The sequence below is a fragment of the Syngnathus scovelli genome, chromosome 18 (assembly GCF_024217435.2).
Source record: "Syngnathus scovelli strain Florida chromosome 18, RoL_Ssco_1.2, whole genome shotgun sequence".
NCBI lineage: Eukaryota > Metazoa > Chordata > Actinopteri > Syngnathiformes > Syngnathidae > Syngnathus > Syngnathus scovelli.
In genome coordinates this window covers 1360398-1648755 of record NC_090864.1, presented here as the reverse complement: position 1 = coordinate 1648755, position 288358 = coordinate 1360398, and the positions used below count along the sequence as shown (strand labels likewise).

The following is a 288358-nucleotide window of genomic DNA, read 5'->3' as shown; positions in this document are numbered from 1 at the left end:
TGTGCAGTGGTCAACGCGGCACTCTCTAGCTGCCAAGAGCACTTTTTACTATGCGCACCCACCCAGAGTGACGGGAGGAGCACATTTCAGAAAACGTGCTCAGCTCGTCGAGAAAATGCGATTTAAGCAATAAAATTAAAAATGCACCTAAAATCTATACCAAACGTTGCAGGTGGTTATTTCTTCATATGCAGCGGTCAACGCGGCACTCTCTAGCTGCCAAGAGCACTTTTTACTATGTGCACCCAACCAGAGTGACGTGAGGAGCACATTTCAGAAAACGTGCTCAGCTCGTCGAGAAAATGCGATTTAAGCAATAAAATTAAAAATGCACCTAAAACCTAAACCAAACGTTGCAGGTGGTTATTTCTTCATGCGCAGCAGTCAACGCGGCACTCTCTAGCTGCCAAGAGCACTTTTTACTATGCGCACCCAACCAGAGTGACGGGAGGAGCACATTTCAGAAAACGTGCTCAGCTCGTTGAGAAAATGCGATTTAAGCAATAAAATTAAAAATGCACCCAAAACATTAAACCAAACGTTGCAGGTGGTTATTTCTTCATGCGCAGTGGTCAACGCGGCACTCTCTAGCTGCCAAGAGCATTTTTTACTATGCGCACCCAACCAGAGTGACGGGAGGAGCACATTTCAGAAAACGTGCTCAGCTCGTCGAGAAAATGCGATTTAAGCAATAAAATTAAAAATGCACCTAAAACCTAAACCAAACGTTGCAGGTGGTTATTTCTTCATGCGCAGTGGTCAACGCGGCACTCTCTAGCTGCTAAGAGCACTTTTTACTATGCGCACCCAACCAGAGTGACGGGAGGAGCACATTTCAGAAAACGTGCTCAGCTCGTTGAGAAAATGCGATTTAAGCAATAAAATTAAAAATGCACCTAAAACCTAAACCAAACGTTGCAGGTGGTTATTTCTTCGTGCGCAGCAGTCAACGCGGCACTCTCTAGCTGCCAAGAGCACTTTTTACTATGAGCACCCAACCAGAGTGACGGGAGGAGCACATTTCAGAAAACGTGCTCAGCTCGTCGAGTAAATGCAATGTAAGCAATAAAATTAAAAATGCACCCAAAACCTAAACCAAACGTTGCAGGTGGTTATTTCTTCATGCGCAGTGGTCAACGCGGCACTCTCTAGCTGCCAAGAGCACTTTTTACTATGCGCACCCAACCAGACTGACGGGAGGAGCACATTTCAGAAAACGTGCTCAGCTCGTCCAGAAAACGCGATTTAAGCAAAAAAATTAAAAATGCACCTAAAACCTAAACCAAACGTTGCAGATGGTCATTTCTTCATGCGCAGTGGTCAACGCGGCACTCTCTAGCTGCCAAGAGCACTTTTTACTATGCACACCCAACCAGAGTGACGGGAGGAGCACATTTCAGAAAACGTGCTCAGCTCGTCCAGACAATGCGATTTAAGCAATAAAATTAAAAATGCACCCAAAACCTAAACCAAACGTTGCAGGTGGTTATTTCTTCGTGCGCAGTGGTCAACGCGGCATTCTCTAGCTGCCAAGAGCACTTTTTACTATGCGCACCCAACCAGAGTGACGGGAGGAGCACATTCCAGAAAACGTGCTCAGCTCGTCGAGAAAATGCGATTTAAGCAATAAAATTAAAAATGCACCCAAAACCTAAACCAAACGTTGCAGATGGTTATTTCTTCATGCGCAGTGGTCAACGCGGCACTCTCTAGCTGCCAAGAGCACTTTTTACTATGCGCACCCAACCAGAGTGACGGGAGGAGCACATTTCAGAAAACGTGCTCAGCTCGTCCAGAAAATGCGATTTAAGCAATAAAATTAAAAATGCACCTAAAACCTAAACCAAACGTTGCAGATGGTCATTTCTTCATGCGCAGTGGTCAACGCGGCACTCTCTAGCTGCCAAGAGCACTTTTTACTATGCACACCCAACCAGAGTGACGGGAGGAGCACATTTCAGAAAACGTGCTCAGCTCGTCCAGACAATGCAATTTAAGCAATAAAATTAAAAATGCACCCAAAACCTAAACCAAACGTTGCAGGTGGTTATTTCTTCATGCGCAGTGGTCAACGCGGCACTCTCTATCTGCCAAGAGCACTTTTTACTATGCGACCCCAACCAGAGTGACGGGAGGAGCGCATTTCAGAAAACGTGCTCAGCTCGTCGAGAAAATGCGATTTAAGCAATAAAATTAAAAATGCACCTAAAACCTAAACCAAAAGTTGCAGGTGGTTATTTCTTCATGCGCAGCAGTCAACACGGCACTCTCTAGCTGCCAAGAGCACATTTTACTATGCGCACCCAACCAGAGTGACGGGAGGAGCACATTTCAGAAAACGTGCTCAGCTCGTCGAGAAAATGCGATTGAAGCAATAAAATTAAAAATGCACCCAAAACCTAAACCAAACGTTGCAGATGGTCATTTCTTCATGTGCAGTGATCAACGCGGCACTCTCTAGCTGCCAAGAGCACTTTTTACGATGCACACCCAACCAGAGTGACGGGAGGAGCGCATTTCAGAAAACGTGCTCAGCTCGTCGAGAAAATGCGATTTAAGCAATAAAATTAAAAATGCACCCAAAACCTAAACCAAACGTTGCAGGTGGTTATTTCTTAATGCGCAGTGGTCAAAGGCGGCACTCTCTAGCTGCCAAGAGCACTTTTTACTATTTGCACCCAACCAGAGTGACGGGAGGAGCACATTTCAGAAAACGTGCTCAGCTCGTCAAACAAATGCGATTTAAGCAATAAAATTAAAAATGCACCTAAAACCTAAACCAAACGTTGCAGGTGGTTATTTCTTCGTGCGCAGCAGTCAACGCGGCACTCTCTAGCTGCCAAGAGCACTTTTTACTATGCGCACCCAACCAGAGTGACGGGAGGAGCACATTTCAGAAAACGTGCTCAGCTCGTCGAGTAAATGCAATTTAAGCAATAAAATTAAAAATGCACCCAAAACCTAAACCAAACGTTGCAGGTGGTTATTTCTTCATGCGCAGTGGTCAACGCGGCACTCTCTAGCTGCCAAGAGCACTTTTTACTATGCGCACCCAACCAGAGTGACGGGAGGAGCACATTTCAGAAAACGTGCTCAGCTCGTCCAGAAAATGCGATTTAAGCAATAAAATTAAAAATGCACCTAAAACCTAAACCAAACGTTGCAGATGGTCATTTCTTCATGCGCAGTGGTCAACGCGGCACTCTCTAGCTGCCAAGAGCACTTTTTACTATGCACACAAAACCAGAGTGACGGGAGGAGCACATTTCAGAAAACGTGCTCAGCTCGTCGAGAAAATGCGATTTAAGCAATAAAATTAAAAATGCACCCAAAACCTAAACCAAACGTTGCAGGTGGTTATTTCTTCGTGCGCAGCAGTCAACGCGGCACTCTCTAGCTGCTAAGAGCACTTTTTACTATGCGCACCCAACCAGAGTGACGGGAGGAGCACATTTCAGAAAACGTGCTCAGCTCGTTGAGAAAATGCGATTTAAGCAATAAAATTAAAAATGCACCTAAAACCTAAACCAAACGTTGCAGGTGGTTATTTCTTCGTGCGCAGCAGTCAACGCGGCACTCTCTAGCTGCCAAGAGCACTTTTTACTATGAGCACCCAACCAGAGTGACGGGAGGAGCACATTTCAGAAAACGTGCTCAGCTCGTCGAGTAAATGCAATGTAAGCAATAAAATTAAAAATGCACCCAAAACCTAAACCAAACGTTGCAGGTTGTTATTTCTTCATGCGCAGTGGTCAACGCGGCACTCTCTAGCTGCCAAGAGCACTTTTTACTATGCGCACCCAACCAGACTGACGGGAGGAGCACATTTCAGAAAACGTGCTCAGCTCGTCCAGAAAACGCGATTTAAGCAAAAAAATTAAAAATGCACCTAAAACCTAAACCAAACGTTGCAGATGGTCATTTCTTCATGCGCAGTGGTCAACGCGGCACTCTCTAGCTGCCAAGAGCACTTTTTACTATGCACACCCAACCAGAGTGACGGGAGGAGCACATTTCAGAAAACGTGCTCAGCTCGTCCAGACAATGCGATTTAAGCAATAAAATTAAAAATGCACCCAAAACCTAAACCAAACGTTGCAGGTGGTTATTTCTTCGTGCGCAGTGGTCAACGCGGCATTCTCTAGCTGCCAAGAGCACTTTTTACTATGCGCACCCAACCAGAGTGACGGGAGGAGCACATTCCAGAAAACGTGCTCAGCTCGTCGAGAAAATGCGATTTAAGCAATAAAATTAAAAATGCACCCAAAACCTAAACCAAACGTTGCAGATGGTTATTTCTTCATGCGCAGTGGTCAACGCGGCACTCTCTAGCTGCCAAGAGCACTTTTTACTATGCGCACCCAACCAGAGTGACGGGAGGAGCACATTTCAGAAAACGTGCTCAGCTCGTCCAGAAAATGCGATTTAAGCAATAAAATTAAAAATGCACCTAAAACCTAAACCAAACGTTGCAGATGGTCATTTCTTCATGCGCAGTGGTCAACGCGGCACTCTCTAGCTGCCAAGAGCACTTTTTACTATGCACACCCAACCAGAGTGACGGGAGGAGCACATTTCAGAAAACGTGCTCAGCTCGTCCAGACAATGCAATTTAAGCAATAAAATTAAAAATGCACCCAAAACCTAAACCAAACGTTGCAGGTGGTTATTTCTTCATGCGCAGTGGTCAACGCGGCACTCTCTATCTGCCAAGAGCACTTTTTACTATGCGACCCCAACCAGAGTGACGGGAGGAGCGCATTTCAGAAAACGTGCTCAGCTCGTCGAGAAAATGCGATTTAAGCAATAAAATTAAAAATGCACCTAAAACCTAAACCAAAAGTTGCAGGTGGTTATTTCTTCATGCGCAGCAGTCAACACGGCACTCTCTAGCTGCCAAGAGCACATTTTACTATGCGCACCCAACCAGAGTGACGGGAGGAGCACATTTCAGAAAACGTGCTCAGCTCGTCGAGAAAATGCGATTGAAGCAATAAAATTAAAAATGCACCCAAAACCTAAACCAAACGTTGCAGATGGTCATTTCTTCATGTGCAGTGATCAACGCGGCACTCTCTAGCTGCCAAGAGCACTTTTTACGATGCACACCCAACCAGAGTGACGGGAGGAGCGCATTTCAGAAAACGTGCTCAGCTCGTCGAGAAAATGCGATTTAAGCAATAAAATTAAAAATGCACCCAAAACCTAAACCAAACGTTGCAGGTGGTTATTTCTTAATGCGCAGTGGTCAAAGGCGGCACTCTCTAGCTGCCAAGAGCACTTTTTACTATTTGCACCCAACCAGAGTGACGGGAGGAGCACATTTCAGAAAACGTGCTCAGCTCGTCAAACAAATGCGATTTAAGCAATAAAATTAAAAATGCACCTAAAACCTAAACCAAACGTTGCAGGTGGTTATTTCTTCGTGCGCAGCAGTCAACGCGGCACTCTCTAGCTGCCAAGAGCACTTTTTACTATGCGCACCCAACCAGAGTGACGGGAGGAGCACATTTCAGAAAACGTGCTCAGCTCGTCGAGTAAATGCAATTTAAGCAATAAAATTAAAAATGCACCCAAAACCTAAACCAAACGTTGCAGGTGGTTATTTCTTCATGCGCAGTGGTCAACGCGGCACTCTCTAGCTGCCAAGAGCACTTTTTACTATGCGCACCCAACCAGAGTGACGGGAGGAGCACATTTCAGAAAACGTGCTCAGCTCGTCCAGAAAATGCGATTTAAGCAATAAAATTAAAAATGCACCTAAAACCTAAACCAAACGTTGCAGATGGTCATTTCTTCATGCGCAGTGGTCAACGCGGCACTCTCTAGCTGCCAAGAGCACTTTTTACTATGCACACAAAACCAGAGTGACGGGAGGAGCACATTTCAGAAAACGTGCTCAGCTCGTCGAGAAAATGCGATTTAAGCAATAAAATTAAAAATGCACCCAAAACCTAAACCAAACGTTGCAGGTGGTTATTTCTTCGTGCGCAGCAGTCAACGCGGCACTCTCTAGCTGCTAAGAGCACTTTTTACTATGCGCACCCAACCAGAGTGACGGGAGGAGCACATTTCAGAAAACGTGCTCAGCTCGTTGAGAAAATGCGATTTAAGCAATAAAATTAAAAATGCACCTAAAACCTAAACCAAACGTTGCAGGTGGTTATTTCTTCGTGCGCAGCAGTCAACGCGGCACTCTCTAGCTGCCAAGAGCACTTTTTACTATGAGCACCCAACCAGAGTGACGGGAGGAGCACATTTCAGAAAACGTGCTCAGCTCGTCCAGAAAACGCGATTTAAGCAAAAAAATTAAAAATGCACCTAAAACCTAAACCAAACGTTGCAGATGGTCATTTCTTCATGCGCAGTGGTCAACGCGGCACTCTCTAGCTGCCAAGAGCACTTTTTACTATGCACACCCAACCAGAGTGACGGGAGGAGCACATTTCAGAAAACGTGCTCAGCTCGTCCAGACAATGCGATTTAAGCAATAAAATTAAAAATGCACCCAAAACCTAAACCAAACGTTGCAGGTGGTTATTTCTTCGTGCGCAGTGGTCAACGCGGCATTCTCTAGCTGCCAAGAGCACTTTTTACTATGCGCACCCAACCAGAGTGACGGGAGGAGCACATTCCAGAAAACGTGCTCAGCTCGTCGAGAAAATGCGATTTAAGCAATAAAATTAAAAATGCACCCAAAACCTAAACCAAACGTTGCAGATGGTTATTTCTTCATGCGCAGTGGTCAACGCGGCACTCTCTAGCTGCCAAGAGCACTTTTTACTATGCGCACCCAACCAGAGTGACGGGAGGAGCACATTTCAGAAAACGTGCTCAACTCGTTCAGAAAATGCGATTTAAGCAATAAAATTAAAAATGCACCTAAAACCTAAACCAAACGTTGCAGATGGTCATTTCTTCATGCGCAGTGGTCAACGCGGCACTCTCTAGCTGCCAAGAGCACTTTTTACTATGCACACCCAACCAGAGTGACGGGAGGAGCACATTTCAGAAAACGTGCTCAGCTCGTCCAGACAATGCAATTTAAGCAATAAAATTAAAAATGCACCCAAAACCTAAACCAAACGTTGCAGGTGGTTATTTCTTCATGCGCAGTGGTCAACGCGGCACTCTCTATCTGCCAAGAGCACTTTTTACTATGCGACCCCAACCAGAGTGACGGGAGGAGCGCATTTCAGAAAACGTGCTCAGCTCGTCGAGAAAATGCGATTTAAGCAATAAAATTAAAAATGCACCTAAAACCTAAACCAAAAGTTGCAGGTGGTTATTTCTTCATGCGCAGCAGTCAACACGGCACTCTCTAGCTGCCAAGAGCACATTTTACTATGCGCACCCAACCAGAGTGACGGGAGGAGCACATTTCAGAAAACGTGCTCAGCTCGTCGAGAAAATGCGATTGAAGCAATAAAATTAAAAATGCACCCAAAACCTAAACCAAACGTTGCAGATGGTCATTTCTTCATGTGCAGTGATCAACGCGGCACTCTCTAGCTGCCAAGAGCACTTTTTACGATGCACACCCAACCAGAGTGACGGGAGGAGCGCATTTCAGAAAACGTGCTCAGCTCGTCGAGAAAATGCGATTTAAGCAATAAAATTAAAAATGCACCCAAAACCTAAACCAAACGTTGCAGGTGGTTATTTCTTAATGCGCAGTGGTCAAAGGCGGCACTCTCTAGCTGCCAAGAGCACTTTTTACTATTTGCACCCAACCAGAGTGACGGGAGGAGCACATTTCAGAAAACGTGCTCAGCTCGTCAAACAAATGCGATTTAAGCAATAAAATTAAAAATGCACCTAAAACCTAAACCAAACGTTGCAGGTGGTTATTTCTTCGTGCGCAGCAGTCAACGCGGCACTCTCTAGCTGCCAAGAGCACTTTTTACTATGCGCACCCAACCAGAGTGACGGGAGGAGCACATTTCAGAAAACGTGCTCAGCTCGTCGAGTAAATGCAATTTAAGCAATAAAATTAAAAATGCACCCAAAACCTAAACCAAACGTTGCAGGTGGTTATTTCTTCATGCGCAGTGGTCAACGCGGCACTCTCTAGCTGCCAAGAGCACTTTTTACTATGCGCACCCAACCAGAGTGACGGGAGGAGCACATTTCAGAAAACGTGCTCAGCTCGTCCAGAAAATGCGATTTAAGCAATAAAATTAAAAATGCACCTAAAACCTAAACCAAACGTTGCAGATGGTCATTTCTTCATGCGCAGTGGTCAACGCGGCACTCTCTAGCTGCCAAGAGCACTTTTTACTATGCACACAAAACCAGAGTGACGGGAGGAGCACATTTCAGAAAACGTGCTCAGCTCGTCGAGAAAATGCGATTTAAGCAATAAAATTAAAAATGCACCCAAAACCTAAACCAAACGTTGCAGGTGGTTATTTCTTCGTGCGCAGCAGTCAACGCGGCACTCTCTAGCTGCCAAGAGCACTTTTTACTATGCGCACCCAACCAGAGTGACGGGAGGAGCACATTTCAGAAAACGTGCTCAGCTCGTCGAGTAAATGCAATTTAAGCAATAAAATTAAAAATGCACCCAAAACCTAAACCAAACGTTGCAGGTGGTTATTTCTTCATGCGCAGTGGTCAACGCGGCACTCTCTAGCTGCCAAGAGCACTTTTTACTATGCGCACCCAACCAGAGAGACGGGAGGAGCGCATTTCAGAAAACGTGCTCAGCTCGACGAGAAAATGCGATTTAAGCAATAAAATTAAAAATGCACCCAAAACCTAAACCAAACGTTGCAGGTGGTTATTTCTTAATGCGCAGTGGTCAACGCGGCACTCTCTAGCTGCCAAGAGCACTTTTTACTATTCGCACCCAACCAGAGTGACGGGAGGAGCACATTTCAGAAAACGTGCTCAGCTCGTCGAGAAAATGCGATTTAAGCAATAAAATTAAAAATGCACCTAAAACCTAAACCAACCGTTGCAGGTGGTTATTTCTTCATGCGCAGCAGTCAACGCGGCACTCTCTAGCTGCCAAGAGCACTTTTTACTATGCGCACCCAACCAGAGTGACGGGAGGAGCACATTCCAGAAAACGTGCTCAGCTCGTCGAGAAAATGGGATTTAAGCAATAAAATTAAAAATGCACCCAAAACCTAAACCAAACGTTGCAGATGGTCATTTCTTCATGCGCAGTGGTCAACGCGGCACTCTCTAGCTGCCAAGAGCACTTTTTACGATGCGCACCCAACCAGAGTGACGGGAGGAGCTCATTTCAGAAAACGTGCTCAGCTCGTTGAAAAAATGCGATTTAAGCAATGAAATTAAAAATGCACCCAAAACCTAAACCAAACGTTGCAGGTGGTTATTTCTTCATGCGCAGTGGTCAACGCGGCACTCTCTAGCTGCCAACAGCACTTTTTACTATGCGCACCCAACCAGAGTGACGGGAGGAGCACATTTCAGAAAACGTGCTCAGCTCGTCGAGAAAATGCGATTTAAGCAATAAAATTAAAAATGCACCCAAAACCTAAACCAAACGTTGCAGGTGGTTATTTCTTCATGCGCAGTGGTCAACGCGGCACTCTCTACCTGCCAAGAGCACTTTTTACTATGCGCACCCAACCAGAGTGACGGGAGGAGCACATTTCAGAAAACGTGCTCAGCTCGTCCAGAAAATGCGATTTAAGCAATACAATTAAAAATGCACCTAAAACCTAAACCAAACGTTGCAGATGGTCATTTCTTCATGCGCAGTGGTCAACGCGGCACTCTCTAGCTGCCAAGAGCACTTTTTACTATGCATACCCAACCAGAGTGACGGGAGGAGCGCATTTTAGAAAACGTGCTCAGCTCGACGAGAAAATGCGATTTAAGCAATAAAATTAAAAATGCACCCAAAACCTAAACCAAACGTTGCAGGAGGTTATTTCTTCATGCGCAGTGGTCAACGCGGCACTCTCTAGCTGCCAAGAGCACTTTTTACTATGCGCACCCAACCAGAGTGACGGGAGGAGCACATTTCAGAAAACGTGCTCAGCTCGTCGAGAAAATGCGATTTAAGCAATAAAATTAAAAATGCACCTAAAACCTAAACCAAACCTTGCAGGTGGTTATTTCTTCGTGCGCAGCAGTCAACGCGGCACTCTCTAGCTGCCAAGAGGACTTTTTACTATGCGCACCCAACCAGAGTGACGGGAGGAGCACATTTCAGAAAACGTGCTCAGCTCGTCGAGTAAATGCGATTTAAGCAATAAAATTAAAAATGCACCCAAAACCTAAACCAAACGTTGCAGGTGGTTATTTCTTCATGCGCAGTGGTCAACGCGGCACTCTCTAGCTGCCAAGAGCACTTTTTACTATGCGCACTGTCATGTAACATGGAGATAGAGATGGTCCAAATGGTAGAATATGGATTGTTCACAGGGATAAATTGACAGAGCTGATATTCCCAAATTTGTCCAAAAGATGGCGCCAGACCAAAACATGAGACCAAAAGAGAGGCCAGGATAAGCTAGACCAGTTAAAATAGAAAAGAGGAACACGGTGTCAGAGTGTAAGTCACGCATGGAGGCACAAATGAAATTTTTATTATGTGTTTTTTATTTTTGATTTTTTGCTTGGCTAAAAATGTACTCTGTAACCGCTTTAAGCAATATTATTTGTCAATTCGATCAAGGGACCCGTCACTGAAAATAGTGGCGTGACATAGATTGTTTGGAGAAGCACAAATGAAATGTTTATTATGTGATTTTAATTTTTTGATTTTTTTGCTTGGCTAAAAATGTACTCTGTAACCGCTTTAAGCAATATTATTTGTCAATTCGATCAAGGGACCCGTCACTGAAAATAGTGGCGTGACATAGATTGTTTGGAGAAGCACAAATGAAATGTTTATTATGTGATTTTAATTTTTTGATTTTTTTGCTTGGCTAAAAATGTACTCTGTAACCGCTTTAAAGCAATATTATTTGTCAATTCGATCAATTCATGTAACAGAAAGTAGGTCAAAGGTGAAAACAAGTCATGTAACAGAAAGTAGGTCAAAGGTGAAAACAAGTCATGTAACAGAAAGTAGGTCAAAGGTGAAAAGGGGAAGTGAAAGGTTTTGCCACTAGCTGTGCATTTGGTGGAAAGTACTGCGTGGTCAGGGCGGAAACAGCTGCTAAAGGCCAGTCCCTCCATAGGCGTGGGATTTCTGGACAGTCCCTTCTATACGCGTGGGAGAATTGGGCAGTCTTACCCTATAGGGAAAGTACAGGAGAAAAGAAAGGGGAGGGGGGGAGACGGAGAGGTCTATAAAAGGTCCTGCTGGAGTAGCCTCAGGGCTTTTTTCCCCAAAAGAGCGCTTATACGTGAAGAGGCCCGGAGGAGTTTCAAGATTTTTTCCAAAGTCCCGAAGATCTTTGTGTGAGACGCAGGATCGCTGGACTGAAATTAACTTGGATTTACTCCCAAAAATTGGACTGGACAACTTTATAGAGAAATAGGTGAGAGGGATTTATATTTTTTATGTATTTTAGCGTGAGGGGGGAATAGTCATCGGGCCGCCGGATTCCTCGTGGCCAGCCTGTTTCTTTAATTTGGATTTAGAAGCAAGATCGAACTGATCACTCGACTTTGCTTTCACCAAAAATAGCACGCAGCTGGTAATCACCGCTTCCCTTTTTTATGAACTGTGTTTTGCAATCGAATTGTTCTGGGATTGAATGATTTTATTAACACGGGTATCAGTGAGTGAAATTGTTCAGTTTCTGGGGTAACTGAGATTTGTAATTTTATTCCATGTTTCTTCAATAAATGTGTTTTGTATATTACTTACTTCGTTGTACGCGGATTTGTACTGAATATGCAACCGATGGTTTGGGGCCGATTTAAATAAAATAAATCAACGGAAGTGTTTAAGTCGGATTATTATTTTGTGTAGAACGAAAAGTTGTTTGACTATTTGAAAGGCTCAGGCCCGCTTCCCCTTTTCGACGGGCCGTGTAAAAAGTAACTCTGAGCCAGTTAGAGAATTAAATAACTTTCGTAAATATTTAAAGGAGGAGTGGATTTCGTTAGAAGTGAATTGTTGGAAATTTACTTCTTCTAAATAAATTAACGACGACGGCTGAAATAAATCAGTGGAGTTGGAGGAGAATAAAAATATTTCAGTTGTCCGTCGGGCGCGGCTCAGTTCTCCTTTTTTGACGGGCCGTGTAAAAAGTAACTCTGAGCCAGTTAGAGAATTAAATAACTTTCGTAAATATTTAAAGGAGGAGTGGATTTCGTTAGAAGTGAATTGTTGGAAATTTACTTCTTCTAAATAAATTAACGACGACGGCTGAAATAAATCAGTGGAGTTGGAGGAGAATAAAAATATTTCGATTGTCCGTCGGGCGCGGCCCAGTTCCCCTTTTGTCGGGCCGCGTCAAAAGTTAAATAGGACACGATCAAAAAATAGACTTGCCTTCCAAATTAATTATTGGGCAAATCTAAAGACAGCACGACATTTTTATTCGGTAAGAAGGTCGCTATTCTCTTCGAAGCAATTAAGTGGGGTGAAGAACTCCGACGGTCAAGTGCTAAATCTACGTATACGAGGTTAGAATTAATAATATAAAGGGCATTAATTTTCTTCTAAAATGCTATTATTGTCACACTTTTATTAATTCGATTCTCTTTCGAATAAAAAAGTTGGTCGGCTCGCTGCATGAGCGACCAAGTGGAACGGACCCGTATGAACATTTACTTCGGCAAAACTAGTGCTTGGGTGCGCTATACAAACGAATCCCTGAGGTCTTAACAAAGACATCTAAAAAATATCCGTAACGAATAAGAACTTCAAACATTAGCGGGGAGCCATCAATACGATGCGGTCACTTCGAAGTCCTGCCTCGAATTGAGTTACTCGGCACGCGCTTCGGGTGACTTGAGAGGGATTGGCGTCGTACAGAAATTAGATTGATTCCGGAGGAGTTAATTTAACTCGGGTGGTTAGATTACGGACGAATCTCCGAACCCGGCTAAAACGAACCCGTTACTGGGAAGCCGGGGGCACCTGATTGCAAGAGGTGCGTTTGACAGCACCCAACCAGAGTGACGGGAGGAGCACATTTCAGAAAACGTGCTCAGCTCGTCCAGAAAATGCGATTTAAGCAATAAAATTAAAAATGCACCCAAAACCTAAACCAAACGTTGCAGGTGGTTATTTCTTCATGCGCAGTGGTCAACGCGGCACTCTCTAGCTGCCAAGAGCACTTTTTACTATGCACACCCAACCAGAGTGACGGGAGGAGCGCATTTTAGAAAACGTGCTCAGCTCGACGAGAAAATGCGATTTAAGCAATAAAATTAAAAATGCACCCAAAACCTAAACCAAACGTTGCAGGTGGTTATTTCTTCATGCGCAGTGGTCAACGCGGCACTCTCTAGCTGCCAAGAGCACTTTTTACTATGCGCACCCAACCAGAGTGACGGGAGGAGCACATTTCAGAAAACGTGCTCAGCTCGTCGAGAAAATGCGATTTAAGCAATAAAATTAAAAATGCACCTAAAACCTAAACCAAACGTTGCAGGTGGTTATTTCTTCATGCGCAGCAGTCAACGCGGCACTCTCGAGCTGCCAAGAGCACTTTTTACTATGCGCACCCAACCAGAGTGACGGGAGGAGCACATTTCAGAAAACGTGCTCAGCTCGTCGAGAAAATGCGATTTAAGCAATAAAATTAAAAATGCACCTAAAACCTAAACCAAACGTTGTAGGTGGTTATTTCTTCATATGCAGCAGTCAACGCGGCACTCTCTAGCTGCCAAGAGCACTTTTTACTATGTGCACCCAACCAGAGTGACGGGAGGAGCACATTTCAGAAAACGTGCTCAGCTCGTCGAGAAAATGCGATTTAAGCAATAAAATTAAAAATGCACCTAAAAACCTAAACCAAACGTTGCAGGTGGTTATTTTTTCATGCGCATTGGTCAACGCGGCACTCTCTAGCTGCCAAGAGCACTTTTTACTATGTGCACCCAACCAGAGTGACGTGAGGAGCACATTTCAGAAAACGTGCTCAACTCGTCGAGAAAATGCGATTTAAGCAATAAAATTAAAAATGCACCGAAAACCGAAACCAAACGTTGCAGATGGTCATTTCTTCATGTGCAGTGGTCAACGCGGCACTCTCTAGCTGCCAAGAGCACTTTTTACTATGCACACCCAACCAGAGTGACGGGAGGAGCACATTTCAGAAAACGTGCTCAGCTCGTCGAGAAAATACGATTTAAGCAATAAAATTAAAAATGCACCCAAAACATTAAACCAAACGTTGCAGGTGGTTATTTCTTCATGCGCAGTGGTCAACGCGGCACTCTCTAGCTGCCAAGAGCATTTTTTACTATGCGCACCCAACCAGAGTGACGGGAGGAGCACATTTCAGAAAACGTGCTCAGCTCGTCGAGAAAATGCGATTTAAGCAATAAAATTAAAAATGCACCTGTAACCTAAACCAAACGTTGCAGGTGGTTATTTCTTCATGTGCAGTGGTCAACGCGGCACTCTCTAGCTGCCAAGAGCACTTTTTACTATGCACACCCAACCAGAGTGACGGGAGGAGCGCTTTTCAGAAAACGTGCTCAGCTCGACGAGAAAATGCGATTTAAGCAATGAAATTAAAAATGCACCCAAAACCTAAACCAAACGTTGCAGGTGGTTATTTCTTCATGCGCAGTGGTCAACGCGGCACTCTCTAGCTGCCAAGAGCACTTTTTACTATGCGCACCCAACCAGAGTGACGGGAGGAGCACATTTCAGAAAACGTGCTCAGCTCGTCCAGAAAATGCAATTTAAGCAATAAAATTAAAAATGCACCCAAAACCTAAACCAAACGTTGCAGGTGGTTATTTCTTCATGCGCAGTGGTCAACGCGGCACTCTCTAGCTGCCAAGAGCACTTTTTACTATGCGACCCCAACCAGAGTGACGGGAGGAGCGCATTTCAGAAAACGTGCTCAGCTCGTCGAGAAAATGCGATTTAAGCAATAAAATTAAAAATGCACCTAAAACCTAAACCAAAACTTGCAGGTGGTTATTTCTTCATGCGCAGCAGTCAACACGGCACTCTCTAGCTGCCAAGAGCACATTTTACTATGCGCACCCAACCAGAGTGACGGGAGGAGCACATTTCAGAAAACGTGCTCAGCTCGTCGAGAAAATGCGATTTAAGCAATAAAATTAAAAATGCACCCAAAACCTAAACCAAACGTTGCAGATGGTCATTTCTTCATGTGCAGTGATCAACGCGGCACTCTCTAGCTGCCAAGAGCACTTTTTACGATGCACACCCAACCAGAGTGACGGGAGGAGCGCATTTCAGAAAACGTGCTCAGCTCGTCGAGAAAATGCGATTTAAGCAATAAAATTAAAAATGCACCCAAAACCTAAACCAAACGTTGCAGGTGGTTATTTCTTAATGCGCAGTGGTCAAAGGCGGCACTCTCTAGCTGCCAAGAGCACTTTTTACTATTCGCACCCAACCAGAGTGACGGGAGGAGCACATTTCAGAAAACGTGCTCAGCTCGTCGAGCAAATGCGATTTAAGCAATAAAATTAAAAATGCACCTAAAACCTAAACCAAACGTTGCAGGTGGTTATTTCTTCGTGCGCAGCAGTCAACGCGGCACTCTCTAGCTGCCAAGAGCACTTTTTACTATGCGCACCCAACCAGAGTGACGGGAGGAGCACATTTCAGAAAACGTGCTCAGCTCGTCGAGTAAATGCAATTTAAGCAATAAAATTAAAAATGCACCCAAAACCTAAACCAAACGTTGCAGGTGGTTATTTCTTCATGCGCAGTGGTCAACGCGGCACTCTCTAGCTGCCAAGAGCACATTTTACTATGCGCACCCAACCAGAGTGACGGGAGGAGCACATTTCAGAAAACGTGCTCAGCTCGTCCAGAAAATGCGATTTAAGCAATAAAATTAAAAATGCACCTAAAACCTAAACCAAACGTTGCAGATGGTCATTTCTTCATGCGCAGTGGTCAACGCGGCACTCTCTAGCTGCCAAGAGAACTTTTTACTATGCACACAAAACCAGAGTGACGGGAGGAGCACATTTCAGAAAACGTGCTCAGCTCGTCGAGAAAATGCGATTTAAGCAATAAAATTAAAAATGCACCCAAAACCTAAACCAAACGTTGCAGGTGGTTATTTCTTCGTGCGCAGCAGTCAACGCGGCACTCTCTAGCTGCCAAGAGCACTTTTTACTATGCGCACCCAACCAGAGTGACGGGAGGAGCACATTTCAGAAAACGTGCTCAGCTCGTCGAGTAAATGCAATTTAAGCAATAAAATTAAAAATGCACCCAAAACCTAAACCAAACGTTGCAGGTGGTTATTTCTTCATGCGCAGTGGTCAACGCGGCACTCTCTAGCTGCCAAGAGCACTTTTTACTATGCGCACCCAACCAGAGAGACGGGAGGAGCGCATTTCAGAAAACGTGCTCAGCTCGACGAGAAAATGCGATTTAAGCAATAAAATTAAAAATGCACCCAAAACCTAAACCAAACGTTGCAGGTGGTTATTTCTTAATGCGCAGTGGTCAACGCGGCACTCTCTAGCTGCCAAGAGCACTTTTTACTATTCGCACCCAACCAGAGTGACGGGAGGAGCACATTTCAGAAAACGTGCTCAGCTCGTCGAGAAAATGCGATTTAAGCAATAAAATTAAAAATGCACCTAAAACCTAAACCAACCGTTGCAGGTGGTTATTTCTTCATGCGCAGCAGTCAACGCGGCACTCTCTAGCTGCCAAGAGCACTTTTTACTATGCGCACCCAACCAGAGTGACGGGAGGAGCACATTTCAGAAAACGTGCTCAGCTCGTCGAGAAAATGCCATTTAAGCCGTACAATTAAAAATGCACCTAAAACCTAAACCAAACGTTGCAGGTGGTTATTTCTTCATGCGCAGCAGTCAACACGGCACTCTCTAGCTGCCAAGAGCACTTTTTACTGTGCGCACCCAACCAGAGTGACGGGAGGAGCACATTTCAGAAAACGTGCTCAGCTCGTCGAGAAAATGCGATTTAAGCAATAAAATTAAAAATGCACCCAAAACCTAAACCAAACGTTGCAGATGGTCATTTCTTCATGTGCAGTGGTCAACGCGGCACTCTCTAGCTGCCAAGAGCACTTTTTACTATGCACACCCAACCAGAGTGACGGGAGGAGCGCATTTCAGAAAACGTGCTCAGCTCGTCGAGAAAATGCGATTTAAGCAATAAAATTAAAAATGCACCCAAAACCTAAACCAAACGTTGCAGGTGGTTATTTCTTCATGCGCAGTGGTCAACGCGGCACTCTCTAGCTGCCAAGAGCACTTTTTACTATGCGCACCCAACCAGAGTGACGGGAGGAGCACATTCCAGAAAACGTGCTCAGCTCGTCGAGAAAATGCGATTTAAGCAATAAAATTAAAAATGCACCCAAAACCTAAACCAAACGTTGCAGATGGTCATTTCTTCATGCGCAGTGGTCAACGCGGCACTCTCTAGCTGCCAAGAGCACGTTTTACTATGCGCACCCAACCAGAGTGACGGGAGGAGCACATTTCAGAAAACGTGCTCAGCTCGTTGAGAAAATGCGATTTAAGCAATAAAATTAAAAATCCACCCAAAACCTAAACCAAACGTTGCAGATGGTCATTTCTTCATGCGCAGTGGTCAACGCGGCACTCTCTAGCTGCCAAGAGCACTTTTTACTATGCACACCCAACCAGAGTGACGGGAGGAGCACATTTCAGAAAACGTGCTCAGCTCGTCGAGAAAATGCGATTTAAGCAATAAATTTAAAAATGCACCTAAAACCTAAACCAAACGTTGCAGGTGGTTATTTCTTCATGCGCAGCAGTCAACAAGGCACTCTCTAGCTGCCAAGAGCACTTTTTACTATGCGCACCCAACCAGAGTGACGGGAGGAGCACATTTCAGAAAACGTGCTCAGCTCGTCGAGAAAATGCGATTTAAGCAATAAAATTAAAAATGCACCCAAAACCTAAACCAAACGTTGCAGATGGTCATTTCTTCATGCGCAGTGGTCAACGCGGCACTCTCTAGCTACCAAGAGCACTTTTTACTATGCGCACCCAACCAGAGTGACGGGAGGAGCACATTTCAGAAAACGTGCTCAGCTCGTTGAGAAAATGCGATTTAAGCTATAAAATTAAAAATGCACCCAAAACCTAAACCAAACATTGCAGGTGGTTATTTCTTCATGCGCAGTGGTCAACGCGGCACTCTCTAGCTGCCAAGAGCACTTTTTACTATGCACACCCAACCAGAGTGACGGGAGGAGCGCATTTCAGAAAACGTGCTCAGCTCGACGAGAAAATGCGATTTAAGCAATAAAATTAAAAATGCACCCAAAACCTAAACCAAACGTTGCAGGTGGTTATTTCTTCATGCGCAGTGGTCAACGCGGCACTCTCTAGCTGCCAAGAGCACTTTTTACGATGCACACCCAACCAGAGAGACGGGAGGAGCGCATTTCAGAAAACGTGCTCAGCTCGACGAGAAAATGCGATTTAAGCAATAAAATTAAAAATGCACCCAAAACCTAAACCAAACGTTGCAGGTGGTTATTTCTTAATGCGCAGTGGTCAACGCGGCACTCTCTAGCTGCCAAGAGCACTTTTTACTATTCGCACCCAACCAGAGTGACGGGAGGAGCACATTTCAGAAAACGTGCTCAGCTCGTCGAGAAAATGCGATTTAAGCAATAAAATTAAAAATGCACCCAAAACCTAAACCAAACGTTGCATGTGGTTATTTCTTCATGCGCAGTGGTCAACGCGGCACTCTCTAGCTGCCAAGAGCACTTTTTACTATGCGCACCCAACCAGAGTGACGGGAGGAGCACATTTCAGAAAACGTGCTCAGCTCGTCCAGAAAATGCGATTTAAGCAATAAAATTAAAAATGCACATAAAACCTAAACCAAACGTTGCGGATGGTCATTTCTTCATGCGCAGTGGTCAACGCGGCACTCTCTAGCTGCCAAGAGCACTTTTTACTATGCACACCCAACCAGAGTGACGGGAGGAGCGCATTTTAGAAAACGTGCTCAGCTCGACGAGAAAATGCAATTTTAGCAATAAAATTAAAAATGCACCCAAAACCTAAACCAAACGTTGCAGGTGGTTATTTCTTCATGCGCAGTGGTCAACGCGGCACTCTCTAGCTGCCAAGAGCACTTTTTACTATGCGCACCCAACCAGAGTGACGGGAGGAGCACATTTCAGAAAACGTGCTCAGCTCGTCGAGAAAATGCGATTTAAGCAATAAAATTAAAAATGCACCTAAAACCTAAACCAAACGTTGCAGGTGGTTATTTCTTCATGCGCAGTGGTCAACGCGGCACTCTCTAGCTGCCAAGAGCACTTTTTACTATGCTCACCCAACCAGAGTGACGGGAGGAGCACATTTCAGAAAACGTGCTCAGCTCGTCGAGAAAATGCGATTTAAGCAATAAAATTAAAAATGCACCTAAAACCTAAACCAAACGTTGCAGGTGGTTATTTCTTCGTGCGCAGCAGTCAACGCGGCACTCTCTAGCTGCCAAGAGCACTTTTTACTATGCGCACCTAACCAGAGTGACGGGAGGAGCACATTTCAGAAAACGTGCTCAGCTCGTCGAGTAAATGCAATTTAAGCAATAAAATTAAAAATGCACCCAAAACCTAAACCAAACGTTGCAGGTGGTTATTTCTTCATGCGCAGTGGTCAACGCGGCACTCTCTAGCTGCCAAGAGCACTTTTTACTATGTGCACCCAACCAGAGTGACGGGAGGAGCACATTTCAGAAAACGTGCTCAGCTCGTCCAGAAAATGCGATTTAAGCAATAAAATTAAAAATGCACCTAAAACCTAAACCAAACGCTTCAGATGGTCATTTCTTCATGCGCAGTGGTCAACGCGGCACTCTCTAGCTGCCAAGAGCACTTTTTACTATACACACCCAACCAGAGTGACGGGAGGAGCACATTCCAGAAAACGTGCTCACCTCGTCGAGAAAATGCGATTTGAGCAATAAAATTAAAAAATGCACCCAAAACCTAAACCAAACGTTGCAGATGGTCATTTCTTCATGTGCAGTGGTCAACGCGGCACTCTCTAGCTGCCAAGAGCACTTTTTACTATGCACACCCAACCAGAGTGACGGGAGGAGCGCATTTCAGAAAACGTGCTCAGCTCGTCGAGAAAATGCCATTTAAGCAATAAAATTAAAAATGCACCCAAAACCTAAACCAAACGTTGCAGGTGGTTATTTCTTCATGCGCAGTGGTCAACGCGGCACTCTCTAGCTGCCAAGAGCACTTTTTACTATGCGCACCCAACCAGAGTGACGGGAGGAGCACATTTCAGAAAACGTGCTCAGCTCGTCGAGAAAATGCGATTTAAGCAATAAAATTAAAAATGCACCTAAAAACCTAAACCAAACGTTGCAGGTGGTTATTTCTTCATGCGCATTGGTCAACGCGGCACTCTCTAGCTGCCAAGAGCACTTTTTACTATGCGCACCCACCCAGAGTGACGGGAGGAGCACATTTCAGAAAACGTGCTCAGCTCGTCGAGAAAATGCGATTTAAGCAATAAAATTAAAAATGCACCTAAAATCTATACCAAACGTTGCAGGTGGTTATTTCTTCATATGCAGTGGTCAACGCGGCACTCTCTAGCTGCCAAGAGCACTTTTTACTACGCGCACCCAACCAGAGTGACGGAAGGAGCACATTCCAGAAAACGTGCTATGCTCGTCGAGAAAATGCGATTTAAGCAATAAAATTAAAAATGCACCCAAAACCTAAACCAAACGTTGCAGATGGTCATTTCTTCATGCGCAGTGGTCAACGCGGCACTCTCTAGCTGCCAAGAGCACTTTTTACTATGCACACCCAACCAGAGTGACGGGAGGACCGCATTTTAGAAAACGTGCTCAGCTCGACGAGAAAATGCGATTTAAGCAATAAAATTAAAAATGCACCCAAAACCTAAACCAAACGTTGCAGGTGGTTATTTCTTCATGCGCAGTGGTCAACGCGGCACTCTCTAGCTGCCAAGAGCACTTTTTACTATGCGCACCCAACCAGAGTGACGGGAGGAGCACATTTCAGAAAACGTGCTCAGCTCGTCGAGAAAATGCGATTTAAGCAATAAAATTAAAAATGCACCCAAAACCTAAACCAAACGTTGCAGATGGTCATTTCTTCATGTGCAGTGGTGAACGCGGCACTCTCTAGCTGCCAAGAGCACTTTTTACTATGCGCACCCAACCAGAGTGACAGGAGGAGCATATTTCAGAAAACGTGCTCAGCTCGTTGAGAAAATGCGATTTAAGCAATAAAATTAAAAATGCACCCAAAACCTAAACCAAACGTTGCAGGTGGTTATTTCTTCATGCGCAGTGGTCAACGCGGCACTCTCTAGCTGCCAAGAGCACTTTTTACTATGCGCACCCAACCAGAGTGACGGGAGGAGCACATTTCAGAAAACGTGCTCAGCTCGTCGAGAAAATGCGATTTAAGCAATAAAATTAAAAATGCACCTAAAAACCTAAACCAAACGTTGCAGGTGGTTATTTCTTCATGCGCATTGGTCAACGCGGCACTCTCTAGCTGCCAAGAGCACTTATTACTATGTGCACCCACCCAGAGTGACGGGAGGAGCACATTTCAGAAAACGTGCTCAGCTCGTCGAGAAAATGCGATTTAAGCAATAAAAGTAAAAATGGACGCAAAACATTGAACCAAACGTTGCAGGTGGTTATTTCTTCATGCGCAGTGATCAACGCGGCACTCTCTAGCTGCCAAGAGCATTTTTTACTATGCGCACCCAACCAGAGTGACGGGAGGAGCACATTTCAGAAAACGTGCTCAGCTCGTCGAGAAAATGCGATTTAAGCAATAAAATTAAAAATGCACCTAAAACCTAAACCAAACGTTGCAGGTGGTTATTTCTTCATGCGCAGTGGTCAACGCGGCACTCTCTAGCTGCCAAGAGCACTTTTTACAATGCTCACCTAACCAGAGTGACGGGAGGAGCACATTTCAGAAAACGTGCTCAGCTCGTCGAGAAAATGCGATTTAAGCAAAAAAATTAAAAATGCACCTAAAACCTAAACCAAACGTTGCAGGTGGTTATTTCTTCGTGCGCAGCAGTCAACGCGGCACTCTCTAGCTGCCAAGAGCACTTTTTACTATGCGCACCCAACCAGAGTGACGGGAGGAGCACATTTCAGAAAACGTGCTCAGCTCGTCGAGTAAATGCAATTTAAGCAATAAAATTAAAAATGCACCCAAAACCTAAACCAAACGTTGCAGGTGGTTATTTCTTCATGCGCAGTGGTCAACGCGGCACTCTCTAGCTGCCATGAGCACTTTTTACTATGCGCACCCAACCAGAGTGACGGGAGGAGCACATTTCAGAAAACGTGCTCAGCTCGTCCAGAAAATGCGATTTAAGCAATAAAATTAAAAATGCACCTAAAACCTAAACCAAACGTTGCAGATGGTCATTTCTTCATGCACAGTGGTCAACGCGGCACTCTCTAGCTGCCAAGAGCACTTTTTACTATGCACACCCAACCAGAGTGACGGGAGGAGCACATTTCAGAAAACGTGCTCAGCTCGTCCAGACAATGCGATTTAAGCAATAAAATTAAAAATGCACCCAAAACCTAAACCAAACGTTGCAGGTGGTTATTTCTTCATGCGCAGTGGTCAACGCGGCACTCTCTAGCTGCCAAGAGCACTTTTTACTATGCGCACCCAACCAGAGTGACGGGAGGAGCGCATTTCAGAAAACGTGCTCAGCTCGTCGAGAAAATGCGATTTAAGCAATAAAATTAAAAATGCACCTAAAACCTAAACCAAAAGTTGCAGGTGGTTATTTCTTCATACGCAGCAGTCAACACGGCACTCTCTAGCTGCCAAGAGCACTTTTTACTATGCGCACCCAACCAGAGTGACGGGAGGAGTACATTTCAGAAAACGTGTTCAGCTCGTCGAGAAAATGCGATTTAAGCAATAAAATTAAAAATGCACCCAAAACCTAAACCAAACGTTGCAGATGGTCATTTCTTCATGTGCAGTGGTCAACGCGGCACTCTCTAGCTGCCAAGAGCACTTTTTACTATGCACACCCAACCAGAGTGACGGGAGGAGCGCATTTCAGAAAACGTGCTCAGCTCGTCGAGAAAATGCGATTTAAGCAATAAAATTAAAAATGCACCCAAAACCTAAACCAAACGTTGCAGGTGGTTATTTCTTCATGCGCAGTGGTCAATGCGGCACTCTCTAGCTGCCAAGAGCACTTTTTACTATGCGCACCCAACCAGAGTGACGGGAGGAGCACATTTCAGAAAACGTGCTCAGCTCGTCGAGAAAATGCGATTTAAGCAATAAAATTAAAAATGCACCTAAAACCTAAACCAAACGCTGCAGATGGTCATTTCTTCATGCGCAGTGGTCAACGCGGCACTCTCTAGCTGCCAAGAGCACTTTTTACTATACACACCCATCCAGAGTGACGGGAGGAGCACATTTCAGAAAACGTGCTCAACTCGTCGAAAAAATGCGATTTAAGCAATAAAATAAAAAATGCACCTAAAACCTAAACCAAACGTTGCAGGTGGTTATTTCTTCATGCACAGTGGTCAACGCGGCACTCTCTAGCTGCCAAGAGCACTTTTTACTATGCGCACCCAACCAGAGTGACGGGAGGAGCACATTTCAGAAAACGTGCTCAGCTCGCCGAGAAAATGCGATTTAAGCAATACAATTAAAAATGCACCTAAAACCTAAACCAAACGTTGCAGGTGGTTATTTCTTCATGTGCAGTGGTCAACGCGGCACTCTCTAGCTGCCAAGAGCACTTTTTACTATGCGCACCCACCCAGAGTGACGGGAGGAGCACATTTCAGAAAACGTGCTCAGCTCGTCGAGAAAATGCGATTTAAGCAATAAAATTAAAAATGCACCTAAAATCTATACCAAACGTTGCAGGTGGTTATTTCTTCATATGCAGTGGTCAACGCGGCACTCTCTAGCTGCCAAGAGCACTTTTTACTGTGCGCACCCAACCAGAGTGACGGGAGGAGCACATTCCAGAAAACGTGCTCAGCTCGTCGAGAAAATGCGATTTAAGCAATAAAATTAAAAATGCACCCAAAACCTAAACCAAACGTTGCAGATGGTCATTTCTTCATGCGCAGTGGTCAACGCGGCACTCTCTAGCTGCCAAGAGCACTTTTTACTATGCGCACCCAACCAGAGTGACGGGAGGAGCACATTTCAGAAAACGTGCTCAGCTCGTCGAGAAATTGCGATTTAAGCAATAAAATTAAAAATGCACCCAAAACCTAAACCAAACGTTGCTGGTGGTTATTTCTTCATGCGCAGTGGTCAACGCGGCATTCTCTAGCTGCCAAGAGCACTTTTTACTATGCGCACCCAACCAGAGTGACGGGAGGAGCACATTTCAGAAAACGTGCTCAGCTCGTCGAGAAAATGCGATTTAAGCAATAAAATTAAAAATGCACCCAAAACCTAAACCAAACGTTGCAGATGGTCATTTCTTCATGCGCAGTTGTCAACGCGGCACTCTCTAGCTGCCAAGAGCACTTTTTACTATGCACACCCAACCAGAGTGACGGGAGGAGCGCATTTTAGAAAACGTGCTCAGCTCGACGAGAAAATGCGATTTAAGCAATAAAATTAAAAATGCACCCAAAACCTAAACCAAACGTTGCAGGTGGTTATTTCTTCATGCGCAGTGGTCAACGCGGCACTCTCTAGCTGCCAAGAGCACTTTTTACTATGCGCACCCAACCAGAGTGACGGGAGGAGCACATTCCAGAAAACGTGCTCAGCTCGTCGAGAAAATGCGATTTAAGCAATAAAATTAAAAATGCACCCAAAACCTAAACCAAACGTTGCAGATGGTCATTTCTTCATGCGCAGTGGTCAACGCGGCACTCTCTAGCTGCCAAGAGCACTTTTTACTATGCGCACCCAACCAGAGTGACGGGAGGAGCACATTTCAGAAAACGTGCTCAGCTCGTCGAGAAAATGCGATTTAAGCAATAAAATTAAAAATGCACCTAAAATCTATACCAAACGTTGCAGGTGGTTATTTCTTCATATGCAGTGGTCAACGCGGCACTCTCTAGCTGCCAAGAGCACTTTTTACTGTGCGCACCCAACCAGAGTGACGGGAGGAGCACATTCCAGAAAACGTGCTCAGCTCGTCGAGAAAATGCGATTTAAGCAATAAAATTAAAAATGCACCCAAAACCTAAACCAAACGTTGCAGATGGTCATTTCTTCATGCGCAGTGGTCAACGCGGCACTCTCTAGCTGCCAAGAGCACTTTTTACTATGCGCACCCAACCAGAGTGACGGGAGGAGCACATTTCAGAAAACGTGCTCAGCTCGTCGAGAAATTGCGATTTAAGCAATAAAATTAAAAATGCACCCAAAACCTAAACCAAACGTTGCTGGTGGTTATTTCTTCATGCGCAGTGGTCAACGCGGCATTCTCTAGCTGCCAAGAGCACTTTTTACTATGCGCACCCAACCAGAGTGACGGGAGGAGCACATTTCAGAAAACGTGCTCAGCTCGTCGAGAAAATGCGATTTAAGCAATAAAATTAAAAATGCACCCAAAACCTAAACCAAACGTTGCAGATGGTCATTTCTTCATGCGCAGTGGTCAACGCGGCACTCTCTAGCTGCCAAGAGCACTTTTTACTATGCACACCCAACCAGAGTGACGGGAGGAGCGCATTTTAGAAAACGTGCTCAGCTCGACGAGAAAATGCGATTTAAGCAATAAAATTAAAAATGCACCCAAAACCTAAACCAAACGTTGCAGGTGGTTATTTCTTCATGCGCAGTGGTCAACGCGGCACTCTCTAGCTGCCAAGAGCACTTTTTACTATGCGCACCCAACCAGAGTGACGGGAGGAGCACATTCCAGAAAACGTGCTCAGCTCGTCGAGAAAATGCGATTTAAGCAATAAAATTAAAAATGCACCCAAAACCTAAACCAAACGTTGCAGATGGTCATTTCTTCATGCGCAGTGGTCAACGCGGCACTCTCTAGCTGCCAAGAGCACTTTTTACTATGCGCACCCAACCAGAGTGACGGGAGGAGCTCATTTCAGAAAACGTGCTCAGCTCGTTGAGAAAATGCGATTTAAGCAATGAAATTAAAAATGCACCCAAAACCTAAACCAAACGTTGCAGGTGGTTATTTCTTCATGCGCAGTGGTCAACGCGGCACTCTCTAGCTGCCAAGAGCACTTTTTACTATGCGCACCCAACCAGAGTGACGGGAGGAGCACATTTCAGAAAACGTGCTCAGCTCGTCGAGAAAATGCGATTTAAGCAATAAAATTAAAAATGCACCCAAAACCTAAACCAAACGTTGCAGATGGTCATTTCTTCATGCGCAGTGGTCAACGCGGCACTCTCTAGCTGCCAAGAGCACTTTTTACTATGCACACCCAACCAGAGTGACGGGAGGAGCGCATTTTAGAAAACGTGCTCAGCTCGACGAGAAAATGCGATTTAAGCAATAAAATTAAAAATGCACCCAAAACCTAAACCAAACGTTGCAGGTGGTTATTTCTTCATGCGCAGTGGTCAACGCGGCACTCTCTAGCTGCCAAGAGCACTTTTTACTATGCGCACCCAACCAGAGTGACGGGAGGAGCACATTTCAGAAAACGTGCTCAGCTCGTCGAGAAAATGCGATTTAAGTAATAAAATTAAAAATGGACCCAAAACCTAAACCAAACGTTGCAGATGGTCATTTCTTCATGTGCAGTTGTCAACGCGGCACTCTCTAGCTGCCAAGAGCACTTTTTACTATGCACACCCAACCAGAGTGACGGGAGGAGCGCATTTCAGAAAACGTGCTCAGCTCGTCGAGAAATTGCGATTTAAGCAATAAAATTAAAAATGCACCCAAAACCTAAACCAAACGTTGCAGGTGGTTATTTCTTCATGCGCAGTGGTCAACGCGGCACTCTCTAGCTGCCAAGAGCACTTTTTACTATGCGCACCCAACCAGAGTGACGGGAGGAGCACATTCCAGAAAACGTGCTCAGCTCGTCGAGAAAATGGGATTTAAGCAATAAAATTAAAAATGCACCCAAAACCTAAACCAAACGTTGCAGATGGTCATTTCTTCATGCGCAGTGGTCAACGCGGCACTCTCTAGCTGCCAAGAGCACTTTTTACGATGCGCACCCAACCAGAGTGACGGGAGGAGCTCATTTCAGAAAACGTGCTCAGCTCGTTGAGAAAATGCGATTTAAGCAATGAAATTAAAAATGCACCCAAAACCTAAACCAAACGTTGCAGGTGGTTATTTCTTCATGCGCAGTGGTCAACGCGGCACTCTCTAGCTGCCAAGAGCACTTTTTACTATGCGCACCCAACCAGAGTGACGGGAGGAGCACATTTCAGAAAACGTGCTCAGCTCGTCCAGAAAATGCGATTTAAGCAATAAAATTAAAAATGCACCTAAAACCTAAACCAAACGTTGCAGATGGTCATTTCTTCATGCGCAGTGGTCAACGCGGCACTCTCTAGCTGCCAAGAGCACTTTTTACTATGCACACCCAACCAGAGTGACGGGAGGAGCGCATTTTAGAAAACGTGCTCAGCTCGACGAGAAAATGCGATTTAAGCAATAAAATTAAAAATGCACCCAAAACCTAAACCAAACGTTGCAGGAGGTTATTTCTTCATGCGCAGTGGTCAACGCGGCACTCTCTAGCTGCCAAGAGCACTTTTTACTATGCGCACCCAACCAGAGTGACGGGAGGAGCACATTTCAGAAAACGTGCTCAGCTCGTCGAGTAAATGCAATTTAAGCAACAAAATTAAAAATGCACCCAAAACCTAAACCAAACGTTGCAGGTGGTTATTTCTTCATGCGCAGTGGTCAACGCGGCACTCTCTAGCTGCCAAGAGCACTTTTTACTATGCACACCCAACCAGAGTGACGGGAGGAGCACATTTCAGAAAACGTGCTCAGCTCGTCCAGAAAATGCGATTTAAGCAATAAAATTAAAAATGCACCTAAAACCTAAACCAAACGTTGCAGATGGTCATTTCTTCATGCGCAGTGGTCAACGCGGCACTCTCTAGCTGCCAAGAGCACTTTTTACTATGCACACATAACCAGAGTGACGGGAGGAGCACATTTCAGAAAACGTGCTCAGCTCGTCGAGAAAATGCGATTTAAGCAATAAAATTAAAAATGCACCCAAAACCTAAACCAAACGTTGCAGGTGGTTATTTCTTCGTGCGCAGCAGTCAACGCGGCACTCTCTAGCTGCCAAGAGCACTTTTTACTATGCGCACCCAACCAGAGTGACGGGAGGAGCACATTTCAGAAAACGTGCTCAGCTCGTCGAGTAAATGCAATTTAGGCAATAAAATTAAAAATGCACCCAAAACCTAAACCAAACGTTGCAGGTGGTTATTTCTTCATGCGCAGTGGTCAACGCGGCACTCTCTAGCTGCCAAGAGCACTTTTTACTATGCGCACCCAACCAGAGAGACGGGAGGAGCGCATTTCAGAAAACGTGCTCAGCTCGACGAGAAAATGCGATTTAAGCAATAAAATTAAAAATGTACCCAAAACCTAAACCAAACGTTGCAGGTGGTTATTTCTTAATGCGCAGTGGTCAACGCGGCACTCTCTAGCTGCCAAGAGCACTTTTTACTATTCGCACCCAACCAGAGTGACGGGAGGAGCACATTTCAGAAAACGTGCTCAGCTCGTCGAGAAAATGCGATTTAAGCAATAAAATTAAAAATGCACCTAAAACCTAAACCAAACGTTGCAGGTGGTTATTTCTTCATGCGCAGCAGTCAACGCGGCACTCTCTAGCTGCCAAGAGCACTTTTTACTATGCGCACCCAACCAGAGTGACGGGAGGAGCACATTTCAGAAAACGTGCTCAGCTCGTCGAGAAAATGCCATTTAAGCCGTACAATTAAAAATGCACCTAAAACCTAAACCAAACGTTGCAGGTGGTTATTTCTTCATGCGCAGCAGTCAACACGGCACTCTCTAGCTGCCAAGAGCACTTTTTACTATGCGCACCCAACCAGAGTGACGGGAGGAGCACATTTCAGAAAACGTGCTCAGCTCGTTGAGAAAATGCGATTTAAGCAATAAAATTAAAAATGCACCCAAAACCTAAACCAAACGTTGCAGGTGGTTATTTCTTCATGCGCAGTGGTCAACGCGGCACTCTCTAGCTGCCAAGAGCACTTTTTACTATGCACACCCAACCAGAGTGACGGGAGGAGCACATTTCAGAAAACGTGCTCAGCTCGTCGAGAAAATGCGATTTAAGCAATAAATTTAAAAATGCACCTAAAACCTAAACCAAACGTTGCAGGTGGTTATTTCTTCATGCGCAGCAGTCAACAAGGCACTCTCTAGCTGCCAAGAGCACTTTTTACTATGCGCACCCAACCAGAGTGACGGGAGGAGCACATTTCAGAAAACGTGCTCAGCTCGTCGAGAAAATGCGATTTAAGCAATAAAATTAAAAATGCACCCAAAACCTAAACCAAACGTTGCAGATGGTCATTTTTTCATGTGCAGTGGTCAACGCGGCACTCTCTAGCTGCCAAGAGCACTTTTTTACTATGCACACCCAACCAGAGTGACGGGAGGAGCGCATTTCAGAAAACGTGCTCAGCTCGTCGAGAAAATGCGATTTAAGCAATAAAATTAAAAATGCACCCAAAACCTAAACCAAACGTTGCAGGTGGTTATTTCTTCATGCGCAGTGGTCAACGCGGCACTCTCTAGCTGCCAAGAGCACTTTTTACTATGCGCACCCAACCAGAGTGACGGGAGGAGCGCATTCCAGAAAACGTGCTCAGCTCGTCGAGAAAATGCGATTTAAGCAATAAAATTAAAAATGCACCCAAAACCTAAACCAAACGTTGCAGATGGTCATTTCTTCATGCGCAGTGGTCAACGCGGCACTCTTTAGCTGCCAAGAGCACTTTTTACTATGCGCACCCAACCAGAGTGACGGGAGGAGCACATTTCAGAAAACGTGCTCAGCTCGTTGAGAAAATGCGATTTAAGCAATAAAATTAAAAATGCACCCAAAACCTAAACCAAACATTGCAGGTGGTTATTTCTTCATGCGCAGTGGTCAACGCGGCACTCTCTAGCTGCCAAGAGCACTTTTTACTATGCACACCCAACCAGAGTGACGGGAGGAGCGCATTTCAGAAAACGTGCTCAGCTCGACGAGAAAATGCGATTTAAGCAATAAAATTAAAAATGCACCCAAAACCTAAACCAAACGTTGCAGGTGGTTATTTCTTCATGCGCAGTGGTCAACGCGGCACTCTCTAGCTGCCAAGAGCACTTTTTACGATGCACACCCAACCAGAGAGACGGGAGGAGCGCATTTCAGAAAACGTGCTCAGCTCGACGAGAAAATGCGATTTAAGCAATAAAATTAAAAATGCACCCAAAACCTAAACCAAACGTTGCAGGTGGTTATTTCTTAATGCGCAGTGGTCAACGCGGCACTCTCTAGCTGCCAAGAGCACTTTTTACTATGCGCACCCAACCAGAGTGACGGGAGGAGCACATTTCAGAAAACGTGCTCAGCTCGTCCAGAAAATGCGATTTAAGCAATAAAATTAAAAATGCACATAAAACCTAAACCAAACGTTGCGGATGGTCATTTCTTCATGCGCAGTGGTCAACGCGGCACTCTCTAGCTGCCAAGAGCACTTTTTACTATGCACACCCAACCAGAGTGACGGGAGGAGCGCATTTTAGAAAACGTGCTCAGCTCGACGAGAAAATGCAATTTAAGCAATAAAATTAAAAATGCACCCAAAACCTAAACCAAACGTTGCAGGTGGTTATTTCTTCATGCGCAGTGGTCAACGCGGCACTCTCTAGCTGCCAAGAGCACTTTTTACTATGCGCACCCAACCAGAGTGACGGGAGGAGCACATTTCAGAAAACGTGCTCAGCTCGTCGAGAAAATGCGATTTAAGCAATAAAATTAAAAATGCACCTAAAACCTAAACCAAACGTTGCAGGTGGTTATTTCTTCATGCGCAGCAGTCAACGCGGCACTCTCTAGCTGCCAAGAGCACTTTTTACTATGCGCACCCAACCAGAGTGACGGGAGGAGCACATTTCAGAAAACGTGCTCAGCTCGTCGAGAAAATGCCATTTAAGCCGTACAATTAAAAATGCACCTAAAACCTAAACCAAACGTTGCAGGTGGTTATTTCTTAATGCGCAGTGGTCAACGTGGCACTCTCTAGCTGCCAAGAGCACTTTTTACTATGCGCACCCAACCAGAGTGACGGGAGGAGCACATTTCAGAAAACGTGCTCAGCTCGTCGAGAAAATGCGATTTAAGCAATAAAATTAAAAATGCACCTAAAACCTAAACCAAACGTTGCAGGTGGTTATTTCTTCATGCGCAGCAGTCAACACGGCACTCTCTAGCTGCCAAGAGCACTTTTTACTGTGCGCACCCAACCAGAGTGACGGGAGGAGCACATTTCAGAAAACGTGCTCAGCTCGTCGAGAAAATGCGATTTAAGCAATAAAATTAAAAATGCACCCAAAACCTAAACCAAACGTTGCAGATGGTCATTTCTTCATGCGCAGTGGTCAACGCGGCACTCTCTAGCTGCCAAGAGCACTTTTTACTATGCACACCCAACCAGAGTGACGGGAGGAGCGCATTTCAGAAAACGTGCTCAGCTCGTCGAGAAAATGCGATTTAAGCAATAAAATTAAAAATGCACCCAAAACCTAAACCAAACGTTGCAGGTGGTTATTTCTTCATGCGCAGTGGTCAACGCGGCACTCTCTAGCTGCCAAGAGCACTTTTTACTATGCGCACCCAACCAGAGTGACGGGAGGAGCACATTTCAGAAAACGTGCTCAGCTCGTCGAGAAAATGCGATTTAAGCAATAAAATTAAAAATACACCTAAAACCTAAACCAAACGTTGCAGGTGGTTATTTCTTCATGCGCAGCAGTCAACGCGGCACTCTCTAGCTGCCAAGAGCACTTTTTACTATGCGCACCCAACCAGAGTGACGGGAGGAGCACATTTCAGAAAACGTGCTCAGCTCGTCGAGAAAATGCGATTTAAGCAATAAAATTAAAAATGCACCTAAAACCTAAACCAAACGTTGCAGGTGGTTATTTCTTCGTGCGCAGCAGTCAACGCGGCACTCTCTAGCTGCCAAGAGCACTTTTTACTATGCGCACCCAACCAGAGTGACGGGAGGAGCACATTCCAGAAAACGTGCTCAGCTCGTCGAGAAAATGCGATTTAAGCAATAAAATTAAAAATGCACCCAAAACCTAAACCAAACGTTGCAGATGGTCATTTCTTCATGCGCAGTGGTCAACGCGGCACTCTCTAGCTGCCAAGAGCACTTTTTACTATGCACACCCAACCAGAGTGACGGGAGGAGCACATTTCAGAAAACGTGCTCAGCTCGTTGAGAAAATGCGATTTAATCAATAAAATTAAAAATGCACCCAAAACCTAAACCAAACGTTGCAGGTGGTTATTTCTTTATGCGCAGTGGTCAACGCGGCACTCTCTAGCTGCCAAGAGCACTTTTTACTATACACACCCAACCAGAGTGACGGGAGGAGCACATTCCAGAAAACGTGCTCAGCTCGTCGAGAAAATGCGATTTAAGCAATAAAATTAAAAATGCACCCAAAACCTAAACCATACGTTGCAGGTGGTTATTTCTTCATGCGCAGTGGTCAACGCGGCACTCTCTAGCTGCCAAGAGCACTTTTTACTATGCGCACCCAACCAGAGTGACGGGAGGAGCACATTTCAGAAAACGTGCTCAGCTCGTCGAGAAAATGCGATTTAAGCAATAAAATTAAAAATGCACCTAAAACCTAAACCAAACGCTGCAGATGGTCATTTCTTCATGTGCAGTGGTCAACGCGGCACTCTCTAGCTGCCAAGAGCACTTTTTACTATACACACCCAACCAGAGTGACAGGAGGAGCACATTCCAGAAAACGTGCTCAGCTCGTCGAGAAAATGCGATTTAAGCAATAAATTTAAAAATGCACCCAAAACCTAAACCAAACGTTGCAGATGGTCATTTCTTCATGTGCAGTGGTCAACGCGGCACTCTCTAGCTGCCAAGAGCACTTTTTACTATGCACACCCAACCAGAGTGACGGGAGGAGCGCATTTCAGGAAACGTGCTCAGCTCGTCGAGAAAATGCGATTTAAGCAATAAAATTAAAAATGCACCCAAAACCTAAACCAAACGTTGCAGGTGGTTATTTCTTTATGCGCAGCAGTCAACGCGACACTCTCTAGCTGCCAAGAGCACTTTTTACTATGCGCACCCAACCAGAGTGACGGGACGAGCACATTTCAGAAAACGTGCTCAGCTCGCCGAGAAAATGCGATTTAAGCAATACAATTAAAAATGCCCCTAAAACCTAAACCAAACGTTGCAGGTGGTTATTTCTTCATGTGCAGTGGTCAACGCGGCACTCTCTAGCTGCCAAGAGCACTTTTTACTATGCGCACCCAACCAGAGTGACGGGAGGAGCGCATTTCAGAAAACGTGCTCAGCTCGTCGAGAAAATGCAATTTAAGCAATAAAATTAAAAATGCACCTAAAACCTAAACCAAAAGTTGCAGGTGGCTATTTCTTCATGCACAGCAGTCAACACGGCACTCTCTAGCTGCCAAGAGCACTATTTACTATGCGCACCCAACCAGAGTGACGGGAGGAGCACATTTCAGAAAACGTGCTCAGCTCGTCGAGAAAATGCAATTTAAGCAATAAAATTAAAAATGCACCCAAAACCTAAACCAAACGTTGCAGATGGTCATTTCTTCATGCGCAGTGGTCAACGCGGCACTCTCTAGCTGCCAAGAGCACTTTTTACTATGCGCACCCAACCAGAGTTACGGGAGGAGCACATTTCAGAAAACGTGCTCAGCTCGTCGAGAAAATGCGATTTAAGCAATAAAATTAAAAATGCACCTAAAACCCAAACCAAACGTTGCAGGTGGTTATTTCTTCATGCGCAGTGGTCAACGCGGCACTCTCTAGCTGCCAAGAGCACTTTTTACTATGCGCACCCAACCAGAGTGACGGGAGGAAGACATTTCAGACAACGTGCTCAGCTCGTCGAGAAAATGCGATTTAAGCAATAAAATTAAAAATGCACCTAAAACCTAAACCAAACGTTGCAGGTGGTTATTTCTTCATGCGCAGTGGTCAACGCTGCACTCTCTAGCTGCCAAGAGCACATTTTACTATGCGCACCCAACCAGAGTGACGGGAGGAGCACATTTCAGAAAACTTGCTCAGCTCGTCGAGAAAATGCGATTTAAGCAATAAAATTAAAAATGCACCTAAAACCTAAACCAAACGTTGCAGGTGGTTATTTCTTCGTGCGCAGCAGTCAACGCGGCACTCTCTAGCTGCCAAGAGCACTTTTTACTATGCGCACCCAACCAGAGTGACGGGAGGAGCGCATTTCAGAAAACGTGCTCAGCTCGTCGAGAAAATGCGATTTAAGCAATAAAATTAAAAATGCACCTAAAACCTAAACCAAAAGTTGCAGGTGGTTATTTCTTCATGCGCAGCAGTCAACGCGGCACTCTCTAGCTGCCAAGAGCACTTTTTACTATGCGCACCCAACCAGAGTGAAGGGAGGAGCACATTTAAGAAAACGTGCTCAGCTCGTCGAGAAAATGCGATTTAAGCAATAAAATTAAATATGCAACTAAAACCTAAACCAAACGCTTCAGATGGTCATTTCTTCATGCGCAGTGGTCAACGCGGCACTCTCTAGCTGCCAAGAGCACTTTTTACTATGCGCACCCAACCAGAGTGACGGGAGGAGCACATTTCAGAAAACGTGCTCAGCTCGTCGAGAAAATGCGATTTAAGCAATAAAATTAAAAATGCACCTAAAAACCTAAACCAAACGTTGCAGGTGGTTATTTCTTCATGCGCATTGGTCAACGCGGCACTCTCTAGCTGCCAAGAGCACTTATTACTATGTGCACCCAACCAGAGTGACGGGAGGAGCACATTTCAGAAAACGCTCTCAGCTCGTCGAGAAAATGCGATTGAGGCAATAAAAGTAAAAATGCACGCAAAACATTAAACCAAACGTTGCAGGTGGTTATTTCTTCATGCGCAGTGATCAACGCGGCACTCTCTAGCTGCCAAGAGCATTTTTTTACTATGCGCACCCAACCAGAGTGACGGGAGGAGCACATTTCAGAAAACGTGCTCAGCTCGTCGAGAAAATGCGATTTAAGCAATAAAATTAAAAATGCACCTAAAACCTAAACCAAACGTTGCAGGTGGTTATTTCTTCATGCGCAGTGGTCAACGCGGCACTCTCTAGCTGCCAGGAGCACTTTTTACTATGCGCACCCAACCAGAGTGACGGGAGGAGCACATTTCAGAAAACGTGCTCAGCTCGTCGAGAAAATGCGATTTAAGCAATAAAATTAAAAATGCACCTAAAACCTAAACCAAACGTTGCAGGTGGTTATTTCTTCGTGCGCAGCAGTCAACGCGGCACTCTCTAGCTGCCAAGAGCACGTTTTACTATGCGCACCTAACCAGAGTGACGGGAGGAGCACATTTCAGAAAACGTGCTCAGCTCGTCGAGTAAATGCAATTTAAGCAATAAAATTAAAAATGCACCCAAAACCTAAACCAAACGTTGCAGGTGGTTATTTCTTCATGCGCAGTGGTCAACGCGGCACTCTCTAGCTGCCAAGAGCACTTTTTACTATGTGCACCCAACCAGAGTGACGGGAGGAGCACATTTCAGAAAACGTGCTCAGCTCGTTAAGAAAATGCGATTTAAGCAATAAAATTAAAAATGCACCTAAAACCTAAACCAAACGCTTCAGATGGTCATTTCTTCATGCGCAGTGGTCAACGCGGCACTCTCTAGCTGCCAAGAGCACTTTTTACTATACACACCCAACCAGAGTGACGGGAGGAGCACATTCCAGAAAACGTGCTCACCTCGTCGAGAAAATGCGATTTGAGCAATAAAATTAAAAAATGCACCCAAAACCTAAACCAAACGTTGCAGATGGTCATTTCTTCATGTGCAGTGGTCAACGCGGCACTCTCTAGCTGCCAAGAGCACTTTTTACTATGCACACCCAACCAGAGTGACGGGAGGAGCGCATTTCAGAAAACGTGCTCAGCTCGTCGAGAAAATGCGATTTAAGCAATAAAATTAAAAATGCACCCAAAACCTAAACCAAACGTTGCAGGTGGTTATTTCTTCATGCGCAGTGGTCAACGCGGCACTCTCTAGCTGCCAAGAGCACTTTTTACTATGCGCACCCAACCAGAGTGACGGGAGGAGCACATTTCAGAAAACGTGCTCAGCTCGTCGAGAAAATGCGATTTAAGCAATAAAATTAAAAATGCACCCAAAACCTAAACCAAACGTTGCAGATGGTCATTTCTTCATGTGCAGTGGTCAACGCGGCACTCTCTAGCTGCCAAGAGCACTTTTTACTATGCGCACCCAACCAGAGTGACGGGAGGAGCACATTTCAGAAAACGTGCTCAGCTCGTTGAGAAAATGCGATTTAAGCTATAAAATTAAAAATGCACCCAAAACCTAAACCAAACATTGCAGGTGGTTATTTCTTCATGCGCAGTGGTCAACGCGGCACTCTCTAGCTGCCAAGAGCACTTTTTACTATGCACACCCAACCAGAGTGACGGGAGGAGCGCATTTCAGAAAACGTGCTCAGCTTGACGAGAAAATGCGATTTAAGCAATAAAATTAAAAATGCACCCAAAACCTAAACCAAACGTTGCAGGTGGTTATTTCTTCATGCGCAGTGGTCAACGCGGCACTCTCTAGCTGCCAAGAGCACTTTTTACGATGCACACCCAACCAGAGAGACGGGAGGAGCGCATTTCAGAAAACGTGCTCAGCTCGACGAGAAAATGCGATTTAAGCAATAAAATTAAAAATGCACCCAAAACCTAAACCAAACGTTGCAGGTGGTTATTTCTTAATGCGCAGTGGTCAACGCGGCACTCTCTAGCTGCCAAGAGCACGTTTTACTATGCGCACCTAACCAGAGTGACGGGAGGAGCACATTTCAGAAAACGTGCTCAGCTCGTCGAGTAAATGCAATTTAAGCAATAAAATTAAAAATGCACCCAAAACCTAAACCAAACGTTGCATGTGGTTATTTCTTCATGCGCAGTGGTCAACGCGGCACTCTCTAGCTGCCAAGAGCACTTTTTACTATGCACACCCAACCAGAGTGACGGGAGGAGCACATTTCAGAAAACGTGCTCAGCTCGTCGAGAAAATGCAATTTAAGCAATAAAATTAAAAATGCAACCAAAACCTAAACCAAACGTTGCAGATGGTCATTTCTTCATGCGCAGTGGTCAACGCGGCACTCTCTAGCTGCCAAGAGCACTTTTTACTATGCGCATCCAACCAGAGTGACGGGAGGAGCACATTTCAGAAAACGTGCTCAGCTCGTCGAGAAAATGCAATTTAAGCAATAAAATTAAAAATGCACCTAAAACCCAAACCAAACGTTGCAGGTGGTTATTTCTTCATATGCAGTGGTCAACGCGGCACTCTCTAGCTGCCAAGAGCACTTATTACTATGTGCACCCAACCAGAGTGACGGGAGGAGCACATTTCAGAAAACGTGCTCAGCTCGTCGAGAAAATGCGATTTAAGCAATAAAATTAAAAATGCACCTAAAACCCAAACCAAACGTTGCAGGTGGTTATTTCTTCATGCGCAGTGGTCAACGCGGCACTCTCTAGCTGCCAAGAGCACTTTTTACTATGCGCACCCAACCAGAGTGACGGGAGGAAGACATTTCAGACAACGTGCTCAGCTCGTCGAGAAAATGCGATTTAAGCAATAAAATTAAAAATGCACCTAAAACCTAAACCAAACGTTGCAGGTTGTTAGAGATTTGCTCACTCCAACTTATTTTGCAAGAACCAAAACAGGAGACAAGCAAGTTCTTTTAGACACCTGCAGGTGGAGAGTCCATTCGTCGCTGTCTGAACAGCGATTATCGAATGAAGTCTAAAAGTCTCCTCCCTGCAAGGGCATATTTATTAGGAGGAACAGAGTGGGGGTGGGAGTGGACAGGTTTGGTGAACCCCCGGCCTCTGATAAGATCAGAGCAGGGGGTGTTTTACACTATTGTGGGAAACAGACTCTGCATTGTGAGGGCCAGACGTGATTGATTTACTTATTACATTGTGAGGGCCAGACGTGGTTGATTTAATTATTACATTGTGAGGGCCAGACGTGATTGATTTAATCATTACAGTCTACATTCCAACATAATCATAGGATCAAACTAACCTGAAAACCCTAACATCTCCCTCCTGATTTATCATATGATTATGCCACCCCAAACAACAACGATAAGCAAGAGAAAAAAAACATATATACGTATAATGAAGAAAGTAGAATGGTAAAAATAAAAACAACAAACAATGATAGCAACACTTTCCAGTGAAGATGAGGCATTACCTCAAACTTATTGTGTAAGCGAAAAACCTGCTGGCCAGATGTTATTAGCAGGAAAATTCTTACACGGTCCCTTTGCCTAAGACGACCAGAATGCTATCAATAAAAAAAAAAAAACACAGAAACAGTACATCATTGTATCCATCACTTGTGAAGCATTTTCGATGGTCAAATCATCAAGTTTCTGTAAAACATGCTCAACAGAACAGCATCTACGCAATCCACGTCTCATTATCATTATCACAACTGTCACGTCTAAGAAGTTGTATATGTGCCCGTGTTTTCGTCAGCTGATGATGTTCTAGTCTGTAGGTGAGGTCAGTCACACACACCGGCGCACACACTCTTGTCCAGTTGGCAGGCAGCATCGGACAACTCCTGTGACCACAAAACCATGATCCGTACTGAACAGGCACGTGCACTCATAGGATGCAGGTGAGGCAGTGCCTCTGAACTTCTGGATGAAGTAGGTCCCGTCCGATGGTGCAGCCATGTTGGTAGTAGAGCCCTTACACCTTGAAAACGGCTCTCTCATCCTGGCACACAGCGGTGATGTCCAAAACTCCCATCCAGTTTCCTCCTGGAGAGCAGTCGTCGTTAATGCATTTGTGGGTCCTGCAACCTTGGGTGCAACATGTGTAGTCAGCAAGACTTGGAATGGTCCCTCCCGTCGTGGCTGGCCCAGTTCCTTCCTTTGATGACCTCGATGTAGACCCAGTCTCCTGGATTGATGGGGTTGTCGACCTGTGAGGAGGAAAGATCAAGCGGCAGTAAATTTGTCTTTGACACAGTTTGAGCGTCCTGATCATATAATCTGCCAAGGACTGCTCTTCATCTGTTGTTTGCAACTCTCGTAGTCAATTGTAGTGCCCATTTAACTGGCAAATAGGAATGTTTGTGGGAAGAGTTTGAACACTTCCTAATGATTCCCTTTAACCAAAAACTATTTATGACAGGGGCGTTCCCATTTATTGCCTCCTGGTTTAAAAGAGATTGTCTTATCCATGCCTTCTTTGTCCTCACACGCTCGCACCCACACAGGGTGTGAACACACACACACACACACACACACGCACCCACGCAGACAAAGAGATTCTAATCCATCTCTCATGTAGCTTCTCTTGATAGAATCTCCTATTGGTAAATGTATAGCAGACGTTTTAGCATATAATCCCATACTCTGCTCTCTCACTTCTACTTTTTCATGTCGGTGCAGTCGTAGGTGGCCCCTATTGCAGTCATTGTCTTGTTAACTGTTGCCTTGTGACTCCTATGCATGATTGTGTGAATGTTAAAAATTGAACGTACCTAACTTTCTGACCATCCAACCTCCACTGTGGTGCAAAAAAACTTACTATTGTATTGAGTAGGTACATTGAGCAACCTAGCTTCCTCCTGACTGCCAAATGTCCTGTTCTAAAATTTATATAACTCGACCTCTACGTTTTAAGCTTGATGAGCCAAAATATAAGATCTTGCTCTTGTTTCCTACCGTTTTAGTCTATTTGTTTTATCCAAATCCGTTCAATCTCTGATTATAATCTGTAGCCCTACGTATTTTTCAAATTTTTATTTATTTATTTATCAAATCTCCTCAGTTCTGTCAAACTCAGTGCACAATGAACCTCCCTTCCACTTTGAACCAAGCTTCACCAAATTTGGGAACGCCGTAGCAAGGAGTGCGATTTGGTTGTCAGACACTCCAAGTCCATATCTTTTTGCCGCACTTCACCCTATCAAGTTGGTGTTCTTTTGTTGTTGCTTCAGAGTGACCCCATCCATCACTCTTGAATGAGTCCATTGTTCAAATGAGTCAATTTTCATCATTGTGAGTTCCTCCGCTTTCCACTGTCTTTTCTCGTCCCCGAGGATGTTGTATTTCCTCTGGAGTGTACTTGTCCTCCTCCAAGCACAACAGCAGTCTTTTCTTGTCCTTCGCCAAAGGTCAAAGGTGCTTCAGAGCCAGGCACCATTTTGTGGTTGTTCACGGCTGCAGGCGAAGACTCGGATTGGGTTTCAGGGGCCCTGACACTGAGAATGACAGGCTGGTTTGAACACTTGTAAGACTATCTCCAAATGTAGCTGCTTCCATCAATTTGCTGGTAATGTTTGTTTACCAAACTTCAAATTCTTCTAATAACAGAGGTCTCGTTTTTATATCGTAAATCCTGCAACTCATCCTATTTTTTTTTTTTGAGCTACATTTTATCTATCTATAGTTCCAATTTAATCGGACAGTATGTTGTCTTCAGTATCATTATTGAAAATCAACTCATCGAGGTCTGCTTTCCACATCAAGCCCTGATCTGTATGTCTTGACCTATCACATGTTATTGTCATGCTTGCTCAAAAATGTGACTTAGAGTATGGTGCTGTGAATTCTCAATCTCCCCAATGAAATTGGATCTCCCCTCGTAGTTCTTATCGTTCTCATGTTCCTGTTAGCCTGCAATTGTCCAAATCAAAAATGTTTTCTTTTAACTGTCTTTCTTTTGAACCTCTAAATCTCTCGTGTTGCTAACCTATCTACACCAGAACAAAAAAAATTACCACAATATAACACCAAATGTATTCGAAAATTCATTGTCATAAAGTGTTGTATTATTACTATCTTCCACTATCTGTCCTACTCACTCCCCCCCTTTTTGAGGCCTGGCAACGCCCATGCCTCACACCTTGACAAACTTTTTGGGAGAATGTGTTCTTTACTACATACGATTCCATCATTATTTAATTTGACTTACTTTCCAAAACGCTTCTCAATTTCTCAGTTCACACATCTTCTACATGTGTTACTGGTTCTCCAGTTTTTTTTTCTAGTTAATTATCAATCCAAAAGCTACGTGTTTCTTTCTAACATTCAACCTGCTCAAAATCACTCTTTCATCAAAGTCGCTCTACTAATTTTCTATAGTAGTCGCCAACAACTTCAACCATTCAACCTGTAATTTCTTTTCATTCAGGCTATCATTCATCAATGTTCATTTGCATCTCACACGCAGTCTCCAAAAAGGAGTCTTTCTATCACATTGGTCCCAATTCATCCAAGCTCACCACACAACATTCATATATCATTTTCAACTTAGGTTTCCTGGTAGAACAATCCACCAATTCAAAAAAAACTTAACTAAAACAAACAACTGGCAAATTAATCTGAATTTTTTCTTTGTTTTTAAATTTGAAGAACTCAATCTCTCAGATTTAGCTTGCATTTAGAATTTTGTATAATCTTATAACACAACCAATCAATTATTCCTATTAAATGTAGCATTGCAAAATCTTAAATTCACAATTTAGCTTCCTCCAATTCCTGAAAGCATGTTCTGTCATTTTTTTTTTTTTTTTTCCGAATTTCTCATGTGGGCTCGACACTTTACATGCACTAGTGTGGATTAGTTTCTGTTTGCAAACAGATTTCTCTCTTTTTCCTCTCATTTTTATCTTTCAAAATCATTTCTGTTCTGCGGTGCAAATTGGATAGACCACAGTCTAGCAATTTTTTTTTTATACTAAAACTTTAGCCAATGTTCATCATTTTAACATATACGCACACACATGCACAGCCCTCGCATGCAAAAGGTAGGTCTCAGCCACAATGATTCGTCACAGGCTGGCCATTTCCTGTGGTCGATCATGAGCTGGTCCCTCCCATGCACACGAGGACAGCACATTCTAATTTTATTTATTTATCTTCTAGAAGCAAGTTGCATTTCTTTACCACTTGATTTGCATATTTTAACTTCAGTGTAACACAATTTGAGCTCTAGTCATTTGTAATTTGGGCATACAAACAGCATTGTCATACTTCTTGGATGGACAGGACTTCTAATAATCTAAAAAAAAATTCTAATAATCTGACAATGACATGTTTTGCTGTCATATGGGCATCTATTCTTTCTTTCTCTGTATGAGCATAAGCGGTCAAAGAGGAGGAAGCTTGTCATGCTAAAAATTTGGCTTCTCCTCTGCTCCTTCCTCCACCCTTTGATTGATATTGTTTTGCAAAACGACACTCTCGTGCGAAGTGTCCTCGTCTCCCACAGTTCCAACAGTTGTCAGAATCCCGTGGGGGTTTTGAATTATATGGCGGCCTGCGACCTTGTTGGCCTCTACCTCTCCCTCTAACCTGCTGGGACCCTTGGAAGAAGACTGTTGTATCTTCATCTAGTTCATCATCATCATTATCTAGATGAAATACATCAGAACTTTTGCCTTTTTTGATCACCTTTTCAGCATGTCTGGCCCATTGCATAGTTGTTGTCACACTTGCAACATCCACTTCCACCAAATGTTTCCTCACCAAGTTGCCTATTTCAGGGCGGAAATTAGTGAGGAGCGCATTTTTGAGCTGTTGTTGATAAGCACCCTCAGCTGTATCATTGAATGGGATGCCACTATGCACCCTGAATTCTTTTTCAAATCTCAATTGAATGGCGGCCTCATCACTTTTCAACTTTCTATCTTTTGTCTTTTGGATTTGTTCTCTTCTTTCTTGTGAAGCTTTCAACCACATTTTAGCACAATCCAATTCACTCTCTTTTCTTTTCTTTTTCAGTCCATTTTTCTTTTTATCCACACTCTCTTCTAAAACATCAACTACTATCTTCCACACTTCAACTCTCAACTTCCCTTCTACTCCATACTTTTTCTTCCACTTCGGCATATATTGCATACAATTAAGAAATCTACTCGCCATGTACTTCTCATCTCCGTCAAGAGGTAGAGATTTACCGTTCTTATTTCCCATCTTAATTTTAGTAGCTTAAGGTTTTACAATTTTTTTTCAATTTTTTTTCTTTGAGGATCCTCAATGCAGGTTTAAATTGACCTTTCAACAAATTACTAGCCTGTATTATTGCCGTGGATCAATGCTAGAACTGCTTCTTAGTCAACTTATCCTACCAGTCACACACTCAATCACACAAACTCCAGCGCTTTTTTAGGCCTATCCAGGGATGGGTGTAAAACCCTCCCAAACAGCTTTGGAAAAACGGACAAAAGAAAAAATCTACGCCCTTCTTCAATTAAGAAAAAGAAGCTCTGTTTTTCTTAGCCCGTTTCTTCCACTGGGATTTGAACCCAAGCTGTTCTTTGGCTTGGAAAAACATACAAAGAAAAATCTACGCCCTTCTTTGATTAACAAAAAAGAAGCTCCGTGTTTCTTAGCACGTTCCTTCCACTGGGACTTTAACCCAAGCCAGATCCCTCAGCTCGGAAAAACAGACAAAGAAGAGTCTACACACTTCTTCGATGAACGAAAAAGAAGCTCTGCCTTTCTTAGCCTGTTTCTTCCACTGGGACTTGAACCCAAGCTATCTCCCGTGCACCTCTATGTGTTACGCGTTTAACAACACAACACAATTTCAAGAACTTACTTGTCCCCTGGTTCGTTGCACTGCCGGGTCCCGTCAATCCACCTCTGTCAGACGAAGGCAGACCTAAGATGCTGGCCCAGCGAAGAATTTCCTTCCCAGGTCTTTCTTTACCAGGTCCGGCTAGTGGACGCTGGCCCGTCGACGGTGTACAGCGCGTCGTCCTCCGTCAGCCAGATGATGGGTATGAGGGTCCCGGGTTTCGGCACCAAAATGTTAGAGATTTGCTCACTCCAACTTATTTTGCAAGAACCAAAACAGGAGACAAGCAAGTTCTTTTAGACACCTGCAGGTGGAGAGTCCATTCGTCGCTGTCTGAACAGCGATTATCGAATGAAGTCTAAAAGTCTCCTCCCTGCAAGGGCATATTTATTAGGAGGAACAGAGTGGGGGTGGGAGTGGACAGGTTTGGTGAACCCCCGGCCTCTGATAAGATCAGAGCAGGGGGTGTTTTACACTATTGTGGGAAACAGACTCTGCATTGTGAGGGCCAGACGTGATTGATTTACTTATTACATTGTGAGGGCCAGACGTGGTTGATTTAATTATTACATTGTGAGGGCCAGACGTGATTGATTTAATCATTACAGTCTACATTCCAACATAATCATAGGATCAAACTAACCTGAAAACCCTAACACAGGTGGTTATTTCTTCATGCGCAGTGGTCAACGCTGCACTCTCTAGCTGCCAAGAGCACATTTTACTATGCGCACCCAACCAGAGTGACGGGAGGAGCACATTTCAGAAAACTTGCTCAGCTCGTCGAGAAAATGCGATTTAAGCAATAAAATTAAAAATGCACCTAAAACCTAAACCAAACGTTGCAGGTGGTTATTTCTTCGTGCGCAGCAGTCAACGCGGCACTCTCTAGCTGCCAAGAGCACTTTTTACTATGCGCACCCAACCAGAGTGACGGGAGGAGCGCATTTCAGAAAACGTGCTCAGCTCGTCGAGAAAATGCGATTTAAGCAATAAAATTAAAAATGCACCTAAAACCTAAACCAAAAGTTGCAGGTGGTTATTTCTTCATGCGCAGCAGTCAACGCGGCACTCTCTAGCTGCCAAGAGCACTTTTTACTATGCGCACCCAACCAGAGTGACGGGAGGAGCACATTTAAGAAAACGTGCTCAGCTCGTCGAGAAAATGCGATTTAAGCAATAAAATTAAATATGCAACTAAAACCTAAACCAAACGCTTCAGATGGTCATTTCTTCATGCGCAGTGGTCAACGCGGCACTCTCTAGCTGCCAAGAGCACTTTTTACTATACACACCCAACCAGAGTGACGGGAGGAGCACATTTCAGAAAACGTGCTCAGCTCGTCGAGAAAATGCAATTTAAGCAATAAAATTAAAAATGCACCCAAAACCTAAACCAAACGTTGCAGGTGGTTATTTCTTCATGCGCAGTGGTCAACGCGGCACTCTCTAGCTGCCAAGAGCACTTATTACTATGTGCACCCAACCAGAGTGACGGGAGGAGCACATTTCAGAAAACGTGCTCAGCTCGTCGAGAAAATGCGATTTAAGCAATAAAAGTAAAAATGCACGCAAAACATTAAACCAAACGTTGCAGGTGGTTATTTCTTCATGCGCAGTGATCAACGCGGCACTCTCTAGCTGCCAAGAGCATTTTTTACTATGCGCACCCAACCAGAGTGACGGGAGGAGCACATTTCAGAAAACGTGCTCAGCTCGTCGAGAAAATGCGATTTAAGCAATAAAATTAAAAATGCACCTAAAACCTAAACCAAACGTTGCAGGTGGTTATTTCTTCATGCGCAGTGGTCAACGCGGCACTCTCTAGCTGCCAAGAGCACTTTTTACTATGCGCACCCAACCAGAGTGACGGGAGGAGCACATTTCAGAAAACGTGCTCAGCTCGTCGAGAAAATGCGATTTAAGCAATAAAATTAAAAATGCACCTAAAACCTAAACCAAACGTTGCAGGTGGTTATTTCTTCGTGCGCAGCGGTCAACGCGGCACTCTCTAGCTGCCAAGAGCACTTTTTACTATGCGCACCTAACCAGAGTGACGGGAGGAGCACATTTCAGAAAACGTGCTCAGCTCGTCGAGTAAATGCAATTTAAGCAATAAAATTAAAAATGCACCCAAAACCTAAACCAAACGTTGCAGGTGGTTATTTCTTCATGCGCAGTGGTCAACGCGGCACTCTCTAGCTGCCAAGAGCACTTTTTACTATGTGCACCCAACCAGAGTGACGGGAGGAGCACATTTCAGAAAACGTGCTCAGCTCGTCCAGAAAATGCGATTTAAGCAATAAAATTAAAAATGCACCCAAAACCTAAACCAAACGTTGCAGGTGGTTATTTCTTCATGCGCAGTGGTCAACGCGGCACTCTCTAGCTGCCAAGAGCACTTTTTACTATGCGCACCCAACCAGAGTGACGGGAGGAGCACATTTCAGAAAACGTGCTCAGCTCGTCGAGAAAATGCGATTTAAGCAATAAAATTAAAAATGCACCCAAAACCTAAACCAAACGTTGCAGGTGGTTATTTCTTCATATGCAGCAGTCAACGCGGCACTCTCTAGCTGCCAAGAGCATTTTTTACTATGCGCACCCATCCAGAGTGACGGGAGGAGCACATTTCAGAAAACGTGCTCAGCTCGTCGAAAAAATGCGATTTAAGCAATAAAATAAAAAATGCACCTAAAACCTAAACCAAACGTTGCAGGTGGTTATTTCTTCATGCACAGTGGTCAACGCGGCACTCTCTAGCTGCCAAGAGCACTTTTTACTATGCGCACCCAACCAGAGTGACGGGAGGAGCACATTTCAGAAAACGTGCTCAGCTCGCCGAGAAAATGCGATTTAAGCAATACAATTAAAAATGCACCTAAAACCTAAACCAAACGTTGCAGGTGGTTATTTCTTCATGTGCAGTGGTCAACGCGGCACTCTCTAGCTGCCAAGAGCACTTTTTACTATGCGCACCCACCCAGAGTGACGGGAGGAGCACATTTCAGAAAACGTGCTCAGCTCGTCGAGAAAATGCGATTTAAGCAATAAAATTAAAAATGCACCTAAAATCTATACCAAACGTTGCAGGTGGTTATTTCTTCATATGCAGTGGTCAACGCGGCACTCTCTAGCTGCCAAGAGCACTTTTTACTATGCGCACCCAACCAGAGTGACGGGAGGAGCACATTTCAGAAAACTTGCTCAGCTCGTCGAGAAAATGCGATTTAAGCAATAAAATTAAAAATGCACCTAAAACCTAAACCAAACGTTGCAGGTGGTTATTTCTTCGTGCGCAGCAGTCAACGCGGCACTCTCTAGCTGCCAAGAGCACTTTTTACTATGCGCACCCAACCAGAGTGACGGGAGGAGCGCATTTCAGAAAACGTGCTCAGCTCGTCGAGAAAATGCGATTTAAGCAATAAAATTAAAAATGCACCTAAAACCTAAACCAAAAGTTGCAGGTGGTTATTTCTTCATGCGCAGCAGTCAACGCGGCACTCTCTAGCTGCCAAGAGCACTTTTTACTATGCGCACCCAACCAGAGTGACGGGAGGAGCACATTTAAGAAAACGTGCTCAGCTCGTCGAGAAAATGCGATTTAAGCAATAAAATTAAATATGCAACTAAACCCTAAACCAAACGCTTCAGATGGTCATTTCTTCATGCGCAGTGGTCAACGCGGCACTCTCTAGCTGCCAAGAGCACTTTTTACTATACACACCCAACCAGAGTGACGGGAGGAGCACATTTCAGAAAACGTGCTCAGCTCGTCGAGAAAATGCAATTTAAGCAATAAAATTAAAAATGCACCCAAAACCTAAACCAAACGTTGCAGGTGGTTATTTCTTCATGCGCAGTGGTCAACGCGGCACTCTCTAGCTGCCAAGAGCACTTTTTACTATGCGCACCCAACCAGAGTGACGGGAGGAGCACATTCCAGAAAACGTGCTCAGCTCGTCGAGAAAATGCGATTTAAGCAATAAAATTAAAAATGCACCCAAAACCTAAACCAAACGTTGCAGATGGTCATTTCTTCATGTGCAGTGGTGAACGCGGCACTCTCTAGCTGCCAAGAGCACTTTTTACTATGCGCACCCAACCAGAGTGACAGGAGGAGCATATTTCAGAAAACGTGCTCAGCTCGTTGAGAAAATGCGATTTAAGCAATAAAATTAAAAATGCACCCAAAACCTAAACCAAACGTTGCAGGTGGTTATTTCTTCATGCGCAGTGGTCAACGCGGCACTCTCTAGCTGCCAAGAGCACTTTTTACTATGCGCACCCAACCAGAGTGACGGGAGGAGCACATTTCAGAAAACGTGCTTAGCTCGTCGAGAAAATGCGATTTAAGCAATAAAATTAAAAATGCACCTAAAAACCTAAACCAAACGTTGCAGGTGGTTATTTCTTCATGCGCATTGGTCAACGCGGCACTATCTAGCTGCCAAGAGCACTTATTACTATGTGCACCCAACCAGAGTGACGGGAGGAGCACATTTCAGAAAACGTGCTCAGCTCGTCGAGAAAATGCGATTTAAGCAATAAAAGTAAAAATGCACGCAAAACATTAAACCAAACGTTGCAGGTGGTTATTTCTTCATGCGCAGTGATCAACGCGGCACTCTCTAGCTGCCAAGAGCATTTTTTACTATGCGCACCCAACCAGAGTGACGGGAGGAGCACATTTCAGAAAACGTGCTCAGCTCGTCGAGAAAATGCGATTTAAGCAATAAAATTAAAAATGCACCTAAAACCTAAACCAAACGTTGCAGGTGGTTATTTCTTCATGCGCAGTGGTCAACGCGGCACTCTCTAGCTGCCAAGAGCACTTTTTACTATGCACACCCAACCAGAGTGACGGGAGGAGCACATGTCAGAAAACGTGCTCAGCTCGTCGAGAAAATGCGATTTAAGCAATAAAATTAAAAATGCACCTAAAACCTAAACCAAACGCTGCAGATGGTCATTTCTTCATGCGCAGCGGTCAACGCGGCACTCTCTAGCTGCCAAGAGCACTTTTTACTATGCACACCCAACCAGAGTGACGGGAGGAGCACATTCCAGAAAACGTGCTCAGCTCGTCGAGAAAATGCGATTTAAGCAATAAAATTAAAAATGCAACTAAAACCTAAACCAAACGTTGCAGGTGGTTATTTCTTCGTGTGCAGCAGTCAACGCGGCACTCTCTAGCTGCCAAGAGCACTTTTTACTATGCGCACCCACCCAGAGTGACGGGAGGAGCACATTTCAGAAAACGTGCTCACCTCGTCGAGAAAATGCGATTTAAGCAATAAAATTAAAAATGCACCTAAAACCTAAACCAAACGTTGCAGGTTGTTATTTCTTCATGCGCAGTGGTCAACGCGGCACTCTCTAGCTGCCAAGAGCACTTTTTACTATGCGCACCCAACCAGAGTGACGGGAGGAGCACATTTCAGAAAACGTGCTCAGCTCGTCGAGAAAATGCGATTTAAGCAATAAAATAAAAAATGCACCTAAAACCTAAACCAAACGTTGCAGGTGGTTATTTCTTCATGCGCAGTGGTCAACGCGGCACTCTCTAGCTGCCAAGAGCACTTTTTACTATGCGCACCCAACCAGAGTGACGGGAGGAGCACATTTCAGAAAACGTGCTCAGCTCGTCGAGAAAATGCGATTTAAGCAATAAAATTAAAAATGCACCCAAAACCTAAACCAAACGTTGCAGATGGTCATTTCTTCATGCGCAGTGGTCAACGTGGCACTCTCTAGCTGCCAAGAGCACTTTTTACTATGCACACCCAACCAGAGTGACGGGAGGAGCACATTTCAGAAAACGTGCTCAGCTCGTCGAGAAAATGCGATTTAAGCAATACAATTAAAAATGCACCCTAAACCTAAAGCAAACGTTGCAGGTGGTTATTTCTACATGTGCAGTGGTCAACGCGGCACTCTCTAGCTGCCAAAGGCATTTTTTACTATGCGCACCCAACCAGAGTGACGGGAGGAGCACATTTCAGAAAACGTGCTCAGCCCGTCGAGAAAATGCGATTTAAGCAATAAAATTAAAAATGCACCTAAAACCTAAACCAAACGTTGCAGGTGGTTATTTCTTCATGCGCAGTGGTCAACGCGGCACTCTCTAGCTGCCAAGAGCACTTTTTACTATGCACACCCAACCAGAGTGACGGGAGGAGCACATTTCAGAAAACGTGCTCAGCTCGTCGAGAAAATGCGATTTAAGCAATAAAATTAAAAATGCACCTAAAACCTAAACCGAACGTTGCAGATGGTCATTTCTTCATGCGCAGTGGTCAACGCGGCACTCTCTAGCTGCCAAGAGCACTTTTTACTATGCGCACCCAACCAGAGTGACGGGAGGAGCACATTTCAGAAAACGTGCTCAGCTCGTCCAGACAATGCGATTTAAGCAATAAAATTAAAAATGCACCCAAAACCTAAACCAAACGTTGCAGGTGGTTATTTCTTCATGCGCAGTGGTCAACGCGGAACTCTCTAGCTGCCAAGAGCACTTTTTACTATGCGCACCCAACCAGAGTGACGGGAGGAGCGCATTTCAGAAAACGTGCTCATTTCGTCGAGAAAATGCGATTTAAGCAATAAAATTAAAAATGCACCTAAAACCTAAACCAAAAGTTGCAGGTGGTTATTTCTTCATGCGCAGCAGTCAACACGGCACTCTCTAGCTGCCAAGAGCACTTTTTACTATGCGCACCCAACCAGAGTGACGGGAGGAGCACATTTCAGAAAACGTGCTCAGCTCGTGGAGAAAATGCGATTTAAGCAATAAAATTAAAAATGCACCCAAAACCTAAACCAAACGTTGCAGATGGTCATTTCTTCATGTGCAGTGGTCAACGCGGCACTCTCTAGCTGCCAAGAGCACTTTTTACTATGCACACCCATCCAGAGTGACGGGAGGAGCGCATTTCAGAAAACGTGCTCAGCTCGTCGAGAAAATGCGATTTAAGCAATAAAATTAAAAATGCACCCAAAACCTAAACCAAACGTTGCAGGTGGTTATTTCTTCATGCGCAGTGGTCAACGCGGCACTCTCTAGCTGCCAAGAGCTCTTTTTACTATACACACCCAACCAGAGTGACGGGAGGAGCACATTCCAGAAAACGTGCTCAGCTCGTCGAGAAAATGCGATTTAAGCAATAAAATTAAAAATGCACCCAAAACCTAAACCAAACGTTGCAGATGGTCATTTCTTCATGTGCAGTGGTCAACGCGGCACTCTCTAGCTGCCAAGAGCACTTTTTACTATGCACACCCAACCAGAGTGACGGGAGGAGCGCATTTCAGAAAACGTGCTCAGCTCGTCGAGAAAATGCGATTTAAGCAATAAAATTAAAAATGCACCCAAAACCTAAACCAAACGTTGCAGGTGGTTATTTCTTCATGCGCAGTGGTCAACGCGGCACTCTCTAGCTGCCAAGAGCACTTTTTACTATGCGCACCCAACCAGAGTGACGGGAGGAGCACATTTCAGAAAACGTGCTCAGCTCGTCGAGAAAATGCGATTTAAGCAATAAAATTAAAAATGCACCCAAAACCTAAAACCAAACGTTGCAGGTGGTTATTTCTTCATATGCAGCAGTCAACGCGGCACTCTCTAGCTGCCAAGAGCACTTTTTACTATGCGCACCCAACCAGAGTGACGGGAGGAGCACATTTCAGAAAACGTGCTCAGCTCGTCGAGAAAATGCGATTTAAGCAATAAAATATAAAATGCACCTAAAACCTAAACCAAACGTTGCAGGTGGATATTTCTTAATGCGCAGTGGTCAACGCGGCACTCTCTAGCTGCCAAGAGCACTTTTTACTATGCGCACCCAACCAGAGTGACGTGAGGAGCACATTTCAGAAAACGTGCTCAGCTCGTCGAGAAAATGCAATTTAAGCAATAACATTAAAAATGCACCTAAAACCTAAACCAAACGTTGCAGGTGGTTATTTCTTCATGCGCAGTGGTCAACGCGGCACTCTCTCGCTGCCAAGAGCACTTTTTACTATGCGCACCCAACCAGAGTGACGGGAGGAGCACATTTCAGAAAACGTGCTCAGCGCATCGAGAAAATGCGATTTAAGCAATAAAATTAAAAATGCACCTAAAACCTAAACCAAACGTTGCAGGTGGTTATTTCTTCATGCGCAGTGGTCAACGCGGCACTCTCTAGCTGCCAAGAGCACTTTTTACTATGCGCACCCAACCAGAGTGACGGGAGGAGCACATTTCAGAAAACGTGCTCAGCTCGTCGAGAAAATGCAATTTAAGCAATAAAAATAAAAATGCAATTAAAACCTAAACCAAACGTTGCAGGTGGTTATTTCTTCGTGCGCAGCAGTCAACGCGGCACTCTCTAGCTGCCAAGAGCACTTTTTACTATGCGCACCCAACCAGAGTGACGGGAGGAGCACATTTCAGAAAACGTGCTCAGCTCGTCGAGTAAATGTGATTTAAGCAATAAAATTAAAAATGCACCCAAAACCTAAACCAAACGTTGCAGGTGGTTATTTCTTCATGCGCAGTGGTCAACGCGGCACTCTCTAGCTGCCAAGAGCACCTTTTACTATGCGCACCAAACCAGAGTGACGGGAGGAGCACATTTCAGAAAACGTGCTCAGCTCGTCGAGAAAATGCGATTTAAGCAATAAAATTAAAACTGCACCCAAAACCTAAACCAAACGTTGCAGATGGTCATTTCTTCATGCGCAGTGGTCAACGCGGCACTCTCTAGCTGCCAAGAGCACTTTTTACTATGCGCACCCAACCAGAGTGACGGGAGGACCACATTTCAGAAAACGTGCTCAGCTCGTCGAGAAAATGCGATTTAAGCAATAAAATTAAAAATGCACCCAAAACCTAAACCAAACGTTGCAGGTGGTTATTTCTTCATGCGCAGCAGTCAACGCGGCACTCTCTAGCTGCCAAGAGCACTTTTTACTATGCGCACCCAACCAGAGTGACGGGAGGAGCACATTTCAGAAAACGTGCTCAGCTCGTCGAGAAAATGCGATTTAAGCAGAGAAATTAAAAATGCACCCAAAACCTAAACTAAACGTTGCAGGTGGTTATTTCTTCATGCGCAGTGGTCAACGCGGCACTCTCTAGCTGCCAAGAGCACTTTTTACTATGCGCACCCAACCAGAGTGACGGGAGGAGCACTTTTCAGAAAACGTGCTCAGCTCGTCGAGAAAATGCGAATTAAGCAATAAAATTAAAAATGCACCCAAAACCTAAACCAAACGTTGCAGATGGTCATTTCTTCATGTGCAGTGGTCAACGCGGCACTCTCTAGCTGCCAAGAGCACTTTTTACTATGCGCACCCAACCAGAGTGACGGGAGGAGCACATTTCAGAAAACGTGCTCAGCTCGTCGAGAAAATGCGATTTAAGCAATAAAATTAAAAATGCACCTAAAACCCAAACCAAACGTTGCAGGTGGTTATTTCTTCATGCGCAGTGGTCAACGCGGCACTCTCTAGCTGCCAAGAGCACTTTTTACTATGCGCACCCAACCAGAGTGACGGGAGGAGCACATTTCAGAAAACGTGCTCAGCTCGTCGAGAAAATGCGATTTAAGCAATAAAATTAAAAATGCACCCAAAACCTAAACCAAACGTTGCAGATGGTCATTTCTTCATGCGCAGTGGTCAACGCGGCACTCTCTAGCTGCCAAGAGCACTTTTTACTATGCGCACCCAACCAAAGTGACGGGAGGACCACATTTCAGAAAACGTGCTCAGCTCGTCGAGAAAATGCGATTTAAGCAATAAAATTAAAAATGCACCCAAAACCTAAACCAAACGTTGCAGGTGGTTATTTCTTCATGCGCAGCAGTCAACGCGGCACTCTCTAGCTGCCAAGAGCACTTTTTACTATGCGCACCCAACCAGAGTGACGGGAGGAGCACTTTTCAGAAAACGTGCTCACCTCGTCGAGAAAATGCGATTTAAGCAATAAAATTAAAAATGCACCTAAAACCTAAACTAAACGTTTCAGGTGGTTATTTCTTCATGCGCAGTGGTCAACGCGGCACTGTCTAGCTGCCAAGAGCACTTTTTACTATGCACACCCAACCAGAGTGACGGGAGGAGCACATTTCAGAAAAGTGCTCAGCTCGTCGAGAAAATGCGATTTAAGCAATAAAATAAAAAATGCACCTAAAACCTAAACCAAACGTTGCAGGTGGTTATTTCTTCATGCGCAGTGGTCAACGCGGCACTCTCTAGCTGCCAAGAGCACCTTTTACTATGCGCACCCAACCAGAGTGACGGGAGGAGCACATTTCAGAAAACGTGCTCAGCTCGTCGAGAAAATGCGATTTAAGCAATAAAATTAAAAATGCACCTAAAACCTAAACCAAACGTTGCAGGTGGTTATTTCTTCATGCGCAGTGGTCAACGCGGCACTCTCTAGCTGCCAAGAGCACTTTTTACTATGCGCACCCAACCAGACTGACGGGAGGAGCACATTTCAGAAAACGTGCTCAGTTCGTCGAGAAAATGCGATTTAAGGAACAAAATTAAAAATGCACCCAAAACCTAAACCAAACGTTGCAGGTGGTTATTTCTTCATGCGCAGCAGTCAACGCGGCACTCTCTAGCTGCCAAGAGCACTTTTTACTATGCGCACCCAACCAGAGTGACGGGAGGAGCACATTTCAGAAAACGTGCACAGCTCGTCGAGAAAATGCGATTTAAGCAATAAAATTAAAAATGCACCCAAAACCTAAACCAAACGTTGCAGGTGGTTATTTCTTCGTGCGCAGCAGTCAACGCGGCACTCTCTAGCTGCCAAGAACACTTTTTACTATGCGCACCCAACCAGAGTGACGGGAGGAGCACATTTCAGAAAACGTGCTCAGCTCGTCGAGAAAATGCGATTTAAGCAATAAAATTAAAAATGCACCCAAAACCTAAACCAAACGTTGCAGGTGGTTATTTCTTCATGCGCAGTGGTCAACGCGGCACTCTCTAGCTGCCAAGAGCACTTTTTACTATGCGCACCAAACCAGAGTGACGGGAGGAGCACATTTCAGAAAACGTGCTCAGCTGGTCGAGAAAATGCGATTTAAGCAATAAAATTAAAACTGCACCCAAAACCTAAACCAAACGTTGCAGATGGTCATTTCTTCATGTGCAGTGGTCAACGCGGCACTCTCTAGCTGCCAAGAGCACTTTTTACTATGCACAGCTCGTCGAGAAAATGCGATTTAAGCAATAAAAGTAAAAATGCACCCAAAACCTAAACCAAACGCTGCAGGTGGTTATTTCTTCATGCGCAGTGGTCAACGCGGCACTCTCTAGCTGCCAAGAGCACTTTTTACTATGCGCACCCAACCAGAGTGACGGGAGGAGCACATTTCAGAAAACGTGCTCAGCTCGTCGAGAAAATGCGATTTAAGCAATAAAATTAAAAATGCACCCAAAACCTAAACCAAACGTTGCAGGTGGTTATTTCTTCATATGCAGCAGTCAACGCGGCACTCTCTAGCTGCCAAGAGCACTTTTTACTATGCGCACCAAACCAGAGTGACGGGAGGAGCACATTTCAGAAAACGTGCTCAGCTCGTCGAGAAATTGCGATTTAAGCAATAAAATAAAAAATGCACCTAAAACCTAAACCAAACGTTGCAGGTGGATATTTCTTCATGCGCAGTGGTCAACGCGGCACTCTCTAGCTGCCAAGAGCACTTTTTACTATGCGCACCCAACCAGAGTGACGGGAGGAGCACATTTCAGAAAACGTGCTCAGCTCGTCGAGAAAATGCGATTTAAGCAATAAAATTTAAAATGCACCTAAAACCTAAACCAAACGTTGCAGGTTGTTATTTCTTCATGCGCAGTGGTCAACGCGGCACTCTCTAGCTGCCAAGAGCACTTTTTACTATGTGCACCCAACCAGAGTGACGGGAGGAGCACATTTCAGAAAACGTGCTCAGCTCGTCGAGAAAATGTGATTTAAGCAATAAAATTAAAAATGCACCCAAAACATTAAACCAAACGTTGCAGGTGGTTATTTCTTCATGCGCAGTCTTCAACGCGGCACTCTCTAGCTGCCAAGAGCATTTTTTACTATGCGCACCCAACCAGAGTGACGGGAGGAGCATATTTCAGAAAACGTGCTCAGCTCGTCGAGAAAATGCGATTTAAGCAATAAAATTAAAAATGCACCTAAAACCTAAACCAAATGTTGCAGGTGGTTATTTCTTCATGCGCAGTGGTCAACGCGGCACTCTCTAGCTGCCAAGAGCACTTTTTACTATGCGCACCCAACCAGAGTGACGGGAGGCGCACATTTCAGAAAACGTGCTCAGCTCGTCGAGAAAATGCGATTTAAGCAATAAAATTAAAAATGCACCTAAAACCTAAACTAAACGTTGGAGGTGGTTATTTCTTCGTGCGCAGCAGTCAACGCGGCACTCTCTAGCTGCCAAGAGCACTTTTTACTATGCGCACCCAACCAGAGTGACGGGAGGAGCACATTTCAGAAAACGTGCTCAGCTCGTCGAGAAAATGCGATTTAAGCAATAAAATTAAAAATGCACCCAAAACCTAAACCAAACGTTGCAGATGGTCATTTCTTCATGTGCAGTGGTCAACGCGGCACTCTCTAGCTGCCAAGAGCACTTTTTACTATGCACACCCAACCAGAGTGACGGGAGGAGCGCATTTCAGAAAACGTGCTCAGCTCGTCGAGAAAATGCGATTTAAGCAATAAAATTAAAAATGCACCCAAAACCTAAACCAAACGTTGCAGATGGTCATTTCTTCATGTGCAGTGGTCAACGCGGCACTCTCTAGCTGCCAAGAGCACTTTTTACTATGCGCACCCAGCCAGAGTGACGGGAGGAGCACATTTTAGAATACGTGCTCAGCTCGTTTAGAAAATGCGATTTAAGCAATAAAATTAAAAATGCACCCAAAACCTAAACCAAACGTTGCAGGTGGTTATTTCTTCATGCGCAGTGGTCAACGCGCACTCTCTAGCTGCCAAGAGCACTTTTTACTATGCACACCCAACCAGAGTGACGGGAGGAGCGCATTTCAGAAAACGTGCTCAGCTCGACGAGAAAATGCGATTTAAGCAATAAAATTAAAAATGCACCCAAAACCTAAACCAAACGTTGCAGGTGGTTATTTGTTCATGCGCAGTGGTCAACGCGGCACTCTCTAGCTGCCAAGAGCACTTTTTCGATGCACACCCAACCAGAGAGACGGGAGGAGCGCATTTCAGAAAACGTGCTCAGCTCGACGAGAAAATGCGATTTAAGCAATAAAATAAAAAATGCACCCAAAACCTCTAACCAAACGTTGCAGGTGGTTATTTCTTCATGCGCAGTGGTCAACGCGGCACTCTCTAGCTGCCAAGAGCACTTTTTACTATGCGCACCCAACCAGAGTGACGGGAGGAGCACATTTCAGAAAACGTGCTCAGCTCGTCGAGAAAATGCGATTTAAGCAATAAAATTAAAAATGCACCCAAAACCTAAACCAAACGTTGCAGGTGGTTATTTCTTCATGCGCAGTGGTCAACGCGGCACTCGCTAGCTGCCAAGAGCACTTTTTACTATGCGCACCCAACCAGAGTGACGGGAGGAGCACATTTCAGAAAACGTGCTCTGCTCGTCCAGACAATGCGATTTAAGCAATAAAATTAAAAATGCACCCAAAACCTAAACCAAACGTTGCAGATGGTCATTTCTTCATGCGCAGTGGTCAACGCGGCACTCTCTAGCTGCCAAGAGCACTTTTTACTATGCACACCCAACCAGATTGACGGGAGGAGCACATTTCAGAAAACGTGCTCAGCTCGTCCAGACAATGCGATTTAAGCAATAAAATTAAAAATGCACCCAAAACCTAAACCAAACGTTGCAGGTGGTTATTTCTTCATGCGCAGTGGTCAACGCGGCACTCTCTAGCTGCCAAGAGCACTTTTTACTATGCGCACCCAACCAGAGTGACGGGAGGAGCGCATTTTAGAAAACGTGCTCAGCTCGTCGAGAAAATGCGATTTAAGCAATAAAATTAAAAATGCACCTAAAACCTAAACCAAAAGTTGCAGGTGGTTATTTCTTCATGCGCAGCAGTCAACACGGCACTCTCTAGCTGCCAAGAGCACTTTTTACTATGCGCACCCAACCAGAGTGACGGGAGGAGCACATTTCAGAAAACGTGCTCAGCTCGTCGAGAAAATGCGATTTAAGCAATAAAATTGAAAATGCACCTAAAACCTAAACCAAACGCTGCAGATGGTCATTTCTTCATGTGCAGTGGTCAACGCGGCACTCTCTAGCTGCCAAGAGCACTTTTTACTATGCACACCCAACCAGAGTGATGGGAGGAGCACATTTCAGAAAACGTGCTCAGCTCGTCGAGAAAATGCGATTTAAGCAATAAAATTAAAAATGCACCCAAAACCTAAACCAAACGTTGCAGGTGGTTATTTCTTCATGCTCAGCAGTCAACGCGGCACTCTCTAGCTGCCAAGAGCACTTTTTACTATGCGCACCCAACCAGAGTGACGGGAGGAGCACATTTCAGAAAACGTGCTCAGCTCGTCCAGAAAATGCTATTTAAGCAATAAAATAAAAAATGCAACTAAAACCTAAACCAAACGTTGCAGATGGTCATTTCTTCATGCGCAGTGGTCAACGCGGCACTCTCTAGCTGCCAAGAGCACTTTTTACTATGCGCACCCAACCAGAGTGACGGGAGGAGCACATTTCAGAAAACGTGCTCAGCTCGTCGAGAAAATGCGATTTAAGCAATAAAATTTAAAATGCACCTAAAACCTAAACCAAACGTTGCAGGTGGTTATTTTTTCATGCGAAGTGGTCAACGCGGCACTCTCTAGCTGCCAAGAGCACTTTTTACTATGCGCACCCAACCAGAGTGACGGGAGGAGCACATTTCAGAAAACGTGCTCAGCTCGTCGAGAAAATGCGATTTAAGCAATAAAATTAAAAATGCACCCAAAACCTAAACCAAACGTTGCAGATGGTCATTTCTTCATGCGCAGTGGTCAACGCGGCACTCTCTAGCTGCCAAGAGCACTTTTTACTATGCACACCCAACCAGAGTGACGGGAGGAGCACATTTCAGAAAACGTGCTCAGCTCGTCCAGAAAATGCTATTTAAGCAATAAAATTAAAAATGCAACTAAAACCTAAACCAAACGTTGCAGATGGTCATTTCTTCATGCGCAGTGGTCAACGCGGCACTCTCTAGCTGCCAAGAGCACTTTTTACTATGCGCACCCAACCAGAGTGACGGGAGGAGCACATTTCAGAAAACGTGCTCAGCTCGTCCAGAAAATGCTATTTAAGCAATAAAATAAAAAATGCACCTAAAACCTAAACCAAACGTTGCAGATGGTCATTTCTTCATGCGCAGTGGTCAATGTGGCACTCTCTAGCTGCCAAGAGCACTTTTTACTATGCGCACCCAACCAGAGTGACGGGAGGAGCACATTTCAGAAAACGTGCTCAGCTCGTCGAGAAAATGCGATTTAAGCAATAAAATTAAAAATGCACCTAAAACCTAAACTAAACGTTTCAGGTGGTTATTTCTTCATGCGCAGTGGTCAACGCGGCACTGTCTAGCTGCCAAGAGCACTTTTTACTATGCACACCCAACCAGAGTGACGGGAGGAGCACATTTCAGAAAAGTGCTCAGCTCGTCGAGAAAATGCGATTTAAGCAATAAAATAAAAAATGCACCTAAAACCTAAACCAAACGTTGCAGGTGGTTATTTCTTCATGCGCAGTGGTCAACGCGGCACTCTCTAGCTGCCAAGAGCACCTTTTACTATGCGCACCCAACCAGAGTGACGGGAGGAGCACATTTCAGAAAACGTGCTCAGCTCGTCGAGAAAATGCGATTTAAGCAATAAAATTAAAAATGCACCTAAAACCTAAACCAAACGTTGCAGGTGGTTATTTCTTCATGCGCAGTGGTCAACGCGGCACTCTCTAGCTGCCAAGAGCACTTTTTACTATGCGCACCCAACCAGACTGACGGGAGGAGCACATTTCAGAAAACGTGCTCAGTTCGTCGAGAAAATGCGATTTAAGGAACAAAATTAAAAATGCACCCAAAACCTAAACCAAACGTTGCAGGTGGTTATTTCTTCATGCGCAGCAGTCAACGCGGCACTCTCTAGCTGCCAAGAGCACTTTTTACTATGCGCACCCAACCAGAGTGACGGGAGGAGCACATTTCAGAAAACGTGCACAGCTCGTCGAGAAAATGCGATTTAAGCAATAAAATTAAAAATGCACCCAAAACCTAAACCAAACGTTGCAGGTGGTTATTTCTTCGTGCGCAGCAGTCAACGCGGCACTCTCTAGCTGCCAAGAACACTTTTTACTATGCGCACCCAACCAGAGTGACGGGAGGAGCACATTTCAGAAAACGTGCTCAGCTCGTCGAGAAAATGCGATTTAAGCAATAAAATTAAAAATGCACCCAAAACCTAAACCAAACGTTGCAGGTGGTTATTTCTTCATGCGCAGTGGTCAACGCGGCACTCTCTAGCTGCCAAGAGCACTTTTTACTATGCGCACCAAACCAGAGTGACGGGAGGAGCACATTTCAGAAAACGTGCTCAGCTGGTCGAGAAAATGCGATTTAAGCAATAAAATTAAAACTGCACCCAAAACCTAAACCAAACGTTGCAGATGGTCATTTCTTCATGTGCAGTGGTCAACGCGGCACTCTCTAGCTGCCAAGAGCACTTTTTACTATGCACAGCTCGTCGAGAAAATGCGATTTAAGCAATAAAAGTAAAAATGCACCCAAAACCTAAACCAAACGCTGCAGGTGGTTATTTCTTCATGCGCAGTGGTCAACGCGGCACTCTCTAGCTGCCAAGAGCACTTTTTACTATGCGCACCCAACCAGAGTGACGGGAGGAGCACATTTCAGAAAACGTGCTCAGCTCGTCGAGAAAATGCGATTTAAGCAATAAAATTAAAAATGCACCCAAAACCTAAACCAAACGTTGCAGGTGGTTATTTCTTCATATGCAGCAGTCAACGCGGCACTCTCTAGCTGCCAAGAGCACTTTTTACTATGCGCACCAAACCAGAGTGACGGGAGGAGCACATTTCAGAAAACGTGCTCAGCTCGTCGAGAAATTGCGATTTAAGCAATAAAATAAAAAATGCACCTAAAACCTAAACCAAACGTTGCAGGTGGATATTTCTTCATGCGCAGTGGTCAACGCGGCACTCTCTAGCTGCCAAGAGCACTTTTTACTATGCGCACCCAACCAGAGTGACGGGAGGAGCACATTTCAGAAAACGTGCTCAGCTCGTCGAGAAAATGCGATTTAAGCAATAAAATTTAAAATGCACCTAAAACCTAAACCAAACGTTGCAGGTTGTTATTTCTTCATGCGCAGTGGTCAACGCGGCACTCTCTAGCTGCCAAGAGCACTTTTTACTATGTGCACCCAACCAGAGTGACGGGAGGAGCACATTTCAGAAAACGTGCTCAGCTCGTCGAGAAAATGTGATTTAAGCAATAAAATTAAAAATGCACCCAAAACATTAAACCAAACGTTGCAGGTGGTTATTTCTTCATGCGCAGTCTTCAACGCGGCACTCTCTAGCTGCCAAGAGCATTTTTTACTATGCGCACCCAACCAGAGTGACGGGAGGAGCATATTTCAGAAAACGTGCTCAGCTCGTCGAGAAAATGCGATTTAAGCAATAAAATTAAAAATGCACCTAAAACCTAAACCAAATGTTGCAGGTGGTTATTTCTTCATGCGCAGTGGTCAACGCGGCACTCTCTAGCTGCCAAGAGCACTTTTTACTATGCGCACCCAACCAGAGTGACGGGAGGCGCACATTTCAGAAAACGTGCTCAGCTCGTCGAGAAAATGCGATTTAAGCAATAAAATTAAAAATGCACCTAAAACCTAAACTAAACGTTGGAGGTGGTTATTTCTTCGTGCGCAGCAGTCAACGCGGCACTCTCTAGCTGCCAAGAGCACTTTTTACTATGCGCACCCAACCAGAGTGACGGGAGGAGCACATTTCAGAAAACGTGCTCAGCTCGTCGAGAAAATGCGATTTAAGCAATAAAATTAAAAATGCACCCAAAACCTAAACCAAACGTTGCAGATGGTCATTTCTTCATGTGCAGTGGTCAACGCGGCACTCTCTAGCTGCCAAGAGCACTTTTTACTATGCACACCCAACCAGAGTGACGGGAGGAGCGCATTTCAGAAAACGTGCTCAGCTCGTCGAGAAAATGCGATTTAAGCAATAAAATTAAAAATGCACCCAAAACCTAAACCAAACGTTGCAGATGGTCATTTCTTCATGTGCAGTGGTCAACGCGGCACTCTCTAGCTGCCAAGAGCACTTTTTACTATGCGCACCCAGCCAGAGTGACGGGAGGAGCACATTTTAGAATACGTGCTCAGCTCGTTTAGAAAATGCGATTTAAGCAATAAAATTAAAAATGCACCCAAAACCTAAACCAAACGTTGCAGGTGGTTATTTCTTCATGCGCAGTGGTCAACGCGCACTCTCTAGCTGCCAAGAGCACTTTTTACTATGCACACCCAACCAGAGTGACGGGAGGAGCGCATTTCAGAAAACGTGCTCAGCTCGACGAGAAAATGCGATTTAAGCAATAAAATTAAAAATGCACCCAAAACCTAAACCAAACGTTGCAGGTGGTTATTTGTTCATGCGCAGTGGTCAACGCGGCACTCTCTAGCTGCCAAGAGCACTTTTTCGATGCACACCCAACCAGAGAGACGGGAGGAGCGCATTTCAGAAAACGTGCTCAGCTCGACGAGAAAATGCGATTTAAGCAATAAAATAAAAAATGCACCCAAAACCTCTAACCAAACGTTGCAGGTGGTTATTTCTTCATGCGCAGTGGTCAACGCGGCACTCTCTAGCTGCCAAGAGCACTTTTTACTATGCGCACCCAACCAGAGTGACGGGAGGAGCACATTTCAGAAAACGTGCTCAGCTCGTCGAGAAAATGCGATTTAAGCAATAAAATTAAAAATGCACCCAAAACCTAAACCAAACGTTGCAGGTGGTTATTTCTTCATGCGCAGTGGTCAACGCGGCACTCGCTAGCTGCCAAGAGCACTTTTTACTATGCGCACCCAACCAGAGTGACGGGAGGAGCACATTTCAGAAAACGTGCTCTGCTCGTCCAGACAATGCGATTTAAGCAATAAAATTAAAAATGCACCCAAAACCTAAACCAAACGTTGCAGATGGTCATTTCTTCATGCGCAGTGGTCAACGCGGCACTCTCTAGCTGCCAAGAGCACTTTTTACTATGCACACCCAACCAGATTGACGGGAGGAGCACATTTCAGAAAACGTGCTCAGCTCGTCCAGACAATGCGATTTAAGCAATAAAATTAAAAATGCACCCAAAACCTAAACCAAACGTTGCAGGTGGTTATTTCTTCATGCGCAGTGGTCAACGCGGCACTCTCTAGCTGCCAAGAGCACTTTTTACTATGCGCACCCAACCAGAGTGACGGGAGGAGCGCATTTTAGAAAACGTGCTCAGCTCGTCGAGAAAATGCGATTTAAGCAATAAAATTAAAAATGCACCTAAAACCTAAACCAAAAGTTGCAGGTGGTTATTTCTTCATGCGCAGCAGTCAACACGGCACTCTCTAGCTGCCAAGAGCACTTTTTACTATGCGCACCCAACCAGAGTGACGGGAGGAGCACATTTCAGAAAACGTGCTCAGCTCGTCGAGAAAATGCGATTCAAGCAATAAAATTTAAAATGCACCTAAAACCTAAACCAAACGTTGCAGGTGGTTATTTCTTCATGCGCATTGGTCAACGCGGCACTCTCTAGCTGCCAAGAGCACTTTTTACTATGCACACCCAACCAGAGTGACGGGAGGAGCACATTTCAGAAAACGTGCTCAGCTCGTCGAGAAAATGCGATTTAAGCAATAAAATTAAAAATGCACCTAAAACCTAAACCAAACGTTTTAGGTGGTTATTTCTTCATGCGCAGTGGTCAACGCGGCACTGTCTAGCTGCCAAGAGCACTTTTTACTATGCGCACCCAACCAGAGTGACGGGAGGAGCACATGTCAGAAAACGTGCTTAGCTCGTCGAGAAAATGCGATTTAAGCAATAAAATTAAAAATGCACCTAAAACCTAAACCAAACGCTGCAGATGGTCATTTCTTCATGCGCAGCAGTCAACGCGGCACTCTCTAGCTGCCAAGAGCACTTTTTACTATGCACACCCAACCAGAGTGACGGGAGGAGCACATTCCAGAAAACGTGCTCAGCTCGTCGAGACAATGCGATTTAAGCAATAAAATTAAAAATGCACCCAAAACCGAAACCAAACGTTGCAGATGGTCATTTCTTCATGCGCAATGGTCAACGCGGCACTCTCTAGCTGCCAAGAGCACTTTTTACTATGCACACCCAACCAGAGTGACGGGAGGAGCACATTTCAGAAAACGTGCTCTGCTCGTCGAGAAAATGCGATTTAAGCAATAAAATTAAAAATGCACCCAAAACGTAAACCAAACGTTGCAGGTGGTTATTTCTTCACGCGCAGTGGTCAACGCGGCACTCTCTAGCTGCCAAGAGCATTTTTTACTATGCGCACCCAACCAGAGTGACGGGAGGAGCACATTTCAGAAAACGTGCTCAGCTCGTCGAGAAATTGCGATTTAAGCAATAAAATTAAAAATGCACCTAAAACCTGAACCAAACGTTGCAGGTGGTTATTTCTTCATGCGCAGTGGTCAACGCGGCACTCTCTAGCTGCCAAGAGCACTTTTTACTATGCGCACCCAACCAGAGTGACGGGAGGAGCACATTTCAGAAAACGTGCTCAGCTCGTCGAGAAAATGCGATTTAAGCAATAAAATTAAAAATGCACCTAAAACCTAAACCAAACGTTGCAGGTGGTTAATTCTTCGTGCGCAGCAGTCAACGCGGCACTCTCTAGCTGCCAAGAGCACTTTTTACTATGCGCACCCAACCAGAGTGACGGTAGGAGCACATTTCAGAAAACGTGCTCAGCTCGTCGAGTAAATGCGATTTAAGCAATAAAATTAAAAATGCACCCAAAACCTAAACCAAACGTTGCAGGTGGTTATTTCTTCATGCGCAGTGGTCAACGCGGCACTCTCTAGCTGCCAAGAGCACTTTTTACTATGCGCACCCAATCAGAGTGACGGGAGGAGCACATTTCAGAAAACGTGCTCAGCTCGTCCAGAAAATGCGATTTAAGCAATAAAATTAAAAATGCACCTAAAACCTAAACCAAACGTTGCAGATGGTCGTTTCTTCATGCGCAGTGGTCAACGCGGCACTCTCTAGCTGCCAAGAGCACTTTTTACTATGCACACCCAACCAGAGTGACGGGAGGAGCACATTTCAGAAAACGTGCTCAACTCGTCCAGACAATGCGATTTAAGCAATAAAATTAAAAATGCACCCAAAACCTAAACCAAACGTTGCAGTTGGTTATTTCTTCATGCGCAGTGGTGAACGCGGCACTCTCTAGCTGCCAAGAGCACTTTTTTACTATGCGCACCCAACCAGAGTGACCGGAGGAGCGCATTTCAGAAAACGTGCTCAGCTCGTCGAGAAAATGCGATTTAAGCAATAAAATTAAAAATGCACCCAAAACCTAAACCAAACGTTGCAGGTGGTTATTTCTTCGTGCGCAGCAGTCAACGCGGCACTCTCTAGCTGCCAAGAACACTTTTTACTATGCGCACCCAACCAGAGTGACGGGAGGAGCACATTTCAGAAAACGTGCTCAGCTCGTCGAGAAAATGCGATTTAAGCAATAAAATTAAAAATGCACCCAAAACCTAAACCAAACGTTGCAGGTGGTTATTTCTTCATGCGCAGCAGTCAAAGCGGCACTCTCTATCTGCCAAGAGCACTTTTTACTTTGCGCACCCAACCAGAGTAACGGGAGGAGCACATTTCAGAAAACGTGCTCAGCTCGTCGAGAAAATGCGATTTAAGCAATAAAATTAAAAATGCACCCAAAACCTAAACCAAACGTTGCAGGTGGTTATTTCTTCATGCGCAGTGGTCAACGCGGCACTCTCTAGCTGCCAAGAGCACTTTTTACTATGCGCACCCAACCAGAGTGACGGGAGGAGCACATTTCAGAAAACGTGCTCAGCTCGTCCAGAAAAGGCTATTTAAGCAATAAAATAAAAAATGCACCTAAAACCTAAACCAAACGTTGCAGATGGTCATTTCTTCATGTGCAGTGGTCAACGCGGAGCTCTCTAGCTGCCAAGAGCACTTTTTACTATGCACACCCAACAAGAGTGACGGGAGGAGCGCATTTCAGAAAATGTGCTCAGCTCGATGAGAACATGCGATTTAAGCAATAAAATTAAAAATGCACCCAAAACCTAAACCAAACGTTGCAGGTGGTTATTTCTTCATGCGCAGTGGTCAACGCGGCACTCTCTAGCTGCCAAGAGCACTTTTTACTATGCGCACCCAACCAGAGTGACGGGGGAGCACATTTCAGAAAACGTGCTCAGCTCGTCCAGAAAATGCTATTTAAGCATTAAAATAAAAAAATGCACCTAAAACCTAAACCAAACGTTGCAGAAGGTCATTTCTTCATGCGCAGTGGTCAACGCGGCACTCTCTAGCTGCCAAGAGCACTTTTTACTATGCGCACCCAACCAGAGTGACGGGAGGAGCACATTTCAGAAAACGTGCTCAGCTCGTCCAGAAAATGCGATTTAAGCAATCAAATTAAAAATGCACCTAAAACCTAAACCAAACGTTGCAGGTGGTTATTTCTTTATTCGCAGAGGTCAACGCGGCACTCTCTAGCTGCCAAGAGCACTTTTTACTATGCGCACCCAACCAGAGTGACGGGAGGAGCACATTTCAGAAAACGTTCTCAGCTCGTCCAGAAAATGCGATTTAAGCAATAAAATTAAAAATGCACCCAAAACCTAAACCAAACGTTGCAGGTGGTTATTTCTTCATATGCAGTGGTCAACGCGGAGCTCTCTAGCTGCCAAGAGCACTTTTTACTATGCGCACCCAACCAGAGTGACGGGAGGAGCACATTTCAGAAAACGTGCTCAGCTCGTCCAGATAATGCGATTTAAGCAATAAAATTAAAAATGCACCTAAAACCTAAACCAAACGTTGCAGGTGGTTATTTCTTCATGCGCAGTGGTCAACGCGGCACTCTCTAGCTGCCAAGAGCACTTTTTACTATGCGCACCCAACCAGAGTGACGGGAGGAGCACATTTCAGAAAACGTGCTCAGCTCGTCCAGAAAATGCGATTTAAGCAATAAAATTAAAAATGCACCTAAAACCTAAACCAAACGTTGCAGATGGTCATTTCTTCATGCGCAGTGGTCAACGCGGCACTCTCTAGCTGCCAAGAGCACTTTTTACTATGCGCACCCATCCAGAGTGACGGGAGGAGCACATTTCAGAAAACGTGCTCAGCTCGTCGAGAAAATGCGATTTAAGCAATAAAATTAAAAATGCACCCAAAACCTAAACCAAACGTTGCAGATGGTCAATTTCTTCATGCGCAGTGTTCAACGCGGCACTCTCTAGCTGCCAAGAGCACTTTTTACTATGCGCACCCAACCAGAGTGAAGGGAGGAGCACATTTCAGAAAACGTGCTCAGCTCGTCGAGAAAATGCGATTTAAGCAATAAAATTAAAAATGCACCCAAAACCTAAACCAAACGTTGCAGATGGTCAATTTCTTCATGCGCAGTGGTCAACGCGGCACTCTCTAGCTGCCAAGAGCACTTTTTACTATGCACACCCAACCAGAGTGACGGGAGGAGCACATTTCTGAAAACGTGCTCAGCTCGACGAGAAAATGCGATTTAAGCAATAAAATTAAAAATGCACCCAAAACCTAAAACAAACGTTGCAGGTGGTTATTTCTTCATGCGCAGTGGTCAACGCGGCACTCTCTAGCTGCCAAGAGCACTTTTTACTATGCGCACCCAACCAGAGTGACGGGAGGAGCACATTTCAGAAAACGTGCTCAGCTCGACGAGAAAATGCGATTTAAGCAATAAAATTAAAAATGCACCCAAAACCTAAACCAAACGTTGCAGGTGGTTATTTGTTCATGCGCAGTGGTCAACGCGGCACTCTCTAGCTGCCAAGAGCACTTTTTACTATGCGCACCCAACCAGAGTGACGGGAGGAGCACATTTCAGAAAACGTGCTCAGCTCGTCGAGAAAATGCGATTTAAGCAATAAAATTAAAAATGCACGTAAAACCTAAACCAAGCGTTGCAGGTGGTTATTTCTTCATGTGCAGCAGTCAACGCGGCACTCTCTAGCTGCCAAGAGCACTTTTTACTATGCGCACCCAACCAGAGTGACGGGAGGAGCACATTTCAGAAAACGTGCTCAGCTCGTCGAGAAAATGCGATTTAAGCAATAAAATTAAAAATGCACCTAAAACCTAAACCAAACGTTGCAGGTGGTTATTTCTTCATGCGCAGTGGTCAACGCGGCACTCTGTAGCTGCCAAGAGCACTTTTTACTGTGCGCACCCACCCAGAGTGACGGGAGGAGCACATTTCAGAAAACGTGCTCACCTCGTCGAGAAAATGCGATTTAAGCAATAAAATTAAAAATGCACCTAAAACCTAAACCAAACGTTGCAGGTGGTTATTTCTTCATGCGCAGTGGTCAACGCGGCACTCTCTAGCTGCCAAGAGCACTTTTTACTATGCGCACCCAACCAGAGTGACGGGAGGAGCACATTTCAGAAAACGTGCTCAGCTCGACGAGAAAATGCGATTTAAGCAATAAAATTAAAAATGCACCCAAAACCTAAACCAAACGTTGCAGGCGGTTATTTCTTCATGCGCAGTGGTCAACGCGGCACTCTCTAGCTGCCAAGAGCACTTTTTACTATGCGCACCCAACCAGAGTGACGGGAGGAGCACATTTCAGAAAACGTGCTCAGCTCGTCAAGAAAATGCGATTTAAGCAATAAAATTAAAAATGCACCTAAAACCTAAACCAAACGTTGCAGGTGGTTATTTCATCATTCGCAATGGTCAACGCGGCACTCTCTAGCCTCCAAGAGCACTTTTTACTATGCGCACCCAACCAGAGTGAAGGGAGGAGCACATTTCAGAAAACGTGCTCAGCTCGTCGAGAAAATGCGATTTAAGCAATACAATTAAAAATGCACCCAAAACCTAAAACAAACGTTGCAGGTGGTTATTTCTTCATGCGCAGTGGTCAACGCGGCACTCTCTAGCTGCCAAGAGCACTTTTTATTATGCGCACCCAACCAGAGTGACGGGAGGAGCACATTTCAGAAAACGTGCTCAGCTCGTCGAGAAAATGCGATTTAAGCAATAAAATTAAAAATGCACCTAAAACCTAAACCAAACGTTGCAGGTGGTTATTTCTTCATTCGCAGCAGTCAACGCGGCACTCTCTAGCTGCCAAGAGCACTTTTTACTATGCGCACCCAACCAGAGTGACGGGAGGAGCACATTTCAGAAAACGTGCTCAGCTCGTCGAGAAAATGCGATTTAAGCAATAAAATTAAAAATGCACCTAAAACCTAAACCAAACGTTGCAGATGGTCATTTCTTCATGCGCAGTGGTCAACGCGGCACTCTCTAGCTGCCAAGAGCACTTTTTACTATGCGCACCCAACCAGAGTGACGGGAGGAGCACATTTCAGAAAACGTGCTCAGCTCGTCGAGAAAATGCGATTTAAGCAATAAAATTAAAAATGCACCCAAAACCTAAACCAAACGTTGCAGATGGTCAATTTCTTCATGCGCAGTGTTCAACGCGGCACTCTCTAGCTGCCAAGAGCACTTTTTACCATGCGCACCCAACTAGAGTGAAGGGAGGAGCACATTTCAGAAAACGTGCTCAGCTCGTCGAGAAAATGCGATTTAAGCAATAAAATTAAAAATGCACCCAAAACCTAAACCAAACGTTGCAGATGGTCAATTTCTTCATGCGCAGTGGTCAACGCGGCACTCTCTAGCTGCCAAGAGCACTTTTTACTATGCACACCCAACCAGAGTGACGGGAGGAGCACATTTCAGAAAACGTGCTCAGCTCGACGAGAAAATGCGATTTAAGCAATAAAATTAAAAATGCACCCAAAACCTAAAACAAACGTTGCAGATGGTCATTTCTTCATGCGCAGTGGTCAACGCGGCACTCTCTAGCTGCCAAGAGCACTTTTTACTATGCGCACCCAACCAGAGTGACGGGAGGAGCACATTTCAGAAAACGTGCTCAGCTCGTCGAGAAAATGCGATTTAAGCAATAAAATTAAAAATGCACCCAAAACCTAAACCAAACGTTGCAGGTGGTTATTTCTTCATGCGCAGTGGTCAACGCGGCACTCTCTAGCTGCCAAGAGCACTTTTTACTATGCGCACCCAACCAGAGTGACGGGAGGAGCACATTTCAGAAAACGTGCTCAGCACGTCGAGAAAATGCGATTTAAGCAATAAAATTAAAAATGCACCTAAAACCTAAACCAAACGTTGCAGGTGGTTATTTCTTCATGCGCAGCAGTCAACGCGGCACTCTCTAGCTGCCAAGAGCACTTTTTATTATGCGCACCTAACCAGAGTGACGGGAGGAGCACATTTCAGAAAACGTGCTCAGCTTGTCCAGAAAATGCGATTTAAGCAATAAAATTAAAAATGCACCCAAAACCTAAACCAAACGTTGCAGGTGGTTATTTCTTCATGCGCAGTGGTCAACGCGGCACTCTCTAGCTGCCAAGAGCACTTTTTACTATGCGCACCCAACCAGAGTGACGGGAGGAGCACATTTCAGAAAACGTGCTCAGCTCGTCGAGAAAATGCGATTTAAGCAATAAAATTAAAAATGCACCCAAAACCTAAACCAAACGTTGCAGGTGGTTATTTCTTCATGCGCAGTGGTCAACGCGGCACTCTCTAGCTGCCAAGAGCACTTTTTACTATGCGCACCCAACCAGAGTGACGGGAGGAGCACATTTCAGAAAACGTGCTCAGCTCGTCGAGAAAATGCGATTTAAGCAATAAAATTAAAAATGCACTAAAAACCTAAACCAAACGTTGCCGATGGTCATTTCTTCATGCGCAGTGGTCAACGCGGCACACTCTAGCTGCCAAGAGCACTTTTTACTATGCGCACCCTACCAGAGTGACGGGAGGAGCACATTTCAGAAAACGTGCTCAGCTCGTCGAGAAAATGCGATTTAAGCAATAAAATTAAAAATGCACCTAAAACCTAAACCAAACGTTGCAGGTGGTTATTTCTTCATGCGCAGTGGTCAACGCGGCACTCTCTAGCTGCCAAGAGCACTTTTTACTATGCGCACCCAACCAGAGCGACGGGAGGAGCACATTTCAGAAAACGTGCTCAGCTCGTCGAGAAAATGCGATTTAAGCAATAAAATTAAAAATGCACCCAAAACCTAAAACAAACGTTGCAGATGGTCATTTCTTCATGCGCAGTGGTCAACGCGGCACTCTCTAGCTGCCAAGAGCACTTTTTACTATGCGCACCCAACCAGAGTGACGGGAGGAGCACATTTCAGAAAACGTGCTCAGCTCGTCGAGAAAATGCGATTTAAGCAATAAAATTAAAAATGCACCCAAAACCTAAACCAAACGTTGCAGATGGTCATTTCTTCATGTGCAGTGGTCAACGCGGCACTCTCTAGCTGCCAAGAGCACTTTTTACTATGCGCACCCAACCAGAGTGACGGGAGGAGCACATTTCAGAAAACTTGCTCAGCTCGTCGAGAAAATGCGATTTAAGCAATACAATTAAAAATGCACCTAAAATCTATACCAAACGTTGCAGGTGGTTATTTCTTCATGCGCAGCAGTCAACACGGCACTCTCTAGCTGCCAAGAGCACTTTTTACTATGCACACCCAACCAGAGTGACGGGAGGAGCACATTTCAGAAAACGTGCTCAGCTCGTCGAGAAAATGCGATTTAAGCAATAAAATTAAAAATGCACCCAAAACATTAAACCAAACGTTGCAGGTGGTTATTTCTTCATGCGCAGTGGTCAACGCGGCACTCTCTAGCTGCCAAGAGCATTTTTTACTATGCGCACCCAACCAGAGTGACGGGAGGAGCACATTTCAGAAAACGTGCTCAGCTCGTCGAGAAAATGCGATTTAAGCAATAAAATTAAAAATGCACCCAAAACCTAAACCAAACGTTGCAGGTGGTTATTTCTTCATGCGCAGTGGTCAACGCGGCACTCTCTAGCTGCCAAGAGCACTTTTTACTATGCACACCCAACCAGAGTGACGAGAGGAGCACATTTCAGAAAACGTGCTCAGCTCGTCGAGAAAATGCGATTTAAGCAATAAAATTAAAAATGCACCCAAAACATTAAACCAAACGTTGCAGGTGGTTATTTCTTCATGCGCAGTGGTCAACGCGGCACTCTCTAGCTGCCAAGAGCATTTTTTACTATGCGCACCCAACCAGAGTGACGGGAGGAGCGCATTTCAGGAAACGTGCTCAGCTCGTCGAGAAAATGCGATTTAAGCAATAAAATTAAAAATGCACCCAAAACCTAAAGCAAACGTTGCAGATGGTCATTTCTTCATGTGCAGCAGTCAACGCGGCACTCTCTAGCTTCCAAGAGCACTTTTTACTATGCGCACCCAACCAGAGTGACGGGAGGAGCACATTTCAGAAAACGTGCTCAGCTCGTCGAGAAAATGCGATTTAAGCAATAAAATTAAAAATGCACCTAAAAACCTAAACCAAACGTTGCAGGTGGTTATTTCTTCATGCGCAGTGGTCAACGCGGCACTCTCTAGCTGCCAAGAGCACTTTTTACTATGCGCACCCAACCAGAGTGACGGGAGGAGCACATTTCAGAAAACGTGCTCAGCTCGTCGAGAAAATGCGATTTAAGCAACAAAATTGAAAATGCACCTAAAACCTAAACCAAACGCTGCAGATGGTCATTTCTTCATGCGCAGTGGTCAACGCGGCACTCTCTATCTGCCAAGAGCACTTTTTACTATACACACCGAACCAGAGTGACGGGAGGAGCACATTCCAGAAAACGTGCTCAGCTCGTCGAGAAAATGCGATTTAAGCAATAAAATTAAAAATGCACCCAAAACCTAAAGCAAACGTTGCAGATGGTCATTTCTTCATGTGCAGTGGTCAACGCGGCACTCTCTAGCTGCCAAGACCACTTTTTACTATGCACACCCAACCAGAGTGACGGGAGGAGCGCATTTCAGGAAACGTGCTCAGCTCGTCGAGAAAATGCGATTTAAGCAATAAAATTAAAAATGCACCCAAAACCTAAACCAAACGTTGCAGGTGGTTATTTCTTTATGCGCAGTGGTCAACGCGGCACTCTCTAGCTGCCAAGAGCACTTTTTACTATGCGCACCCAACCAGAGTGACGGGAGGAGCACATTTCAGAAAACGTGCTCAGCTCGCCGAGAAAATGCGATTTAAGCAATACAATTAAAAATGCACCTAAAACCTAAACCAAACGTTGCAGGTGGTTATTTCTTCATGCGCAGTGGTCAACGCGGCACTCTCTAGCTGCCAAGAGCACTTTTTACTATGCGCACCCACCCAGAGTGACGGGAGGAGCACATTTAAGAAAACGTGCTCAGCTCGTCGAGAAAATGCGATTTAAGCAATAAAATTAAAAATGCACCTAAAATCTATACCAAACGTTGCAGGTGGTTATTTCTTCATGCGCAGCAGTCAACACGGCACTCTCTAGCTGCCAAGAGCACTTTTTACTATGCACACCCAACCAGAGTGACGGGAGGAGCACATTTCAGAAAACGTGCTCAGCTCGTCGAGTAAATGCGATTTAAGCAATAAAATTAAAAATGCACCCAAAACCTAAACCAAACGTTGCAGGTGGTTATTTCTTCATGCGCAGTGGTCAACGCGGCACTCTCTAGCTGCCAAGAGCACTTTTTACTATGCACACCCAACCAGAGTGACGGGAGGAGCGCATTTCAGGAAACGTGCTCAGCTCGTCGAGAAAATGCGATTTAAGCAATAAAATTAAAAATGCACCCAAAACCTAAACCAAACGTTGCAGGTGGTTATTTCTTTATGCGCAGTGGTCAACGCGGCACTCTCTAGCTGCCAAGAGCACTTTTTACTATGCGCACCCAACCAGAGTGACGGGAGGAGCACATTTCTGAAAACGTGCTCAGCTCGCCGAGAAAATGCGATTTAAGCAATACAATTAAAAATGCACCTAAAACCTAAACCAAACGTTGCAGGTGGTTATTTCTTCATGCGCAGTGGTCAACGCGGCACTCTCTAGCTGCCAAGAGCACTTTTTACTATGCGCACCCAACCAGAGTGACGGGAGGAACACATTTCAGAAAACGTGCTCAGCTCGACGAGAAAATGCGATTTAAGCAATAAAATTAAAAATGCACCCAAAACCTAAACCAAACGTTGCAGGTGGTTATTTGTTCATGCGCAGTGGTCAACGCGGCACTCTCTAGCTGCCAAGAGCACTTTTTACTATGCGCACCCAACCAGAGTGACGGGAGGAGCACATTTCAGAAAACGTGCTCAGCTCGTCGAGAAAATGCGATTTAAGCAATAAAATTAAAAATGCACGTAAAACCTAAACCAAGCGTTGCAGGTGGTTATTTCTTCATGTGCAGCAGTCAACGCGGCACTCTCTAGCTGCCAAGAGCACTTTTTACTATGCGCAGCCAACCAGAGTGACGGGAGGAGCACATTTCAGAAAACGTGCTCAGCTCGTCGAGAAAATGCGATTTAAGCAATAAAATTAAAAATGCACCCAAAACCTAAACCAAACGTTGAAGGTGGTTATTTCTTCATGCGCAGTGGTCAACGCGGCACTCTCTAGCTGCCAAGAGCACTTTTTACTATGCGCACCCAACCAGAGTGACGGGAGGAGCACATTTCAGAAAACGTGCTCAGCTCGTCGAGAAAATGCGATTTAAGCAATAAAATTAAAAATGCACCTAAAACCTATACCAAACGTTGCAAATGGTCATTTCTTCATGCGCAGTGGTCAACGCGGCACTCTCTAGTTGCCAAGAGCACTTTTTACTATGCGCACCCAACCAGAGTGACGGGAGGAGCACATTTCAGAAAACGTGCTCAGCTCGACGAGAAAGTGCGATTTAAGCAAAAAAATTAAAAATGCACCCAAAACCTAAACCAAACGTTGCAGGTGGTTATTTCTTCATGCGCAGTGGTCAACGCGGCACTCTCTAGCTGCCAAGAGCACTTTTTACTATGCGCACCCTACCAGAGTGACGGGAGGAGCACATTTCAGAAAACGTGCTCAGCTCGTCGAGAAAATGCGATTTAAGCAATAAAATTAAAAATGCACCTAAAACCTAAACCAAACGTTGCAGGTGGTTATTTCTTCATGCGCAGCAGTCAACGCGGCACTCTCTAGCTGCCGAGAGCACTTTTTACTATGCGCACACAACCAGAGTGACGGGATGAGCACATTTCAGAAAACGTGCTCAGCTCGTCGAGAAAATGCAATTTAAGCAATAAAAATAAAAATGCACCTAAAACCTAAACCAAACGTTGCAAATGGTCATTTCTTCATGCGCAGTGGTCAACGCGGCACTCTCTAGTTGCCAAGAGCACTTTTTACTATTCGCACCCAACCAGAGTGACGGGAGGAGCACATTTCAGAAAACGTGCTCAGCTCGTCGAGAAAATGCGATTTAAGCAATAAAATTAAAAATGCACCTAAAACCTAAACCAAACGTTGCAGATGGTTATTTCTTCATGCGCAGTGGTCAACGCGGCACTCTCTAGCTGCCAAGAGCACTTTTTACTATGCGCACCCAACCAGAGTGACGGGAGGAGCACATTTCAGAAAACGTGCTCAGCTCGTCCAGAAAATGCGATTTAAGCAATAAAATTAAAAATGCACCCAAAACCTAAACCAAACGTTGCAGGTGGTTATTTCTTCATGCGCAGTGGTCAACGCGGCACTCTCTAGCTGCCAAGAGCACTTTTTACTATGCGCATCCAACCAGAGTGACGGGAGGAGCACATTTCAGAAAAGGTGCTCAGCTCGACGAGAAAATGCGATTTAAGCAATAAAATTAAAAATGCACCTAAAACCTAAACCAAACGTTGCAGGTGGTTATTTCTTCATGCGCAGCAGTCAACGCGGCACTCTCTAGCTGCCAAGAGCACTTTTTACTATGCGCACCCAACCAGAGTGACGGGAGGAGCACATTTCAGAAAACGTGCTCAGCACGTCGAGAAAATGCGATTTAAGCAATAAAATTAAAAATGCACCTAAAACCTAAACCAAACGTTGCAGGTGGTTATTTCTTCATGCGCAGCAGTCAACGCGGCACTCTCTAGCTGCCAAGAGCACTTTTTATTATGCGCACCTAACCAGAGTGACGGGAGGAGCACATTTCAGAAAACGTGCTCAGCTTGTCCAGAAAATGCGATTTAAGCAATAAAATTAAAAATGCACCCAAAACCTAAACCAAACGTTGCAGGTGGTTATTTCTTCATGCGCAGTGGTCAACGCGGCACTCTCTAGCTGCCAAGAGCACTTTTTACTATGCGCACCCAACCAGAGTGACGGGAGGAGCACATTTCAGAAAACGTGCTCATCTCGTCGAGAAAATGCGATTTAAGCAATAAAATTAAAAATGCACCCAAAACCTAAACCAAACGTTGCAGGTGGTTATTTCTTCATGCGCAGTGGTCAACGCGGCACTCTCTAGCTGCCAAGAGCACTTTTTACTATGCGCACCCAACCAGAGTGACGGGAGGAGCACATTTCAGAAAACGTGCTCAGCTCGTCGAGAAAATGCGATTTAAGCAATAAAATTAAAAATGCACTAAAAACCTAAACCAAACGTTGCCGATGGTCATTTCTTCATGCGCAGCGGTCAACGCGGCACACTCTAGCTGCCAAGAGCACTTTTTACTATGCGCACCCTACCAGAGTGACGGGAGGAGCACATTTCAGAAAACGTGCTCAGCTCGTCGAGAAAATGCGATTTAAGCAATAAAATTAAAAATGCACCTAAAACCTAAACCAAACGTTGCAGGTGGTTATTTCTTCATGCGCAGCAGTCAACGCGGCACTCTCTAGCTGCCAAGAGCACTTTTTACTATGCGCACCCAACCAGAGTGACGGGAGGAGCACATTTCAGAAAACGTGCTCAGCTCGTCGAGAAAATGCAATTTAAGCAATAAAATTAAAAATGCACCTAAAACCTAAACCAAACGTTGCAGGTGGTTATTTCTTCATGCGCAGTGGTCAACGCGGCACTCTCTAGCTGCCAAGAGCACTTTTTACTATGCGCACCCAACCAGAGTGACGGGAGGAGCACATTTCAGAAAACGTGCTCAGCTTGTCCAGAAAATGCGATTTAAGCAATAAAATTAAAAATGCACCCAAAACCTAAACCAAACGTTGCAGGTGGTTATTTATTCATGCGCAGTGGTCAACGCGGCACTCTCTAGCTGCCAAGAGCACTTTTTACTATGCGCACCCAACCAGAGTGACGGGAGGAGCACATTTCAGAAAACGTGCTCAGCACGTCGAGAAAATGCGATTTAAGCAATAAAATTAAAAATGCACCTAAAACCTAAACCAAACGTTGCAGGTGGTTATTTCTTCATGCGCAGCAGTCAACGCGGCACTCTCTAGCTGCCAAGAGCACTTTTTACTATGCGCACCCAACCAGAGTGACGGGAGGAGCACATTTCAGAAAACGTGCTCAGCTCGTCGAGAAAATGCGATTTAAGCAATAAAATTAAAAATGCACCCAAAACCTAAACCAAACGTTGCAGGTGGTTATTTCTTCATGCGCAGTGGTCAACGCGGCACTCTCTAGCTGCCAAGAGCACTTTTTACTATGCGCACCCAACCAGAGTGACGGGAGGAGCACATTTCAGAAAACGTGCTCAGCTCGACGAGGAAATGCGATTTAAGCAATAAAATTAAAAATGCACCTAAAACCTAAACCAAACGTTGCAGGTAGTTATTTCTTCATGCGCAGTATTCAACGCGGCACTCTCTAGCTGCCAAGAGCACTTTTTACTATGCGCACCCAACCAGAGTGACGGGAGGAGCACATTTCTGAAAACGTGCTCAGCTCGACGAGAAAATGCGATTTAAGCAATAAAATTAAAAATGCACCCAAAACCTAAAACAAACGTTGCAGGTGGTTATTTCTTCATGCGCAGTGGTCAACGCGGCACTCTCTAGCTGCCAAGAGCACTTTTTACTATGCGCACCCAACCAGAGTGACGGGAGGAGCACATTTCAGAAAACGTGCTCAGCTCGACGAGAAAATGCGATTTAAGCAATAAAATTAAAAATGCACCCAAAACCTAAACCAAACGTTGCAGGTGGTTATTTCTTCATGCGCAGTGGTCAACGCGGCACTCTCTAGCTGCCAAGAGCACTTTTTACTATGCGCACCCAACCAGAGTGACGGGAGGAGCACATTTCAGAAAACGTGCTCAGCTCGTCGAGAAAATGCGATTTAAGCAATCAAATTAAAAATGCACCTAAAACCTAAAACAAACGTTGCACGTGGTTATTTCTTCATGCGCAGTGGTCAACGCGGCACTCTCTAGCTGCCAAAAGCACTTTTTACTATGCGCACCCAACCAGAGTGACGGGAGGAGCACATTTCAGAAAACGTGCTCAGCTCGTCGAGAAAATGCGATTTAAGAAATAAAATTAAAAATGCACCCAAAACCTAAACCAAACGTTGCAGATGGTCATTTCTTCATGCGCAGTGGTCAACGCGGCACTCTCTAGCTGCCAAGAGCACTTTTTACTATGTGCACCCAACCAGAGTGACGGGAGGAGCACATTTCAGAAAACGTGCTCAGCTCGACGAGAAAATGCGATTTAAGCAATAAAATTAAAAATGCACCCAAAACCTAAACCAAACGTTGCAGGTGGTTATTTCTTCATGCGCAGTGGTCAACGCGGCACTCTCTAGCTGCCAAGAGCACTTTTTACTATGCGCACCCAACCAGAGTGACGGGAGGAGCACATTTCAGAAAACGTGCTCAGCTCGTCGAGAAAATGCGATTTAAGCAATAAAATTAAAAATGCACCTAAAACCTAAACCAAACGTTGCAGGTGGTTATTTCTTCATGCGCAATGGTCAACGCGGCACTCTCTAGCTGCCAAGAGCACTTTTTACTATGCGCACCCAACCAGAGTGACGGGAGGAGCACATTTCAGAAAACGTGCTCAGCTCGACGAGAAAATGCGATTTAAGCAATAAAATTAAAAATGCACCCAAAACCTAAACCAAACGTTGCAGATGGTCATTTCTTCATGCGCAGTGGTCAACGCGGCACTCTCTAGTAGCTGCCAAGAGCACTTTTTACTATGCGCACCCAACCAGAGTGACGGGAGGAGCACATTTCAGAAAACGTGCTCAGCTCGTCGAGACAATGCGATTTAAGCAATAAAATTAAAAATGCACCTAAAACCTAAACCAAACGCTGCAGATGGTCATTTCTTCATGCGCAGTGGTCAACGCGGCAATCTCTAGCTGCCAAGAGCACTTTTTACTATGCGAACCCAACCAGAGTGACGGGAGGAGCACATTTCAGAAAACGTGCTCAGCTCGTCCAGAAAATGCGATTTAAACAATAAAATTAAAAATGCACCCAAAACCTAAACCAAACGTTGCAGGTGGTTATTTCTTCATGCGCAGTGGTCAACGCGGCACTCTCTAGCTGCCAGGAGCACTTTTTACTATGCGCACCCAACCAGAGTGACGGGAGGAGCACATTTCAGAAAACGTGCTCAGCTCGTCGAGAAAATGCGATTTAAGCAATACAATTAAAAATGCACCTAAAACCTAAACCAAACGTTGCAGGTGGTTATTTCTTCATGCGCAGTGGTCAACGCGGCACTCTCTAGCTGCCAAGAGCACTTTTTACTATGCGCACCCAACCAGAGTGACGGGAGGAGCACATTTCAGAAAACGTGCTCAGCTCGTCGAGAAAATGCGATTTAAGCAATAAAATTAAAAATGCACCCAAAACCTAAACCAAACGTTGCAGATGGTCATTTCTTCATGCGCAGTGGTCAACGCGGCACTCTCTAGCTGCCAAGAGCACTTTTTACTATGCGCACCCAACCAGAGTGACGGGAGGAGCACATTTCAGAAAACGTGCTCAGCTCGTCGAGAAAATGCGATTTAAGCAATAAAATTAAAAATGCACCTAAAACCTAAACCAAACGTTGCAGGTGGTTATTTCTTCATGCGCAGTGGTCAACGCGGCACTCTCTAGCTGCCAAGAGCACTTTTTACTATGCACACCCAACCAGAGTGACGGGAGGAGCACATTTCAGAAAACGTGCTCAGCTCGTCCAGACAATGCGATTTAAGCAATAAAATTAAAAATGCACCCAAAACCTAAACCAAACGTTGCAGGTGGTTATTTCTTCGTGCGCAGTGGTCAACGCGGCATTCTCTAGCTGCCAAGAGCACTTTTTACTATGCGCACCCAACCAGAGTGACGGGAGGAGCACATTCCAGAAAACGTGCTCAGCTCGTCGAGAAAATGCGATTTAAGCAATAAAATTGAAAATGCACCCAAAACCTAAACCAAACGTTGCAGATGGTTATTTCTTCATGCGCAGTGGTCAACGCGGCACTCTCTAGCTGCCAAGAGCACTTTTTACTATGCGCACCCAACCAGAGTGACGGGAGGAGCACATTTCAGAAAACGTGCTCAGCTCGTCGAGAAAATGCGATTTAAGCAATAAAATTAAAAATACACCCAAAACCTAAACCAAACGTTGCAGATGGTCATTTCTTCATGCGCAGTGGTCAACGCGGCACTCTCTAGCTGCCAAGAGCACTTTTTACTATGCACACCCAACCAGAGTGACGGGAAGAGCGCATTTTAGAAAACGTGCTCAGCTCGACGAGAAAATGCGATTTAAGCAATAAAATTAAAAATGCACCCAAAACCTAAACCAAACGTTGCAGGTGGTTATTTCTTCATGCGCAGTGGTCAACGCGGCACTCTCTAGCTGCCAAGAGCACTTTTTACTATGCGCACCCAACCAGAGTGACGGGAGGAGCGCATTTCAGAAAACGTGCTCAGCTCGTCGAGAAAATGCGATTTAAGCAATAAAATTAAAAATGCACCTAAAACCTAAACCAAAAGTTGCAGGTGGTTATTTCTTCATGCGCAGCAGTCAACACGGCACTCTCTAGCTGCCAAGAGCACTTTTTACTATGCGCACCCACCCAGAGTGACGGGAGGAGCATATTTCAGAAAACGTGCTCAGCTCGTCCAGATAATGCGATTTAAGCAATAAAATTAAAAATGCACCTAAAACCTAAACCAAACGTTGCAGATGGTCATTTCTTCATGCGCAGTGGTCAACGCGGCACTCTGTAGCTGCCAAGAGCACCTTTTACTATGCACACCCAACCAGAGTGACGGGAGGAGCGCATTTTAGAAAACGTGCTCAGCTCGACGAGAAAATGCGATTTAAGCAATAAAATTAAAAATGCACCCAAAACCTAAACCAAACGTTGCAGGTGGTTATTTCTTCATGTGCAGTGGTCAACGCGGCACTCTCTAGCTGCCAAGAGCACTTTTTACTATGCGCACCCAACCAGAGTGACGGGAGGAGCACATTTCAGAAAACGTGCTCAGCTCGTCGAGAAAATGCGATTTAAGCAATAAAATTAAAAATGCACCTAAAACCTAAACCAAACGTTGCAGGTGGTTATTTCTTCATGCGCAGCAGTCAACGCGGCACTCTCTAGCTGCCAAGAGCACTTTTTACTATGCGCACCCAACCAGAGTGACGGGAGGAGCACATTTCAGAAAACGTGCTCAGCTCGTCGAGAAAATGCGATTTAAGCAATAAAATTAAAAATGCACCCAAAACATTAAACCAAACGTTGCAGGTGGTTATTTCTTCATGCGCAGTGGTCAACGCGGCACTCTCTAGCTGCCAAGAGCATTTTTTACTATGCGCACCCAACCAGAGTGACGGGAGGAGCACATTTCAGAAAACGTGCTCAGCTCGTCGAGAAAATGCGATTTAAGCAATAAAATTAAAAATGCACCTAAAACCTAAACCAAACGTTGCAGGTGGTTATTTCTTCATGCGCAGTGGTCAACGCGGCACTCTCTAGCTGCCAAGAGCACTTTTTACTATGCGCACCCAACCAGAGTGACGGGAGGAGCACATTTCAGAAAACGTGCTCAGCTCGTTGAGAAAATGCGATTTAAGCAATAAAATTAAAAATGCACCTAAAACCTAAACCAAACGTTGCAGGTGGTTATTTCTTCGTGCGCAGCAGTCAACGCGGCACTCTCTAGCTGCCAAGAGCACTTTTTACTATGAGCACCCAACCAGAGTGACGGGAGGAGCACATTTCAGAAAACGTGCTCAGCTCGTCGAGTAAATGCAATTTAAGCAATAAAATTAAAAATGCACCCAAAACCTAAACCAAACGTTGCAGGTGGTTATTTCTTCATGCGCAGTGGTCAACGCGGCACTCTCTAGCTGCCAAGAGCACTTTTTACTATGCGCACCCAACCAGACTGACGGGAGGAGCACATTTCAGAAAACGTGCTCAGCTCGTCCAGAAAACGCGATTTAAGCAAAAAAATTAAAAATGCACCTAAAACCTAAACCAAACGTTGCAGATGGTCATTTCTTCATGCGCAGTGGTCAACGCGGCACTCTCTAGCTGCCAAGAGCACTTTTTACTATGCACACCCAACCAGAGTGACGGGAGGAGCACATTTCAGAAAACGTGCTCAGCTCGTCCAGACAATGCGATTTAAGCAATAAAATTAAAAATGCACCCAAAACCTAAACCAAACGTTGCAGGTGGTTATTTCTTCGTGCGCAGTGGTCAACGCGGCATTCTCTAGCTGCCAAGAGCACTTTTTACTATGCGCACCCAACCAGAGTGACGGGAGGAGCACATTCCAGAAAACGTGCTCAGCTCGTCGAGAAAATGCGATTTAAGCAATAAAATTAAAAATGCACCCAAAACTTAAACCAAACGTTGCAGATGGTTATTTCTTCATGCGCAGTGGTCAACGCGGCACTCTCTAGCTGCCAAGAGCACTTTTTACTATGCGCACCCAACCAGAGTGACGGGAGGAGCACATTTCAGAAAACGTGCTCAGCTCGTCGAGAAAATGCGATTTAAGCAATAAAATTAAAAATACACCCAAAACCTAAACCAAACGTTGCAGATGGTCATTTCTTCATGCGCAGTGGTCAACGCGGCACTCTCTAGCTGCCAAGAGCACTTTTTACTATGCACACCCAACCAGAGTGACGGGAAGAGCGCATTTTAGAAAACGTGCTCAGCTCGACGAGAAAATGCGATTTAAGCAATAAAATTAAAAATGCACCCAAAACCTAAACCAAACGTTGCAGGTGGTTATTTCTTCATGCGCAGTGGTCAACGCGGCACTCTCTAGCTGCCAAGAGCACTTTTTACTATGCGCACCCAACCAGAGTGACGGGAGGAGCGCATTTCAGAAAACGTGCTCAGCTCGTCGAGAAAATGCGATTTAAGCAATAAAATTAAAAATGCACCTAAAACCTAAACCAAAAGTTGCAGGTGGTTATTTCTTCATGCGCAGCAGTCAACACGGCACTCTCTAGCTGCCAAGAGCACTTTTTACTATGCGCACCCACCCAGAGTGACGGGAGGAGCATATTTCAGAAAACGTGCTCAGCTCGTCCAGATAATGCGATTTAAGCAATAAAATTAAAAATGCACCTAAAACCTTAACCAAACGTTGCAGATGGTCATTTCTTCATGCGCAGTGGTCAACGCGGCACTCTGTAGCTGCCAAGAGCACCTTTTACTATGCACACCCAACCAGAGTGACGGGAGGAGCGCATTTTAGAAAACGTGCTCAGCTCGACGAGAAAATGCGATTTAAGCAATAAAATTAAAAATGCACCCAAAACCTAAACCAAACGTTGCAGGTGGTTATTTCTTCATGTGCAGTGGTCAACGCGGCACTCTCTAGCTGCCAAGAGCACTTTTTACTATGCGCACCCAACCAGAGTGACGGGAGGAGCACATTTCAGAAAACGTGCTCAGCTCGTCGAGAAAATGCGATTTAAGCAATAAAATTAAAAATGCACCTAAAACCTAAACCAAACGTTGCAGGTGGTTATTTCTTCATGCGCAGCAGTCAACGCGGCACTCTCTAGCTGCCAAGAGCACTTTTTACTATGCGCACCCAACCAGAGTGACGGGAGGAGCACATTTCAGAAAACGTGCTCAGCTCGTCGAGAAAATGCGATTTAAGCAATAAAATTAAAGATGCACCTAAGACCTAAACCAAACGTTGCAGGTGGTTATTTCTTCATATGCAGCAGTCAACGCGGCACTCTCTAGCTGCCAAGAGCACTTTTTACTATGCGCACCCAACCAGAGTGACGGGAGGAGCACATTTCAGAAAACGTGCTCAGCTCGTCGAGAAAATGCGATTTAAGCAATAAAATTAAAAATGCACTTAAAAACCTAAACCAAACGTTGCAGGTGGTTATTTCTTCATGCGCATTGGTCAACGCGGCACTCTCTAGCTGCCAAGAGCACTTTTTACTATGTGCACCCAACCAGAGTGACGGGAGGAGCACATTTCAGAAAACGTGCTCAGCTCGTCGAGAAAATGCGATTTAAGCAATAAAATTAAAAATGCACCCAAAACATTAAACCAAAGGTTGCAGGTGGTTATTTCTTCATGCGCAGTGGTCAACGCGGCACTCTCTAGCTGCCAAGAGCATTTTTTACTATGCGCACCCAACCAGAATGACGGGAGGAGCACATTTCAGAAAACGTGCTCAGCTCGTCGAGAAAATGCGATTTAAGCAATAAAATTAAAAATGCACCTAAAACCTAAACCAAACGTTGCAGGTGGTTATTTCTTCGTGCGCAGCAGTCAACGCGGCACTCTCTAGCTGCCAAGAGCACTTTTTACTATGCGCACCCAACCAGAGTGACGGGAGGAGCACATTTCAGAAAACGTGCTCAGCTCGTCGAGTAAATGCAATTTAAGCAATAAAATTAAAAATGCACCCAAAACCTAAACCAAACGTTGCAGGTGGTTATTTCTTCATGCGCAGTGGTCAACGCGGCACTCTCTAGCTGCCAAGAGCACTTTTTACTATGCGCACCCAACCAGAGTGACGGGAGGAGCGCATTTCAGAAAACGTGCTCAGCTCGTCGAGAAAATGCGATTTAAGCAATAAAATTAAAAATGCACCTAAAACCTAAACCAAAAGTTTCAGGTGGTTATTTCTTCATGCGCAGCAGTCAACACGGCACTCTCTAGCTGCCAAGAGCACTTTTTACTATGCGCACCCAACCAGAGTGACGGGAGGATCACATTTCAGAAAACGTGCTCAGCTCGTCGAGAAAATGCGATTTAAGCAATAAAATCAAAAATGCACCCAAAACCTAAACCAAACGTTGCAGATGGTCATTTCTTCATGTGCAGTGGTCAACGCGGCACTCTCTAGCTGCCAAGAGCACTTTTTACTATGCACACCCAACCAGAGTGACGGGAGGAGCGCATTTCAGAAAACGTGCTCAGCTCGTCGAAAAAATGCGATTTAAGCAATAAAATTAAAAATGCACCCAAAACCTAAACAAAACGTTGCAGGTGGTTATTTCTTCATGCGCAGTGGTCAACGCGGCACTCTCTAGCTGCCAAGAGCACTTTTTACTATGCGCACCCAACCAGAGTGACGGGAGGAGCACATTTCAGAAAACGTGCTCAGCTCGTCGAGAAAATGCGATTTAAGCAATAAAATTAAAAATGCACCTAAAACCTAAACCAAACGCTGCAGATGGTCATTTCTTCATGCGCATTGGTCAACGCGGCACTCTCTAGCTGCCAAGAGCACTTTTTACTATACACACCCAACCAGAGTGACGGGAGGAGCACATTCCAGAAAACGTGCTCAGCTCGTCGGGAAAATGCGATTTAAGCAATAAAATTAAAAATGCACCCAAAACCTAAACCAAACGTTGCAGATGGTCATTTCTTCATGTGCAGTGGTCAACGCGGCACTCTCTAGCTGCCAAGAGCACTTTTTACTATGCGCACCCAACCAGAGTGACGGGAGGAGCACATTTCAGAAAACGTGCTCAGCTCGTCGAGAAAATGCGATTTAAGCAATAAAATTAAAAATGCACCTAAAACCTAAACCAAACGTTGCAGGTGGTTATTTCTTCATATGCAGCAGTCAACGCGGCACTCTCTAGCTGCCAAGAGCACTTTTTACTATGCGCACCCAACCAGAGTGACGGGAGGAGCACATTTCAGAAAACGTGCTCAGCTCGTCGAGAAAATGCGATTTAAGCAATAAAATTAAAAATGCACTTAAAAACCTAAACCAAACGTTGCAGGTGGTTATTTCTTCATGCGCATTGGTCAACGCGGCACTCTCTAGCTGCCAAGAGCACTTTTTACTATGTGCACCCAACCAGAGTGACGGGAGGAGCACATTTCAGAAAACGTGCTCAGCTCGTCGAGAAAATGCGATTTAAGCAATAAAATTAAAAATGCACCCAAAACATTAAACCAAAGGTTGCAGGTGGTTATTTCTTCATGCGCAGTGGTCAACGCGGCACTCTCTAGCTGCCAAGAGCATTTTTTACTATGCGCACCCAACCAGAATGACGGGAGGAGCACATTTCAGAAAACGTGCTCAGCTCGTCGAGAAAATGCGATTTAAGCAATAAAATTTAAAATGCACCTAAAACCTAAACCAAACGTTGCAGGTGGTTATTTCTTCATGCGCAGTGGTCAACGCGGCACTCTCTAGCTGCCAAGAGCACTTTTTACTATGCGCACCCAACCAGAGTGACGGGAGGAGCACATTTCAGAAAACGTGCTCAGCTCGTCGAGAAAATGCGATTTAAGCAATAAAATTAAAAATGCACCTAAAACCTAAACCAAACGTTGCAGGTGGTTATTTCTTCGTGCGCAGCAGTCAACGCGGCACTCTCTAGCTGCCAAGAGCACTTTTTACTATGCGCACCCAACCAGAGTGACGGGAGGAGCACATTTCAGAAAACGTGCTCAGCTCGTCGAGTAAATGCAATTTAAGCAATAAAATTAAAAATGCACCCAAAACCTAAACCAAACGTTGCAGGTGGTTATTTCTTCATGCGCAGTGGTCAACGCGGCACTCTCTAGCTGCCAAGAGCACTTTTTACTATGCGCACCCAACCAGAGTGACGGGAGGAGCGCATTTCAGAAAACGTGCTCAGCTCGTCGAGAAAATGCGATTTAAGCAATAAAATTAAAAATGCACCTAAAACCTAAACCAAAAGTTTCAGGTGGTTATTTCTTCATGCGCAGCAGTCAACACGGCACTCTCTAGCTGCCAAGAGCACTTTTTACTATGCGCACCCAACCAGAGTGACGGGAGGATCACATTTCAGAAAACGTGCTCAGCTCGTCGAGAAAATGCGATTTAAGCAATAAAATCAAAAATGCACCCAAAACCTAAACCAAACGTTGCAGATGGTCATTTCTTCATGTGCAGTGGTCAACGCGGCACTCTCTAGCTGCCAAGAGCACTTTTTACTATGCACACCCAACCAGAGTGACGGGAGGAGCGCATTTCAGAAAACGTGCTCAGCTCGTCGAAAAAATGCGATTTAAGCAATAAAATTAAAAATGCACCCAAAACCTAAACAAAACGTTGCAGGTGGTTATTTCTTCATGCGCAGTGGTCAACGCGGCACTCTCTAGCTGCCAAGAGCACTTTTTATTATGCGCACCCAACCAGAGTGACGGGAGGAGCACATTTCAGAAAACGTGCTCAGCTCGTCGAGAAAATGCGATTTAAGCAATAAAATTAAAAATGCACCCAAAACCTAAACCAAACGTTGCAGATGGTCATTTCTTCATGCGCAGTGGTCAACGCGGCACTCTCTAGCTGCCAAGAGCACTTTTTACTATGCGCACCCAACCAGAGTGACGGGAGGAGCACATTTCAGAAAACGTGCTCAGCTCGTCGAGAAAATGCGATTTAAGCAATAAAATTAAAAATGCACCTAAAACCTAAACCAAACGTTGCAGGTGGTTATTTCTTCATGCGCAGTGGTCAACGCGGCACTCTCTAGCTGCCAAGAGCACTTTTTACTATGCGCACCCAATCAAAGTGACGGGAGGAGCACATTTCAGAAACCATGCTCAGCTCGTCGAGAAAATGCGATTTAAGAAATAAAATTAAAAATGCACCTAAAACCTAAACCAAACGTTGCAGGTGGTTATTTCTTCATGCGCAGTGGTCAACGCGGCACTCTCTAGCTGCCAAGAGCACTTTTTACTATGCGCACCCAACCAGAGTGACGGGAGGAGCACATTTCAGAAAACGTGCTCAGTTCGACGAGAAAATGCGATTTAAGCAATAAAATTAAAAATGCACCCAAAACCTAAACCAAACGTTGCAGGTGGTTATTTCTTCATGCGCAGTGGTCAACGCGGCACTCTCTAGCTGCCAAGAGCACTTTTTACTATGCGCACCCAACCAGAGTGACGGGAGGAGCACATTTCTGAAAACGTGCTCAGCTCGACGAGAAAATGCGATTTAAGCAATAAAATTAAAAATGCACCCAAAACCTAAAACAAACGTTGCAGGTGGTTATTTCTTCGTGCGCAGTGGTCAACGCGGCACTCTCTAGCTGCCAAGAGCACTTTTTACTATGCGCACCCAACCAGAGTGACGGGAGGAGCACATTTCAGAAAACGTGCTCAGCTCGACGAGAAAATGCGATTTAAGCAATAAAATTAAAAATGCACCCAAAACCTAAACCAAACGTTGCAGGCGGTTATTTCTTCATGTGCAGTGGTCAACGCGGCACTATCTAGCTACCAAGAGCACTTTTTACTATGCGCACCCAACCAGAGTGACGGGAGGAGCACATTTCAGAAAACGTGCTCAGCTCGACGAGAAAATGCGATTTAAGCAATAAAATTAAAAATGCACCCAAAACCTAAACCAAACGTTGCAGATGGTCATTTCTTCATGCGCAGTGGTCAACGCGGCACTCTCTAGCTGCCAAGAGCACTTTTTACTATGCGCACCCAACCAGAGTGACGGGAGGAGCACATTTCAGAAAACGTGCTCAGCTCGTCGAGAAAATGCGATTTAAGCAATAAAATTAAAAATGCACCTAAAACCTAAACCAAACGCTGCAGATGGTTATTTCTTCATGCGCAGTGGTCAACGCGGCACTCTCTAGCTGCCAAGAGCACTTTTTACTATGCGCACCCAACCAGAGTGACGGGAGGAGCACATTTCAGAAAACGTGCTCAGCTCGTCCAGAAAATGCGATTTAAGCAATAAAATTAAAAATGCACCCAAAACCTAAACCAAACGTTGCAGGTGGTGATTTCTTCATGCGCAGTGGTCAACGCGGCACTCTCTAGCTGCCAAGAGCACTTTTTACTATGCGCACCCAACCAGAGTGACGGGAGGAGCACATTTCAGAAAACGTGCTCAGCTCGTCGAGAAAATGCGATTTAAGCAATAAAATTAAAAATGCACCTAAAACCTAAACCAAACGTTGCAGGTGGTTATTTCTTCATGTGCAGTGGTCAACGCGGCACTCTCTAGCTGCCAAGAGCACTTTTTACTATGGGCACCCAAACAGAGTGACGGGAGGAGCACATTTCAGAAAACGTGCTCAGCTCGTCGAGAAAATGCGATTTAAGCAATCAAATTAAAAATGCACCTAAAACCTAAAACAAACGTTGCACGTGGTTATTTCTTCATGCGCAGTGGTCAACGCGGCACTCTCTAGCTGCCAAAAGCACTTTTTACTATGCGCACCCAACCAGAGTGACGGGAGGAGCACATTTCAGAAAACGTGCTCAGCTCGTCGAGAAAATGCGATTTAAGCAATAAAATTAAAAATGCACCCAAAACCTAAACCAAACGTTGCAGATGGTCATTTCTTCATGCGCAGTGGTCAACGCGGCACTCTCTAGCTGCCAAGAGCACTTTTTACTATGTGCACCCAACCAGAGTGACGGGAGGAGCACATTTCAGAAAACGTGCTCAGCTCGACGAGAAAATGCGATTTAAGCAATAAAATTAAAAATGCACCCAAAACCTAAACCAAACGTTGCAGGTGGTTATTTCTTCATGCGCAGTGGTCAACGCGGCACTCTCTAGCTGCCAAGAGCACTTTTTACTATGCGCACCCAACCAGAGTGACGGGAGGAGCACATTTCAGAAAACGTGCTCAGCTCGTCGAGAAAATGCGATTTAAGCAATAAAATTAAAAATGCACCTAAAACCTAAACCAAACGTTGCAGGTGGTTATTTCTTCATGCGCAATGGTCAACGCGGCACTCTCTAGCTGCCAAGAGCACTTTTTACTATGCACACCCAACCAGAGTGACGGGAGGAGCACATTTCAGAAAACGTGCTCAGCTCGTCGAGAAAATGCGATTTAAGCAATAAAATTAAAAATGCACCTAAAACCTAAACCAAACGTTGCAGATGGTCATTTCTTCATGCGCAGTGGTCAACGCGGCACTCTCTAGCTGCCAAGAGCACTTTTTACTATGCGCACCCAACCAGAGTGACGGGAGGAGCACATTTCAGAAAACGTGCTCAGCTCGACGAGAAAATGCGATTTAAGCAATACAATTAAAAATGGACCCAAAACCTAAACCAAACGTTGCAGGTGGTTATTTCTTCATGCGCAGTGGTCAACGCGGCACTCTCTAGCTGCCAAGAGCAGTTTTTACTATGCGCACCCAACCAGAGTGACGGGAGGAGCACATTTCAGAAAACGTGCTCAGCTCGTCGAGAAAATGCGATTTAAGCAATAAAATTAAAAATGCACCTAAAACCTAAACCAAACGTTGCAGGTGGTTATTTCTTCATGCGCAATGGTCAACGCGGCACTGTCTAGCTGCCAAGAGCACTTTTTACTATGCACACCCAACCAGAGTGACGGGAGGAGCACATTTCTGAAAACGTGCTCAGCTCGACGAAAAAATGCGATTTAAGCAATAAAATTAAAAATGCACCCAAAACCTAAAACAAACGTTGCACGTGGTTATTTCTTCATGCGCGGTGGTCAACGCGGCACTCTCTAGCTGCCAAGAGCACTTTTTACTATGCGCACCCAACCAGAGTGACGGGAGGAGCACATTTCAGAAAACGTGCTCAGCTCGTCGAGAAAATGCGAATTAAGCAATAAAATTAAAAATGCACCTAAAACCTAAACCAAACGTTGCAGGTGGTTATTTCTTCATGCGCAGTGGTCAACGCGGCACTCTCTAGCTGCCAAGAGCACTTTTTACTATGCGCACCCAACCAGAGTGACGGGAGGAGCACATTTCAGAAAACGTGCTCAGCTCGTCGAGAAAATGCGATTCAAGCAATAAAATTAAAAATGCACCCAAAACCTAAACCAAACGTTGCAGGTGGTTATTTCTTCATGCGCAGTGGTCAACGCGGCACTCTCTAGCTGCCAAGAGCACTTTTTACTATGCGCACCCAACCAGAGTGACGGGAGGAGCACATTTCAGAAAACGTGCTCAGCTCGTCGAGAAAATGCGATTTAAGCAATAAAATTAAAAATGCACTTAAAAACCTAAACCAAACGTTGCAGGTGGTTATTTCTTCATGCGCATTGGTCAACGCGGCACTCTCTAGCTGCCAAGAGCACTTTTTACTATGTGCACCCAACCAGAGTGACGGGAGGAGCACATTTCAGAAAACGTGCTCAGCTCGTCGAGAAAATGCGATTTAAGCAATAAAATTAAAAATGCACCCAAAACATTAAACCAAAGGTTGCAGGTGGTTATTTCTTCATGCGCAGTGGTCAACGCGGCACTCTCTAGCTGCCAAGAGCATTTTTTACTATGCGCACCCAACCAGAATGACGGGAGGAGCACATTTCAGAAAACGTGCTCAGCTCGTCGAGAAAATGCGATTTAAGCAATAAAATTAAAAATGCACCTAAAACCTAAACCAAACGTTGCAGGTGGTTATTTCTTCATGCGCAGTGGTCAACGCGGCACTCTCTAGCTGCCAAGAGCACTTTTTACTATGCGCACCCAACCAGAGTGACGGGAGGAGCACATTTCAGAAAACGTGCTCAGCTCGTCGAGAAAATGCGATTTAAGCAATAAAATTAAAAATGCACCTAAAACCTAAACCAAACGTTGCAGGTGGTTATTTCTTCGTGCGCAGCAGTCAACGCGGCACTCTCTAGCTGCCAAGAGCACTTTTTACTATGCGCACCCAACCAGAGTGACGGGAGGAGCACATTTCAGAAAACGTGCTCAGCTCGTCGAGTAAATGCAATTTAAGCAATAAAATTAAAAATGCACCCAAAACCTAAACCAAACGTTGCAGGTGGTTATTTCTTCATGCGCAGTGGTCAACGCGGCACTCTCTAGCTGCCAAGAGCACTTTTTACTATGCGCACCCAACCAGAGTGACGGGAGGAGCGCATTTCAGAAAACGTGCTCAGCTCGTCGAGAAAATGCGATTTAAGCAATAAAATTAAAAATGCACCTAAAACCTAAACCAAAAGTTTCAGGTGGTTATTTCTTCATGCGCAGCAGTCAACACGGCACTCTCTAGCTGCCAAGAGCACTTTTTACTATGCGCACCCAACCAGAGTGACGGGAGGATCACATTTCAGAAAACGTGCTCAGCTCGTCGAGAAAATGCGATTTAAGCAATAAAATCAAAAATGCACCCAAAACCTAAACCAAACGTTGCAGATGGTCATTTCTTCATGTGCAGTGGTCAACGCGGCACTCTCTAGCTGCCAAGAGCACTTTTTACTATGCACACCCAACCAGAGTGACGGGAGGAGCGCATTTCAGAAAACGTGCTCAGCTCGTCGAAAAAATGCGATTTAAGCAATAAAATTAAAAATGCACCCAAAACCTAAACAAAACGTTGCAGGTGGTTATTTCTTCATGCGCAGTGGTCAACGCGGCACTCTCTAGCTGCCAAGAGCACTTTTTACTATGCGCACCCAACCAGAGTGACGGGAGGAGCACATTTCAGAAAACGTGCTCAGCTCGTCGAGAAAATGCGATTTAAGCAATAAAATTAAAAATGCACCTAAAACCTAAACCAAACGCTGCAGATGGTCATTTCTTCATGCGCATTGGTCAACGCGGCACTCTCTAGCTGCCAAGAGCACTTTTTACTATACACACCCAACCAGAGTGACGGGAGGAGCACATTCCAGAAAACGTGCTCAGCTCGTCGGGAAAATGCGATTTAAGCAATAAAATTAAAAATGCACCCAAAACCTAAACCAAACGTTGCAGATGGTCATTTCTTCATGTGCAGTGGTCAACGCGGCACTCTCTAGCTGCCAAGAGCACTTTTTACTATGCGCACCCAACCAGAGTGACGGGAGGAGCACATTTCAGAAAACGTGCTCAGCTCGTCGAGAAAATGCGATTTAAGCAATAAAATTAAAAATGCACCTAAAACCTAAACCAAACGTTGCAGGTGGTTATTTCTTCATATGCAGCAGTCAACGCGGCACTCTCTAGCTGCCAAGAGCACTTTTTACTATGCGCACCCAACCAGAGTGACGGGAGGAGCACATTTCAGAAAACGTGCTCAGCTCGTCGAGAAAATGCGATTTAAGCAATAAAATTAAAAATGCACTTAAAAACCTAAACCAAACGTTGCAGGTGGTTATTTCTTCATGCGCATTGGTCAACGCGGCACTCTCTAGCTGCCAAGAGCACTTTTTACTATGTGCACCCAACCAGAGTGACGGGAGGAGCACATTTCAGAAAACGTGCTCAGCTCGTCGAGAAAATGCGATTTAAGCAATAAAATTAAAAATGCACCCAAAACATTAAACCAAAGGTTGCAGGTGGTTATTTCTTCATGCGCAGTGGTCAACGCGGCACTCTCTAGCTGCCAAGAGCATTTTTTACTATGCGCACCCAACCAGAATGACGGGAGGAGCACATTTCAGAAAACGTGCTCAGCTCGTCGAGAAAATGCGATTTAAGCAATAAAATTTAAAATGCACCTAAAACCTAAACCAAACGTTGCAGGTGGTTATTTCTTCATGCGCAGTGGTCAACGCGGCACTCTCTAGCTGCCAAGAGCACTTTTTACTATGCGCACCCAACCAGAGTGACGGGAGGAGCACATTTCAGAAAACGTGCTCAGCTCGTCGAGAAAATGCGATTTAAGCAATAAAATTAAAAATGCACCTAAAACCTAAACCAAACGTTGCAGGTGGTTATTTCTTCGTGCGCAGCAGTCAACGCGGCACTCTCTAGCTGCCAAGAGCACTTTTTACTATGCGCACCCAACCAGAGTGACGGGAGGAGCACATTTCAGAAAACGTGCTCAGCTCGTCGAGTAAATGCAATTTAAGCAATAAAATTAAAAATGCACCCAAAACCTAAACCAAACGTTGCAGGTGGTTATTTCTTCATGCGCAGTGGTCAACGCGGCACTCTCTAGCTGCCAAGAGCACTTTTTACTATGCGCACCCAACCAGAGTGACGGGAGGAGCGCATTTCAGAAAACGTGCTCAGCTCGTCGAGAAAATGCGATTTAAGCAATAAAATTAAAAATGCACCTAAAACCTAAACCAAAAGTTTCAGGTGGTTATTTCTTCATGCGCAGCAGTCAACACGGCACTCTCTAGCTGCCAAGAGCACTTTTTACTATGCGCACCCAACCAGAGTGACGGGAGGATCACATTTCAGAAAACGTGCTCAGCTCGTCGAGAAAATGCGATTTAAGCAATAAAATCAAAAATGCACCCAAAACCTAAACCAAACGTTGCAGATGGTCATTTCTTCATGTGCAGTGGTCAACGCGGCACTCTCTAGCTGCCAAGAGCACTTTTTACTATGCACACCCAACCAGAGTGACGGGAGGAGCGCATTTCAGAAAACGTGCTCAGCTCGTCGAAAAAATGCGATTTAAGCAATAAAATTAAAAATGCACCCAAAACCTAAACAAAACGTTGCAGGTGGTTATTTCTTCATGCGCAGTGGTCAACGCGGCACTCTCTAGCTGCCAAGAGCACTTTTTATTATGCGCACCCAACCAGAGTGACGGGAGGAGCACATTTCAGAAAACGTGCTCAGCTCGTCGAGAAAATGCGATTTAAGCAATAAAATTAAAAATGCACCCAAAACCTAAACCAAACGTTGCAGATGGTCATTTCTTCATGCGCAGTGGTCAACGCGGCACTCTCTAGCTGCCAAGAGCACTTTTTACTATGCGCACCCAACCAGAGTGACGGGAGGAGCACATTTCAGAAAACGTGCTCAGCTCGTCGAGAAAATGCGATTTAAGCAATAAAATTAAAAATGCACCTAAAACCTAAACCAAACGTTGCAGGTGGTTATTTCTTCATGCGCAGTGGTCAACGCGGCACTCTCTAGCTGCCAAGAGCACTTTTTACTATGCGCACCCAATCAAAGTGACGGGAGGAGCACATTTCAGAAACCATGCTCAGCTCGTCGAGAAAATGCGATTTAAGAAATAAAATTAAAAATGCACCTAAAACCTAAACCAAACGTTGCAGGTGGTTATTTCTTCATGCGCAGTGGTCAACGCGGCACTCTCTAGCTGCCAAGAGCACTTTTTACTATGCGCACCCAACCAGAGTGACGGGAGGAGCACATTTCAGAAAACGTGCTCAGTTCGACGAGAAAATGCGATTTAAGCAATAAAATTAAAAATGCACCCAAAACCTAAACCAAACGTTGCAGGTGGTTATTTCTTCATATGCAGCAGTCAACGCGGCACTCTCTAGCTGCCAAGAGCACTTTTTACTATGCGCACCCAACCAGAGTGACGGGAGGAGCACATTTCAGAAAACGTGCTCAGCTCGTCGAGTAAATGCAATTTAAGCAATAAAATTAAAAATGCACCCAATACCTAAACCAAACGTTGCAGGTGGTTATTTCTTCATGCGCAGTGGTCAACGCGGCAATCTCTAGCTGCCAAGAGCACTTTTTACTATGCGCACCCAACCAGAGTGACGGGAGGAGCACATTTCAGAAAACGTGCTCAGCTCGTCCAGAAAATGCGATTTAAACAATAAAATTAAAAATGCACCCAAAACCTAAACCAAACGTTGCAGGTGGTTATTTCTTCATGCGCAGTGGTCAACGCGGCACTCTCTAGCTGCCAGGAGCACTTTTTACTATGCGCACCCAACCAGAGTGACGGGAGGAGCACATTTCAGAAAACGTGCTCAGCTCGTCGAGAAAATGCGATTTAAGCAATACAATTAAAAATGCACCTAAAACCTAAACCAAACGTTGCAGGTGGTTATTTCTTCATGCGCAGTGGTCAACGCGGCACTCTCTAGCTGCCAAGAGCACTTTTTACTATGCGCACCCAACCAGAGTGACGGGAGGAGCACATTTCAGAAAACGTGCTCAGCTCGTCGAGAAAATGCGATTTAAGCAATAAAATTAAAAATGCACCCAAAACCTAAACCAAACGTTGCAGATGGTCATTTCTTCATGCGCAGTGGTCAACGCGGCACTCTCTAGCTGCCAAGAGCACTTTTTACTATGCGCACCCAACCAGAGTGACGGGAGGAGCACATTTCAGAAAACGTGCTCAGCTCGTCGAGAAAATGCGATTTAAGCAATAAAATTAAAAATGCACCTAAAACCTAAACCAACCGTTGCAGGTGGTTATTTCTTCATGCGCAGTGGTCAACGCGGCACTCTCTAGCTGCCAAGAGCACTTTTTACTATGCGCACCCAATCAAAGTGACGGGAGGAGCACATTTCAGAAACCATGCTCAGCTCGTCGAGAAAATGCGATTTAAGAAATAAAATTAAAAATGCACCTAAAACCTAAACCAAACGTTGCAGGTGGTTATTTCTTCATGCGCAGTGGTCAACGCGGCACTCTCTAGCTGCCAAGAGCACTTTTTACTATGCGCACCCAACCAGAGTGACGGGAGGAGCACATTTCAGAAAACGTGCTCAGTTCGACGAGAAAATGCGATTTAAGCAATAAAATTAAAAATGCACCCAAAACCTAAACCAAACGTTGCAGGTGGTTATTTCTTCATGCGCAGTGGTCAACGCGGCACTCTCTAGCTGCCAAGAGCACTTTTTACTATGCGCACCCAACCAGAGTGACGGGAGGAGCACATTTCTGAAAACGTGCTCAGCTCGACGAGAAAATGCGATTTAAGCAATAAAATTAAAAATGCACCCAAAACCTAAAACAAACGTTGCAGGTGGTTATTTCTTCGTGCGCAGTGGTCAACGCGGCACTCTCTAGCTGCCAAGAGCACTTTTTACTATGCGCACCCAACCAGAGTGACGGGAGGAGCACATTTCAGAAAACGTGCTCAGCTCGACGAGAAAATGCGATTTAAGCAATAAAATTACAAATGCACCCAAAACCTAAACCAAACGTTGCAGGCGGTTATTTCTTCATGCGCAGTGGTCAACGCGGCACTATCTAGCTACCAAGAGCACTTTTTACTATGCGCACCCAACCAGAGTGACGGGAGGAGCACATTTCAGAAAACGTGCTCAGCTCGACGAGAAAATGCGATTTAAGCAATAAAATTAAAAATGCACCCAAAACCTAAACCAAACGTTGCAGATGGTCATTTCTTCATGCGCAGTGGTCAACGCGGCACTCTCTAGCTGCCAAGAGCACTTTTTACTATGCGCACCCAACCAGAGTGACGGGAGGAGCACATTTCAGAAAACGTGCTCAGCTCGTCGAGAAAATGCGATTTAAGCAATAAAATTAAAAATGCACCTAAAACCTAAACCAAACGCTGCAGATGGTTATTTCTTCATGCGCAGTGGTCAACGCGGCACTCTCTAGCTGCCAAGAGCACTTTTTACTATGCGCACCCAACCAGAGTGACGGGAGGAGCACATTTCAGAAAACGTGCTCAGCTCGTCCAGAAAATGCGATTTAAGCAATAAAATTAAAAATGCACCCAAAACCTAAACCAAACGTTGCAGGTGGTGATTTCTTCATGCGCAGTGGTCAACGCGGCACTCTCTAGCTGCCAAGAGCACTTTTTACTATGCGCACCCAACCAGAGTGACGGGAGGAGCACATTTCAGAAAACGTGCTCAGCTCGTCGAGAAAATGCGATTTAAGCAATAAAATTAAAAATGCACCTAAAACCTAAACCAAACGTTGCAGGTGGTTATTTCTTCATGTGCAGTGGTCAACGCGGCACTCTCTAGCTGCCAAGAGCACTTTTTACTATGCGCACCCAAACAGAGTGACGGGAGGAGCACATTTCAGAAAACGTGCTCAGCTCGTCGAGAAAATGCGATTTAAGCAATCAAATTAAAAATGCACCTAAAACCTAAAACAAACGTTGCACGTGGTTATTTCTTCATGCGCAGTGGTCAACGCGGCACTCTCTAGCTGCCAAAAGCACTTTTTACTATGCGCACCCAACCAGAGTGACGGGAGGAGCACATTTCAGAAAACGTGCTCAGCTCGTCGAGAAAATGCGATTTAAGCAATAAAATTAAAAATGCACCCAAAACCTAAACCAAACGTTGCAGATGGTCATTTCTTCATGCGCAGTGGTGAACGCGGCACTCTCTAGCTGCCAAGAGCACTTTTTACTATGTGCACCCAACCAGAGTGACGGGAGGAGCACATTTCAGAAAACGTGCTCAGCTCGACGAGAAAATGCGATTTAAGCAATAAAATTAAAAATGCACCCAAAACCTAAACCAAACGTTGCAGGTGGTTATTTCTTCATGCGCAGTGGTCAACGCGGCACTCTCTAGCTGCCAAGAGCACTTTTTACTATGCGCACCCAACCAGAGTGACGGGAGGAGCACATTTCAGAAAACGTGCTCAGCTCGTCGAGAAAATGCGATTTAAGCAATAAAATTAAAAATGCACCTAAAACCTAAACCAAACGTTGCAGGTGGTTATTTCTTCATGCGCAATGGTCAACGCGGCACTCTCTAGCTGCCAAGAGCACTTTTTACTATGCGCACACAACCAGAGTGACGGGAGGAGCACATTTCAGAAAACGTGCTCAGCTCGTCGAGAAAATGCGATTTAAGCAATAAAATTAAAAATGCACCTAAAACCTAAACCAAACGTTGCAGATGGTCATTTCTTCATGCGCAGTGGTCAACGCGGCACTCTCTAGCTGCCAAGAGCACTTTTTACTATGCGCACCCAACCAGAGTGACGGGAGGAGCACATTTCAGAAAACGTGCTCAGCTCGACGAGAAAATGCGATTTAAGCAATACAATTAAAAATGCACCCAAAACCTAAACCAAACGTTGCAGGTGGTTATTTCTTCATGCGCAGTGGTCAACGCGGCACTCTCTAGCTGCCAAGAGCACTTTTTACTATGCGCACCCAACCAGAGTGACGGGAGGAGCACATTTCAGAAAACGTGCTCAGCTCGTCGAGAAAATGCGATTTAAGCAATAAAATTAAAAATGCACCTAAAACCTAAACCAAACGTTGCAGGTGGTTATTTCTTCATGCGCAATGGTCAACGCGGCACTCTCTAGCTGCCAAGAGCACTTTTTACTATGCGCACCCAACCAGAGTGACGGGAGGAGCACATTTCAGAAAACGTGCTCAGCTCGTCGAGAAAATGCGATTTAAGCAATAAAATTAAAAATGCACCTAAAACCTAAACCAAACGTTGCAGATGGTCATTTCTTCATGCGCAGTGGTCAACGCGGCACTCTCTAGCTGCCAAGAGCACTTTTTACTATGCGCACCCAACCAGAGTGACGGGAGGAGCACATTTCAGAAAACGTGCTCAGCTCGACGAGAAAATGCGATTTAAGCAATACAATTAAAAATGCACCCAAAACCTAAACCAAACGTTGCAGGTGGTTATTTCTTCATGCGCAGTGGTCAACGCGGCACTCTCTAGCTGCCAAGAGCACTTTTTACTATGCGCACCCAACCAGAGTGACGGGAGGAGCACATTTCAGAAAACGTGCTCAGCTCGTCGAGAAAATGCGATTTAAGCAATAAAATTAAAAATGCACCTAAAACCTAAACCAAACGTTGCAGGTGGTTATTTCTTCATGCGCAATGGTCAACGCGGCACTGTCTAGCTGCCAAGAGCACTTTTTACTATGCACACCCAACCAGAGTGACGGGAGGAGCACATTTCTGAAAACGTGCTCAGCTCGACGAAAAAATGCGATTTAAGCAATAAAATTAAAAATGCACCCAAAACCTAAAACAAACGTTGCACGTGGTTATTTCTTCATGCGCGGTGGTCAACGCGGCACTCTCTAGCTGCCAAGAGCACTTTTTACTATGCGCACCCAACCAGAGTGACGGGAGGAGCACATTTCAGAAAACGTGCTCAGCTCGTCGAGAAAATGCGAATTAAGCAATAAAATTAAAAATGCACCTAAAACCTAAACCAAACGTTGCAGGTGGTTATTTCTTCATGCGCAGTGGTCAACGCGGCACTCTCTAGCTGCCAAGAGCACTTTTTACTATGCGCACCCAACCAGAGTGACGGGAGGAGCACATTTCAGAAAACGTGCTCAGCTCGTCGAGAAAATGCGATTCAAGCAATAAAATTAAAAATGCACCCAAAACCTAAACCAAACGTTGCAGGTGGTTATTTCTTCATGCGCAGTGGTCAACGCGGCACTCTCTAGCTGCCAAGAGCACTTTTTACTATGCGCACCCAACCAGAGTGACGGGAGGAGCACATTTCAGAAAACGTGCTCAGCTCGTCGAGAAAATGCGATTTAAGCAATAAAATTAAAAATGCACCCAAAACCTAAACCAAACGTTGCAGATGGTCATTTCTTCATGCGCAGTGGTCAACGCGGCACTCTCTAGCTGCCAAGAGCATTTTTTACTATGCGCACCCAACCAGAGTGACGGGAGGAGCACATTTCAGAAAACGTGCTCAGCTCGACGAGAAAATGCGATTTAAGCAATAAAATTAAAAATGCACCCAAAACCTAAACCAAACGTTGCAGGCGGTTATTTCTTCATGCGCAGTGGTCAACGCGGCGCTCTCTAGCTGCCAAGAGCACTTTTTACTATGCGCACCCAACCAGAGTGACGGGAGGAGCACATTTCAGAAAACGTGCTCAGCTCGTCGAGAAAATGCGATTTAAGCAATAAAATTAAAAATGCACCTAAAACCTAAACCAAACGTTGCAGGTGGTTATTTCTTCAGGCGCAGCAGTCAACGCGGCACTCTCTAGCTGCCAAGAGCACTTTTTACTATGCGCACCCAACCAGAGTGACGGGAGGAGCACATTTCAGAAAACGTGCTCAGCTCGTCGAGAAAATGCGATTTAAGCAATAAAATTAAAAATGCACCCAAAACCTAAACCAAACGTTGCAGATGGTCATTTCTTCATGCGCAGTGGTCAACGCGGCACTCTCTAGCTGCCAAGAGCACTTTTTACGATGCACACCCAACCAGAGAGACGGGAGGAGCGCATTTCAGAAAACGTGCTCAGCTCGAAGAGAAAATGCGATTTAAGCAATAAAATTAAAAATGCACCAAAAACCTAAACCAAACGTTGCAGGTGGTTATTTCTTCATGCGCAGTGGTCTACGCGGCACTCTGTAGCTGCCAAGAGCACCTTTTACTATGCACACCCAACCAGAGTGACGGGAGGAGCGCATTTTAGAAAACGTGCTCAGCTCGACGAGAAAATGCGATTTAAGCAATAAAATTAAAAATGCACCCAAAACCTAAACCAAACGTTGCAGGTGGTTATTTCTTCATGTGCAGTGGTCAACGCGGCACTCTCTAGCTGCCAAGAGCACTTTTTACTATGCGCACCCAACCAGAGTGACGGGAGGAGCACATTTCAGAAAACGTGCTCAGCTCGTCGAGAAAATGCGATTTAAGCAATAAAATTAAAAATGCACCTAAAACCTAAACCAAACGTTGCAGGTGGTTATTTCTTCATGCGCAGCAGTCAACGCGGCACTCTCTAGCTGCATAGAGCACTTTTTACTATGCGCACCCAACCAGAGTGACGGGAGGAGCACATTTCAGAAAACGTGCTCAGCTCGTCGAGAAAATGCGATTTAAGCAATAAAATTAAAAATGCACCCAAAACATTAAACCAAACGTTGCAGGTGGTTATTTCTTCATGCGCAGTGGTCAACGCGGCACTCTCTAGCTGCCAAGAGCATTTTTTACTATGCGCACCCAACCAGAGTGACGGGAGGAGCACATTTCAGAAAACGTGCTCAGCTCGTCGAGAAAATCCGATTTAAGCAATAAAATTAAAAATGCACCTAAAACCTAAACCAAACGTTGCAGGTGGTTATTTCTTCATGCGCAGTGGTCAACGCGGCACTCTCTAGCTGCCAAGAGCACTTTTTACTATGCGCACCCAACCAGAGTGACGGGAGGAGCACATTTCAGAAAACGTGCTCAGCTCGTTGAGAAAATGCGATTTAAGCAATAAAATTAAAAATGCACCTAAAACCTAAACCAAACGTTGCAGGTGGTTATTTCTTCGTGCGCAGCAGTCAACGCGGCACTCTCTAGCTGCCAAGAGCACTTTTTACTATGCGCACCCAACCAGAGTGACGGGAGGAGCACATTTCAGAAAACGTGCTCAGCTCGTCGAGTAAATGCAATTTAAGCAATAAAATTAAAAATGCACCCAAAACCTAAACCAAACGTTGCAGGTGGTTATTTCTTCATGCGCAGTGGTCAACGCGGCACTCTCTAGCTGCCAAGAGCACTTTTTACTATGCGCACCCAACCAGACTGACGGGAGGAGCACATTTCAGAAAACGTGCTCAGCTCGTCCAGAAAACGCGATTTAAGCAAAAAAATTAAAAATGCACCTAAAACCTAAACCAAACGTTGCAGATGGTCATTTCTTCATGCGCAGTGGTCAACGCGGCACTCTCTAGCTGCCAAGAGCACTTTTTACTATGCACACCCAACCAGAGTGACGGGAGGAGCACATTTCAGAAAACGTGCTCAGCTCGTCCAGACAATGCGATTTAAGCAATAAAATTAAAAATGCACCCAAAACCTAAACCAAACGTTGCAGGTGGTTATTTCTTCATGCGCAGTGGTCAACGCGGCACTCTCTAGCTGCCAAGAGCACTTTTTACTATGCGCACCCAACCAGAGTGACGGGAGGAGCACATTTCAGAAAACGTGCTCAGCTCGTCGAGAAAATGCGATTTAAGCAATAAAATTAAAAATGCACCTAAAACCTAAACCAAACGTTGCAGGTGGTTATTTCTTCGTGCGCAGCAGTCAACGCGGCACTCTCTAGCTGCCAAGAGCACTTTTTACTATGCGCACCCAACCAGAGTGACGGGAGGAGCACATTTCAGAAAACGTGCTCAGGTCGTCGAGTAAATGCAATTTAAGCAATAAAAATTAAAAATGCACCCAAAACCTAAACCAAACGTTGCAGGTGGTTATTTCTTCATGCGCAGTGGTCAACGCGGCACTCTCTAGCTGCCAAGAGCACTTTTTACTATGCGCACCCAACCAGAGTGACGGGAGGAGCACATTTCAGAAAACGTGCTCAGCTCGTCCAGAAAATGCGATTTAAGCAATAAAATTAAAAATGCACCTAAAACCTAAACCAAACGTTGCAGATGGTCATTTCTTCATGCGCAGTGGTCAACGCGGCACTCTCTAGCTGCCAAGAGCACTTTTTACTATGCGCACCCAACCAGAGTGACGGGAGGAGCACATTTCAGAAAACGTGCTCAGCTCGTCGAGTAAATGCAATTTAAGCAATACAATTAAAAATGCACCCAAAACCTAAACCAAACGTTGCAGGTGGTTATTTCTTCATGCGCAGTGGTCAACGCGGCACTCTCTAGCTGCCAAGAGCACTTTTTACTATGCGCACCCAACCAGAGTGACGGGAGGAGCACATTTAAGAAAACGTGCTCAGCTCGTCCAGAAAATGCGATTTAAGCAATAAAATTAAAAATGCACCTAAAACCTAAACCAAACGTTGCAGATGGTTATTTCTTCATGCGCAGTGGTCAACGCGGCACTCTCTAGCTGCCAAGAGCACTTTTTACTATGTGCACCCAACCAGAGTGACGGGAGGAGCACATTTCAGAAAACGTGCTCAGCTCGTCGAGAAAATGCGATTTAAGCAATACAATTAAAATTGCATCTAAAACCTAAACCAAACGTTGCAGGTAGTTATTTCTTCATGCGCAGTGGTCAACGCGGCATTCTCTAGCTGCCAAGAGCACTTTTTACTATGCGCACCCAACCAGAGTGACGGGAGGAGCACATTCCAGAAAACGTGCTCAGCTCGTCGAGAAAATGCGATTTAAGCAATAAAATTAAAAATGCACCCAAAACCTAAACCAAACGTTGCAGATGGTTATTTCTTCATGCGCAGTGGTCAACGAGGCACTCTCTAGCTGCCAAGAGCACTTTTTACTATGTGCACCCAACCAGAGTGACGGGAGGAGCACATTTCAGAAAACGTGCTCAGCTCGTCGAGAAAATGCGATTTAAGCAATACAATTAAAATTGCATCTAAAACCTAAACCAAACGGTGCAGGTAGTTATTTCTTCATGCGCAGTGGTCAACGCGGCATTCTCTAGCTGCCAAGAGCACTTTTTACTATGCGCACCCAACCAGAGTGACGGGAGGAGCACATTCCAGAAAACGTGCTCAGCTCGTCGAGAAAATGCGATTTAAGCAATAAAATTAAAAATGCACCTAAAACCTAAACCAAACGTTGCAGATGGTCATTTCTTCATGCGCAGTGGTCAACGCGGCACTCTCTAGCTGCCAAGACCACTTTTTACTATGCACACCCAACCAGAGTGACGGGAGGAGCGCATTTCAGAAAACGTGCTCAGCTCGACGAGAAAATGCGATTTAAGCAATAAAATTAAAAATGCACCCAAAACCTAAACCAAACGTTGCAGGTGGTTATTTCTTCATGCGCAGTGGTCAACGCGGCACTCTCTAGCTGCCAAGAGCACTTTTTACGATGCGCACCCAACCAGAGTGACGGGAGGAGCACATTTCAGAAAACGTGCTCAGCTCGTCCAAAAAATGCGATTTAAGCAATAAATTTAAAAATGCACCTAAAACCTAAACCAAACGTTGCAGATGGTCATTTCTTCATGCGCAGTGGTCAACGCGGCACTCTCTAGCTGCCAAGAGCACTTTTTACTATGCACACCCAACCAGAGTGACGGGAGGAGCGCATTTTAGAAAACGTGCTCAGCTCGACGAGAAAATGCGATTTAAGCAATAAAATTAAAAATGCACCCACAACCTAAACCAAACGTTGCAGGTGGTTATTTCTTCATGCGCAGTGGTCAACGCGGCACTCTCTAGCTGCCAAGAGCACTTTTTACTATGCGCACCCAACCAGAGTGACGGGAGGAGCACATTTCAGAAAACGTGCTCAGCTCGTCGAGAAAATGCGATTTAAGCAATAAAATTAAAAATGCACCTAAAACCTAAACCAAACGTTGCAGGTGGTTATTTCTTCATGCACAGCAGTCAACGCGGCACTCTCTAGCTGCCAAGAGCACTTTTTACTATGCGCACCCAACCAGAGTGACGGGAGGAGCACATTTCAGAAAACGTGCTCAGCTCGTCGAGAAAATGCGATTTAAGCAATAAAATTAAAAATGCACCTAAAACCTAAACCAAACGTTGCAGGTGGTTATTTCTTCATATGTAGCAGTCAACGCGGCACTCTCTAGCTGCCAAGAGCACTTTTTACTATGCGCACCCAACCAGAGTGACGGGAGGAGCACATTTCAGAAAACGTGCTCAGCTCGTCGAGAAAATGCGATTTAAGCAATAAAATTAAAAATGCACCTAAAACCCAAACCAAACGTTGCAGGTGGTTATTTCTTCATGCGCATTGGTCAACGCGGCACTCTCTAGCTGCCAAGAGCACTTTTTACTATGTGCACCCAACCAGAGTGACGTGAGGAGCACATTTCAGAAAACGTGCTCAACTCGTCGAGAAAATGCGATTTAAGCAATAAAATTAAAAATACACCCAAAACCGAAACCAAACGTTGCAGATGGTCATTTCTTCATGCGCAGTGGTCAACGCGGCACTCTCTAGCTGCCAAGAGCACTTTTTACTATGCACACCCAACCAGAGTGACGGGAGGAGCACAGTTCAGAAAACGTGCTCAGCTCGTCGAGAAAATGCGATTTAAGCAATAAAATTAAAAATGCACCCAAAACATTAAACCAGACGTTGCAGGTGGTTATTTCTTCATGCGCAGTGGTCAACGCGGCACTCTCTAGCTACCAAGAGCATTTTTTACTATGCGCACCCAACCAGAGTGACGGGAGGAGCACATTTCAGAAAACGTGCTCAGCTCGACGAGAAAATGCGATTTAAGCAATAAAATTAAAAATGCACCCAAAACCTAAACCAAACGTTGCAGGTGGTTATTTCTTCATGCGCAGTGGTCAACGCGGCACTCTCTAGCTGCCAAGACCACTTTTTACGATGCACACCCAACCAGAGAGACGGGAGGAGCGCATTTTAGAAAACGTGCTCAGCTCGACGAGAAAATGCGATTTAAGCAATAAAATTAAAAATGCACCCAAAACCTAAACCAAACGTTGCAGGTGGTTATTTCTTCATGCGCAGTGGTCAACACGGCACTCTGTAGCTGCCAAGAGCACCTTTTACTATGCACACCCAACCAGAGTGACGGGAGGAGCGCATTTTAGAAAACGTGCTCAGCTCGACGAGAAAATGCGATTTAAGCAATAAAATTAAAAATGCACCCAAAACCTAAACCAAACGTTGCAGGTGGTTATTTCTTCATGTGCAGTGGTCAACGCGGCACTCTCTAGCTGCCAAGAGCACTTTTTACTATGCGCACCCAACCAGAGTGACGGGAGGAGCACATTTCAGAAAACGTGCTCAGCTCGTCGAGAAAATGCGATTTAAGCAATAAAATTAAAAATGCACCTAAAACCTAAACCAAACGTTGCAGGTGGTTATTTCTTCATGCGCAGCAGTCAACGCGGCACTCTCTAGCTGCCAAGAGCACTTTTTACTATGCGCACCCAACCAGAGTGACGGGAGGAGCACATTTCAGAAAACGTGCTCAGCTCGTCGAGAAAATGCGATTTAAGCAATAAAATTAAAAATGCACCTCAAACCTAAACCAAACGTTGCAGGTGGTTATTTCTTCATATGCAGCAGTCAACGCGGCACTCTCTAGCTGCCAAGAGCACTTTTTACTATGCGCACCCAACCAGAGTGACGGGAGGAGCACATTTCAGAAAACGTGCTCAGCTCGTCGAGAAAATGCGATTTAAGCAATAAAATTAAAAATGCACCTAAAACCTAAACCAAAAGTTGCAGGTGGTTATTTCTTCATGCGCAGCAGTAAACACGGCACTCTCTAGCTGCCAAGAGCACATTTTACTATGCGAACCCAACCAGAGTGACGGGAGGAGCACATTTCAGAAAACGTGCTCAGCTCGTCGAGAAAATGCGATTTAAGCAATAAAATTAAAAATGCACCCAAAACCTAAACCAAACGTTGCAGATGGTCATTTCTTCATGTGCAGTGGTCAACGCGGCACTCTCTAGCTGCCAAGAGCACTTTTTACAATGGACACCCAACCAGAGTGACGGGAGGAGCGCATTTCAGAAAACGTGCTCAGCTCGTCGAGAAAATGCGATTTAAGCAATAAAATTAAAAATGCACCTAAAAACCTAAACCAAACGTTGCAGGTGGTTATTTCTTCATGCGCATTGGTCAACGCGGCACTCTCTAGCTGCCAAGAGCACTTTTTACTATGTGCACCCAACCAGAGTGACGTGAGGAGCACATTTCAGAAAACGTGCTCAGCTCGTCGAGAAAATGCGATTTAAGCAATAAAATTAAAAATGCACCTAAAACCTAAACCAAACGTTGCAGGTGGTTATTTCTTCATGCGCAGCAGTCAACGCGGCACTCTCTAGCTGCCAAGAGCACTTTTTACTATGCGCACCCAACCAGAGTGACGGGAGGAGCACATTTCAGAAAACGTGCTCAGCTCGTCGAGAAAATGCGATTTAAGCAATAAAATTAAAAATGCACCCAAAACATTAAACCAAACGTTGCAGGTGGTTATTTCTTCATGCGCAGTGGTCAACGCGGCACTCTCTAGCTGCCAAGAGCATTTTTTACTATGCGCACCCAACCAGAGTGACGGGAGGAGCACATTTCAGAAAACGTGCTCAGCTCGTCGAGAAAATGCGATTTAAGCAATAAAATTAAAAATGCACCTAAAACCTAAACCAAACGTTGCAGGTGGTTATTTCTTCATGCGCAGTGGTCAACGCGGCACTCTCTAGCTGCCAAGAGCACTTTTTACTATGCGCACCCAACCAGAGTGACGGGAGGAGCACATTTCAGAAAACGTGCTCAGCTCGTTGAGAAAATGCGATTTAAGCAATAAAATTAAAAATGCACCTAAAACCTAAACCAAACGTTGCAGGTGGTTATTTCTTCGTGCGCAGCAGTCAACGCGGCACTCTCTAGCTGCCAAGAGCACTTTTTACTATGAGCACCCAACCAGAGTGACGGGAGGAGCACATTTCAGAAAACGTGCTCAGCTCGTCGAGTAAATGCAATCTAAGCAATAAAATTAAAAATGCACCCAAAACCTAAACCAAACGTTGCAGGTGGTTATTTCTTCATGCGCAGTGGTCAACGCGGCACTCTCTAGCTGCCAAGAGCACTTTTTACTATGCGCACCCAACCAGACTGACGGGAGGAGCACATTTCAGAAAACGTGCTCAGCTCGTCCAGAAAACGCGATTTAAGCAAAAAAATTAAAAATGCACCTAAAACCTAAACCAAACGTTGCAGATGGTCATTTCTTCATGCGCAGTGGTCAACGCGGCACTCTCTAGCTGCCAAGAGCACTTTTTACTATGCACACCCAACCAGAGTGACGGGAGGAGCACATTTCAGAAAACGTGCTCAGCTCGTCCAGACAATGCGATTTAAGCAATAAAATTAAAAATGCACCCAAAACCTAAACCAAACGTTGCAGGTGGTTATTTCTTTGTGCGCAGTGGTCAACGCGGCATTCTCTAGCTGCCAAGAGCACTTTTTACTATGCGCACCCAACCAGAGTGACGGGAGGAGCACATTCCAGAAAACGTGCTCAGCTCGTCGAGAAAATGCGATTTAAGCAATAAAATTAAAAATGCACCCAAAACCTAAACCAAACGTTGCAGATGGTTATTTCTTCATGCGCAGTGGTCAACAAGGCACTCTCTAGCTGCCAAGAGCACTTTTTACTATGCGCACCCACCCAGAGTGACGGGAGGAGCACATTTCAGAAAACGTGCTCAGCTCGTCGAGAAAATGCGATTTAAGCAATAAAATTAAAAATGCACCCAAAACCTAAACCAAACGTTGCAGGTGGTTATTTCTTCAAATGCAGTGGTCAACGCGGCACTCTCTAGCTGCCAAGAGCACTTTTTACTATGCGCACCCAACCAGAGTGACGGGAGGAGCACATTCCAGAAAACGTGCTCAGCTCGTCGAGAAAATGCGATTTAAGCAATAAAATTAAAAATGCACCCAAAACCTAAACCAAACGGTCCAGATGGTCATTTCTTCATGCGCAGTGGTCAACGCGGCACTCTCTAGCTGCCAAGAGCACTTTTTACTATGCGCACCCAACCAGAGTGACGGGAGGAGCACATTTCAGAAAACGTGCTCAGCTCGTCGAGAAAATGCGATTTAAGCAATAAAATTAAAAATGCACCCAAAACCTAAACCAAACGTTGCAGGTGGTTATTTCTTCATGCGCAGTGGTCAACGCGGCACTCTCTAGCTGCCAAGAGCACTTTTTACTATGCGAACCCAACCAGAGTGACGGGAGGAGCACATTTCAGAAAACGTGCTCAGCTCGTCGAGAAAATGCGATTTAAGCAATAAAATTAAAAATACACCCAAAACCTAAACCAAACGTTGCAGATGGTCATTTCTTCATGCGCAGTGGTCAACGCGGCACTCTCTAGCTGCCAAGAGCACTTTTTACTATGCACACCCAACCAGAGTGACGGGAAGAGCGCATTTTAGAAAACGTGCTCAGCTCGACGAGAAAATGCGATTTAAGCAATAAAATTAAAATTGCACCCAAAACCTAAACCAAACGTTGCAGGTGGTTATTTCTTCATGTGCAGTGGTCAACGCGGCACTCTCTAGCTGCCAAGAGCACTTTTTACGATGCACACCCAACCAGAGAGACGGGAGGAGCGCATTTCAGAAAACGTGCTCAGCTCGACGAGAAAATGCGATTTAAGCAATAAAATTAAAAATGCACCCAAAACCTAAACCAAACGTTGCAGGTGGTAATTTCTTCATGCGCAGTGGTCAACGCGGCACTCTCTAGCTGCCAAGAGCACTTTTTACTATGCGCACCTAACCAGAGTGACGGGAGGAGCACATTTCAGAAAACGTGCTCAGCTCGTCCAGAAAATGCGATTTAAGCAATAAATTTAAAAATGCACCTAAAACCTAAACCAAACGTTGCAGATGGTCATTTCTTCATGCGCAGTGGTCAACGCGGCACTCTCTAGCTGCCAAGAGCACTTTTTACTATGCACACCCAACCAGAGTGACGGGAGGAGCGCATTTTAGAAAACGTGCTCAGCTCGACGAGAAAATGCGATTTAAGCAATAAAATTAAAAATGCACCCACAACCTAAACCAAACGTTGCAGGTGGTTATTTCTTCATGCGCAGTGGTCAACGCGGCACTCTCTAGCTGCCAAGAGCACTTTTTACTATGCGCACCCAACCAGAGTGACGGGAGGAGCACATTTCAGAAAACGTGCTCAGCTCGTCGAGAAAATGCGATTTAAGCAATAAAATTAAAAATGCACCTAAAACCTAAACCAAACGTTGCAGGTGGTTATTTCTTCATGCGCAGCAGTCAACGCGGCACTCTCTAGCTGCCAAGAGCACTTTTTACTATGCGCACCCAACCAGAGTGACGGGAGGAGCACATTTCAGAAAACGTGCTCAGCTCGTCGAGAAAATGCCATTTAAGCCGTACAATTAAAAATGCACCTAAAACCTAAACCAAACGTTGCAGGTGGTTATTTCTTCATGCGCAGTGGTCAACGTGGCACTCTCTAGCTGCCAAGAGCACTTTTTACTATGCGCACCCAACCAGAGTGACGGGAGGAGCACATTTCAGAAAACGTGCTCAGCTCGTCGAGAAAATGCGATTTAAGCAATAAAATTAAAAATGCACCTAAAACCTAAACCAAACGTTGCAGGTGGTTATTTCTTCATGCGCATTGGTCAACGCGGCACTCTCTAGCTGCCAAGAGCACTTTTTACTATGCACACCCAACCAGAGTGACGGGGGGAGCACATTTCAGAAAACGTGCTCAGCTCGTCCAGACAATGCGATTTAAGGAATAAAATTAAAAATGCACCCAAAACCTAAACCAAACGTTGCAGGTGGTTATTTCTTCATGCGCAGTGGTCAACGCGGCACTCTCTAGCTGCCAAGAGCAATTTTTACTATGCACACCCAACCAGAGTGACGGGAGGAGCACATTTCAGAAAACGTGCTCAGCTCGTCGAGAAAATGCGATTTAAGCAATAAAATTAAAAATGCACCCAAAACCTAAACCAAACGTTGCAGATGGTCATTTCTTCATGCGCAGTGGTCAACGCGGCACTCTCTAGCTGCCAAGAGCACTTTTTACTATGCACACCCAACCAGAGTGACGGGAGGAGCGCATTTCAGAAAACGTGCTCAGCTCGACGACAAAATGCGATTTAAGCAATAAAATTAAAAATGCACCCAAAACCTAAACCAAACGTTGCAGGTGGTTATTTCTTCATGCGCAGTGGTCAACGCGGCACTCTCTAGCTGCCAAGAGCACTTTTTACTATACACACCCAACTAGAGTGACGGGAGGAGCACATTCCAGAAAACGTGCTCAGCTCGTCGAGAAAATGCGATTTAAGCAATAAAATTAAAAATGCACCCAAAACCTAAACCAAACGTTGCAGGTGGTTATTTCTTCATGCGCAGCAGTCAACGCGGCACTCTCTAGCTGCCAAGAGCACTTTTTACTATGCGCACCCAACCAGAGGGACGGGAGGAGCACATTTCAGAAAACGTGCTCAGCTCGTCGAGAAAATGCGATTTAAGCAATAAAATTAAAAATGCACCCAAAACCTAAACCAAACGTTGCAGGTGGTTATTTCTTCATGCGCAGTGGTCAACGCAGCACTCTCTAGCTGCCAAGAGCACTTTTTACTATGCGCACCCAACCAGAGTGACGGGAGGAGCACATGTCAGAAAACGTGCTCAGCTCGTCGAGAAAATGCGATTTAAGCAATAAAATTAAAAATGCACCTAAAACCTAAACCAAACGCTGCAGATGGTCATTTCTTCATGCGCAGCGGTCAACGCGGCACTCTCTAGCTGCCAAGAGCACTTTTTACTATGCACACCCAACCAGAGTGACGGGAGGAGCACATTCCAGAAAACGTGCTCAGCTCGTCGAGAAAATGCGATTTAAGCAATAAAATTAAAAATGCAACTAAAACCTAAACCAAACGTTGCAGGTGGTTATTTCTTCGTGTGCAGCAGTCAACGCGGCACTCTCTAGCTGCCAAGAGCACTTTTTACTATGCGCACCCACCCAGAGTGACGGGAGGAGCACATTTCAGAAAACGTGCTCACCTCGTCGAGAAAATGCGATTTAAGCAATAAAATTAAAAATGCACCTAAAACCTAAACCAAACGTTGCAGGTGGTTATTTCTTCATGCGCAGTGGTCAACGCGGCACTCTCTAGCTGCCAAGAGCACTTTTTACTATGCGCACCCAACCAGAGTGACGGGAGGAGCACATTTCAGAAAACGTGCTCAGCTCGTCGAGAAAATGCGATTTAAGCAATAAAATAAAAAATGCACCTAAAACCTAAACCAAACGTTGCAGGTGGTTATTTCTTCATGCGCAGTGGTCAACGCGGCACTCTCTAGCTGCCAAGAGCACTTTTTACTATGCGCACCCAACCAGAGTGACGGGAGGAGCACATTTCAGAAAACGTGCTCAGCTCGTCGAGAAAATGCGATTTAAGCAATAAAATTAAAAATGCACCCAAAACCTAAACCAAACGTTGCAGATGGTCATTTCTTCATGCGCAGTGGTCAACGCGGCACTCTCTAGCTGCCAAGAGCACTTTTTACTATGCACACCCAACCAGAGTGACGGGAGGAGCACATTTCAGAAAACGTGCTCAGCTCGTCGAGAAAATGCGATTTAAGCAATAAAATTAAAAATGCACCCAAAACCTAAACCAAACGTTGCAGGTGGTTATTTCTTCATGCGCAGTGGTCAACGCGGCACTCTCTAGCTGCCAAGAGCTCTTTTTACTATACACACCCAACCAGAGTGACGGGAGGAGCACATTCCAGAAAACGTGCTCAGCTCGTCGAGAAAATGCGATTTAAGCAATAAAATTAAAAATGCACCCAAAACCTAAACCAAACGTTGCAGATGGTCATTTCTTCATGTGCAGTGGTCAACGCGGCACTCTCTAGCTGCCAAGAGCACTTTTTACTATGCACACCCAACCAGAGTGACGGGAGGAGCGCATTTCAGAAAACGTGCTCAGCTCGTCGAGAAAATGCGATTTAAGCAATAAAATTAAAAATGCACCCAAAACCTAAACCAAACGTTGCAGGTGGTTATTTCTTCATGCGCAGTGGTCAACGCGGCACTCTCTAGCTGCCAAGAGCACTTTTTACTATGCGCACCCAACCAGAGTGACGGGAGGAGCACATTTCAGAAAACGTGCTCAGCTCGTCGAGAAAATGCGATTTAAGCAATAAAATTAAAAATGCACCCAAAACCTAAAACCAAACGTTGCAGGTGGTTATTTCTTCATATGCAGCAGTCAACGCGGCACTCTCTAGCTGCCAAGAGCACTTTTTACTATGCGCACCCAACCAGAGTGACGGGAGGAGCACATTTCAGAAAACGTGCTCAGCTCGTCGAGAAAATGCGATTTAAGCAATAAAATAAAAAATGCACCTAAAACCTAAACCAAACGTTGCAGGTGGATATTTCTTAATGCGCAGTGGTCAACGCGGCACTCTCTAGCTGCCAAGAGCACTTTTTACTATGCGCACCCAACCAGAGTGACGTGAGGAGCACATTTCAGAAAACGTGCTCAGCTCGTCGAGAAAATGCAATTTAAGCAATAACATTAAAAATGCACCTAAAACCTAAACCAAACGTTGCAGGTGGTTATTTCTTCATGCGCAGTGGTCAACGCGGCACTCTCTCGCTGCCAAGAGCACTTTTTACTATGCGCACCCAACCAGAGTGACGGGAGGAGCACATTTCAGAAAACGTGCTCAGCTCATCGAGAAAATGCGATTTAAGCAATAAAATTAAAAATGCACCTAAAACCTAAACCAAACGTTGCAGGTGGTTATTTCTTCATGCGCAGTGGTCAACGCGGCACTCTCTAGCTGCCAAGAGCACTTTTTACTATGCGCACCCAACCAGAGTGACGGGAGGAGCACATTTCAGAAAACGTGCTCAGCTCGTCGAGAAAATGCAATTTAAGCAATAAAATTAAAAATGCAATTAAAACCTAAACCAAACGTTGCAGGTGGTTATTTCTTCGTGCGCAGCAGTCAACGCGGCACTCTCTAGCTGCCAAGAGCACTTTTTACTATGCGCACCCAACCAGAGTGACGGGAGGAGCACATTTCAGAAAACGTGCTCAGCTCGTCGAGTAAATGTGATTTAAGCAACAAAATTAAAAATGCACCCAAAACCTAAACCAAACGTTGCAGGTGGTTATTTCTTCATGCGCAGTGGTCAACGCGGCACTCTCTAGCTGCCAAGAGCACTTTTTACTATGCGCACCCAACCAGAGTGACGGGAGGAGCACATTTCAGAAAACGTGCTCAGCTCGTCCAGAAAATGCGATTTAAACAATAAAATTAAAAATGCACCCAAAACCTAAACCAAACGTTGCAGGTGGTTATTTCTTCATGCGCAGTGGTCAACGCGGCACTCTCTAGCTGCCAAGAGCACTTTTTACTATGCGCACCCAACCAGAGTGACGGGAGGAGCACATTTCAGAAAACGTGCTCAGCTCGTCGAGAAAATGCGATTTAAGCAATAAAATTAAAAATGCACCTAAAACCTAAACCAAACGTTGCAGGTGGTTATTTCTTCGTGCGCAGCAGTCAACGCGGCACTCTCTAGCTGCCAAGAGCACTTTTTACTATGCGCACCCAACCAGAGTGACGGGAGGAGCACATTTCAGAAAACGTGCTCAGCTCGTCGAGTAAATGTGATTTAAGCAATAAAATTAAAAATGCACCCAAAACCTAAACCAAACGTTGCAGGTGGTTATTTCTTCATGCGCAGTGGTCAACGCGGCACTCTCTAGCTGCCAAGAGCACTTTTTACTATGCGCACCCAACCAGAGTGACGGGAGGAGCACATTTCAGAAAACGTGCTCAGCTCGTCCAGAAAATGCGATTTAAGCAATAAAATTAAAAATGCACCTAAAACCTAAACCAAACGTTGCAGATGGTCATTTCTTCATGCGCAGTGGTCAACGCGGCACTCTCTAGCTGCCAAGAGCACTTTTTACTATGCACACCCAACCAGAGTGACGGGAGGAGCACATTTCAGAAAACGTGCTCAGCTCGTCCAGACAATGCGATTTAAGCAATAAAATTAAAAATGCACCCAAAACCTAAACCAAACGTTGCAGGTGGTTATTTCTTAATGCGCAGTGGTCAACGCGGCACTCTCTAGCTGCCAAGAGCACTTTTTACTATGCGCACCCAACCAGAGTGACGGGAGGAGCGCATTTCAGAAAACGTGCTCAGCTCTTCGAGAAAATGCGATTTAAGCAATAAAATTAAAAATGCACCTAAAACCTAAACCAAACGTTGCAGGTGGTTATTTCTTCATGCGCAGCAGTCAACGCGGCACTCTCTAGCTGCCAAGAGCACTTTTTACTATGCGGACCCAACCAGAGTGACTGGAGGAGCACATTTCAGAAAACGTGCTCAGCTCGTCGAGAAAATGCGATTTAAGCAATAAAATAAAAAATGCACCTAAAACCTAAACCAAACGCTGCAGATGGTCATTTCTTCATGTGCAGTGGTCAACGCGGCACTCTCTAGCTGCCAAGAGCACTTTTTACTATGCGCACCCAACCAGACTGACGGGAGGAGCACATTTCAGAAAACGTGCTCAGTTCGTCGAGAAAATGCGATTTAATCAACAAAATTAAAAATGCACCCAAAACCTAAACCAAACGTTGCAGGTGGTTATTTCTTCATGCGCAGCAGTCAACGCGGCACTCTCTAGCTGCCAAGAGCACTTTTTAATATGCACACCCAACAAGAGTGACGGGAGGAGCGCATTTCAGAAAACGTGCTCAGCTCGACGAGAACATGCGATTTAAGCAATAAAATTAAAAATGTACCCAAAACCTAAACCAAACGTTGCAGGTGGTTATTTCTTCGTGCGCAGCAGTCAACGCGGCACTCTCTAGCTGTCAAGAACACTTTTTACTATGCGCACCCAACCAGAGTGACGGGAGGAGCACATTTCAGAAAACGTGCTCAGCTCGTCGAGAAAATGCGATTTAAGCAATAAAATTAAAAATGCACCTAAAACCTAAACCAAACGTTGCAGGTGGTTATTTCTTCATGCGCAGTGGTCAACGCGGCACTCTCTAGCTGCCAAGAGCACTTTTTACTATGCGCACCAAACCAGAGTGACGGGAGGAGCACATTTCAGAAAACGTGCTCAGCTCGTCGAGAAAATGCGATTTAAGCAATAAAATTAAAACTGCACCCAAAACCTAAACCAAACGTTGCAGATGGTCATTTCTTCATGCGCAGTGGTCAACGCGGCACTCTCTAGCTGCCAAGAGCACTTTTTACTATGCGCACCCAACCAGAGTGACGGGAGGACCACATTTCAGAAAACGTGCTCAGCTCGTCGAGAAAATGCGATTTAAGCAATAAAATTAAAAATGCACCCAAAACCTAAACCAAACGTTGCAGGTGGTTATTTCTTCATGCCCAGCAGTCAACGCGGCACTCTCTAGCTGCCAAGAGCACTTTTTACTATGCGCACCCAACCAGAGTGACGGGAGGAGCACATTTCAGAAAACGTGCTCAGCTCGTCGAGAAAATGCGATTTAAGCAATAAAATTAAAAATGCACCTAAAACCTAAACCAAACGTTGCAGGTGGTTATTTCTTCATGCGCAGTGGTCAACGCGGCACTCTCTAGCTGCCAAGAGCACCTTTTACTATGCGCACCAAACCAGAGTGACGGGAGGAGCACATTTCAGAAAACGTGCTCTGCTCGTCGAGAAAATGCGATTTAAGCAATAAAATTAAAACTGCACCCAAAACCTAAACCAAACGTTGCAGATGGTCATTTCTTCATGCGCAGTGGTCAACGCGGCACTCTCTAGCTGCCAAGAGCACTTTTTACTATGCGCACCCAACCAGAGTGACGGGTGGACCACATTTCAGAAAACGTGCTCAGCTCGTCGAGAAAATGCGATTTAAGCAATAAAATTAAAAATGCACCCAAAACCTAAACCAAACGTTGCAGGTGGTTATTTCTTCATGCGCAGTGGTCAACGCGGCACTCTCTAGCTGCCAAGAGCACTTTTTACTATGCGCACCCAACCAGAGTGACGGGAGGAGCACATTTCAGAAAACGTGCTCAGCTCGTCTAGAAAATGCGATTTAAGCAATAAAATTAAAAATGCACCCAAAACCTAAACCAAACGTTGCAGATGGTCATTTCTTCATGCGCAGTGGTCAACGCGGCACTCTCTAGCTGCCAAGAGCACTTTTTACTATGCGCACCCAACCAGAGTGACGGGAGGACCACATTTCAGAAAACGTGCTCAGCTCGTCGAGAAAATGCGATTTAAGCAATAAAATTAAAAATGCACCCAAAACCTAAACCAAACGTTGCAGGTGGTTATTTCTTCATGCGCAGCAGTCAACGCGGCACTCTCTAGCTGCCAAGAGCACTTTTTACTATGCGCACCCAACCAGAGTGACGGAAGGAGCACATTTCAGAAAACGTGCTCAGCTCGTCGAGAAAATGCGATTTAAGCAATGAAATTAAAAATGCACCCAAAACCTAAACCAAACGTTGCAGGTGGTTATTTCTTCATGCGCAGTGGTCAACACGGCACTCTCTAGCTGCCAAGAGCACTTTTTACTATGCGCACCCAACCAGAGTGACGGGAGGAGCACATTTCAGAAAAGTGCTCAGCTCGTCGAGAAAATGCGATTTAAGCAATAAAATAAAAAATGCACCTAAAACCTAAACCAAACGTTGCAGGTGGTTGTTTCTTCATGCGCAGTGGTCAACGTGGCACTCTCTAGCTGCCAAGAGCACTTTTTACCATGCGCACCCAACCAGAGTGACGGGAGGAGCACATTTCAGAAAACGTGCTCAGCTCGTCGAGAAAATGCGATTTAAGCAATAAAATTAAAAATGCACCTAAAACCTAAACCAAACGTTGCAGGTGGTTATTTCTTCATGCGCAGTGGTCAACGCGGCACTCTGTAGCTGCCAAGAGCACTTTTTACTATGTGCACCCACCCAGAGTGACGGGAGGAGCACATTTCAGAAAACGTGCTCACCTCGTCGAGAAAATGCGATTTAAGCAATAAAATTAAAAATGCACCTAAAACCTAAACTAAACGTTGCAGGTGGTTATTTCTTCATGCGCAGTGGTCAACGCGGCACTCTCTAGCTGCCAAGAGCACTTTTTACTATGCGCACCCAACCAGAGTGACGGGAGGAGCACATTTCAGAAAAGTGCTCAGCTCGTCGAGAAAATGCGATTTAAGCAATAAAATAAAAAATGCACCTAAAACCTAAACCAAACGTTGCAGGTGGTTATTTCTTCATGCGCAGTGGTCAACGCGGCACTCTCTAGCTGCCAAGAGCACTTTTTACTATGCGCACCCAACCTGAGTGACGGGAGGAGCACATTTCAGAAAACGTGCTCAGCTCGTTGAGAAAATGCGATTTAAGCAATAAAATTAAAAATGCACCTAAAACCTAAACCAAACGTTGCAGGTGGTTATTTCTTCATGCGCAGTGGTCAACGCGGCACTCTCTCGCTGCCAAGAGCACTTTTTACTATGCGCACCCAACCAGAGTGACGGGAGGAGCACATTTCAGAAAACGTGCTCAGCTCATCGAGAAAATGCGATTTAAGCAATAAAATTAAAAATGCACCTAAAACCTAAACCAAACGTTGCAGGTGGTTATTTCTTCATGCGCAGTGGTCAACGCGGCACTCTCTAGCTGCCAAGAGCACTTTTTACTATGCGCACCCAACCAGAGTGACGGGAGGAGCACATTTCAGAAAACGTACTCAGCTCGTCGAGAAAATGCGATTTAAGCAATAAAATTAAAAATGCACCTAAAACCTAAACCAAACGTTGCAGGTGGTTATTTCTTCGTGCGCAGCAGTCAACGCGGCACTCTCTAGCTGCCAAGAGCACTTTTTACTATGCGCACCCAACCAGAGTGACGGGAGGAGCACATTTCAGAAAACGTGCTCAGCTCGTCGAGTAAATGTGATTTAAGCAATAAAATTAAAAATGCACCCAAAACCTAAACCAAACGTTGCAGGTGGTTATTTCTTCATGCGCAGTGGTCAACGCGGCACTCTCTAGCTGCCAAGAGCACTTTTTACTATGCGCACCCAACCAGAGTGACGGGAGGAGCACATTTCAGAAAACGTGCTCAGCTCGTCCAGAAAATGCGATTTAAGCAATAAAATTAAAAATGCACCTAAAACCTAAACCAAACGTTGCAGATGGTCATTTCTTCATGCGCAGTGGTCAACGCGGCACTCTCTAGCTGCCAAGAGCACTTTTTACTATGCACACCCAACCAGAGTGACGGGAGGAGCACATTTCAGAAAACGTTCTCAGCTCGTCCAGACAATGCGATTTAAGCAATAAAATTAAAAATGCACCCAAAACCTAAACCAAACGTTGCAGGTGGTTATTTCTTAATGCGCAGTGGTCAACGCGGCACTCTCTAGCTGCCAAGAGCACTTTTTACTATGCGCACCCAACCAGAGTGACGGGAGGAGCGCATTTCAAAAAACGTGCTCAGCTCGTCGAGAAAATGCGATTTAAGCAATAAAATTAAAAATGCACCTAAAGCCTAAACCAAACGTTGCAGGTGGTTATTTCTTCATGCGCAGCAGTCAACGCGGCACTCTCTAGCTGCCAAGAGCACTTTTTACTATGCGGACCCAACCAGAGTGACGGGAGGAGCACATTTCAGAAAACGTGCTCAGCTCGTCGAGAAAATGCGATTTAAGCAATAAAATAAAAAATGCACCTAAAACCTAAACCAAACGCTGCAGATGGTCATTTCTTCATGTGCAGTGGTCAACGCGGCACTCTCTAGCTGCCAAGAGCACTTTTTACTATGCGCACCCAATCAGGCTGACGGGAGGAGCACATTTCAGAAAATGTGCTCAGTTCGTCGAGAAAATGCGATTTAAGGAACAAAATTAAAAATGCACCCAAAACCTAAACCAAACGTTGCAGGTGGTTATTTCTTCATGTGCAGTGGTCAACGCGGCACTCTCTAGCTGCCAAGAGCACTTTTTACGATGCACACCCAACCAGAGAGACGGGAGGAGCGCATTTCAGAAAACGTGCTCAGCTCGACAAGAAAATGCGATTTAAGCAATAAAATTAAAAATGCACCCAAAACCTAAACCAAACGCTGCAGGTGGTTATTTCTTCATGCGCAGTGGTCAACGCGGCACTCTCTAGCTGCCAAGAGCACTTTTTACTATGCGCACCCAACCAGAGTGACGGGAGGAGCACATTTCAGAAAACGTGCTCAGCTCGTCGAGAAAATGCGATTTAAGCAATAAAATTAAAAATGCACCCAAAACCTAAACCAAACGTTGCAGGTGGTTATTTCTTCATGTGCAGTGGTCAACGCGGCACTCTCTAGCTGCCAAGAGCACTTTTTACTATGCACACCCAACCAGAGTGACGGGAGGAGCGCATTTCAGAAAACGTGCTCAGCTCGTCGAGAAAATGCGATTTAAGCAATAAAATTAAAAATGCACCCAAAACCTAAACCAAACGTTGCAGATGGTCATTTCTTCATGTGCAGTGGTCAACGCGGCACTCTCTAGCTGCCAAGAGCACTTTTTACTATGCGCACCCAGCCAGAGTGACGGGAGGAGCACATTTTAGAATACGTGCTCAGCTCGTTTAGAAAATGCGATTTAAGCAATAAAATTAAAAATGCACCCAAAACCTAAACCAAACGTTGCAGGTGGTTATTTCTTCATGCGCAGTGGTCAACGCGGCACTCTCTAGCTGCCAAGAGCACTTTTTACTATGCACACCCAACCAGAGTGACGGGAGGAGCGCATTTCAGAAAACGTGCTCAGCTCGACGAGAAAATGCGATTTAAGCAATAAAATTAAAAATGCACCCAAAACCTAAACCAAACGTTGCAGGTGGTTATTTGTTCATGCGCAGTGGTCAACGCGGCACTCTCTAGCTGCCAAGAGCACTTTTTCGATGCACACCCAACCAGAGAGACGGGAGGAGCGCATTTCAGAAAACGTGCTCAGCTCGACGAGAAAATGCGATTTAAGCAATAAAATAAAAAATGCACCCAAAACCTCTAACCAAACGTTGCAGGTGGTTATTTCTTCATGCGCAGTGGTCAACGCGGCACTCTCTAGCTGCCAAGAGCACTTTTTACTATGCGCACCCAACCAGAGTGACGGGAGGAGCACATTTCAGAAAACGTGCTCAGCTCGTCGAGAAAATGCGATTTAAGCAATAAAATTAAAAATGCACCCAAAACCTAAACCAAACGTTGCAGGTGGTTATTTCTTCATGCGCAGTGGTCAACGCGGCACTCGCTAGCTGCCAAGAGCACTTTTTACTATGCGCACCCAACCAGAGTGACGGGAGGAGCACATTTCAGAAAACGTGCTCAGCTCGTCCAGAAAATGCGATTTAAGCAATAAAATTAAAAATGCACCTAAAACCTAAACCAAACGTTGCAGATGGTCATTTCTTCATGCGCAGTGGTCAACGCGGCACTCTCTAGCTGCCAAGAGCACTTTTTACTATGCACACCCAACCAGATTGACGGGAGGAGCACATTTCAGAAAACGTGCTCAGCTCGTCCAGACAATGCGATTTAAGCAATAAAATTAAAAATGCACCCAAAACCTAAACCAAACGTTGCAGGTGGTTATTTCTTCATGCGCAGTGGTCAACGCGGCACTCTCTAGCTGCCAAGAGCACTTTTTACTATGCGCACCCAACCAGAGTGACGGGAGGAGCGCATTTTAGAAAACGTGCTCAGCTCGTCGAGAAAATGCGATTTAAGCAATAAAATTAAAAATGCACCTAAAACCTAAACCAAAAGTTGCAGGTGGTTATTTCTTCATGCGCAGCAGTCAACACGGCACTCTCTAGCTGCCAAGAGCACTTTTTACTATGCGCACCCAACCAGAGTGACGGGAGGAGCACATTTCAGAAAACGTGCTCAGCTCGTCGAGAAAATGCGATTTAAGCAATAAAATTGAAAATGCACCTAAAAACCTAAACCAAACGTTGCAGGTGGTTATTTCTTCATGCGCATTGGTCAACGCGGCACTCTCTAGCTGCCAAGAGCACTTTTTACTATGTGCACCCAACCAGAGTGACGTGAGGAGCACATTTCAGAAAACGTGCTCAACTCGTCGAGAAAATGCGATTTAAGCAATAAAATTAAAAATGCACCCAAAACCTAAACCAAACGTTGCAGGTGGTTATTTCTTCATGCGCAGTGGTCAACGCGGCACTCTCTAGCTGCCAAGCGCACTTTTTACTATGCGCACCCAACCAGAGTGACGGGAGGAGCACATTTCAGAAAACGTGCTCAGCTCGTCGAGAAAATGCGATTTAAGCAATAAAATTAAAAATGTACCTAAAAACCTAAACCAAACGTTGCAGGTGGTTATTTCTTCATGCGCAGCAGTCAACGCGGCACTCTCTAGCTGCCAAGAGCACTTTTTACTATGCGCACCCAACCAGAGTGACGGGAGGAGCACATTTCAGAAAACGTGCTCTGCTCGTCCAGACAATGCGATTTAAGCAATAAAATTAAAAATGCACCCAAAACCTAAACCAAACGTTGCAGATGGTCATTTCTTCATGCGCAGTGGTCAATGTGGCACTCTCTAGCTGCCAAGAGCACTTTTTACTATGCGCACCCAACCAGAGTGACGGGAGGAGCACATTTCAGAAAACGTGCTCAGCTCGTCGAGAAAATGCGATTTAAGCAATAAAATTAAAAATGCACCTAAAACCTAAACCAAACGTTGCAGGTGGTTATTTCTTTATGCGCAGTGGTCCTCGCGGCACTCTCTAGCTGCCAAGAGCACTTTTTACTATGCGCACCCAACCAGAGTGACGGGAGGAGCACATTTCAGAAAACGTGCTCAGCTCGTCCAGAAAATGCTATTTAAGCAATAAAATAAAAAATGCAACTAAAACCTAAACCAAACGTTGCAGATGGTCATTTCTTCATGCGCAGTGGTCAACGCGGCACTCTCTAGCTGCCAAGAGCACTTTTTACTATGCGCACCCAACCAGAGTTACGGGAGGAGCACATTTCAGAAAACGTGCTCAGCTCGTCGAGAAAATGCGATTTAAACAATAAAATTTAAAATGCACCTAAAACCTAAACCAAACGTTGCAGGTGGTTATTTTTTCATGCGAAGTGGTCAACGCGGCACTCTCTAGCTGCCAAGAGCACTTTTTACTATGCGCACCCAACCAGAGTGACGGGAGGAGCACATTTCAGAAAACGTGCTCAGCTCGTCGAGAAAATGCGATTTAAGCAATAAAATTAAAAATGCACCCAAAACCTAAACCAAACGTTGCAGATGGTCATTTCTTCATGCGCAGTGGTCAACGCGGCACTCTCTAGCTGCCAAGAGCACTTTTTACTATGCACACCCAACCAGAGTGACGGGAGGAGCACATTTCAGAAAACGTGCTCAGCTCGTCCAGAAAATGCTATTTAAGCAATAAAATAAAAAATGCAACTAAAACCTAAACCAAACGATGCAAATGGTCATTTCTTCATGCGCAGTGGTCAACGCGGCACTCTCTAGCTGCCAAGAGCACTTTTTACTATGCGCACCCAACCAGAGTGACGGGAGGAGCGCATTTCAGAAAACGTGCTCAGCTCGTCGAGAAAATGCGATTTAAGCAATAAAATTAAAAATGCACCCAAAACCTAAACCAAACGTTGCAGGTGGTTATTTCTTCATGCGCAGCAGTCAACGCGGCACTCTCTAGCTGCCAAGAGCACTTTTTACTATGCGCACCCAACCAGAGTGACGGGAGGAGCACATTTCAGAAAACGTGCTCAGCTCGTCCAGAAAATGCTATTTAAGCAATAAAATAAAAAATGCAACTAAAACCTAAACCAAACGTTGCAGATGGTCATTTCTTCATGCGCAGTGGTCAACGCGGCACTCTCTAGCTGCCAAGAGCACTTTTTACTATGCGCACCCAACCAGTGACGGGAGGAGCACATTTCAGAAAACGTGCTCAGCTCGTCGAGAAAATGCGATTTAAGCAATAAAATTAAAAATGCAACTAAAACCTAAACCAAACGTTGCAGATGGTCATTTCTTCATGCGCAGTGGTCAACGCGGCACTCTCTAGCTGCCAAGAGCACTTTTTACTATGCGCACCCAACCAGAGTGACGGGAGGAGCACATTTCAGAAAACGTGCTCAGCTCGTCCAGAAAATGCTATTTAAGCAATAAAATAAAAAATGCACCTAAAACCTAAACCAAACGTTGCAGATGGTCATTTCTTCATGCGCAGTGGTCAATGTGGCACTCTCTAGCTGCCAAGAGCACTTTTTACTATGCGCACCCAACCAGAGTGACGGGAGGAGCACATTTCAGAAAACGTGCTCAGCTCGTCGAGAAAATGCGATTTAAGCAATAAAATTAAAAATGCACCTAAAACCTAAACCAAACGTTGCAGGTGGTTATTTCTTTATGCGCAGTGGTCCTCGCGGCACTCTCTAGCTGCCAAGAGCACTTTTTACTATGCGCACCCAACCAGAGTGACGGGAGGAGCACATTTCATAAAACGTGCTCAGCTCGTCAAGAAAATGCGATTTAAGCAATAAAATTTAAAATGCACCTAAAACCTAAACCAAACGTTGCAGATGGTCATTTCTTCATGCGCAGTGGTCAACGCGGCACTCTCTAGCTGCCAAGAGCACTTTTTACTATGCGCACTCAACCAGAGTGACGGGAGGAGCACATTTCAGAAAACGTGCTCAGCTCGTCGAGAAAATGCGATTTAAGCAATAAAATAAAAAATGCACCTAAAACCTAAACCAAACGCTGCAGATGGTCATTTCTTCATGCGCAGTGGTCAACGCGGCACTCTCTAGCTGCCAAGAGCACTTTTTACTATGCACACCCAACCAGAGTGACGGGAGGAGCACATTTCAGAAAACGTGCTCAGCTCGTCGAGAAAATGCGATTTAAGCAATAAAATTAAAAATGCACCCAAAACCTAAACCAAACGTTGCAGGTGGTTATTTCTTCATGCGCAGCAGTCAACGCGGCACTCTCTAGCTGCCAAGAGCACTTTTTACTATGCGCACCCAACCAGAGTGACGGGAGGAGCACATTTCAGAAAACGTGCTCAGCTCGTCCAGACAATGCGATTTAAGCAATAAAATTAAAAATGCACCCAAAACCTAAACCAAACGTTGCAGGTGGTTATTTCTTCATGCGCAGTGGTCAACGCGGCACTCTCTAGCTGCCAAGAGCACTTTTTACTATGCGCACCCAACCAGAGTGACGGGAGGAGCGGATTTCAGAAAACGTGCTCAGCTCGTCGAGAAAATGCGATTTAAGCAATAAAATTAAAAATGCACCCAAAACCTAAACCAAACGTTGCAGGTGGTTATTTCTTCATGCGCAGTGGTCAACGCGGCACTCTCTAGCTGCCAAGAGCACTTTTTACTATGCGCACTCAACCAGAGTGACGGGAGGAGCACATTTCAGAAAACGTGCTCAGCTCGTCGAGAAAATGCGATTTAAGCAATAAAATAAAAAATGCACCTAAAACCTAAACCAAACGCTGCAGATGGTCATTTCTTCATGTGCAGTGGTCAACGCGGCACTCTCTAGCTGCCAAGAGCACTTTTTACTATGCACACCCAACCAGAGTGACGGGAGGAGCACATTTCAGAAAACGTGCTCAGCTCGTCGAGAAAATGCGATTTAAGCAATAAAATTAAAAATGCACCCAAAACCTAAACCAAACGTTGCAGGTGGTTATTTCTTCATGCGCAGCAGTCAACGCGGCACTCTCTAGCTACCAAGAGCACTTTTTACTATGCGCACTCAACCAGAGTGACGGGAGGAGCACATTTCAGAAAACGTGCTCAGCTCGTCCAGAAAATGCTATTTAAGCAATAAAATAAAAAATGCAACTAAAACCTAAACCAAACGTTGCAGATGGTCATTTCTTCATGCGCAGTGGTCAACGCGGCACTCTCTAGCTGCCAAGAGCACTTTTTACTATGCGCACCCAACCAGAGTGACGGGAGGAGCACATTTCAGAAAACGTGCTCAGCTCGTCGAGAAAATGCGATTTAAACAATAAAATTTAAAATGCACCTAAAACCTAAACCAAACGTTGCAGGTGGTTATTTTTTCATGCGAAGTGGTCAACGCGGCACTCTCTAGCTGCCAAGAGCACTTTTTACTATGCGCACCCAACCAGAGTGACGGGAGGAGCACATTTCAGAAAACGTGCTCAGCTCGTCGAGAAAATGCGATTTAAGCAATAAAATTAAAAATGCACCTAAAACCTAAACCAAACGTTGCAGATGGTCATTTGTTCATGCGCAGTGGTCAACGCGGCACTCTCTAGCTGCCAAGAGCACTTTTTACTATGCACACCCAACCAGAGTGACGGGAGGAGCACATTTCAGAAAACGTGCTCAGCTCGTCCAGACAATGCGATTTAAGCAATAAAATTAAAAATGCACCCAAAACCTAAACCAAACGTTGCAGGTGGTTATTTCTTCATGCGCAGTGGTCAACGCGGCACTCTCTAGCTGCCAAGAGGACTTTTTACTATGCGCACCCAACCAGAGTGACGGGAGGAGCGGATTTCAGAAAACGTGCTCAGCTCGTCGAGAAAATGCGATTTAAGCAATAAAATTAAAAATGCACCTAAAACCTAAACCAAAAGTTGCCGGTGGTTATTTCTTCATGCGCAGCAGTCAACACGGCACTCTCTAGCTGCCAAGAGCACTTTTTACTATGCGCACCCAACCAGAGTGACGGGAGGAGCACATTTCAGAAAACGTGCTCAGCTCGTCGAGAAAATGCGATTTAAGCAATCAAATTAAAAATGCACCCAAAACCTAAACCAAACGTTGCAGATCGTCATTTCTTCATGTGCAGTGGTCAACGCGGCACTCTCTAGCTGCCAAGAGCACTTTTTACTATGCGCACCCAACCAGAGTGACGGGAGGAGCACATTTCAGAAAACGTGCTCAGCTCGTCCAGAAAATGCGATTTAAGCAATAAAATTAAAAATGCACCTAAAACCTAAACCAAACGTTGCAGATGGTCATTTCTTCATGCGCAGTGGTCAACGCGGCACTCTCTAGCTGCCAAGAGCACTTTTTACTATGCACACCCAACCAGAGTGACGGGAGGAGCACATTTCAGAAAACGTGCTCAGCTCGTCCAGACAATGCGATTTAAGCAATAAAATTAAAAATGCACCCAACACCTAAACCAAACGTTGCAGGTGGTTATTTCTTCATGCGCAGTGGTCAACGCGGCACTCTCTAGCTGCCAAGAGCACTTTTTACTATGCGCACCCAACCAGAGTGACGGGAGGAGCGGATTTCAGAAAACGTGCTCAGCTCGTCGAGAAAATGCGATTTAAGCAATAAAATTAAAAATGCACCTAAAACCTAAACCAAAAGTTGCCGGTGGTTATTTCTTCATGCGCAGCAGTCAACACGGCACTCTCTAGCTGCCAAGAGCACTTTTTACTATGCACACCCAACCAGAGTGACAGGAGGAGCACATTTCAGAAAACGTGCTCAGCTCGTCCAGACAATGCGATTTAAGCAATAAAATTAAAAATGCACCCAAAACCTAAACCAAACGTTGCAGGTGGTTATTTCTTCATGCGCAGTGGTCAACGCGGCACTCTCTAGCTGCCAAGAGCACTTTTTACTATGCGCACCCAACCAGAGTAACGGGAGGAGCACATTTCAGAAAACGTGCTCAGCTCGTCGAGAAAATGCGATTTAAGCAATAAAATTAAAAATGCACCCAAAACCTAAACCAAACGTTGCAGGTGGTTATTTCTTCATATGCAGCAGTCAACGCGGCACTCTCTAGCTGCCAAGAGCACTTTTTACTATGCGCACCCAACCAGAGTGACGGGAGGAGCACATTTCAGAAAACGTGCTCAGCTCGTCGAGAAAATGCGATTTAAGCAATAAAATAAAAAATGCACCTAAAACCTAAACCAAACGTTGCAGGTGGATATTTCTTCATGCGCAGTGGTCAACGCGGCACTCTCTAGCTGCCAAGAGCACTTCTTACTATGCGCACCCAACCAGAGTGACGTGAGGAGCACATTTCAGAAAACGTGCTCAGCTCGTCGAGAAAATACGATTTAAGCAATAACATTAAAAATGCACCTAAAACCTAAACCAAACGTTGCAGGTGGTTATTTCTTCGTGCGCAGCAGTCAACGCGGCACTCTCTAGCTGCCAAGAGCACTTTTTACTATGCGCACCCAAACAGAGTCACGGGAGGAGCACATTTCAGAAAACGTGCTCAGCTCGTCGAGTAAATGCGATTTAAGCAATAAAATTAAAAATGCACCTAAAACCTAAACCAAATGTTGCAGGTGGTTGTTTCTTCATGCGCAGCAGTCAACGCGGCACTCTCTAGCTGCAGAGAGCACTTTTTACTATGCGCACCCAACCAGAGTGACGGGAGGAGCACATTTCAGAAAACGTGCTCAGCTCGTCGAGAAAATGCGATTTAAGCAATAAAATTAAAAATGCACCTAAAACCTAAACCAAACGTTGCAGGTGGTTATTTCTTCATGCGCAGTGGTCAACGCGGCACTCTCCAGCTGCCAAGAGCACTTTTTAGTATGCGCACCCAACCAGAGTGACGGGAGGAGCACATTTCAGAAAACGTGCTCAGCTCGTCGAGAAAATGCGATTTAAGCAATAAAATTAAAAATGCACCCAAAACCTAAACCAAACGTTGCAGATGGTCATTTCTTCATGCGCAGTGGTCAACGCGGCACTCTCTAGCTGCCAAGAGCACTTTTTACTATGCGCACCCAACCAGAGTGACGGGTGGAGCACATTTCAGAAAACGTGCTCAGCTCGACGAGAAAATGCGATTTAAGCAATAAAATTAAAAATGCACCCAAAACCTAAACCAAACGTTGCAGGTGGTTATTTGTTCATGCGCAGTGGTCAACGCGGCACTCTCTAGCTTCCAAGAGCACTTTTTACTATGCGCACCCAACCAGAGTGACGGGAGGAGCACATTTCAGAAAACGTGCTCAGCTCGTCGAGAAAATGCGATTTAAGCAATAAAATTAAAAATGCACGTAAAACCTAAACCAAGCGTTGCAGGTGGTTATTTCTTCATGTGCAGCAGTCAACGCGGCACTCTCTAGCTGCCAAGAGCACTTTTTACTATGCGCAGCCAACCAGAGTGACGGGAGGAGCACATTTCAGAAAACGTGCTCAGCTCGTCGAGAAAATGCGATTTAAGCAATAAAATTAAAAATGCACCCAAAACCTAAACCAAACGTTGAAGGTGGTTATTTCTTCATGCGCAGTGGTCAACGCGGCACTCTCTAGCTGCCAAGAGCACTTTTTACTATGCGCACCCAACCAGAGTGACGGGAGGAGCACATTTCAGAAAACGTGCTCAGCTCGTCGAGAAAATGCGATTTAAGCAATAAAATTAAAAATGCACCTAAAACCTAAACCAAACGTTGCAAATGGTCATTTCTTCATGCGCAGTGGTCAACGCGGCACTCTCTAGTTGCCAAGAGCACTTTTTACTATGCGCACCCAACCAGAGTGACGGGAGGAGCACATTTCAGAAAACGTGCTCAGCTCGACGAGAAAGTGCGATTTAAGCAAAAAAATTAAAAATGCACCCAAAACCTAAACCAAACGTTGCAGGTGGTTATTTCTTCATGCGCAGTGGTCAACGCGGCACTCTCTAGCTGCCAAGAGCACTTTTTACTATGCGCACCCTACCAGAGTGACGGGAGGAGCACATTTCAGAAAAGGTGCTCAGCTCGTCGAGAAAATGCGATTTAAGCAATAAAATTAAAAATGCACCTAAAACCTAAACCAAACGTTGCAGGTGGATATTTCTTCATGCGCAGCAGTCAACGCGGCACTCTCTAGCTGCCAAGAGCACTTTTTACTATGCGCACCCAACCAGAGTGACGGGAGGAGCACATTTCAGAAAACGTGCTCAGCTCGTCGAGAAAATGCGATTTAAGCAATAAAATTAAAAATGCACCTAAAACCTAAACCAAACGTTGCAGGTGGTTATTTCTTCATGCGCAGTGGTCAACGCGGCACTCTCTAGCTGCCAAGAGCACTTTTTACTATGCGCACCCAACCAGAGTGACGGGAGGAGCACATTTCAGAAAACGTGCTCAGCTCGTCGAGAAAATGCGATTCAAGCAATAAAATTAAAAATGCACCCAAAACCTAAACCAAACGTTGCAGGTGGTTATTTCTTCATGCGCAGTGGTCAACGCGGCACTCTCTAGCTGCCAAGAGCACTTTTTACTATGCGCACCCAACCAGAGTGACGGGAGGAGCACATTTCAGAAAACGTGCTCAGCTCGTCGAGAAAATGCGATTTAAGCAATAAAATTAAAAATGCACCCAAAACCTAAACCAAACGTTGCAGATGGTCATTTCTTCATGCGCAGTGGTCAACGCGGCACTCTCTAGCTGCCAAGAGCATTTTTTACTATGCGCACCCAACCAGAGTGACGGGAGGAGCACATTTCAGAAAACGTGCTCAGCTCGACGAGAAAATGCGATTTAAGCAATAAAATTAAAAATGCACCCAAAACCTAAACCAAACGTTGCAGGCGGTTATTTCTTCATGCGCAGTGGTCAACGCGGCGCTCTCTAGCTGCCAAGAGCACTTTTTACTATGCGCACCCAACCAGAGTGACGGGAGGAGCACATTTCAGAAAACGTGCTCAGCTCGTCGAGAAAATGCGATTTAAGCAATAAAATTAAAAACGCACCTAAAACCTAAACCAAACGTTGCAGGTGGTTATTTCTTCATGCGCAGCAGTCAACGCGGCACTCTCTAGCTGCCAAGAGCACTTTTTACTATGCGCACCCAACCAGAGTGACGGGAGGAGCACATTTCAGAAAACGTGCTCAGCTCGTCGAGAAAATGCGATTTAAGCAATAAAATTAAAAATGCACCTAAAACCTAAACCAAACGTTGCAGGTGGTTATTTCTTCATGCGCAGTGGTCAACGCGGCACTCTCTAGCTGCCAAGAGCACTTTTTACTATGCGCACCCAACCAGAGTGACGGGAGGAGCACATTTCAGAAAACGTGCTCAGCTCGTCGAGAAAATGCAATTTAAGCAATAAAATTAAAAATGCGCATAAAACCTAAACCAAACGTTGCAGGTGGTTATTTCTTCATGCGCAGTGGTCAACGCGGCACTCTCTAGCTGCCAAGAGCACTTTTTACTATGTGCACCCAACCAGAGTGACGGGAGGAGCACATTTCAGAAAACGTGCTCAGCTCGTCGAGAAAATGCGATTTAAGCAATAAAATTAAAAATGCACCTAAAACCTAAACCAAACGTTGCAGATGGTCATTTCTTCATGCGCAGTGGTCAACGCGGCACTCTCTAGCTGCCAAGAGCACTTTTTACTATGCGCACCCAACCAGAGTAACGGGAGGAGCACATTTCAGAAAACGTGCTCAGCTCGTCGAGAAAATGCGATTTAAGCAATAAAATTAAAAATGCACCTAAAACCTAAACCAAACGTTGCAGATGGTCATTTCTTCATGCGCAGCAGTCAACGCGGCACTCTCTAGCTGCCAAGAGCACTTTTTACTATGCGCACCCAACCAGAGTGACGGGAGGAGCACATTTCAGAAAACGTGCTCAGCTCGTCGAGAAAATGCGATTTAAGCAATAAAATTAAAAATGCACCTAAAACCTAAACCAAACGTTGCAGGTGGTTATTTCTTCATGCGCAGTGGTCAACGCGGCACTCTCTAGCTGCCAAGAGCACTTTTTGCTATGCGCACCCAACAAGAGTGACGGGAGGTGCACATTTCAGAAAACGTGCTCAGCTCGTCGAGAAAATGCGATTTAAGCAATCAAATTAAAAATGCACCTAAAACCTAAACCAAACGTTGCAGATGGTCATTTCTTCATGCGCAGTGGTCAACGCCGCCCTCTCTAGCTGCCAAGAGCACTTTTTATTATGCGCACCCAACCAGAGTGACGGGAGGAGCACATTTCAGAAAACGTGTTCAGCTCGTCGAGAAAATGCGATTTAAGCAATAAAATTAAAAATGCACCCAAAACCTAAACCAAACGTTGCAGATGGTCATTTCTTCATGCGCAGTGGTCAACGCGGCACTCTCTAGCTGCCAAGAACACTTTTTACTATGCGCACCCGACCAGAGTGACGGGAGGAGCACATTTCAGAAAACGTGCTCAGCTCGACGAGAAAATGCGATTTAAGCAATAAAATTAAAAATGCACCCAAAACCTAAACCAAACGTTGCAGGTGGTTATTTCTTCATGCGCAGTGGTCAACGCGGCACTCTCTAGCTGCCAAGAGCACTTTTTACTATGCGCACCCAACCAGAGTCACGGGAGGAGCACATTTCAGAAAACGTGCTCAGCTCGTCGAGAAAATGCGATTTAAGCAATGAAATTAAAAATGCACCTAAAACCTAAACCAAACGTTGCAGGTGGTTATTTCTTCATGCGCAATGGTCAACGCGGCACTCTCTAGCTGCCAAGAGCACTTTTTACTATGCGCACCCAACCAGAGTGACGGGAGGAGCACATTTCAGAAAACGTGCTCAGCTCGTCGAGAAAATGCGATTTAAGCAATAAAATTAAAAATGCACCTAAAACCTAAACCAAACGTTGCAGATGGTCATTTCTTCATGCGCAGTGGTCAACGCGGCACTCTCTAGCTGCCAAGAGCACTTTTTACTATGCGCACCCTACCAGAGTGACGGGAGGAGCACATTTCAGAAAACGTGCTCAGCTCGTCGAGAAAATGCGATTTAAGCAATAAAATTAAAAATGCACCTAAAACCTAAACCAAACGTTGCAGGTGGTTATTTCTTCATGCGCAGTGGTCAACGCGGCACTCTCTAGCTGCCAAGAGCACTTTTTACTATGCGCACCCAACCAGAGTGACGGGAGGAGCACATTTCAGAAAACGTGCTCGGCTCGTCGAGAAAATGCGATTTAAGCAATCAAATTAAAAATGCACATAAAACAAAAACCAAACGTTGCAGATGGTCATTTCTTCATGCGCAGTGGTCAACGCGGCACTCTCTAGCTGCCAAGAGCACTTATTACTATGCACACCCAACCAGAGTGACGGGAGGAGCACATTTCTGAAAACGTGCTCAGCTCGACGAGAAAATGCGATTTAAGCAATAAAATTAAAAATTCACCCAAAACCTAAAACAAACGTTGCACGTGGTTATTTCTTCATGCGCAGTGGTCAACGCGGCACTCTCTAGCTGCCAAGAGCACTTTTTACTATGCGCACCCAACCAGAGTGACGTTAGGAGCACATTTCAGAAAACGTGCTCAGCTCGTCGAGAAAATGCGATTTAAGCAATAAAATTAAAAATGCACCTAAAACCTAAACCAAACGTTGCGGGTTGTTATTTCTTCATGCGCAGTGGTCAACGCGGCACTCTCTAGCTGCCAAGAGCACTTTTTACTATGCGCACCCAACCAGAGTGACGGGAGGAGCACATTTCAGAAAACGTGCTCAGCTCGTCGAGAAAATGCGATTTAAGCAATAAAATTAAAAATGCACCCAAAACCTAAACCAAACGTTGCAGGTGGTTATTTCTTCATGCGCAGTGGTCAACGCGGCACTCTCTAGCTGCCAAGAGCACTTTTTACTATGCGCATCCAACCAGAGTGACGGGAGGAGCACATTTCAGAAAACGTGCTCAGCTCGTCGAGAAAATGCGATTTAAGCAATGAAATTAAAAATGCACCCAAAACCTAAACCAAACGTTGCAGGTGGTTATTTCTTCATGCGCAGCTGTCAACGCGGCACTCTCTAGCTGCCGAGAGGACTTTTTACTATGCGCACCCAACCAGAGTGACGGGAGGAGCACATTTCAGAAAACCTGCTCAGCTCGTCGAGAAAATGCGATTTAAGCAATAAAATTAAAAATGCACCTAAAACCTAAACCAAACGTTGCAGGTGGTTATTTCTTCATGCGCAGCAGTCAACGCGGCACTCTCTAGCTGCCAAGAGCACTTTTTACTATGCACACCCAACCAGAGTGACGGGAGGAGCACATTTTAGAAAACGTGCTCAGCTCGTCGAGAAAATGCAATTTAAGCAATGAAATTAAAAATGCACCTAAAACCTAAACCAAACGTTGCAGGTGGTTATTTCTTCATGCGCAGTGGTCAACGCGGCACTCTCTAGCTGCCAAGAGCACTTTTTGCTATGCGCACCCAACAAGAGTGACGGGAGGAGCACATTTCAGAAAACGTGCTCAGCTCGTCGAGAAAATGCGATTTAAGCAATCAAATTAAAAATGCACCTAAAACCTAAACCAAACGTTGCAGATGGTCATTTCTTCATGCGCAGTGGTCAACGCGGCACTCTCTAGCTGCCAAGAGCACTTTATACTATGCGCACCCAACCAGAGTGACGGGAGGAGCACATTTCAGAAAACGTGCTCGGCTCGTCGAGAAAATGCGATTTAAGCAATCAAATTAAAAATGCACATAAAACAAAAACCAAACGTTGCAGATGGTCATTTCTTCATGCGCAGTGGTCAACGCGGCACTCTCTAGCTGCCAACAGCACTTTTTACTATGCGCACCCAACCAGAGTGACGGGAGGAGCACATTTCAGAAAATATGCTCAGCTCGACGAGAAAATGCGATTTAAGCAATAAAATTAAAAATGCACCCAAAACCTAAACCAAACGTTGCAGGTGGTTATTTCTTCATGCGCAGTGGTCAACGCGGCACTCTCTAGCTGCCAAGAGCACTTTTTACTATGCGCACCCAACCAGAGTGACGGGAGGAGGACATTTCAAAAAACGTGCTCAGCTCGTCGAGAAAATGCGATTTAAGCAATAAAATTACAAATGCACCTAAAACCTAAACCAAACATTGCAGGTGGTTATTTCTTCATGCGCAGTGGTCAACGCGGCACTCTCTATCTGCCAAGAGCACTTTTTACTATGCGCACCCAACCAGAGTGACGGGAGGAGCACATTTCAGAAAACGTGCTCAGCTCGTCGAGAAAATGCTATTTAAGCAATAAAATTAAAAATGCACCTAAAACCTAAACCAAACGTTACAGGTGGTTATTTCTTCATGCGCAGTGGTTAACGCGGCACTCTAGCTGCCAAGAGCACTTTTTACTATGCGCACCCAACCAGAGTGACGGGAGGAGCACATTTCAGAAAACGTGCTCAGCTCGTCGAGAAAATGCGATTTAAGCAATAAAATTAAAAATGCACCTAAAACCTAAACCAAACGTTGCACGTGGTTATTTCTTCATGCGCAGTGGTCAACGCGGCACTCTCTAGCTGCCAAGAGCACTTTTTACTATGCGCACCCAACAAGAGTAACGGGAGGAGCACATTTCAGAAAACGTGCTCAGCTCGTCGAGAAAATGCGATTTAAGCAATCAAATTAAAAATGCACCTAAAACCTAAACCAAACGTTGCAGATGGTCATTTCTTCATGCGCAGTGGTCAACGCGGCACTCTCTAGCTGCCAAGAGCACTTTTTATTATGCGCACCCAACCAGAGTGACGGGAGGAGCACATTTCAGAAAACGTGTTCAGCTCGTCGAGAAAATGCGATTTAAGCAATAAAATTAAAAATGCACCCAAAACCTAAACCAAACGTTGCAGATGGTCATTTCTTCATGCGCAGTGGTCAACGCGGCACTCTCTAGCTGCCAAGAACACTTTTTACTATGCGCACCCGACCAGAGTGACGGGAGGAGCACATTTCAGAAAACGTGCTCAGCTCGACGAGAAAATGCGATTTAAGCAATAAAATTAAAAATGCACCCAAAACCTAAACCAAACGTTGCAGGTGGTTATTTCTTCATGCGCAGTGGTCAACGCGGCACTCTCTAGCTGCCAAGAGCACTTTTTACTATGCGCATCCAACCAGAGTGACGGGAGGAGCACATTTCAGAAAACGTGCTCAGCTCGTCGAGAAAATGCGATTTAATCAATAAAATTAAAAATGCACCTAAAACCTAAACCAAACGTTGCGGGTGGTTATTTCTTCATGCGCAGTGGTCAACGCGGCACTCTCTAGCTGCCAAGAGCACTTTTTACTATGCGCACCCAACCAGAGTGACGGGAGGAGCACATTTCAGAAAACGTGCTCAGCTCGTCGAGAAAATGCGATTTAAGCAATAAAATTAAAAATGCACCCAAAACCTAAACCAAACGTTGCAGGTGGTTATTTCTTCATGCGCAGTGGTCAACGCGGCACTCTCTAGCTGCCAAGAGCACTTTTTACTATGTGCATCCAACCAGAGTGACGGGAGGAGCACATTTCAGAAAACGTGCTCAGCTCGTCGAGAAAATGCGATTTAAGCAATGAAATTAAAAATGCACCTAAAACCTAAACCAAACGTTGCAGGTGGTTATTTCTTCATGCGCAATGGTCAACGCGGCACTCTCTAGCTGCCAAGAGCACTTTTTACTATGCGCACCCAACCAGAGTGACGGGAGGAGCACATTTCAGAAAACGTGCTCAGCTCGTCGGGAAAATGCGATTTAAGCAATAAAATTAAAAATGCACCTAAAACCTAAACCAAACGTTGCAGATGGTCATTTCTTCATGCGCAGCAGTCAACGCGGCACTCTCTAGCTGCCAAGAGCACTTTTTACTATGCGCACCCAACCAGAGTGACGGGAGGAGCACATTTCAGAAAACGTGCTCAGCTCGACGAGAAAATGCGATTTAAGCAATAAAATTAAAAATGCACCCAAAACCTAAACCAAACGTTGCAGATGGTCATTTCTTCTTGCGCAGTGGTCAACGCGGCACTCTCTAGCTGCCAAGAGCACTTTTTACTATGCGCACCCAACCAGAGTGACGGGAGGAGCACATTTCAGAAAACGTGCTCAGCTCGTCGAGAAAATGCGATTTAAGCAATGAAATTAAAAATGCACCTAAAACCTAAACCAAACGTTGCAGGTGGTTATTTCTTCATGCGCAATGGTCAACGCGGCACTCTCTAGCTGCCAAGAGCACTTTTTACTATGCGCACCCAACCAGAGTGACGGGAGGAGCACATTTCAGAAAACGTGCTCAGCTCGTCGAGAAAATGCGATTTAAGCAATAAAATTAAAAATGCACCTAAAACCTAAACCAAACGTTGCAGATGGTCATTTCTTCATGCGCAGTGGTCAACGCGGCACTCTCTAGCTGCCAAGAGCACTTTTTACTATGCGCACCCTACCAGAGTGACGGGAGGAGCACATTTCAGAAAACGTGCTCAGCTCGTCGAGAAAATGCGATTTAAGCAATAAAATTAAAAATGCACCTAAAACCTAAACCAAAAGTTGCAGGTGGTTATTTCTTCATGCGCAGTGGTCAACGCGGCACTCTCTAGCTGCCAAGAGCACTTTTTACTATGCGCACCCAACCAGAGTGACGGGAGGAGCACATTTCAGAAAACGTGCTCGGCTCGTCGAGAAAATGCGATTTAAGCAATCAAATTAAAAATGCACATAAAACAAAAACCAAACGTTGCAGATGGTCATTTCTTCATGCGCAGTGGTCAACGCGGCACTCTCTAGCTGCCAAGAGCACTTATTTTATTGCTTAAATCGCATTTTCTCGACGAGCTGAGCACGTTTTCTGAAATGTGCTCCTCCCGTCACTCTGGTAGGGTGCGCATAGTAAAAAGTACTCTCTGCAGCTAGAGAGTGCCGCGTTGACCACTGCGCATGAAGAAATAACCACCTGCAACACCCAACCAGAGTGACGGGAGGAGCACATTTCTGAAAACGTGCTCAGCTCGACGAGAAAATGCGATTTAAGCAATAAAATTAAAAATTCACCCAAAACCTAAAACAAACGTTGCACGTGGTTATTTCTTCATGCGCAGTGGTCAACGCGGCACTCTCTAGCTGCCAAGAGCACTTTTTACTATGCGCACCCAACCAGAGTGACGGGAGGAGCACATTTCAGAAAACGTGCTCAGCTCGTCGAGAAAATGCGATTTAAGCAATAAAATTAAAAATGCACCCAAAACCTAAACCAAACGTTGCAGATGGTCATTTCTTCATGCGCAGTGGTCAACGCGGCACTCTCTAGCTGCCAAGAACACTTTTTACTATGCGCACCCGACCAGAGTGACGGGAGGAGCACATTTCAGAAAACGTGCTCAGCTCGACGAGAAAATGCGATTTAAGCAATAAAATTAAAAATGCACCCAAAACCTAAACCAAACGTTGCAGGTGGTTATTTCTTCATGCGCAGTGGTCAACGCGGCACTCTCTAGCTGCCAAGAGCACTTTTTACTATGCGCACCCAACCAGAGTCACGGGAGGAGCACATTTCAGAAAACGTGCTCAGCTCGTCGAGAAAATGCGATTTAAGCAATGAAATTAAAAATGCACCTAAAACCTAAACCAAACGTTGCAGGTGGTTATTTCTTCATGCGCAATGGTCAACGCGGCACTCTCTAGCTGCCAAGAGCACTTTTTACTATGCGCACCCAACCAGAGTGACGGGAGGAGCACATTTCAGAAAACGTGCTCAGCTCGTCGAGAAAATGCGATTTAAGCAATAAAATTAAAAATGCACCTAAAACCTAAACCAAACGTTGCAGATGGTCATTTCTTCATGCGCAGTGGTCAACGCGGCACTCTCTAGCTGCCAAGAGCACTTTTTACTATGCGCACCCTACCAGAGTGACGGGAGGAGCACATTTCAGAAAACGTGCTCAGCTCGTCGAGAAAATGCGATTTAAGCAATAAAATTAAAAATGCACCTAAAACCTAAACCAAACGTTGCAGGTGGTTATTTCTTCATGCGCAGTGGTCAACGCGGCACTCTCTAGCTGCCAAGAGCACTTTTTACTATGCGCACCCAACCAGAGTGACGGGAGGAGCACATTTCAGAAAACGTGCTCGGCTCGTCGAGAAAATGCGATTTAAGCAATCAAATTAAAAATGCACATAAAACAAAAACCAAACGTTGCAGATGGTCATTTCTTCATGCGCAGTGGTCAACGCGGCACTCTCTAGCTGCCAAGAGCACTTATTACTATGCACACCCAACCAGAGTGACGGGAGGAGCACATTTCTGAAAACGTGCTCAGCTCGACGAGAAAATGCGATTTAAGCAATAAAATTAAAAATTCACCCAAAACCTAAAACAAACGTTGCACGTGGTTATTTCTTCATGCGCAGTGGTCAACGCGGCACTCTCTAGCTGCCAAGAGCACTTTTTACTATGCGCACCCAACCAGAGTGACGTTAGGAGCACATTTCAGAAAACGTGCTCAGCTCGTCGAGAAAATGCGATTTAAGCAATAAAATTAAAAATGCACCTAAAACCTAAACCAAACGTTGCGGGTTGTTATTTCTTCATGCGCAGTGGTCAACGCGGCACTCTCTAGCTGCCAAGAGCACTTTTTACTATGCGCACCCAACCAGAGTGACGGGAGGAGCACATTTCAGAAAACGTGCTCAGCTCGTCGAGAAAATGCGATTTAAGCAATAAAATTAAAAATGCACCCAAAACCTAAACCAAACGTTGCAGGTGGTTATTTCTTCATGCGCAGTGGTCAACGCGGCACTCTCTAGCTGCCAAGAGCACTTTTTACTATGCGCATCCAACCAGAGTGACGGGAGGAGCACATTTCAGAAAACGTGCTCAGCTCGTCGAGAAAATGCGATTTAAGCAATGAAATTAAAAATGCACCCAAAACCTAAACCAAACGTTGCAGGTGGTTATTTCTTCATGCGCAGCTGTCAACGCGGCACTCTCTAGCTGCCGAGAGGACTTTTTACTATGCGCACCCAACCAGAGTGACGGGAGGAGCACATTTCAGAAAACCTGCTCAGCTCGTCGAGAAAATGCGATTTAAGCAATAAAATTAAAAATGCACCTAAAACCTAAACCAAACGTTGCAGGTGGTTATTTCTTCATGCGCAGCAGTCAACGCGGCACTCTCTAGCTGCCAAGAGCACTTTTTACTATGCACACCCAACCAGAGTGACGGGAGGAGCACATTTTAGAAAACGTGCTCAGCTCGTCGAGAAAATGCAATTTAAGCAATGAAATTAAAAATGCACCTAAAACCTAAACCAAACGTTGCAGGTGGTTATTTCTTCATGCGCAGTGGTCAACGCGGCACTCTCTAGCTGCCAAGAGCACTTTTTGCTATGCGCACCCAACAAGAGTGACGGGAGGAGCACATTTCAGAAAACGTGCTCAGCTCGTCGAGAAAATGCGATTTAAGCAATCAAATTAAAAATGCACCTAAAACCTAAACCAAACGTTGCAGATGGTCATTTCTTCATGCGCAGTGGTCAACGCGGCACTCTCTAGCTGCCAAGAGCACTTTATACTATGCGCACCCAACCAGAGTGACGGGAGGAGCACATTTCAGAAAACGTGCTCGGCTCGTCGAGAAAATGCGATTTAAGCAATCAAATTAAAAATGCACATAAAACAAAAACCAAACGTTGCAGATGGTCATTTCTTCATGCGCAGTGGTCAACGCGGCACTCTCTAGCTGCCAACAGCACTTTTTACTATGCGCACCCAACCAGAGTGACGGGAGGAGCACATTTCAGAAAATATGCTCAGCTCGACGAGAAAATGCGATTTAAGCAATAAAATTAAAAATGCACCCAAAACCTAAACCAAACGTTGCAGGTGGTTATTTCTTCATGCGCAGTGGTCAACGCGGCACTCTCTAGCTGCCAAGAGCACTTTTTACTATGCGCACCCAACCAGAGTGACGGGAGGAGGACATTTCAAAAAACGTGCTCAGCTCGTCGAGAAAATGCGATTTAAGCAATAAAATTACAAATGCACCTAAAACCTAAACCAAACATTGCAGGTGGTTATTTCTTCATGCGCAGTGGTCAACGCGGCACTCTCTATCTGCCAAGAGCACTTTTTACTATGCGCACCCAACCAGAGTGACGGGAGGAGCACATTTCAGAAAACGTGCTCAGCTCGTCGAGAAAATGCTATTTAAGCAATAAAATTAAAAATGCACCTAAAACCTAAACCAAACGTTACAGGTGGTTATTTCTTCATGCGCAGTGGTTAACGCGGCACTCTAGCTGCCAAGAGCACTTTTTACTATGCGCACCCAACCAGAGTGACGGGAGGAGCACATTTCAGAAAACGTGCTCAGCTCGTCGAGAAAATGCGATTTAAGCAATAAAATTAAAAATGCACCTAAAACCTAAACCAAACGTTGCACGTGGTTATTTCTTCATGCGCAGTGGTCAACGCGGCACTCTCTAGCTGCCAAGAGCACTTTTTACTATGCGCACCCAACAAGAGTAACGGGAGGAGCACATTTCAGAAAACGTGCTCAGCTCGTCGAGAAAATGCGATTTAAGCAATCAAATTAAAAATGCACCTAAAACCTAAACCAAACGTTGCAGATGGTCATTTCTTCATGCGCAGTGGTCAACGCGGCACTCTCTAGCTGCCAAGAGCACTTTTTATTATGCGCACCCAACCAGAGTGACGGGAGGAGCACATTTCAGAAAACGTGTTCAGCTCGTCGAGAAAATGCGATTTAAGCAATAAAATTAAAAATGCACCCAAAACCTAAACCAAACGTTGCAGATGGTCATTTCTTCATGCGCAGTGGTCAACGCGGCACTCTCTAGCTGCCAAGAACACTTTTTACTATGCGCACCCGACCAGAGTGACGGGAGGAGCACATTTCAGAAAACGTGCTCAGCTCGACGAGAAAATGCGATTTAAGCAATAAAATTAAAAATGCACCCAAAACCTAAACCAAACGTTGCAGGTGGTTATTTCTTCATGCGCAGTGGTCAACGCGGCACTCTCTAGCTGCCAAGAGCACTTTTTACTATGCGCATCCAACCAGAGTGACGGGAGGAGCACATTTCAGAAAACGTGCTCAGCTCGTCGAGAAAATGCGATTTAATCAATAAAATTAAAAATGCACCTAAAACCTAAACCAAACGTTGCGGGTGGTTATTTCTTCATGCGCAGTGGTCAACGCGGCACTCTCTAGCTGCCAAGAGCACTTTTTACTATGCGCACCCAACCAGAGTGACGGGAGGAGCACATTTCAGAAAACGTGCTCAGCTCGTCGAGAAAATGCGATTTAAGCAATAAAATTAAAAATGCACCCAAAACCTAAACCAAACGTTGCAGGTGGTTATTTCTTCATGCGCAGTGGTCAACGCGGCACTCTCTAGCTGCCAAGAGCACTTTTTACTATGTGCATCCAACCAGAGTGACGGGAGGAGCACATTTCAGAAAACGTGCTCAGCTCGTCGAGAAAATGCGATTTAAGCAATGAAATTAAAAATGCACCTAAAACCTAAACCAAACGTTGCAGGTGGTTATTTCTTCATGCGCAATGGTCAACGCGGCACTCTCTAGCTGCCAAGAGCACTTTTTACTATGCGCACCCAACCAGAGTGACGGGAGGAGCACATTTCAGAAAACGTGCTCAGCTCGTCGGGAAAATGCGATTTAAGCAATAAAATTAAAAATGCACCTAAAACCTAAACCAAACGTTGCAGATGGTCATTTCTTCATGCGCAGCAGTCAACGCGGCACTCTCTAGCTGCCAAGAGCACTTTTTACTATGCGCACCCAACCAGAGTGACGGGAGGAGCACATTTCAGAAAACGTGCTCAGCTCGACGAGAAAATGCGATTTAAGCAATAAAATTAAAAATGCACCCAAAACCTAAACCAAACGTTGCAGATGGTCATTTCTTCTTGCGCAGTGGTCAACGCGGCACTCTCTAGCTGCCAAGAGCACTTTTTACTATGCGCACCCAACCAGAGTGACGGGAGGAGCACATTTCAGAAAACGTGCTCAGCTCGTCGAGAAAATGCGATTTAAGCAATGAAATTAAAAATGCACCTAAAACCTAAACCAAACGTTGCAGGTGGTTATTTCTTCATGCGCAATGGTCAACGCGGCACTCTCTAGCTGCCAAGAGCACTTTTTACTATGCGCACCCAACCAGAGTGACGGGAGGAGCACATTTCAGAAAACGTGCTCAGCTCGTCGAGAAAATGCGATTTAAGCAATAAAATTAAAAATGCACCTAAAACCTAAACCAAACGTTGCAGATGGTCATTTCTTCATGCGCAGTGGTCAACGCGGCACTCTCTAGCTGCCAAGAGCACTTTTTACTATGCGCACCCTACCAGAGTGACGGGAGGAGCACATTTCAGAAAACGTGCTCAGCTCGTCGAGAAAATGCGATTTAAGCAATAAAATTAAAAATGCACCTAAAACCTAAACCAAAAGTTGCAGGTGGTTATTTCTTCATGCGCAGTGGTCAACGCGGCACTCTCTAGCTGCCAAGAGCACTTTTTACTATGCGCACCCAACCAGAGTGACGGGAGGAGCACATTTCAGAAAACGTGCTCGGCTCGTCGAGAAAATGCGATTTAAGCAATCAAATTAAAAATGCACATAAAACAAAAACCAAACGTTGCAGATGGTCATTTCTTCATGCGCAGTGGTCAACGCGGCACTCTCTAGCTGCCAAGAGCACTTATTTTATTGCTTAAATCGCATTTTCTCGACGAGCTGAGCACGTTTTCTGAAATGTGCTCCTCCCGTCACTCTGGTAGGGTGCGCATAGTAAAAAGTACTCTCTGCAGCTAGAGAGTGCCGCGTTGACCACTGCGCATGAAGAAATAACCACCTGCAACACCCAACCAGAGTGACGGGAGGAGCACATTTCTGAAAACGTGCTCAGCTCGACGAGAAAATGCGATTTAAGCAATAAAATTAAAAATTCACCCAAAACCTAAAACAAACGTTGCACGTGGTTATTTCTTCATGCGCAGTGGTCAACGCGGCACTCTCTAGCTGCCAAGAGCACTTTTTACTATGCGCACCCAACCAGAGTGACGGGAGGAGCACATTTCAGAAAACGTGCTCAGCTCGTCGAGAAAATGCGATTTAAGCAATCAAATTAAAAATGCACCTAAAACCTAAACCAAACGTTGCGGGTGGTTATTTCTTCATGCGCAGTGGTCAACGCGGCACTCTCTAGCTGCCAAGAGCACTTTTTACTATGCGCACCCAACCAGAGTGACGGGAGGAGCACATTTCAGAAAACGTGCTCAGCTCGTCGAGAAAATGCGATTTAAGCAATAAAATTAAAAATGCACCCAAAACCTAAACCAAACGTTGCAGGTGGTTATTTCTTCATGCGCAGTGGTCAACGCGGCACTCTCTAGCTGCCAAGAGCACTTTTTACTATGCGCATCCAACCAGAGTGACGGGAGGAGCACATTTCAGAAAACGTGCTCAGCTCGTCCAGAAAATGCGATTTAAGCAATAAAATTAAAAATGCACCCAAAACCTAAACCAAACGTTGCAGGTGGTTATTTCTTCATGCGCAGTGGTCAACGCGGCACTCTCTAGCTGCAGAGAGTACTTTTTACTATGCGCACCCTACCAGAGTGACGGGAGGAGCACATTTCAGAAAACGTGCTCAGCTCGTCGAGAAAATGCGATTTAAGCAATAAAATTAAAAATGCACCTAAAACCTAAACCAAACGTTGCAGGTGGTTATTTCTTCATGCGCAGCTGTCAACGCGGCACTCTCTAGCTGCCAAGAGCACTTTTTACTATGCGCACCCAACCAGAGTGACGGGAGGAGCACATTTCAGAAAACGTGCTCAGCTCGTCGAGAAAATGCAATTTAAGCAATAAAATTAAAAATGCACCTAAAACCTAAACCAAACGTTGCAGATGGTCATTTCTTCATGCGCAGTGGTCAACGCGGCACTCTCTAGCTGCCAAGAGCACTTTTTACTATGCGCACCCAACCAGAGTGACGGGAGGAGCACATTTCAGAAAACGTGCTCAGCTCGTCGAGAAAATGCGATTTAAGCAATAAAATTAAAAATGCACCTAAAACCTAAACCAAACGTTGCAGGTGGTTATTTCTTCATGCGCAGTGGTCAACGCGGCACTCTCTAGCTGCCAAGAGCACTTTTTACTATGCGCACCCAACCAGAGTGACGGGAGGAGCACATTTCAGAAAACGTGCTCAGCTCGTCGAGAAAATGCGATTTAAGCAATAAAATTAAAAATGCACCCAAAACCTAAACCAAACGTTGCAGGTGGTTATTTCTTCATGCGCAGTGGTCAACGCGGCACTCTCTAGCTGCCAAGAGCACTTTTTACTATGCGCATCCAACCAGAGTGACGGGAGGAGCACATTTCAGAAAACGTGCTCAGCTCGTCCAGAAAATGCGATTTAAGCAATAAAATTAAAAATGCACATAAAACAAAAACCAAACGTTGCAGATGGTCATTTCTTCATGCGCAGTGGTCAACGCGGCACTCTCTAGCTGCCAAGAGCACTTTTTACTATGCGCACCCAACCAGAGTGACGTTAGGAGCACATTTCAGAAAACGTGCTCAGCTCGTCGAGAAAATGCGATTTAAGCAATAAAATTAAAAATGCACCTAAAACCTAAACCAAACGTTGCGGGTGGTTATTTCTTCATGCGCAGTGGTCAACGCGGCACTCTCTAGCTGCCAAGAGCACTTTTTACTATGCGCACCCAACCAGAGTGACGGGAGGAGCACATTTCAGAAAACGTGCTCAGCTCGTCGAGAAAATGCGATTTAAGCAATAAAATTAAAAATGCACCCAAAACCTAAACCAAACGTTGCAGGTGGTTATTTCTTCATGCGCAGTGGTCAACGCGGCACTCTCTAGCTGCCAAGAGCACTTTTTACTATGCGCATCCAACCAGAGTGACAGGAGGAGCACATTTCAGAAAACGTGCTCAGCTCGTCCAGAAAATGCGATTTAAGCAATAAAATTAAAAATGCACCCAAAACCTAAACCAAACGTTGCAGGTGGTTATTTCTTCATGCGCAGTTGTCAACGCGGCACTCTCTAGCTGCCAAGAGCACTTTTTACTATGCGCACCCTACCAGAGTGACGGGAGGAGCACATTTCAGAAAACGTGCTCAGCTCGTCGAGAAAATGCGATTTAAGCAATAAAATTAAAAATGCACCTAAAACCTAAACCAAACGTTGCAGGTGGTTATTTCTTCATGCGCAGCTGTCAACGCGGCACTCTCTAGCTGCCGAGAGCACTTTTTACTATGCGCACCCAACCAGAGTGACGGGAGGAGCACATTTCAGAAAACCTGCTCAGCTCGTCGAGAAAATGCGATTTAAGCAATAAAATTAAAAATGCACCTAAAACCTAAACCAAACGTTGCAGGTGGTTATTTCTTCATGCGCAGCAGTCAACGCGGCACTCTCTAGCTGCCAAGAGCACTTTTTACTATGCGCACCCAACCAGAGTGACGGGAGGAGCACATTTTAGAAAACGTGCTCAGCTCGTCGAGAAAATGCAATTTAAGCAATAAAATTAAAAATGCACCTAAAACCTAAACCAAACGTTGCAGGTGGTTATTTCTTCATGCGCAGTGGTCAACGCGGCACTCTCTAGCTGCCAAGAGCACTTTTTACTATGCGCACCCAACCAGAGTGACGGGAGGAGCACATTTCAGAAAACGTGCTCAGCTCGTCCAGAAAATGCGATTTAAGCAATAAAATTAAAAATGCACCCAAAACCTAAACCAAACGTTGCAGGTGGTTATTTCTTCATGCGCAGTGGTGAACGCGGCACTCTCTAGCTGCCAAGAGCACTTTTTACTATGCGCACCCAACCAGAGTGACGGGAGGAGCACATTTCAGAAAACGTGCTCAGCTCGTCGAGAAAATGCGATTTAAGCAATAAAATTAAAAATGCATCTAAAATCTATACCAAACGTTGCAGGTGGTTATTTCTTCATATGCAGTGGTCAACGCGGCACTCTCTAGCTGCCAAGAGCACTTTTTACTATGCGCACCCAACCAGAGTGACAGGAGGAGCACATTCCAGAAAACGTGCTCAGCTCGTCGAGAAAAATGCGATTTAAGCAATAAAATTAAAAATGCACCTAAAACCTAAACCAAACGTTGCAGGTGGTTATTTCTTCGTGCGCAGCAGTCAACGCGGCACTCTCTAGCTGCCAAGAGCACTTTTTACTATGCGCACCCAACCAGAGTGACGGGAGGAGCACATTTCAGAAAACGTGCTCAGCTCGTCGAGTAAATGCGATTTAAGCAATAAAATTAAAAATGCACCCAAAACCTAAACCAAACGTTGCAGGTGGTTATTTCTTCATGCGCAGTGGTGAACGCGGCACTCTCTAGCTGCCAAGAGCACTTTTTACTATGCGCACCCAACCAGAGTGACGGGAGGAGCACATTTCAGAAAACGTGCTCAGCTCGTCGAGAAAATGCGATTTAAGCAATAAAATTAAAAATGCACCTAAAACCTAAACCAAACGCTGCAGATGGTCATTTCTTCATGCGCAGTGGTCAACGCGGCACTCTCTAGCTGCCAAGAGCACTTTTTACTATACACACCCAACCAGAGTGACGGGAGGAGCACATTCCAGAAAACGTGCTCAGCTCGTCGAGAAAATGCGATTTAAGCAATAAAATTAAAAATGCACCCAAAACCTAAACCAAACGTTGCAGATGGTCATTTCTTCATGCGCAGTGGTCAACGCGGCACTCTCTAGCTGCCAAGAGCACTTTTTACGATGCACACCCAACCAGAGAGACGGGAGGAGCGCATTTCAGAAAACGTGCTCAGCTCGACGAGAAAATGCGATTTAAGCAATAAAATTAAAAATGCACCCAAAACCTAAACCAAACGTTGCAGGCGGTTATTTCTTCATGCGCAGTGGTCAACGCGGCACTCTCTAGCTGCCAAGAGCACTTTCTACTATGCGCACCCAACCAGAGTGACGGGAGGAGCGCATTTCAGAAAACGTGCTCAGCTCGTCGAGAAAATGCGATTTAAGCAATAAAATTAAAAATGCACCTAAAACCTAAACCAAAAGTTGCAGGTGGTTATTTCTTCATGCGCAGCAGTCAACACGGCACTCTCTAGCTGCCAAGAGCACTTTTTACTATGCGCACCCACCCAGAGTGACGGGAGGAGCATATTTCAGAAAACGTGCTCAGCTCGTCCAGATAATGCGATTTAAGCAATAAAATTAAAAATGCACCTAAAACCTAAACCAAACATTGCAGATGGTCATTTCTTCATGCGCAGTGGTCAACGCGGCACTCTGTAGCTGCCAAGAGCACCTTTTACTATGCACACCCAACCAGAGTGACGGGAGGAGCGCATTTTAGAAAACGTGCTCAGCTCGACGAGAAAATGCGATTTAAGCAATAAAATTAAAAATGCACCCAAAACCTAAACCAAACGTTGCAGGTGGTTATTTCTTCATGTGCAGTGGTCAACGCGGCACTCTCTAGCTGCCAAGAGCACTTTTTACTATGCGCACCCAACCAGAGTGACGGGAGGAGCACATTCCAGAAAACGTGCTCAGCTCGTCGGGAAAATGCGATTTAAGCAATAACATTAAAAATGCACCCAAAACCTAAACCAAACGTTGCAGATGGTCATTTCTTCATGTGCAGTGGTCAACGCGGCACTCTCTAGCTGCCAAGAGCACTTTTTACTATGCGCACCCAACCAGAGTGACGGGAGGAGCACATTTCAGAAAACGTGCTCAGCTCGTCGAGAAAATGAGATTTAAGCAATAAAATTAAAAATGCACCTAAAACCTAAACCAAACGTTGCAGGTGGTTATTTCTTCATATGCAGCAGTCAACGCGGCACTCTCTAGCTGCCAAGAGCACTTTTTACTATGCACACCCAACCAGAGTGACGGGAGGAGCACATTTCAGAAAACGTGCTCAGCTCGTCGAGAAAATGCGATTTAAGCAATAAAATTAAAAATGCACCTAAAAACCTAAACCAAACGTTGCAGGTGGTTATTTCTTCATGCGCATTGGTCAACGCGGCACTCTCTAGCTGCCAAGAGCACTTTTTACTATGTGCACCCAACCAGAGTGACGGGAGGAGCACATTTCAGAAAACGTGCTCAGCTCGTCGAGAAAATGCGATTTAAGCAATAAAATTAAAAATGCACCCAAAACATTAAACCAAACGTTGCAGGTGGTTATTTCTTCATGCGCAATGGTCAACGCGGCACTCTCTAGCTGCCAAGAGCATTTTTTTCCTTTGCGCACCCAACCAGAGTGACGGGAGGAGCACATTTCAGAAAACGTGCTCAGCTCGTCGAGAAAATGCGATTTAAGCAATAAAATTAAAAATGCACCTAAAACCTAAACCAAACGTTGCAGGTGGTTATTTCTTCATGCGCAGTGGTCAACGCGGCACTCTCTAGCTGCCAAGAGCACTTTTTACTATGCGCACCCAACCAGAGTGACGGGAGGAGCACATTTCAGAAAACGTGCTCAGCTCGTCGAGAAAATGCGATTTAAGCAATAAAATTAAAAATGCACCTAAAACCTAAACCAAACGTTGCAGGTGGTTATTTCTTCGTGCGCAGCAGTCAACGCGGCACTCTCTAGCTGCCAAGAGCACTTTTTACTATGCGCACCCAACCAGAGTGACGGGAGGAGCACATTCCAGAAAACGTGCTCAGCTCGTCGAGAAAATGCGATTTAAGCAATAAAATTAAAAATGCACCCAAAACCTAAACCAAACGTTGCAGATGGTCATTTCTTCATGCGCAGTGGTCAACGCGGCACTCTCTAGCTGCCAAGAGCACTTTTTACGATGCACACCCAACCAGAGAGACGGGAGGAGCGCATTTCAGAAAACGTGCTCAGCTCGACGAGAAAATGCGATTTAAGCAATAAAATTAAAAATGCACCCAAAACCTAAACCAAACGTTGCAGGCGGTTATTTCTTCATGCGCAGTGGTCAACGCGGCACTCTCTAGCTGCCAAGAGCACTTTCTACTATGCGCACCCAACCAGAGTGACGGGAGGAGCGCATTTCAGAAAACGTGCTCAGCTCGTCGAGAAAATGCGATTTAAGCAATAAAATTAAAAATGCACCTAAAACCTAAACCAAAAGTTGCAGGTGGTTATTTCTTCATGCGCAGCAGTCAACACGGCACTCTCTAGCTGCCAAGAGCACTTTTTACTATGCGCACCCACCCAGAGTGACGGGAGGAGCATATTTCAGAAAACGTGCTCAGCTCGTCCAGATAATGCGATTTAAGCAATAAAATTAAAAATGCACCTAAAACCTAAACCAAACATTGCAGATGGTCATTTCTTCATGCGCAGTGGTCAACGCGGCACTCTGTAGCTGCCAAGAGCACCTTTTACTATGCACACCCAACCAGAGTGACGGGAGGAGCGCATTTTAGAAAACGTGCTCAGCTCGACGAGAAAATGCGATTTAAGCAATAAAATTAAAAATGCACCCAAAACCTAAACCAAACGTTGCAGGTGGTTATTTCTTCATGTGCAGTGGTCAACGCGGCACTCTCTAGCTGCCAAGAGCACTTTTTACTATGCGCACCCAACCAGAGTGACGGGAGGAGCACATTTCAGAAAACGTGCTCAGCTCGTCGAGAAAATGCGATTTAAGCAATAAAATTAAAAATGCACCTAAAACCTAAACCAAACGTTGCAGGTGGTTATTTCTTCATGCGCAGCAGTCAACGCGGCACTCTCTAGCTGCCAAGAGCACTTTTTACTATGCGCACCCAACCAGAGTGACGGGAGGAGCACATTTCAGAAAACGTGCTCAGCTCGTCGAGAAAATGCGATTTAAGCAATAAAATTAAAAATGCACCCAAAACATTAAACCAAACGTTGCAGGTGGTTATTTCTTCATGCGCAGTGGTCAACGCGGCACTCTCTAGCTGCCAAGAGCATTTTTTACTATGCGCACCCAACCAGAGTGACGGGAGGAGCACATTTCAGAAAACGTGCTCAGCTCGTCGAGAAAATGCGATTTAAGCAATAAAATTAAAAATGCACCTAAAACCTAAACCAAACGTTGCAGGTGGTTATTTCTTCATGCGCAGTGGTCAACGCGGCACTCTCTAGCTGCCAAGAGCACTTTTTACTATGCGCACCCAACCAGAGTGACGGGAGGAGCACATTTCAGAAAACGTGCTCAGCTCGTTGAGAAAATGCGATTTAAGCAATAAAATTAAAAATGCACCTAAAACCTAAACCAAACGTTGCAGGTGGTTATTTCTTCGTGCGCAGCAGTCAACGCGGCACTCTCTAGCTGCCAAGAGCACTTTTTACTATGAGCACCCAACCAGAGTGACGGGAGGAGCACATTTCAGAAAACGTGCTCAGCTCGTCGAGTAAATGCAATTTAAGCAATAAAATTAAAAATGCACCCAAAACCTAAACCAAACGTTGCAGGTGGTTATTTCTTCATGCGCAGTGGTCAACGCGGCACTCTCTAGCTGCCAAGAGCACTTTTTACTATGCGCACCCAACCAGACTGACGGGAGGAGCACATTTCAGAAAACGTGCTCAGCTCGTCCAGAAAACGCGATTTAAGCAAAAAAATTAAAAATGCACCTAAAACCTAAACCAAACGTTGCAGATGGTCATTTCTTCATGCGCAGTGGTCAACGCGGCACTCTCTAGCTGCCAAGAGCACTTTTTACTATGCACACCCAACCAGAGTGACGGGAAGAGCGCATTTTAGAAAACGTGCTCAGCTCGACGAGAAAATGCGATTTAAGCAATAAAATTAAAAATGCACCCAAAACCTAAACCAAACGTTGCAGGTGGTTATTTCTTCATGCGCAGTGGTCAACGCGGCACTCTCTAGCTGCCAAGAGCACTTTTTACGATGCACACCCAACCAGAGAGACGGGAGGAGCGCATTTCAGAAAACGTGCTCAGCTCGACGAGAAAATGCGATTTAAGCAATAAAATTAAAAATGCACCCAAAACCTAAACCAAACGTTGCAGGTGGTAATTTCTTCATGCGCAGTGGTCAACGCGGCACTCTCTAGCTGCCAAGAGCACTTTTTACTATGCGCACCTAACCAGAGTGACGGGAGGAGCACATTTCAGAAAACGTGCTCAGCTCGTCCAGAAAATGCGATTTAAGCAATAAATTTAAAAATGCACCTAAAACCTAAACCAAACGTTGCAGATGGTCATTTCTTCATGCGCAGTGGTCAACGCGGCACTCTCTAGCTGCCAAGAGCACTTTTTACTATGCACACCCAACCAGAGTGACGGGAGGAGCGCATTTTAGAAAACGTGCTCAGCTCGACGAGAAAATGCGATTTAAGCAATAAAATTAAAAATGCACCCAAAACCTAAACCAAACGTTGCAGGTGGTTATTTCTTCATGCGCAGTGGTCAACGCGGCACTCTCTAGCTGCCAAGAGCACTTTTTACTATGCGCACCCAACCAGAGTGACGGGAGGAGCGCATTTCAGAAAACGTGCTCAGCTCGTCGAGAAAATGCGATTTAAGCAATAAAATTAAAAATGCACCTAAAACCTAAACCAAAAGTTGCAGGTGGTTATTTCTTCATGCGCAGCAGTCAACACGGCATTCTCTAGCTGCCAAGAGCACTTTTTACTATGCGCACCCACCCAGAGTGACGGGAGGAGCATATTTCAGAAAACGTGCTCAGCTCGTCCAGATAATGCGATTTAAGCAATAAAATTAAAAATGCACCTAAAACCTAAACCAAACGTTGCAGATGGTCATTTCTTCATGCGCAGTGGTCAACGCGGCACTCTGTAGCTGCCAAGAGCACCTTTTACTATGCACACCCAACCAGAGTGACGGGAGGAGCGCATTTTAGAAAACGTGCTCAGCTCGACGAGAAAATGCGATTTAAGCAATAAAATTAAAAATGCACCCAAAACCTAAACCAAACGTTGCAGGTGGTTATTTCTTCATGTGCAGTGGTCAACGCGGCACTCTCTAGCTGCCAAGAGCACTTTTTACTATGCGCACCCAACCAGAGTGACGGGAGGAGCACATTTCAGAAAACGTGCTCAGCTCGTCGAGAAAATGCGATTTAAGCAATAAAATTAAAAATGCACCTAAAACCTAAACCAAACGTTGCAGGTGGTTATTTCTTCATGCGCAGCAGTCAACGCGGCACTCTCTAGCTGCCAAGAGCACTTTTTACTATGCGCACCCAACCAGAGTGACGGGAGGAGCACATTTCAGAAAACGTGCTCAGCTCGTCGAGAAAATGCGATTTAAGCAATAAAATTAAAAATGCACCTCAAACCTAAACCAAACGTTGCAGGTGGTTATTTCTTCATATTCAGCAGTCAACGCGGCACTCTCTAGCTGCCAAGAGCACTTTTTACTATGCGCACCCAACCAGAGTGACGGGAGGAGCACATTTCAGAAAACGTGCTCAGCTCGTCGAGAAAATGCCAATTAAGCAATAAAATTAAAAATGCACCTAAAACCTAAACCAAAAGTTGCAGGTGGTTATTTCTTCATGCGCAGCAGTCAACACGGCACTCTCTAGCTGCCAAGAGCACATTTTACTATGCGCACCCAACCAGAGTGACGGGAGGAGCACATTTCAGAAAACGTGCTCAGCTCGTCGAGAAAATGCGATTTAAGCAATAAAATTAAAAATGCACCCAAAACCTAAACCAAACGTTGCAGATGGTCATTTCTTCATGTGCAGTGGTCAACGCGGCACTCTCTAGCTGCCAAGAGCACTTTTTACAATGGACACCCAACCAGAGTGACGGGAGGAGCGCATTTCAGAAAACGTGCTCAGCTCGTCGAGAAAATGCGATTTAAGCAATAAAATTAAAAATGCACCTAAAAACCTAAACCAAACGTTGCAGGTGGTTATTTCTTCATGCGCATTGGTCAACGCGGCACTCTCTAGCTGCCAAGAGCACTTTTTACTATGTGCACCCAACCAGAGTGACGTGAGGAGCACATTTCAGAAAACGTGCTCAGCTCGTCGAGAAAATGCGATTTAAGCAATAAAATTAAAAATGCACCTAAAACCTAAACCAAACGTTGCAGGTGGTTATTTCTTCATGCGCAGCAGTCAACGCGGCACTCTCTAGCTGCCAAGAGCACTTTTTACTATGCGCACCCAACCAGAGTGACGGGAGGAGCACATTTCAGAAAACGTGCTCAGCTCGTCGAGAAAATGCGATTTAAGCAATAAAATTAAAAATGCACCCAAAACATTAAACCAAACGTTGCAGGTGGTTATTTCTTCATGCGCAGTGGTCAACGCGGCACTCTCTAGCTGCCAAGAGCATTTTTTACTATGCGCACCCAACCAGAGTGACGGGAGGAGCACATTTCAGAAAACGTGCTCAGCTCGTCCAGAAAACGCGATTTAAGCAAAAAAATTAAAAATGCACCTAAAACCTAAACCAAACGTTGCAGATGGTCATTTCTTCATGCGCAGTGGTCAACGCGGCACTCTCTAGCTGCCAAGAGCACTTTTTACTATGCACACCCAACCAGAGTGACGGGAGGAGCACATTTCAGAAAACGTGCTCAGCTCGTCCAGACAATGCGATTTAAGCAATAAAATTAAAAATGCACCCAAAACCTAAACCAAACGTTGCAGGTGGTTATTTCTTCATGCGCAGTTGTCAACGCGGCACTCTCTAGCTGCCAAGAGCACTTTTTACTATGCGCACCCAACCAGAGTGACGGGAGGAGCACATTTCAGAAAACGTGCTCAGCTCGTCCAGAAAAGGCTATTTAAGCAATAAAATTAAAAATGCACCTAAAACCTAAACCAAACGTTGCAGATGGTCATTTCTTCATGCGCAGTGGTCAACGCGGCACTCTCTAGCTGCCAAGAGCACTTTTTACTATGCACACCCAACCAGAGTGACGGGAGGAGCGCATTTTAGAAAACGTGCTCAGCTCGACGAGAAAATGCGATTTAAGAAATAAAATTAAAAATGCACCCAAAACCTAAACCAAACGTTGCAGGTGGTTATTTCTTCATGCGCAGTGGTCAACGCGGCACTCTCTAGCTGCCAAGAGCACTTTTTACTATGCGCACCCAACCAGAGTGACTGGAGGAGCACATTTCAGAAAACGTGCTCAGCTCGTCGAGAAAATGCGATTTAAGCAATAAAATTAAAAATGCACCTAAAACCTAAACCAAACGTTGCAGGTGGTTATTTCTTCATGCGCAGCAGTCAACGCGGCACTCTCTAGCTGCCGTAGCACTTTTTACTATGCGCACCCAACCAGAGTGACGGGAGGAGCACATTTCAGAAAACGTGCTCAGCTCGTCGAGAAAATGCGATTTAAGCAATAAAATTAAAAATGCACCTCTAAACCAAACGTTGCAGGTGGTTATTTCTTCATATGCAGCAGTCAACGCGGCACTCTCTAGCTGCCAAGAGCACTTTTTACTATGCGCACCCAACCAGAGTGACGGGAGGAGCACATTTCAGAAAACGTGCTCAGCTCGTCGAGAAAATGCGATTTAAGCAATAAAATTAAAAATGCACCTAAAAACCTAAACCAAACGTTGCAGGTGGTTATTTCTTCATGCGCATTGGTCAACGCGGCACTCTCTAGCTGCCAAGAGCACTTTTTACTATGTGCACCCAACCAGAGTGACGTGAGGAGCACATTTCAGAAAACGTGCTCAACTCGTCGAGAAAATGCGATTTAAGCAATAAAATTAAAAATGCACCCAAAACCGAAACCAAACGTTGCAGATGGTCATTTCTTCATGCGCAGTGGTCAACGCGGCACTCTCTAGCTGCCAAGAGCACTTTTTACTATGCACACCCAACCAGAGTGACGGGAGGAGCACATTTCAGAAAACGTGCTCAGCTCGTCCAGACAATGCGATTTAAGCAATAAAATTAAAAATGCACCCAAAACCTAAACCAAACGTTGCAGGTGGTTATTTCTTCATGCGCAGTGGTCAACGCGGCACTCTCTAGCTGCCAAGAGCACTTTTTACTATGCGCACCCAACCAGAGTGACGGGAGGAGCGCATTTCAGAAAACGTGCTCAGCTCGTCGAGAAAATGCGATTTAAGCAATAAAATTAAAAATGCACCTAAAACCTAAACCAAAAGTTGCAGGTGGTTATTTCTTCATGCGCAGCAGTCAACACGGCACTCTCTAGCTGCCAAGAGCACTTTTTACTATGCGCACCCAACCAGAGTGACGGGAGGAGCACATTTCAGAAAACGTGCTCAGCTCGTCCAGAAAATGCGATTTAAGCAATAAAATTAAAAATGCACCTAAAACCTAAACCAAACCTTGCAGATGGTCATTTCTTCATGCGCAGTGGTCAACGCGGCACTCTCTAGCTGCCAAGAGCACTTTTTACTATGCACACCCAACCAGAGTGACGGGAGGAGCACATTTCAGAAAACGTGCTCAGCTCGTCCAGACAATGCGATTTAAGCAATAAAATTAAAAATGCACCCAAAACCTAAACCAAACGTTGCAGATGGTCATTTCTTCATGTGCAGTGGTCAACGCGGCACTCTCTAGCTGCCAAGAGCACTTTTTACTATGCACACCCAACCAGAGCGACGGGAGGAGCGCATTTCAGAAAACGTGCTCAGCTCGTCGAGAAAATGCGATTTAAGCAATAAAATTAAAAATGCACCCAAAACCTAAACCAAACGTTGCAGGTGGTTATTTCTTTATGCGCAGTGGTCAACGCGGCACTCTCTAGCTGCCAAGAGCACTTTTTACTATGCGCACCCAACCAGAGTGACGGGAGGAGCACATTTCAGAAAACGTGCTCAGCTCGTCGAGAAAATGCGATTTAAGCAATAAAATTTAAAATGCACCTAAAACCTAAACCAAACGTTGCAGGTGGTTATTTCTTCATGCGCAGTGGTCAACGCGGCACTCTCTAGCTGCCAAGAGCACTTTTTACTATGTGCACCCAACCAGAGTGACGGGAGGAGCACATTTCAGAAAACGTGCTCAGCTCGTCGAGAAAATGCGATTTAAGTAATACAATTAAAAATGCACCTAAAACCTAAACCAAACGTTGCAGGTGGTTATTTCTTCATGCACAGTGGTCAACGCGGCACTCTCTAGCTGCCAAGAGCACTTTTTACTATGCGCACCCAACCAGAGTGACGGGAGGAGCACATTCCAGAAAACGTGCTCAGCTCGTCGAGAAAATGCGATTTAAGCAATAAAATTAAAAATGCACCCAAAACCTAAACCAAACGTTGCAGATGGTCATTTCTTCATGTGCAGTGGTGAACGCGGCACTCTCTAGCTGCCAAGAGCACTTTTTACTATGCGCACCCAACCAGAGTGACAGGAGGAGCACATTTCAGAAAACGTGCTCAGCTCGTCGAGAAAATGCGATTTAAGCAATAAAATTAAAAATGCACCTAAAACCTAAACCAAACGTTGCAGGTGGTTATTTCTTCATGCGCAGCAGTCAACGCGGCACTCTCTAGCTGCCAAGAGCACTTTTTACTATGCGCACCCAACCAGAGTGACGGGAGGAGCACATTTCAGAAAACGTGCTCAGCTCGTCGAGAAAATGCGATTTAAGCAATAAAATTAAAAATGCACCCAAAACATTAAACCAAACGTTGCAGGTGGTTATTTCTTCATGCGCAGTGGTCAACGCGGCACTCTCTAGCTGCCAAGAGCATTTTTTACTATGCGCACCCAACCAGAGTGACGGGAGGAGCACATTTCAGAAAACGTGCTCAGCTCGTCGAGAAAATGCGATTTAAGCAATAAAATTAAAAATGTACCTAAAACCTAAACCAAACGTTGCAGGTGGTTATTTCTTCATGCGCAGTGGTCAACGTGGCACTCTCTAGCTGCCAAGAGCACTTTTTACTATGCGCACCCAACCAGAGTGACGGGAGGAGCACATTTCAGAAAACGTGCTCAGCTCGTTGAGAAAATGCGATTTAAGCAATAAAATTAAAAATGCACCTAAAACCTAAACCAAACGTTGCAGGTGGTTATTTCTTCGTGCGCAGCAGTCAACGCGGCACTCTCTAGCTGCCAAGAGCACTTTTTACTATGCGCACCCAACCAGAGTGACGGGAGGAGCACATTTCAGAAAACGTGCTCAGCTCGTCGAGTAAATGCAATTTAAGCAATAAAATTAAAAATGCACCCAAAACCTAAACCAAACGTTGCAGGTGGTTATTTCTTCATGCGCAGTGGTCAACGCGGCACTCTCTAGCTGCCAAGAGCACTTTTTACTATGCGCACCCAACCAGACTGACGGGAGGAGCACATTTCAGAAAACGTGCTCAGCTCGTCCAGAAAACGCGATTTAAGCAAAAAAATTAAAAATGCACCTAAAACCTAAACCAAACGTTGCAGATGGTCATTTCTTCATGCGCAGTGGTCAACGCGGCACTCTCTAGCTGCCAAGAGCACTTTTTACTATGCACACCCAACCAGAGTGACGGGAGGAGCACATTTCAGAAAACGTGCTCAGCTCGTCCAGACAATGCGATTTAAGCAATAAAATTAAAAATGCACCCAAAACCTAAACCAAACGTTGCAGGTGGTTATTTCTTCATGCGCAGTTGTCAACGCGGCACTCTCTAGCTGCCAAGAGCACTTTTTACTATGCGCACCCAACCAGAGTGACGGGAGGAGCACATTTCAGAAAACGTGCTCAGCTCGTCCAGAAAAGGCTATTTAAGCAATAAAATAAAAAATGCACCTAAAACCTAAACCAAACGTTGCAGATGGTCATTTCTTCATGCGCAGTGGTCAATGCGGCACTCTCTAGCTGCCAAGAGCACTTTTTACTATGCGCACCAAACCAGAGTGACGGGAGGAGCACATTTCAGAAAACGTGCTCAGCTCGTCGAGAAAATGCGATTTAAGCAATAAAATTAAAACTGCACCCAAAACCTAAACCAAACGTTGCAGATGGTCATTTCTTCATGTGCAGTGGTCAACGCGGCACTCTCTAGCTGCCAAGAGCACTTTTTACTATGCACACCCAACCAGAGTGACGGGAGGAGCACATTTCAAAAAACGTGCTCAGCTCGTCGAGAAAATGCGATTCAAGCAATAAAATTAAAAATGCACCCAAAACCTAAACCAAACGTTGCAGGTGGTTATTTCTTCATGCGCAGTGGTCAACGCGGCACTCTCTAGCTGCCAAGAGCACTTTTTACTATGCGCACCCAACCAGAGTGACGGGAGGGGCACATTTCAGAAAACGTGCTCAGCTCGTCCAGAAAATGCGATTTAAGCAATAAAATTAAAAATGCACCTAAAACCTAAACCAAACGTTGCAGATGGTCATTTCTTCATGCGCAGTGGTCAACGCGGCACTCTCTAGCTGCCAAGAGCACTTTTTACTATGCACACCCAACCAGAGTGACGGGAGGAGCGCATTTTAGAAAACGTGCTCAGCTCGACGAGAAAATGCGATTTAAGCAATAAAATTAAAAATGCACCCAAAACCTAAACCAAACGTTGCAGGTGGTTATTTCTTCATGCGCAGTGGTCAACGCGGCACTCTCTAGCTGCCAAGAGCACTTTTTACTATGCGCACCCAACCAGAGTGACTGGAGGAGCACATTTCAGAAAACGTGCTCAGCTCGTCGAGAAAATGCGATTTAAGCAATAAAATTAAAAATGCACCTAAAACCTAAACCAAACGTTGCAGGTGGTTATTTCTTCATGCGCAGCAGTCAACGCGGCACTCTCTAGCTGCCGTAGCACTTTTTACTATGCGCACCCAACCAGAGTGACGGGAGGAGCACATTTCAGAAAACGTGCTCAGCTCGTCGAGAAAATGCGATTTAAGCAATAAAATTAAAAATGCACCTCTAAACCAAACGTTGCAGGTGGTTATTTCTTCATATGCAGCAGTCAACGCGGCACTCTCTAGCTGCCAAGAGCACTTTTTACTATGCGCACCCAACCAGAGTGACGGGAGGAGCACATTTCAGAAAACGTGCTCAGCTCGTCGAGAAAATGCGATTTAAGCAATAAAATTAAAAATGCACCTAAAAACCTAAACCAAACGTTGCAGGTGGTTATTTCTTCATGCGCATTGGTCAACGCGGCACTCTCTAGCTGCCAAGAGCACTTTTTACTATGTGCACCCAACCAGAGTGACGTGAGGAGCACATTTCAGAAAACGTGCTCAACTCGTCGAGAAAATGCGATTTAAGCAATAAAATTAAAAATGCACCCAAAACCGAAACCAAACGTTGCAGATGGTCATTTCTTCATGCGCAGTGGTCAACGCGGCACTCTCTAGCTGCCAAGAGCACTTTTTACTATGCACACCCAACCAGAGTGACGGGAGGAGCACATTTCAGAAAACGTGCTCAGCTCGTCCAGACAATGCGATTTAAGCAATAAAATTAAAAATGCACCCAAAACCTAAACCAAACGTTGCAGGTGGTTATTTCTTCATGCGCAGTGGTCAACGCGGCACTCTCTAGCTGCCAAGAGCATTTTTTACTATGCGCACCCAACCAGAATGACGGGAGGAGCACATTTCAGAAAACGTGCTCAGCTCGTCGAGAAAATGCGATTTAAGCAATAAAATTAAAAATGCACCTAAAACCTAAACCAAACGTTGCAGGTGGTTATTTCTTCATGCGCAGCAGTCAACACGGCACTCTCTAGCTGCCAAGAGCACTTTTTACTATGCGCACCCAACCAGAGTGACGGGAGGAGCACATTTCAGAAAACGTGCTCAGCTCGTCCAGAAAATGCGATTTAAGCAATAAAATTAAAAATGCACCTAAAACCTAAACCAAACGTTGCAGATGGTCATTTCTTCATGCGCAGTGGTCAACGCGGCACTCTCTAGCTGCCAAGAGCACTTTTTACTATGCACACCCAACCAGAGTGACGGGAGGAGCACATTTCAGAAAACGTGCTCAGCTCGTCCAGACAATGCGATTTAAGCAATAAAATTAAAAATGCACCCAAAACCTAAACCAAACGTTGCAGGTGGTTATTTCTTCATGCGCAGTGGTCAACGCGGCACTCTCTAGCTGCCAAGAGCACTTTTTACTATGCGCACCCAACCAGAGTGACGGGAGGAGCACATTTCAGAAAACGTGCTCAGCTCGTCGAGAAAATGCGATTTAAGCAATAAAATTAAAAATGCACCTAAAACCTAAACCAAACGCTGCAGATGGTCATTTCTTCATGCGCAGTGGTCAACGCGGCACTCTCTAGCTGCCAAGAGCACTTTTTACTATGCGCACCCAACCAGAGTGACGGGAGGATCACATTTCAGAAAACGTGCTCAGCTCGTCGAGAAAATGCGATTTAAGCAATAAAATCAAAAATGCACCCAAAACCTAAACCAAACGTTGCAGATGGTCATTTCTTCATGTGCAGTGGTCAACGCGGCACTCTCTAGCTGCCAAGAGCACTTTTTACTATGCACACCCAACCAGAGTGACGGGAGGAGCGCATTTCAGAAAACGTGCTCAGCTCGTCGAAAAAATGCGATTTAAGCAATAAAATTAAAAATGCACCCAAAACCTAAACAAAACGTTGCAGGTGGTTATTTCTTCATGCGCAGTGGTCAACGCGGCACTCTCTAGCTGCCAAGAGCACTTTTTACTATGCGCACCCAACCAGAGTGACGGGAGGAGCACATTTCAGAAAACGTGCTCAGCTCGTCGAGAAAATGCGATTTAAGCAATAAAATTAAAAATGCACCTAAAACCTAAACCAAACGCTGCAGATGGTCATTTCTTCATGCGCAGTGGTCAACGCGGCACTCTCTAGCTGCCAAGAGCACTTTTTACTATACACACCCAACCAGAGTGACGGGAGGAGCACATTCCAGAAAACGTGCTCAGCTCGTCGGGAAAATGCGATTTAAGCAATAAAATTAAAAATGCACCCAAAACCTAAACCAAACGTTGCAGATGGTCATTTCTTCATGTGCAGTGGTCAACGCGGCACTCTCTAGCTGCCAACAGCACTTTTTACTATGCGCACCCAACCAGAGTGACGGGAGGAGCACATTTCAGAAAACGTGCTCAGCTCGTCGAGAAAATGCGATTTAAGCAATAAAATTAAAAATGCACCTAAAACCTAAACCAAACGTTGCAGGTGGTTATTTCTTCATATGCAGCAGTCAACGCGGCACTCTCTAGCTGCCAAGAGCACTTTTTACTATGCGCACCCAACCAGAGTGACGGGAGGAGCACATTTCAGAAAACGTGCTCAGCTCGTCGAGAAAATGCGATTTAAGCAATAAAATTAAAAATGCACTTAAAAACCTAAACCAAACGTTGCAGGTGGTTATTTCTTCATGCGCATTGGTCAACGCGGCACTCTCTAGCTGCCAAGAGCACTTTTTACTATGTGCACCCAACCAGAGTGACGGGAGGAGCACATTTCAGAAAACGTGCTCAGCTCGTCGAGAAAATGCGATTTAAGCAATAAAATTAAAAATGCACCCAAAACATTAAACCAAAGGTTGCAGGTGGTTATTTCTTCATGCGCAGTGGTCAACGCGGCACTCTCTAGCTGCCAAGAGCATTTTTTACTATGCGCACCCAACCAGAATGACGGGAGGAGCACATTTCAGAAAACGTGCTCAGCTCGTCGAGAAAATGCGATTTAAGCAATAAAATTTAAAATGCACCTAAAACCTAAACCAAACGTTGCAGGTGGTTATTTCTTCATGCGCAGTGGTCAACGCGGCACTCTCTAGCTGCCAAGAGCACTTTTTACTATGCGCACCCAACCAGAGTGACGGGAGGAGCACATTTCAGAAAACGTGCTCAGCTCGTCGAGAAAATGCGATTTAAGCAATAAAATTAAAAATGCACCTAAAACCTAAACCAAACGTTGCAGGTGGTTATTTCTTCGTGCGCAGCAGTCAACGCGGCACTCTCTAGCTGCCAAGAGCACTTTTTACTATGCGCACCCAACCAGAGTGACGGGAGGAGCACATTTCAGAAAACGTGCTCAGCTCGTCGAGTAAATGCAATTTAAGCAATAAAATTAAAAATGCACCCAAAACCTAAACCAAACGTTGCAGGTGGTTATTTCTTCATGCGCAGTGGTCAACGCGGCACTCTCTAGCTGCCAAGAGCACTTTTTACTATGCGCACCCAACCAGAGTGACGGGAGGACGGCATTTCAGAAAACGTGCTCAGCTCGTCGAGAAAATGCGATTTAAGCAATAAAATTAAAAATGCACCTAAAACCTAAACCAAAAGTTTCAGGTGGTTATTTCTTCATGCGCAGCAGTCAACACGGCACTCTCTAGCTGCCAAGAGCACTTTTTACTATGCGCACCCAACCAGAGTGACGGGAGGATCACATTTCAGAAAACGTGCTCAGCTCGTCGAGAAAATGCGATTTAAGCAATAAAATCAAAAATGCACCCAAAACCTAAACCAAACGTTGCAGATGGTCATTTCTTCATGTGCAGTGGTCAACGCGGCACTCTCTAGCTGCCAAGAGCACTTTTTACTATGCACACCCAACCAGAGTGACGGGAGGAGCGCATTTCAGAAAACGTGCTCAGCTCGTCGAAAAAATGCGATTTAAGCAATAAAATTAAAAATGCACCCAAAACCTAAACAAAACGTTGCAGGTGGTTATTTCTTCATGCGCAGTGGTCAACGCGGCACTCTCTAGCTGCCAAGAGCACTTTTTACTATGCGCACCCAACCAGAGTGACGGGAGGAGCACATTTCAGAAAACGTGCTCAGCTCGTCGAGAAAATGCGATTTAAGCAATAAAATTAAAAATGCACCTAAAACCTAAACCAAACGCTGCAGATGGTCATTTCTTCATGCGCATTGGTCAACGCGGCACTTTCTAGCTGCCAAGAGCACTTTTTACTATACACACCCAACCAGAGTGACGGGAGGAGCACATTCCAGAAAACGTGCTCAGCTCGTCGGGAAAATGCGATTTAAGCAATAAAATTAAAAATGCACCCAAAACCTAAACCAAACGTTGCAGATGGTCATTTCTTCATGTGCAGTGGTCAACGCGGCACTCTCTAGCTGCCAAGAGCACTTTTTACTATGCACACCCAACCAGAGTGACGGGAGGAGCGCATTTCAGAAAACGTGCTCAGCTCGTCGAGAAAATGCGATTTAAGCAATAAAATTAAAAATGCACCCAAAACCTAAACCAAACGTTGCAGGTGGTTATTTCTTCGTGCGCAGTGGTCAACGCGGCACTCTCTAGCTGCCAAGAGCACTTTTTACTATGCGCACCCAACCAGAGTGACGGGAGGAGCACATTTCAGAAAACGTGCTCAGCTCGACGAGAAAATGCGATTTAAGCAATAAAATTAAAAATGCACCCAAAACCTAAACCAAACGTTGCAGGCGGTTATTTCTTCATGCGCAGTGGTCAACGCGGCACTATCTAGCTACCAAGAGCACTTTTTACTATGCACACCCAACCAGAGTGACGGGAGGAGCACATTTCAGAAAACGTGCTCAGCTCGACGAGAAAATGCGATTTAAGCAATAAAATTAAAAATGCACCCAAAACCTAAACCAAACGTTGCAGATGGTCATTTCTTCATGCGCAGTGGTCAACGCGGCACTCTCTAGCTGCCAAGAGCACTTTTTACTATGCGCACCCAACCAGAGTGACGGGAGGAGCACATTTCAGAAAACGTGCTCAGCTCGTCGAGAAAATGCGATTTAAGCAATAAAATTAAAAATGCAACTAAAACCTAAACCAAACGATGCAGATGGTTATTTCTTCATGCGCAGTGGTCAACGCGGCACTCTCTAGCTGCCAAGAGCACTTTTTACTATGCGCACCCAACCAGAGTGACGGGAGGAGCACATTTCAGAAAACGTGCTCAGCTCGTCCAGAAAATGCGATTTAAGCAATAAAATTAAAAATGCACCCAAAACCTAAACCAAACGTTGCAGGTGGTGATTTCTTCATGCGCAGTGGTCAACGCGGCACTCTCTAGCTGCCAAGAGCACTTTTTACTATGCGCACCCAACCAGAGTGACGGGAGGAGCACATTTCAGAAAACGTGCTCAGCTCGTCGAGAAAATGCGATTTAAGCAATAAAATTAAAAATGCACCTAAAACCTAAACCAAACGTTGCAGGTGGTTATTTCTTCATGTGCAGTGGTCAACGCGGCACTCTCTAGCTGCCAAGAGCACTTTTTTACTATGCGCACCCAAACAGAGTGACGGGAGGAGCACATTTCAGAAAACGTGCTCAGCTCGTCGAGAAAATGCGATTTAAGCAATCAAATTAAAAATGCACCTAAAACCTAAAACAAACGTTGCACGTGGTTATTTCTTCATGCGCAGTGGTCAACGCGGCACTCTCTAGCTGCCAAAAGCACTTTTTACTATGCGCACCCAACCAGAGTGACGGGAGGAGCACATTTCAGAAAACGTGCTCAGCTCGTCGAGAAAATGCGATTTAAGCAATAAAATTAAAAATGCACCCAAAACCTAAACCAAACGTTGCAGATGGTCATTTCTTCATGCGCAGTGGTCAACGCGGCACTCTCTAGCTGCCAAGAGCACTTTTTACTATGTGCACCCAACCAGAGTGACGGGAGGAGCACATTTCAGAAAACGTGCTCAGCTCGACGAGAAAATGCGATTTAAGCAATACAATTAAAAATGCACCCAAAACCTAAACCAAACGTTGCAGGTGGTTATTTCTTCATGCGCAGTGGTCAACGCGGCACTCTCTAGCTGCCAAGAGCACTTTTTACTATGCGCACCCAACCAGAGTGACGGGAGGAGCACATTTCAGAAAACGTGCTCAGCTCGTCGAGAAAATGCGATTTAAGCAATAAAATTAAAAATGCACCTAAAACCTAAACCAAACGTTGCAGATGGTCATTTCTTCATGCGCAGTGGTCAACGCGGCACTCTCTAGCTGCCAAGAGCACTTATTACTATGCACACCCAACCAGAGTGACGGGAGGAGCACATTTCTGAAAACGTGCTCAGCTCGACGAGAAAATGCGATTTAAGCAATAAAATTAAAATTTCACCCAAAACCTAAAACAAACGTTGCACGTGGTTATTTCTTCATGCGCAGTGGTCAACGCGGCACTCTCTAGCTGCCAAGAGCACTTTTTACTATGCGCACCCAACCAGAGTGACGTTAGGAGCAGATTTCAGAAAACGTGCTCAGCTCGTCGAGAAAATGCGATTTAAGCAATAAAATTAAAAATGCACCTAAAACCTAAACCAAACGTTGCGGGTGGTTATTTCTTCATGCGCAGTGGTCAACGCGGCACTCTCTAGCTGCCAAGAGCACTTTTTACTATGCGCACCCAACCAGAGTGACGGGAGGAGCACATTTCAGAAAACGTGCTCAGCTCGTCGAGAAAATGCGATTTAAGCAATAAAATTAAAAATGCACCCAAAACCTAAACCAAACGTTGCAGGTGGTTATTTCTTCATGCGCAGTTGTCAACGCGGCACTCTCTAGCTGCCAAGAGCACTTTTTACTATGCGCACCCAACCAGAGTGACGGGAGGAGCACATTTCAGAAAACGTGCTCAGCTCGTCGAGAAAATGCGATTTAAGCAATCAAATTAAAAATGCACCTAAAACCTAAACCAAACGTTGCAGGTGGTTATTTCTTCGTGCGCAGCAGTCAACGCGGCACTCTCTAGCTGCCAAGAGCACTTTTTACTATGCGCACCCAACCAGAGTGACGGGAGGAGCACATTCCAGAAAACGTGCTCAGCTCGTCGAGAAAATGCGATTTAAGCAATAAAATTAAAAATGCACCCAAAACCTAAACCAAACGTTGCAGATGGTCATTTCTTCATGCGCAGTGGTCAACGCGGCACTCTCTAGCTGCCAAGAGCACTTTTTACGATGCACACCCAACCAGAGAGACGGGAGGAGCGCATTTCAGAAAACGTGCTCAGCTCGACGAGAAAATGCGATTTAAGCAATAAAATTAAAAATGCACCCAAAACCTAAACCAAACGTTGCAGGTGGTTATTTCTTCATGCGCAGTGGTCAACGCGGCACTCTCTAGCTGCCAAGAGCACTTTCTACTATGCGCACCCAACCAGAGTGACGGGAGGAGCGCATTTCAGAAAACGTGCTCAGCTCGTCGAGAAAATGCGATTTAAGCAATAAAATTAAAAATGCACCTAAAACCTAAACCAAAAGTTGCAGGTGGTTATTTCTTCATGCGCAGCAGTCAACACGGCACTCTCTAGCTGCCAAGAGCACTTTTTACTATGCGCACCCACCCAGAGTGACGGGAGGAGCATATTTCAGAAAACGTGCTCAGCTCGTCCAGATAATGCGATTTAAGCAATAAAATTAAAAATGCACCTAAAACCTAAACCAAACATTGCAGATGGTCATTTCTTCATGCGCAGTGGTCAACGCGGCACTCTGTAGCTGCCAAGAGCACCTTTTACTATGCACACCCAACCAGAGTGACGGGAGGAGCGCATTTTAGAAAACGTGCTCAGCTCGACGAGAAAATGCGATTTAAGCAATAAAATTAAAAATGCACCCAAAACCTAAACCAAACGTTGCAGGTGGTTATTTCTTCATGTGCAGTGGTCAACGCGGCACTCTCTAGCTGCCAAGAGCACTTTTTACTATGCGCACCCAACCAGAGTGACGGGAGGAGCACATTTCAGAAAACGTGCTCAGCTCGTCGAGAAAATGCGATTTAAGCAATAAAATTAAAAATGCACCTAAAACCTAAACCAAACGTTGCAGGTGGTTATTTCTTCATGCGCAGCAGTCAACGCGGCACTCTCTAGCTGCCAAGAGCACTTTTTACTATGCGCACCCAACCAGAGTGACGGGAGGAGCACATTTCAGAAAACGTGCTCAGCTCGTCGAGAAAATGCGATTTAAGCAATAAAATTAAAAATGCACCCAAAACATTAAACCAAACGTTGCAGGTGGTTATTTCTTCATGCGCAGTGGTCAACGCGGCACTCTCTAGCTGCCAAGAGCATTTTTTACTATGCGCACCCAACCAGAGTGACGGGAGGAGCACATTTCAGAAAACGTGCTCAGCTCGTCGAGAAAATGCGATTTAAGCAATAAAATTAAAAATGCACCTAAAACCTAAACCAAACGTTGCAGGTGGTTATTTCTTCATGCGCAGTGGTCAACGCGGCACTCTCTAGCTGCCAAGAGCACTTTTTACTATGCGCACCCAACCAGAGTGACGGGAGGAGCACATTTCAGAAAACGTGCTCAGCTCGTTGAGAAAATGCGATTTAAGCAATAAAATTAAAAATGCACCTAAAACCTAAACCAAACGTTGCAGGTGGTTATTTCTTCGTGCGCAGCAGTCAACGCGGCACTCTCTAGCTGCCAAGAGCACTTTTTACTATGAGCACCCAACCAGAGTGACGGGAGGAGCACATTTCAGAAAACGTGCTCAGCTCGTCGAGTAAATGCAATTTAAGCAATAAAATTAAAAATGCACCCAAAACCTAAACCAAACGTTGCAGGTGGTTATTTCTTCATGCGCAGTGGTAAACGCGGCACTCTCTAGCTGCCAAGAGCACTTTTTACTATGCGCACCCAACCAGACTGACGGGAGGAGCACATTTCAGAAAACGTGCTCAGCTCGTCCAGAAAACGCGATTTAAGCAAAAAAATTAAAAATGCACCTAAAACCTAAACCAAACGTTGCAGATGGTCATTTCTTCATGCGCAGTGGTCAACGCGGCACTCTCTAGCTGCCAAGAGCACTTTTTACTATGCACACCCAACCAGAGTGACGGGAGGAGCACATTTCAGAAAACGTGCTCAGCTCGTCCAGACAATGCGATTTAAGCAATAAAATTAAAAATGCACCCAAAACCTAAACCAAACGTTGCAGGTGGTTATTTCTTCGTGCGCAGTGGTCAACGCGGCATTCTCTAGCTGCCAAGAGCACTTTTTACTATGCGCACCCAACCAGAGTGACGGGAGGAGCACATTCCAGAAAACGTGCTCAGCTCGTCGAGAAAATGCGATTTAAGCAATAAAATTAAAAATGCACCCAAAACCTAAACCAAACGTTGCAGATGGTTATTTCTTCATGCGCAGTGGTCAACGCGGCACTCTCTAGCTGCCAAGAGCACTTTTTACTATGCGCACCCAATCAGAGTGACGGGAGGAGCACATTTCAGAAAACGTGCTCAGCTCGTCGAGAAAATGCGATTTAAGCAATAAAATTAAAAATACACCCAAAACCTAAACCAAACGTTGCAGATGGTTATTTCTTCATGCGCAGTGGTCAACGCGGCACTCTCTAGCTGCCAAGAGCACTTTTTACGATGCACACCCAACCAGAGAGACGGGAGGAGCGCATTTCAGAAAACGTGCTCAGCTCGACGAGAAAATGCGATTTAAGCAATAAAATTAAAAATGCACCCAAAACCTAAACCAAACGTTGCAGGTGGTAATTTCTTCATGCGCAGTGGTCAACGCGGCACTCTCTAGCTGCCAAGAGCACTTTTTACTATGCGCACCTAACCAGAGTGACGGGAGGAGCACATTTCAGAAAACGTGCTCAGCTCGTCCAGAAAATGCGATTTAAGCAATAAATTTAAAAATGCACCTAAAACCTAAACCAAACGTTGCAGATGGTCATTTCTTCATGCGCAGTGGTCAACGCGGCACTCTCTAGCTGCCAAGAGCACTTTTTACTATGCACACCCAACCAGAGTGACGGGAGGAGCGCATTTTAGAAAACGTGCTCAGCTCGACGAGAAAATGCGATTTAAGCAATAGAATTAAAAATGCACCCAAAACCTAAACCAAACGTTGCAGGTGGTTATTTCTTCATGCGCAGTGGTCAACGCGGCACTCTCTAGCTGCCAAGAGCACTTTTTACTATGCGTACCCAACCAGAGTGACGGGAGGAGCGCATTTCAGAAAACGTGCTCAGTTCGTCGAGAAAATGCGATTTAAGCAATAAAATTAAAAATGCACCTAAAACCTAAACCGAAAGTTGCAGGTGGTTATTTCTTCATGCGCAGCAGTCAACACGGCACTCTCTAGCTGCCAAGAGCACTTTTTACTATGCGCACCCACCCAGAGTGACGGGAGGAGCATATTTCAGAAAACGTGCTCAGCTCGTCCAGATAATGCGATTTAAGCAATAAAATTAAAAATGCACCTAAAACCTAAACCAAACGTTGCAGATGGTCATTTCTTCATGCGCAGTGGTCAACGCGGCACTCTGTAGCTGCCAAGAGCACCTTTTACTATGCACACCCAACCAGAGTGACGGGAGGAGCGCATTTTAGAAAACGTGCTCAGCTCGACGAGAAAATGCGATTTAAGCAATAAAATTAAAAATGCACCCAAAACCTAAACCAAACGTTGCAGGTGGTTATTTCTTCATGCGCAGTGGTCAACGCGGCACTCTCTAGCTGCCAAGAGCACTTTTTACTATGCACACCCAACCAGAGTGACGGGAGGAGCGCATTTTAGAAAACGTGCTCAGCTCGACGAGAAAATGCGATTTAAGCAATAAAATTAAAAATGCACCCAAAACCTAAACCAAACGTTGCAGGTGGTAATTTCTTCATGCGCAGTGGTCAACGCGGCACTCTCTAGCTGCCAAGAGCACTTTTTACTATGCGCACCTAACCAGAGTGACGGGAGGAGCACATTTCAGAAAACGTGCTCAGCTCGTCCAGAAAATGCGATTTAAGCAATAAATTTAAAAATGCACCTAAAACCTAAACCAAACGTTGCAGATGGTCAGTTCTTCATGCGCAGTGGTCAACGCGGCACTCTCTAGCTGCCAAGAGCACTTTTTACTATGCGCACCCAACCAGAGTGACGGGAGGAGCACATTTCAGAAAACGTGCTCAGCTCGTCGAGAAAATGCGATTTAAGCAATAAAATTAAAAATGCACCTAAAACCTAAACCAAACGTTGCAGGTGGTTATTTCTTCATGCGCAGCAGTCAACGCGGCACTCTCTAGCTGCCAAGAGCACTTTTTACTATGCGCACCCAACCAGAGTGACGGGAGGAGCACATTTCAGAAAACGTGCTCAGCTCGTCCAGACAATGCGATTTAAGCAATAAAATTAAAAATGCACCCAAAACCTAAACCAAACGTTGCAGGTGGTTATTTCTTCATGCGCAGTGGTCAACGCGGCACTCTCTAGCTGCCAAGAGCACTTTTTACTATGCGCACCCAACCAGAGTGACGGGAGGAGCACATTTCAGAAAACGTGCTCAGCTCGTCCAGAAAATGCGATTTAGGCAATAAAATTTAAAATGCACCTAAAACCTAAACCAAACGTTGCAGGTGGTTATTTCTTCATGCGCAGTGGTCAACGCGGCACTCTCTAGCTGCCAAGAGCACTTTTTACTATGCGCACCCAACCAGAGTGACGGGAGGAGCACATTTAAGAAAACGTGCTCAGCTCGTCCAGACAATGCGATTTAAGCAATAAAATTAAAAATGCACCCAAAACCTAAACCAAACGTTGCAGGTGGTTATTTCTTCATGCGCAGTGGTCAACGCGGCACTCTCTAGCTGCCAAGAGCACTTTTTACTATGCGCACCCAACCAGAGTGACGGGAGGAGCGCATTTCAGAAAACGTGCTCAGCTCGTCGAGAAAATGCGATTGAAGCAATAAAATTAAAAATGCACCTAAAACCTAAACCAAAAGTTGCAGGTGGTTATTTCTTCATGCGCAGCAGTCAACACGGCACTCTCTAGCTGCCAAGAGCACTTTTTACTATGCGCACCCACCCAGAGTGACGGGAGGAGCATATTTCAGAAAACGTGCTCAGCTCGTCGAGAAAATGCGATTTAAGCAATAAAATTAAAAGTGCACCCAAAACCTAAACCAAACGTTGCAGATGGTTATTTCTTCATGCGCAGTGGTCAACGCGGCACTCTCTAGCTGCCAAGAGCACTTTTTACTATGCGCACCCACCCAGAGTGACGGGAGGAGCACATTTCAGAAAACGTGCTCAGCTCGTCGAGAAAATGCGATTTAAGCAATAAAATTAAAAATGCACCTAAAATCTATACCAAACGTTGCAGGTGGTTATTTCTGGTTATTTCATCATGCGCAGCAGTCAAAGCGGCACTCTCTAGCTACCAAGAGCACTTTTTACTATGTGCACCCAACCAGAGTGACGGGAGGAGCACATTTCAGAAAACGTGCTCAGCTCGTCGAGAAAATGCGATTCAAGCAATAAAATTTAAAATGCACCTAAAACCTAAACCAAACGTTGCAGGTGGTTATTTCTTCATGCGCATTGGTCAACGCGGCACTCTCTAGCTGCCAAGAGCACTTTTTACTTTGCGCACCCAACCAGAGTGACGGGAGGAGCACATTTCAGAAAACGTGCTCAGCTCGTCGAGAAAATGCGATTTAAGCAATAAAATTAAAAATGCACCCAAAACCTAAACCAAACGTTGCAGGTGGTTATTTCTTCATGCGCAGTTGTCAACGCGGCACTCTCTAGCTGCCAAGAGCACTTTTTACTATGCGCACCCAACCAGAGTGACGGGAGGAGCACATTTCAGAAAACGTGCTCAGCTCGTCCAGAAAAGGCTATTTAAGCAATAAAATAAAAAATGCACCTAAAACCTAAACCAAACGTTGCAGATGGTCATTTCTTCATGCGCAGTGGTCAATGCGGCACTCTCTAGCTGCCAAGAGCACTTTTTACTATGCGCACCAAACCAGAGTGACGGGAGGAGCACATTTCAGAAAACGTGCGCAGCTCGTCGAGAAAATGCGATTTAAGCAATAAAATTAAAACTGCACCCAAAACCTAAACCAAACGTTGCAGATGGTCATTTCTTCATGTGCAGTGGTCAACGCGGCACTCTCTAGCTGCCAAGAGCACTTTTTACTATGCACACCCAACCAGAGTGACGGGAGGAGCACATTTCAAAAAACGTGCTCAGCTCGTCGAGAAAATGCGATTCAAGCAATAAAATTAAAAATGCACCCAAAACCTAAACCAAACGTTGCAGGTGGTTATTTCTTCATGCGCAGTGGTCAACGCGGCACTCTCTAGCTGCCAAGAGCACTTTTTACTATGCGCACCCAACCAGAGTGACGGGAGGGGCACATTTTAGAAAACGTGCTCAGCTCGTCCAGAAAATGCGATTTAAGCAATAAAATTAAAAATGCACCTAAAACCTAAACCAAACGTTGCAGATGGTCATTTCTTCATGCGCAGTGGTCAACGCGGCACTCTCTAGCTGCCAAGAGCACTTTTTACTATGCACACCCAACCAGAGTGACGGGAGGAGCGCATTTTAGAAAACGTGCTCAGCTCGACGAGAAAATGCGATTTAAGCAATAAAATTAAAAATGCACCCAAAACCTAAACCAAACGTTGCAGGTGGTTATTTCTTCATGCGCAGTGGTCAACGCGGCACTCTCTAGCTGCCAAGAGCACTTTTTACTATGCGCACCCAACCAGAGTGACTGGAGGAGCACATTTCAGAAAACGTGCTCAGCTCGTCGAGAAAATGCGATTTAAGCAATAAAATTAAAAATGCACCTAAAACCTAAACCAAACGTTGCAGGTGGTTATTTCTTCATGCGCAGCAGTCAACGCGGCACTCTCTAGCTGCCGTAGCACTTTTTACTATGCGCACCCAACCAGAGTGACGGGAGGAGCACATTTCAGAAAACGTGCTCAGCTCGTCGAGAAAATGCGATTTAAGCAATAAAATTAAAAATGCACCTCTAAACCAAACGTTGCAGGTGGTTATTTCTTCATATGCAGCAGTCAACGCGGCACTCTCTAGCTGCCAAGAGCACTTTTTACTATGCGCACCCAACCAGAGTGACGGGAGGAGCACATTTCAGAAAACGTGCTCAGCTCGTCGAGAAAATGCGATTTAAGCAATAAAATTAAAAATGCACCTAAAAACCTAAACCAAACGTTGCAGGTGGTTATTTCTTCATGCGCATTGGTCAACGCGGCACTCTCTAGCTGCCAAGAGCACTTTTTACTATGTGCACCCAACCAGAGTGACGTGAGGAGCACATTTCAGAAAACGTGCTCAACTCGTCGAGAAAATGCGATTTAAGCAATAAAATTAAAAATGCACCCAAAACCGAAACCAAACGTTGCAGATGGTCATTTCTTCATGCGCAGTGGTCAACGCGGCACTCTCTAGCTGCCAAGAGCACTTTTTACTATGCACACCCAACCAGAGTGACGGGAGGAGCACATTTCAGAAAACGTGCTCAGCTCGTCCAGACAATGCGATTTAAGCAATAAAATTAAAAATGCACCCAAAACCTAAACCAAACGTTGCAGGTGGTTATTTCTTCATGCGCAGTGGTCAACGCGGCACTCTCTAGCTGCCAAGAGCACTTTTTACTATGCGCACCCAACCAGAGTGACGGGAGGAGCGCATTTCAGAAAACGTGCTCAGCTCGTCGAGAAAATGCGATTTAAGCAATAAAATTAAAAATGCACCTAAAACCTAAACCAAAAGTTGCAGGTGGTTATTTCTTCATGCGCAGCAGTCAACACGGCACTCTCTAGCTGCCAAGAGCACTTTTTACTATGCGCACCCAACCAGAGTGACGGGAGGAGCACATTTCAGAAAACGTGCTCAGCTCGTCCAGAAAATGCGATTTAAGCAATAAAATTAAAAATGCACCTAAAACCTAAACCAAACGTTGCAGATGGTCATTTCTTCATGCGCAGTGGTCAACGCGGCACTCTCTAGCTGCCAAGAGCACTTTTTACTATGCACACCCAACCAGAGTGACGGGAGGAGCACATTTCAGAAAACGTGCTCAGCTCGTCCAGACAATGCGATTTAAGCAATAAAATTAAAAATGCACCCAAAACCTAAACCAAACGTTGCAGATGGTCATTTCTTCATGTGCAGTGGTCAACGCGGCACTCTCTAGCTGCCAAGAGCACTTTTTACTATGCACACCCAACCAGAGCGACGGGAGGAGCGCATTTCAGAAAACGTGCTCAGCTCGTTGACAAAATGCGATTTAAGCAATAAAATTAAAAATGCACCCAAAACCTAAACCAAACGTTGCAGATGGTCATTTCTTCATGCGCAGTGGTCAACGCGGCACTCTCTAGCTGCCAAGAGCACTTTTTACTATGCACACCCAACCAGAGTGACGGGAGGAGCGCATTTTAGAAAACGTGCTCAGCTCGACGAGAAAATGCGATTTAAGCAATAAAATTAAAAATGCACCCAAAACCTAAACCAAACGTTGCAGGTGGTTATTTCTTCATGCGCAGTGGTCAACGCGGCACTCTCTAGCTGCCAAGAGCACTTTTTACTATGCGCACCCAACCAGAGTGACTGGAGGAGCACATTTCAGAAAACGTGCTCAGCTCGTCGAGAAAATGCGATTTAAGCAATAAAATTAAAAATGCACCTAAAACCTAAACCAAACGTTGCAGGTGGTTATTTCTTCATGCGCAGCAGTCAACGCGGCACTCTCTAGCTGCCAAGAGCACTTTTTACTATGTGCACCCAACCAGAGTGACGGGAGGAGCACATTTCAGAAAACGTGCTCAGCTCGTCGAGAAAATGCGATTCAAGCAATAACATTTAAAATGCACCTAAAACCTAAACCAAACGTTGCAGGTGGTTATTTCTTCATGCGCATTGGTCAACGCGGCACTCTCTAGCTGCCAAGAGCACTTTTTACTTTGCGCACCCAACCAGAGTGACGGGAGGAGCACATTTCAGAAAACGTGCTCAGCTCGTCGAGAAAATGCGATTTAAGCAATAAAATTAAAAATGCACCCAAAACCTAAACCAAACGTTGCAGGTGGTTATTTCTTCATGCGCAGTTGTCAACGCGGCACTCTCTAGCTGCCAAGAGCACTTTTTACTATGCGCACCCAACCAGAGTGACGGGAGGAGCACATTTCAGAAAACGTGCTCAGCTCGTCCAGAAAAGGCTATTTAAGCAATAAAATAAAAAATGCACCTAAAACCTAAACCAAACGTTGCAGATGGTCATTTCTTCATGCGCAGTGGTCAATGCGGCACTCTCTAGCTGCCAAGAGCACTTTTTACTATGCGCACCAAACCAGAGTGACGGGAGGAGCACATTTCAGAAAACGTGCTCAGCTCGTCGAGAAAATGCGATTTAAGCAATAAAATTAAAACTGCACCCAAAACCTAAACCAAACGTTGCAGATGGTCATTTCTTCATGTGCAGTGGTCAACGCGGCACTCTCTAGCTGCCAAGAGCACTTTTTACTATGCACACCCAACCAGAGTGACGGGAGGAGCACATTTCAAAAAACGTGCTCAGCTCGTCGAGAAAATGCGATTCAAGCAATAAAATTAAAAATGCACCCAAAACCTAAACCAAACGATGCAGGTGGTTATTTCTTCATGCGCAGTGGTCAACGCGGCACTCTCTAGCTGCCAAGAGCACTTTTTACTATGCGCACCCAACCAGAGTGACGGGAGGGGCACATTTCAGAAAACGTGCTCAGCTCGTCCAGAAAATGCGATTTAAGCAATAAAATTAAAAATGCACCTAAAACCTAAACCAAACGTTGCAGATGGTCATTTCTTCATGCGCAGTGGTCAACGCGGCACTCTCTAGCTGCCAAGAGCACTTTTTACTATGCACACCCAACCAGAGTGACGGGAGGAGCGCATTTTAGAAAACGTGCTCAGCTCGACGAGAAAATGCGATTTAAGCAATAAAATTAAAAATGCACCCAAAACCTAAACCAAACGTTGCAGGTGGTTATTTCTTCATGCGCAGTGGTCAACGCGGCACTCTCTAGCTGCCAAGAGCACTTTTTACTATGCGCTCCCAACCAGAGTGACTGGAGGAGCACATTTCAGAAAACGTGCTCAGCTCGTCGAGAAAATGCGATTTAAGCAATAAAATTAAAAATGCACCTAAAACCTAAACCAAACGTTGCAGGTGGTTATTTCTTCATGCGCAGCAGTCAACGCGGCACTCTCTAGCTGCCGTAGCACTTTTTACTATGCGCACCCAACCAGAGTGACGGGAGGAGCACATTTCAGAAAACGTGCTCAGCTCGTCGAGAAAATGCGATTTAAGCAATAAAATTAAAAATGCACCTCTAAACCAAACGTTGCAGGTGGTTATTTCTTCATATGCAGCAGTCAACGCGGCACTCTCTAGCTGCCAAGAGCACTTTTTACTATGCGCACCCAACCAGAGTGACGGGAGGAGCACATTTCAGAAAACGTGCTCAGCTCGTCGAGAAAATGCAATTTAAGCAATAAAATTAAAAATGCACCTAAAAACCTAAACCAAACGTTGCAGGTGGTTATTTCTTCATGCGCATTGGTCAACGCGGCACTCTCTAGCTGCCAAGAGCACTTTTTACTATGTGCACCCAACCAGAGTGACGTGAGGAGCACATTTCAGAAAACGTGCTCAACTCGTCGAGAAAATGCGATTTAAGCAATAAAATTAAAAATGCACCCAAAACCGAAACCAAACGTTGCAGATAGTCATTTCTTCATGCGCAGTGGTCAACGCGGCACTCTCTAGCTGCCAAGAGCACTTTTTACTATGCACACCCAACCAGAGTGACGGGAGGAGCACATTTCAGAAAACGTGCTCAGCTCGTCCAGACAATGCGATTTAAGCAATAAAATTAAAAATGCACCCAAAACCTAAACCAAACGTTGCAGGTGGTTATTTCTTCATGCGCAGTGGTCAACGCGGCACTCTCTAGCTGCCAAGAGCACTTTTTACTATGCGCACCCAACCAGAGTGACGGGAGGAGCGCATTTCAGAAAACGTGCTCAGCTCGTCGAGAAAATGCGATTTAAGCAATAAAATTAAAAATGCACCTAAAACCTAAACCAAAAGTTGCAGGTGGTTATTTCTTCATGCGCAGCAGTCAACACGGCACTCTCTAGCTGCCAAGAGCACTTTTTACTATGCGCACCCAACCAGAGTGACGGGAGGAGCACATTTCAGAAAACGTGCTCAGCTCGTCCAGAAAATGCGATTTAAGCAATAAAATTAAAAATGCACCTAAAACCTAAACCAAACGTTGCAGATGGTCATTTCTTCATGCGCAGTGGTCAACGCGGCACTCTCTAGCTGCCAAGAGCACTTTTTACTATGCACACCCAACCAGAGTGACGGGAGGAGCACATTTCAGAAAACGTGCTCAGCTCGTCCAGACAATGCGATTTAAGCAATAAAATTAAAAATGCACCCAAAACCTAAACCAAACGTTGCAGATGGTCATTTCTTCATGTGCAGTGGTCAACGCGGCACTCTCTAGCTGCCAAGAGCACTTTTTACTATGCACACCCAACCAGAGCGACGGGAGGAGCGCATTTCAGAAAACGTGCTCAGCTCGTTGACAAAATGCGATTTAAGCAATAAAATTAAAAATGCACCCAAAACCTAAACCAAACGTTGCAGATGGTCATTTCTTCATGCGCAGTGGTCAACGCGGCACTCTCTAGCTGCCAAGAGCACTTTTTACTATGCGCTCCCAACCAGAGTGACGGGAGGAGCACATTTCAGAAAACGTGCTCAGCTCGTCGAGAAAAATGCGATTTAAGCAATAAAATTAAAAATGCACCTAAAACCTAAACCAAACGTTGCAGGTGGTTATTTCTTCATGCGCAGCAGTCAACGCGGCACTCTCTAGCTGCCAAGAGCACTTTTTACTATGCGCACCCAACCAGAGTGACGGGAGGAGCACATTTCAGAAAACGTGCTCAGCTCGTCGAGTCAATGCAATTTAAGCAATAAAATAAAAAATGCACCCAAAACCTAAACCAAACGTTGCAGGTGGTTATTTCTTCATGCGCAGTGGTCAACGCGGCACTCTCTAGCTGCCAAGAGCACTTTTTACTACGCGCACCCAACCAGAGTGACGGGAGGAGCACATTTCAGAAAACGTGCTCAGCTCGTCCAGAAAATGCGATTTAAGCAATAAAATTAAAAATGCACCTAAAACCTAAACCAAACGTTGCAGATGGTCATTTCTTCATGCGCAGTGGTCAACGCGGCACTCTCTAGCTGCCAAGTGCACTTTTTACTATGCGCACCCAACCAGAGTGACGGGAGGAGCACATTTCAGAAAACGTACTCAGCTCGTCCAGACAATGCGATTTAAGCAATAAAATTAAAAATGCACCCAAAACCTAAACCAAACGTTGCAGGTGGTTATTTCTTTATGCGCAGTGGTCAACGCGGCACTCTCTAGCTGCCAAGAGCACTTTTTACTATGCGCACCCAACCAGAGTGACGGGAGGAGCGCATTTCAGAAAACGTGCTCAGCTCGTCGAGAAAATGCGATTTAAGCAATAAAGTTAAAAATGCACCTAAAACCTAAACCAAAAGTTGCAGGTGGTTATTTCTTCATGCGCAGCAGTCAACGCGGCACTCTCTAGCTGCCAAGAGCACTTTTTACTATGCGCACCCAACCAGAGTGATAGGAGGAGCACATTTCAGAAAACGTGCTCAGCTCGTTGAGAAAATGCGATTTAAGCAATAAAATTAAAAATGCACCCAAAACCTAAACCAAACGTTGCAGGTGGTTATTTCTTCATGCGCAGTGGTCAACGCGGCAATCTCTAGCTGCCAAGAGCACTTTTTACTATGCGCACCCAACCAGAGTGACGGGAGGAGCGCATTTCAGAAAACGTGCTCAGCTCGACGAGAAAATGCGATTTAAGCAATACAATTAAAAATGCACCCAAAACCTAAACCAAACGTTGCAGGTGGTTATTTTTTCATGCGCAGTGGTCAACGCGGCACTCTCTAGCTGCCAAGAGCACTTTTTACGATGCACACCCAACCAGAGTGACGGGAGGAGCGCATTTTAGAAAACGTGCTCAGCTCGACGAGAAAATACGATTTAAGCAATAAAATTAAAAATGCACCCAAAACCTAAACCAAACGTTGCAGGTGGTTATTTCTTCACGCGCAGTGGTCAACGCGGCACTCTCTAGCTGCCAAGAGCACTTTTTACTATGCGCACCCAACCAGAGTAACGGGAGGAGCACATTTCAGAAAACGTGCTCAGCTCGTCGAGAAAATGCGATTTAAGCAATAAAATTAAAAATGCACCCAAAACCTAAACCGAACGTTGCAGGTGGTTATTTCTTCATGCGCAGTGGTCAACGCGGCACTCTCTAGCTGCCAAGAGCACTTTTTACTATGCGCACCCAACCAGAGTGACGGGAGGAGCACATTTCAGAAAACGTGCTCAGCTCGTCCAGAAAATGCGATTTAAGCAATAAAATTAAAAATGCACCTAAAACCTAAACCAAACGTTGCAGATGGTCATTTCTTCATGCACAGTGGTCAACGCAGCACTCTCTAGCTGCCAAGAGCACTTTTTACTATGCGCACCCAACCAGAGTGACGGGAGGAGCACATTTCAGAAAACGTGCTCAGCTCGTCGAGATAATGCGATTTAAGCAATAAAATTAAAAATGCACCTAAAAACCTAAACCAAAGGTTGCAGGCTGTTATTTCTTCATGCGCATTGGTCAACGCGGCACTCTCTAGCTGCCAAGAGCACTTTTTACTATGTGCACCCAACCAGAGTGACGGGAGGAGCACATTTCAGAAAACGTGCTCAGCTCGTCGAGAAAATGCGATTTAAGCAATAAAATTAAAAATGCACCCAAAACATTAAACCAAACGTTGCAGGTGGTTATTTCTTCATGCGCAGTGGTCAACGCGGCACTCTCTAGCTGCCAAGAGCATTTTTTACTATGCGCACCCAACCAGAGTGACGGGAGGAGCACATTTCAGAAAACGTGCTCAGCTCGTCGAGAAAATGCGATTTAAGCAATAAAATTAAAAATGCACCTAAAACCTAAACCAAACGTTGCAGGTGGTTATTTCTTCATGCGCAGTGGTCAACGCGGCACTCTCTAGCTGCCAAGAGCACTTTTTACTATGCGCACCCAACCAGAGTGACGGGAGGAGCACATTTCAGAAAACGTGCTCAGCTCGTCGAGAAAATGCGATTTAAGCAATAAAATTAAAAATGCACCTAAAACCTAAACCAAACGTTGCAGGTGGTTATTTCTTCGTGCGCAGCAGTCAACGCGGAACTCTCTAGCTGCCAAGAGCACTTTTTACTATGCGCACCCAACCAGAGTGACGGGAGGAGCACATTTCAGAAAACGTGCTCAGCTCGTCGAGTAAATGCAATTTAAGCAATAAAATTAAAAATGCACCCAAAACCTAAACCAAACGTTGCAGGTGGTTATTTCTTCATGCGCAGTGGTCAACGCGGCACTCTCTAGCTGCCAAGAGCACTTTTTACTATGCGCACCCAACCAGAGTGACGGGAGGAGCACATTTCAGAAAACGTGCTCAGCTCGTCCAGAAAATGCGATTTAAGCAATAAAATTAAAAATGCACCTAAAACCTAAACCAAACGTTGCAGATGGTCATTTCTTCATGCGCAGTGGTCAACGCGGCACTCTCTAGCTGCCAAGAGCACTTTTTACTATGCGCACCCAACCAGAGTGACGGGAGGAGCACATTTCAGAAAACGTGCTCAGCTCGTCCAGACAATGCGATTTAAGCAATAAAATTAAAAATGCAACCAAAACCTAAACCAAACGTTGCAGGTGGTTATTTCTTCATGCGCAGTGGTCAACGCGGCACTCTCTAGCTGCCAAGAGCACTTTTTACTATGCGCACCCAACCAGAGTGACGGGAGGATCACATTTCAGAAAACGTGCTCAGCTCGTCGAGAAAATGCGATTTAAGCAATAAAATTTAAAATGCACCTAAAACCTAAACCAAACGTTGCAGGTGGTTATTTCTTCATGCGCAGCAGTCAACGCGGCACTCTCTAGCTGCCAAGAGCACTTTTTACTATGCGCACCCAACCAGAGTGACGGGAGGAGCACATTTCAGAAAACGTGCTCAGCTCGTTGAGAAAATGCGATTTAAGCAATAAAATTAAAAATGCACCTAAAACCTAAACCAAACGTTGCAGGTGGTTATTTCTTCATATGTAGCAGTCAACGCGGCACTCTCTAGCTGCCAAGAGCACTTTTTACTATGCGCACCCAACCAGAGTGACGGGAGGAGCACATTTCAGAAAACGTGCTCAGCTCGTCGAGAAAATGCGATTTAAGCAATAAAATTAAAAATGCACCTAAAAACCTAAACCAAACGTTGCAGGTGGTTATTTCTTCATGCGCATTGGTCAACGCGGCACTCTCTAGCTACCAAGAGAACTTTTTTTATGCGCACCCAACCAGAGTGACGGGAGGAGCACATTTCAGAAAACGTGCTCAGCTCGTCGAGAAAATGCGATTTAAGCAATAAAATTAAAAATGCACCTAAAACCCAAACCAAACGTTGCAGGTGGTTATTTCTTCATGCGCAGTGGTCAACGCGGCACTCTCTAGCTGCCAAGAGCACTTTTTACTATGCGCACCCAACCAGAGTGACGGGAGGAGCACATTTCAGAAAACGTGCTCAGCTCGTCGAGAAAATGCGATTTAAGCAATAAAATTAAAAATGCACCTAAAACCCAAACCAAACGTTGCAGGTGGTTATTTCTTCATGCGCAGTGGTCAACGCGGCACTCTCTAGCTGCCAAGAGCACTTTTTACTATGCGCACCCAACCAGAGTGACGGGAGGAGCACATTTCAGAAAACGTGCTCAGCTCGTCGAGAAAATGCGATTTAAGCAATAAAATTAAAAATGCACCCAAAACCTAAACCAAACGTTGCAGGTGGTTATTTCTTCATGCGCAGTGGTCAACGCGGCACTCTCTAGCTGCCAAGAGCACTTTTTACTATGCGCACCCAACCAGAGTGACGGGAGGAGCGCATTTCAGAAAACGTGCTCAGCTCGACGAGAAAATGCGATTTAAGCAATAAAATTAAAAATGCACCCAAAACCTAAACCAAACGTTGCAGGTGGTTATTTCTTCATGCGCAGCAGTCAACGCGGCACTCTCTAGCTGCCAAGAGCACTTTTTACTATGCGCACCCAACCAGAGTGACGGGAGGAGCACATTTCAGAAAACGTGCTCAACTCGTCGAGAAAATGCGATTTAAGCAATAAAATTAAAAATGCACCCAAAACCCAAACCAAACGTTGCAGGTGGTTATTTCTTCATGCGCAGTGGTCAACTCGGCACTCTCTAGCTGCCAAGAGCACTTTTTACTATGCGCACCCAACCAGAGTGACGGGAGGAGCACATTTCAGAAAACGTGCTCAGCTCGTCGAGAAAATGCGATTTAAGCAATAAAATTAAAAATGCACCCAAAACATTAAACCAAACGTTGCAGGTGGTTATTTCTTCATGCGCAGTGGTCAACGCGGCACTCTCTAGCTGCCAAGAGCATTTTTTACTATGCGCACCCAACCAGAGTGACGGGAGGAGCACATTTCAGAAAACGTGCTCAGCTCGTCGAGAAAATGCGATTTAAGCAATAAAATTAAAAATGCACCTAAAACCTAAACCAAACGTTGCAGGTGGTTATTTCTTCATGCGCAGTGGTCAACGCGGCACTCTCTAGCTGCCAAGAGCACTTTTTACTATGCGCACCCAACCAGAGTGACGGGAGGAGCACATTTCAGAAAACGTGCTCAGCTCGTCGAGAAAATGCGATTTAAGCAATAAAATTTAAAATGCACCTAAAACCTAAAACAAACGTTGCAGGTGGTTATTTCTTCGTGCGCAGCAGTCAACGCGGCACTCTCTAGCCGCCAAGAGCACTTTTTACTATGCGCACCCAACCAGAGTGACGGGAGGAGCACATTTCAGAAAACGTGCTCAGCTCGTCGAGTAAATGCAATTTAAGCAATAAAATTAAAAATGCACCCAAAACCTAAACCAAACGTTGCAGGTGGTTATTTCTTCATGCGCAGTGGTCAACGCGGCACTCTCTAGCTGTCATGAGCACTTTTTACTATGCGCACCCAACCAGAGTGACGGGAGGAGCACATTTCAGAAAACGTGCTCAGCTCGTCCAGAAAATGCGATTTAAGCAATAAAATTAAAAATGCACCTAAAACCTAAACCAAACGTTGCAGATGGTCATTTCTTCATGCGCAGTGGTCAACGCGGCACTCTCTAGCTGCCAAGAGCACTTTTTACTATGCGCACCCAACCAGAGTGACGGGAGGAGCACATTCCAGAAAACGTGCTCAGCTCGTCGAGAAAATGCGATTTAAGCAATAAAATTAAAAATGCACCCAAAACCTAAACCAAACGTTGCAGATGGTCATTTCTTCATGCGCAGTGGTCAACGCGGCACTCTCTAGTTGCCAAGTGCACTTTTTACTATGCGCACCCAACCAGAGTGACGGGAGGAGCACATTTCAGAAAACGTGCTCAGCTCGTCCAGACAATGCGATTTAAGCAATAAAATTAAAAATGCACCCAAAACCTAAACCAAACGCTGCAGGTGGTTATTTCTTCATGCGCAGTGGTCAACGCGGCACTCTCTAGCTGCCAAGAGCACTTTTTACTATGCGCACCCAACCAGAGTGACGGGAGGAGCGCATTTCAGAAAACGTGCTCAGCTCGTCGAGAAAATGCGATTTAAGCAATAAAATTAAAAATGCACCTAAAACCTAAACCAAAACTTGCAGGTGGTTATTTCTTCATGCGCAGCAGTCAACACGGCACTCTCTAGCTGCCAAGAGCACTTTTTACTATGCGCACCCAACCAGAGTGACGGGAGGAGCACATTTCAGAAAACGTGCTCAGCTCGTCGAGAAAATGCGATTTAAGGAATAAAATCAAAAATGCACCCAAAACCTAAACCAAACGTTGCAGATGGTCATTTCTTCATGTGCAGTGGTCAACGCGGCACTCTCTAGCTGCCAAGAGCACTTTTTACTATGCACACCCAACCAGAGTGACGGGAGGAGCGCATTTCAGAAAACGTGCTCAGCTCGTCGAAAAAATGCGATTTAAGCAATAAAATTAAAAATGCACCCAAAACCTAAACCAAACGTTGCAGGTGGTTATTTCTTCATGCGCAGTGGTCAACGCGGCACTCTCTAGCTGCCAAGAGCACTTTTTACTATGCGCACCCAACCAGAGTGACGGGAGGAGCACATTTCAGAAAACGTGCTCAGCTCGTCGAGAAAATGCGATTTAAGCAATAAAATTAAAAATGCACCCAAAACCTAAACCAAACGTTGCAGATGGTCATTTCTTCATGCGCAGTGGTCAACGCGGCACTCTCTAGCTGCCAAGAGCACTTTTTACTATGCGCACCCAACCAGAGTGACGGGAGGAGCACATTTCAGAAAACGTGCTCAGCTCGTCGAGAAAATGCGATTTAAGCAATAAAATTAAAAATGCACCTAAAACCTAAACCAAACGTTGCAGGTGGTTATTTCTTCATGCGCAGTGGTCAACGCGGCACTCTCTAGCTGCCAAGAGCACTTATTACTATGCGCACCCAACAAGAGTGACGGGAGGAGCACATTCCAGAAAACGTGCTCAGCTCGTCGAGAAAATGCGATTTAAGCAATAAAATTAAAAATGCACCCAAAACCTAAACATAACATAGCAGATGGTCATTTCTTCATGTGCAGTGGTGAACGCGGCACTCTCTAGCTGCCAAGAGCACTTTTTACTATGCGCACCCAACCAGAGTGACAGGAGGAGCACATTTCAGAAAACGTGCTCAGCTCGTTGAGAAAATGCGATTTAAGCAATAAAATTAAAAATGCACCCAAAACCTAAACCAAACGTTGCAGGTGGTTATTTCTTCATGCGCAGTGGTCAACGCGGCACTCTTTAGCTGCCAAGAGCACTTTTTACTATGCACACCCAACCAGAGGGACGGGAGGAGCGCATTTCAGAAAACGTGCTCAGCTCGACGAGAAAATGCGATTTAAGCAATAAAATTAAAAATGCACCCAAAACCTAAACCAAACGTTGCAGGTGGTTATTTCTTCATGCGCAGTGGTCAACGCGGCACTCTCTAGCTGCCAAGAGCACTTTTTACGTTGCACACCCAACCAGAGTGACGGGAGGAGCGCATTTCAGAAAACGTGCTCAGCTCGACGAGAAAATGCGATTTAAGCAATAAAATTAAAAATGCACTCAAAACCTAAACCAAACGTTGCAGGTGGTTATTTCTTCATGCGCAGTGGTCAACGCGGCACTCTCTAGCTGCCAAGAGCACTTTTTACTATGCGCACCCAACCAGAGTGACGGGAGGAGCACATTTCAGAAAACGTGCTCAGCTCGTCGAGAAAATGCGATTTAAGCAATAAAATTAAAAATGCACCCAAAACCTAAACCAAACGTTGCAGGTGGTTATTTCTTCATGCGCAGTGGTCAACGCGGCACTCTCTAGCTGCCAAGAGCACTTTTTACTATGCGCACCCAACCAGAGTGACGGGAGGAGCACATTTCAGAAAACGTGCTCAGCTCGTCGAGAAAATGCGATTTAAGCAATAAAATTAAAAATGCACCTAAAAACCTAAACCAAACGTTGCAGGTGGTTATTTCTTCATGCGCATTGGTCAACGCGGCACTCTCTAGCTGCCAAGAGCACTTTTTACTATGCGCACCCAACCAGAGTGACGGGAGGAGCACATTTCAGAAAACGTGCTCAGCTCGTCCAGAAAATGCGATTTAAGCAATAAAATTAAAAATGCACCTAAAACTTAAACCAAACGTTGCAGATGGTCATTTCTTCATGCGCAGTGGTCAACGCGGCACTCTCTAGCTGCCAAGAGCACTTTTTACTATGCACACCCAACCAGAGTGACGGGAGGAGCACATTTCAGAAAACGTGCTCAGCTCGTCCAGACAATGCGATTTAAGCAATAAAATTAAAAATGCACCCAAAACCTAAACCAAACGTTGCAGGTGGTTATTTCTTCATGCGCAGTGGTCAACGCGGCACTCACTCTCTAGCTGCCAAGAGCACTTTTTACTATGCGCACCCAACCAGAGTGACGGGAGGAGCACATTTCAGAAAACGTGCTCAGCTCGTCGAGAAAATGCGATTTAAGCAATAACATTTAAAATGCACCTAAAACCTAAACAAAACGTTGCAGGTGGTTATTTCTTCATGCGCAGTGGTCAACGCGGCACTCTCTCGCTGCCAAGAGCACTTTTTACTATGCGCACCCATCCGGAGTGACGGGAGGAGCACATTCCAGAAAACGTGCTCAGCTCGTCGGGAAAATGCGATTTAAGCAATAAAATTAAAAATGCACCCAAAACCTAAACCAAACGTTGCAGATGGTCATTTCTTCATGCGCAGTGGTCAACGCGGCACTCTCTAGCTGCCAAGTGCACTTTTTACTATGCGCACCCAACCAGAGTGACGGGAGGAGCACATTCCAGAAAACGTGCTCAGCTCGTCGGGAAAATGCGATTTAAGCAATAACATTAAAAATGCACCCAAAACCTAAACCAAACGTTGCAGATGGTCATTTCTTCATGTGCAGTGGTCAACGCGGCACTCTCTCGCTGCCAAGAGCACTTTTTACTATGCACACCCAACCAGAGTGACGGGAGGAGCACATTCCAGAAAACGTGCTCAGCTCGTCGAGAAAATGCGATTTAAGCAATAAAATTAAAAATGCACCCAAAACCTAAACCAAACGTTGCAGATGGTCATTTCTTCATGCGCAGTGGTCAACGCGGCACTCTCTAGCTGCCAAGAGCACTTTTTACGTTGCACACCCAACCAGAGTGACGGGAGGAGCGCATTTCAGAAAACGTGCTCAGCTCGACGAGAAAATGCGATTTAAGCAATAAAATTAAAAATGCACCCAAAACCTAAACCAAACGTTGCAGGTGGTTATTTCTTCTTGCGCAGTGGTCAACGCGGCACTCTCTAGCTGCCAAGAGCACGTTTTACGATGCACACCCAACCAGAGTGACGGGAGGAGCGCATTTCAGAAAACGTGCTCAGCTCGACGAGAAAATGCGATTTAAGCAATAAAATTAAAAATGCACCCAAAACCTAAACCAAACGTTGCAGGTGGTTATTTCTTCATGCGCAGTGGTCAACGCGGAACTCTCTAGCTGCCAAGAGCACTTTTTACTATGCGCACCCAACCAGAGTGACGGGAGGAGCACATTTCAGAAAACGTGCTCAGCTCGTCGAGAAAATGCGATTTAAGCAATAAAATTAAAAATGCACCTAAAACCTAAACCAAAAGTTGCAGGTGGTTATTTCTTCATGCGCAGCAGTCAACACGGCACTCTCTAGCTGCCAAGAGCACTTTTTACTATGCGAAGCCAACCAGAGTGACGGGAGGAGCACATTTCAGAAAACGTGCTCAGCTCATCGAGAAAATGCGATTTAAGCAATAAAATTAAAAATGCACCTAAAACCTAAACCAAACGTTGCAGGTGGTTATTTCTTCATGCGCAGCAGTCAACGCGGCACTCTCTAGCTGCCAAGAGCACTTTTTACTATGCACACCCAACCAGAGTGACGGGAGGAGCACATTTCAGAAAACGTGCTCAGCTCGTCGAGAAAATGCGATTCAAGCAATAAAATTTAAAATGCACCTAAAACCTAAACCAAACGTTGCAGGTGGTTATTTCTTCATGCGCATTGGTCAACGCGGCACTCTCTAGCTGCCAAGAGCACTTTTTACTATGCGCACCCAACCAGAGTGACGGGAGGAGCACATTTCAGAAAACGTGCTCAGCTCGTCCAGAAAATGCGATTTAAGCAATAAAATTAAAAATGCACCTAAAACTTAAACCAAACGTTGCAGATGGTCATTTCTTCATGCGCAGTGGTCAACGCGGCACTCTCTAGCTGCCAAGAGCACTTTTTACTATGCACACCCAACCAGAGTGACGGGAGGAGCACATTTCAGAAAACGTGCTCAGCTCGTCCAGACAATGCGATTTAAGCAATAAAATTAAAAATGCACCCAAAACCTAAACCAAACGTTGCAGGTGGTTATTTCTTCATGTGCAGTGGTCAACGCGGCACTCATTCTCTAGCTGCCAAGAGCACTTTTTACTATGCGCACCCAACCAGAGTGACGGGAGGAGCACATTTCAGAAAACGTGCTCAGCTCGTCGAGAAAATGCGATTTAAGCAATAACATTTAAAATGCACCTAAAACCTAAACCAAACGTTGCAGGTGGTCATTTCTTCATGTGCAGTGGTGAACGCGGCACTCTCTAGCTGCCAAGAGCACTTTTTACTATGCGCACCCAACCAGAGTGACAGGAGGAGCACATTTCAGAAAACGTGCTCAGCTCGTTGAGAAAATGCGATTTAAGCAATAAAATTAAAAATGCACCCAAAACCTAAACCAAACGTTGCAGGTGGTTATTTCTTCATGCGCAGTGGTCAACGCGGCACTCTTTAGCTGCCAAGAGCACTTTTTACTATGCACACCCAACCAGAGGGACGGGAGGAGCGCATTTCAGAAAACGTGCTCAGCTCGACGAGAAAATGCGATTTAAGCAATAAAATTAAAAATGCACCCAAAACCTAAACCAAACGTTGCAGGTGGTTATTTCTTCATGCGCAGTGGTCAACGCGGCACTCTCTAGCTGCCAAGAGCACTTTTTACGTTGCACACCCAACCAGAGTGACGGGAGGAGCGCATTTCAGAAAACGTGCTCAGCTCGACGAGAAAATGCGATTTAAGCAATAAAATTAAAAATGCACTCAAAACCTAAACCAAACGTTGCAGGTGGTTATTTCTTCATGCGCAGTGGTCAACGCGGCACTCTCTAGCTGCCAAGAGCACTTTTTACTATGCGCACCCAACCAGAGTGACGGGAGGAGCACATTTCAGAAAACGTGCTCAGCTCGTCGAGAAAATGCGATTTAAGCAATAAAATTAAAAATGCACCCAAAACCTAAACCAAACGTTGCAGGTGGTTATTTCTTCATGCGCAGTGGTCAACGCGGCACTCTCTAGCTGCCAAGAGCACTTTTTACTATGCGCACCCAACCAGAGTGACGGGAGGAGCACATTACAGAAAACGTGCTCAGCTCGTCGAGAAAATGCGATTTAAGCAATAAAATTAAAAATGCACCTAAAAACCTAAACCAAACGTTGCAGGTGGTTATTTCTTCATGCGCATTGGTCAACGCGGCACTCTCTAGCTGCCAAGAGCACTTTTTACTATGCGCACCCAACCAGAGTGACGGGAGGAGCACATTTCAGAAAACGTGCTCAGCTCGTCCAGAAAATGCGATTTAAGCAATAAAATTAAAAATGCACCTAAAACTTAAACCAAACGTTGCAGATGGTCATTTCTTCATGTGCAGTGGTCAACGCGGCACTCTCTAGCTGCCAAGAGCACTTTTTACTATGCACACCCAACCAGAGTGACGGGAGGAGCACATTTCAGAAAACGTGCTCAGCTCGTCCAGACAATGCGATTTAAGCAATAAAATTAAAAATGCACCCAAAACCTAAACCAAACGTTGCAGGTGGTTATTTCTTCATGCGCAGTGGTCAACGCGGCACTCACTCTCTAGCTGCCAAGAGCACTTTTTACTATGCGCACCCAACCAGAGTGACGGGAGGAGCACATTTCAGAAAACGTGCTCAGCTCGTCGAGAAAATGCGATTTAAGCAATAACATTTAAAATGCACCTAAAACCTAAACAAAACGTTGCAGGTGGTTATTTCTTCATGCGCAGTGGTCAACGCGGCACTCTCTCGCTGCCAAGAGCACTTTTTACTATGCGCACCCATCCGGAGTGACGGGAGGAGCACATTCCAGAAAACGTGCTCAGCTCGTCGGGAAAATGCGATTTAAGCAATAAAATTAAAAATGCACCCAAAACCTAAACCAAACGTTGCAGATGGTCATTTCTTCATGCGCAGTGGTCAACGCGGCACTCTCTAGCTGCCAAGTGCACTTTTTACTATGCGCACCCAACCAGAGTGACGGGAGGAGCACATTCCAGAAAACGTGCTCAGCTCGTCGGGAAAATGCGATTTAAGCAATAACATTAAAAATGCACCCAAAACCTAAACCAAACGTTGCAGATGGTCATTTCTTCATGTGCAGTGGTCAACGCGGCACTCTCTCGCTGCCAAGAGCACTTTTTACTATGCACACCCAACCAGAGTGACGGGAGGAGCACATTCCAGAAAACGTGCTCAGCTCGTCGAGAAAATGCGATTTAAGCAATAAAATTAAAAATGCACCCAAAACCTAAACCAAACGTTGCAGATGGTCATTTCTTCATGCGCAGTGGTCAACGCGGCACTCTCTAGCTGCCAAGAGCACTTTTTACGTTGCACACCCAACCAGAGTGACGGGAGGAGCGCATTTCAGAAAACGTGCTCAGCTCGACGAGAAAATGCGATTCAAGCAATAAAATTAAAAATGCACCCAAAACCTAAACCAAACGTTGCAGGTGGTTATTTCTTCTTGCGCAGTGGTCAACGCGGCATTCTCTAGCTGCCAAGAGCACGTTTTACGATGCACACCCAACCAGAGTGACGGGAGGAGCGCATTTCAGAAAACGTGCTCAGCTCGACGAGAAAATGCGATTTAAGCAATAAAATTAAAAATGCACCCAAAACCTAAACCAAACGTTGCAGGTGGTTATTTCTTCATGCGCAGTGGTCAACGCGGAACTCTCTAGCTGCCAAGAGCACTTTTTACTATGCGCACCCAACCAGAGTGACGGGAGGAGCACATTTCAGAAAACGTGCTCAGCTCGTCGAGAAAATGCGATTTAAGCAATAAAATTAAAAATGCACCTAAAACCTAAACCAAAAGTTGCAGGTGGTTATTTCTTCATGCGCAGCAGTCAACACGGCACTCTCTAGCTGCCAAGAGCACTTTTTACTATGCGAAGCCAACCAGAGTGACGGGAGGAGCACATTTCAGAAAACGTGCTCAGCTCATCGAGAAAATGCGATTTAAGCAATAAAATTAAAAATGCACCTAAAACCTAAACCAAACGTTGCAGGTGGTTATTTCTTCATGCGCAGCAGTCAACGCGGCACTCTCTAGCTGCCAAGAGCACTTTTTACTATGCACACCCAACCAGAGTGACGGGAGGAGCACATTTCAGAAAACGTGCTCAGCTCGTCGAGAAAATGCGATTCAAGCAATAAAATTTAAAATGCACCTAAAACCTAAACCAAACGTTGCAGGTGGTTATTTCTTCATGCGCATTGGTCAACGCGGCACTCTCTAGCTGCCAAGAGCACTTTTTACTATGCGCACCCAACCAGAGTGACGGGAGGAGCACATTTCAGAAAACGTGCTCAGCTCGTCCAGAAAATGCGATTTAAGCAATAAAATTAAAAATGCACCTAAAACTTAAACCAAACGTTGCAGATGGTCATTTCTTCATGCGCAGTGGTCAACGCGGCACTCTCTAGCTGCCAAGAGCACTTTTTACTATGCACACCCAACCAGAGTGACGGGAGGAGCACATTTCAGAAAACGTGCTCAGCTCGTCCAGACAATGCGATTTAAGCAATAAAATTAAAAATGCACCCAAAACCTAAACCAAACGTTGCAGGTGGTTATTTCTTCATGCGCAGTGGTCAACGCGGCACTCACTCTCTAGCTGCCAAGAGCACTTTTTACTATGCGCACCCAACCAGAGTGACGGGAGGAGCACATTTCAGAAAACGTGCTCAGCTCGTCGAGAAAATGCGATTTAAGCAATAACATTTAAAATGCACCTAAAACCTAAACCAAACGTTGCAGGTGGTTATTTCTTCATGCGCAGTGGTCAACGCGGCACTCTCTCGCTGCCAAGAGCACTTTTTACTATGCGCACCCATCCGGAGTGACGGGAGGAGCACATTCCAGAAAACGTGCTCAGCTCGTCGGGAAAATGCGATTTAAGCAATAAAATTAAAAATGCACCCAAAACCTAAACCAAACGTTGCAGATGGTCATTTCTTCATGCGCAGTGGTCAACGCGGCACTCTCTAGCTGCCAAGTGCACTTTTTACTATGCGCACCCAACCAGAGTGACGGGAGGAGCACATTCCAGAAAACGTGCTCAGCTCGTCGGGAAAATGCGATTTAAGCAATAACATTAAAAATGCACCCAAAACCTAAACCAAACGTTGCAGATGGTCATTTCTTCATGTGCAGTGGTCAACGCGGCACTCTCTCGCTGCCAAGAGCACTTTTTACTATGCACACCCAACCAGAGTGACGGGAGGAGCACATTCCAGAAAACGTGCTCAGCTCGTCGAGAAAATGCGATTTAAGCAATAAAATTAAAAATGCACCCAAAACCTAAACCAAACGTTGCAGATGGTCATTTCTTCATGTGCAGTGGTGAACGCGGCACTCTCTAGCTGCCAAGAGCACTTTTTACTATGCGCACCCAACCAGAGTGACAGGAGGAGCACATTTCAGAAAACGTGCTCAGCTCGTTGAGAAAATGCGATTTAAGCAATAAAATTAAAAATGCACCCAAAACCTAAACCAAACGTTGCAGGTGGTTATTTCTTCATGCGCAGTGGTCAACGCGGCACTCTCTAGCTGCCAAGAGCACTTTTTACTATGCGCACCCAACCAGAGTGACGGGAGGAGCGCATTTCAGAAAACGTGCTCAGCTCGACGAGAAAATGCGATTTAAGCAATAAAATTAAAAATGCACCCAAAACCTAAACCAAACGTTGCAGGTGGTTATTTCTTCATGCGCAGTGGTCAACGCGGCACTCTCTAGCTGCCAAGAGCACTTTTTACGATGCGCACCCAACCAGAGTGACGGGAGGAGCGCATTTCAGAAAACGTGCTCAGCTCGACGAGAAAATACAATTTAAGCAATAAAATTAAAAATGCACCCAAAACCGTAACCAAACGTTGCAGGTGGTTATTTCTTCATGCGCAGTGGTCAACGCGGCACTCTCTAGCTGCCAAGAGCACTTTTTACTATGCGCACCCAACCAGAGTGACGGGAGGAGCACATTTCATAAAACGTGCTCAGCTCGTCGAGAAAATGCGATTTAAGCAATAAAATTAAAAATGCACCCAAAACCTAAACCAAACGTTGCAGATGGTTATTTCTTCATGCGCAGTGGTCAACGCGGCACTCTCTAGCTGCCAAGAGCACTTTTTTACTATGCGCACCCAACCAGAGTGACGGGAGGAGCACATTTCAGAAAACGTGCTCAGCTCGTCCAGACAATGCGATTTAAGCAATAAAATTAAAAATGCACCCAGAACCTAAACCAAACGTTGCAGGTGGTTATTTCTTCATGCGCAGTGGTCAACGCGGCACTCTCTAGCTGCCAAGAGCACTTTTTACTATGCGCACCCAACCAGAGTGACGGGAGGAGCACATTTCAGAAAACGTGTTCAGCTCGTCGAGAAAATAAGATTTAAGCAATAAAATTAAAAATGCACCTAAAAACCTAAACCAAACGTTGCAGGTGGTTATTTCTTCATGCGCATTGGTCAACGCGGCACTCTCTAGCTGCCAAGAGCACTTTTTACTATGTGCACCCAACCAGAGTGACGGGAGGAGCACGTTTCAGAAAACGTGCTCAGCTCGTCGAGAAAATGCGATTTAAGCAATAAAATTAAAAATCCACCCAAAACATTAAACCAAACGTTGCAGGTGGTTATTTCTTCATGCGCAGTGGTCAACGCGGCACTCTCTAGCTGCCAAGAGCATTTTTTACTATGCGCACCCAACCAGAGTGACAGGAGGAGCACATTTCAGAAAACGTGCTCAGCTCGTCGAGAAAATGCGATTTAAGCAATAAAATTAAAAATGCACCTAAAACCTAAACCAAACGTTGCAGGTGGTTATTTCTTCATGCGCAGCAGTCAACGCGGCACTCTCTAGCTGCCAAGAGCACTTTTTACTATGCGCACCCAACCAGAGTGACGGGAGGAGCACATTTCAGAAAACGTGCTCAGCTCGTCGAGAAAATGCGATTTAAGCAATAAAATAAAAAATGCACCTAAAACCTAAACCAAACGTTGCAGGTGGATATTTCTTCATGCGCAGTGGTCAACGCGGCACTCTCTAGCTGCCAAGAGCACTTTTTACTATGCGCACCCAACCAGAGTGACGTGAGGAGCACATTTCAGAAAACGTGCTCGGCTCGTCGAGAAAATGCGATTTAAGCAATAACATTAAAAATGCACCTAAAACCTAAACCAAACGTTGCAGGTGGTTATTTCTTCATGCGCAGTGGTCAACGCGGCACTCTCTCGCTGCCAAGAGCACTTTTTACTATGCGCACCCATCCAGAGTGACGGGAGGAGCACATTCCAGAAAACGTGCTCAGCTCGTCGAGAAAATGCGATTTAAGCAATAAAATTAAAAATGCACCCAAAACCTAAACCAAACGTTGCAGATGGTCATTTCTTCATGCGCAGTGGTCAACGCGGCACTCTCTAGCTGCCAAGAGCACTTTTTACTATGCGCACCCAACCAGAGTGACGGGAGGAGCACATTTCAGAAAACGTGCTCATCTCGTCGAGAAAATGCGATTTAAGCAATAAAATTAAAAATGCACCCAAAACCTAAACCAAACGTTGCAGGTGGTTATTTCTTCATGCGCAGTGGTCAACGCGGCACTCTCTAGCTGCCAAGAGCACTTTTTACTATGCGCACCCAACCAGAGTGACGGGAGGAGCACATTTCAGAAAACGTGCTCAGCTCGTCGAGAAAATGCGATTTAAGCAATACAATTAAAATTGCACCTAAAACCTAAACCAAACGTTGCAGGTGGTTATTTCTTCATGCGCAGTGGTCAACGCGGCACTCTCTAGCTGCCAAGAGCACTTTTTACTATGCGCACCCAACCAGAGTGACGGGAGGAGCACATTTCATAAAACGTGCTCAGCTCGTCGAGAAAATGCGATTTAAGCAATAAAATTAAAAATGCACCCAAAACCTAAACCAAACGTTGCAGGTGGTTATTTCTTCATGCGCAGTGGTCAACGCGGCACTCTCTAGCTGCCAAGAGCACTTTTTACTATGCGCACCCAACCAGAGTGACGGGAGGAGCACATTTCAGAAAACGTGCTCAGCTCGTCCAGAAAATGCGATTTAAGCAATAAAATTAAAAATGCACCTAAAACCTAAACCAAACGTTGCAGATGGTCATTTCTTCATGCGCAGTGGTCAACGCGGCACTCTCTAGCTGCCAAGAGCACTTTTTACTATGCGCACCCAACCAGAGTGACGGGAGGAGCACATTTCAGAAAACGTGCTCAGCTCGTCCAGACAATGCGATTTAAGCAATAAAATTAAAAATGCACCCAAAACCTAAACCAAACGTTGCAGGTGGTTATTTCTTCATGCGCAGTGGTCAACGCGGCACTCTCTAGCTGCCAAGAGCACTTTTTACTATGCGCACCCAACCAGAGTGACGGGAGGAGCGCATTTCAGAAAACGTGCTCAGTTCGTCGAGAAAATGCGATTTAAGCAATAAAATTAAAAATGCACCTAAAACCTAAACCAAAAGTTGCAGGTGGTTATTTCTTCATGCGCAGCAGTCAACGCGGCACTTTCTAGCTGCCAAGAGGACTTTTTACTATGCGCACCCAACCAGAGTGACGGGAGGAGCACATTTCAGAAAACGTGCTCAGCTCGTCGAGAAAATGCGATTTAAGCAATAAAATTAAAAATGCACCTAAAACCTAAACCAAACGCTGCAGATGGTCATTTCTTCATGCGCAGTGGTCAACGCGGCACTCTCTAGCTGCCAAGAGCACTTTTTACTATACACACCCAACCAGAGTGACGGGAGGAGCACATTCCAGAAACCGTGCTCAGCTCGTCGAGAAAATGCGATTTAAGCAATAAAATTAAAAATGCACCCAAAACCTAAACCAAACGTTGCAGATGGTCATTTCTTCATGTGCAGTGGTCAACGCGGCACTCTCTAGCTGCCAAGAGCAATTTTTACTATGCACAATCAACCAGAGTGACGGGAGGAGCGCATTTTAGAAAACGTGCTCAGCTCGACGAGAAAATGCGATTTAAGCAATAAAATTAAAAATGCACCCAAAACCTAAACCAAAAGTTGCAGGTGGTTATTTCTTCATGCGCAGTGGTCAACGCGGCACTCTCTAGCTGCCAAGAGCACTTTTTACTATGCGCACCCAACCAGAGTGACGGGAGGAGCACATTTCAGAAAACGTGCTCAGCTTGTCGAGAAAATGCGATTTAAGCAATAAAATTTAAAATGCACCTAAAACCTAAACCAAACGTTGCAGGTTGTTATTTCTTCATGCGCAGTGGTCAACGCGGCACTCTGTAGCTGCCAAGAGCACTTTTTACTATGGGCACCCAACCAGAGTGACGGGAGGAGCACATTTCAGAAAACGTGCTCAGCTCGTCGAGAAAATGCGATTTAAGCAATACAATTAAAATTGCACCTAAAACCTAAACCAAACGTTGCAGGTGGTTATTTCTTCATGCGCAGTGGTCAACGCGGCACTCTCTAGCTGCCAAGAGCACTTTTTACTATGCGCACCCAACCAGAGTGACGGGAGGAGCACATTCCAGAAAACGTGCTCAGCTCGTCGAGAAAATGCGATTTAAGCAATAAAATTAAAAATGCACCCAAAACCTAAACCAAACGTTGCAGATGGTCATTTCTTCATGCGCAGTGGTCAACGCGGCACTCTCTAGCTGCCAAGAGCACTTTTTACTATGCGCACCCAACCAGAGTGACGGGAGGAGCACATTTCAGAAAACGTGCTCAGCTCGTTGAGAAAATGCGATTTAAGCAATAAAATTAAAAATGCACCCAAAACCTAAACCAAACGTTGCAGGTGGTTATTTCTTCATGCGCAGTGGTCAACGCGGCACTCTCTAGCTGCCAAGAGCACTTTTTACTATGCGCACCCAACCAGAGTGACGGGAGGAGCACATTTCAGAAAACGTGCTCAGCTCGTCGAGAAAATGCGATTTAAGCAATAAAATTTAAAATGCACCTAAAACCTAAACCAAACGTTGCAGGTGGTTATTTCTTCATGCGCAGTGGTCAACGCGGCACTCTCTAGCTGCCAAGAGCACTTTTTACTATGCGCACCCAACCAGAGTGACGGGAGGAGCACATTCCAGAAAACGTGCTCAGCTCGTCGAGAAAATGCGATTTAAGCAAAAAAATTAAAAATGCACCCAAAACCTAAACCAAACGTTGCAGATGGTCATTTCTTCATGTGCAGTGGTGAACGCGGCACTCTCTAGCTGCCAAGAGCACTTTTTACTATGCGCACCCAACCAGAGTGACAGGAGGAGCACATTTCAGAAAACGTGCTCAGCTCGTTGAGAAAATGCGATTTAAGCAATAAAATTAAAAATGCACCCAAAACCTAAACCAAACGTTGCAGGTGGTTATTTCTTCATGCGCAGTGGTCAACGCGGCACTCTCTAGCTGCCAAGAGCACTTTTTACTATGCGCACCCAACCAGAGTGACGGGAGGAGCGCATTTCAGAAAACGTGCTCAGCTCGACGAGAAAATGCGATTTAAGCAATAAAATTAAAAATGCACCCAAAACCTAAACCAAACGTTGCAGGTGGTTATTTCTTCATGCGCAGTGGTCAACGCGGCACTCTCTAGCTGCCAAGAGCACTTTTTACGATGCGCACCCAACCAGAGTGACGGGAGGAGCGCATTTCAGAAAACGTGCTCAGCTCGACGAGAAAATACAATTTAAGCAATAAAATTAAAAATGCACCCAAAACCGTAACCAAACGTTGCAGGTGGTTATTTCTTCATGCGCAGTGGTCAACGCGGCACTCTCTAGCTGCCAAGAGCACTTTTTACTATGCGCACCCAACCAGAGTGACGGGAGGAGCACATTTCATAAAACGTGCTCAGCTCGTCGAGAAAATGCGATTTAAGCAATAAAATTAAAAATGCACCCAAAACCTAAACCAAACGTTGCAGGTGGTTATTTCTTCATGCGCAGTGGTCAACGCGGCACTCTCTAGCTGCCAAGAGCACTTTTTTACTATGCGCACCCAACCAGAGTGACGGGAGGAGCACATTTCAGAAAACGTGCTCAGCTCGTCCAGACAATGCGATTTAAGCAATAAAATTAAAAATGCACCCAGAACCTAAACCAAACGTTGCAGGTGGTTATTTCTTCATGCGCAGTGGTCAACGCGGCACTCTCTAGCTGCCAAGAGCACTTTTTACTATGCGCACCCAACCAGAGTGACGGGAGGAGCACATTTCAGAAAACGTGCTCAGCTCGTCGAGAAAATAAGATTTAAGCAATAAAATTAAAAATGCACCTAAAAACCTAAACCAAACGTTGCAGGTGGTTATTTCTTCATGCGCATTGGTCAACGCGGCACTCTCTAGCTGCCAAGAGCACTTTTTACTATGTGCACCCAACCAGAGTGACGGGAGGAGCACGTTTCAGAAAACGTGCTCAGCTCGTCGAGAAAATGCGATTTAAGCAATAAAATTAAAAATCCACCCAAAACATTAAACCAAACGTTGCAGGTGGTTATTTCTTCATGCGCAGTGGTCAACGCGGCACTCTCTAGCTGCCAAGAGCATTTTTTACTATGCGCACCCAACCAGAGTGACAGGAGGAGCACATTTCAGAAAACGTGCTCAGCTCGTCGAGAAAATGCGATTTAAGCAATAAAATTAAAAATGCACCTAAAACCTAAACCAAACGTTGCAGGTGGTTATTTCTTCATGCGCAGCAGTCAACGCGGCACTCTCTAGCTGCCAAGAGCACTTTTTACTATGCGCACCCAACCAGAGTGACGGGAGGAGCACATTTCAGAAAACGTGCTCAGCTCGTCGAGAAAATGCGATTTAAGCAATAAAATAAAAAATGCACCTAAAACCTAAACCAAACGTTGCAGGTGGATATTTCTTCATGCGCAGTGGTCAACGCGGCACTCTCTAGCTGCCAAGAGCACTTTTTACTATGCGCACCCAACCAGAGTGACGTGAGGAGCACATTTCAGAAAACGTGCTCGGCTCGTCGAGAAAATGCGATTTAAGCAATAACATTAAAAATGCACCTAAAACCTAAACCAAACGTTGCAGGTGGTTATTTCTTCATGCGCAGTGGTCAACGCGGCACTCTCTCGCTGCCAAGAGCACTTTTTACTATGCGCACCCATCCAGAGTGACGGGAGGAGCACATTCCAGAAAACGTGCTCAGCTCGTCGAGAAAATGCGATTTAAGCAATAAAATTAAAAATGCACCCAAAACCTAAACCAAACGTTGCAGATGGTCATTTCTTCATGCGCAGTGGTCAACGCGGCACTCTCTAGCTGCCAAGAGCACTTTTTACTATGCGCACCCAACCAGAGTGACGGGAGGAGCACATTTCAGAAAACGTGCTCATCTCGTCGAGAAAATGCGATTTAAGCAATAAAATTAAAAATGCACCTAAAACCTAAACCAAAAGTTGCAAGTGGTTATTTCTTCATGCGCAGCAGTCAACGCGGCACTCTCTAGCTGCCAAGAGCACTTTTTACTATGCGCACCCAACCAGAGTGACGGGAGGAGCACATTTCAGAAAACGTGCTCAGCTCGTCGAGAAAATGCGATTGAAGCAATAAAATTAAAAATGCACCTAAAACCTAAACCAAACGCTGCAGATGGTCATTTCTTCATGCGCAGTTGTCAACGCGGCACTCTCTAGCTGCCAAGAGCACTTTTTACTATACACACCCAACCAGAGTGACGGGAGGAGCACATTCCAGAAAACGTGCTCAGCTCGTCGAGAAAATGCGATTTAAGCAATAAAATTTAAAATGCACCTAAAACCTAAACCAAACGTTGCAGGTGGTTATTTCTTCATGCGCAGTGGTCAACGCGGCACTCTCTAGCTGCCAAGAGCACTTTTTACTATGGGCACCCAACCAGAGTGACGGGAGGAGCACATTTCAGAAAACGTGCTCAGCTCGTCGAGAAAATGCGATTTAAGCAATAAAATTAAAAATGCACCCAAAACCTAAACCAAACGTTGCAGGTGGTTATTTCTTCATGCGCAGCAGTCAACACGGCACTATCTAGCTGCCAAGAGCACTTTTTACTATGCGCACCCACCCAGAGTGACGGGAGGAGCACATTTCAGAAAACGTGCTCAGCTCGTCGAGAAAATGCGATTTAAGCAATAAAATTAAAAATGCACCCAAAACCTAAACCAAACGTTGCAGATGGTTATTTCTTCATGCGCAGTGGTCAACGCGGAGCTCTCTAGCTGCCAAGAGCACTTTTTACTATGCGCACCCACCCAGAGTGACGGGAGGAGCACATTTTAGAAAACGTGCTCAGCTCGTCGAGAAAATGCGATTTAAGCAATAAAATTAAAAATGCACCTAAAATCTATACCAAACGTTGCAGGTGGTTATTTCTTTATATGCAGTGGTCAACGCGGCACTCTCTGGCTGCCAAGAGCACTTTTTACTATGCGCACCCAACCAGAGTGACGGGAGGAGCACATTCCAGAAAACGTGCTCAGCTCGTTGAGAAAATGCGATTTAAGCAATAAAATTAAAAATGCACCCAAAACCTTAACCAAACGTTGCAGATGGTCATTTCTTCATGCGCAGTGGTCAACGCGGCACTCTCTAGCTGCGAAGAGAACTTTTTACTATGCGCACCCAACCAGAGTGACGGGAGGAGCACATTTCAGAAAACGTGCTCAGCTCGTCGAGAAAATGCGATTTAAGCAATAAAATTAAAAATGCACCTAAAACCTAAACCAAACGTTGCAGGTGGTTATTTCTTCATGCGCAGTGGTCAACGCGGCACTCTCTAGCTGCCAAGAGCACTTTTTACTATGCGCACCCAACAAGAGTGACGGGAGGAGCACATTTCAGAAAACGTGCTCAGCTCGTCGAGAAAATGCGATTTAAGCAATAAAATTAAAAATGCACCTAAAACCTAAACCAAACGTTGCAGGTGGTTATTTCTTCGTGCGCAGCAGTCAACGCGGCACTCTCTAGCTGCCAAGAGCACTTTTTACTATGCGCACCTAACCAGAGTGACGGGAGGAGCACATTTCAGAAAACGTGCTCAGCTCGTCGAGTAAATGCAATTTAAGCAATAAAATTAAAAATGCATCCAAAACCTAAACCAAACGTTGCAGGTGGTTATTTCTTCATGCGCAGTGGTCAACGCGGCACTCTCTAGCTGCCAAGAGCACTTTTTACTATGTGCACCCAACCAGAGTGACGGGAGGAGCACATTTCAGAAAACGTGCTCAGCTCGTCCAGAAAATGCGATTTAAGCAATAAAATTAAAAATGCACCTAAAACCTAAACCAAACGCTTCAGATGGTCATTTCTTCATGCGCAGTGGTCAACGCGGCACTCTCTAGCTGCCAAGAGCACTTTTTACTATACACACCCAACCAGAGTGACGGGAGGAGCACATTCCAGAAAACGTGCTCACCTCGTCGAGAAAATGCGATTTGAGCAATAAAATTTAAAAATGCACCCAAAACCTAAACCAAACGTTGCAGATGGTCATTTCTTCATGTGCAGTGGTCAACGCGGCACTCTCTAGCTGCCAAGAGCACTTTTTACTATGCACACCCAACCAGAGTGACGGGAGGAGCGCATTTCAGAAAACGTGCTCAGCTCGTCGAGAAAATGCGATTTAAGCAATAAAATTAAAAATGCACCCAAAACCTAAACCAAACGTTGCAGGTGGTTATTTCTTCATGCGCAGTGGTCAACGCGGCACTCTCTAGCTGCCAAGAGCACTTTTTACTATGCGCACCCAACCAGAGTGACGGGAGGAGCACATTTCAGAAAACGTGCTCAGCTCGTCGAGAAAATGCGATTTAAGCAATACAATTAAAAATGCACCTAAAACCTAAACCAAACGTTGCAGGTGGTTATTTCTTCATGCGCAGTGGTCAACGCGGCACTCTCTAGCTGCCAAGAGCACTTTTTACTATGCGCACCCACCCAGAGTGACGGGAGGAGCACATTTCAGAAAACGTGCTCAGCTCGTCGAGAAAATGCGATTTAAGCAATAAAATTAAAAATGCACCTAAAATCTATACCAAACGTTGCAGGTGGTTATTTCTTCATATGCAGTGGTCAACGCGGCACTCTCTAGCTGCCAAGAGCACTTTTTACTATGCGCACCCAACCAGAGTGACGGAAGGAGCACATTCCAGAAAACGTGCTATGCTCGTCGAGAAAATGCGATTTAAGCAATAAAATTAAAAATGCACCCAAAACCTAAACCAAACGTTGCAGATGGTCATTTCTTCATGTGCAGTGGTCAACGCGGCACTCTCTAGCTGCCAAGAGCACTTTTTACTATGCACACCCAACCAGAGTGACGGGAGGAGCGCATTTCAGAAAACGTGCTCAGCTCGTCGAGAAAATGCGATTTAAGCAATAAAATTAAAAATGCACCCAAAACCTAAACCAAACGTTGCAGGTGGTTATTTCTTCATGCGCAGTGGTCAACGCGGCACTCTCTAGCTGCAAAGAGCACTTTTTACTATGCGCACCCAACCAGAGTGACGGGAGGAGCACATTTCAGAAAACGTGCTCAGCTCGTCGAGAAAATGCGATTTAAGCAATAAAATTAAAAATGCACCCAAAACCTAAAACCAAACGTTGCAGGTGGTTATTTCTTCATATGCAGCAGTCAACGCGGCACTCTCTAGCTGCCAAGAGCACTTTTTACTATGCGCACCCAACCAGAGTGACGGGAGGAGCACATTTCAGAAAACGTGCTCAGCTCGTCGAGAAAATGCGATTTAAGCAATAAAATAAAAAATGCACCTAAAACCTAAACCAAACGTTGCAGGTGGTTATTTCTTCATGCGCAGTGGTCAACGCGGCACTCTCTAGCTGCCAAGAGCACTTTTTACTATGCGCACCCAACCAGAGTGACGGGAGGAGCACATTTCAGAAAACGTGCTCAGCTCGTCGAGAAAATGCAATTTAAGCAATAAAATTAAAAATGCAATTAAAACCTAAACCAAACGTTGCAGGTGGTTATTTCTTCGTGCGCAGCAGTCAACGCGGCACTCTCTAGCTGCCAAGAGCACTTTTTACTATGCGCACCCAACCAGAGTGACGGGAGGAGCACATTTCAGAAAACGTGCTCAGCTCGTCGAGTAAATGTGATTTAAGCAATAAAATTAAAAATGCACCCAAAACCTAAACCAAACGTTGCAGGTGGTTATTTCTTCATGCGCAGTGGTCAACGCGGCACTCTCTAGCTGCCAAGAGCACTTTTTACTATGCGCACCCAACCAGAGTGACGGGAGGAGCACATTTCAGAAAACGTGCTCAGCTCGTCGAGAAAATGCGATTTAAGCAATAAAATTAAAAATGCACCTAAAACCTAAACCAAACGTTGCAGGTGGTTATTTCTTCATGCGCAGTGGTCAACGCGGCACTCTCTCGCTGCCAAGAGCACTTTTTACTATGCGCACCCAACCAGAGTGACGGGAGGAGCACATTTCAGAAAACGTGCTCAGCTCATCGAGAAAATGCGATTTAAGCAATAAAAGTAAAAATGCACCTAAAACCTAAACCAAACGTTGCAGGTGGTTATTTCTTCATGCGCAGTGGTCAACGCGGCACTCTCTAGCTGCCAAGAGCACTTTTTACTATGCGCACCCAACCAGAGTGACGGGAGGAGCACATTTCAGAAAACGTGCTCAGCTCGTCGAGAAAATGCGATTTAAGCAATAAAATTAAAAATGCACCTAAAACCTAAACCAAACGTTGCAGGTGGTTATTTCTTCGTGCGCAGCAGTCAACGCAGCACTCTCTAGCTGCCAAGAGCACTTTTTACTATGCGCACCCAACCAGAGTGACGGGAGGAGCACATTTCAGAAAACGTGCTCAGCTCGTCGAGTAAATGTGATTTAAGCAATAAAATAAAAAATGCACCCAAAACCTAAACCAAACGTTGCAGGTGGTTATTTCTTCATGCGCAGTGGTCAACGCGGCACTCTCTAGCTGCCAAGAGCACTTTTTACTATGCGCACCCAACCAGAGTGACGGGAGGAGCACATTTCAGAAAACGTGCTCAGCTCGTCCAGAAAATGCGATTTAAGCAATAAAATTAAAAATGCACCTAAAACCTAAACCAAACGTTGCAGATGGTCATTTCTTCATGCGCAGTGGTCAACGCGGCACTCTCTAGCTGCCAAGAGCACTTTTTACTATGCGCACCCAACCAGAGTGACGGGAGGAGCACATTTCAGAAAACGTGCTCAGCTCGTCCAGACAATGCGATTTAAGCAATAAAATTAAAAATGCACCCAAAACCTAAACCAAACGTTGCAGGTGGTTATTTCTTAATGCGCAGTGGTCAACGCGGCACTCTCTAGCTGCCAAGAGCACTTTTTACTATGCGCACCCAACCAGAGTGACGGGAGGAGCGCATTTCAGAAAACGTGCTCAGCTCGTCGAGAAAATGCGATTTAAGCAATAAAATTAAAAATGCACCTAAAACCTAAACCAAACGTTGCAGGTGGTTATTTCTTCATGCGCAGCAGTCAACGCGGCACTCTCTAGCTGCCAAGAGCACTTTTTACTATGCGGACCCAACCAGAGTGACTGGAGGAGCACATTTCAGAAAACGTGCTCAGCTCGTCGAGAAAATGCGATTTAAGCAATAAAATAAAAAATGCACCTAAAACCTAAACCAAACGCTGCAGATGGTCATTTCTTCATGTGCAGTGGTCAACGCGGCACTCTCTAGCTGCCAAGAGCACTTTTTACTATGCGCACCCAACCAGACTGACGGGAGGAGCACATTTCAGAAAACGTGCTCAGTTCGTCGAGAAAATGCGATTTAAGGAACAAAATTAAAAATGCACCCAAAACCTAAACCAAACGTTGCAGGTGGTTATTTCTTCATGCGCAGCAGTCAACGCGGCACTCTCTAGCTGCCAAGAGCACTTTTTACTATGCGCACCCAACCAGAGTGACGGGAGGAGCACATTTCAGAAAACGTGCACAGCTCGTCGAGAAAATGCGATTTAAGCAATACAATTAAAAATGCACCCAAAACCTAAACCAAACGTTGCAGGTGGTTATTTCTTCGTGCGCAGCAGTCAACGCGGCACTCTCTAGCTGCCAAGAACACTTTTTACTATGCGCACCCAACCAGAGTGACGGGAGGAGCACATTTCAGAAAACGTGCTCAGCTCGTCGAGAAAATGCGATTTAAGCAATAAAATTAAAAATGCACCCAAAACCTAAACCAAACGTTGCAGGTGGTTATTTCTTCATGCGCAGTGGTCAACGCGGCACTCTCTAGCTGCCAAGAGCACTTTTTACTATGCGCACCAAACCAGAGTGACGGGAGGAGCACATTTCAGAAAACGTGCTCAGCTCGTCGAGAAAATGCGATTTAAGCAATAAAATTTAAACTGCACCCAAAACCTAAACCAAACGTTGCAGATGGTCATTTCTTCATGTGCAGTGGTCAACGCGGCACTCTCTAGCTGCCAAGAGCACTTTTTACTATGCACAGCTCGTCGAGAAAATGCGATTTAAGCAATAAAATTAAAAATGCACCCAAAACCTAAACCAAACGCTGCAGGTGGTTATTTCTTCATGCGCAGTGGTCAACGCGGCACTCTCTAGCTGCCAAGAGCACTTTTTACTATGCGCACCCAACCAGAGTAACGGGAGGAGCACATTTCAGAAAACGTGCTCAGCTCGTCGAGAAAATGCGATTTAAGCAAAACAATTAAAAATGCACCCAAAACCTAAACCAAACGTTGCAGGTGGTTATTTCTTCATATGCAGCAGTCAACGCGGCACTCTCTAGCTGCCAAGAGCACTTTTTACTATGCGCACCAAACCAGAGTGACGGGAGGAGCACATTTCAGAAAACGTGCTCAGCTCGTCGAGAAAATGCGATTTAAGCAATAAAATAAAAAATGCACCTAAAACCTAAACCAAACGTTGCAGGTGGATATTTCTTCATGCGCAGTGGTCAACGCGGCACTCTCTAGCTGCCAAGAGCACTTTTTACTATGCGCACCCAACCAGAGTGACGGGAGGAGCACATTTCAGAAAACGTGCTCAGCTCGTCGAGAAAATGCGATTTAAGCAATAAAATTAAAAATGCACCCAAAACCTAAACCAAACGTTGCAGGTGGTTATTTCTTAGTGCGCAGCAGTCAACGCGGCACTCTCTAGCTGCCAAGAGCACTTTTTAATATGCACACCCAACAAGAGTGACGGGAGGAGCGCATTTCAGAAAACGTGCTCAGCTCGACGAGAACATGCGATTTAAGCAATAAAATTAAAAATGCACCCAAAACCTAAACCAAACGTTGCAGGTGGTTATTTCTTCGTGCGCAGCAGTCAACGCGGCACTCTCTTGCTGCCAAGAACACTTTTTACTATGCGCACCCAACCAGAGTGACGGGAGGAGCACATTTCAGAAAACGTGCTCAGCTCGTCGAGAAAATGCGATTTAAGCAATAAAATTAAAAATGCACCCAAAACCTAAACCAAACGTTGCAGGTGGTTATTTCTTCATGCGCAGTGGTAAACGCGGCACTCTCGAGCTGCCAAGAGCACTTTTTACTATGCGCACCCAACCAGAGTGATGGGAGGAGCACATTTCATAAAACGTGCTCAGCTCGTCCAGAAAATGCTATTTAAGCAATAAAATTAAAAATGCACCTAAAACCTAAACCAAACGTTGCAGATGGTCATTTCTTCATGCACAGTGGTCAACGCGGCACTCTCTAGCTGCCAAGAGCACTTTTTACTATGCACACCCAACCAGACTGACGGGAGGAGCACATTTCAGAAAACGTGCTCAGCTCGTCCAGAAAATGCGATTTAAGCAATAAAATTAAAAATGCACCCAAAACCTAAACCAAACGTTGCAGGTGGTTATTTCTTCATGCGCAGTGGTCAACGCGGCACTCTCTAGCTGCCAAGAGGACTTTTTACTATGCGCACCCAACCAGAGTGACGGGAGGAGCACTTTTCAGAAAACGTGCTCAGCTCGTCGAGAAAATGCGAATTAAGCAATAAAATTAAAAATGCACCCAAAACCTAAACCAAACGTTGCAGATGGTCATTTCTTCATGCGCAGTGGTCAACGCGGCACTCTCTAGCTGCCAAGAGCACTTTTTACTATGCGCACCCAACCAGAGGGACGGGAGGAGCACATTTCAGAAAACGTGCTCAGCTCGTCGAGAAAATGCGATTTAAGCAATAAAATTAAAAATGCACCTAAAACCCAAACCAAACGTTGCAGGTGGTTATTTCTTCATGCGCAGTGGTCAACGCGGCACTCTCTAGCTGCCAAGAGCACTTTTTACTATGCACACCCAACCAGAGTGACGGGAGGAGCACATTTCAGAAAACGTGCTCAGCTCGTCCAGACAATGCGATTGAAGCAATAAAATTAAAAATGCACCCAAAACCTAAACCAAACGTTGCAGGTGGTTATTTCTTAATGCGCAGTGGTCAACGCGGCACTCTCTAGCTGCCAAGAGCACTTTTTACTATGCGCACCCAACCAGAGTGACGGGAGGAGCGCATTTCAGAAAACGTGCTCAGCTCGTCGAGAAAATGCGATTTAAGCAATAAAATTAAAAATGCACCTAAAACCTAAACCAAACGTTGCAGGTGGTTATTTCTTCATGCGCAGCAGTCAACGCGGCACTCTCTAGCTGCCAAGAGCACTTTTTACTATGCGGACCCAACCAGAGTGACGGGAGGAGCACATTTCAGAAAACGTGCTCAGCTCGTCGAGAAAATGCGATTTAAGCAATAAAATAAAAAATGCACCTACAACCTAAACCAAACGCTGCAGATGGTCATTTCTTCATGTGCAGTGGTCAACGCGGAACTCTCTAGCTGCCAAGAGCACTTTTTACTATGCACACCCAACCAGAGTGACGGGAGGAGCACATTTCAGAAAACGTGCTCAGCTCGTCGAGAAAATGCGATTTAAGCAATAAAATTAAAAATGCAACTAAAACCTAAACCAAACGTTGCAGGTGGTTATTTCTTCGTGCGCAGCAGTCAACGCGGCACTCTCTAGCTGCCAAGAGCACTTTTTACTATGCGCACCCAACCAGAGTGACGGGAGGAGCACATTTCAGAAAACGTGCTCAGCTCGTCGAGTAAATGCGATTTAAGCAATAAAATTAAAAATGCACCTAAAACCTAAACCAAACATTGCAGATGGCCATTTCTTCATGCGCAGTGGTCAACGCGGCACTCTCTAGCTGCCAAGAGCACTTTTTACTATGCACACCCAACCAGAGTGACGGGGGGAGCACATTTCAGAAAACGTGCTCAGCTCGTCCAGACAATGCGATTTAAGGAATACAATTAAAAATGCACCCAAAACCTAAACCAAACGTTGCAGGTGGTTATTTCTTCATGCGCAGTGGTCAACGCGGCACTCTCTAGCTGCCAAGAGCACTTTTTACTATGCGCACCCAACCAGAGTGACGGGAGGAGCACATTTCAGAAAACGTGCTCAGCTCGTCGAGAAAATGCGATTTAAGCAATAAAATTAAAAATGCACCCAAAACCTAAACCAAACGTTGCAGATGGTCATTTCTTCATGCGCAGTGGTCAACGCGGCACTCTCTAGCTGCCAAGAGCACTTTTTACTATGCACACCCAACCAGAGTGACGGGAGGAGCGCATTTCAGAAAACGTGCTCAGCTCGACGACAAAATGCGATTTAAGCAATAAAATTAAAAATGCACCCAAAACCTAAACCAAACGTTGCAGGTGGTTATTTCTTCATGCGCAGTGGTCAACGCGGCACTCTCTAGCTGCCAAGAGCACTTTTTACTATACACACCCAACTAGAGTGACGGGAGGAGCACATTCCAGAAAACGTGCTCAGCACGTCGAGAAAATGCGATTTAAGCAATAAAATTAAAAATGCACCCAAAACCTAAACCAAACGTTGCAGGTGGTTATTTCTTCATGCGCAGCAGTCAACGCGGCACTCTCTAGCTGCCAAGAGCACTTTTTACTATGCGCACCCAACCAGAGGGACGGGAGGAGCACATTTCAGAAAACGTGCTCAGCTCGTCGAGAAAATGCGATTTAAGCAATAAAATTAAAAATGCACCCAAAACCTAAACCAAACGTTGCAGGTGGTTATTTCTTCATGCGCAGTGGTCAACGCGGCACTCTCTAGCTGCCAAGAGCCCTTTTTACTATGCGCACCCAACCAGAGTGACGGGAGGAGCACATGTCAGAAAACGTGCTCAGCTCGTCGAGAAAATGCGATTTAAGCAATAAAATTAAAAATGCACCTAAAACCTAAACCAAACGCTGCAGATGGTCATTTCTTCATGCGCAGCGGTCAACGCGGCACTCTCTAGCTGCCAAGAGCACTTTTTACTATGCACACCCAACCAGAGTGACGGGAGGAGCACATTCCAGAAAACGTGCTCAGCTCGTCGAGAAAATGCGATTTAAGCAATAAAATTAAAAATGCAACTAAAACCTAAACCAAACGTTGCAGGTGGTTATTTCTTCGTGCGCAGCAGTCAACGCGGCACTCTCTAGCTGCCAAGAGCACTTTTTACTATGCGCACCCACCCAGAGTTACGGGAGGAGCACATTTCAGAAAACGTGCTCACCTCGTCGAGAAAATGCGATTTAAGCAATAAAATTAAAAATGCACCTAAAACCTAAACCAAACGTTGCAGGTGGTTATTTCTTCATGCGCAGTGGTCAACGCGGCACTCTCTAGCTGCCAAGAGCACTTTTTACTATGCGCACCCAACCAGAGTGACGGGAGGAGCACATTTCAGAAAACGTGCTCAGCTCGTCGAGAAAATGCGATTTAAGCAATAAAATAAAAAATGCACCTAAAACCTAAACCAAACGTTGCAGGTGGTTATTTCTTCATGCGCAGTGGTCAACGCGGCACTCTCTAGCTGCCAAGAGCACTTTTTACTATGCGCACCCAACCAGAGTGACGGGAGGAGCACATTTCAGAAAACGTGCTCAGCTCGTCGAGAAAATGCGATTTAAGCAATAAAATTAAAAATGCACCCAAAACCTAAACCAAACGTTGCAGATGGTCATTTCTTCATGCGCAGTGGTCAACGCGGCACTCTCTAGCTGCCAAGAGCACTTTTTACTATGCACACCCAACCAGAGTGACGGGAGGAGCACATTTCAGAAAACGTGCTCAGCTCGTCGAGAAAATGCGATTTAAGCAGTACAATTAAAAATGCACCCTAAACCTAAAGCAAACGTTGCAGGTGGTTATTTCTACATGTGCAGTGGTCAACGCGGCACTCTCTAGCTGCCAAAGGCATTTTTTACTATGCGCACCCAACCAGAGTGACGGGAGGAGCACATTTCAGAAAACGTGCTCAGCTCGTCGAGAAAATGCGATTTAAGCAATAAAATTAAAAATGCACCTAAAACCTAAACCAAACGTTGCAGGTGGTTATTTCTTCATGCGCAGTGGTCAACGCGGCACTCTCTAGCTGCCAAGAGCACTTTTTACTATGCACACCCAACCAGAGTGACGGGAGGAGCACATTTCAGAAAACGTGCTCAGCTCGTCGAGAAAATGCGATTTAAGCAATAAAATTAAAAATGCACCTAAAACCTAAACCGAACGTTGCAGATGGTCATTTCTTCATGCGCAGTGGTCAACGCGGCACTCTCTAGCTGCCAAGAGCACTTTTTACTATGCGCACCCAACCAGAGTGACGGGAGGAGCACATTTCAGAAAACGTGCTCAGCTCGTCGAGTAAATGTGATTTAAGCAATAAAATTAAAAATGCACCCAAAACCTAAACCAAACGTTGCAGGTGGTTATTTCTTCATGCGCAGTGGTCAACGCGGCACTCTCTAGCTGCCAAGAGCACTTTTTACTATGCGCACCCAACCAGAGTGACGGGAGGAGCACATTTCAGAAAACGTGCTCAGCTCGTCCAGATAATGCGATTTAAGCAATAAAATTAAAAATGCACCCAAAACCTAAACCAAACGTTGCAGGTGGTTATTTCTTCATGCCCAGCAGTCAACGCGGCACTCTCTAGCTGCCAAGAGCACTTTTTACTATGCGCACCCAACCAGAGTGACGGGAGGAGCACATTTCAGAAAACGTGCTCAGCTCGTCGAGAAAATGCGATTTAAGCAATAAAATTAAAAATGCACCTAAAACCTAAACCAAACGTTGCAGGTGGTTATTTCTTCATGCGCAGTGGTCAACGCGGCACTCTCTAGCTGCCAAGAGCACTTTTTACTATGCGCACCAAACCAGAGTGACGGGAGGAGCACATTTCAGAAAACGTGCTCAGCTCGTCGAGAAAATGCGATTTAAGCAATAAAATTAAAACTGCACCCAAAACCTAAACCAAACGTTGCAGATGGTCATTTCTTCATGCGCAGTGGTCAACGCGGCACTCTCTAGCTGCCAAGGGCACGTTTTACTATGCGCACCCAACCAGAGTGACGGGAGGACCACATTTCAGAAAACGTGCTCAGCTCGTCGAGAAAATGCGATTCAAGCAATAAAATTAAAAATGCACCCAAAACCTAAACCAAACGTTGCAGGTGGTTATTTCTTCATGCGCAGCAGTCAACGCGGCACTCTCTAGCTGCCAAGAGCACTTTTTACTATGCGCACCCAACCAGAGTGACGGGAGGAGCACATTTCAGAAAACGTGCTCAGCTCGTCGAGAAAATGCTATTTAAGCAGAGAAATTAAAAATGCACCCAAAACCTAAACCAAACGTTGCAGGTGGTTATTTCTTAATGCACAGTGGTCAACGCGGCACTCTCTAGCTGCCAAGAGCACTTTTTACTATGCGCACCCAACCAGAGTGACGGGAGGAGCACATTTCAGAAAACGTGCTCAGCTCGTCGAGAAAATGCGATTTAAGCAATAAAATTAAAAATGCACCTAAAACCCAAACCAAACGTTGCAGGTGGTTATTTCTTCATGCGCAGTGGTCAACGCGGCACTCTCTAGCTGCCAAGAGCACTTTTTACTATGCGCACCGAAACAGAGTGACGGGAGGAGCACATTTCAGAAAATGTGCTCAGCTCGTCGAGAAAATGCCATTTAAGCCGTACAATTAAAAATGCACCTAAAACCTAAACCAAACGTTGCAGGTGGTTGTTTCTTCATGCGCAGTGGTCAACGTGGCACTCTCTAGCTCCCAAGAGCACTTTTTACTATGCGCACCCAACCAGAGTGACGGGAGGACCACATTTCAGAAAACGTGCTCAGCTCGTCGAGAAAATGCGATTTAAGCAATAAAATTAAAAATGCACCCAAAACCTAAACCAAACGTTGCAGGTGGTTATTTCTTCATGCGCAGCAGTCAACGCGGCACTCTCTAGCTGCCAAGAGCACTTTTTACTATGCGCACCCAACCAGAGTGACGGGAGGAGCACATTTCAGAAAACGTGCTCAGCTCGTCGAGAAAATGCGATTTAAGCAATGAAATTAAAAATGCACCCAAAACCTAAACCAAACGTTGCAGGTGGTTATTTCTTCATGCGCAGTGGTCAACGCGGCACTCTCTAGCTGCCAAGAGCACTTTTTACTATGCGCACCCAACCAGAGTGACGGGAGGAGCACTTTTCAGAAAACGTGCTCAGCTCGTCGACAAAATGCGAATTAAGCAATTAAATTAAAAATGCACCCAAAACCTAAACCAAACGTTGCAGATGGTCATTTCTTCATGCGCAGTGGTCAACGCGGCACTCTCTAGCTGCCAAGAGCACTTTTTACTATGCGCACCCAACCAGAGTGACGGGAGGAGCACATTTCAGAAAACGTGCTCAGCTCGTCGAGAAAATGCGATTTAAGCAATAAAATTAAAAATGCACCTAAAACCCAAACCAAACGTTGCAGGTGGTTATTTCTTCATGCGCAGTGGTCAACGCGGCACTCTCTAGCTGCCAAGAGCACTTTTTACTATGCGCACCCAACCAGAGTGACGGGAGGAGCACATTTCAGAAAATGTGCTCAGCTCGTCGAGAAAATGCCATTTAAGCCGTACAATTAAAAATGCACCTAAAACCTAAACCAAACGTTGCAGGTGTTTTTTTCTTCATGCGCAGTGGTCAACGTGGCACTCTCTAGCTGCCAAGAGCACTTTTTACTATGCGCACCCAACCAGAGTGACGGGAGGAGCACATTTCAGAAAACGTGCTCAGCTCGTCGAGAAAATGCGATTTAAGCAATAAAATTAAAAATGCACCTAAAACCTAAACCAAACGTTGCAGGTGGTTATTTCTTCATGCGCAGTGGTCAACGCGGCACTCTGTAGCTGCCAAGAGCACTTTTTACTATGCGCACCGACCCAGAGTGACGGGAGGAGCACATTTCAGAAAACGTGCTCACCTCGTCGAGAAAATGCGATTTAAGCAATAAAATTAAAAATGCACCTAAAACCTAAACCAAACGTTGCAGGTGGTTATTTCTTCATGCGCAGTGGTCAACGCGGCACTCTCTAGCTGCCAAGAGCACTTTTTACTATGCGCACCCAACCAGAGTGACGGGAGGAGCACATTTCAGAAAAGTGCTCAGCTCGTCGAGAAAATGCGACTTAAGCAATAAAATAAAAAATGCACCTAAAACCTAAACCAAACGTTGCAGGTGGTTATTTCTTCATGCGCAGTGGTCAACGCGGCACTCTCTAGCTGCCAAGAGCACTTTTTACTATGCACACCCAACCAGAGTGACGGGAGGAGCACATTTCAGAAAACGTGCTATGCTCGTCCAGACAATGCGATTTAAGCAATAAAATTAAAAATGCACCCAAAACCTAAACCAAACGTTGCAGGTGGTTATTTCTTAATGCGCAGTGGTCAACGCGGCACTCTCTAGCTGCCAAGAGCACTTTTTACTATGCGCACCCAACCAGAGTGACGGGAGGAGCGCATTTCAGAAAACGTGCTCAGCTCGTCGAGAAAATGCGATTTAAGCAATAAAATTAAAAATGCACCTAAAACCTAAACCAAACGTTGCAGGTGGTTATTTCTTCATGCGCAGCAGTCAACGCGGCACTCTCTAGCTGCCAAGAGCACTTTTTACTATGCGGACCCAACCAGAGTGACTGGAGGAGCACATTTCAGAAAACGTGCTCAGCTCGTCGAGAAAATGCGATTTAAGCAATAAAATTAAAACTGCACCCAAAACCTAAACCAAACGTTGCAGATGGTCATTTCTTCATGCGCAGTGGTCAACGCGGCACTCTCTAGCTGCCAAGAGCACTTTTTACTATGCGCACCCAACCAGAGTGACGGGAGGACCACATTTCAGAAAACGTGCTCAGCTCGTCGAGAAAATGCGATTTAAGTAATAAAATTAAAAATGCACCCAAAACCTAAACCAAACGTTGCAGGTGGTTATTTCTTCATGCCCAGCAGTCAATGCGGCACTCTCTAGCTGCCAAGAGCACTTTTTACTATGCGCACCCAACCAGAGTGACGGGAGGAGCACATTTCAGAAAACGTGCTCAGCTCGTCGAGAAAATGCGATTTAAGCAATAAAATTAAAAATGCACCTAAAACCTAAACCAAACGTTGCAGGTGGTTATTTCTTCATGCGCAGTGGTCAACGCGGCACTCTCTAGCTGCCAAGAGCACCTTTTACTATGCGCACCAAACCAGAGTGACGGGAGGAGCACATTTCAGAAAACGTGCTCAGCTCGTCGAGAAAATGCGATTTAAGCAATAAAATTAAAACTGCACCCAAAACCTAAACCAAACGTTGCAGATGGTCATTTCTTCATGCGCAGTGGTCAACGCGGCACTCTCTAGCTGCCAAGAGCACTTTTTACTATGCGCACCCAACCAGAGTGACGGGAGGACCACATTTCAGAAAACGTGCTCAGCTCGTCGAGAAAATGCGATTTAAGCAATAAAATTAAAACTGCACCCAAAACCTAAACCAAACGTTGCAGGTGGTTATTTCTTCATGCGCAGCAGTCAACGCGGCACTCTCTAGCTGCCAAGAGCACTTTTTACTATGCGCACCCAACCAGAGTGACGGGAGGAGCACATTTCAGAAAACGTGCTCAGCTCGTCGAGAAAATGCGATTTAAGCAGAGAAATTAAAAATGCACCCAAAACCTAAACCAAACGTTGCAGGTGGTTATTTCTTCATGCGCAGTGGTCAACGCGGCACTCTCTAGCTGCCAAGAGCACTTTTTACTATGGGCACCCAACCAGAGTGACGGGAGGAGCACATTTCAGAAAACGTGCTCAGCTCGTCGAGAAAATGCGATTTAAGCAATAAAATTAAAAATGCACCTAAAACCTAAACCAAACGTTGCAGGTGGTTATTTCTTCATGCGCAGTGGTCAACGCGGCACTCTGTAGCTGCCAAGAGCACTTTTTACTATGCGCACCCACCCAGAGTGACGGGAGGAGCACATTTCAGAAAACGTGCTCACCTCGTCGAGAAAATGTGATTTAAGCAATAAAATTAAAAATGCACCTAAAACCTAAACTAAACGTTGCAGGTGGTTATTTCTTCATGCGCAGTGGTCAACGCGGCACTCTCTAGCTGCCAAGAGCACTTTTTACTATGCGCACCCAACCAGAGTGACGGGAGGAGCACATTTCAGAAAAGTGCTCAGCTCGTCGAGAAAATGCGATTTAAGCAATAAAATAAAAAAATGCACCTAAAACCTAAACCAAACGTTGCAGGTGGTTATTTCTTCATGCGCAGTGGTCAACGCGGCACTCTCTAGCTGCCAAGAGCACTTTTTACTATGCGCACCCAACCAGAGTGACGGGAGGAGCACATTTCAGAAAACGTGCTCAGCTCGTCGAGAAAATGCGATTTAAGCAATAAAATTAAAAATGCACCTAAAACCTAAACCAAACGTTGCAGGTGGTTATTTCTTCATGCGCAGTGGTCAACGCGGCACTCTCTCGCTGCCAAGAGCACTTTTTACTATGCGCACCCAACCAGAGTGACGGGAGGAGCACATTTCAGAAAACGTGCTCAGCTCATCGAGAAAATGCGATTTAAGCAATAAAATTAAAAATGCACCTAAAACCTAAACCAAACGTTACAGGTGGTTATTTCTTCATGCGCAGTAGTCAACGCGGCACTCTCTAGCTGCCAAGAGCACTTTTTACTATGCGCACCCAACCAGAGTGACGGGAGGAGCACATTTCAGAAAACGTGCTCAGCTCGTCGAGAAAATGCGATTTAAGCAATAAAATTAAAAATGCACCTAAAACCTAAACCAAACGTTGCAGGTGGTTATTTCTTCGTGCGCAGCAGTCAACGCGGCACTCTCTAGCTGCCAAGAGCACTTTTTACTATGCGCACCCAACCAGAGTGACGGGAGTAGCACATTTCAGAAAACGTGCTCAGCTCGTCGAGTAAATGTGATTTAAGCAATGAAATTAAAAATGCACCCAAAACCTAAACCAAACGTTGCAGGTGGTTATTTCTTCATGCGCAGTGGTCAACGCGGCACTCTCTAGCTGCCAAGAGCACTTTTTACTATGCGCACCCAACCAGAGTGACGGGAGGAGCACATTTCAGAAAACGTGCTCAGCTCGTCCAGAAAATGCGATTTAAGCAATAAAATTAAAAATGCACCTAAAACCTAAACCAAACGTTGCAGATGGTCATTTCTTCATGCGCAGTGGTCAACGCGGCACTCTCTAGCTGCCAAGAGCACTTTTTACTATGCGCACCCAACCAGAGTGACGGGAGGAGCACATTTCAGAAAACGTGCTCAGCTCGTCCAGACAATGCGATTTAAGCAATAAAATTAAAAATGCACCCAAAACCTAAACCAAACGTTGCAGGTGGTTATTTCTTAATGCGCAGTGGTCAACGCGGCACTCTCTAGCTGCCAAGAGCACTTTTTACTATGCGCACCCAACCAGAGTGACGGGAGGAGCACATTTCAGAAAACGTGCTCAGCTCGTCGAGAAAATGCGATTTAAGCAATAAAATTAAAACTGCACCCAAAACCTAAACCAAACGTTGCAGATGGTCATTTCTTCATGCGCAGTGGTCAACGCGGCACTCTCTAGCTGCCAAGAGCACTTTTTACTATGCGCACCCAACCAGAGTGACGGGAGGACCACATTTCAGAAAACGTGCTCAGCTCGTCGAGAAAATGCGATTTAAGCAATAAAATTAAAAATGCACCCAAAACCTAAACCAAACGTTGCAGGTGGTTATTTCTTCATGCCCAGCAGTCAACGCGGCACTCTCTAGCTGCCAAGAGCACTTTTTACTATGCGCACCCAACCAGAGTGACGGGAGGAGCACATTTCAGAAAACGTGCTCAGCTCGTCGAGAAAATGCGATTTAAGCAATAAAATTAAAAATGCACCTAAAACCTAAACCAAACGTTGCAGGTGGTTATTTCTTCATGCGCAGTGGTCAACGCGGCACTCTCTAGCTGCCAAGAGCACCTTTTACTATGCGCACCAAACCAGAGTGACGGGAGGAGCACATTTCAGAAAACGTGCTCAGCTCGTCGAGAAAATGCGATTTAAGCAATAAAATTAAAACTGCACCCAAAACCTAAACCAAACGTTGCAGATGGTCATTTCTTCATGCGCAGTGGTCAACGCGGCACTCTCTAGCTGCCAAGAGCACTTTTTACTATGCGCACCCAACCAGAGTGACGGGAGGACCACATTTCAGAAAACGTGCTCAGCTCGTCGAGAAAATGCGATTTAAGCAATAAAATTAAAAATGCACCCAAAACCTAAACCAAACGTTGCAGGTGGTTATTTCTTCATGCGCAGCAGTCAACGCGGCACTCTCTAGCTGCCAAGAGCACTTTTTACTATGCGCACCCAACCAGAGTGACGGGAGGAGCACATTTCAGAAAACGTGCTCAGCTCGTCGAGAAAATGCGATTTAAGCAGAGAAATTAAAAATGCACCCAAAACCTAAACCAAACGTTGCAGGTGGTTATTTCTTCATGCGCAGTGGTCAACGCGGCACTCTCTAGCTGCCAAGAGCACTTTTTACTATGCGCACCCAACCAGAGTGACGGGAGGAGCACTTTTCAGAAAACGTGCTCAGCTCGTCGAGAAAATGCGAATTAAGCAATACAATTAAAAATGCACCCAAAACCTAAACCAAACGTTGCAGATGGTCATTTCTTCATGCGCAGTGGTCAACGCGGCACTCTCTAGCTGCCAAGAGCACTTTTTACTATGCGCACCCAACCAGAGTGACCGGAGGAGCACATTTCAGAAAACGTGCTCAGCTCGTCGAGAAAATGCGATTTAAGCAATAAAATTAAAAATGCACCTAAAACCAAAACCAAACGTTGCAGGTGGTTATTTCTTCATGCGCAGTGGTCAACGCGGCACTCTCTAGCTGCCAAGAGCACTTTTTACTATGCGCACCCAACCAGAGTGACTGGAGGAGCACATTTCAGAAAATGTGCTCAGCTCGTCGAGAAAATGCCATTTAAGCCGTACAATTAAAAATGCACCTAAAACCTAAACCAAACGTTGCAGGTGGTTGTTTCTTCATGCGCAGTGGTCAACGTGGCACTCTCTAGCTGCCAAGAGCACTTTTTACTATGCGCACCCAACCAGAGTGACGGGAGGAGCACATTTCAGAAAACGTGCTCAGCTCGTCGAGAAAATGCGATTCAAGCAATAAAATTTAAAATGCACCTAAAACCTAAACCAAACGTTGCAGGTGGTTATTTCTTCATGCGCATTGGTCAACGCGGCACTCTCTAGCTGCCAAGAGCACTTTTTCCTTTGCGCACCCAACCAGAGTGACGGGAGGAGCACATTTCAGAACACGTGCTCAGCTCGTCGAGAAAATGCGATTCAAGCAATAAAATTAAAAATGCACCCAAAACCTAAACCAAACGTTGCAGGTGGTTATTTCTTCATGCGCATTGGTCAACGCGGCACTCTCTAGCTGCCAAGAGCACTTTTTACTTTGCGCACCCAACCAGAGTGACGGGAGGAGCACATTTCAGAAAACGTGCTCAGCTCGTCGAGAAAATGCGATTTAAGCAATAAAATTAAAAATGCACCCAAAACCTAAACCAAACGTTGCAGGTGGTTATTTCTTCATGCGCAGTGGTCAACGCGGAACTCTCTAGCTGCCAAGAGCACTTTTTACTATGCGCACCCAACCAGAGTGACGGGAGGAGCACATTTCAGAAAACGTGCTCAGCTCGTCGAGAAAATGCGATTTAAGCAATAAAATTAAAAATGCACCTAAAACCTAAACCAAACGTTGCAGGTGGTTATTTCTTCATGCGCAGTGGTCAACGCGGCACTCTCTAGCTGCCAAGAGCACCTTTTACTATGCGCACCAAACCAGAGTGACGGGAGGAGCACATTTCAGAAAACGTGCTCAGCTCGTCGAGAAAATGCGATTTAAGCAATAAAATTAAAACTGCACCCAAAACCTAAACCAAACGTTGCAGATGGTCATTTCTTCATGCGCAGTGGTCAACGCGGCACTCTCTAGCTGCCAAGAGCACTTTTTACTATGCGCACCCAACCAGAGTGACGGGAGGACCACATTTCAGAAAACGTGCTCAGCTCGTCGAGAAAATGCGATTTAAGCAATAAAATTAAAAATGCACCCAAAACCTAAACCAAACGTTGCAGGTGGTTATTTCTTCATGCGCAGCAGTCAACGCGGCACTCTCTAGCTGCCAAGAGCACTTTTTACTATGCGCACCCAACCAGAGTGACGGGAGGAGCACATTTCAGAAAACGTGCTCAGCTCGTCGAGAAAATGCGATTTAAGCAGAGAAATTAAAAATGCACCCAAAACCTAAACCAAACGTTGCAGGTGGTTATTTCTTCATGCGCAGTGGTCAACGCGGCACTCTCTAGCTGCCAAGAGCACTTTTTACTATGCGCACCCAACCAGAGTGACGGGAGGAGCACTTTTCAGAAAACGTGCTCAGCTCGTCGAGAAAATGCGAATTAAGCAATAAAATTAAAAATGCACCCAAAACCTAAACCAAACGTTGCAGATGGTCATTTCTTCATGCGCAGTGGTCAACGCGGCACTCTCTAGCTGCCAAGAGCACTTTTTACTATGCGCACCCAACCAGAGTGACCGGAGGAGCACATTTCAGAAAACGTGCTCAGCTCGTCGAGAAAATGCGATTTAAGCAATAAAATTAAAAATGCACCTAAAACCAAAACCAAACGTTGCAGGTGGTTATTTCTTCATGCGCAGTGGTCAACGCGGCACTCTCTAGCTGCCAAGAGCACTTTTTACTATGCGCACCCAACCAGAGTGACTGGAGGAGCACATTTCAGAAAATGTGCTCAGCTCGTCGAGAAAATGCCATTTAAGCCGTACAATTAAAAATGCACCTAAAACCTAAACCAAACGTTGCAGGTGGTTGTTTCTTCATGCGCAGTGGTCAACGTGGCACTCTCTAGCTGCCAAGAGCACTTTTTACTATGCGCACCCAACCAGAGTGACGGGAGGAGCACATTTCAGAAAACGTGCTCAGCTCGTCGAGAAAATGCGATTCAAGCAATAAAATTTAAAATGCACCTAAAACCTAAACCAAACGTTGCAGGTGGTTATTTCTTCATGCGCATTGGTCAACGCGGCACTCTCTAGCTGCCAAGAGCACTTTTTCCTTTGCGCACCCAACCAGAGTGACGGGAGGAGCACATTTCAGAACACGTGCTCAGCTCGTCGAGAAAATGCGATTCAAGCAATAAAATTAAAAATGCACCCAAAACCTAAACCAAACGTTGCAGGTGGTTATTTCTTCATGCGCATTGGTCAACGCGGCACTCTCTAGCTGCCAAGAGCACTTTTTACTTTGCGCACCCAACCAGAGTGACGGGAGGAGCACATTTCAGAAAACGTGCTCAGCTCGTCGAGAAAATGCGATTTAAGCAATAAAATTAAAAATGCACCCAAAACCTAAACCAAACGTTGCAGGTGGTTATTTCTTCATGCGCAGTGGTCAACGCGGAACTCTCTAGCTGCCAAGAGCACTTTTTACTATGCGCACCCAACCAGAGTGACGGGAGGAGCACATTTCAGAAAACGTGCTCAGCTCGTCCAGAAAAGGCTATTTAAGCAATAAAATAAAAAATGCACATAAAACCTAAACCAAACGTTGCAGATGGTCATTTCTTCATGCGCAGTGGTCAATGCGGCACTCTCTAGCTGCCAAGAGCACTTTTTACTATGCGCACCAAACCAGAGTGACGGGAGGACCACATTTCAGAAAACGTGCTCAGCTCGTCGAGAAAATGCGATTTAAGCAATAAAATTAAAACTGCACCCAAAACCTAAACCAAACGTTGCAGATGGTCATTTCTTCATGCGCAGTGGTCAACGCGGCACTCTCTAGCTGCCAAGAGCACTTTTTACTATGCACACCCAACCAGAGTGACGGGAGGAGCACATTTCAGAAAACGTGCTCAGCTCGTCGAGAAAATGCGATTTAAGCAATAAAATTAAAAATGCACCCAAAACCTAAACCAAACGTTGCAGGTGGTTATTTCTTCATGCGCAGCAGTCAACGCGGCACTCTCTAGCTGCCAAGAGCACTTTTTACTATGCGCACCCAACCAGAGTGACGGGAGGAGCACATTTCAGAAAACGTGCTCAGCTCGTCGAGAAAATGCGATTTAAGCAATGAAATTAAAAATGCACCCAAAACCTAAACCAAACGTTGCAGGTGGTTATTTCTTCATGCGCAGTGGTCAACGCGGCACTCTCTAGCTGCCAAGAGCACTTTTTACTATGCGCACCCAACCAGAGTGACGGGAGGAGCACTTTTCAGAAAACGTGCTCAGCTCGTCGAGAAAATGCGAATTAAGCAATAAAATTAAAAATGCACCCAAAACCTAAACCAAACGTTGCAGATGGTCATTTCTTCATGCGCAGTGGTCAACGCGGCACTCTCTAGCTGCCAAGAGCACTTTTTACTATGCGCACCCAACCAGAGTGACGGGAGGAGCACATTTCAGAAAACGTGCTCAGCTCGTCGAGAAAATGCGATTTAAGCAATAAAATTAAAAATGCACCTAAAACCCAAACCAAACGTTGCAGGTGGTTATTTCTTCATGCGCAGTGGTCAACGCGGCACTCTCTAGCTGCCAAGAGCACTTTTTACTATGCGCACCCAACCAGACTGACGGGAGGAGCACATTTCAGAAAACGTGCTCAGTTCGTCGAGAAAATGCGATTTAAGGAACACAATTAAAAATGCACCCAAAACCTAAACCAAACGTTGCAGGTGGTTATTTCTTCATGCGCAGCAGTCAACGCGGCACTCTCTAGCTGCCAAGAGCACTTTTTACTATGCGCACCCAACCAGAGTGACGGGAGGAGCACATTTCAGAAAACGTGCTCAGCTCGTCGAGAAAATGCGATTTAAGCAATACAATTAAAAATGCACCTAAAACCTAAACCAAACGTTGCAGGTGGTTATTTCTTCATGTGCAGTGGTCAACGCGGCACTCTCTAGCTGCCAAGAGCACTTTTTACTATGCGCACCCACCCAGAGTGACGGGAGGAGCACATTTCAGAAAACGTGCTCAGCTCGTCCAGACAATGCGATTTAAGCAATAAAATTAAAAATGCACCCAAAACCTAAACCAAACGTTGCAGGTGGTTATTTCTTCATGCGCAGTGGTCAACGCGGCACTCTCTAGCTGCCAAGAGCACTTTTTACTATGCGCACCCAACCAGAGTGACGGGAGGAGCGCATTTCAGAAAACGTGCTCAGCTCGTCGAGAAAATGCGATTTAAGCAATAAAATTAAAAATGCACCTAAAACCTAAACCAAAAGTTGCAGGTGGTTATTTCTTCATGCGCAGCAGTCAACACGGCACTCTCGAGCTGCCAAGAGCACTTTTTAATATGCACACCCAACAAGAGTGACGGGAGGAGCACATTTCAGAAAACGTGCTCAGCTCGTCGAGAAAATGCGATTTAAGCAATAAAATTAAAAATGCACCCAAAACCTAAACCAAACGTTGCAGATGGTCATTTCTTCATGTGCAGTGGTCAACGCGGCACTCTCGAGCTGCCAAGAGCACTTTTTACTATGCACACCCAACCAGAGTGACGGGAGGAGCACATTTCAGAAAACGTGCTCAGCTCGTCGAGAAAATGCGATTTAAGCAATAAAATTAAAAATGCACCTAAAACCCAAACCAAACGTTGCAGGTGGTTATTTCTTCATGCGCAGTGGTCAACGCGGCACTCTCTAGCTGCCAAGAGCACTTTTTACTATGCGCACCCAACCAGAGTGACGGGAGGAGCACATTTCAGAAAACGTGCTCAGCTCGTTGAGAAAATGCGATTTAAGCAATAAAATTAAAAATGCACCCAAAACCTAAACCAAACGTTGCAGGTGGTTATTTCTTCATGCGCAGTGGTCAACGCAGCACTCTCTAGCTGCCAAGAGCACTTTTTACGATGCACACCCAACCAGAGAGACGGGAGGAGCGCATTTCAGAAAACGTGCTCAGCTCGACGAGAAAATGCGATTTAAGCAATAAAATTAAAAATGCACCCAAAACCTAAACCAAACGTTGCAGGTGGTAATTTCTTCATGCGCAGTGGTCAACGCGGCACTCTCTAGCTGCCAAGAGCACTTTTTACTATGCGCACCCAACCAGAGTGACGGGAGGAGCACATTTCAGAAAACGTGCTCAGCTCGTCGAGAAAATGCGATTTAAGCAATAAAATTAAAAATGCACCCAAAACCTAAACCAAACGTTGCAGATGGTCATTTCTTCATGCGCAGTGGTCAACGCGGCACTCTCTAGCTGCCAAGAGCACTTTTTACTATGCGCACCCAACCAGAGTGACGGGAGGAGCACATTTCAGAAAACGTGCTCAGCTCGTCGAGAAAATGCGATTTAAGCAATACAATTAAAAATGCACCTAAAACCTAAACCAAACGTTGCAGGTGGTTATTTCTCCGTGCGCAGCAGTCAACGCGGCACTCTCTAGCTGCCAAGAGCACTTTTTACTATGCGCACCCAACCAGAGTGACGGGAGGAGCACATTTCAGAAAACGTGCTCAGCTCGTCGAGTAAATGCAATTTAAGCAATAAAATTAAAAATGCACCCAAAACCTAAACCAAACGTTGCAGGTGGTTATTTCTTCATGCGCAGTGGTCAACGCGGCACTCTCTAGCTGCCAAGAGCACTTTTTACTATGCGCACCCAACCAGAGTGACGGGAGGAGCACATTCCAGAAAACGTGCTCAGCTCGTCGAGAAAATGCGATTTAAGCAATAAAATTAAAAATGCACCCAAAACCTAAACCAAACGTTGCAGATGGTCATTTCTTCATGCGCAGTGGTCAACGCGGCACTCTCTAGCTGCCAAGAGCACTTTTTACTATGCGCACCCAACCAGAGTGACGGGAGGAGCACATTTCAGAAAACGTGCTCAGCTCGTTGAGAAAATGCGATTTAAGCAATAAAATTAAAAATGCACCCAAAACCTAAACCAAACGTTGCAGGTGGTTATTTCTTCATGCGCAGTGGTCAACGCGGCACTCTCTAGCTGCCAAGAGCACTTTTTACTATGCACACCCAACCAGAGTGACGGGAGGAGCGCATTTCAGAAAACGTGCTCAGCTCGACGAGAAAATGCGATTTAAGCAATAAAATTAAAAATGCACCCAAAACCTAAACCAAACGTTGCAGGTGGTTATTTCTTCATGCGCAGTGGTCAACGCAGCACTCTCTAGCTGCCAAGAGCACTTTTTACGATGCACACCCAACCAGAGAAACGGGAGGAGCGCATTTCAGAAAACGTGCTCAGCTCGACGAGAAAATGCGATTTAAGCAATAAAATTAAAAATGCACCCAAAACCTAAACCAAACGTAGCAGGTGGTAATTTCTTCATGCGCAGTGGTCAACGCGGCACTCTCTAGCTGCCAAGAGCACTTTTTACTATGCGCACCCAACCAGAGTGACGGGAGGAGCACATTTCAGAAAACGTGCTCAGCTCGTCGAGAAAATGCGATTTAAGCAATAAAATTAAAAATGCACCCAAAACCTAAACCAAACGTTGCAGGTGGTTATTTCTTCATGCGCAGTGGTCAACGCGGCACTCTCTAGCTGCCAAGAGCACTTTTTACTATGCGCACCCAACCAGAGTGACGGGAGGAGCACATTTCAGAAAACGTGCTCAGCTCGTCCAGAAAATGCGATTTAAGCAATAAAATTAAAAATGCACCTAAAACCTAAACCAAACGTTGCAGATGGTCATTTCTTCATGCGCAGTGGTCAACGCGGCACTCTCTAGCTGCCAAGAGCACTTTTTACTATGCACACCCAACCAGAGTGACGGGAGGAGCGCATTTTAGAAAACGTGCTCAGCTCGACGAGAAAATGCGATTTAAGCAATAAAATTAAAAATGCACCCAAAACCTAAACCAAACGTTGCAGGTGGTTATTTCTTCATTCGCAGTGGTCAACGCGGCACTCTCTAGCTGCCAAGAGCACTTTTTACTATGCGCACCCAACCAGAGTGACGGGAGGAGCACATTTCAGAAAACGTGCTCAGCTCGTCGAGAAAATGCGATTTAAGCAATAAAATTAAAAATGCACCTAAAACCTAAACCAAACGTTGCAGGTGGTTATTTCTTCATGCGCAGCGGTCAACGCGGCACTCTCTAGCTGCCAAGAGCACTTTTTACTATGCGCACCCAACCAGAGTGACGGGAGGAGCACATTTCAGAAAACGTGCTCAGCTCGTCGAGAAAATGCGATTTAAGCAATAAAATTAAAAATGCACCCAAAACCTAAACCAAACGTTGCAGGTGTTTATTTCTTCATGCGCAGTGGTCAACGCGGCACTCTCTAGCTGCCAAGAGCACTTTTTACTATGCGCACCCAACCAGAGTGACGGGAGGAGCACATTTCAGAAAACGTGCTCAGCTCGTCGAGAAAATGCGATTTAAGCAATAAAATTAAAAATGCACCCAAAACCTAAACCAAACGTTGCAGGTGGTTATTTCTTCATATGCAGCAGTCAACGCGGCACTCTCTAGCTGCCAAGAGCACTTTTTACTATGCGCACCCAACCAGAGTGACGGGAGGAGCACATTTCAGAAAACATGCTCAGCTCGTCGAGAAAATGCGATTTAAGCAATAAAATAAAAAATGCACCTAAAACGTAAACCAAACGTTGCAGGTGGATATTTCTTCATGCGCAGTGGTCAACGCGGCACTCTCTAGCTGCCAAGAGCACTTTTTACTATGCGCACCAAACCAGAGTGACGTGAGGAGCACATTTCAGAAAACGTGCTCAGCTCGTCGAGAAAATGCGATTTAAGCAATAAAATTAAAAATGCACCCAAAACATTAAACCAAACGTTGCAGGTGGTAATTTCTTCATGCGCAGTGGTCAACGCGGCACTCTCTCGCTGCCAAGAGCATTTTTTACTATGCGCACCCAACCAGAGTGACGGGAGGAGCACATTTCAGAAAACGTGCGCAGCTCGTCCAGAAAATGCGATTTAAGCAATAAAATTAAAAATGCACCCAAAACCTAAACCAAACGTTGCAGATGGTCATTTCTTCATGTGCAGTGGTCAACGCGGCACTCTCTAGCTGCCAAGAGCACTTTTTACTATGCACACCCAACCAGAGTGACGGGAGGAGCGCATTTCAGGAAACGTGCTCAGCTCGTCGAGAAAATGCGATTTAAGCAATAAAATTAAAAATGCACCCAAAACCTAAACCAAACGTTGCAGGTGGTTATTTCTTCATGCGCAGTGGTCAACGCGGCACTCTCTAGCTGCCAAGAGCACTTTTTACTATGCGCACCCAACCAGAGTGACGGGAGGAGCACATTTCAGAAAACGTGCTCAGCTCGCCGAGAAAATGCGATTTAAGCAATACAATTAAAAATGCACCTAAAACCTAAACCAAACGTTGCAGGTGGTTATTTCTTCATGTGCAGTGGTCAACGCGGCACTCTCTAGCTGCCAAGAGCACTTTTTACTATGCGCACCCACCCAGAGTGACGGGAGGAGCACATTTAAGAAAACGTGCTCAGCTCGTCGAGAAAATGCGATTTAAGCAATTAAATTAAAAATGCACCTAAAATCTATACCAAACGTTGCAGGTGGTTATTTCTTCATGCGCAGCAGTCAACACGGCACTCTCTAGCTGCCAAGAGCACTTTTTACTATGCACACCCAACCAGAGTGACGGGAGGAGCACATTTCAGAAAACGTGCTGAGCTCGTCGAGAAAATGCGATTTAAGCAATACAATTAAAAATGCACCCAAAACATTAAACCAAACGTTGCAGGTGGTTATTTCTTCATGCGCAGTGGTCAACGCGGCACTCTCTAGCTGCCAAGAGCATTTTTTACTATGCGCACCCAACCAGAGTGACGGGAGGAGCACATTTCAGAAAACGTGCTCAGCTCGTCGAGAAAATGCGATTTAAGCAATAAAATTAAAAATGCACCTAAAACCTAAACCAAACGTTGCAGGTGGTTATTTCTTCATGCGCAGTGGTCAACGCGGCACTCTCTAGCTGCCAAGAGCACTTTTTACTATGCGCATCCAACCAGAGCGACGGGAGGAGCGCATTTCAGGAAACGTGCTCAGCTCGTCGAGAAAATGCGATTTAAGCAATAAAATTAAAAATGCACCCAAAACCTAAACCAAACGTTGCAGGTGGTTATTTCTTCATGCGCAGTGGTCAACGCGGCACTCTCTAGCTGCCAAGAGCACTTTTTACTATGCGCACCCAACCAGAGTGACGGGAGGAGCACATTTCAGAAAACGTGCTCAGCTCGCCGAGAAAATGCGATTTAAGCAATACAATTAAAAATGCACCTAAAACCTAAACCAAACGTTGCAGGTGGTTATTTCTTCATGTGCAGTGGTCAACGCGGCACTCTCTAGCTGCCAAGAGCACTTTTTACTATGCGCACCCACCCAGAGTGACGGGAGGAGCACATTTAAGAAAACGTGCTCAGCTCGTCGAGAAAATGCGATTTAAGCAATTAAATTAAAAATGCACCTAAAATCTATACCAAACGTTGCAGGTGGTTATTTCTTCATGCGCAGCAGTCAACACGGCACTCTCTAGCTGCCAAGAGCACTTTTTACTATGCACACCCAACCAGAGTGACGGGAGGAGCACATTTCAGAAAACGTGCTGAGCTCGTCGAGAAAATGCGATTTAAGCAATACAATTAAAAATGCACCCAAAACATTAAACCAAACGTTGCAGGTGGTTATTTCTTCATGCGCAGTGGTCAACGCGGCACTCTCTAGCTGCCAAGAGCATTTTTTACTATGCGCACCCAACCAGAGTGACGGGAGGAGCACATTTCAGAAAACGTGCTCAGCTCGTCGAGAAAATGCGATTTAAGCAATAAAATTAAAAATGCACCTAAAACCTAAACCAAACGTTGCAGGTGGTTATTTCTTCATGCGCAGTGGTCAACGCGGCACTCTCTAGCTGCCAAGAGCACTTTTTACTATGCGCATCCAACCAGAGCGACGGGAGGAGCACATTTCAGAAAACGTGCTCAGCTCGTCGAAAAAATGCGATTTAAGCAATAAAATTAAAAATGCACCTAAAACCTAAACTAAACGTTGCAGGTGGTTATTTCTTCGTGCGCTGCAGTCAACGCGGCACTCTCTAGCTGCCAAGAGCACTTTTTACTATGCACACCCAACCAGAGTGACGGGAGGAGCACATTTCAGAAAACGTGCTCAGCTCGTCGAGAAAATGCGATTTAAGCAATACAATTAAAAATGCACCCAAAACATTAAACCAAACGTTGCAGGTGGTCATTTCTTCATGCGCAGTGGTCAACGCGGCACTCTCTCGCTGCCAAGAGCATTTTTTACTATGCGCACCCAACCAGAGTGACGGGAGGAGCACATTTCAGAAAACGTGCGCAGCTCGTCCAGAAAATGCGATTTAAGCAATAAAATTAAAAATGCACCCAAAACCTAAACCAAACGTTGCAGATGGTCATTTCTTCATGTGCAGTGGTCAACGCGGCACTCTCTAGCTGCCAAGAGCACTTTTTACTATGCACACCCAACCAGAGTGACGGGAGGAGCACATTTCAGAAAACGTGCTCAGCTCGTCGAGAAAATGCGATTTAAGCAATAAAATTAAAAATGCACCCAAAACCTAAACCAAACGTTGCAGGTGGTTATTTCTTCATGCGCAGCAGTCAACGCGGCACTCTCTAGCTGCCAAGAGCACTTTTTACTATGCGCACCCAACCAGAGTGACGGGAGGAGCACATTTCAGAAAACGTGCTCAGCTCGTCGAGAAAATGCGATTAAAGCAATAAAATTAAAAATGCACCCAAAACCTAAACCAAAAGTTGCAGGTGGTTATTTCTTCATATGCAGCAGTCAACGCGGCACTCTCTAGCTGCCAAGAGCACTTTTTACTATGCGCACCCAACCAGAGTGACGGGAGGAGCACATTTCAGAAAACGACCTCAGCTCGTCGAGAAAATGCGATTTAAGCAATAAAATAAAAAATGCACCTAAAACCTAAACCAAACGTTGCAGGTGGATATTTCTTCATGCGCAGTGGTCAACGCGGCACTCTCTAGCTGCCAAGAGCACTTTTTACTATGCGCACCCAACCAGAGTGACGTGAGGAGCACATTTCAGAAAACGTGCTCAGCTCGTCGAGAAAATGCGATTTAAGCAATAAAATTAAAAATGCACCCAAAACATTAAACCAAACGTTGCAGGTGGTTATTTCTTCATGCGCAGTGGTCAACGCGGCACTCTCTCGCTGCCAAGAGCATTTTTTACTATGCGCACCCAACCAGAGTGACGGGAGGAGCACATTTCAGAAAACGTGCCCAGCTCATCGAGAAAATGCGATTTAAGCAATAAAATTAAAAATGCACCTAAAACCTAAAGCAAACGTTGCAGATGGTCATTTCTTCATGCGCAGCAGTCAACGCGGCACTCTCTAGCTTCCAAGAGCACTTTTTACTATGCGCACCCAACCAGAGTGACGGGAGGAGCACATTTCAGAAAACGTGCTCAGCTCGTCGAGAAAATGCGATTTAAGCAATAAAATTAAAAATGCACCTAAAACCTAAACCAAACGTTGCAGGTGGTTATTTCTTCGTGCGCAGCAGTCAACGCGGCACTCTCTAGCTGCCAAGAGCACTTTTTACTATGCGCACCCAACCAGAGTGACGGGAGGAGCACATTTCAGAAAACGTGCTCAGCTCGTCGAGTAAATGCGATTTAAGCAATAAAATTAAAAATGCACCCAAAACCTAAACCAAACGTTGCAGGTGGTTATTTCTTCATGCGCAGTGGTCAACGCGGCACTCTCTAGCTGCCAAGAGCACTTTTTACTATGCGCACCCAACCAGAGTGACGGGAGGAGCACATTTCAGAAAACGTGCGCAGCTCGTCCAGAAAATGCGATTTAAGCAATAAAATTAAAAATGCACCCAAAACCTAAACCAAACGTTGCAGGTGGTTATTTCTTCATGCGCAGTGGTCAACGCGGCACTCTCTAGCTGCCAAGAGCACTTTTTACTATGCGCACCCAACCAGAGTGACGGGAGGAGCACATTTCAGAAAACGTGCTCAGCTCGTCGAGAAAATGCGATTTAAGCAATAAAATTAAAAATGCACCTAAAACCTAAACCAAACGCTGCAGATGGTCATTTCTTCATGCACAGCAGTCAACACGGCACTCTCTAGCTGCCAAAAGCACTTTTTACTATACACACCCAACCAGAGTGACGGGAGGAGCACATTCCAGAAAACGTGCTCAGCTCGTCGAGAAAATGCGATTTAACCAATAAAATTAAAAATGCACCCAAAACATTAAACCAAACGTTGCAGGTGGTTATTTCTTCATGCGCAGTGGTCAACGCGGCACTCTCTAGCTGCCAAGAGCATTTTTTACTATGCGCACCCAACCAGAGTGACGGGAGGAGCACATTTCAGAAAACGTGCTCAGCTCGTCGAGAAAATGCCATTTAAGCAATAAAATTAAAAATGCACCTAAAACCTAAACCAAACGTTGCAGGTGGTTATTTCTTCATGCGCAGTGGTCAACGCGGCACTCTCTAGCTGCCAAGAGCACTTTTTACTATGCGCACCCAACCAGAGCGACGGGAGGAGCACATTTCAGAAAACGTGCTCAGCTCGTCGAGAAAATGCAATTTAAGCAATAAAATTAAAAATGCACCTAAAACCTAAACTAAACGTTGCAGGTGGTTATTTCTTCGTGCGCAGCAGTCAACGCGGCACTCTCTAGCTGCCAAGAGCACTTTTTACTATGCGCACCCAACCAGAGTGACGGGAGGAGCACATTTCAGAAAACGTGCTCAGCTCGTCGAGTAAATGCAATTTAAGCAATAAAATTAAAAATGCACCCAAAACCTAAACCAAACGTTGCAGGTGGTTATTTCTTCATGCGCAGTGGTCAACGCGGCACTCTCTAGCTGCCAAGACCACTTTTTACTATGCGCACCCAACCAGAGTGACGGGAGGAGCACATTTCAGAAAACGTGCTCAGCTCGTCCAGAAAATGCGATTTAAGCAATAAAATTAAAAATGCACCTAAAACCTAAACCAAACGTTGCAGATGGTCATTTCTTCATGCGCAGTGGTCAACGCGGCACTCTCTAGCTGCCAAGAGCACTTTTTACTATGCGCACCCAACCAGAGTGACGGGAGGAGCACATTTCAGAAAACGTGCTCAGCTCGTCGAGAAAATGCGATTTAAGCAATAAAATTAAAAATGCACCCAAAACCTAAACCAAACGTTGCAGGTGGTTATTTCTTCATGCGCAGTGGTAAACGCGGCACTCTCTAGCTGCCAAGAGCACTTTTTACTATGCGCACCCAACCAGAGTGACGGGAGGAGCACATTTCATAAAACGTGCTCAGCTCGTCCAGAAAATGCTATTTAAGCAATAAAATTAAAAATGCACCTAAAACCTAAACCAAACGTTGCAGATGGTCATTTCTTCATGCGCAGTGGTCAACGCGGCACTCTCTAGCTGCCAAGAGCAATTTTTACTATGCGCACCCAACCAGAGTGACGGGAGGAGCACATTTCAGAAAACGTGCTCAGCTCGTCCAAAAAATGCGATTTAAGCAATAAAATTAAAAATGCACCTAAAACCTAAACCAAACGTTGCAGGTGGTTATTTCTTTATTCGCAGAGGTCAACGCGGCACTCTCTAGCTGCCAAGAGCACTTTTTACTATGCGCACCCAACCAGAGTGACGGGAGGAGCACATTTCAGAAAACGTGCTCAGCTCGTCCAGAAAATGCGATTTAAGCAATAAAATTAAAAATGCACCCAAAACCTAAACCAAACGTTGCAGGTGGTTATTTCTTCATATGCAGTGGTCAACGCGGAGCTCTCTAGCTGCCAAGAGCACTTTTTACTATGCGCACCCAACCAGAGTGACGGGAGGAGCACATTTCAGAAAACGTGCTCAGCTCGTCCAGAAAATGCGATTTAAGCAATAAAATTAAAAATGCACCTAAAACCTAAACCAAACGTTGCAGGTGGTTATTTCTTCATGCGCAGTGGTCAACGCGGCACTCTCTAGCTGCCAAGAGCAATTTTTACTATGCGCACCCAGCCAGAGTGACGGGAGGAGCACATTTCAGAAAACGTGCTCAGCTCGTCGAGAAAATGCGATTTAAGAAATAAAATTAAAAATGCACCTAAAACCTAAACCAAACGTTGCAGGTGGTTATTTCTGCATGCGCAGTGGTCAACGCGGCACTCTCTAGCTGCCAAGAGCACTTTTTACTATGCACACCCAACAAGAGTGACGGGAGGAGCGCATTTCAGAAAACGTGCTCAGCTCGACGAGAAAATGTGATTTAAACAATAAAATTAAAAATTCACCCAAAACCTAAACCAAACGTTGCAGTTGGTTATTTCTTCATGCGCAGTGGTCAACGCGGCACTCTGTAGCTGCCAAGAGCACTTTTTACTATGCGCACCCAACCAGAGTGACGGGAGGAGCACATTTCAGAAAACGTGCTCAGCTCAACGAGAAAATGCGATTTAAGCAATAAAATTAAAAATGCACCTAAAACCTGAACCAAACGTTGCAGGTGGTTATTTCTTCATGCACTTTGGTCAACGCGGCACTCTCTAGCTGCCAAGAGCACTTTTTACTATGCGCACCCAACCAGAGTGACGGGAGGAGCACATTTCAGAAAACGTGCTCAGCTCAACGAGAAAATGCGATTTAAGCAATAAAATTAAAAATGCACCCAAAACCTAAACCAAACGTTGCAGATGGTCATTTCTTCATGTGCAGTGGTCAACGCGGCACTCTCTAGCTGCCAAGAGCACTTTTTACTATGCACACCCAACAAGAGTGACGGGAGGAGCGCATTTCAGAAAACGTGCTCAGCTCGATGAGAACATGCGATTTAAGCAATAAAATTAAAAATGCACCCAAAACCTAAACCAAACGTTGCAGGTGGTTATTTCTTCATGCGCAGTGGTCAACGCGGCACTCTCTAGCTGCCAAGAGCACTTTTTACTATGCGCACCCAACCAGAGTGACGGGAGGAGCACATTTCAGAAAACGTGCTCAGCTCGTCGAGAAAATGCGATTTAAGCAATAAAATTAAAAATGCACCCAAAACCTAAACCAAACGTTGCAGGTGGTTATTTCTTCATGCGCAGTGGTCAACGCGGCACTCTCTAGCTGCCAAGAGCACTTTTTACTATGCGCATCCAACCAGAGTGACGGGAGGAGCACATTTCAGAAAACGTGCTCAGCTCGTCGAGAAAATGCGATTTAAGCAATAAAATTAAAAATGCACCCAAAACCTAAACCAAACGTTGCAGGTGGTTATTTCTTCATGCGCAGCAGTCAAAGCGGCACTCTCTAGCTGCCAAGAGCACTTTTTACTATGTGCACCCAACCAGAGTGACGGGAGGACCACATTTCAGAAAACGTGCTCAGCTCGTCGAGAAAATGCGATTCAAGCAATAAAATTTAAAATGCACCTAAAACCTAAACCAAACGTTGCAGGTGGTTATTTCTTCATGCGCATTGGTCAACGCGGCACTCTCTAGCTGCCAAAAGCACTTTTTACTTTGCGCACCCAACCAGAGTGACGGGAGGAGCACATTTCAGAAAACGTGCTCAGCTCGTCGAGAAAATGCGATTTAAGCAATAAAATTAAAAATGCACCCAAAACCTAAACCAAACGTTGCAGGTGGTTATTTCTTCATGCGCAGTGGTCAACGCGGCACTCTCTAGCTGCCAAGAGCACTTTTTACTATGCGCACCCAACCAGAGTGACGGGAGGAGCACATTTCAGAAAACGTGCTCAGCTCGTCCAGAAAAGGCTATTTAAGCAATAAAATAAAAAATGCACCTAAAACCTAAACCAAACGTTGCAGATGGTCATTTCTTCATGTGCAGTGGTCAATGCGGCACTCTCTAGCTGCCAAGAGCACTTTTTACTATGCGCACCAAACCAGAGTGACGGGAGGAGCACATTTCAGAAAACGTGCTCAGCTCGTCGAGAAAATGCGATTTAAGCAATAAAAGTAAAACTGCACCCAAAACCTAAACCAAACGTTGCAGATGGTCATTTCTTCATGCGCAGTGGTCAACGCGGCACTCTCTAGCTGCCAAGAGCACTTTTTACTATGCACACCCAACCAGAGTGACGGGAGGAGCACATTTCAGAAAACGTGCTCAGCTCGTCGAGAAAATGCGATTTAAGCAATAAAATTAAAAAAGCACCCAAAACCTAAACCACACGTTGCAGGTGGTTATTTCTTCATGCGCAGTGGTCAACGCGGCACTCTCTAGCTGCCAAGAGCACTTTTTACTATGCGCACCCAACCAGAGTGACGGGAGGAGCACATTTCAGAAAACGTGCTCAGCTCGTCGAGAAAATGCGATTTAAGCAATAAAATTAAAAATGCACCCAAAACCTAAACCAAACGTTGCAGATGGTCATTTCTTCATGCGCAGTGGTCAACGCGGCACTCTCTAGCTGCCAAGAGCACTTTTTACTATGCACACCAGACAAGAGTGACGGGAGGAGCGCATTTCAGAAAACGTGCTCAGCTCGATGAGAACATGCGATTTAAGCAATAAAATTAAAAATGCACCCAAAACCTAAACCAAACGTTGCAGGTGGTTATTTCTTCATGCGCAGTGGTCAACGCGGCACTCTCTAGCTGCCAAGAGCACTTTTTACTATGCGCACCCAACCAGAGTGACGGGGGAGCACATTTCAGAAAACGTGCTCAGCTCGTCCAGAAAATGCTATTTAAGCATTAAAATAAAAAAATGCACCTAAAACCTAAACCAAACGTTGCAGGTGGTTATTTCTTCATGCGCAGCAGTCAACGCGGCACTCTCTAGCTGCCAAGAGCACTTTTTACTAGGCACACCCAACCAGAGTGACGGGAGGAGCGCATTTCAGAAAACGTGCTCAGCTCGACGAGAAAATGCGATTTAAGCAATAAAATTAAAAATGCACCCAAAACCTAAACCAAACGTTGCAGGTGGTTATTTCTTCATGCGCAGTGGTCAACGCGGCACTCTCTAGCTGCCAAGAGCACTTTTTACTATACACACCCAACTAGAGTGACGGGAGGAGCACATTCCAGAAAACGTGCTCAGCTCGTCGAGAAAATGCGATTTAAGCAATAAAATTAAAAATGCACCCAAAACCTAAACCAAACGTTGCAGGTGGTTATTTCTTCATGCGCAGCAGTCAACGCGGCACTCTCTAGCTGCCAAGAGCACTTTTTACTATGCGCACCCAACCAGAGTGACGGGAGGAGCACATTTCAGAAAACGTGCTCAGCTCGTCGAGAAAATGCGATTTAAGCAATAAAATTAAAAATGCACCTAAAACCCAAACCAAACGTTGCAGGTGGTTATTTCTTCATGCGCAGTGGTCAACGCGGCACTCTCTAGCTGCCAAGAGCACTTTTTACTATGCGCACCCAACCAGAGTGACGGGAGGAGCACATTTCAGAAAACGTGCTCAGCTCGTCGAGAAAATGCGATTTAAGCAATAAAATTAAAAATGCACCTAAAACCTAAACCAAACGTTGCAGGTGGTTATTTCTTCATGCGCAGTGGTCAACGCGGCACTGTCTAGCTGCCAAGAGCACTTTTTACTATGCGCACCCAACCAGAGTGACGGGAGGAGCACATGTCAGAAAACGTGCTTAGCTCGTCGAGAAAATGCGATTTAAGCAATAAAATTAAAAATGCACCTAAAACCTAAACCAAACGCTGCAGATGGTCATTTCTTCATGCGCAGCAGTCAACGCGGCACTCTCTAGCTGCCAAGAGCACTTTTTACTATGCACACCCAACCAGAGTGACGGGAGGAGCACATTCCAGAAAACGTGCTCAGCTCGTCGAGACAATGCGATTTAAGCAATAAAATTAAAAATGCACCCAAAACCGAAACCAAACGTTGCAGATGGTCATTTCTTCATGCGCAGTGGTCAACGCGGCACTCTCTAGCTGCCAAGAGCACTTTTTACTATGCACACCCAACCAGAGTGACGGGAGGAGCACATTTCAGAAAACGTGCTCAGCTCGTCGAGAAAATGCGATTTAAGCAATAAAATTAAAAATGCACCCAAAACCTAAACCAAACGTTGCAGGTGGTTATTTCTTCACGCGCAGTGGTCAACGCGGCACTCTCTAGCTGCCAAGAGCATTTTTTACTATGCGCACCCAACCAGAGTGACGGGAGGAGCACATTTCAGAAAACGTGCTCAGCTCGTCGAGAAAATGCGATTTAAGCAATAAAATTAAAAATGCACCTAAAACCTAAACCAAACGCTGCAGATGGTCATTTCTTCATGCGCAGTGGTCAACGCGGCACTCTCTAGCTGCCAAGAGCACTTTTTACTATACACACCCAACCAGAGTGACGGGAGGAGCACATTCCAGAAAACGTGCTCAGCTCGTCGAGAAAATGCGATTTAAGCAATAAAATTAAAAATGCACCCAAAACCTAAACCAAACGTTGCAGATGGTCATTTCTTCATGTGCAGTGGTCAACGCGGCACTCTCTAGCTGCCAAGAGCACTTTTTACTATGCACACCCAACCAGAGTGACGGGAGGAGCGCATTTCAGAAAACGTGCTCAGCTCGTCGAGAAAATGCGATTTAAGCAATAAAATTAAAAATGCACCCAAAACCTAAACCAAACGTTGCAGGTGGTTATTTCTTCATGCGCAGTGGTCAACGCGGCACTCTCTAGCTGCCAAGAGCACTTTTTACTATGCGCACCCAACCAGAGTGACGGGAGGAGCACATTCCAGAAAACTTGCTCAGCTCGTCGAGAAAATGCGATTTAAGCAATAAATACAAAAATGCACCCAAAACCTAAACCAAACGTTGCAGATGGTCATTTCTTCATGCGCAGTGGTCAACGCGGCACTCTCTAGCTGCCAAGAGCACTTTTTACTATGCGCACCCAACCAGAGTGACGGGAGGAGCACATTTCAGAAAACGTGCTCAGCTCGTCAAGAAAATGCGATTTAAGCAATGAAATTAAAAATGCACCTAAAACCTAAACCAAACGTTGCAGGTGGTTATTTCTTCATGCGTAGTGGTCAACGCGGCACTCTCTAGCTGCCAAGAGCACTTTTTACTATGCGCACCCAACCAGAGTGACGGGAGGAGCACATTTCAGAAAACGTGTTCGGCTCGTCGAGAAAATTCGATTTAAGCAATAAAATTAAAAATGCACATAAAACAAAAACCAAACGTTGCAGATGGTCATTTCTTCATGCGCAGTGGTCAACGCGGCACTCTCTAGCTGCCAAGAGCACTTTTTACTATGCGCACCCAACCAGAGTGTCGGGAGGATTACATTTCAGAAAACGTGCTCAGCTCGTCGAGAAAATGCGATTTAAGCAATAAAATTAAAAATGCACCTAAAATCTAAACCAAACGTTGCAGGTGGTTATTTCTTCATGCGCAATGGTCAACGTGGCACTCTCTAGCTGCCAAGAGCACTTTTTACTATGCGCACCCAACAAGAGTGACGGGAGGAGCACATTTCAGAAAACGTGCTCAGCTCGTCGAGAAAATGCGATTTAAGCAATAAAATTCAAAATGCACCTAATACCTAAACCAAACGTTGCAGATGGTCATTTCTTCATGCGCAGTGGTCAACGCGGCACTCTCTAGCTGCCAAGAGCACTTTTTACTATGCGCACCCAACCAGAGTGACGGGAGGAGCACATTTCAGAAAACCTGCTCAGCTCGTCCAGAAAATGCGATTTAAGCAATAAAATTAAAAATGCACCTAAAACCTAAACCAAACGTTGCAGGTGGTTATTTCTTCATGCGCAGTGGTCAACGCGGCACTCTCTAGCTGCCAAGAGCACTTTTTACTATGCGCACCCAACCAGAGTGACGGGAGGAGCACATTTCAGAAAACGTGCTCAGCTCGTCGAGAAAATGCGATTTAAGCAATAAAATTAAAAATGCACCTAAAACCTAAACCAAACGTTGCAGGTGGTTATTTCTTCATGCGCAGTGGTCAACGCGGCACTCTCTAGCTGCCAAGAGCACTTTTTAATATGCACACCCAACCAGAGTGACGGGAGGAGCACATTTCAGAAAACGTGCACAGCTCGTCGAGAACATGCGATTTAAGCAATAAAATTAAAAAAGCACCCAAAACATAAACCAAACGTTGCAGGTGGTTATTTCTTCATGCGCAGTGGTCAACGCGGCACTCTCTAGCTGCCAAGAGCACTCTTTTTACTATGCGCACCCAACCAGTGACGGAAGGCGCACATTATAGAAAACGTGCTCAGCTCGTCGAGAAAATGCGATTTAAGCAATAAAATTAAAAATGCACCCAAAACCTAAACCAAACGTTGCAGGTGGTTATTTCTTCATGCGCAGTGGTCAACGCGGCACTCTCTAGCTGCCAAGAGCAGTTTTTTACTATGCGCACCCAACCAGAGTGACGGGAGGAGCACATTTCAGAAAACGTGCTCAGCTCGTCGAGAAAATGCGATTTAAGCAATAAAATTAAAAATGCACCTAAAACCTAAACCAAACGTTGCAGGTGGTTATTTCTACATGCGCAATGGTCAACGCGGCACTCTCTAGCTGCCAAGAGCACTTTTTACTATGCGCACCCAACCAGAGTGACGGGAGGAGCACATTTCAGAAAACGTGCTCAGCTCGTCGAGAAAATGCGATTTAAGCAATAAAATTAAAAATGCCCCCAAAACCTAAACCAAACGTTGCAGATGGTCATTTCTTCATGCGCAGTGGTCAACGCGGCACTCTCTAGCTGCCAAGAGCACTTTTTACTAGGCACACCCAACCAGAGTGACGGGAGGAGCACATTTCTGAAAACGTGCTCAGCTCGACGAGAAAATGCGATTAAAGCAATAAAATTAAAAATGCACCTAAAACCTAAACCAAACGTTGCAGATGGTCATTTCTTCATGCGCATTAGTCAACGCGGCACTCTCTAGCTGCCAAGAGCACTTTTTACTATGCGCACCCAACCAGAGTGACGGGAGGAGCACATTTCAGAAAACATGCTCAGCTCGTCGAGAAAATGCGATTTAAGCAATAAAATTAAAAATGCACCTAAAACCTAAACCAAACGTTGCAGATGGTCATTTTTTCATGCGCAGTGGTCAACGCGGCACTCTCTAGCTGCCAAGAGCACTTTTTACTATGCACACCCAACCAGAGTGACGGGAGGAGCACATTTCAGAAAACGTGCTCAGCTCGTCGAGAAAATGCGATTTAAGCAATAAAATTAAAAATGCACCTAAAACCTAAACCAAACGTTGCAGGTGGTTATTTCTTCATGCGCAGTGGTCAACGCGGCACTCTCTAGCTGCCAAGAGCACTTTTTAATATGCGCACCCAACCAGAGTGACGGGAGGAGCACATTTCAGAAAACGTGCACAGCTCGTCGAGAACATGCGATTTAAGCAATAAAATTAAAAATGCACCCAAAACCTAAACCAAACGTTGCAGGTGGTTATTTCTTCATGCGCAGTGGTCAACGCGGCACTCTCTAGCTGCCAAGAGCACTCTTTTTACTATGCGCACCCAACCAGTGACTAAACGCGCACATTTCAGAAAACGTGCTCAGCTCGTCGAGAAAATGCGATTTAAGCAATAAAATTAAAAATGCACCTAAAACCTAAACCAAACGTTGCAGGTGGTCATTTCTTCATGCGCAGTGGTCAACGCGGCACTCTCTAGCTGCCAAGAGCACTTTTTACTATGCGCACCCAACCAGAGTGACGGGAGGAGCATATTTCAGAAAACGTGCTCAGCTCGTCGAGAAAATGCGATTTAAGCAATAAAATTAAAAATGCACCTAAAACCTAAACCAAACGTTGCAGGTGGTTATTTCTTCATGCGCAATGGTCAACGCGGCATTCTCTAGCTGCCAAGAGCACTTTTTACTATGCGCACCCAACCAGAGTGACGGGAGGAGCACATTTCAGAAAACGTGCTCAGCTCGTCGAGAAAATGCGATTTAAGCAATGAAATTAAAAATGCACCTAAAACCTAAACCAAACGTTGCAGGTGGTTATTTCTTCATGCGCAATGGTCAATGCGGCACTCTCTAGCTGCCAAGAGCACTTTTTACTATGCGCACCCAACCAGAGTGACGGGAGGAGCTCATTTCAGAAAACGTGCTCAGCTCGTCGAGAAAATGCGATTTAAGCAATAAAATTAAAAATGCACCCAAAACCTAAACCAAACGTTGCAGATGGTCATTTCTTCATGCGCAGTGGTCAACGCGGCACTCTCTAGCTGCCAAGAGCACTTTTTACTATGCACACCCAACCAGAGTGACGGGAGGAGCACATTTCTGAAAACGTGCTCAGCTCGACGAGAAAATGCGATTTAAGCAATAAAATTAAAAATGCACCCAAAACCTAAACCAAACGTTGCAGGTGGTTATTTCTTCATGCGCAGTGGTCAACGCGGCACTCTCTAGCTGCCAAGAGCACTTTTTACTATGCGCACCCAACCAGAGTGACGGGAGGAGCACATTTCAGAAAACGTGCTCAGCTCGTCGAGAAAATGCGATTTAAGCAATAAAATTAAAAATACACCTAAAACCTTAACCAAACGTTGCAGATGGTCATTTCTTCATGCGCAGTGGTCAACGCGGCACTCTCTAGCTGCCAAGAGCACTTTTTAATATGCGCACCCCACCAGAGTGACGGGAGGAGCACATTTCAGAAAACGTGCTCAGCTCGTCGAGAAAATGCGATTTAAGCAATGAAATTAAAAATGCACCTAAAACCTAAACCAAACGTTGGGGGTGGTTATTTCTTCATGTGCAGCAGTCAACGCGGCACTCTCTAGCTGCCAAGAGCACTTTTTCCACTGCGCACCCGACCAGAGTGACGGGAGGAGCACATTTCAGAAAACGTGCTCAGCTCGTCGAGGAAATGCGATTTAAGCAATAAAATTAAAAATGCACCTAAAACCTAAACCAAACGTTGCAGGTGGTTATTTCTTCATGCGCAGTGGTCAACGGGGCACTCTCTAGCTGCCAAGAGCACTTTTTACTATGCGCACCCAACCAGAGTGACGGGAGGAGCACATTTCAGAAAACTTGCTCAGCTCGTCGAGAAAATGCGATTAAAGCAATAAAATTTAAAATGCACCTAAAACCTAAACCAAACGTTGCAGATGGTCATTTCTTCATGCGCAGTGGTCAACGCGGCACTCTCTAGCTGCCAAGAGCACTTTTTACTATGCGCACCCAACCAGAGTGACGGGAGGAGCACATTTCAGAAAACATGCTCAGCTTGTCCAGAAAATGCGATTTAAGCAATAAAATTAAAAATGCACCTAAAACCTAAACCAAACGTTGCAGATGGTCATTTCTTCATGCGCAGTGGTCAACGCGGCACTCTCTAGCTGCCAAGAGCACTTTTTACTATGCGCACCCAACCAGAGTGACGGGAGGAGCACATTTCAGAAAATGTGCTCAGCTCGTCGAGAAAATTCGATTTAAGTAATAAAATTAAAAATGCACCCAAAACCTAAACCAAACGTTGCAGATGGTCATTTCTTCATGCGCAGTGGTCAACGCGGCACTCTCTAGCTGCCAAGAGCACTTTTTACTATGCGCACCCAACCAGAGTGACGGGAGGAGCACTTTTCAGAAAACGTGCTCAGCTCGTCGAGAAAATGCGATTTAAGCAATAAAATTAAAAATGCACCCAAAACCTAAACCAAACGTTGCAGATGGTCATTTTTTCATGCGCAGTGGTCAACGCGGCACTCTCTAGCTGCCAAGAGCACTTTTTACTATGCGCACCCAACCAGAGTGACGGGAGGAGCACATTTCAGAAAACGTGCTCAGCTCGACGAGAAAGTGCGATTTAAGCAATAAAATTAAAAATGCACCCAAAACCTAAACCAAACGTTGCAGGTGGTTATTTCTTCATGCGCAGTGGTCAACGCGGCACTCTCTAGCTGCCAAGAGCACTTTTTACTATGCGCACCCAACAAGAGTGACGGGAGGAGCACATTTCAGAAAACGTGCTCAGCTCGTCGAGGAAATGCGATTTAAGCAATAAAATTAAAAATGCACCTAAAACCTAAACCAAACGTTGCAGGTGGTTATTTCTTCATGCGCAGTGGTCAACGCGGCACTCTCTAGCTGCCAAGAGCACTTTTTACTATGCGCACCCAACCAGAGTGACGGGAGGAGCACATTTCAGAAAACGTGCTCAGCTCGTCGAGAAAATGCGATTTAAGCAATAAAATTAAAAATGCACCCAAAACCTAAACCAAACGTTGCAGATGGTCATTTCTTCATGCGCAGTGGTCAACGCGGCACTCTCTAGCTGCCAAGAGCACTTTTTACTATGCGCACCCAACCAGAGTGACGGGAGGAGCACATTTCAGAAAACGTGCTCAGCTCGTCGAGAAAATGCGATTTAAGCAATACAATTAAAAATGCACCTAAAACCTAAACCAAACGTTGCAGGTGGTTATTTCTTCATGCGCAGTGGTCAACGCGGCACTCTCTAGCTGCCAAGAGCACGTTTTACTATGCGCACCCAACCAGAGTGACGGGAGGAGCACATTTCAGAAAACGTGCTCAGCTCGTCGAGAAAATGCGATTTAAGCAGTAAAATTAAAAATGCACCCAAAACCTAAACCAAACTTTGCAGATGGTCATTTCTAAATGCGCAGTGGTCAACGCGGCACTCTCTAGCTGCCAAGAGCATTTTTTACTATGCGCACCCAACCAGAGTGACGGGAGGAGCACATTTCAGAAAACGTGCTGAGCTCGACGAGAAAATGCGATTTAAGCAATAAAATTTAAAATGCACCCAAAACCTAAACCAAACATTGAAGGCGGTTATTTCTTCATGGGCAGTGGTCAACGCGGCACTCTCTAGCTGCCAAGAGCACTTTTTACCATGCGCACCCAACCAGAGTGACGGGAAGAGCACATTTCAGAAAACGTGCTCAGCTCGTCGAGAAAATGCGATTTAAGCAATCAAATTAAAAATGCACCTAAAACCTAAACCAAACGTTGCAGGTGGTTATTTCTTCATGCGCAGCGGTCAACGCGGCACTCTCTAGCTGCCAAGAGCACTTTTTACTATGCGCACCCAACCAGAGTGACGGGAGGAGCACGTTTCAGAAAACGTGCTCAGCTCGTCGAGAAAATGCGATTTAAGCAATAAAAATAAAAATGCACCTAAAACCTAAAACAAACGTTGCACGTGGGTATTTCTTCATGCGCAGTGGTCAACGTGGCACTCTCTAGCTGCCAAGAGCACTTTTTACTATGCGCACCCAACCAGAGTGACGGGAGGAGCACATTTCAGAAAACGTGCTCGGATCTTCGAGAAAATGCGATTTAAGCAATAAAATTAAAAATGCACCCAAAACCTAAACCAAACGTTGCAGATGGTCATTTCTTCATGCGCAGTGGTCAACGCGGCACTCTCTAGCTGCCAAGAGCACTTTTTACTATGCGCACCCAACCAGAGTGACGGGAGGAGCACATTTCAGAAAACGTGCTCACCTCGTCGAGAAAATGCGATTAAAGCAATAAAATTAAAAATGCACCTAAAACCTAAACCAAACGTTGCAGATGGTCATTTCTTCATGCGCAGCGGTCAAAGCGGCACTCTCTAGCTGCCAAGAGCACTTTTTACTATGCGCACCCAACCAGAGTGACGGGAGGAGCACATTTCAGAAAACATGCTCAGCTCGTCGAGAAAATGCAATTTAAGCAATAAAATTAAAAATGCACATAAAACCTAAACCAAACGTTGCAGATGGTCATTTCTTTATGCGGAGTGGTCAACGCGGCACTCTCTACCTGCCAAGAGCACTTTTTACTATGCGCACCCAACCAGAGTGACGGGAGGAGCACATTTCAGAAAACGTGCTCAGCTTGTCCAGAAAATGCGATTTAAGCAATAAAATTAAAAATGCACCCAAAACCTAAACCAAACGTTGCAGGTGGTTATTTCTTCATGCGCAGCGGTCAACGCGGCACTCTCTAGCTGCCAAGAGCACTTTTTACTATGCGCACCCAACCAGAGTGACGGGAGGAGCACATTTCAGAAAATGTGCTCAGCTCGTCGAGAAAATGCGATTTAAGTAATAAAATTAAAAATGCACCCAAAACCTAAACCAAACGTTGCAGATGGTCATTTCTTCATGCGCAGTGGTCAACGCGGCACTCTCTAGCTGCCAAGAGCACTTTTTACTATGCGCACCCAACCAGAGTGACGGGAGGAGCACTTTTCAGAAAACGTGCTCAGCTCGTCGAGAAAATGCGATTTAAGCAATAAAATTAAAAATGCACCCAAAACCTAAACCAAACGTTGCAGATGGTCATTTTTTCATGCGCAGTGGTCAACGCGGCACTCTCTAGCTGCCAAGAGCACTTTTTACTATGCGCACCCAACCAGAGTGACGGGAGGAGCACATTTCACAAAACGTGCTCAGCTCGACGAGAAAGTGCGATTTAAGCAATAAAATTAAAAATGCACCCAAAACCTAAACCAAACGTTGCAGGTGGTTATTTCTTCATGCGCAGTGGTCAACGCGGCACTCTCTAGCTGCCAAGAGCACTTTTTACTATGCGCACCCAACAAGAGTGACGGGAGGAGCACATTTCAGAAAACGTGCTCAGCTCGTCGAGAAAATGGGATTTAAGCAATAAAATTAAAAATGCACCTAAAACCTAAACCAAACGTTGCAGGTGGTTATTTCTTCATGCGCAGTGGTCAACGCGGCACTCTCTAGCTGCCAAGAGCACTTTTTACTATGCGCACCCAACCAGAGTGACGGGAGGAGCACATTTCAGAAAACGTGCTCAGCTCGTCGAGAAAATGCGATTTAAGCAATAAAATTAAAAATGCACCCAAAACCTAAACCAAACGTTGCAGATGGTCATTTCTTCATGCGCAGTGGTCAACGCGGCACTCTCTAGCTGCCAAGAGCACTTTTTACTATGCGCACCCAACCAGAGTGACGGGAGGAGCACATTTCAGAAAACGTGCTCAGCTCGTCGATAAAATGCGATTTAAGCAATACAATTAAAAATGCACCTAAAACCTAAACCAAACGTTGCAGGTGGTTATTTCTTCATGCGCAGTGGTAAACGCGGCACTCTCTAGCTGCCAAGAGCACTTTTTACTATGCGCACCCAACCAGAGTGACGGGAGGAGCACATTTCAGAAAACGTGCTCAGCTCGTCGAGAAAATGCGATGTAAGCAATAAAATTAAAAATGCACCTAAAACCTAAACCAAACGTTGCAGGTGGTTATTTCTTCATGCGCAGTGGTCAACGCGGCACTCTCTAGCTGCCAAGAGGACTTTTTACTATGCGCACCCAATCAAAGTGACGGGAGGAGCACATTTCAGAAAACGTGCTCAGCTCGTCGAGAAAATGCGATTTAAGCAATAAAATTAAAAATGCACCTACAACCTAAACCAAACGTTGCAGGTGGTTATTTCTTCATGCGCAGTGGTCAACGCGGCACTCTCTAGCTGCCAAGAGCACGTTTTACTATGCGCACCCAACCAGAGTGACGGGAGGAGCACATTTCAGAAAACGTGCTCAGCTCGTCGAGAAAATGCGATTTAAGCAGTAAAATTAAAAATGCACCCAAAACCTAAACCAAACTTTGCAGATGGTCATTTCTAAATGCGCAGTGGTCAACGCGGCACTCTCTAGCTGCCAAGAGCATTTTTTACTATGCGCACCCAACCAGAGTGACGGGAGGAGCACATTTCAGAAAATGTGCTGAGCTCGACGAGAAAATGCGATTTAAGCAATAAAATTTAAAATGCACCCAAAACCTAAACCAAACATTGAAGGCGGTTATTTCTTCATGGGCAGTGGTCAACGCGGCACTCTCTAGCTGCCAAGAGCACTTTTTACCATGCGCACCGAACCAGAGTGACGGGAAGAGCACATTTCAGAAAACGTGCTCAGCTCGTCGAGAAAATGCGATTTAAGCAATCAAATTAAAAATGCACCTAAAACCTAAACCAAACGTTGCAGGTGGTTATTTCTTCATGCGCAGTGGTCAACGCGGCACTCTCTAGCTGCCAAGAGCACTTTTTACTATGCGCACCCAACAAGAGTGACGGGAGGAGCACATTTCAGAAAACGTGCTCAGCTCGTCGAGAAAATGCGATTTAAGCAATAAAATTAAAAATGCACCTAAAACCTAAACCAAACGTTGCAGGTGGTTATTTCTTCATGCGCAGTGGTCAACGCGGCACTCTCTAGCTGCCAAGAGCACTTTTTACTATGCGCACCCAACCAGAGTGACGGGAGGAGCACATTTCAGAAAACGTGCTCAGCTCGTCGAGAAAATGCGATTTAAGCAATAAAATTAAAAATGCACCTAAAACCTAAACCAAACGTTGCAGGTGGTTATTTCTTCGTGCGCAGCAGTCAACGCGGCACTCTCTAGCTGCCAAGAGCACTTTTTACTATGCGCACCCAACCAGAGTGACGGGAGGAGCACATTTCAGAAAACGTGCTCAGCTCGTCGAGTAAATGCGATTTAAGCAATAAAATTAAAAATGCACCCAAAACCTAAACCAAACGTTGCAGGTGGTTATTTCTTCATGCGCAGTGGTCAACGCGGCACTCTCTAGCTGCCAAGAGCACTTTTTACTATGCGCACCCAACCAGAGTGACGGGAGGAGCACATTTCAGAAAACGTGCGCAGCTCGTCCAGAAAATGCGATTTAAGCAATAAAATTAAAAATGCACCCAAAACCTAAACCAAACGTTGCAGGTGGTTATTTCTTCATGCGCAGTGGTCAACGCGGCACTCTCTAGCTGCCAAGAGCACTTTTTACTATGCGCACCCAACCAGAGTGACGGGAGGAGCACATTTCAGAAAACGTGCTCAGCTCGTCGAGAAAATGCGATTTAAGCAATAAAATTAAAAATGCACCTAAAACCTAAACCAAACGCTGCAGATGGTCATTTCTTCATGCACAGCAGTCAACACGGCACTCTCTAGCTGCCAAAAGCACTTTTTACTATACACACCCAACCAGAGTGACGGGAGGAGCACATTCCAGAAAACGTGCTCAGCTCGTCGAGAAAATGCGATTTAAGCAATAAAATTAAAAATGCACCCAAAACATTAAACCAAACGTTGCAGGTGGTTATTTCTTCATGCGCAGTGGTCAACGCGGCACTCTCTAGCTGCCAAGAGCATTTTTTACTATGCGCACCCAACCAGAGTGACGGGAGGAGCACATTTCAGAAAACGTGCTCAGCTCGTCGAGAAAATGCCATTTAAGCAATAAAATTAAAAATGCACCTAAAACCTAAACCAAACGTTGCAGGTGGTTATTTCTTCATGCGCAGTGGTCAACGCGGCACTCTCTAGCTGCCAAGAGCACTTTTTACTATGCGCACCCAACCAGAGCGACGGGAGGAGCACATTTCAGAAAACGTGCTCAGCTCGTCGAGAAAATGCAATTTAAGCAATAAAATTAAAAATGCACCTAAAACCTAAACTAAACGTTGCAGGTGGTTATTTCTTCGTGCGCAGCAGTCAACGCGGCACTCTCTAGCTGCCAAGAGCACTTTTTACTATGCGCACCCAACCAGAGTGACGGGAGGAGCACATTTCAGAAAACGTGCTCAGCTCGTCGAGTAAATGCAATTTAAGCAATAAAATTAAAAATGCACCCAAAACCTAAACCAAACGTTGCAGGTGGTTATTTCTTCATGCGCAGTGGTCAACGCGGCACTCTCTAGCTGCCAAGACCACTTTTTACTATGCGCACCCAACCAGAGTGACGGGAGGAGCACATTTCAGAAAACGTGCTCAGCTCGTCCAGAAAATGCGATTTAAGCAATAAAATTAAAAATGCACCTAAAACCTAAACCAAACGTTGCAGATGGTCATTTCTTCATGCGCAGTGGTCAACGCGGCACTCTCTAGCTGCCAAGAGCACTTTTTACTATGCGCACCCAACCAGAGTGACGGGAGGAGCACATTTCAGAAAACGTGCTCAGCTCGTCGAGAAAATGCGATTTAAGCAATAAAATTAAAAATGCACCCAAAACCTAAACCAAACGTTGCAGGTGGTTATTTCTTCATGCGCAGTGGTAAACGCGGCACTCTCTAGCTGCCAAGAGCACTTTTTACTATGCGCACCCAACCAGAGTGACGGGAGGAGCACATTTCATAAAACGTGCTCAGCTCGTCCAGAAAATGCTATTTAAGCAATAAAATTAAAAATGCACCTAAAACCTAAACCAAACGTTGCAGATGGTCATTTCTTCATGCGCAGTGGTCAACGCGGCACTCTCTAGCTGCCAAGAGCACTTTTTACTATGCGCACCCAACCAGAGTGACGGGAGGAGCACATTTCAGAAAACGTGCTCAGCTCGTCGAGAAAATGCGATTTAAGCAATAAAATTAAAAATGCACCCAAAACCTAAACCAAACGTTGCAGGTGGTTATTTCTTCATATGCAGCAGTCAACGCAGCACTCTCTAGCTGCCAAGAGCACTTTTTACTATGCGCACCCAACCAGAGTGACGGGAGGAGCACATTTCAGAAAACGTGCTCAGCTCGTCGAGAAAATGCGATTTAAGCAATAAAATAAAAAATGCACCTAAAACCTAAACCAAACGTTGCAGGTGGATATTTCTTCATGCGCAGTGGTCAACGCGGCACTCTCTAGCTGCCAAGAGCACTTTTTACTATGCGCACCCAACCAGAGTGACGGGAGGAGCGCATTTCAGAAAACGTGCTCAGCTCGTCGAGTAAATGCAATTTAAGCAATAAAATTAAAAATGCACCCAAAACCTAAACCAAACGTTGCAGGTGGTTATTTCTTTATGCGCAGTGGTCAACGCGGCACTCTCTAGCTGCCAAGAGCACTTTTTACTATGCGCACCCAACCAGAGTGACGGGAGGAGCACATTCCAGAAAACGTGCTCAGCTCGTCGAGAAAATGCGATTTAAGCAATAAAATTAAAAATGCACCCAAAACCTAAACCAAACGTTGCAGATGGTCATTTATTCATGCGCAGTGGTCAACGCGGCACTCTCTAGCTGCCAAGAGCACTTTTTACTATGCGCACCCAACCAGAGTGACGGGAGGAGCATATTTCAGAAAACGTGCTCAGCTCGTTGAGAAAATGCGATTTAAGCAATAAAATTAAAAATGCACCCAAAACCTAAACCAAACGTTGCAGGTGGTTATTTCTTCATGCGCAGTGGTCAACGCGGCACTCTCTAGCTGCCAAGAGCACTTTTTACTATGCACACCCAACCAGAGTGACGGGAGGAGCGCATTTCAGAAAACGTGCTCAGCTCGACGAGAAAATGCGATTTAAGCAATAAAATTAAAAATGCACCCAAAACCTAAACCAAACGTTGCAGGTGGTTATTTCTTCATGCGCAGTGGTCAACGCGGCACTCTCTAGCTGCCAAGAGCACTTTTTACGATGCGCACCCAACCAGAGAGACGGGAGGAGCGCATTTCAGAAAACGTGCTCAGCTCGACGAGAAAATGCGATTTAAGCAATAAAATTAAAAATGCACCCAAAACCTAAACCAAACGTTGCAGGTGGTAATTTCTTCATGCGCAGTGGTCAACGCGGCACTCTCTAGCTGCCAAGAGCACTTTTTACTATGCGCACCCAACCAGAGTGACGGGAGGAGGACATTTCAGAAAACGTGCTTAGCTCGTCGAGAAAATGCGATTTAAGCAATAAAATTAAAAATGCACCCAAAACCTAAACCAAACGTTGCAGGTGGTTATTTCTTCATCCGCAGTGGTCAACGCGGCACTCTCTAGCTGCCAAGAGCACTTTTTACTATGCACACCCAACCAGAGTGACGGGAGGAGCACATTTCAGAAAACGTGCTCAGCTCGTCGAGAAAATGCGATTTAAGCAATAAAATTAAAAATGCACCCAAAACATTAAACCAAACGTTGCAGGTGGTTATTTCTTCATGCGCAGTGGTCAACGCGGCACTCTCTAGCTGCCAAGAGCATTTTTTACTATGCGCACCCAACCAGAGTGACGGGAGGAGCGCATTTCAGGAAACGTGCTCAGCTCGTCGAGAAAATGCGATTTAAGCAATAAAATTAAAAATGCACCCAAAACCTAAAGCAAACGTTGCAGATGGTCATTTCTTCATGTGCAGCAGTCAACGCGGCACTCTCTAGCTTCCAAGAGCACTTTTTACTATGCGCACCCAACCAGAGTGACGGGAGGAGCACATTTCAGAAAACGTGCTCAGCTCGTCGAGAAAATGCGATTTAAGCAATAAAATTAAAAATGCACCTAAAAACCTAAACCAAACGTTGCAGGTGGTTATTTCTTCATGCGCAGTGGTCAACGCGGCACTCTCTAGCTGCCAAGAGAACTTTTTACTATGCGCACCCAACCAGAGTGACGGGAGGAGCACATTTCAGAAAACGTGCTCAGCTCGTCGAGAAAATGCCATTTAAGCCGTACAATTAAAAATGCACCTAAAACCTAAACCAAACGTTGCAGGTCGTTGTTTCTTCATGCGCAGTGGTCAACGTGGCACTCTCTAGCTGCCAAGAGCACTTTTTACTATGCGCACCCAACCAGAGTGACGGGAGGAGCACATTCCAGAAAACGTGCTCAGCTCGTCGAGAAAATGCGATTTAAGCAATAAAATTAAAAATGCACCCAAAACCTAAACCAAACGTTGCAGATGGTCATTTCTTCATGTGCAGTGGTCAACGCGGCACTCTCTAGCTGCCAAGAGCACTTTTTACTATGCACACCCAACCAGAGTGACGGGAGGAGCGCATTTCAGAAAACGTGCTCAGCTCGTCGAGAAAATGCGATTTAAGCAATAAAATTAAAAATGCACCCAAAACCTAAACCAAACGTTGCAGGTGGTTATTTCTTCATGCGCAGTGGTCAACGCGGCACTCTCTAGCTGCCAAGAGCACTTTTTACTATGCGCACCCAACCAGAGTAACGGGAGGAGCACATTTCAGAAAACGTGCTCAGCTCGTCGAGAAAATGCGATTTAAGCAATAAAATTAAAAATGCACCCAAAACCTAAACCAAACGTTGCAGGTGGTTATTTCTTCATATGCAGCAGTCAACGCGGCACTCTCTAGCTGCCAAGAGCACTTTTTACTATGCGCACACAACCAGAGTGACGGGAGGAGCACATTTCAGAAAACGTGCTCAGCTCGTCGAGAAAATGCGATTTAAGCAATAAAATAAAAAATGCACTTAAAACCTAAACCAAACGTTGCAGGTGGATATTTCTTCATGCGCAGTGGTCAACGCGGCACTCTCTAGCTGCCAATAGCACTTCTTACTATGCGCACCCAACCAGAGTGACGTGAGGAGCACATTTCAGAAAACGTGCTCAGCTCGTCGAGAAAATACGATTTAAGCAATAACATTAAAAATGCACCTAAAACCTAAACCAAACGTTGCAGGTGGTTATTTCTTCGTGCGCAGCAGTCAACGCGGCACTCTCTAGCTGCCAAGAGCACTTTTTACTATGCGCACCCAACCAGAGTGACGGGAGGAGCACATTTCAGAAAACGTGCTCAGCTCGTCGAGTAAATGCGATTTAAGCAATAAAATTAAAAATGCACCCAAAACCTAAACCAAACGTTGCAGGTGGTTATTTCTTCATGCGCAGTGGTCAACGCGGCACTCTCTAGCTGCCAAGAGCACTTTTTACTATGCGCACCCAACCAGAGTGACGGGAGGAGCACATTTCAGAAAACGTGCTCAGCTCGTCCAGAAAATGCGATTTAAGCAATAAAATTAAAAATGCACCCAAAACATTAAACCAAACGTTGCAGGTGGTTATTTCTTCATGCGCAGTGGTCAACGCGGCACTCTCTAGCTGCCAAGAGCACTTTTTACTATGCACACCCAACAAGAGTGACGGGGGGAGCGCATTTCAGAAAACGTGCTCAGCTCGATGAGAACATGCGATTTAAGCAATAAAATTAAAAATGCACCCAAAACCTAAACCAAACGTTGCAGTTGGTTATTTCTTCATGCGCAGTGGTCAACGCGGCACTCTGTAGCTGCCAAGAGCACTTTTTACTATGCGCACCCAACCAGAGTGACGGGAGGAGCACATTTCAGAAAACGTGCTCAGCTCAACGAGAAAATGCGATTTAAGCAATAAAATTAAAAATGCACCTAAAACCTGAACCAAACGTTGCAGGTGGTTATTTCTTCATGCACAGTGGTCAACGCGGCACTCTCTAGCTGCCAAGAGCACTTTTTACTATGCGCACCCAACCAGAGTGACGGGGGAGCACATTTCAGAAAACGTGCTCAGCTCGTCCAGAAAATGCTATTTAAGCATTAAAATAAAAAAATACACCTAAAACCTAAACCAAACGTTGCAGAAGGTCATTTCTTCATGCGCAGTGGTCAACGCGGCACTCTCTAGCTGCCAAGAGCACTTTTTACTATGCGCACCCAACCAGAGTGACGGGAGGAGCACATTTCAGAAAACGTGCTCAGCTCGTCCAAAAAATGCGATTTAAGCAATAAAATTAAAAATGCACCTAAAACCTAAACCAAACGTTGCAGGTGGTTATTTCTTTATTCGCAGAGGTCAACGCGGCACTCTCTAGCTGCCAAGAGCACTTTTTACTATGCGCACCCAACCAGAGTGACGGGAGGAGCACATTTCAGAAAACGTGCTCAGCTCGTCCAGAAAATGCGATTTAAGCAATAAAATTAAAAATGCACCCAAAACCTAAACCAAACGTTGCAGGTGGTTATTTCTTCATATGCAGTGGTCAACGCGGAGCTCTCTAGCTGCCAAGAGCACTTTTTACTATGCGCACCCAACCAGAGTGACGGGAGGAGCACATTTCAGAAAACGTGCTCAGCTCGTCCAGAAAATGCGATTTAAGCAATAAAATTAAAAATGCACCTAAAACCTAAACCAAACGTTGCAGGTGGTTATTTCTTCATGCGCAGTGGTCAACGCGGCACTCTCTAGCTGCCAAGAGCAATTTTTACTATGCGCACCCAGCCAGAGTGACGGGAGGAGCACATTTCAGAAAACGTGCTCAGCTCGTCGAGAAAATGCGATTTAAGAAATAAAATTAAAAATGCACCTAAAACCTAAACCAAACGTTGCAGGTGGTTATTTCTGCATGCGCAGTGGTCAACGCGGCACTCTCTAGCTGCCAAGAGCACTTTTTACTATGCACACCCAACAAGAGTGACGGGAGGAGCGCATTTCAGAAAACGTGCTCAGCTCGACGAGAAAATGCGATTTAAACAATAAAATTAAAAATTCACCCAAAACCTAAACCAAACGTTGCAGTTGGTTATTTCTTCATGCGCAGTGGTCAACGCGGCACTCTGTAGCTGCCAAGAGCACTTTTTACTATGCGCACCCAACCAGAGTGACGGGAGGAGCACATTTCAGAAAACGTGCTCAGCTCAACGAGAAAATGCGATTTAAGCAATAAAATTAAAAATGCACCTAAAACCTGAACCAAACGTTGCAGGTGGTTATTTCTTCATGCACTTTGGTCAACGCGGCACTCTCTAGCTGCCAAGAGCACTTTTTACTATGCGCACCCAACCAGAGTGACGGGAGGAGCACATTCCAGAAAACGTGCTCAGCTCGTCGAGAAAATGCGATTTAAGCAATAAATATAAAAATGCACCCAAAACCTAAACCAAACGTTGCAGATAGTCATTTCTTCATGCGCAGTGGTCAACGCGGCACTCCCTAGCTGCCAAGAGCACTTTTTACTATGCGCACCCAACCAGAGTGACGGGAGGAGCACATTTCAGAAAACGTGCTCAGCTCGTCGAGAAAATGCGATTTAAGCAATAAAATTAAAAATGCACCCAAAACCTAAACCAAACGTTGCAGGTGGTTATTTCTTCATGCGCAGTGGTCAACGCGGCACTCTCTAGCTGCCAAGAGCACTTTTTACTATGCGCACCCAACCAGAGTGACGGGAGGAGCACATTTCAGAAAACGTGCTCAGCTCGTCGAGAAAATGCGATTTAAGCAATAAAATTAAAAATGCACCCAAAACCTAAACCAAACGTTGCAGATGGTCATTTCTTCATGCGCAGTGGTCAACGCGGCACTCTCTAGCTGCCAAGAGCACTTTTTACTATGCACACCCAACAAGAGTGACGGGAGGAGCGCATTTCAGAAAACGTGCTCAGCTCGATGAGAACATGCGATTTAAGCAATAAAATTAAAAATGCACCCAAAACCTAAACCAAACGTTGCAGGTGGTTATTTCTTCATGCGCAGTGGTCAACGCGGCACTCTCTAGCTGCCAAGAGCACTTTTTACTATGCGCACCCAACCAGAGTGACGGGAGGAGCACATTTCAGAAAACGTGCTCAGCTCGTCGAGAAAATGCGATTTAAGCAATAAAATTAAAAATGCACCCAAAACCTAAACCAAACGTTGCAGGTGGTTATTTCTTCATGCGCAGTGGTCAACGCGGCACTCTCTAGCTGCCAAGAGCACTTTTTACTATGCGCATCCAACCAGAGTGACGGGAGGAGCACATTTCAGAAAACGTGCTCAGCTCGTCGAGAAAATGCGATTTAAGCAATAAAATTAAAAATGCACCCAAAACCTAAACCAAACGTTGCAGGTGGTTATTTCTTCATGCGCAGCAGTCAAAGCGGCACTCTCTAGCTGCCAAGAGCACTTTTTACTATGTGCACCCAACCAGAGTGACGGGAGGACCACATTTCAGAAAACGTGCTCAGCTCGTCGAGAAAATGCGATTCAAGCAATAAAATTTAAAATGCACCTAAAACCTAAACCAAACGTTGCAGGTGGTTATTTCTTCATGCGCATTGGTCAACGCGGCACTCTCTAGCTGCCAAAAGCACTTTTTACTTTGCGCACCCAACCAGAGTGACGGGAGGAGCACATTTCAGAAAACGTGCTCAGCTCGTCGAGAAAATGCGATTTAAGCAATAAAATTAAAAATGCACCCAAAACCTAAACCAAACGTTGCAGGTGGTTATTTCTTCATGCGCAGTGGTCAACGCGGCACTCTCTAGCTGCCAAGAGCACTTTTTACTATGCGCACCCAACCAGAGTGACGGGAGGAGCACATTTCAGAAAACGTGCTCAGCTCGTCCAGAAAAGGCTATTTAAGCAATAAAATAAAAAATGCACCTAAAACCTAAACCAAACGTTGCAGATGGTCATTTCTTCATGTGCAGTGGTCAATGCGGCACTCTCTAGCTGCCAAGAGCACTTTTTACTATGCGCACCAAACCAGAGTGACGGGAGGAGCACATTTCAGAAAACGTGCTCAGCTCGTCGAGAAAATGCGATTTAAGCAATAAAAGTAAAACTGCACCCAAAACCTAAACCAAACGTTGCAGATGGTCATTTCTTCATGCGCAGTGGTCAACGCGGCACTCTCTAGCTGCCAAGAGCACTTTTTACTATGCACACCCAACCAGAGTGACGGGAGGAGCACATTTCATAAAACGTGCTCAGCTCGTCGAGAAAATGCGATTTAAGCAATAAAATTAAAAAAGCACCCAAAACCTAAACCACACGTTGCAGGTGGTTATTTCTTCATGCGCAGTGGTCAACGCGGCACTCTCTAGCTGCCAAGAGCACTTTTTACTATGCGCACCCAACCAGAGTGACGGGAGGAGCACATTTCAGAAAACGTGCTCAGCTCGTCGAGAAAATGCGATTTAAGCAATAAAATTAAAAATGCACCCAAAACCTAAACCAAACGTTGCAGATGGTCATTTCTTCATGCGCAGTGGTCAACGCGGCACTCTCTAGCTGCCAAGAGCACTTTTTACTATGCGCACCCAACCAGAGTGACGGGAGGAGCACATTTCAGAAAACGTGCTCAGCTCGTCGAGAAAATGCGATTTAAGCAATAAAATTAAAAATGCACCTAAAACCTAAACCAAACGTTGCAGGTGGTTATTTCTTCATGCGCAGTGGTCAACGCGGCACTGTCTAGCTGCCAAGAGCACTTTTTACTATGCGCACCCAACCAGAGTGACGGGAGGAGCACATGTCAGAAAACGTGCTTAGCTCGTCGAGAAAATGCGATTTAAGCAATAAAATTAAAAATGCACCTAAAACCTAAACCAAACGCTGCAGATGGTCATTTCTTCATGCGCAGCAGTCAACGCGGCACTCTCTAGCTGCCAAGAGCACTTTTTACTATGCACACCCAACCAGAGTGACGGGAGGAGCACATTCCAGAAAACGTGCTCAGCTCGTCGAGACAATGCGATTTAAGCAATAAAATTAAAAATGCACCCAAAACCGAAACCAAACGTTGCAGATGGTCATTTCTTCATGCGCAGTGGTCAACGCGGCACTCTCTAGCTGCCAAGAGCACTTTTTACTATGCACACCCAACCAGAGTGACGGGAGGAGCACATTTCAGAAAACGTGCTCAGCTCGTAGAGAAAATGCGATTTAAGCAATAAAATTAAAAATGCACCCAAAACCTAAACCAAACGTTGCAGGTGGTTATTTCTTCACGCGCAGTGGTCAACGCGGCACTCTCTAGCTGCCAAGAGCATTTTTTACTATGCGCACCCAACCAGAGTGACGGGAGGAGCACATTTCAGAAAACGTGCTCAGCTCGTCGAGAAAATGCGATTTAAGCAATAAAATTAAAAATGCACCTAAAACCTAAACCAAACGCTGCAGATGGTCATTTCTTCATGCGCAGTGGTCAACGCGGCACTCTCTAGCTGCCAAGAGCACTTTTTACTATACACACCCAACCAGAGTGACGGGAGGAGCACATTCCAGAAAACGTGCTCAGCTCGTCGAGAAAATGCGATTTAAGCAATAAAATTAAAAATGCACCCAAAACCTAAACCAAACGTTGCAGATGGTCATTTCTTCATGTGCAGTGGTCAACGCGGCACTCTCTAGCTGCCAAGAGCACTTTTTACTATGCACACCCAACCAGAGTGACGGGAGGAGCGCATTTCAGAAAACGTGCTCAGCTCGTCGAGAAAATGCGATTTAAGCAATAAAATTAAAAATGCACCCAAAACCTAAACCAAACGTTGCAGGTGGTTATTTCTTCATGCGCAGTGGTCAACGCGGCACTCTCTAGCTGCCAAGAGCACTTTTTACTATGCGCACCCAACCAGAGTGACGGGAGGAGCACATTCCAGAAAACTTGCTCAGCTCGTCGAGAAAATGCGATTTAAGCAATAAATACAAAAATGCACCCAAAACCTAAACCAAACGTTGCAGATGGTCATTTCTTCATGCGCAGTGGTCAACGCGGCACTCTCTAGCTGCCAAGAGCACTTTTTACTATGCGCACCCAACCAGAGTGACGGGAGGAGCACATTTCAGAAAACGTGCTCAGCTCGTCAAGAAAATGCGATTTAAGCAATGAAATTAAAAATGCACCTAAAACCTAAACCAAACGTTGCAGGTGGTTATTTCTTCATGCGTAGTGGTCAACGCGGCACTCTCTAGCTGCCAAGAGCACTTTTTACTATGCGCACCCAACCAGAGTGACGGGAGGAGCACATTTCAGAAAACGTGTTCGGCTCGTCGAGAAAATTCGATTTAAGCAATAAAATTAAAAATGCACATAAAACAAAAACCAAACGTTGCAGATGGTCATTTCTTCATGCGCAGTGGTCAACGCGGCACTCTCTAGCTGCCAAGAGCACTTTTTACTATGCGCACCCAACCAGAGTGTCGGGAGGATTACATTTCAGAAAACGTGCTCAGCTCGTCGAGAAAATGCGATTTAAGCAATAAAATTAAAAATGCACCTAAAATCTAAACCAAACGTTGCAGGTGGTTATTTCTTCATGCGCAATGGTCAACGTGGCACTCTCTAGCTGCCAAGAGCACTTTTTACTATGCGCACCCAACAAGAGTGACGGGAGGAGCACATTTCAGAAAACGTGCTCAGCTCGTCGAGAAAATGCGATTTAAGCAATAAAATTCAAAATGCACCTAATACCTAAACCAAACGTTGCAGATGGTCATTTCTTCATGCGCAGTGGTCAACGCGGCACTCTCTAGCTGCCAAGAGCACTTTTTACTATGCGCACCTAACCAGAGTGACGGGAGGAGCACATTTCAGAAAACCTGCTCAGCTCGTCCAGAAAATGCGATTTAAGCAATAAAATTAAAAATGCACCTAAAACCTAAACCAAACGTTGCAGGTGGTTATTTCTTCATGCGCAGTGGTCAACGCGGCACTCTCTAGCTGCCAAGAGCACTTTTTACTATGCGCACCCAACCAGAGTGACGGGAGGAGCACATTTCAGAAAACGTGCTCAGCTCGTCGAGAAAATGCGATTTAAGCAATAAAATTAAAAATGCACCTAAAACCTAAACCAAACGTTGCAGGTGGTTATTTCTTCATGCGCAGTGGTCAACGCGGCACTCTCTAGCTGCCAAGAGCACTTTTTAATATGCACACCCAACCAGAGTGACGGGAGGAGCACATTTCAGAAAACGTGCACAGCTCGTCGAGAACATGCGATTTAAGCAATAAAATTAAAAAAGCACCCAAAACATAAACCAAACGTTGCAGGTGGTTATTTCTTCATGCGCAGTGGTCAACGCGGCACTCTCTAGCTGCCAAGAGCACTCTTTTTACTATGCGCACCCAACCAGTGACGGAAGGCGCACATTTCAGAAAACGTGCTCAGCTCGTCGAGAAAATGCGATTTAAGCAATAAAATTAAAAATGCACCCAAAACCTAAACCAAACGTTGCAGGTGGTTATTTCTTCATGCGCAGTGGTCAACGCGGCACTCTCTAGCTGCCAAGAGCAGTTTTTTACTATGCGCACCCAACCAGAGTGACGGGAGGAGCACATTTCAGAAAACGTGCTCAGCTCGTCGAGAAAATGCGATTTAAGCAATAAAATTAAAAATGCACCTAAAACCTAAACCAAACGTTGCAGGTGGTTATTTCTACATGCGCAATGGTCAACGCGGCACTCTCTAGCTGCCAAGAGCACTTTTTACTATGCGCACCCAACCAGAGTGACGGGAGGAGCACATTTCAGAAAACGTGCTCAGCTCGTCGAGAAAATGCGATTTAAGCAATAAAATTAAAAATGCCCCCAAAACCTAAACCAAACGTTGCAGATGGTCATTTCTTCATGCGCAGTGGTCAACGCGGCACTCTCTAGCTGCCAAGAGCACTTTTTACTAGGCACACCCAACCAGAGTGACGGGAGGAGCACATTTCTGAAAACGTGCTCAGCTCGACGAGAAAATGCGATTAAAGCAATAAAATTAAAAATGCACCTAAAACCTAAACCAAACGTTGCAGATGGTCATTTCTTCATGCGCAGTAGTCAACGCGGCACTCTCTAGCTGCCAAGAGCACTTTTTACTATGCGCACCCAACCAGAGTGACGGGAGGAGCACATTTCAGAAAACATGCTCAGCTCGTCGAGAAAATGCGATTTAAGCAATAAAATTAAAAATGCACCTAAAACCTAAACCAAACGTTGCAGATGGTCATTTTTTCATGCGCAGTGGTCAACGCGGCACTCTCTAGCTGCCAAGAGCACTTTTTACTATGCACACCCAACCAGAGTGACGGGAGGAGCACATTTCAGAAAACGTGCTCAGCTCGTCGAGAAAATGCGATTTAAGCAATAAAATTAAAAATGCACCTAAAACCTAAACCAAACGTTGCAGGTGGTTATTTCTTCATGCGCAGTGGTCAACGCGGCACTCTCTAGCTGCCAAGAGCACTTTTTAATATGCGCACCCAACCAGAGTGACGGGAGGAGCACATTTCAGAAAACGTGCACAGCTCGTCGAGAACATGCGATTTAAGCAATAAAATTAAAAATGCACCCAAAACCTAAACCAAACGTTGCAGGTGGTTATTTCTTCATGCGCAGTGGTCAACGCGGCACTCTCTAGCTGCCAAGAGCACTCTTTTTACTATGCGCACCCAACCAGTGACTAAACGCGCACATTTCAGAAAACGTGCTCAGCTCGTCGAGAAAATGCGATTTAAGCAATAAAATTAAAAATGCACCTAAAACCTAAACCAAACGTTGCAGGTGGTCATTTCTTCATGCGCAGTGGTCAACGCGGCACTCTCTAGCTGCCAAGAGCACTTTTTACTATGCGCACCCAACCAGAGTGACGGGAGGAGCATATTTCAGAAAACGTGCTCAGCTCGTCGAGAAAATGCGATTTAAGCAATAAAATTAAAAATGCACCTAAAACCTAAACCAAACGTTGCAGGTGGTTATTTCTTCATGCGCAATGGTCAACGCGGCATTCTCTAGCTGCCAAGAGCACTTTTTACTATGCGCACCCAACCAGAGTGACGGGAGGAGCACATTTCAGAAAACGTGCTCAGCTCGTCGAGAAAATGCGATTTAAGCAATGAAATTAAAAATGCACCTAAAACCTAAACCAAACGTTGCAGGTGGTTATTTCTTCATGCGCAATGGTCAATGCGGCACTCTCTAGCTGCCAAGAGCACTTTTTACTATGCGCACCCAACCAGAGTGACGGGAGGAGCTCATTTCAGAAAACGTGCTCAGCTCGTCGAGAAAATGCGATTTAAGCAATAAAATTAAAAATGCACCCAAAACCTAAACCAAACGTTGCAGATGGTCATTTCTTCATGCGCAGTGGTCAACGCGGCACTCTCTAGCTGCCAAGAGCACTTTTTACTATGCACACCCAACCAGAGTGACGGGAGGAGCACATTTCTGAAAACGTGCTCAGCTCGACGAGAAAATGCGATTTAAGCAATAAAATTAAAAATGCACCCAAAACCTAAACCAAACGTTGCAGGTGGTTATTTCTTCATGCGCAGTGGTCAACGCGGCACTCTCTAGCTGCCAAGAGCACTTTTTACTATGCGCACCCAACCAGAGTGACGGGAGGAGCACATTTCAGAAAACGTGCTCAGCTCGTCGAGAAAATGCGATTTAAGCAATAAAATTAAAAATACACCTAAAACCTTAACCAAACGTTGCAGATGGTCATTTCTTCATGCGCAGTGGTCAACGCGGCACTCTCTAGCTGCCAAGAGCACTTTTTAATATGCGCACCCCACCAGAGTGACGGGAGGAGCACATTTCAGAAAACGTGCTCAGCTCGTCGAGAAAATGCGATTTAAGCAATGAAATTAAAAATGCACCTAAAACCTAAACCAAACGTTGGGGGTAGTTATTTCTTCATGTGCAGCAGTCAACGCGGCACTCTCTAGCTGCCAAGAGCACTTTTTCCACTGCGCACCCGACCAGAGTGACGGGAGGAGCACATTTCAGAAAACGTGCTCAGCTCGTCGAGGAAATGCGATTTAAGCAATAAAATTAAAAATGCACCTAAAACCTAAACCAAACGTTGCAGGTGGTTATTTCTTCATGCGCAGTGGTCAACGGGGCACTCTCTAGCTGCCAAGAGCACTTTTTACTATGCGCACCCAACCAGAGTGATGGGAGGAGCACATTTCAGAAAACTTGCTCAGCTCGTCGAGAAAATGCGATTAAAGCAATAAAATTTAAAATGCACCTAAAACCTAAACCAAACGTTGCAGATGGTCATTTCTTCATGCGCAGTGGTCAACGCGGCACTCTCTAGCTGCCAAGAGCACTTTTTACTATGCGCACCCAACCAGAGTGACGGGAGGAGCACATTTCAGAAAACGTGCTCAGCTTGTCCAGAAAATGCGATTTAAGCAATAAAATTAAAAATGCACCTAAAACCTAAACCAAACGTTGCAGATGGTCATTTCTTCATGCGCAGTGGTCAACGCGGCACTCTCTAGCTGCCAAGAGCACTTTTTACTATGCGCACCCAACCAGAGTGACGGGAGGAGCACATTTCAGAAAACGTGCTCAGCTCGTCGAGAAAATGCGATTTAAGCAATAAAATTAAAAATGCACCTAAAACCTAAACCAAACGTTGCAGGTGGTTATTTCTTCATGCGCAGCAGTCAACGCGGCACTCTCTAGCTGCCAAGAGCACTTTTTACTATGCGCACCCAACCAGAGTGACGGGAGGAGCACGTTTCAGAAAACGTGCTCAGCTCGTCGAGAAAATGCGATTTAAGCAATAAAAATAAAAATGCACCTAAAACCTAAAACAAACGTTGCACGTGGTTATTTCTTCATGCGCAGTGGTCAACGTGGCACTCTCTAGCTGCCAAGAGCACTTTTTACTATGCGCACCCAACCAGAGTGACGGGAGGAGCACATTTCAGAAAACGTGCTCAGCTCGTCGAGAAAATGCAATTTAAGCAATAAAATTAAAAATGCACCTACAACCTAAACCAAACGTTGCAGGTGGTTATTTCATCATTCGCAACGGTCAACGCGGCACTCTCTAGCCTCCAAGAGCACTTTTTACTATGCGCACCCAACCAGAGTGACGGGAGGAGCACATTTCAGAAAACGTGCTCAGCTCGTCGAGAAAATGCGATTTAAGCAATAAAATTAAAAATGCACCCAAAACCTAAACCAAACGTTGCAGATGGTCATTTCTTCATGCGCAGTGGTCAACGCGGCACTCTCTAGCTGCCAAGAGCACTTTTTACTATGCGCACCCAACCAGAGTGACGGGAGGAGCACATTTCTGAAAACGTGCTCAGCTCGACGAGAAAATGCGATTTAAGCAATAAAATTAAAAATGCACCCAAAACCTAAAACAAACGTTGCACGTGGTTATTTCTTCATGCGCAGTGGTCAACGCGGCACTCTCTAGCTGCCAAGAGCACTTTTTACTATGCGCACCCAACCAGAGTGACGGGAGGAGCACATTTCAGAAAACGTGCTCAGCTCGTCGAGAAAATGCGATTAAAGCAATAAAATTAAAAATGCACCTAAAACCTAAACCAAACGTTTCAGGTGGTTATTTCTTCATGCGCAGTGGTCAACGCGGCACTCTCTAGCTGCCAAGAGCACTTTTTACTATGCGCACCCAACCAGAGTGACGGGAGGAGCACATTTCAGAAAACGTGCTCAGCTCGTCGAGAAAATGCGATTTAAGCAATACAATTAAAAATGCACCCAAAACCTAAACCAAACGTTGCAGGTGGTTATTTCTTCATGCGCAGTGGTCAACGCGGCACTCTCTAGCTGCCAAGAGCACTTTTTACTATGCGCACCCAACCAGAGTGACGGGAGGAGCACATTTCAGAAAACGTGCTCAGCTCGTCGAGAAAATGCGATTTAAGCAATAAAATTAAAAATGCACCTAAAACCTGAACCAAACGTTGGGGGTGGTTATTTCTGCATGTGCAGCAGTCAACGCGGCACTCTCTAGCTGCCAAGAGCACTTTTTACTATGCGCACCCGACCAGAGTGACGGGAGGAGCACATTTCAGAAAACGTGCTCAGCTCGTCGAGAAAATGCGACTTAAGCAATAAAATTAAAAATGCACCTAAAACCTAAACCAAACGTTGCAGGTGGTTATTTCTTCATGCGCAGTGGTCAACGCGTCACTCTCTAGCTGCCAAGAGCACTTTTTACTATGCGCACCCAACCAGAGTGACGGGAGGAGCACATTTCAGAAAACGTGCTCAGCTCGTCGAGAAAATGCGATTTAAGCAATAAAATTAAAAATGCACCTAAAACCTAAACCAAACGTTGCAGATGGTAATTTCTTCATGCGCAGTGGTCAACGCGGCACTCTCTAGCTGCCAAGAGCACTTTTTACTATGCCCACCCAACCAGAGTGACGGGAGGAGCACATTTCAGAAAACGTGCTCAGCTCGTCGAGAAAATGCAATTTAAGCAATAAAATTAAAAATGCACCTAAAACCTAAACCAAACGTTGCAAATGGTCATTTCTTCATGCGCAGTGGTCAACGCGACACTCTCTAGCTGCCAAGAGCACTTTTTACTATGCGCACCCAACCAGAGGGACGGAAGGAGCACATTTCAGAAAACGTGCTCAGCTCGTCGAGAAAATGCGATTTAAGCAATAAAATTAAAAATGCACCTAAAACCTAAACCAAACGTTGCAGATGGTCATTTCTTCATGCGCAGTGGTCAACGCGGCACTCTCTACCTGCTAAGAGCACTTTTTACTATGCGCACCCAACCAGAGTGACGGGAGGAGCACATTTCAGAAAACGTGCTCAGCTCGTCGAGAAAATGCAATTTAAGCAATAAAATTAAAAATGCACCTAAAACCTAAACCAAACGCTGCAGATGGTCATTTCTTCATGCGTAGTGGTCAATGCGGCACTCTCTAGCTGCCAAGAGCACTTTTTACTATGCGCACCCAACCAGAGTGACGGGAGGAGCACATTTCAGAAAACGTGCTCAGCTCGTCGAGAAAATGCGATTTAAGCAATAAAATTAAAAATGCACATAAAACCTAAACCAAACGTTGCAGGTGGTTATTTTTTCATGCGCAGTGGTCAACGCGGCACTCTCTAGCTGCCAAGAGCACTTTTTACTATGCGCACCCAACCAGAGTGACGGGAGGAGCACATTTCAGAAAACGTGCACAGCTCGTCGAGAACATGCGATTTAAGCAATAAAATTAAAAATGCACCCAAAACCTAAACCAAACGTTGCAGGTGGTTATTTCTTCATGCGCAGTGGTCAACGCGGCACTCTCTAGCTGCCAAGAGCACTCTTTTTACTATGCGCACCCAACCAGAGTGACGGGAGGAGCACATTTAAGAAAACGTGCTCAGCTCGTCGAGAAAATGCGATTTAAGCAATAAAATTAAAAATGCACCTAAAACGTAAACCAAACGTTGCAAGTGGTTATTTCTTCATGCGCAGTGGTCAACGCGGCACTCTCTAGCTGCCAAGAGCACTTTTTACTATGCGCACCCAACAAGAGTGACGGGAGGAGCACATTTCAGAAAACGTGCTCAGCTCGACGAGGAAATGCGATTTAAGCAATAAAATTAAAAATGCACCTAAAACCTAAACCAAACGTTGCAGGTGGTTATTTCTTCATGCGCTATGGTCAACGCGCCACTCTCTAGCTGCCAAGAGCACTTTTTACTATGCGCACCCAACCAGAGTGACGGGAGGAGCACATTTCAGAAAACGTGCTCAGCTCGTCGAGAAAATACGATTTAAGCAATAAAATTAAAAATGCACCTAAAACCTAAACCAAACGTTGCAGATGGTCATTTCTTCATGCGCAGTGGTCAACGCGGCACTCTCTAGCTGCCAAGAGCACTTTTTACTATGCGCACCCAACCAGAGTGACGGGAGGAGCACATTTCAGAAAACGTGCTCACCTCGTCCAGAAAATGCGATTTAAGCAATAATATTAAAAATGCACCCAAAACCTAAACCAAACGTTGCAGGTGGTTATTTCTTCATGCGCAGTGGTCAACGCGGCACTCTCTAGCTGCCAAGAGCACATTTTACTATGCGCACGCAACCAGAGTGACGGGAGGAGCACATTTCAGAAAACGTGCTCAGCTCGTCGAGAAAATGCGATTTAAGCAATAAAATTAAAAATGCACCCAAAACCTAAACCAAACGTTGCAGGTGGTTATTTCTTCATGTGCAGTGGTCAACGCGACACTCTCTAGCTGCCAAGAGCACTTTTTACTATGCGCACCCAACCAGAGTGACGGGAGGAGCACATTTCAGAAAACGTGCTCAGCTCGTCGAGAAAATGCGATTTAAGCAATACAATTAAAAATGCACCTAAAACCTAAACCAAACGTTGCAGGTGGTTATTTCTTCATGCGCAGCAGTCAACGCGGCACTCTCTAGCTGCCAAGAGCACTTTTTACTATGCGCACCCAACCAGAGTGACGGGAGGAGCACATTTCAGAAAACGTGCTCAGCTCGTCGAGAAAATGCAATTTAAGCAATAAAATTAAAAATGCACCTAAAACCTAAACCAAACGTTGCAGGTGGTTATTTCTTCATGCGCAGTGGTCAACGCGGCACTCTCTAGCTGCCAAGAGCACTTTTTACTATGCGCACCCAACCAGAGTGACGGGAGGAGCACATTTCAGAAAACGTGCTCAGCTCGTCGAGAAAATGCGATTTAAGCAATAAAATTAAAAATGCACCTAAAACCTAAACCAAACGTTGCAGATGGTCATTTCTTCATGCGCAGTGGTCAACGCGGCACTCTCTAGCTGCCAAGAGCACTTTTTACTATGCGCACCCAACCAGAGTGACGGGAGGAGCACATTTCAGAAAACGTGCTCAGCTCGTCGAGAAAATGCGATTTAAGCAATAAAATTAAAAATGCACCTAAAACCTAAACCAAACGTTGCAGATGGTCATTTCTTCATGCGCAGTGGTCAACGCGGCACTCTCTAGCTGCCAAGAGCACTTTTTACTATGCACACCCAACCAGAGTGACGGGAGGAGCACATTTCAGAAAACGTGCTCAGCTCGACGAGAAAGTGCGATTTAAGCAATAAAATTAAAAATGCACCCAAAACCTAAACCAAACGTTGCAGGTGGTTATTTCCTTATGCGCAGTGGTCAACGCGGCACTCTCTAGCTGCCAAGAGCACTTTTTACTATGCGCACCCAACCACAGTGACGGGAGGAGCACATTTCAGAAAACGTGCTCAGCTCGTCGAGAAAATGCGAGTTAAGCAATAATATTAAAAATGCGCCCAAAACCTAAACCAAACGTTGCAGATGGTCATTTCTTCATGCGCAGTGGTCAACGCGGCACTCTCTAGCTGCCAAGAGCACTTTTTACTATGCGCACCCAACCAGAGTGACAGGAGGAGCACATTTCAGAAAACGTGCTCAGCTCGACGAGAAAATGCGATTTAAGCAATAAAATTAAAAATGCACCCAAAACCTAAACCAAACGTTGCAGTTGGTTATTTCTTCATGCGCAGTGGTCAACGCGGCACTCTCTAGCTGCCAAGAGCACTTTTTACTATGCGCACCCAACCAGAGTGACGGGAGTAGCACATTTCAGAAAACGTGCTCAGCTCGTCGAGAAAATGCGATTTAAGCAATAAAATTAAAAATGCACCTAAAACCTAAACCAAACGTTGCAGGTGGTTATTTCTTCATGCGCAATGGTCAACGCGGCACTCTCTAGCTGCCAAGAGCACTTTTTACTATGCGCACCCAACAAGAGTGACGGGAGGAGCACATTTCAGAAAACGTGCTCAGCTCGTCGAGAAAATGCGATTTAAGCAATAAAATTAAAAATGCACCTAAAACCTAAACCAAACGTTGCAGGTGGTCATTTCTTCATGCGCAGTGGTCAACGCGGCACTCTCTAGCTGCCAAGAGCACTTTTTACTATGCGCACCCAACGAGTGACGGGAGGAGCACATTTAAGAAAACGTGCTCAGCTCGTCGAGAAAATGCGATTTAAGCAATAAAATTAAAAATTCACCTAAAACCTAAACCAAACGTTGCAGGTGGTTATTTCTTCATGCACAGTGGCCAACGCGGCACTCTCTAGCTGCCAAGAGCACTTTTTACTATGCGCACCCAACCAGAGTGACGGGAGGAGCACATTTCAGAAAACGTGCTCAGCTCGTCAAGAAAATGCGATTTAAGCAATAAAATTAAAAATGCACCTAAAACCTAAACCAAACGTTGCAGGTGGTTATTTCTTAATGGGCAGTGGTCAACGCGGCACTCTCTAGCTGCCAAGAGCACTTTTTACTATGCGCACCCAACCAGAGTGACGGGAGGAGCACATTTCAGAAAACGTGCTCAGCTCGTCGAGAAAATGCGATTTAAGCAATAAAAATAAAAATGCACCTGAAACCTAAACCAAACGTTGCAGGTGGTTATTTCTTCATGCGCAGTGGTCAACGCGGCACTCTCTAGCTGCCAAGAGCACTTTTTACTATGCGCACCCAACCAGAGTGACGGGAGGAGCACATTTCAGAAAACGTGCTCAGCTCGTCGAGAAAATGCGATTTAAGCAATAAAAGCAAAAATGCACCCAAAACCTAAACCAAACGTTGCAGATGGTCATTTCTTAATGCGCAGTGGTCAACGCGGCACTCTCTAGCTGCCAAGAGCACGTTTTACTATGCGCACCCAAACAGAGTGACGGGAGGAGTACATTTCAGAAAACGTGCTCAGCTCGTCGAGAAAATGCGATTTAAGCAATAAAATTAAAAATGCACCTAAAACCTAAACCAAACGTTGCAGGTGGTTATTTCTTCATGCGCAGTGGTCAACGCGGCACTCTCTAGCTGCCAAGAGCACTTTTTACTATGCGCACCCAACCAGAGTTACGGGAGGAGCACATTTCAGAAAACGTGCTCAGCTCGTCGAGAAAATCCGATTTAAGCAATAAAATTAAAAATGCACATAAAACCTAAACCAAACGTTGGGGGTGGTTATTTCTTCATGTGCACCAGTCAACGCGGCACTCTCTAGCTGCCAAGAGCACTTTTTACTATGCGCACCCAACCAGAGTGACGGGAGGAGCACATTTCAGAAAACGTGCTCAGCTCGTCGAGAAAATGCGATTTAAGCAATAAAATTAAAAATGCACCTAAAACCTAAACCAAACGTTGCAGGTGGTTATTTCTTCATGTGCAGCCGTCAACGCGGCACTCTCTAGCTGCCAAGAGCACTTTATACTATGCGCACCCAACCAGAGTGACGGGAGGAGCACATTTCAGAAAACGTGCTCAGCTCGTCGAGAAAATGCGATTTAAGCAATAAAATTAAAAATGCACCCAAAACCTAAACCAAACGTTGCAGATGGTCATTTCTTCATGCGCAGTGGTCAACGCGGCACTCTCTAGCTGCCAAGAGCACTTTTTACTATGCACACCCAACCAGAGTGACGGGAGGAGCACATTTCTGAAAACGTGCTCAGCTCGACGAGAAAATGCGATTTAAGCAATAAAATTAAAAATGCACCCAAAACCTAAAACAAACGTTGCACGTGGTTATTTCTTCATGCGCAGTGGTCAACGCGGCACTCTCTAGCTGCCAAGAGCACTTTCTACTATGCGCACCCAACCAGAGTGACGGGAGGAGCACATTTCAGAAAACGTGCTCAGCTCGTCGAGAAAATGCGATTTAAGCAATAAAATTAAAAATGCACCCAAAACCTAAACCAAACGTTGCAGGTGGTTATTTCTTCATGCGCAGTGGTCAACGCGGCACTCTCTAGCTGCCAAGAGCACTTTTTACTATGCGCACCCAACCAGAGTGACGGGAGGAGCACATTTCAGAAAACGTGCTCAGCTCGTCGAGAAAATGCGATTTAAGCAATAAAATTAAAAATGCACCTAAAACCTAAACCAAACGTTGGGGGTGGTTATTTCTTCATGTGCAGCAATCAACGCGGCACTCTCTAGCTGCCAAGAGCACTTTTTACTATGCGCACCCGACCACAGTGACGGGAGGAGCACATTTCAGAAAACGTGCTCAGCTCGTCGAGAAAATGCGATTTGAGCAATAAAATTAAATGTGCACCTAAAACCTAAACCAAACGTGTCAGGTGGTTATTTCTTCATGCACAGTGGTCAACGCGGCACTCTCTAGCTGCCAAGAGCACTTTTTACTATGCGCACCCAACCAGAGTGACGGGAGGAGCACATTTCAGAAAACGTTCTCAGCTCGTCCAGAAAATGCGATTTAAGCAATAAAATTAAAAATGCACCTAAAACCTAAACCAAACGTTGCAGGTGGTTATTTCTTCATGCGCAGTGGTCAACGCGGCACTCTCTAGCTGCCAAGAGCACTTTTTACTATGCGCACCCAACCAGAGTGACGGGAGGAGCACATTTCAGAAAACGTGCTCAGCTCGACGAGAAAATGCGATTTAAGCAATAAAATTAAAAATGCACCCAAAACCTAAACCAAACGTTGCAGGCGGTTATTTCTTCATGCACAGTGGTCAACGCGGCACTCTCTCGCTGCCAAGAGCACTTTTTACTATGCGCACCCAACCAGAGTGACGGGAGGAGCACATTTCAGTAAACGTGCTCAGCTCGACGAGAAAATGCGATTTAAGCAATAAAATTTAAAATGCACCCAAAACCTAAACCAAACGTTGCAGGCGGTTATTTCTTCATGCGCAGTGGTCAACGCGGCACTCTCTAGCTGCCAAGCGCACTTTTTACTATGCGCACCCAACCAGAGTGACGGGAGGAGCACATTTCAGAAAACGTGCTCAGCTCGTCGAGAAAATGCGATTTAAGCAATAAAATTAAAAATGCACCTAAAACCTAAACCAAACGTTGCAGGTGGTTATTTCTTCATGCGCAGCAGTCAACGCGGCACTCTCTAGCTGCCAAGAGCACTTTTTACTATGCGCACCCAACCAGAGTGACGGGAGGAGCACATTTCAGAAAACGTGCTCAGCTCGTCGAGAAAATGCGATTTAAGCAATAAAATTAAAAATGCACCTAAAACCTAAAACAAACGTTGCACGTGGTTATTTCTTCATGCGCAGTGGTCAACGCGGCACTCTCTAGCTGCCAAGAGCACTTTTTACTATGCGCACCCAACCAGAGTGACGGGAGGAGCACATTTCAGAAAACGTGCTCAGCTCGTCGAGAAAATGCGATTTAAGCAATAAAATTAAAAATGCACCCAAAACCTAAACCAAACGTTGCAGAAGGTCATTTCTTCATGCACAGTGGTCAACGCGGCACTCTCTAGCTGCCAAGAGCACTTTTTACTATGCGCACCCAACCAGAGTGACGGGAGGAGCACATTTCAGAAAACGTGCTCAGCTCGACGAGAAAATGCGATTTAAGCAATAAAATTAAAAATGCACCCAAAACCTAAACCAAACGTTGCAGGTGGTTATTTCTTCATGCGCAGTGGTCAACGCGGCACTCTCTAGCTGCCAAGAGCACTTTTTACTATGCGCACCCAACCAGAGTGACGGGAGGAGCACATTTCAGAAAACGTGCTCAGCTCGTCGAGAAAATGCGATTTAAGCAATAAAATTAAAAATGCACCTAAAACCTAAACCAAACGTTGCAGGTGGTTATTTCTTCATGCGCAATGGTCAACGCGGCACTCTCTAGCTGCCAAGAGCACTTTTTACTATGCGCACCCAACCAGAGTGACGGGAGGAGCACATTTCAGAAAACGTGTTCAGCTCGTCGAGAAAATGCGATTTAAGCAATAAAATTAAAAATGCACCTAAAACCTAAACCAAACGTTGCAGATGGTCATTTCTTCATGCGCAGTGGTCAACGCGGCACTCTCTAGCTGCCAAGAGCACTTTTTACTATGCGCACCCAACCAGAGTGACAGGAGGAGCACATTTCAGAAAACGTGCTCAGCTCGTCCAGAAAATGTGATTTAAGCAATAAAATTAAAAATGCACCCAAAACCTAAACCAAACGTTGCAGGTTGTTATTTCTTCATGCGCAGTGGTCAACGCGGCACTCTCTAGCTGCCAAGAGCACTTTTTACTATGCGCACCCAACCAGAGTGACGGGAGGAGCACATTTCAGAAAACGTGCTCAGCTCGTCGAGAAAATGCGATTTAAGCAATAAAATTAAAAATGCACCTAAAACCTAAACCAAACGTTGCAGGTGGTTATTTCTTCATGCGCAGTGGTCAACGCGGCACTCTCTAGCTGCCAAGAGCACTTTTTACTATGCGCACCCAACCAGAGTGACGGGAGGAGCACATTTCAGAAAACGTGCTCAGCTCGTCGAGAAAATGCTATTTAAGCAACAAAATTAAAAATGCACCTAAAACCTAAACCAAACGTTACAGGTGGTTATGTCTTCATGCGCAGTGGTCAACGCGGCACTCTAGCTGCCAAGAGCACTTTTTACTATGCGCACCCAACCAGAGTGACGGGAGGAGCACATTTCAGAAAACGTGCTCAGCTCGTCGAGAAAATGCGATTTAAGCAATAAAATTAAAAATGCACCTAAAACCTAAACCAAACGTTGCAGGTGGTTATTTCTTCATGCGCAGTGGTCAACGCGGCACTCTCTAGCTGCCAAGAGCACTTTTTACTATGCGCACCCAACCAGAGTGACGGGAGGAGCACATTTCAGAAAACGTGCTCAGCTCGTCGAGAAAATGCTATTTAAGCAACAAAATTAAAAATGCACCTAAAACCTAAACCAAACGTTACAGGTGGTTATGTCTTCATGCGCAGTGGTCAACGCGGCACTCTAGCTGCCAAGAGCACTTTTTACTATGCGCACCCAACCAGAGTGACGGGAGGAGCACATTTCAGAAAACGTGCTCAGCTCGTCGAGAAAATGCGGTTTAAGCAATAAAATTAAAAATGCACATAAAACCTAAACCAAACGTTGCAGGTGGTTATTTCTTCATGCGCAGTGGTCAACGCGGCACTCTTTAGCTGCCAAGAGCACTTTTTACTATGCGCACCCAACCAGAGTGACGGGAGGAGCACATTTTAGAAAACGTACTCAGCTCGTCGAGAAAATGCGATTTAAGCAATACAATTAAAAATGCATCTAAAACCTAAACCAAACGTTGCAGGTGGTTATTTCTTCATGCGCAGTGGCCAACGCGGCACTCTCTAGCTGCCAAGAGCACTTTTTACTATGCGCACCCAACCAGAGTGACGGGAGGAGCACATTTCAGAAAACGTGCTCAGCTCGTCGAGAAAATGCGATTTCAGCAATAAAATTAAAAATGCACCTAAAACCTAAACCAAACGTTGCAGATGGTCATTTCTTCATGCGCAGTGGTCAACGCGGCACTCTCTAGCTGCCAAGAGCACTTTTTACTATGCGCACCCAACCAGAGTGACGGGAGGAGCACATTTCAGAAAACGTGCTCAGCTCGTCGAGAAAATGCGATTTAAGCAATAAAATTAAAAATGCACCCAAAACCTAAATCAAACGTTGCAGGTGGTTATTTCTTCATGCGCAGTGGTCAACGCGGCACTCTCTAGCTGCCAAGAGCACTTTTTACTATGCGCACCCAACCAGAGTGACGGGAGGAGCACATTTCAGAAAACGTGCTCAGCTCGTCGAGAAAATGCGATTTAAGCAATAAAATTAAAAATGCACATAAAACCTAAACCAAACGTTGCAGGTGGTTATTTCTTCATGCGCAGTGGTCAACGCGGCACTCTCTAGCTGCCAAGAGCACTTTTTACTATGCGCACCCAACCAGAGTGACGGGAGGAGCACATTTCAGAAAACGTGCTCAGCTCGTCGAGAAAATGCGATTTAAGCAATAAAATTAAAAATACACCTAAAACCTAAACTAAACTTTGCAGATGGTCATTTCTTCATGCGCAGTGGTCAACGCGGCACTCTCTAGCTGCCAAGAGCACTTTTTACTACGCGCACCCAACCAGAGTGACGGGAGGAGCACATTTCAGAAAACGTGCTCAGCTCGTCGAGAAAATGCAATTTAAGCAATAAAATTAAAAATGCACCTAAAACCTAAACCAAACGTTGGGGGTGGTTATTTCTTCATGCGCAGTGGTCAACGCGGCACTCTCTAGCTGCCAAGAGCACTTTTTACTATGCGCACCCAACCAGAGTGACGGGAGGAGCACATTTCAGAAAACGTGCTCAGCTCGTCGAGAAAATGCTATTTAAGCAATAAAATTAAAAATGCACCTAAAACCTAAACCTAACGTTGCAGGTGGTTATTTCTTCATGCGCAGTGGTCAACGCGGCACTCTCTAGCTGCCAAGAGCACTTTTTACTATGCGCACCCAACCAGAGTGACGGGAGGAGCACATTTCAGAAAACGTGCTCAGCTCGTCGAGAAAATGCGATTTAAGCAATAAAATTAAAAATGCACCTAAAACCTAAACCAAACGTTGCAGATGGTCATTTCTTCATGCGCAGTGGTCAACGTGGCACTCTCTACCTGCCAAGAGCACTTTTTACAATGCGCACCCAACCAGAGTGACGGGAGGAGCACATTTCAGAAAACGTGCTCAGCTTGTCCAGAAAATACGATTTAAGCAATAAAATTAAAAATGCACCCAAAACCTAAACCAAACGTTGCAGATGGTCATTTCTTCATGCGCAGTGGTCAACGCGGCACTCTCTAGCTGCCAAGAGCACTTTTTACTATGCGCACCCAAACAGAGTGACGGGAGGAGCACATTTCAGAAAATGTGCTCAGCTCGTCGAGAAAATGCGATTTAAGCAATAAAATTAAAAATGCACCTAAAACCTAAACCAAACGTTGCAGATGGTCATTTCTTCATGCGCAGTGGTCAACGCGGCACTCTCTAGCTGCCAAGAGCACTTTTTACTATGCGCACCCAACCAGAGTGACGGGAGGAGCACATTTCAGAAAACGTGCTCAGCTCGTCGAGAAAATGCGATTTAAGCAATAAAATTAAAAAAGCACCTAAAACCTAAACCAAACGTTGCAGGTGGTTATTTCTTCATGGGCAGTGGTCAACGCGGCACTCTCTAGCTGCCAAGAGCACTTTTTACTATGCGCACCCAACCAGAGTGACGGGAGGAGCACATTTCAGAAAACGTGCTCAGCTCGTCGAGAAAATGCGATTTAAGCAATAAAATTAAAAATGCACCTAAAACCTAAACCGAACGTTGGGGGTGGTTATTTCTTCATGTGCAGAAGTCAACGCGGCACTCTCTAGCTGCCAAGAGCACTTTTTACTATGCGCACCCGACCAGAGTGACGGGAGGAGCACATTTCAGAAAACGTGCTCAGCTCGTCGAGAAAATGCGATTTAAGCAATAAAATTAAAAATGCACCTAAAACCTAAACCAAACGTTGCAGGTGGTTATTTCTTCATGCGCAGTGGTCAACGCGGCACTCTCTAGCTGCCAAGAGCACTTTTTACTATGCGCACCCAACCAGAGTGACGGGAGGAGCACATTTCAGAAAACGTGCTCAGCTCGTCGAGAAAATGCGATTTAAGCAATAAAATTAAAAATGCACCTAAAACCTAAACCAAACGTTGCAGGTGGTTATTTCTTCATGCGCAGCAGTCAACGCGGCACTCTCTAGCTGCCAAGAGCACTTTTTACTATGCGCACCCAACCAGAGTGACGAGAGGAGCACATTTCAGAAAACGTGCTCAGCTCGTCGAGAAAATGCGATTTAAGCAATAAAATTAAAAATGCACCCAAAACCTAAACCAAACGTTGCAGATGGTCATTTCTTCATGCGCAGTGGTCAACGCGGCACTCTCTAGCTGCCAAGAGCACTTTTTACTATGCACACCCAACCAGAGTGACGGGAGGAGCACATTTCTGAAAACGTGCTCAGTTCGAGGAGAAAATGCGATTTAAGCAATAAAATTAAAAATGCACCCAAAACCTAAAACAAACGTTGCACGTGGTTATTTCTTCATGCGCAGTGGTCAACGCGGCACTCTCTAGCTGCCAAGAGCACTTTTTACTATGCGCACCCAACCAGAGTGACGGGAGGAGCACATTTCAGAAAACGTGCTCAGCTCGACGAGAAAATGCGATTTAAGCAATAAAATTAAAAATGCACTCAAAACCTAAACCAAACGTTGCAGGTGGTTATTTCTTCATGCGCAGTGGTCAACGCGGCACTCTCTAGCTGCCAAGAGCACTTTTTACTATGCGCACCCAACCAGAGTGACGGGAGGAGCACATTTCAGAAAACGTGTTCAGCTCGTCCAGAAAATGCGATTTAAGCAATAAAATTAAAAATGCACCCAAAACCTAAATCAAACGTTGCAGGTGGTTATTTCTTCATGCGCAGTGGTCAACGCGGCACTCTCTAGCTGCCAAGAGCACTTTTTACTATGCGCACCCAACCAGAGTGACGGGAGGAGCACATTTCAGAAAACGTGCTCAGCTCGTCGAGAAAATGCGATTTAAGCAATAAAATTAAAAATGCACCTAAAACCTAAACCAAACGTTGCAGGTGGTTATTTCTTCATGCGCAGCAGTCAACGCGGCACTCTCTAGCTGCCAAGAGCACTTTTTACTATGCGCACCCAACCAGAGTGACGGGAGGAGCACATTTCAGAAAACGTGCTCAGCTCGTCGAGAAAATGCGATTTAAGCAATAAAATTGAAAATGCACCCAAAACCTAAACCAAACGTTGCAGATGGTCATTTCTTCATGCGCAGTGGTCAACGCGGCACTCTCTAGCTGCCAAGAGCACTTTTTACTATGCGCACCAACCAGAGTGACGGGAGGAGCACATTTCAGAAAACGTGCTCAGCTCGTCGAGAAAATGCGATTTAAGCAATAAAATTAAAAATGTACCTAAAACCTAAACCAAACGTTGCAGGTGATTATTTCTTCATGCGCAGTGGTCAACGCGGCACTCTCTAGCTGCCAAGAGCACTTTTTACTATGTGCACCCAACCAGAGTGACGGGAGGAGCACATTTCAGAAAACGTGCTCAGCTCGTCGAGAAAATGCGATTTAAGCAATAAAATTAAAAATGCACCTAAAACCTAAACCAAACGTTGCAGGTGGTTATGTCTTCATGCGCAGTGGTCAACGCGGCACTCTCTAGCTGCCAAGAGCACTTTTTACTATGCGCACCCAACAAGAGTGACGGGAGGAGCACATTTCAGAAAACGTGCTCAGCTCGTCCAGAAAATGCGATTTAAGCAATACAATTAAAAATGCACCCAAAACCTAAACCAAACGCTGCAGGTGGTTATTTCTTCATGCGCAGTGGTCAACGCGGCACTCTCTAGCTGCCAAGAGAACTTTTTACTATGCGCACCCAACCAGAGTGACGGGAGGAGCACATTTCAGAAAACGTGCTCAGCTCGTCGAGAAAATGCGATTTAAGCAATCAAATTAAAAATGCACCTAAAACCTAAAACAAACGTTGCACGTGGTTATTTCTTCATGCGCAGTGGTCAACGCGGCACTCTCTAGCTGCCAAGAGCACTTTTTAGTATGCGCACCCAACCAGAGTGACGGGAGGAGCACATTTCAGAAAACGTGCTCAGCTCGTCGAGAAAATGCGATTTAAGCAATAAAATTAAAAATGCACCCAAAACCTAAACCAAACGTTGCAGATGGTCATTTCTTCATGCGCAGTGGTCAACGCGGCACTCTCTAGCTGCCAAGAGCACTTTTTACTATGCGCACCCAACCAGAGTGACGGGAGGAGCACATTTCAGAAAACGTGCTCAGCTCGACGAGAAAATGCGATTTAAGCAATAAAATTAAAAATGAACCCAAAACCTAAACCAAACGTTGCAGGTGGTTATTTCTTCATGCGCAGTGGTCAACGCGGCACTCTCTAGCTGCCAAGAGCACGTTTTACTATGCGCACCCAACCAGAGTGACGGGAGAAGCACATTTCAGAAAACGTGCTCAGCTCGACGAGAAAATGCGATTTAAGCAATAAAATTAAAAATGCACCCAAAACCTAAACCAAACGTTGCAGGTGGTTATTTCTTCATGTGCAGCAGTCGACGCGGCACTCTCTAGCTGCCAAGAGCACTTTTTACTATGCGCACCCGACCAGAGTGACGGGAGGAGCACATTTCAGAAAACGTGCTCAGCTCGTAGAGAAAATGCAATTTAAGCAATACAATTAAAAATGCACCTAAAACCTAAACTAAACGTTGCAGGTGGTTATTTCTTCATGCGCAGTGGTCAACGCGGCACTCTCTAGCTGCCAAGAGCACTTTTTACTATGCGCACCCAACCAGAGTGACGGGAGGAGCACATGTCAGAAAACGTGCTCAGCTCGTCGAGAAAATGCGATTTAAGCAATCAAATTAAAAATGCACCTAAAACCTAAAACAAACGTTGCACGTGGTTATTTCTTCATGCGCAGTGGTCAACGCGGAACTCTCTAGCTGCCAAGAGCACTTTTTACTATGCGCACCCAACCAGAGTGACGGGAGGAGCACATTTCAGAAAACGTGCTCAGCTCGTCCAGAAAATGCGATTTAAGCAATAAAATTAAAAATGCACCCAAAACCTAAACCAAACGTTGCAGGTGGTTATTTCTTCATGCGCAGTGGTCAACGCGGCACTCTCTAGCTGCCAAGAGCACTTTTTACTATGCGCACCCAACCAGAGTGACGGGAGGAGCACATTTCAGAAAACGTGCTCAGCTCGTCGAGAAAATGCGATTTAAGCAATAAAATTAAAAATGCACCTAAAACCTAAACCAAACGTTGCAGGTGGTTATTTCTTCATGCGCAGTGGTCAACGCGGCACTCTCTAGCTGCCAAGAGCACTTTTTACTATGCGCACCCAACCAGAGTGACGGGAGGAGCACATTTCAGAAAACGTGCTCAGCTCGTCGAGAAAATGCGATTTAAGCAATAAAATTAAAAATGCACCGAAAACCTAAACCAAACGTTGCAGATGGTCATTTCTTCATGCGCAGTGGTCAACGCGGCACTCTCTAGCTGCCAAGAGCACTTTTTACTATGCGCACCCAACCAGAGTGACGGGAGGAGCACATTTCAGAAAACGTGCTCAGCTCGACGAGAAAATGCGATTTAAGCAATAAAATTAAAAATGCACCCAAAACCTAAACCAAACGTTGCAGGCGGTTATTTCTTCATGCGCAGTGGTCAACGCGGCACTCTCTAGCTGCCAAGAGCACTTTTTACTATGCGCACCCAACCAGAGTGACGGGAGGAGCACATTTCAGAAAACGTGCTCAGCTCGTCGAGAAAATGCGATTTAAGCAATAAAATTAAAAATGCACCTAAAACCTAAACCAAACGTTGCAGGTGGTTATTTATTCATGCGCAGCAGTCAACGCGGCACTCTCTAGCTGCCAAGAGCACTTTTTACTATGCGCACCCAACCAGAGTGACGGGAGGAGCACATTTCAGAAAACGTGCTCAGCTCGTCGAGAAAATGCGATTTAAGCAATCAAATTATAAATGCACCTAAAACCTAAAACAAACGTTGCACGTGGTTATTTCTTCATGCGCAGTGGTCAACGCGGCACTCTCTAGCTGCCAAGAGCACTTTTTACTATGCGCACCCAACCAGAGTGACGGGAGGAGCACATTTCAGAAAACGTGCTCAGCTCGTCGAGAAAATGCGATTTAAGCAATAAAATTAAAAATGCACCCAAAACCTAAACCAAACGTTGCAGATGGTCATTTCTTCATGCGCAGTGGTCAACGCGGCACTCTCTAGCTGCCAAGAGCACTTTTTACTATGCGCACCCAACCAGAGTGACGGGAGGAGCACATTTCAGAAAACGTGCTCAGCTCGTCGAGAAAATGCGATTTAAGCAATAAAATTAAAAATGCGCCCAAAACCTAAACCAAACGTTGCAGATGGTCATTTCTTCATGCGCAGTGGTCAACGCGGCACTCTCTAGCTGCCAAGAGCACTTTTTACTATGCGCACCCAACCAGAGTGACGGGAGCCCATTTCAGAAAACGTGCTCAGCTCGTCGAGAAAATGCGATTTAAGCAATAAAATTAAAAATGCACCTAAAACCTAAACCAAACGTTGCAGGTGGTTATTTCTTCATGCGCAGTGGTAAACGCGGCACTCTCTAGCTGCCAAGAGCACTTTTTACTATGCGCAGCCAACCAGAGTGACGGGAGGAGCACATTTCAGAAAACGTGCTCAGCTCGTCGAGAAAATGCGATTTAAGCAATACAATTAAAAATGCACCTAAAACCTAAACCAAACGTTGCAGGTGGTTATTTCTTCATGCGCAGTGGTCAACGCGGCACTCTCTAGCTGCCAAGAGCACTTTTTACTATGCGCACCCGACCAGAGTGACGGGAGGAGCACATTTCAGAAAACGTGCTCAGCTCGTAGAGAAAATGCAATTTAAGCAATACAATTAAAAATGCACCTAAAACCTAAACCAAACGTTGCAGGTGGTTATTTCTTCATGCGCAGTGGTCAACGCGGCACTCTCTAGCTGCCAAGAGCACTTTTTACTATGCGCACCCAACCAGAGTGACGGGAGGAGCACATGTCAGAAAACGTGCTCAGCTCGTCGAGAAAATGCGATTTAAGCAATAAAATTAAAAATGCACCTAAAACCTAAACCAAACGTTGCAGGTGGTTATTTCTTCATGCGCAGTGGTAAACGCGGCACTCTCTAGCTGCCAAGAGCACTTTTTACTATGCGCAGCCAACCAGAGTGACGGGAGGAGCACATTTCAGAAAACGTGCTCAGCTCGTCCAGAAAATGCGATCTAAGCAATAAAATTAAAAATGCACCCAAAACCTAAACCAAACGTTGCAGGTGGTTATTTCTTCATGCGCAGTGGTCAACGCGGCACTCTCTAGCTGCCAAGAGCACTTTTTACTATGCGCACCCAACCAGAGTGACGGGAGGAGCACATTTCAGAAAACGTGCTCAGCTCGTCGAGAAAATGCGATTTAAGCAATAAAATTAAAAATGCACCTAAAACCTAAACCAAACGTTGCAGGTGGTTATTTCTTCATGCGCAGTGGTCAACGCGGCACTCTCTAGCTGCCAAGAGCACTTTTTACTATGCGCACCCAACCAGAGTGACGGGAGGAGCACATTTCAGAAAACGTGCTCAGCTCGTCGAGAAAATGCGATTTAAGCAATAAAATTAAAAATGCACCGAAAACCTAAACCAAACGTTGCAGATGGTCATTTCTTCATGCGCAGTGGTCAACGCGGCACTCTCTAGCTGCCAAGAGCACTTTTTACTATGCGCACCCAACCAGAGTGACGGGAGGAGCACATTTCAGAAAACGTGCTCAGCTCGACGAGAAAATGCGATTTAAGCAATAAAATTAAAAATGCACCCAAAACCTAAACCAAACGTTGCAGGCGGTTATTTCTTCATGCGCAGTGGTCATCGCGGCACTCTCTAGCTGCCAAGAGCACTTTTTACTATGCGCACCCAACCAGAGTGACTGGAGGAGCACATTTCAGAAAACGTGCTCAGCTCGTCGAGAAGATGCGATTTAAGCAATAAAATTAAAAATGCACCTAAAACCTAAACCAAACGTTGCAGGTGGTTATTTCTTCATGCGCAGCAGTCAACGCGGCACTCTCTAGCTGCCAAGAGCACTTTTTACTATGCGCACCCAACCAGAGTGACGGGAGGAGCACATTTCAGAAAACGTGCTCAGCTCGTCGAGAAAATGCGATTTAAGCAATCAAATTATAAATGCACCTAAAACCTAAAACAAACGTTGCACGTGGTTATTTCTTCATGCGCAGTGGTCAACGCGGCACTCTCTAGCTGCCAAGAGCACTTTTTACTATGCGCACCCAACCAGAGTGACGGGAGGAGCACATTTCAGAAAACGTGCTCAGCTCGTCGAGAAAATGCGATTTAAGCAATAAAATTAAAAATGCACCCAAAACCTAAACCAAACGTTGCAGATGGTCATTTCTTCATGCGCAGTGGTCAACGCGGCACTCTCTAGCTGCCAAGAGCACTTTTTACTATGTGCACCCAACCAGAGTGACGGGAGGAGCACATTTCAGAAAACGTGCTCAGCTCGACGAGAAAATGCGATTTAAGCAATAAAATTAAAAATGCACCCAAAACCTAAACCAAACGTTGCAGGTGGTTATTTCTTCATGCGCAGTGGTCAACGCGGCACTCTCTAGCTGCCAAGAACACTTTTTACTATGCGCACCCAACCAGAGTGACGGGAGGAGCACATTTCAGAAAACGTGCTCAGCTCGTCGAGAAAATGCGATTTAAGCAATAAAATTAAAAATGCACCTAAAACCTAAACCAAACGTTGCAGGTGGTTATTTCTTCATGCGCAATGGTCAACGCGGCACTCTCTAGCTGCCAAGAGCACTTTTTACTATGCGCACCCAACCAGAGTGACGGGAGGAGCACATTTCAGAAAACGTGCTCAGCTCGTCGAGAAAATGCGATTTAAGCAATAAAATTAAAAATGCACCCAAAACCTAAACCAAACGTTGCAGATGGTCATTTCTTCATGCGCAGTGGTCAACGCGGCACTCTCTAGCTGCCAAGAGCACTTTTTACTATGCGCACCCAACCAGAGTGACGGGAGCCCATTTCAGAAAACGTGCTCAGCTCGTCGAGAAAATGCGATTTAAGCAATAAAATTAAAAATGCACCTAAAACCTAAACCAAACGTTGCAGGTGGTTATTTCTTCATGCGCAGTGGTAAACGCGGCACTCTCTAGCTGCCAAGAGCACTTTTTACTATTCGCAGCCAACCAGAGTGACGGGAGGAGCACATTTCAGAAAACGTGCTCAGCTCGTCGAGAAAATGCGATTTAAGCAATACAATTAAAAATGCACCTAAAACCTAAACCAAACGTTGCAGGTGGTTATTTCTTCATGCGCAGTGGTCAACGCGGCACCCTCTAGCTGCGAAGAGCACTTTTTACTATGCGCACCCAACCAGAGTGACGGGAGGAGCACATTTCAGAAAACGTGCTCAGCTCGTCGAGAAAATGCGATTTAAGCAATAAAATTAAAAATGCACCCAAAACCTAAACCAAACGTTGCAGATGGTCATTTCTTCATGCGCAGTGGTCAACGCGGCACTCTCTAGCTGCCAAGAGCACTTTTTACTATGCGCACCCAACCAGAGTGACGGGAGGAGCACATTTCAGAAAACGTGCTCAGCTCGACGAGAAAATGCGATTTAAGCAATAAAATTAAAAATGCACCCAAAACCTAAACCAAACGTTGCAGGCGGTTATTTCTTCATGCGCAGTGGTCAACGCGGCACTCTCTAGCTGCCAAGAGCACTTTTTACTATGCGCACCCAACCAGAGTGACGGGAGGAGCACATTTCAGAAAACGTGCTCAGCTCGTCGAGAAAATGCGATTTAAGCAATAAAATTAAAAATGCACCTAAAACCTAAACCAAACGTTGCAGGTGGTTATTTCTTCATGCGCAGCAGTCAACGCGGCACTCTCTACCTGCCAAGAGCACGTTTTACTATGCGCACCCAACCAGAGTGACGGGAGGAGCACATTTCAGAAAACGTGCTCAGCTCGTCGACAAAATGCGATTTAAGCAATCAAATTAAAAATGCACCTAAAACCTAAAACAAACGTTGCACGTGGTTATTTCTTCATGCGCAGTGGTCAATGCGGCACTCTCTAGCTGCCAAGAGCACTTTTTACTATGCGCACCCAACCAGAGTGACGGGAGGAGCACATTTCAGAAAACGTGCTCAGCTCGTCGAGAAAATGCGATTTAAGCAATAAAATTAAAAATGCACCCAAAACCTAAACCAAACGTTGCAGATGGTCATTTCTTCATGCGCAGTGGTCAACGCGGCACTCTCTAGCTGCCAAGAGCACTTTTTACTATGCGCACCCAACCAGAGTGACGGGAGGAGCACATTTCAGAAAACGTGCTCAGCTCGACGAGAAAATGCGATTTAAGCAATAAAATTAAAAATGAACCCAAAACCTAAACCAAACGTTGCAGGTGGTTATTTCTTCATGCGCAGTGGTCAACGCGGCACTCTCTAGCTGCCAAGAGCACGTTTTACTATGCGCACCCAACCAGAGTGACGGGAGGAGCACATTTCAGAAAACGTGCTCAGCTCGACGAGAAAATGCGATTTAAGCAATAAAATTAAAAATGCACCCAAAACCTAAACCAAACGTTGCAGGTGGTTATTTCTTCATGTGCAGCAGTCGACGCGGCACTCTCTAGCTGCCAAGAGCACGTTTTACTATGCGCACCCGACCAGAGTGACGGGAGGAGCACATTTCAGAAAACGTGCTCAGCTCGTAGAGAAAATGCAATTTAAGCAATACAATTAAAAATGCACCTAAAACCTAAACCAAACGTTGCAGGTGGTTATTTCTTCATGCGCAGTGGTCAACGCGGCACTCTCTAGCTGCCAAGAGCACTTTTTACTATGCGCACCCAACCAGAGTGACGGGAGGAGCACATTTCAGAAAACGTGCTCAGCTCGTCGAGAAAATGCGATTTAAGCAATCAAATTAAAAATGCACCTAAAACCTAAAACAAACGTTGCACGTGGTTATTTTTTCATGCGCAGTGGTCAACGCGGCACTCTCTAGCTGCCAAGAGCACTTTTTACTATGCGCACCCAACCAGAGTGACGGGAGGAGCACATTTCAGAAAACGTGCTCAGCTCGTCCAGAAAATGCGATTTAAGCAATAAAATTAAAAATGCACCCAAAACCTAAACCAAACGTTGCAGGTGGTTATTTCTTCATGCGCAGTGGTCAACGCGGCACTCTCTAGCTGCCAAGAGCACTTTTTACTATGCGCACCCAACCAGAGTGACGGGAGGAGCACATTTCAGAAAACGTGCTCAGCTCGTCGAGAAAATGCGATTTAAGCAATAAAATTAAAAATGCACCTAAAACCTAAACCAAACGTTGCAGATGGTCATTTCTTCATGCGCAGTGGTCAACGCGGCACTCTCTAGCTGCCAAGAGCACTTTTTACTATGCGCACCCAACCAGAGTGACGGGAGGAGCACATTTCAGAAAACGTGCTCAGCTCGTCGAGAAAATGCGATTTAAGCAATAAAATTAAAAATGCACCCAAAACCTAAACCAAACGTTGCAGATGGTCATTTCTTCATGCGCAGTGGTCAACGCGGCACTCTCTAGCTGCCAAGAGCACTTTTTACTATGCGCACCCAACCAGAGTGACGGAAGCCCATTTCAGAAAACGTGCTCAGCTCGTCGAGAAAATGCGATTTAAGCAATAAAATTAAAAATGCACCTAAAACCTAAACCAAACGTTGCAGGTGGTTATTTCTTCATGCGCAGTGGTAAACGCGGCACTCTCTAGCTGCCAAGAGCACTTTTTACTATTCGCAGCCAACCAGAGTGACGGGAGGAGCACATTTCAGAAAACGTGCTCAGCTCGTCGAGAAAATGCGATTTAAGCAATACAATTAAAAATGCACCTAAAACCTAAACCAAACGTTGCAGGTGGTTATTTCTTCATGCGCAGTGGTCAACGCGGCACCCTCTAGCTGCGAAGAGCACTTTTTACTATGCGCACCCAACCAGAGTGACGGGAGGAGCACATTTCAGAAAACGTGCTCAGCTCGTCGAGAAAATGCGATTTAAGCAATAAAATTAAAAATGCACCCAAAACCTAAACCAAACGTTGCAGATGGTCATTTCTTCATGCGCAGTGGTCAACGCGGCACTCTCTAGCTGCCAAGAGCACTTTTTACTATGCGCACCCAACCAGAGTGACGGGAGGAGCACATTTCAGAAAACGTGCTCAGCTCGACGAGAAAATGCGATTTAAGCAATAAAATTAAAAATGCACCCAAAACCTAAACCAAACGTTGCAGGCGGTTATTTCTTCATGCGCAGTGGTCAACGCGGCACTCTCTAGCTGCCAAGAGCACTTTTTACTATGCGCACCCAACCAGAGTGACGGGAGGAGCACATTTCAGAAAACGTGCTCAGCTCGTCGAGAAAATGCGATTTAAGCAATAAAATTAAAAATGCACCTAAAACCTAAACCAAACGTTGCAGGTGGTTATTTCTTCATGCGCAGCAGTCAACGCGGCACTCTCTACCTGCCAAGAGCACGTTTTACTATGCGCACCCAACCAGAGTGACGGGAGGAGCACATTTCAGAAAACGTGCTCAGCTCGTCGACAAAATGCGATTTAAGCAATCAAATTAAAAATGCACCTAAAACCTAAAACAAACGTTGCACGTGGTTATTTCTTCATGCGCAGTGGTCAATGCGGCACTCTCTAGCTGCCAAGAGCACTTTTTACTATGCGCACCCAACCAGAGTGACGGGAGGAGCACATTTCAGAAAACGTGCTCAGCTCGTCGAGAAAATGCGATTTAAGCAATAAAATTAAAAATGCACCCAAAACCTAAACCAAACGTTGCAGATGGTCATTTCTTCATGCGCAGTGGTCAACGCGGCACTCTCTAGCTGCCAAGAGCACTTTTTACTATGCGCACCCAACCAGAGTGACGGGAGGAGCACATTTCAGAAAACGTGCTCAGCTCGACGAGAAAATGCGATTTAAGCAATAAAATTAAAAATGAACCCAAAACCTAAACCAAACGTTGCAGGTGGTTATTTCTTCATGCGCAGTGGTCAACGCGGCACTCTCTAGCTGCCAAGAGCACGTTTTACTATGCGCACCCAACCAGAGTGACGGGAGGAGCACATTTCAGAAAACGTGCTCAGCTCGACGAGAAAATGCGATTTAAGCAATAAAATTAAAAATGCACCCAAAACCTAAACCAAACGTTGCAGGTGGTTATTTCTTCATGTGCAGCAGTCGACGCGGCACTCTCTAGCTGCCAAGAGCACGTTTTACTATGCGCACCCGACCAGAGTGACGGGAGGAGCACATTTCAGAAAACGTGCTCAGCTCGTAGAGAAAATGCAATTTAAGCAATACAATTAAAAATGCACCTAAAACCTAAACCAAACGTTGCAGGTGGTTATTTCTTCATGCGCAGTGGTCAACGCGGCACTCTCTAGCTGCCAAGAGCACTTTTTACTATGCGCACCCAACCAGAGTGACGGGAGGAGCACATTTCAGAAAACGTGCTCAGCTCGTCGAGAAAATGCGATTTAAGCAATCAAATTAAAAATGCACCTAAAACCTAAAACAAACGTTGCACGTGGTTATTTTTTCATGCGCAGTGGTCAACGCG

General features: G+C 45.3%; 1 long non-coding RNA gene across 1 annotated transcript; it reads right to left on the bottom strand.

Annotated features, from left to right (window-relative positions):
* Window positions 1–38108: 38108 nt before the first annotated feature.
* Window positions 38109–42050, bottom strand: LOC137839670 (uncharacterized). The gene is made up of 2 exons (XR_011085724.1): window positions 39144–42050; window positions 38109–39006 (listed from the first exon to the last, which is right to left on the bottom strand). It is a non-coding gene; the product is annotated as an uncharacterized lncRNA (long non-coding RNA).
* Between the last annotated feature and the right edge of the window lie 246308 nt (window positions 42051–288358).